Source organism: Eublepharis macularius, chromosome 8 (assembly GCF_028583425.1).
Source record: "Eublepharis macularius isolate TG4126 chromosome 8, MPM_Emac_v1.0, whole genome shotgun sequence".
Classification (NCBI taxonomy): domain Eukaryota; kingdom Metazoa; phylum Chordata; class Lepidosauria; order Squamata; family Eublepharidae; genus Eublepharis; species Eublepharis macularius.
Window position 1 is genome coordinate 25,629,309 of NC_072797.1, and position 288,358 is coordinate 25,917,666.

General features: G+C 43.4%; 2 protein-coding genes across 2 annotated transcripts in view; both read right to left on the minus strand.

Annotated features, from left to right (window-relative positions):
- Positions 1 to 54,687: 54,687 nt before the first annotated feature.
- On the minus strand, positions 54,688 to 188,261 carry PLCXD3 (phosphatidylinositol specific phospholipase C X domain containing 3). The gene is made up of 3 exons (XM_054987234.1): positions 188,159 to 188,261; positions 105,399 to 106,107; positions 54,688 to 54,844 (listed from the first exon to the last, which is right to left on the minus strand). Exons 1-3 carry the CDS (start codon positions 188,259 to 188,261, stop codon positions 54,688 to 54,690), a joined length of 969 nt encoding a protein of 322 aa, XP_054843209.1.
- Positions 188,262 to 277,875: 89,614 nt separating this feature from the next.
- Positions 277,876 to 288,358, minus strand: part of OXCT1 (3-oxoacid CoA-transferase 1) — an 81,267-nt gene continuing 70,784 nt past the window's right edge. The window contains exons 15-17 of the mRNA XM_054986664.1: positions 283,772 to 283,852; positions 281,068 to 281,169; positions 277,876 to 278,889 (exon numbers count right to left, since the gene is read on the minus strand). Of these exons, the coding sequence (XP_054842639.1) occupies positions 278,848 to 278,889; positions 281,068 to 281,169; positions 283,772 to 283,852 (225 nt within the window). The 3' untranslated portion in view covers positions 277,876 to 278,847. The remainder of the gene's footprint in view (positions 278,890 to 281,067; positions 281,170 to 283,771; positions 283,853 to 288,358) is intronic.

The following is a 288,358-nucleotide window of genomic DNA, read 5'->3' on the forward strand; positions in this document are numbered from 1 at the left end:
CACCACTCACTAAGACTATGTTTTTGGTTTTCACGGAACTTAAGGTGATTAGACAGAAGATTTTCTGCTTGTGTATATAAACCCATCTCACTTTCTCTTTTGGTAAAAGGACATTTATTTTAAAACATGGCAAAAACTTGTTCAGCCAGAGGTGACCACTGTGGGACAAGAGAAATTCTGGGTGTACACTTTTTGCTTGATTCAGACATAATGACAAATTACGGAATGAGAACAAGCTCTTATGGAGGCCGGGCTTGACTGGCATAGTCCCTTTTCTGTTCATGCTCTGTAAGTGAATTTCAGAACTGGGAACAAACCAGCAGCTGGAACCTTGGTTTGCTGAGCTCAGAACTGGTAACAGCAATCTTTGGTTTGTTAAAACCCTGTGGCTAAGGAATGGAGGAAGGATCATGCAAATAAGAGGCAAGCTCCTGAAAAGCCATGTTCATGGAATGCCAAACCATAGTCTTATGTTACACCTCAACCTCATTTATGAGAAGCAAAATCTAGGGAAGAAGGAGTGTTCTCTCTATTTCCTTTTTTTAAAAAAAGTTATATTGTCAACAGTTTTTGTCCTTTACTTTACACTGCTGATTTTGAATCTCTGTATTGTGTATATAGACTGTGCAATTTTATATGAATTTTTACCAGTGTACAATAGTGATTGAGCTAGGAGACACAAGTTCATGTCCTTTCTCTGCTACTGAGCTCACTGAGTGACCTTGAGCATGTCACTTTATCTTCACTTAGCCAGTCTCACAGGGCTGTTGAGAGAAAAAATAGGCAAATCCTTCCATGTATTCCACCCTGAGATTCTTGGAGGAAGTGTAGGTTAAATGGAATACCTACGCTGGGTTGGATCCTACAGATCTTCCACAGGTGAAAGAGGGAAGGGGGGGTGTCCCCTTTTGACCACCAAAATGGCTGTGCCAGGGATTGTGGGTCCACCTGGACCAAAGCCAAGAGAGTAGGAGCTGTGGTGAGAAGGGGAATTGGGCAAAATCAAGTGGAAAATCTGGTAGGATCCTATCAAAGCATGTGCCCAATATATTTTAAGGGGAAATACATGCCTTACCCATGAGCTGTGTATATCCATCCATTTCTTAATTTATAAAATGGAAGAGGCAGAGAACCTTGAGTTGCTTTAAAGATGGGTTGTTTTCTTTTTAAAGTAATTGATTTATACCAGCATTTTAACATAAAATATTTATGCACAGAATGTAGGTATAACATACAATGCCAAGTTATTGATGCAGTAACAGCATTAAAATGTATACATTTGGGGGAGAAAATTCAGCACACAGCTGGGAAAATAAAGAATGAACAAGTTCCATTAACGTAAGAGGAAAGCGAAATCAAAACAGATACAGAGAAGTGAAAGAGCTGGGATGAAAAATTTAAAATTACCCCCCTTTTTAAAAAAACCCTCTCTTAAAACAGTCTCCGCTGGTTTAAAATTGTTCTCCACTCTACCTTTTGACTGGTTTGGGGATACCAAAACAAAATTATTTGCCTTCTGTGCCTCCTCCCTTTCTTTTCTCCTCATTGCTTGTTATATGCTATTCAGAGATACGCTTTTATCCCTGTGATTGCTGTCTTCCAGAGATATAACAGGGCCATACCCTTATGGAGGTATTCCTGTGTTCATTGAAGATTTGGATTTTAATTATTTTAGTTCCATTATATAAAGACCCTGTTTCATATTTTTCTTTGCTGTTATGAAAACTCCTCAATAAAATATTAACAACATAAAATAACAATTGATTATCTCCAGCCTTAGAAGGAAAAGGATTGGTAGCATTTTCATACTTGTAGCCTTGAATACAGCATATATTTCTCAATTTGAATTTAATTGTATTTTAACATTAGGAAATCAAAAACATTTCAGATGACAATTGACTGCAATTTTTAATTTTACTTCCATGGGGCTGTTAAAACCTGCAGACTTTTGTCCATATTCTGCAACAGATTTACATTAGTGAATGTCAGATAGGCTTTTAGCATATCTGTCATGCCTCGTATGTATTTTGTTTCAGTTCATCTGAGTGAGTGCAGAGCGCATCAGAACTGTGAAGGCTTGTTGCTTATCTTCCAGGCAAGGTGTTTTGGTTACGAGTTCCTGCAGAAGCCTGGGAATGTGACCTTGGATCCACTACAGAGACTAAACCAAGCTCCTCTTCTTCCCCCTCCCTTCTTCCCAGACGATGCGCACCAAAACTCCTAACGGACTCTTCTTCCTGCTGGGGTGGGAAGAGACACTGACCTATAACTGATCTAACTTCCCCACCTTTAGTCATTCCAGTCAATCTCGTTACAGCATCTTGGTACTGATATTTACCTTAATAAAACATCTTTAACTCATACACTGAAGGGATGCAGTGAAGTGTTTGGGGTAGTACCTGACAAGGCCTGACATTGAAAAAGCAATTTTCATCAGCATTTAAGTTTTTTTGTTAAAGGACTTGTCGCTCTGTACCAAGATGTTTCAGCAGCATTAGGATGCAGAGAAATTCAGTGCCTACTCAAAATAACTAAAGTTTTAGGCCTAAATATTTGGGATGCCAGACCCCTGCCACGAGCAGGGGAACCCTTGCCCCTGCCCTGCCCCCACACCCCACCCCCACTTACCTGGCCAGCGGGAGGACTGCACCTTCCGTGCATGCTCCCTTGTGGCGCTGCACGCTCCCATGTGCTGCAGTCACCTGGATTGGGCCCGTTTTGGCCTGGATCAGGCCCAGATTGGGGCCGCTGCAGAGTGCAGAAGTGCTCCTGCCCACCACAGTGGCCCAAAATGCGCCCATTTTGGCCCAGATTGGGCTTATTTCAGGCCTGTTTTGGCATGGATTGGGTCTGTTTCAGGCCACTGTGGTGCGCAGGAGAGCTCCTGCACTCTGCAGCAGCTCAAAACGCGCCCAATCTGGGCCAAAACAGGCGCGTTTTGGGCTGCTGTGGAAGGACGGAGTGCTTCTGTGCTCTGCAGCAGCCCCAATCCAGGCCCCTGCAGAGCGTGGGTGCGCTCCCAGGGGCTGCATGATGACATCACTTCCCGGAAGCGACATCATCGCGTTTGTGGGAGTGCGCATGCATGCGAAGTGTGCACACATCCCCCCACCCCCACAGGTAAATGCCAGGCCCCAATCCCCCACCGGGAGGTTGAGGGGGCCTGGCAACCCTACTAAACATTCCTACATCTGTCATCACATAAGAGGATAATGAAACGTATTCATATGTCACAAACTGAAGATGTCAGTACATCTTTGAATAGGGTTGCTAATGCCAAGTCCCTTAACTCCCCTGGTGGGAGACTGGGATGCTGGCACTTACCCTGCCCTTGCCTTGAAGTTCTCCCTCATGCGTGCGCCCAGTGTGCGGGCGCTCCTGGGCATGCGCGATGACATCACTTCCGGGAAGCGATGACATCACACGAGTCAAAGAGCAGCCCGAGAGTGTGAACACGCTCCCCAAAGGGCTGAATGGCCTCCTGTGGGCCCAATTTGGCCTGAAACGGGCCCATTGTAGAGCGCAAGGGAGCACCACAGTGGGGTGCAGCGGTGCTCTGCGCTGCCCAAGGGGGCGCCCTGGGGGGTGCCCCCACTGGCCACATAAGTGGGGGCAGGGGGAGAAGGTGGGAGCAGAGGATCTCCCGCCCCGGCAGGGGAATCACAAGCCTATCTTCAAAGCATATTGTCCTGAGGTACCACATAGTTAGGCACCTGTACAGAGATGGGGCTATTAAATTAGTCTGCTGTCCTAGCAACTAAATGATTGCTGATGCCATAACTAAACCCCTCCAGAGAGAATTCTTTGAAGCTCTCCGAATGAAGATGGGCCTGGTACACTGAACCATCGAGGGGGGGTGTTAGAGAAGGGAACTGGCGATGTCTCTGGCTCAGACCTTCAAGACTACAAACAAAACAAAAGGAAGGCAAGAACCATAGAAGTAGACAAATCGGCTAGTATCAGCCTCCGTCCTGGCTACTCTACTGTCTCTCTGATTGACAGAATGCAGTCCGAATTTCCTTCCTCTCTTCTTCCCTTTTCCCTGCATGCATCAGGACAGGAGAAGCAGCATGGTATCTCCTCCTGGAATTAATGAAACAGACGGCCTGTTATCAATCCAAAACCAACCTAGTTAGCTAGATTAGTCACTTTTTCTGTCCACTATACTTAAATTAATGTACTTTGCTAAATAAATAGACCATTATTGGTTCTTTAACTCAAAGGAGAGGCTCTCTGTGTGAAATTTGTAAAATAGGGTGGAAAATATTAGTTTAGGCCATGCTGCTACGCTGAAACTCAGGAGGAGCACTCTGTTAATAAAGAAAGGAAGGGCTGTTTGACTGGTCCAGCCATCCTTAACTAAACCCAACAGTTGAAATGCTGGAAAAAGGCACAGAGAGAAGCAGACAGACTCTTCTGGGGTTGGCTGAAGCACCTTGAGTGTCCAGCATCTCTCTTTATGGGGATCTAGTGTGGAGTAATAATAACAACAACAACAACAACAACAACAACATTTGATTTATATACTGCCCTTCAGGACAACTTAATACCCACTCAGAGTGGTTTACAAAGTATCTTATTGTTATCCCCACAACAAAACACCCTGTGAGGTGGGTGGGGCTGAGAGAGCTCCAGAGAACTGTGACTAGCCCAAGGTCACCCAGCTGGCTTCAAGTGGAGGAGTGGGGAATCAAACCCAGCTCTCCAGATTAGAGTCCTGCGCTCTTAACCACTACACCAAACTGTCTCTCATCCCACCAAACTGGGGTAGTGGTTCTGTTACCCTGTAGGAGTGCCCCTGTGCCTTACCTTTATATTTGTAAATAAAACATAAGTCTCCAATGCTCTCTCCTCCAAAACAAATCTGTCTCTGTAAACTCCCACCTCCTGGGAAAGTAGTAGTAACAACAACAACATTCGATGTACATACCACTCTTCAGGACAACTTAACACCCACTCACAGTGGTTTACAAAGTATGTTGTTATTATCCCCACAACAAATACCCTGTGAGGTGGGGTGTATGTGCACATATCAATATATTCCACCAAAGGAGTACACAACAGGGAATCATAATGGAGTATCCATAATCCATAATGGATTGAAACTGGCCTTTCTTTGGTTTTTTTCTGGCAAAAGAATGGCTTTTAGGTTGAATCTGTGGTAGCATTTGTAGTACCAGGACTGGGCGACCCAGGTTTGAATCCCCACTGTGCCACACTCTTCCTCAGAAGGCTGTTGTCGTGAGGATAAAATGGCAGAGGGCAGAACAATGTTGCAGGCCACTTGTCCTCATTAGGAAGAAACAGGTATAAATATCTAAATAAATCAATAAAAGGCAGTAGGGGTTACGTTTAAAAGGAGGCTGCCAACTCTTCTGCCCACTCCTTACTTTCCCAGGCTACTTTAAGCACCATCTGGCAAACCAAACATGCCCTTACAGCCCAGACTTAATGAATTCACATGAGATTTTGTCCTGTTGTGAGATTTTAGCCATCCTTTGTGGTCATTAGGGCATGTTTGGCTTGCAAGGGAGGGAAGGAGGATCGGCTACTCCCACTCCTGGGTGGGGGGTAAGGCAGTGTGGGCAGTGGCAGAGGAAACAGAAAGGTGGGATGAGAAGTTGCAGCCCTTCTATCCATCACCTGAGGCCCCCACCTCAGCGGGCTTCATTGTGTAGCCTGAAGAAAGCCAGGAAATCATTACGTCTCTGTATTTTTTAAGCTTAACTACTCCCATTCCTTTTCTCCTGTTTTAAATAAAATAGTTTTAAAAAATTTCAGTAGTGGCTGTTACCATGGTAGATTGCTATAGCAACTAAGAAGGGAAAAAAACCCAAGGTTTTACTCCAAAAGAAACCAGTCTTTGTTTATAGATGAACTGCTGCAGGATTTAATTCAAGAAACTTATTAGCATTTCTTTTTAGGTTGCTGCTTCTTGGGCTCATTTTTTGACATCTAATTAACAGTAGTGAGCACAAGTAATCCAGAATAAGAGATGCCCATGAACACACCCAGAAATATCATGGGGGTGCAGGTTTCCAAAGCCATGTTGGTCCAGCTGAACAAAAATCCCCAGAGTTGGAGAAAGCTCCCATCCCTGAAAGCTCTGCTATATTGTATGGATAGGGTGGTTTAATTCCCTTGCCACTCTCAATGGAAGATTTTGAAGGCGAATTGGGGTAGGGTATGCATGGCATGAGATGTGCACTCTAATATCCCTCCCCACGCCAAGTTCTAGTCTGAAAAGAAGCAGGTAGCAGATTCTTCTGGTCTCTTTTGACCTAATGGACACCTGGGTCACTGTGAGGTTTTGCCTGCATGCTGGACTTATAGTCTTAGAACCTTCCTACTTTTGGAGAGGGGGTGGGATTTCAAATAAAGACTTGCAATCTAGGGCAATTTATGATTGTACAGAAACCACCTCTTTATCTCTGGCTGGCTCTGCTCAACTGCCATATTTGTTGTCATGGAGGGTACACAGTTAGCTCTTAGAGCAAACACGTGGGGTGGGTGGGGGCTAGCTAGAATTTCTCCCCTTAGTTTAACCTAGAGCACCCTGAGGGAGAAATTGGGGGTGGGGGCAGTGACAATCTACTTGAAAAGGTCAGGAGAGCCCCTGCTTTCCTGGCTTGATGCAAACGGTGCAAAACCAAATTATTCAAAAAGGCTTTTTACTCAGACAGGAGGGCTGCATTTTAGGGAGGGGGTCGCAGATGCTTCACTAATGAGTTAGGGACCATAGACTTCAACACTATGTTGCCTTACATATTATCTGTTGCTTTAAATATGTACTCCTATATACTACCTGTGCTTCATGTTGTCTAATGTCAATCCTAGAATTATGTTCTGTTTCAGCATTTCTTCAACTCTGTGTTGGATCCTTGCTAATGCTATGCCTTTGTAAACTTGTATTTATTTACCCTATGGCATTGTTTATGGAAATGTCCTTGAAACTGTATGGAAATGTCCTTGATATTGTATGGAAATGTCCTTAATACTGATTGTTCTAATCTCACCACCTTGAGTCCCAGTGAGAAAGGCAGACTATAAATGACATACATACATACATACATACATACATACATACATACATACATACATACATACATACATACATAAAAAATCTCTTTGGCATAGAGTTATGGATGAATCCATTTCCCCCACTGGCCTGTCAGGAAGCAGCAAGGCATGGGGCGCTGAGACTATTATAAGCTTTTAGTAGTCTGAATAAGCAGATTTCCCAGTCTCCCTCTGTTTTTCTCTCTTTCACGTCTGGAGTTTTTTTTTTAAAGTAGTAATATTATCTGCATATCCAAGAGCCCTCAAAGTATGAAGAAACCCTAGCCCTGTCCTCAGATAGGCTTCATCCTCTGCCTTTGGGATGGCATTTGACTGTGAAGTTGCTTTTATGGGGAACACACTGGGAACTCATGAGATTTCATTAGGGTTGCTAACCTCAAGGTTGGGAAATTTCTACAGATTTCAGGGTATAGCCTGGAGAAGGTAAGTTTTGGGTAGGGGAGGAACCTCAGCAGGGTATACTGCCATAGATTCCATCCTCCAAAGCATTCTCTTCAGGCAACTGATCTCTAAAATCTGGAAAGCTGTGGGGAGGGAGGACTATAAATTAATTAAATAAATAAATAATTCCAGGAGACCTCCAGGCCCCACCTGGAAGTTAGCAACCCTACATGTCACAGAGAGGAGGGTAAATGTTTTGGAAATTGTGACCTCCTCCTTCCCCACACCAAAATCTCCCCTCCAGGATTCAGTAAGATGTAAAGCAGGGGTTCCCAACATGGTACCCATGGGCGCCATGACACTTTCCAACACCTTTCCCAGACATTCTCAGGGCAAAGCTACAAGTGACGAATGACACTTGAACGGCAAGTGTATTTCTCCCTGTTCACTTGCACTCCATTCAATCCACTTGCTGTTCAAGTGTCATTCGTCACTTGTAGCTTGGCCCTTAGTGTTTTTAGAGTGCTGGTCCTGTGGGACTTTTGCCCAACAAAGCTTCTGATTGGCCGCTGGAGATCTGATCGACTGTGCAGATTTTAAAAAATTGCTTCAGCAGCAGCTGCTGCCACTCCAACACAGGGAGCTTCGGTGTGTGATTGAAGTAAGCTATATGTATGTTTGAAATTATTTTAAAACAAGATGTTCATTTTAAAAGGCATCCTGTTAATCAGAGCTTCTGCATGAAATATTGAAGAGTTACATTAGATTTCTGCATAACTTCACTCCCTCTTAAGGCAGCCACTTTGAGGTTGCAACCTCCACCACCACCCTGTGTCAGACTTCTAAAGGTGCCTGCAGGCTCAAAAAGGTTGGGGACCCCTGCTCCAAAGGGCTTATACAGGCTGTGTTTATTTTTTCATTTAAGTAACTCTCAAGTGCTCTCAGCATTGCTTCTCCTCAAGCGGTCATTTTCTTTTTCCTTTGATTAATTTACCAAGTCATTATGCAAACCTCCCTGTCATCTGTGGACATTTCTGTGATTGACACACACCATCCTGTTTACTATTAGGCAGAGTTCATGAATATGATTTTAAACTTGTCTTTGAAATATATGCCTCAAGTGCATGCATTTTTAATCCTACCAGCCTTCTGAATATACACAGTCCTGAACACAGCACTATAGTACTAACCCCCAGAGTTATTTCTCGAGTTCGCTTTTATTCCACTTTCCTTTCAGGAACTTCAGGGCAGTGCACATGGTTCTCTCCTCCTCATTTGTATCCTCACAAACTCCCTGTGAGGTAGATAAGGCTAAGAGAAAATGGCTGGTCCAAGGTCACCAAGGAAACTTTATGCAGGCTAGGGTTTTGAACTCTGATGTCTCATATCTTAGTCCTACAGGCAAACCGTTACACAGACTCTCAGGAAGGCTGGCATACCCTCCACTAGAGATGGACACAAACCGCATTACGAACTTCAAAAACCCATGAAATTGGCGATCACACGATCACAATCCGACGGTTCGTGATTGTCCACGGCCAACGAACCAGTGCTCGGGAGAGGCCTGGTTCGATGCGTTCGGCCGTGGTTCAGGAAGCCAGTCAGGCGCCAGCAATCAATTCCCCTGGGAACGGAGCCGGGGGAATGCCTGAACTCTGTCTGCGCTCCCTCTGTCGCCCTGGAAACCTGAATGGAAGCCCAGCTTACCTTGATCGGCAGGTCTTCCTTCCAACCACGGAGCTGCAAAGATGTTACAAGTTGGGAGAAAGCACCCAGGGGAGGGAGGGGGAATGGGGTGTTCTGTATCCATGGGCACTCCAATCTCATCCCTGCAAACCCTGATAGGCAGCTCTGACAGCCAAACACAGACCTCCTGCATTGCTGAATGGGACCTGTGCTTATAAATAGCCATAGTCTCCCAGGCTGGGTTTCACTTTCAGCGAGCAGTGGAGTGGGACAGAGCTCTCGCTTGCCACTTGCTAGCCTTTGGGGAGAGAGACTGAGAGTATAATTGAGCTTGGATTTTTGTGGGAGTTTCCTTAGGGCCTTGGATTGGAGAGGGTATAACTCCAAGATCCCTTTTGCAATCCTGTCCAAACTTGAGTGATGGCTGTAGGAGAACTTGCAAAACACTCCCCAGGAATATGGGCTCTCTAAGTGCCACAGGGCCCATTCCGCACCCCACAAACCACAAACTGCGAACCACAAACCGGTTCGGCAACAGAAAATGTTTGTTGCGGTTCGTGACCCCGGGATCATCATCAGCACCAAACCACGAACTGCTGGTTTGTTAATTTTTTGGGGTTCGTGCCCATGTCTACCCTCTACCTTGAAACTGGGGGGATGGAGGGGGGTTTCCAGATGGGCAGGAGAGCACCAGTTCTCCTGACATGTATTCATGCTTCATAGAACTTCTAATGACATCACTTCTGGTTCAAAGCGGAAGTGACGGAGTGTCAGTTTGGCCAATTCTTTAGAAACCAGCCCCAAATATAGTTAAAAGCCCTGTGGAGCTCATGCCCCAATATCGCTGTACTTTATTGTGAGGATCTTCAAGTTCTTTGCATTTGGACTGTTAGCAAACATTGTAATAATTGTATTTATGACTGTTTCTTTAAATTTTGTGGGGATTTCTTTAATGAGGCTATGTATTTAACCACACCTCTCAATTAATTTTGTTGCTGAAAAACGCCGATTTGACTGTGTTGACTACTGCCTGGTGCTGCGCTTTGAATTGATTTATGGTTACAGTGTTTGAATTGATTAAGTATTTTGGGTAAGCTTTGTACATAGTTTTTTTATTTTCGACATAAATAAGGCAGGACAATTTTAGTAGTATTATTTATTTCATTATTGTTTTAGAGCGGTGGAGACATTTTGCCCCTGAGGAGGTCGTGGTGACGAAACAGTGGATCAAGCCAGTGCTGCTTGTAGGGTGTCGTGGCTTCATGCATCCTCGTTTATTTCTCCACCTGTGAATATACAGATCTCCTTATTATATGGACTTTACATTGACACGGACATTCAATTACTTTTGTACTTACCTGGTAATTGAGTGTTGATACATGCACCTGTACTGTATTGTTTTTTGACTTTTTCTTCATTGTTGTGATTCATATGTGATTATATCATGTCCATTTTGATTCTACTTATTGTTTTCGACTGTGTTTGCCACCTACTCTTGTGTTAGCACTGTTTGTAATAGAATATGTTCAGTTCTTCTCTTATATTTACTTGAAGTATTTTCTCAGCAGAAGATTTTAAGTAGTTAAAATGTTAGACTAGAGCCCCTTTCCCAAGTGCCATTTTTGAGCAGTCAGGGTGATCACAGTGGCTTTGGCTTGGTACCACTCCTTTCACACTGTTCCCAGCAGTTTCGATTTGGCCTCTTGTGATTCCTTTCAGGTTTGCCTCAAAGCCTCTGTTCATTGCAGTGCACGTCACTATCTTTTTAAAAACTTTGAGCATGTGTAGTAACGTTTCTAGATTACTACATCTTCTGACCGACAAGTGCCCCCCCCTATGCTCACCGTTCAACCACCCACCCCCACCCCACTCTTCCCAGGGGTAAGGCAGGACTTCAATTTGCACGGCACCTTTTTCTAAAACTTTGAGCATGTGTAGTAACGTTTCTACATTACTACATCTTCTGACTGACAAGCCCCCCCATGCCCCCCTTCAACCACTCACCCCCACCCCACTCTTCCCAGTGATGAGGCAGGACTTTCCTCCCCAAGGGTAAGGCTCTGTGGGGGGGAGCAGACTCGTACCCACCCCTGGCTCAGATGAGACCCACCAAGCCGCAGCTTGACTGGGGCGCCTGCTCTCCTGCTCTGCAGCCTGGCTTGGTGTATCTTCCCCTGGGAAGAGTGGGGTGGGGGTGGGGGGTTGAAGGGGGGCATGGAGGGGCCTTGTCGGTCAGAAGATGTAGTAACATAGAAACATTACTACACATGCTCAAAGTTAAAAAAAGGTGTCGTGCAAATTGAAGTCCTGCCTTACCACTGTGAAAAGTGGGGTGGGGTGGGGGTGGGTGGTTGGTTGACAGGAGGGCTGCAAGGGGAGCAGCCACCACAGCTGAGCTGCTGTGAGCCCACTCTGCTTGCATGGGAGGGCTGCAGAGCAGCCAAAAAAATGGCGGGTGGTTTGGTGGGTGTGGTTAATTCCACACAAACCAATCAGCTCCCAGGGAAAAGGAGAGGGGGAAGCACTGCAAAGTGCTCACACTGGCATTAATCGAGTCAACCCTGATTAGGCAGCTGATTAAAAATTAACATCACCGTATGTTCACAGGGAGAAAAATCAGGGTAATGGGGAAAAAGAGGGGCACCGCAGCCGGTGACTAGCTTGCAAGTGTGAAACCCCTGCAAACATGGGATGCGGAACAGGTTCGGACATGCTCTAAAAACCAAGTGCGAAAAGTACCTAGGAATCTGTGAGGCCCAAGTTCAAATTCCCACTCTATCAAGGAATTTTGCTGGGTGACCTCGGGCCAGTTACACACACTCAGTCTAGCCTACTTCACAAGGTTGTTGTGAGGTGAGGAGAGCAATGTAAGCTGCTTTGTGTCCCCATGGGGAGAAAAGTGGAGTATAAATAAAGTAAATAAAATAAAATATAAAGTAAGAAGTATGTATCAATATAAGGACTCTCATTCTGCCTTGACAATCATGAAAACACAGCAATCGTGGAGGTGAATAAATTTTATTGAAGACTGGGGGAAAAGATTCCTCTTTTCTGTACACGAATTATTCAGATTTCTTTATCTGTCTATCTTATATTTTTATATTGCCCCTTCTCGAATGATTTCTGGAAAGTGTACATGGTTTTCCCCTCCCTTATTTTGCCCTCACAAGAACCCTGTGTGAGGTAGTAGGTTAGGCTGAGAGAGTGACTAGCCAACAGTTGTCCAGTGAGCATCGAGCAGAAGTGGGGATTTGTCCCAAGGTATCCCTGTACACTAACCATTAGTCCCTCTCTTTCTTAAGTATGCAGATTGAAGAGAACCATTCAATGATGTGAACAGGGAGGCAGAAAAAAGTGCAGCTGTATTCTTGACCACATGTACTAAGAATTAAGTTATTTCGAACTCAGTTATATTTTAGTTTGGTGTAGTGGTTAAGAGAGCGGGACTCTAATCTGGAGAGCCGGGTTTGATTCCCCACTCCTCCACTTCAAGCCAGCTGGGTGACCTTGGGCTAGTCACAGTTCTCTGGAGCTTTCTCAGCTTCACCCGCCTCACAGGGTGTTTTGTTGTGGGGATAATAGTAACATACTTCGTATACGCTCTGAGTGGGCATTAAGTTGTCCTGAAGGGCAGTATATAAATTGAATGTTGTTGTTGTTGTTGTTATAGTTAGCAGCATGCCTAAGGATCACCCTGAACAGGCCCAATGATGTCAGCTCATGACAGGTGAAAGATATCCATTGGGCATCAGAAAACAACAGCTGCAGTATCAGCACTATTACTTCCTGAGTCTTGCTAACTATGTTCCAAATAGCATGGGGGTTTTGTGCCACAGCCGTTGTCACATGGAGTGATTTTGATTTATTTTCTCACATGCCCCACTTCTTCAGTCTGACATGAGCATTTGGGTTTTCTTTTCCCCAAGTCAAACATTTGGGAGTTGTCTTTTCTGAATGTTGTTTCATTGCTATCATTGCAGCTCACTGGCTGATTGAACTTATTTTGAATGATGTATTGTCGAAGGCTTTCACGGCCGGAGAACGATGGTTGTTGGGGGTTTTCCGGGCTGTATTGCCGTGGTCTTGGCATTGTAGTTCCTGACGTTTCGCCAGCAGCTGTGGCTGGCATCTTCAGAGGTGTAGCACCAAAAGACAGAGATCTCTCAGTGTCACAGTGTGGAAAAAGATGTAGGTCATTTGTATCTACTCAGGAGGGGTGGGGTTGAGCTGAGTCATCCTGTAAGAGTTTCCCAGGGTGTGGAATGCTAATGGCGGGAGACTTCACTGTATCCTGAGGAGGTTCTTTTGCATATGGATTGGTACTTGATGTGCTAATCTTCTCTGCAGGGCTATTGTCAGGGATAGAATGTTTTGTTAGCCTGGTGTTTTTCAGAACTGGCAACCATGCTCGGTTCATTCTTAAGGTTTCTTCTTTCCTGTTGAAGTTTTGCTTATGCTTGTGAATTTCAATGGCTTCCCTGTGCAGTCTGACAAAGTAGTTGGAAGTGTTGTCCAGTATTTTGGTGTCCTGGAATAAGATACTGTGCCCTGTTTGAGTTAGGCTATGTTCAGCCACTGCTGATTTTTCAGGCTGTCCAAGTCTGCAGTGTCTTTCATGTTCTTTTATTCTTGTCTGGATGCTACGCTTTGTGGTCCCGATGTAAACTTGTCCACAGCTGCAGGGTATACGGTATACTCCTGCAGAGGTGAGGGGGTCTCTGCTGTCTTTTGCTGATCGTAGCATCTGTTGTATTTTTCGGGTGGGTCTGAATACTGCTTGAAGGTTATGCTTTTTCATAAGCTTTCCCATCTGATCAGTAATTCCTTTGATATATGGCAAAAAACACTTTTCCTGTGGGAGACTGTTTTTCTTTGGTTGTTTGATTCCTCCTGGGTTTGATTGCTCTTCGGATTTCATTTCTGGAGTAGCCATTTGCCTGAAGTGCGTGGTTTAGATGATTAATTTCCTCATTGAGAAAGCGCGGCTCACATATCCGTCTTGCACGATCCACTAATGTTTTCATTATGCCTCTTTTCTGTCGGGGGTGGTGATTGGAGTTTTTGTGTAAGTACCGATCAGTGTGAGTTGGTTTCCTGTAGACCTTGTGACCTAACTGAAACCACGCACTTCAGGCAAATGGCTACTCCAGAAATGAAATCCGAAGAGCAATCAAACCCAGGAGGAATCAAACAACCAAAGAAAAACAGTCTCCCACAGGAAAAGTGTTTTTTGCCATATATCAAAGGAATTACTGATCAGATGGGAAAGCTTATGAAAAAGCATAACCTTCAAGCAGTATTCAGACCCACCCGAAAAATACAACAGATGCTACGATCAGCAAAAGACAGCAGAGACCCCCTCACCTCTGCAGGAGTATACCGTATACCCTGCAGCTGTGGACAAGTTTACATCGGGACCACAAAGCGTAGCATCCAGACAAGAATAAAAGAACATGAAAGACACTGCAGACTTGGACAGCCTGAAAAATCAGCAGTGGCTGAACATAGCCTAACTCAAACAGGGCACAGTATCTTATTCCAGGACACCAAAATACTGGACAACACTTCCAACTACTTTGTCAGACTGCACAGGGAAGCCATTGAAATTCACAAGCATAAGCAAAACTTCAACAGGAAAGAAGAAACCTTAAGAATGAACCGAGCATGGTTGCCAGTTCTGAAAAACACCAGGCTAACAAAACATTCTATCCCTGACAATAGCCCTGCAGAGAAGATTAGCACATCAAGTACCAATCCATATGCAAAAGAACCTCCTCAGGATACAGTGAAGTCTCCCGCCATTAGCATTCCACACCCTGGGAAACTCTTACAGGATGACTCAGCTCAACCCCACCCCTCCTGAGTAGATACAAATGACCTACATCTTTTTCCACACTGTGACACTGAGAGATCTCTGTCTTTTGGTGCTACACCTCTGAAGATGCCAGCCACAGCTGCTGGCGAAACGTCAGGAACTACAATGCCAAGACCACGGCAATATAGCCCGGAAAACCCCCAACAACCATTATTTTGAATGTCCTTGAAAAAATTGCAACTTTTCTCCTTTCGGGGGCCAGCCATGGATTTGCTAAGTATATTGCGTACATTTTCATCTGCAGCATCTGTATTGCTGCTGTTGGGATTATGGTGGCCAGATGTTGAAGTTCAGACATACTGGTGGCTCTCCTGTACTCCTCTTAGACCTTAGCTTTAAATGGGCAAGGAGTAGTTCTGTATTGCTTCCAGTTTAGCCAGGGTTTTCCTAGCTTATCAGCAGCCTGTAGAAATGAATAACTGGGATAGTACACCTGAGGTGCTCCATTTAAATGTATAAAGAATGCATTTTCTAGTGGGCCATTGCAAATCAGAGCAGTTATATGTGTGTTGTTACGTGATCTTCTTTATTCTTGCTGTTCCTCCTCTTTTCCTCTCTTGCAAAATACATTTATAATAACTTCTCACACCTTTGCTAAAAAGCTGTAATCAATTATTATTTATAAGGAACTTTGAGATTAGCAGAAGTGCAAAGATTTATTTAACGAACCTAATTTGTCAACGTCAGAAAAAAAAAAACCCTCTATGGAGACTGAAACTATTAGGATAGAGCATTACAGGAAATTAATCCTAAAAGAGGGCTTTTGTTTATTTATCATATTGTAACACAACTTGTATGTTCTATAAACCTGCCAAAACGTTTATGTTCTCCCACTACGTTGTGCATTTCCAAATAGCCACCTTGCCTGCTTGGCAAAGCCAGCCTCTCTTCCATGTCTTACACTCCAGTCCAGTTTTCTGCTCAGTCCCTCCCCCTGCCGTGCAATTCCAGAAAACAAACACTAGCACACATTTTTAGTTTAAAAAGTGGCGAATAGTAGACAGTCTCATCCCGATATTGCCCCTGCCCTTCATTTTTAAGCAACTCGTTGATCAGACAATGGATTGGGGAGTAAAAGAGAATGCCATTGCCGATTCCGAGATAGAAATGTCAGGTACCTTTAATGCTAGAGAGAAAGGAAATGTTCCAGCAAACAAGAAAAAGTCATGTGATGGATACATTCCAAACAGATAAAGATTGGATTGCAGGGTGGTAAGCAAAATCCATCACCCGTCATTTAAGGAATCTTCACCACTAGGGAGCAGCAGCCTACTAGTTCTTCTGGAGGCCTTTCCTTATTAAGCAGGTGGGGATAAAGACAAACTCAGTGCTATGTATATTGTCTACATAATGCAACATTAAGGCTGCATCAGGCAAGCATCTCAGATGCAACAGAGCTGTAATGTAACTGACACTATTATCAACACACACACAAAAACACATACACCAATGCTTGAGTTGCCTTTCTGGTTTAACTGGAAAGTTATCCTATAAAGTTGTTGTTGTTGGTGGTGGTGGTGGCGGCGGGGTGGGGGTGGGGGTTACAGTCAACAGCAACAACAAGCAACGGAAGTCAGGGGCTTCCACAGCTGTTGCACCATCCCCTCTCTGTTGATGCTGATAGTTCAGGTGATGAAAGTGTTTGAATCCCTGCTTTGTTCTCAGGCTGTCTTGGGGGGTGACCTGTAATGATCAATTGGAACATCCAGACCTTTGCTTCGGAACTGAAATTCTGGAGAGTCTTCAGGGCAAGTAAGATGTTCAGTTATGGAATTCATCCTGTTTTGCCTTCCTTTCTCAAAGAACACCAGCAGTTCTTTGTCCCCCTCTCTGTGCTTTCATTTGAACACTCAAAGCTGCCTAATACTGAGAGCCAAGCCACAAGTGATGCATGACACAGGTTGGACACTTGTCAGCTTCCCTCAAGTTTTGATGGGAAATGTAGGCATCCTGGTCTTGCAGCTGTAATGGAGAGCCAAGCTGTAAAACCAGGACACCTACATTTCCCATCAAAACTTGAGGGAAGCTGACAAGTGTCCAACCTGTGTAAGGCATCACTTGTGGCTTGGCTCTGAGTTAGACCACTGACTTGTCAAGGTCAGTATTGTTTGTCTGCTCTGACTAGCAGCAGTTCTTCAGGCAAAGAGACCTTTCACATCAACTAGTTCCTGTTCCTTTTAACAGGATATGCCAGAGACTCTGGGACCAGCAATGTGCACTAAAAACAAAAATTGGTGTTTGGGGGATTTGTCTACCAGGAAGGCCATAAATATTGGTATTACTAATATTTAGGTCCTCCCATACTGGGATTTTTTCCCCCTTTCAGAATTCTGAATTAACCAGGTCCATTATTCTCTAAGGGGATATCTTTCCAGGGGAGATGGAGGGACTGTTTATCAAGAAAGTTATATCAAAATTGCAGCAGTGATGGAGTCTACACATCCAGTGACAGTGGATATTTTACACCAGAATATAGTGATTCTGCACACATTGGATAATGCACTTCCAATCCTCTTTACAGATCATTTAGAACGGATTTTTTTGTGTGTGGAACAAAAAATCCACCTCAAACAATTGATAAAGTGCATTGAAAGTGCATTATCCAACATGTGCGGAATCAGCCATTGAGTAGAACATTCTGATGTGTGGAAAGTTACCATAAGAGTTTATTCATGCTTTTATGTATAAACCTTAAGTAACTACACATAATTTAAGTTGTAGACAACAACACCTGGCTCTTAATTTTTATAATTATTATTAGTATATTATATTCCTGGTTGTGTGTTTACACAATATTATATTGACCACTGAGGAAGGCCTTTAGGGGCTGAAACGCATTTGGTCTATCTGGTTTTGATAGTCCATCCATTGTCTATGGGATATTTTAAATCTGGATGCACTTGTATTGGTCATTGGGTTATCCATCATTGTATGAACTATTTTAAGATTGTATGTATTTGTTATGCAGTCTGATTTTCAGATTTTTAAAAGTTTTTAATTGATGTACATGTGCACACTTTATAATAAATATTTGTAATTTTGTAACACTTTTGTATAGTTAGCTTGACCCTTCTATTTCACTCAGCATTTTGGGTTGAACCCCCCCCCTTTTTTCTTCTTCTTTCTTTATCCTCTAAAGACCCACAACGTTTCAAGTAACTTGGGTCTAGGGGTCCAGTTCAACAGGACCAAAAAAAAGCTGTCCATAGCTACTCTGCACTGTTTCCTATGGGTGGTGGTGGAATCCAATGCTTTCCCCAGGGCACAGAAGCCTTAGCCAAACACAAAATAATAACTGCGCTTATATACCACTCTTCTAGACAGATTAGTGCCCCCCTTAGAGTGGTAGACAAAGTCAGTGTTATTATTATTCCCACACTAAAGCTGGGGAGCTGGGGCTGAGAGGAGTGGCTTTCCCAAGAGCTCATGGCAGTAGCAGGATTCAAACCAGAAAAGTGCTGAGTTGCAATTCAACCACTTAACCACTATGCTACAACAGCTCAGTGCAAAAAAATACCCAACAAGACCAATGCCAAACTACAGAATTACAGAACCAACCTGGCAGGCAGGCAGGCAGCAGAAGGGAGGACACAGAGCAGCCAAAAGCATGCACATTGCAAAAGATTTTGCTTTAAAGCTGCAGCCAGGAGGCCTGATTGTGGATTACGAGAGAGAATCACTGTGATTGGACAGACAGTTGAGCTCCCCCTAAAGTGCAATGCCATTCGCCTGTGAGTGCCTCCTCCCTCTCCCTCCCTGCACGGGAAACCCACAAAGACCAGAAAAATAAGCGGCTGCATGACCTTTAAAAGGGCAGCCCCGGTTACTCCCAAATATTTTCAAGATTAATTGGGATAGAAAGATTGGAATAACCAAGAATCTCAGATATCAATACAAATACCTGGAAAATACCAATAAGGTCAACTGGATATATTCAAGAGCACATCCCTACCTGGAACCCTCTGCATGCAAAACTGTGCTGTGCAACTGGCTGTGGGAGTTTTTAGCAGGGAAAGGGGTTGGAAAGCAAAGTTTCCACATCAGCAATAGTGTCTGGCTGGAACTGTAGGATAAGGAGAAACTGACTTTTTGCCCCCTGGAACAACAGTAGCAACAGTGCAGGGAGACGATCTTTACAGGAAATGAGGAGGCTACCAGTAGTTCATACAATCACAACAGTGGGAGCATTAATTGTTTTATTTAGAGATTTACACAGGGCTTTTTTTCAGCTGGAACGCGGAGGGACGGAGTTCCTGCACCTCTTGAAAATGGTCACGTGGCTGATGGCCCCGCCCCCTGATCTCCAGACAGAGGGGAGTTTAGATTGCCCTCTGCACTGTGATCTAAACTCCCCTCTGTCTGGAGATCAGGGGGTGGGGCCACCAGCCATGTGACCATTTTCACCGAGGGCAATTTAAAGTTTAAAAAACTCCCCTCTTGGTCCACTGACCCAAAGTGACGTCATTGTGCGGTCCTGGGAGCGTGCGTGCACTTTGCGCGTGTGCATGTGGTACCAGGGGCACCACCTCTCACCAAGAGTTGTCCCCTGTGCTGGCAACCCATTGAGTTCCACCACCTCTTTTCCCAGAAAAAAAGCCCTGGATTTATACGCTACCTTTTTCCGCAATAGGGACCTACTTACAGTATCATTTTCCCGTCCTCCGTTTTGTCCTCACGGCATAGTGACATGTCCTTTGACACAGGTTAAGCTGAGAGAGTGCTTCCAGTGGCAGGGTGGAGATCTGAACCTAAGTCTCCCAGCAGCGGCTGAAACATTTGCCCCAGAGGGCTGACAAACTGGGCCCAGTGGCCGAGGCCTTCCCTGGCTCTGACTCCTAACACCGGTATTCAGAGATTTACTCCTCTAAATATGAAGGTTTCCTTTAGTCTAGTCAATGACTAGTAGCCATTGATGGATGTGTAGCCATGGCTATCAGTACCTCCATGAGCAGTGAATTTCAAAATGTAATTACTTCTTGGGTAAAGAAATATTTCCTTTTGTCTGTCCTGTATCTCTCCTGAGTTCTAGTATGGCAGGAGGAGAACAATTCCCCACTCCATGCATAATTTTATAAGTGGCTATTATGTCTCCCCCCCCCCCGCCCCCACAAGTCATCTTTTGTCTAGACTGAAAAGTTACAGACACTTCAGTCTTTCCTTATAGGAAAAGTGCTCCGAACATTTAATAATTTTGATAGCCCTTTTCTACACTTTTTTCAACTCTGCAATATCCTTTTTGAGAAAGGGCCACCAACACCCAGTAAGGTGGCTGTACACGTTTTATTTATTTACTTCATTTAAACACCCTCCTTTTTCCCCAATGGGGACCTGAGGTGGCTTACATCATCCTCCTGTCCTCCATTTTATCCCCACAACAACCCTGTGAGGTAGAGTGCGTGAGACTTGGCCAAGGTCAGTCAGCAAGCTTCCATGGCAGAGCAGGGATTTGAACCGAGTTTTCCAAGATCCTAGTCTTACACTGTAACCACTACACCATGCTGATTTTACAGCTGTGGCTAATAAACAGCATTATTAGGTTTAGATATTTATACTTCGTTTTTGTCCCAAATGGGGCCCAAAGCAGGTTAAAGAATCATTCTCCCCCTCTCCATTTTATCTTCACAATGACAATGTGAGGTAGCTTATATTGAGAGAGGGTGACTGGTCACTCAGTGAGCTTCTATTGCAGAGCAAGGATTTGTACCTGGGTCTCCTGCATCCTGCTTTGATACTCTAATCATCACACTACACAAGTTATCTCTGGTAGGGGCTTATACAGTATATACGTGGATTTAGAGAATATAGGTGCATGCTTGGATGCCTGGATGAGGGTGTATATTGACCATTAAAATTAGTCTATTGACAATTACTAGAACTGTATTATATTTATGGAAAGTTTTCTTGTCAGTAATGAATAATTAAGCTTGCTTCACAATACAAGAGAGGAAAAAAACAGGTATCTGCTTGCTCAGAGGCTTAGTGAGGGCAGCAGGCTAGGCAGAGTGACACTACTGCAATTTCCTGTTGGCCCTGTACCCAGAATAAAGCATATTTATTCAGTCATTGACTTGGACTGGTAGAGGAAGGAGAAAGTCAGAGACGTGACCCTGAACTTTGGAGGGGGGGGGGTTGCAAAAAAGTGCAAACCTAAGGGGAGGAATCTCTGAGCAGTATGCTTGGAATTTCAGTAACAATATCCTCAAAAGTAATTGTTGGAGAGGGAGACAAATAATTTGGAGCCTGCCTGGACACAGGCATTAGTTACTACACTGGAGAGACTTCTGGCAGGAGTTAACAAGTCCGGTAATATTCTACCAGCATTACAATTGTCAAGAGTGTTTGTGTCTATGACGCCCGGCAATCTAAAAGGCTCTGGACAAGACGACATTCATTTATCCCGATGACTCCTGACAGGTGCCCCCCCACCCCCCGCCCACCTCAGCAACAGCAATATCCAAAAGATCATTTCTATAACACGACATCACAAAAAGAAAGGCGCAGCAGCATCTGTGCTTTGTTTATGGTTCCATTAGCCTTTCCTGAACTGCAAATTATTTGGAAGCAGCTGGAGAAGTGGGGCGGGGGGGGGGGGCGGAAACAAAACAAGGAACATCGCTGCCAATGCTGGCCCTTTTGAGCTGTACTCCCTGCAAGGTCTACGCTTACCTCTTCGCCATTATAAAAAATCATTAACGGGAGTTATCACATCTATGGTTCATACATGTTATACAGCCTGCTCTGTGTGTTTTTGTGTGTTTCTGTGTACAAAATGGAGGCCTTTAACTGCAAAAGCACTGTGTAGTATTGTTTGGGTAGTTTTTCAATGCTGTAATATACAAAAGCAGGCTGGTGCATTTTTTGATGGGCAGCAGGGGAGGGGAGGCAAAGAAGAAATAAAGACTGGTGCTTGCCTTTTGTCATGCCGCCGTTCTTCTGCTTTTCACTATGGCCTGACACAGGCAAACTGAGCATGTGAAGCTCTTCCTTGCACAGAGATGAAGGGTTGTTGGGGGGAAGCATCACCTGCTATATTTCTGGGTATCAGGCTGCTGATAGAACATTCACCATATTAACTCCTCGACTTACCTTTACTGTTTCATGGCATGAAGAGAGTGGCGATTCTCCTTTATGCAGGATTGTTCTTCACCACTTGGACCGTTAGATATTGTAGTGTGCTTTATGAAGAATTTGTGAATATTTAATGGGTGTAATTTATTGTATTCTATTTGATGTGTTATTTATTGATTGATAGGGAATGATAGAGAATGAAAGGTAGATAAGAGCCCTGTGGCGCAGAGTGGTAAGCAGCAGTACTGCAGCCCAAGCTCTGCTCACGACCTGAGGTCGATCCTGGTGGAAGCCGGGTTCAGGTAGCCAGCTCAAGGTTGACTCAGCCTTCCATCCTTCCGAGGTTGGTAAAATGAGTACCCAGTTTCCTGGGGGTAAAGTGTAGATGACTGGGGAAGGCAATGGCAAACCACCCCGTAAAAAAAAAGTCTGCCAAGAAAACGTCGTGATGTGACGTCCCCCCATGAGTCAGTAATGACTTGGTGCTTGCACCTTTACCTTGTGGAATTATAGAGTGATATATTAGATAGCGGATATTAGGATTGGATTTGTACATGGTATATCTTTATATTTCCAATAAGCACTTTAGCACACTGCACTTTCTAAGAAAATATACACTTAAATTATTTTAAATTATTTATGAATGTGTAGGTTTATTTGTTTTATCTCTAGCTAGTCTTTTGTAATGGTTGGGAGGTTTATTGCACCCAGAGGAGCCCTCTTGTGTAATGTTAATACTAACATTACAAAAACCAGAAGAGCGTGGCAACCCTCGGTCTCAGAAACAGGATACAGATGCTTCTCATCTCAGGCATATGGTTGAGGTTGGGCTATGGGTGAGCTTTATTGCCAGTCTCCTGTTGGGGGGGGGTAGGGTAACCCCTCCCCCCAAATTTTCCGTTGGTTGGACCACCATTGTTTCTTTCATCTCCCACCCGATGGAAAATCTTGGCTGGGGGCTGGGTAATATGGGCTGCCATCTAGAGCCGTTTTATTAATAATAATAATAAGAAGAAGAACAACAACAACATTTGATTTATTTACCGCCCTTCAGGACAATTTAATGCCCACTCAGAGCAGTTTACAAAGTATATTATTATTATCCTCGTGACAATCACCCTGTGAGGTGGGTAGGGCTGAGAGAGCTCTGGGAGAGCTGTGACTGACCCAAGGTCACCCAGCTGGCTTCAAGCGGAGGAGAGGGGATTTCAAACCTGGTTCTCCAGATTAGAGTCCTGCCTCTCTTAACCACTACACCAAACTAGCTATTACTGAACTGTATTTTATTTATGGTTTTAATGTAAATTCGAATGTAAATTTTAATACTGATGTTTATCTGCTCTGAGCCCACTCGTGGGGAGAGCGGACTATAAAACCAATAAATCTAATCTAATCTTAATGGGCTTCTACCTAGCCATTCTCTCTTTCCTTACCAAGGAGAAAAACTGTTCAACATCTTCCCTTCCCTCTAAATTTCTCTGCTCATCCATTATCTGGGGAAAAGACAAAATGCTATATTGCCTCTTTAAAGAGACTTGCAAGGGTATCACACAACACTGTCGTGCAGGGTGGGGGAGGGTTTGGGCTCCCTATCTTTGATCATCTCAATAAGCCCCTAGAAACTTGTAAAGGACCACAGCATGCTCTTAACAGTATCAGGAAACATCCAGCCGGGATAGCATCTGGAGCACCAGAAGTAACTCAGCCCTATGTAATTATGTTAATTGCATTTAATTATACCCAGCGACCCACACATGCTGCTTTGGAGATAGGCACTATCAAACAGGAGTGGGATAATTTGGACAGCAACTTCAACAGGCGCGCTGCTTTATTACAGCAGAGGCTGGCTTGGTTCTCCTACGTCTTGGGCCCAGTGAATGGTCTGGAGCATTTGCGGCCAAAGTAGGCATCAATGAAGCGACATAGTGTGGGGAGCTGATCAATGCTCTAAATCAGGAGGCCACGAGGAGGGCTCCGAAAGCGAAGCGTGATTCAGAATTGCTTGCTTGAGCGCCCCGCTCGCCCAGTCCTTTAGCTTGATGGCAATATTTTAGTTATTTTTATTACCTTCATTTATTTACACCCCATTTTCTCCCCAGTGAGGGCCCAGAATAGCTTACAACAGTCTCCCCTGCTCCGTTTTATCAGCACAAGGTAGGTTAGGCTGAGAGAGTGTGACTGGCGGAAGGTCGCCTAGCAAGTTTCCATGTCAGAGTCGGGGTTCGAACTTGGGTCTCCCAGATCTTAGTTCGACACTCTAACCACCACACCATAGCAGCTCTCATTTTTTCTTTTCCTGAGGCTGCAGCAATGTTTCCCCATTCCCTTTACGATGGGAACTGAACCATAAAGTCCATGTAACCATCAACAACAGTGCTTTTTGTAATACTTTAAGATTCCTGGAGTATTTTTGATCTAAAGAAAGTATTCAGAGGGAGACAATGTAGTGCAATAGTTAAGAGTGCTGGCCTAGGATCTAGAATACCTAGGCTCAAATCCCCTCTCTGCCTTGAACCTCACTAGGCGACCTTGGGCTGGTCTCTCCCTCTCTGTGTCAGCAGAATCTCCACAGGGTTGCTGGGAAGCTAAAATGAGGAAGAACTTTTTACATCGTTTTGAACTCTGATAGGATAAAATGTGTTTGATAGACAGACAGATTCAGAGGGAACAGATACAGGAAACTCAGTAGTAAGCATTACTTTCTGGTTCCCTGGTTTCACAGCTGAGGATCTCTTAGGACAGTTAGGATGAAACCAGTCGGGATAACATGCCAGACCCATCAAGGCTACCTTGATCATTTCACCTTGGTATCCTTCTAGCTGCTGAAGAAGACTCTTCCTTCCCAGGCAGGGTCTGAAGATGGAGCCTACTTTACTCAGCGATGGGGTGCCTGTGTTCATTCAGGCTTCTGAGCCCTCTTCAGATATAGAAGGGAATAGGGGTGGTCCAACCTACTATATGCTTACTAACAGCTTGTCCTACGCAGGTCACCAACTCAGGCTTGCAAAACTCCTGGAGATTTGGGAGCAGTGCCTGAGGAGGGATGTCAGGTTCTCCTAGACACTATGATAAATGATGGAGTCCACTGTCTGAAGCTGCCATTTTCTCCAGTGGAACTGGATTTCTGTAGCCTGGAGATCAGTTGTAATTCCGAGAAGAACTCTAGGCCCCACTGGGAGGCTGGTTGGTACCCCTTCCTCCTACTTTCATTGGGTAACAGGTCTGCTACACTCCATTGCACCTCACTGCACATCAGTGACTAGGAGGTTTGGAAGATGGAGGCTCACCGTTAACAGCACCCTGCAATTTTGTGACATAATTTCCTGCATTCGCTTGAAACACTATGGTGAAACCATAGAGTTTGGGTGAAGTCTAGGGTGTCCAGCAGTGCAGTGATGTCACTTCCAGTTACTTGGCCACAAGTGACCTCATGTTCTTGCCATTACAGTCCCCCACATTTTCGCCCTGCTGCTCACAAAAGGGCAGGCAAATGGGGGGGGGGGGTCCCCATCCTCGCCTGGCAAATGGCAACCCTCTTGAAGTTGTTATGCAGGCATGCATTTGGACCAGTGTGGACATTTGGATCACCCAAGGCTCCTCTGTTCTTCTTTCCTCACCTCACCCTGTTTACAAGTTTATTTAAAACCCACTTTTTCTTACCTGTCTCTTCAGTGCTGGAAATTGCCTGAGATCCCCATGTGGAAGACTCTGTGTTAGTTGCTGCTGACAGCTGCTTCGGAGCTTTCTTGACTGTTAACGCCCTGGATCATACAGTTTCACCATGAGAAGAGGAGTTGGCTGTCTTGCATGTCTCATTATCCCCTGTGACATTTTGCCCTATTTTGATGGGGAACATCTGATGTTCTTAAGTCTCAGAATGTTGCTTGATGAAGGCACACCTTCTGTTTATTGTGTGAAGCAAGGCATCGAAAATTTCCCTGCTGGTACAACAGTTCTCCAAAGCTACCCCCATTCTGGCACGGCAAGGATGCTACAACCCAAAGGCTGAAGAGAAGGTGCCCCCTAAGTGTTCAGGCTGAAATGTAACAGAGGCACCTGCAAGTCACCGGTAAGATGCAGAGCTTCTTGAAAATGGCTCCGTGAGCAGTTCAAGATGATTTGCCGACGAAGGAAGGGAACTGCAGGTGTGTGGCTGGGAAGGCTTACACACATTGCATAATTAAAATAACTTCACAATTCCTCTCTGGGGTATATAAACAAATCACAGTGGGTTTTCTTCACATTGCTTTTGGCAGGCAAGGGCGTTTGTTCAGCATACAGATGGAAACGGTTGCTTGGTTGAAGGGCAGAGCTGAGACTACTTACCTTGTCTTTTTTTTTTTTTTGGTCTGGGTGGGAAAGCACCGCTTCTTTTGAGCATTGTAGCATTTTGGGTTTGTTGCAGACATGCTTGTATTATGCCTGGGCTGCCAGGCCCCTGTTTCAATTTTGCCCTCTGAATCTTTAGCCTTACTGACCCATGCTGCATTTGAATCCTATCACTTGATAGGATCCAGGGGGAGGGTTGTCAGGTCCCCCCGGCAACCAGTGTGAAGTGGAGAGGTGGGGGGGGGTGGCTGTCCACGAACATACCAGTATGCCCACGCACACACATCTCCAGCCAATGACATAACTTCAGGAATGACCTGGAAGCAACAGCATCATGCCGCAGCCAATTCTTTAAGAAACTGGCCCAAAATATAGCGTTATGTTTTGGGGTGACCATTAAAAAAATCAGCCCCATGAAGTTGCCATCACTTCTGCGTTACACTGGAAGAGAGCCAGTTTGGTGTAGTGGTTAAGAATGGCAGGACTCTAATCTGGAGACCCGGGTTTGATTCCCCACTCCTCTGCTTGAAGCCAGCTGGGTGACCTTTGGTCAGTCACAGCTCCCTCAGAGCTCTCTCAGCCCCACCCACCTCACAGGGTGATTGTTGTGGGGATAATAATGATGACATTGTAAACCGCTCAGAGTGGGTGTTAAGTTGTCCTGAAGGGCAGTATAGAAATCGAATGTTGTTGTTGTTGTTGTTTTCAGCTGGGGACAAAGGAGCTTCTGGGCCTATTTTCCTGGCTTCTCTCCTCCTAAACTGGCCCATTTCTTTGGCTTGTCTTTTCCTGCTGCTCTGCTGGCAATTGGCGGGCAAAGGAGTGAATCGCTGGGAGATCACCTGCCATCTGTGGGCCCCTGGCAAGACTATACATGTGATTTTGCTGATTACCACTAATGTGAGAACACTTGTAAACAACATCACATCAGTCTGCCACAGCCAGTGGTATTTAACATAGTGGGGGTAAATGAGGCCACAGCCTAGAGGCCAAAGAAGTAAATGACACCAAGAAGAGGCAACAGATGGAGATAAAAGGGTGTGGAATGGCAGCCCCAAAACCTAAATGTTCCACCAAAAAATGTTTCATAATTCTCTTTGGCTGTGTAGAATGTAGGGGGTTGTGTCTAATCCTCTTGTGCAAAGGAAAGAAAGGGGGCTTTAGCAACCCCTCCCCAAACGCTTACTCTTTTTTCAGTCAGGTATGCTATGAAAGTCAGGATATCAGATCTGTCACAAAGCCAGTGGGTGAATAATTCTAGTCTTGTTCACAGCCCTTTCACTCTCCCGCCACTGCTGAGCTGACTGCCAACATGGGGTTTGCTTTTTTCAAGAGGTGAAAGCTTTTGTACACAAGACCCTATCCATTTTGGCTCAGTCCTAGTCAAACATGCTCATTGTGAAATTAAATCTGATGCTGTTCAGAGAAGCTTTGGTTTCTACCCCTTCTTTTCTGAGCTACAAAAGGTTCAAAGCATCTTTTTAGCCAAGCTGAAAGGATGCTTAGACTGGTTTAAATTGTGAAATTTCACTGATGAAATTGCTCTCTGTTCTGATGGTGCAGGAGGCTGGCTTTTATTACTAGCCCTCAGAATTTTGAATGCCTCTGAATTTAAATAGATTAATGAATACTTTTCAGGCTCCATTTCTTTGGGAGGGAAGTATGCTGAAGCTTATAGTAAGTTTGTTTGTTTTGAAAGATTATGTATGTTTACAGGTCAGGGAAGATGCCATATTTGATTGATTGAATTGAAGGTGCTATGAATGATTAACTGTTATTAATTGGCAAGACTGTTTTAAGTGTTTTTACTATTTAAATTGTATTGTAGATATTTTAAATATTTATTGTATTTGAGATATTTATTGTACAAATTGTTGAAATATTTTTGTAGTGTGGTGGAACTAGCTAATGCCCCTGAAGAGGTTGTTGTATGAAACATCAAGCAGGTCTCAAGCTGGTGCTGTATGTCGGGCGCTATGGGAGTCTTTGCTTCATCCCACTAATTTCATTTCCACCTACAACAAAGAAAATATTTATTAGAATTGAATTTATACAGTTCTTACCTGTTCATATGACATTATGGAAACTTACCTGTTGGATGTCTTCCTAAACTGGAATTCTACGGTACCAACTATATTGTTTACTTACCTGTTGGTCGTCTTTCTGCCTGTAAGCCTTTTCCTGTTTGAAAGACTTTATACAATGTTACTTTGATTGTTTTGATAGAATTTTTTGAATTGGATGAGTAATTTCACTTCATATGATGAATATATTTTGACTTGACTTTAATTATTTGTTACTTGTTTATGTTACTCTGCTTTCGGTATTTTACCCTTGCATTGTGCTTATTAAGTGTGTACCTCTTTATCCTTTGGAGTTTGAGGGAAGAATAATGGCAGAATGGAAGTACTGTGGTGAATGTTACAAGGAACCTAAGTAGTACCAATCTGTCTTCTATCAAGTCTAACAATGGTTATGCATCTTTTAAAAGGAACAATATGGTATAGGCAGGCCCTGGGGGGGGGGGTGAAATGGGTATCCATTATTAGGATCTGCCTCAGGCTGCCACACCCATTCCCATGGTAGCGTCTACTTATGTACCCTTGGAAATAATAAGATTTTTTTTTATGACTCAAGAGATAATTTGTAGCTGATTCATTTACTGAAAATGTTATATAGTCCTTTCCCCCAAGTTTAAAGTAGTTTGCAAAAACTAGAAAACACACAATACAAGATAAATTCAATCCATCAGCCATTTTCTATGGTCATAGGCCAGCAAAATATAACACGTAAGAAACGTTTTTAAAATTTTGTTTATCTATTTAGTCACAAGATGTGTATTCCACCTTGTGCCCTCTTCAATCAGGGCCACTAAGGTGGCTAAAAGATTAGAACATACATAATAATAACATAGGGTTTCCAGGTCAGGAGCATGCCTGCCGCTGGGTGCTATGACATCACTCCTGGAAGTGACATTCTCACTCCCATGGGTAGTGTGCCCGTTGTGTGCTGCCCTGGGAGTTTTTTGCTTCTGGGGCTCATTCCCTGGGATCCTCCCCCCTGCTGCCCAGGTGAGTGGTGGTGGGGGGGTGCAGAGGCTGGGTGTAGGGGATCCCCATCTGGGGACTGTCAGCCCTATAATAACATGTCTTAAAAACTATTAAAAACAAACAAAAAAAAACCCTTGTCATCATTAAAACAATTAAAACCAAAACTAAAATATACATACAAAAAAATATAAAAACAACAATTAAATCATAGGATAGGAAGGCGGGATCACCAAGGAGATACCAGACAAAATAAAAAAGTCTTCACCCTCTGGCAGAATATAGCAACAGAAGGGGAAAGATGAGTCTCCCAGGAGGGAAAGATGCAGAATTTTGGTGCCATGACTGAGAAGGTCCCCTCCTGGGTTGCCACTCACCTACTCTCAGATGGCGAGGGGCACCCAAATCAGGCCCTCTGAGGATGACTTTAGTGGTTGGGTGAGTTCATAAGAGAATAGGTAGCCCTTCAGGTATGCTGGTCCTGCTGAGCCACATAGAGCTCTAAAGGTTAGCACATGTTGATCAACACAGGTCTCGATGTTGATCCAGGTCAAGTCCCAGTGTCAACAAAATGAAGCAGCCTAAGATTAACCTAATGCCAGATGGAAAATTTTGCATTCCCTATGAAAATATTTTGCAAGGTGATAACAGGACAGCTGCAAAAAATGGGACTGTGTGTGTATGGGGGCGCGGAGTGAATAGCACATTTGTGCTGGGACTGGAGAAAGGATATTTGCGCCCCAAGTCTTCCCATCCTTGTTCCTTCTTCAAGGCTATAGGCCCTGGCATGGAAAGGAATCACTTTAGTCACCTGACCCATGTGGTTCCTTTGTGTAAATGCCTGCTGGATTCAGAAACATGGCACTCTGGTAATATATGAATTAGGACTAAACTAGCCCTGAGTGAAACCGTATGTGAAACCATATCTTGTTTTCAGTAGGAAGGATGAGAATGGCACAGAGGGCAAGTGGAGACCATATGAGTTGTATGGGATACGTGAATCGCCTCATGGAAAAACTCCACCCTGAAATCCATTTCCCAACCCAGAGCAGTTGATTTCAATCAATCTATTTCAACATTCACATTTATGCTGCTATCCATGACAATTCCTCACTTGTGATACAAAGTAACCCATATTTTTCTCACATTCACACTGCATCATGGATATCAGTGATTTAAGGGTGCATAAACTATTACTTATGGGCCCCGTGACACAGAGTGGTAAGCCGCAGTACTGCAGCCCAGGATCTGCCCACGACCTGAGTTCGATCCTCGTGGAAGCTTGGTTCAGGTAGCCGGCTCAAGGCTGACTCAGCCTTCCATTCTTCCAAGGTCAGTAAAATGAGTACCCAGTTTCCCGAGGGTAAAGTGTAGATGACTGGGGAAGGCAATGGAAAACCACCCTGTAAAAAGTCTGCCAAGAAAACGTCGTGATGCGACATCCCCCCATGGGTCAGTAATGACTTGGTGCTTGCACAGGGAACTACCTTTACCTTTTAAAACTATTACTATTTCTTACATGTGGACTGCAAGTCATTCCTGGAAGTATGTGTAGGAGTGTGTGTGGTGTGTGTAGGAGATCCTAGAACAGAAATATGGATTTGGATTAGCTTTTCCAATACACACTTCTGTAAGTAAAATCCAACTGTATAATGAAAGCTGCAAGAACTTCCCCTTCAAAACTCCCTGGAATTATGAATATTTATCCATTTTGTTTTTAGCCAATCCTATAGAATCTCAAGGCAAAGTGGATATGACAAGAGCATCTAGCTGCTAAAGATTCCCAATTCCTTCTTTACTTAAAAGAGCTTACCTGAATAAAAAGATAATATATTGCTTCCACTATAATAGCAGAGGCTTCAAGTTTTACTGGTCTTTGGAGGGAGGTAGTCAAATGTGAGGTATTCTTAACTTCCAGAATGCTTGTGTGTAATGCGCAGAGTACTTTCTAAGTGATCTCCCCCTTTATTTCTACAGATGCTCTTGCAAAATCCTAAAACAGGCTGCATCAGCCATACCTAGCTAGCTGGTCTTGACCAGTTACCCATTACAGGAAGCAGCAGGTAAATGCAAGTAAAGAAGAGAACAGATTCGTCTAGCGCTATTATTGCCAGTAGATTGGAATCCAGCAGAGTGCCAAGTTTGCAACAGGGGACCTGTGAAAGAAAATGATGAAGCTGCTACAGAAAGTTTCACAGACCTGCTTTCCTGATCTCCCATGAGACAGTCATCATCAGTTCTCTCATGGTCAGCTTGCTGCATTAGCCTTTTGGTTTTTATCAGACTGGATAGCAGCACCTCTACCTTGAAGAAATATGCGCTTGCATGTACTGCACCCAAGGGCAGCTTGTGCCTCCGGAATGTGTGTGGTATAAGGCCCACTCTGCCAAGCGACTCCCACCCTTTCTGTGGCTCCGCCTACCAAAGCTTATCTCACATGGTGGAAAGCACTGTCAAGTCATAGCTAAACCATACTGTGTATATCAGCATGACGTGGTTACCCACAAACAGGGCTTTTTTTCTGGGAAAAGGGGTGGTGGAACTCAGTGGTGGAACTCAGGACCACACAGTGATGTCACTTTGGGTCAGCTGGAACAAGGGGGAGTTTTTTAGTTTAAATCACCCTCGGTGAAAATGGTCACATGGCCAGTGGCCCCTCCCCCTGATCTCCAGACAGAGGGGAGTTTAGATTGCCCTCTGCTAGTGGCGCGGAGGGTGACTCTCTGAGTATGGAGGGGGGAATTTTTTTAAAAAGAAAGAAATCTCCCCCCAAAAACAGATTGATGAAAATGGAGCCTTCCACAAGCTATGGAATATATTGAGAGGAGGGCCTGCTCATGGGGGAAAGTGGAAATTAGAGAGGAGGGGCAAAATGGTCCTGCTCAAACTTGCAATAGTTTAGAACAGGCGTAGGCAGTTCCTGGCACACTAAACCTTTTTCTCTTGGCACACAGGGACAGATGTCTGCCCAAGCAATCATGGCACCAGCAGCACTGTTGGGGCTAGGGTGCAGGAGAAGGCAACAGGCATGCCTGACACCCATTATTGCCTCCCAGACTTGAACAGCCACCAGTCAAGTCTGAGGCCAATCCCTGAAATGCTGGCAGCATTTCTGGGGCTTGGCTTGCACCAAGCATTTCTGGCCATCACTTCTCCTCTCCCGTTTCGTTTGCTGGCACATCAGCATCTTCACAGGCAGACCTTGCATTGTTTTTCAGTACTTGGGCCAAAAGAGGTGGCCTACCCCTGTTTATAGTCTCCTGGAAGGAGAGATTAGTGTAAGGGAATGCACACTGTGAAGTATTTGGGATACCGAGAAGACCACCCTGAATCCAAAAGACCACTGGCGAGAGAATTAAATGAGACTGGATGGAAAGTGCTTCTTCTATACACCCACTCTTTAAACTGCAACACAGAGTGGAAATAGATGGTGCAAATTAAGTGCAGGATTTTGTGTGTGGTCCTCAGTTCACACGCAGGCTGTTCTTGCTTGGCTCATGTGAATGCCGCTTTCACGGGAGCTTCCTTTGTGTGATTGCATCTCAGCTCTGTTTTTGCTGTGAGAACAAGTACTGTAAGCTCCTTTGACTTGCCAATTTGCATTTCTTTAAGGTGTGAGAAAGTGTCAGGATCTGCATTTCAATGAATGCAGGGAAAACTGGGATACTTTTAGCAGTTGAGGAGGAACTGATATGGAACGCGTGAATGTACTCACATAGAGCAAACTGAAGTGTGCCTGTGTGAGTGAGTGCTTGGAAAGTTGGATGGGGGACACATGGAAAGAGGTTCACTTGAGCATCCCTTAGTAACATGTATTTCTACCCACAGACAGAGCTCCTAACAGTTTATATAGCATTCTGGAATGGAGTGCAGATGCAGATTGGCAGTGTAATTTACAGAGAAATTATAGGGCTCTTAGTGACCAGGAGCAAACAGAGCTGAGCCTCAGGGGCTGCTGGCCACAGATCCCTCATCAACAGCCGTGGCTCACGAATTGTCTCCTCCTGCTCTGCTTCTAGTTTGAGGGACGATGATGCAGTAGGTGAGGCAGTGCCTGTTAGCTTGACTTGTTCCAGGGTCATTTTCACTTCCTAATCTGCTCCTGGTGGGATGTGTAGGAAACAGTGGTCAGGGGAAATGTGCCCCGATGCAGGCATTCTCTGATGCCAGTTGCCTCCTTCACAGAATCTTCTGATTTAGAATCCTACTTAGAGCCAAGCAACAAGAGACGAATTACATGAGGAGGAGCACATGAAGGGAGTCACAATGTTACCTGGGAAACTGAATTTTAAAAGAGATTGGAAGGCTTTGTCAATTCCCCCTCTCTACAGAGCCAGGGATATCACTGCTCAGAAGGTTTGTTTATTTCCTCTTAGCCTCTTAGAAGGGGAGGTGAAACTGATAGACTTGGGGAGGCCAAGAGGAAATTAACAAACACCCTGAGCAGCAATCTCCTGGCTCTGTAGAGAGGGGAAATTGACAAAGCCTGCCAATCTCTTTTAAAACTCAGCTTCCCGGATAACATTGTGACTCCCTTCACATGCTCCTTCACATGTAATTCGTCTCTTGTAGCTTAGTTGTCAGTGTATGTATGTGTGTGGGCAGAAATCATTCTAGTTAACCCACACACCTACATTTGCACCTCACGGGTGAACAGAGGTAGCTTTTAACTATGATTCTCTGCACATGAAAAGTGTAGGGAGGAATAAGGCGTGGGGTATACAAACATGAATGGAAATAAACGGGCTTTGTGCACTTTTTAAAAACTGGACTTAAACGTGCTGTTTGAATTCAGCCCTAGTGAGTTTGAGGCAGAAATGGCATTCGAACCCAGGTCTTTTGGCTCCCGTTCTTAGCCACTCATTCCGTTCTCATGTTTCAATGTCCAGTGTTGCTGTTTTTCCAACTGGCATGTGGGTGGCGCAAATGCCCAAGAGCTCCTGCTGGAAGATTAAATACTTAAATATTATTTTGGTTCTCATCGAGCTGGCAGCTTGGGAATTTATGAATTTGAACAATGATCAATTTCCCCCCTAATCCCCAGAGAAAGCTACAGAACCAGGTTTTAATTAATTTAGTTGCTGCGGAACATTGTTATCAGCATCCAGGGGCCTCATTTGTATGCGGTGCCATCCGCCTTTATGTGATAAGGAGGGGGTAACTATGCCGGTTTATTAGTCTGCCGTCACCTTTCGCCACCAAGGCTAATTTGCATTGAGATTGCTTGACTCAATGCCACCGGCAATTTGCCTCATCTCGTAATTCATAACAGAGCAATCTTTAAAACACAGCCTGAAACCGTGAACTTGAGAGCACTCGAGAGCACAAACAAGGGAGGAGGAGGCACATCATTTCAAGAAACATAAGTGATGGAAACAATTTAATTACATTTGTGCAATGACCGATAGAGTCCATGTAGGGTGAGGGTAGAAGATTAGAGAAGGTATGGTGATGCTCTGAGGTTGCAATCCTAAAAATATTTTTCTGGGACTAAGCCCCATTGAAGGAAATGGGACTTACCTCGAGCAGATCTGCGAAGGATTGCACGGTTAATTTTGCTGATGTGTTTCTACCTCCTGCTTTTTGTGGTGCAGGTTTAATGCTTCTGCATTTCTTTTCTTTCTTTCTTTTTTAAAAAGGATAATATAATTTTTTTTTAAAATCCATGGAAAACAATGGCCATTTTCACATGCCTAAAACCTGTGGAAAATCACACAAAACTCACGGCATGATGGTGTCTTCATAGCACAATTTTCCATTTAATGGCACAATTTCTGAAGTCATCGTGTCATTAAAAGGAAAATCACGCTATGAAGACGCCGTTGTGCCACGAGTTTTGCACGATTTTCCAGAGGCGTTTACCAGCATGTGAAAACGGCCAATATGGTGTGTTGATGTCAATATCCTAACAGTCTTCTAGAAGCTTCTAGTCCTCCTCATACTTCTAGACAACAGCTGGGGAATATAGGTCCATCAGCAAGGGAGCTATGGTGTGTAGTTTTTATGTCTTGTACAGTTGTAGCCCCACATCCTTAGGGCTACTATTTACAGGCCAGATGTACACAAGCCAGTCAACCACACATTAATGCATCTTGTGGAAAGGCCATATAGGAGTGGCCATAGCTCATAAGAGCACTTGCTTTTCATGAAGAAGGTCCCAGGTTATCCTTGCAATTTCTGGTCAAAGGAGCTGGGAAAGAAAGCCTGACAGGCCACTGCTAGCCACAGTTGAAAGTACTGAGCCCAGTGGACCAATGATTAGATGACATAAGATGTATATTTGAGGCCTGATCCTTCCAAGAGCTTCTACTTCTGCCATGCCTCTGAGCTGTAACAGGGCTCGGCTTGTGGCCCAATTTTCGATATTGCCTTGCTTTACTTGTCCTCACCTTTCTCAGTGCCTTACAATGTTGCCAGGGATGCCCCCCCTCCTGTTATGGGGCCTGCCATGGACTATGTCAGTTTCCTGTGTTGCTGTTTTAAAGATCCACCAAAGACTCTGTTTTGGGGCAGCATTGCCCATGCCTATTTCCTGTTCTCACTGCTGCAATGGACTGTACAATCTATGTCTGTCTCCTGCCTCCTTGGGCACCTATCTCTCCTGGGCCCAGAGCCATGCTGCCAGCAGCACAGTGCCAGCCGAAGGGAATCTCCACGAGCCTGGCCAGGTGCCCCCTGATCAGTTCCCACAGAGAGGCCCTTGCAGGACGGTCACTGAGTCTGCCCTCACCACTGGGCAGCCTGCTAGCAAGCCCAAGCTGTGCCAAGGAAGAAGCCATGTTCCCAAGCAGTAAAGAGCCAGCCTGGACAGTTTACTTTGAGGCTGCCATTTCATGAAAGCAAGCCGGTCACGTCCGCAGTGGCCAGCCTCGCCCTGCTATGCATATCTCAGAAGCTGCCCCAGAATGGAAGCTACGTGCCGGCTGTCCAGGACGCATCTCAATACCACCGCTGCATTCCAGAGCTGATGCCATCAAGACAACACCAGCTTCCTGGCAGATCCAATCAACCCGCCTGCCACTCCCCTCCTTTGTTCCCTCTTCCCAAGGTGTCACAATCATACAATTAGACACAAAAGTGGTCCATTAAGGACAGTTGTAGAGCCATCAAGCCTTTGTTCCCCTTTTGAGAACCACAGGGAAAGACACCACCCCCAGGGTATGTTTTAGGGTATTTAAGCAGGCTTCCCCTACCATGAGGTGCACGTGCCGTTCCTATCCTGAACCTAGCTGTCTCTCTGCGTGTCTAGTGCAGGCATTAAATACTGCCACGCTTTGCTGCTACATCTTTCTTCCACGCCGTGACCAGATGAGTATACCCAGTTCCGTCGATCTCAAGTGGGTCCTCCTGCTAATGCAAACGGCTCTATTTTTCCTACTCTTTATTTCCTAGTATCTTGTTTGTACCTTGTTTGTGTGTGTTATTATAGGCATACGCAACACTATTAGTAAAACATGTTTTATCTTTATTAGTTTCGCCTCTTTATTGCACGAGTAATCTGGAAGAGGGACTCTGGTATAGCTGGTTAAGATCCGCAATAATTAAAACCCAGACTGCATGCTAATTTCTCCATAAACAGCAGTTCTGGTAACAAGAAGGTCTCATCTTTCCCAGCTTTCCTTCTTGAAACCTCTAAGGATCAGTGGAGACAGCGTCTTTCAGGCAGGCTAGCTTCTGTGCCCTTCGCAATCTGTTGTAAAGCTGCTCTTATTATTATGCTCTTATTGCATAATCCCCTCCGCAACTCCTTTCTAGGTTTTCAGCACTTAAGAACTGCTTGGTATTGGATAGATTAGAAGCTCACTCCCAGAGAGCACAAAGTTCTGGACCCATTAATTTTATTGTGCAATGGGTGGACATGGATGTGATACACAATATTCCCATGCATTTTGGGTAACGCCATGTAAAAAAAATCATGAGCATCTATTATTTTTATGGTGCTGCTGCTATGCTATGGAGGTAGTTTTGTTTCAAATCAGTGTAAAAAACCTATTTAAAACCATCTAGATCTGACTTTTACCCAGTTCCCTCCCAAATGCAGTGATAGGGGGTGGATTAGAAGTCCACTCCTTGCTGTGCTAAGAGTGGGTTTGTAACCCACCTCACTTCCAAAAATCACTGTATCTGGGGAAGCCACCGTTTAACAGCAGGCATTTAAACTGTAAGAACACACATGCACCAAAAGTCAATTGCACTGTACGGGTAAAATGGAATACACTGAAGCAATCTGTCAAAGGCTGGGGAATGGATCGACAGCCTACAGAACTGACGGTCAAAAAATCAGGTCCCTGTTCACAACTGGTGAACAGGATGCGAGCAGAACCAGCAGGCGCTGAAGACTCGCTAGTGCTCTCCCAGCACAATCGATTGTGTGGAGTGAGCTGCACTGGAGGAGAGAATTACCAGCAAATTAAAGTGTGGGGCATGTAGTTGTGAAACAAAGCTTCCATCACCTGATATAGAAACATGCCTATCTTTCAAGGTGAAAAGCCAATCAATCATCATTTACTGCAATATGCGTCCTAGCTCCTTTCACCTACTGTTGTGGATGATGCAGGGTTTATAGCACACCAAAATGTCAGTTCCTGGTGCAGCATCATAAAATGCTAATCGTCTGTGGCCATCAGTTTTGATCCAAAACAGAGGGTGTTTATGAAGATAGAAAGAACACACTTTGAAACAGTCCTCGTCATCCAGCTATTGCCTGGGAAACGTGCAGGTCCAGTGTACCAGAGGTTGTCCTAGGACAGTACAAAGCATATTTTTATTGAACAAAGTAAGGCTGCTTTCAGGCAGCCCTTCTGCTCTTTGACAGGTCTGTATTGATGCATACCTGGTTGCCAACTCTGCTTCCATGCTTAGCTGGATTGGAGTTAATTACTTACAGCAGTTTAGATACAGCAAGCAAGTGGAATGGAGAGCCCAGAATGGGTGCTTGTAGTTCATTTCCTCTGAGGGTTCCAGGCTCTGTCCTTGGAATCTTCAATTCAGAGGCTCTTGAGTAGCAGCAGAGAGAAAACCCTGTCCTTGAGGTCAGACCTATGTCTGAATCAGTAAGAGCTGGAAGTGGGAGAGGCTAAGAGAATGAGCCAAGAAATTGCTGGTTCCAATCTCATCTCAGCCGCAAATGCAATAGCCAGCCTTAGGCAAGCCACTCTTTCTCTGCCTTTGTCTTCCTCCCCTACAATATGAGCATAATACGATTGGCCTACTTTACAGGCCAGTTACAAGAGTTGCAGAGAGTAAGCGAGTCATTCTTTGGACAATGAAGGTCTATATCAGAGGTGGATTCATAGGCATTTGTTAACTGAAGTGCTACTGCTGACACTGGAGAAAGTGCCTTTCTAAAAGAGAAGAGCTGGCGATGACATGATGTTTTCTAGTCTTGCCTCATTTCCCCTACTTTTATAATTACAGTCATGAAGACTGGCATGTCTTGCATGGCCTCCTGTCCCAGAGCCCTTGCCCACCCCCTGTGGGAGGGGGCAGTGAGCAGCAGCAAGGATATGGCAATGTCCTAGTTCAGCCCAGATGCAGAGTGGCCAGAGAGGAGGAGCACATTGGTTAGGGTTGCTAGGTTCCCCCCCCCACCCTGGGCAGGAGGTGGGAGGCCAGCGCCTATCTTTATATGTCCCCTCATGTGCATGCAAAGCACCCGCATGTGCTCCCGGCCTGCACAATGACATCAATTCTGGGAAATGATGTCATCACGCAGGCCACGTATTGCCCCTGGGAATGCTCCCACGCTCTACAGGGGGCCAATCGGTCCTGATTTGGCTCAAATCGAGCCACTGTGGAGCATAGGAACACTGCCAGGGCAACGTAAGGGTCCTTGGAGTGCTCCTGGGCTCTGCAGCAGCCCGATTTAGATATGTAAAATGGCATTGCTCTGATGGCATGACATCACTTACCACAGAGTTTCGGTGGAATCTTAGAATGTTGCTCTGACATAATGACATCACTTCCGAGTTCATGCTGGAAGTGACATCATGGCACCAGATTACAGTAATTTTTTGCTGCATTTTTTCCCTACCAAGTGGTGGTAGGGGTCAGAGGCTATAGGGTGGGAGACCTAGAAGTCTTTAATATTAGGGCCTTGGAATGCTCCTACGTGCTGCAGCAGCCCGATTCGGGCCACTGCGGAGTACAGGAGCATGCCACACCACCCAGGAGTGTGTTCCCTGCCTGTCCCCCCACTGGCCAGGTAAGCAGGGGCAGGAGGTGGAGAGTGGGAGGGGGGATTCCCCGCCCCCAGTGAGGACTGGCAACCCTATGCCAGGCCAAGCCTGGACATCCTGGCAAGAGGACATCCAAGTCTCACAGGGAAGAGGATCCACAGCTTTTTTTTGGCAGCTGTGGATTCTCTTCCTTGTGAGACTTGGATGTCCTCTTGTAGATTTTTCCACCTGGGAGGTGTCTACCGCATTGGAGCCCGCCCCTTAGCTGGATTTGCACCTGAAAAGGAATAAAAAAAGACTTTTATACTCTTATAAGATTTTCTTATGTACAATATTAATGATAGACTTACCTGTTGACTCCAAGACTCCACTTTGATGAAATAAGTACTTACAGTCTGGGAATAAAAGCATACTTCCTGAAGACAGGATGTGAGAAGTGAATTGGTATATTTACGAGTATTGGATGTGAACTTTGTATTTATTCTTGTCTATTTATTGTTATTTATTATTGATTGAGCATCTTGCACTTTATATATAGCTTTCTAAAATTAAAGTGCATGGTGCACTTTAAGAACTTAAGGTCTGTGGATTGTTACCGTAGCAGGTCCTTATCCTTTTCTTGGTTCTATATTCCGTGGTACCCCTCTTTTGCTCTCACTAGCCTGGCAATTAGCAGGAGGGATGGAGACAGGGACATGGGGAATGCGACATTGACGGCATCTCTACGTCTCTTCTGGAGAAAACCCTGAAGTGATGTAGGATAGCTCTAGGAATCTCCAGATTTTCTGGTGATTCCTAGAGATTTCCCATGTCACTTCTGGGTTTTCCCCAGAACTGACACATTGGTGCTACCAATGTTGCTGGGTTTTTAAAACTTTTGTCCCACCACCCTCACACAGTGGCACAAAAAGGGCTCTCAGCAGGAGACCTCCCACTACAGCAGGAGGCTTGGCAGCCCTAACGGTGGCACCTCCTCTCCCTCTAGCCCACTCTCAGACTTTCTATCAGGTGCGGGGTGTTTGACAGTGGGAGGGGACAAGGCCCTTTCCTGAATCATTTTGGCCTCCCACCAGGGCCGGATTGAGGGGGTGCAGGGTGGGTAGTCTACCCCCAGTGCTGCCAAAGAGGGGGCACCGGGTGCAGCTGCCAGCTGCCAGGAGAGCACCGGTGGCAGCGTGAGCGGCTGAGCAGCCGCCCACGCCATTCACCTGCCCAGCAGGACAGGGAGCATGCGGCAAGCTGGTTGCCCCTCAGCCGGGCAGGCGAATGGCACGGAGGGCTGGGAGCCCGCCCGTGCCACTCGCCTGCCCCGCTGAGGGGGTGGCTGGCTTGCCGCATGCTCCCTGTCCTGCAGGGCAGGCGAATGGCGTGGGTGGCCTCCCAGCCCTCTGTGCCACTTGCCTGCCCAGCTGAAGGGGCAGCCAGCTTACCACACACTCCCTGTCCTGCTGGGCAAGCGAGTGGCATGGAGGGCTGGGAGGCTGCCCGTGCCATTTGCCTACCCAGCAGGACAGGGAGCGCGCGGCAAGCCGGACGCCCCCTCAGCAGGGCAGGTGAGTGGTGCGGGCGGCCTCCCAGCTGCTGGCGCTGCTGCTGCTCCGCTGGTGGCACGCCTGCCCTGCATGATGATGTCATGAAGTGGCATCATCATGCAGCGCCAGAAGCACGCGTGCTGTGCACGCGTGCGAGGACAGCCAAACTTGGGTTGTCCCAGGCACCAGGAACCCTAGATCCGGCCCTGCCTCCCACTCTGTGGCTGCAGTGCACTGGAAGTCCATCTAGGCAGATTAAGAGACCAATCCTATGCAGGTCTACTCATTAAAAAAAAATCATCCTGAGTTTAATAGGACTTACTCCCAAGTAAGAGTGCTTAGGACTGCAGCCCAAGTATCCCATGTAGGACACCATCTTTTTTTTTTTTGAAACCATGCTGCATTAGGAATTAGAAGAACAGCAGAAAGAAGAATCTGGATAACAGGGCTTTATTAGACGTTTCACTGCATACAAAGAAACTTGATCTGTTTTTACAATAAATACACGTTGTAATAAAAATTCACATTTGCTATACAGAACTGTAGGCATTTGTTTTGTTTTTTCAATGCGACACTTATGAACATCTTCGGATCCTATCAAGACAAGGTGCAGCCCTGTGAACTTTGGTGTATGTTGCAATTGGAGCAATCTTTACTCATCCACCATTGCCATCCAAAGGAAGAAAAGTCACTTGGATGCATTAGCAAAAAATGGGAGGTCTTAGGGGGAGTTTTTAGTGTGCTCTACTATGGAAATAAGGAGGGTAATCATGTAGGAAATCGCATCCAATCACCCTGGATGTACCTAGTGTTATTATAACCCAAGCAATTAGGATTAGCAAAATGATGATTGTAGTAAAAGAGGAGAGGAAATCAGATTTTGTTGTTGGCTGTTTCCCTAAGTATTATGGGCCCCATTCAGCCCTGATTGTTTGTGATTAAGGGCCATTGAAAATGGCATTTTGTAAAGCTCTTAACTAATTTGTTCTAGTGCTTTCATTGAGACACCTGGTCCAATCCCATCCACATTTACTCAGAAGTCCCAATGGATTTTCTCACTCCCAAAGCAAGGGAAATAAATTTGAGTGTAACTAGACCACCTGTGGGAGATCTATGATCAGGTGTCTAGAGTTGCCAGCCAACCACTGGCAACTGGCAGTAGGGTGAAGGGGGGCAGGGGATATGTAAAATGGCATTGCTGCAATGGCATGACATCACTTAGTACAGAGCTTCAGTGGAATCTCAAAGCATTGCTCTGACATAACGATATTGAGAGCCAGTTTGGTGTAGTGGTGAAGAGCACGGGACTCTAATCTGGAGAGCCAGGTTTGATTTCTCACTCCTCCACTTGAAGCCAGCTGGGTGACCTTGGGCTAGTCTTGGCTCTCTGGAGCTCTCCCAGCCCCACCCACCTCACAGGGTGTTTTGTTGTGGGGATAATGACATACTTTGTAAACCGCTCTGAGTGGGTGTTAAGTCATCCTGAAGGGCGGTATATAAATTGAAAGTTGTTGTTGTTGTTGTTGTTATGTCAATTCTGAGTTCATGCCGGAAGTTACATCATAGCATCAGAGTGACAGCAGCAATTTTTTTGCTATCAGAGGCTATCAAGCGGAAGGTCTCCCACTACAGCAGGAGACCTGGCAGTCCTAAATGTCTTTAATATTAGGACTTTCATTGGGGCTGTGATACTAAGGTCTCCCTCCCCGCCATCAGAGCTAATAGCAGTTTGGGGGGGGGGGTAGAATTTATTTCAGGGAAATTGTATTAAAGGAAAGAATTAAACACACACACCTGCATTAGCAGAAAATTACTTATAACTTGACCAGAGTCAACAATTCCAAATGCAAGAATTGTTATTTTTGGTTTACCTTCCATGCAATCCTAAACAGAGTCACACCTTTCTCGGTCCACTGAAATCAATGGGCTTTCAAAGTTGCACCTCTGTGTAGGATTGCACTGCTAGGGGGCACTCACTGTCGTCAGCAGAGTTGCAACCAGGTGGGCACAAAAGCTTTGGCCAAATGGTTCATTCGTAACTGCCCTGGCTCTGCTGGATATCGTGCAATGGGAAGCCCCAGTGGGGAAACTGCAACGTGGCTTGGTTCAGGTGTCATGTGAAACTGTGGCTTTATTCAATGAACAGTGGTTTGTGCTACCATTTAAACAGGGGCCATTGCGCTAACCATAGTCAGTTAGGGTATGTCAAACTGGGATCTGAAGCCACGGTTTGAAGCTGGGTTCTCACCTACACTTTGGCTCTATTCAGATATCCCACAAAGCCATGGTTTATTTAATCCAGCCATAGTTAGCTGAGAGTTTGAACTCAGCCATTTTCACTAACCATAGTTACTTTATCTTCCTGAAACCAGGATGGGAAGTCTGTCTGGATTATTAACCACAGCTGGATTATTAACCACAGTCGCTCTTAACTATGATTCTGCATGACGTACAGATTGGAAATCCTGGCTTGCTGCTTCTTGCTCCCTGGGTTCTAGACATGCCTGGCAAGACCTTCTCAAAATCAAAACCACTCTGCTTTTACCACCTCTCTCTAGCCATTCTCCTTGTTGGCACCTGACTCTTCCCACTCTTAAAGGTACAGAAACGCTGGCATGCTCCATCCTCACGTATGTGGGGGACACAGCAAGCTCCAGGGGCAAAATGTGAAATAAGGGTGCCAACTGTGGCATGTAGTTGTCTGTCAGAACTAGGAAGTTTACACAACTTTGTATATGTGTGTGATTGTCTTGTTATGATTGGGTATGAGGCATGAAGCAGTAGCTGCTTCCCATGCTAAGGTAGTTCAGTTTCCACCACTCTACCATGCCTTGAGCCAATGACAGGGCTTTTTTTCTGGGAAAAGAGGTGGTGGAACTCAGTGGGTCGCCCTCGGAGAAAATGGTCACATGGTTAGTGGCCCCACCCCCTGATCTCCAGACAGAGGGGAGTTGAGATTGCTCTCCGTGCCGCTCGGCAGCACGGAGAGCAATCTCAACTCCCCTCTGTCTGGAGATCAGGGGGCGGGGCCACCAGCCATGTGACCATTTTCAAGAGGTTCCGGAACTCCGTTCCCCCGTGTTCCCCCTGAAAAAAAGCCCTGGCCAATGATAAATGACACAAGGAACCCTTGGCCTTCAACTGGTTCTGCAGTGCATACTGGGATACTGCTGGGTCGTTACAGGGAAAGATGGAAGTACTGCAACAGGATTTGTCTGGTCAAGGCAAGTCAGGATTGAATGGTCCTTTGTGAGCTGAATCCTTCACAAATTAGCCACCATGTCAAAAAACCCATGGCTTTGCTTTACATTTGAACTGAGACTTCATCTTATGGTTTTATGTGAGGAGCAAATATGAACATCCTGGCTTAACCCAGACTAGTTCCTTGCCCTTGTGTTCAACTGAATGCTGCGCACAGGAGTGTATTCACCCTTTAGACCTATCTACAGAAAGTGGGTCTGAAAAGATTTAATCTTTCTTTCTACTTGGGACAGAAATGTCAACCATAGCATTTGCTCAGAACTTCAGACCCCAGTGATCCAGCAAATCAGTCAATCAACACACAACTTTAATCTCTGGCTGCCACTAGAAGCATAGGTGGGACATAAGTATTAGTGAAAAAGCCATCCAAATATATTAAAAGGCAGGGCTTTTTTTCTGGGAAAAGCGGTGGTGGAACTCAGTGGATTGCCAGCACAGGGGGCAACTCTTGGTGGGAGGTAGTGCCCCTGGTACCACATGTGTGTGCGCAAAGTGCATGCATGCTCCCGGGACCACACAAATACATCATTTTGTTTCAGCTGGAACGAGGGGGGAGTTTTTTAAAGTTTAAGTCGCCCTTGGCAAAAATAGTCACATGGCTGGTGGCCCCGCCCCCTGATCACCAGATAGAGGGGAGTTTAGATTATCCGGAGGGCAATTTAAACTCCCCTCTGTCTGGAGATCAGGAGGCAGGGCCACCAGCCATGTGAACATTTTCAAGAGGTGCCGGAACTCCATTCCACCGTGTTCCAGCTGAAAAAAAGCCCTGTTAAAAGGAATGAAATGGAGATTGTATGAGTGTTTAATCAGAATAACGGCTGAATCTATTTCTGGCCAGCCACTTTCCCCTCTGTTTGTGGCAGATGTGTCATCTGAATTATTTAGTGGTGTTCTTCAAATTGTCCTTTCTCGAGAACTGAAATGAATATTTGCTGGAATTGTAAATGTGACAAATGCCCCCGATTCATAATAATAGAATTTTATGCTGAACACTCAGGAACAATCACTAGTCTAGCAAAATGTATAATTCAGAAATTATAAAACTAGATTTTGGGGCACTAGACTTGGGCTTCAGTATGTTACACAATTTGCCTTCATCTCTGCCAAGTTCTGAAACCTGGCAATGCAACTGTCTGAGAATGAAATTCAAATCGTGTGAACAAAATCTAATTTCCTAGCCCTGAATGTGACAAATCAGTTATTGCAAATTATTCCCTTGTTAGGTACTTGGTCATAGATTCAAACTCGATTTAAAATGACGTTCATTCTCATCATTACAATAAAAATTTGCATTAAAAAAGAGGAAAAGAAATAACCCAAAGGATCATGTCAAGAGCTCCATACACCGCGTGGGGCTTCATAACCGTTTTTCTACAGAGCTCCTTAAATCACAGTCCAAATACATTAATTACCCTCAACTGCACATAACTTCAAGATTTCACAAAATTAAGCAGATGCAGCATTAAGGAAGATACACACCTATCCTTTTCATTTAGGATTAGGTTGCTAATTCTCATGTACAATGTACACACCGCACATCCCTGCACACATACACACAAACATACACATGAAATTTACAGTAACACTGTCACAATTCAAAAGTATGAGGAAACAAAACCACTGAACCCTTAACAAATTCATAATCAATACATTTTACATAGTATACAGAATATTTTTGTCTGTTGTCATTAGGTAAACGTGTACAGTTCAGAACAACGTACAAACAGCAGCGATCACAGATAATACACTATTAGCTTTTCCTTTACTGTTGAAGAAACTAGACTTTTAAGATTAGCATAGTCTGAGCGCTTACAGTCCACATCAGGTATGTCAACTGGGCAACTGTGCTTTTTTCTGCAACTGTCATGCTTTGAAATAAAACACACAGAAGCTGTGCTGTGTGAAGCAGTCTGATAGCTCATCTTCAGAATCTTTTTACTTTAAGAGGGCAGGGCACCATTTCCCCCTCTCCTACATCCCTGGTGGACACTCCTTTTGAAGCAGCAAATTAATCCTGGATTTAGGCCAAAAGATGCCTGAGAGAGCCCTCTCTAAGCATCTTTGCCCCAATCCAATTGTAGTCATGGCCAATGAGTCATGTGCATCAACTGGTGACCCCTGGGAGCAGATGCTGTGTCTTCCTGCATCAGAAGACCAGGCATAAGGACACAGGTAAACATCATGATTTGGGGGCAGGGGGAGCTATCCAGATACCTGTTTGCATCAACCACGTATACAGAAGGCTGCTTATGCTGGTACAGCTCTCTAGCTGGATTGTGATTATTTCTTACAGAAGTTATGTTCACACGAGTTAACAATCAGTAGGATGCTCTTTTTTCCCCATGAAATGTTGATAGACAAACAGATCAGTATTCCTGTACCTCCTTAGAAACATGAGGACACTCCATTAAAGCAAATTTTTCCCAGCCAAGAGCATGAATCCTATCTCTTGTGCTCTGGTTACAAAAGATTATTTAAGGCACTGGTTTTCAATCCGTGTTCTGAAGGACCATGAGGTTCCTCAGAAGCTTAGCATGGGCATTCCTCAAACAGCAGATTAGTAATGGTGGGCAAATTTTTCTGAAAGCCAGCTTCATAAAATCGATGCCAATCAACCGCAAGAAAGGACTGGACATATTCGAGGGTGCGCACCTCATTAATGGAGGACAACACTGAAGTTCAACAAGCTTGATCTACATGCAAATAAAATGTACAGGACAGGATCTTCTGCAATGCAAAGGAGACCCATGCAAAGTCCAAGAGACTTGTGGGGACCACTGTCCTCATCAGGCAAATCAATGTGAAAAGGATGCCCAGAATGTAAAAAGTCTGAAAACTGCTGATGTATGTGGTAGAACCCTAAATACAACTGTTGAACATATGTGAAACTGCTTTATACCAAGTCTAATCATCAGTCCAATGAATCTGGTGATGGCTCTCCAAAACTCTGGGCAAGCCTTCACCAGCTCTGCTGTCTGAGAAACTTTTAACTAGTGGTATCAAGGATTGGAAAACATGTGTTCTGCCTTGGAACTAGGACCCATCTCTATGTTCCCATCACATAAATAAGTTGCCTTGGCATGAAAGGAGGCCAAAAGAAGCCACCTAAGAAACAATTTTGCACCTTACTTAAACGCCCTTTAGATCATTTCCCCAACCATATGGAAGCTTCCTATCAATAAGCAGATTATACACAGTGGCCGTCTGGACCTCAGTGATCCAGCTATGGGAGTGAGGCTTGATCTTATGGGCCTTCCTCGCGGAATCAGCAATGTGTTGGAATGGGAGGGTTCTGATTCCAAGGGAACGACTTTTTGCTCATGGATAGGTGTTTCCCACATGGCTCATGAGAATGTGATGTGCACATGGAGCAAGATGCCTTATATTGAGTCACACCTCTGGTCTGTCAGGGTCAATAATGTCTACTCTGGCAGCAGCCCTACAGGTCCCAGACAGACGTCTTTCCCATCACCTGCTGATTCTTTTAACTGGAGGTGTTAGGGATTGAATCTGGGACCTTTTGCATGCGAAGCAAACGTTCTACCACATCTTTGTTTATTCATTTGTCAGCTCACCCTCTCTCACACACACTTGCTGCAATATTTCAAAAAGGCACTATTATTGAAGGTTTAGTAATATAGAGATTTATTTAAAGGAAATGAATGTGAGGTATGACCCAGTCTCTTTCCTTGGGGTGTGCGGACCTCCCTGTCCCCTTTGGAAAGAGAGGTCAGTGAGGGAGGGAATCCACTGGAAAGAATTCTGGCTACACAGGTAGCCCATAAAAGAAAGGAGGTTTTGGTGAGGCCTTAATTGTTTTTAAGGCAAATGAGAAATTAGTTATAAAAAAATATTTAATTGGTAAATATCCCTGGTTTCTTTCCTCTTTTTTTCTTTCTGTCATGGATCTCTCCTCCATAATTTAAGACAGAAGAAAAATGGACTGTTCCTAAGCTATAAAGGCCACAATCCATCTCTAGTCACCTATAAACACCAGCACACAAGCAGTTGTATGAGAATGTGGATGAAGTACATGTTCAACTTTGCATCAGAAGGAAATGGAGCATAGGTACTTGGCTTCTTCACATTGAGTTGCACATGTGATTGATGCCCAAGGTTCCCAGTGCAGCAAGAGATGAACAAATGAAGCTGCCTTACACATTGGTCAATCGAAGTCAGTATTGTCCAATCGGACTGGCAGATACTCTCCAGAGTCCCTTTAACTGGAGGCCCCTTGGATTGAAACTGGGACCTTCCGCATGCCAAACGGATGCTCTACCACTGAGTTACTGGCCTGTCTCCCAAGATGTGTGTGTCCGCTTACACACAGTGATCACATTTGCTGGATCAGAGCAAAAGTGATTTTAGAGACAAAGGCCTAGGCAAAAAATGGACTTTGCATGGAGGGAGGGCACTGATTCATTCTCTGCCCTTTACCTTGCAAATATCCATAGTGAACTGGGTGCACCCAAGCAACCATGCAATCACATGGAGACTCCAGTGGTGTGATTCTTTCCTATATAAAAGAGGGGGAAATCACATGAATAATGCCTTCATATGAAAGGGCATTCATATTGGGGAGTCCTCCAATTGGGACCCAACTCATTGGTAACCTTTATCTTTCTGACATAATGGAGAAACACCCTCCATGCTCTTCTGTCATGAAAAGAGTGAAACTGGCCCAGATATCTACCTTACTCAAGTCCCATCCTTCCTCCACAGAACTCAGGCTGACATACATCTGGGAGCTCCCCATCTTCCCGAGAAGATTCTATGACTGCCTTCCAGTAAGTTGGAACTTACAACTTTCTGCTGCTAAACTGGAACTTACAGCTTTCTACTACTAAGTTTCCTTCAAGGACGAAAAACTTCGTTTTATGGGGAATGACTGTTTGTAATGGAGTAGGTCTTTCTTGTCGAAGGAGAAAGACTTAGTGGAGGGAAGTCATAGAATCCAGCCCAATGCCTTTGCCACAGGTTTCATAGCTGAGCATGGATTTGAACATTGTGGATTTGAACCTTGTCTCTCTAGCCACAATACTACATGTTTGGTCTTGGAATATGGAACACAGGTCTAGACCCTTTCCTGCAAATACCCATAGTGAACCAGATGGTCTCTGACCTGGTTCCTATTGAGTTACCATTGCTGGGTATTGGCACATTGCTTGGCTCACTGAAGGATGACTTCTGATATACAGAGCTAAAGAGAAGCAACATTCATACAATGTGAAAAACTTTCATTTTGAAATTGTCCAGCTTTGGGCTATGGGATCCGACAGTTATGTCAACCATATGTCATGAAGAAGCTACCAGACTTGTTAATATCTCCTGACCTTCATTGACTATACCTGTTAATGGACAGAATATGACATTTTTTTAAAAAAAATCTGCTTCTTTAATTAAGGCAAATTCATCTCCCTATAGTCAATTCCATAATATTCTGTGCTTCTTCATTGGAAAAGAGATGATTTGTTACATGGAAACATATCCCCCCAAAAGGAGCTCTTTTTGTGTGTGCAGTTGTGTAGTGTTAAAAAAATTAAGTTTCTGATGAAATAACAATATTTTACCTTGATGCTATCTCTGCAGAGTCCTTAATTTCTTTTGCATTATTTTTTTTACAACACCCAGTCAACAGATACAACTGATGCTAAGCAGACAGTTGGACGATGCCCATAAGCTCAAGAAGACACAATATAGTTACATATATTTATATATATCCTTAATACATGGAAACACCTGTCATTAGTGTATATTTATAAATGAAACCCTTCGAGTGGCATTGCCTGTGTGCTTCATTCTCAGTTGGAAATTTGTTATTGTTGCTCTCGGCTGCAGTTCATAAAAGCGTTATGCGCACCTCAGACTTCTAACTTTCATAGAACTCTGATACACATAACCAAGTGCATGTGGGATTGTAGCCGTAACACAGAAGCATAGTTGCCAATGGAACAAGAAGTCAGACATACCGCCAATCCTTAAGCATATTTACTTGGAAATAAGTCTCACTGAGTAGAATGGGACTAACCACCAAATAAGCATGCATACGAATGGAACAATAATAAACCCAGGATTCCATCAACAGCCAGTCCGATGTTTCTGGGTGATAGGACATAAGGGCATCATCATAGTCTTAATTTCTTTATCTTACCCTAACATCACTGGGTTTTATTATTTTTTTCAAATAGTTGAAAGAGAGGGTAGGAGCCTGTTGATAATTTCCGCTAATGGAAGGCCCTTCCTTTAGCGGACTGGACTTTCCCTGCTTCCTTCATCCCACTACAGCTCATTGATCTCCCTGAAATGCTGTTCCTTGGGGATGGGGACCTTTCAGGACAGCATAAGAGGTGAATCAGAGATCTACAGCAGGATGGGGGAATGATTGGCAGGATTCAACACAGTGTGTGTGCACCTTTGAAACATGCCTTACTTTAAAAATAAAATAAAAAGGACAACAGAAATATAGACTTAAAGACAGATCACAATTGCCATGCTTGCATGTAACTGAAAAGGTAAGCTTTAATTTGTACGGGTTTCACACTTTAATCCTTTGGGAGCCTATACTAAACTCCAAGGATGTGTACTAGAATCACAATCCCACTGAAGTGGGAGGCAACAGTGACTGTTAGTTGTGCAACCAGCTTGTATTATCTGCACTGAGCACAGGTGTGATTGTTAATGCAGAGGTTGTTGAAAAGATCTGTGCCATGATAGGACCAGGTTGAAAACATGGTATCCTCCACCCCACAGGTTCTCTTTAAATGGGTGCATTGTATCATGAGATGTTAGTGCTCTGACACAGACCATGAAGCGGTCAAGGATATCTATTACGTTTCATTTGGGCAAACCAGCTCATTCATAATTAGAGATGGGCATGAACAGAAAAAAAACCCGAACATGAAGTTCGTTGTTTGTTGCCATCCACAAACAGGGACTCATGAACAACCACGAACATGGCCCTGTTCATGAACATGTTTGTGGTTGGCTGTTCGTGGAGGCCAGCAGGCTCTCCTCCAGCCATCATCCAAGTTTGGTCAAGATCCCTACTGCACCACTCCCAGAAACCTGACCTGAGCAGGCACCAGGAAAGGTACCAATAATAAATAATAGCTTGGCCCCAGAGCCTGGCAGCAGCCCTTGAACTTGAAGGGTAGATCCCTACCGCAACACTCCCAGAAACCTTACCTGAGAAAGCAGCAGGAAAAGTATCAATAATAAATAATAGCTTGGCCCACAGCCTGGCAGCAGCCCTGGAACTTGAAGGGGTAGATCCCTATCCCACCACAAACAAAGAAAATTCAAGCTCCAATGCACTCTCTCTATCAAAATTCCAACAGCAGTTGTCTCTCCCTTTCCAAAGCCAGAGCTGGGAGGCCCTCTCCCCCCTGGTCTTTGTTCCCTTGTAACACATTTGGAGCTTCACACTTGAAAGGAAGACCTGCCTATCAAGCTAAATTGGGCTTAGATTGGGGTTTCCAGGGCAACAGCAGGAGTTCAGACAGAGTTCAGACAATCCCTGCCTAAGTTGCCAAGGGGATTGATTGCAGGTGTCAGACTGTCTGGCTTGACGAACAGCAACGAACAGCAACGAACAAGGCTTGCAACGACCACCTGTTCATTTAGAATGGGGCCTCACGAACAGCTTGTTTGCAGATTGGGCTGTTCGTTGCTTTTTTTTTGTTCGTATTGCTGTTCATGCCCATCTCTATTCATAATCACTTCTCCCGTTCCTGAGATCAACAGGAGCCACTCAGAAAGCAGAATACAGCTGACTGAAAAGCTACTTTGTAGTTTTAAACTGGGCAAAGAGTAGGAGCAAGATAGAAAGGGATGGAGGGGGAGGTATTGGGTCGAGAGACTCTGAAAAATGGAGGAAAGAGCACTATCTATCTACATTCTCTGATGTAGTAGCTGAAAGCAAAAATCATGTGAGAGATTGAGGCGAGAGGAGATGAAGTGACTGAAAATTATCCAATAAGAGCTAAAAGCCGAAAATGGGTGAGAGATGAGCAGTAGAAGTATCAGGATGGTTAGAAGGGAGCTTGTTTGTGAAAGGTCCCTTGACGGCCAAGGGATGAGGGGGCTCCTGACAATACAACAGCTTGTAAATTAGTTAAGCTAGGCTGTGTTTCTCAAGTCTCTCTGAGTGACTGAATTAGAAACCCTGTTCCTTTCCACAGTCCTTTTCTTTATCTCCAGTTATGAGGACATGACAGCATTCTGGGTCCCACATCCTCTACTACTCAGTTTTAGAGTACAATCCAGTTATGTGTGGAAGAGAAGAAGGATACTATTATTTCCTTTCCTCCACCAACTTTATTGGTTAGACATTCTCTTAAGAACAAAGTGAGTAGGAGAATCATCCATAGCAATCAGACAGGGAAGGGAGTATAATAGCTTGGCATCATAGATTTTTAGAAAGAAACATAATAGTTAAATGTTATTATTATTAACCACAAGTGGGTCTTCTCCATTCTTCAATGACGCAACCCAAGTTTCAGTATTTTTTTCACTGTCCAATAGCATCTTTAAAAGTTTTAATTTGAGGGGACACAACAATATTAGCTTGTGGCTACAGGTTCCTTAACCACAAATGTTTACCAAAAGTCTGCATTTCGGATGTACAAACTTCTTTCAAAAGAAATAAATATGGATATTGAAATGTAACTTACCAGTCATACTAAAGCATAGCTATGAAATATTAAACATTAATTTTATTAAGTATGGTCTAGGTGTCTGCTGCTGCCTTTTGTATTTTTTTGAAATGATATTTTTATTGCGTTTTTGTTTTCAGTTTAATGTTTAGTTTAGTTTGGTGATTCGTTGTACATTGTCTTGGGTGCCCTTGAAACAGAAAGGAGTTTAATACAGTGTAAAGGAAGGCAAAGAAAAGTTTCCAAATACTCCACAAGTTGCTATAGTTTTAAAAGTTGAAACAAAAACCACCCTTTAAAACTGTACATTGCACACACACCCTCCAGGAACCAGTGGCAGTCCCCATCACTTTCATTGGGGCAAAGTAAGATAAATGATCATGGATAGTCTTCCCAGCCCTGCACCAGAAATTGCCAGGTGATTTGGGGGGTGGATCCTGGGGAAGATGGCATTTCAGGAGGAAGTGGTATCACTTCTGGATGACACTCGAGGAATTTCCCCCCATAATCTCTATGGTAAAGACTGTTAGAGACTAGGGGGAATACCTAGAGCAATACAATCAATGACACCACCCATTTCTCACCAGCTTCTCAAATTATTGAGAATGGGAGATTGAGGGGATGCCAGTGGGGGGATTGCCTTCTGCCACCAGGCAAATAGAAAGCCGAATCAGAATGAACTGGCTCTTCAGTTTGCTGGGAATGTGTCCAGTGGGCCTCTGCTCTGGAGGGCCTCTGGCATCCAGAGACGAGCCAACATGTTCCCCAGTGGTGTTGGCATTGCCACAGGGGCTGCTGGGCTCAGACCTTGCTAAGGATCACGAGAGGAGGTGACAGTCACTGATGAACAGCTCTGAACTGCACAGCCCTGGAGGGTGCCACTCAGCTTTCTTGCTTCCTAGCTCCTGTTTTAAACAGCCCTGCCTGTCCAATGAAGGAGTTTTATTTTTATTTTTTTTAAAAAAAAAATATCATCACATCACATATTCCAAGTGGATTTGGTCCAGAAAATCTGCCTGCTAGAAACTGGAACTGCAACTTCATGATAATTTTTTTGCCTGTCTTGAATAGTGGCGTGGTTTTAGATATATCTTCTTCTCTCCCCTAAGTCTAAGAAACTTGATGCCACCAATTAATGCTATACATAGTGCAACGTTAATAAAATGGAGCACACTGGCTGATGGAGCACCTTGACAAGATAATACACTTTTCATTCTGTAGCTAATGACAATGGGAAACTATTGCACAGAGGTCAATATATGGCTGCCGTTTATGAATTTAACATAGCAAATCATTGTCAATATGGCCAAAAGCACATTTGGTTGTGGGTGGGATATTTATTAATGGCTTTCTCTAGTTAGAAAACAAGTGTGACTGAAACCTGGTTGGATTTCACAAGACACTAGATAATCAATGTCAAGAAATGACCAGAACAAATAGGGGGGAAAATCCCCCTTCCGCCCACTCTTCCCAAGTTCTTAACACTTCCCAAAAAAAAATTCAGTATGTGCTTGCAAAATCTGTGACATAATATTACAACCTAACACAACTGGGAAAAGTTCCACTGAAAAGCATATGGGTCACATTACGGCGTTATCAAGTTGTATCGGCTTCGCCTTCATCCAAGATGTAGTTCAGCTTTATGATTGTGCTGATGAAGTCTCCGAGCTCGACAAAGTCTGCCGTGACAATGTTGATGCCGCTTTCACCCGCTCTCTGAGTCCGGACCCACTGCATCATGGCAGGGAGCGCCCTAGGGAGGGAGAGTTATCCATCAGTGAAGGCACAGAGAGCCAAATCCTCAGTCTGGAGACTCATTATCAGCAGTTCCTGATCAACAGGTCTGACCCCCCCTCCCCTCCCCTCTACATTTCCTACCCTTATTTTCATCCTTCACAATCCCGAGCCAGCATTTATTCAGTTAGCTGCTGCTGAATCCAAGAAGACTGACTCCCAAAATCAGTGAGAAGATGGCCTACAGCTCTCGTATTCACTACTACCTGGAATCAGGATGAAGGGGCTAGGTTTGTTTATCTGCATCCATAACAACAACAATAATAATAATGACAACAACAACAGCAACAACATTCAATTTATATACTGCCCTTCAGGACAACTTAATGCTACACTCAGAACAGTTTACAAAGTGTGTTATATTATTATCCTCATGACAATTGCCCTGTGAGGTGGGGGGGGGGCGCTGGGAGAGCTCTGAGTCATCATGACTGAGAGCCAAGCTACAAGTAACGCCTGACACACGTTGGACACTTGTCAGCTTCCCTCAAGTTTTGATGGGAAATGTAGGCATCCTGATTTTACAGCTTGGCTCTCCATTACAGCTGCAAGACCAGGATGCCTACATTTTCCATCAGAACTTGAGGGAAGCTGACAAGTGTCCAACCTGTGTCAGGCGTCACTTGTAGCTTAGCTCTGACCCAAGGTGACCCAGCGAGCTTCAAACAGAGGAGTGGGAAATCAAACCCGGCTCTCCAGATTAAAGTCCTGCCGCTCTTAACCACTATACCAAGAGGGTTCAGCAGCCAGGAGGTGCCTTTCTCTGCCATTTGGTTGTACCTGCTTTTTCAAGAATGTGCTTTTCACTGGACCTAGCCAGCAAAACTCATTCATATCCAACATCTCTATGGTGACTAGTGAGTTCAGCACTGGAAGCCTAGATTGTCTCCTTGGGAAGACTCAGCACTCCAATTGGGAGGGGTTGTTTGAGTTTTCCTCCTAAGTAAAGGAAGCTTGTGCTGTACTTGGATATCTCTTCTGGCAGATGTTGCTCCAATCACCAGCTAAAATGAACTAGAATCCATTTCACCTTGTTTACTTGCTGTTTCTCACATGAGATGCTGCAATTACAATTTGTACAGAACAGGACATTAGTGTGTTTTTTCAGAATCAGGAAGGGAGAAGAAATCAAAGGATTCGACCACTGTCCTCAACGGGCCTTTATGTTGATCAAGAAAGCAGGTTAGTAAGATACCATTGGACAATAGCTAAAAGTGTCTTGCCTATTTCAAAATGTTAATTCAGCTATTACTTGACTCACACATTCATGCAAAGGGAGAAGCCATGCCTGGGTGGAGAGAGAAAAATCTAGAGCTGCCATGTAGCCTTAACTCCTCTATTCCACTGTCCAACAGAATCCAATGCAACTAGACCCTCAGAGGTCCCTTTATACATATTTTTGGAGTTTCTCCACACTGGACAGTGCCCTTTCAATCCCAATCTGCAGCTGGAATAAAGACACTGTGGTTTTCATGCTGAGTGTAGCTTTCTCTGCTACCAATGAAGAGCCATTTGCATGGCAATGGAACACCCACATGGCAGTTTTCCCTGCACTTTCATTGCTATAGTCCCCCATCTGTCATTTCCCCCTCCAAAAAGTTTTTTAAAAATTGTTTTTAAATCAGTAATTGACAGGTTGATAAACTCTAATAACATAATAATGATTGCAACAATGTACTAATTCTCTGTTTCAATTATAAAAAAGTACTTCTCTAGCCCTTTTTATTGCAAAGTTGTAGGGGGAACTGTGCAGCCTGCACCTTCTTCCTTATAACTGCGCAAGGGAAAGGGCTAAAAGCTTACTTTTAAAAGATGAAAGCTGAGGATGAATACATTGTTGCAATAGATCATTGTAACATTATTGTGCTATAGCAACTTGACCATTACCAATGTTTTTTTTTAAATACTCCTTTAAAAGCCCTACACTGGGTGGGAGAAATGGTGACAATGGGGGCTAAGTAAGGAAAATTGTGCAGATATGGGTAGGACCTAAGAAAATGTGAATCTATCCATTTATATATTGTCCAAAGGAACCTGGATTGTGAAGCAGTCCACAGAAGCAGGCTGTATACCATCATGAGGATGCTTCAGAAAAACGTGTTACTATAAGGGAGCAAAGGTGGAGCAAAAATGTCCATGTGGAAACCGTCTGTGGGACCTTCCACTGATTCCTTCCAGGGTCCTACAGTTGCCCCATCTTTCTCCCACTGTACAGTGCCATCAGAGACTTGCTTGCCACAGTAGATGAATGAAGCATACAGTAGGAGTATGGCAGAACAGGCTATAGAAGCTGCCTTGCTTCACGCTTTAACTGGAGATTGAAAGAGCAATATCTGTTATCCTAGGCAGCAGTTGGCAAGCTTGGTTTGGATACAGTGGTAGATTTCTACTAATGGAAAGGAAGGGTGTTCTTTGCTGATTTCCACTCCATTTAACACCCTCCCCCATACTGTTCCTTGGGGTCCCCTATCCTGCAGGAGCAGCTTTGTGGTTGCAGAAGGAGGGGGGAAGCAAGAAAGTCCTGTTCCAGTGCTGGAGCCATCTTTTTAAAAATATGAATATGTACCTTTTATTCATACATCCAATCATGTATGTATGTACCCAGGCTAACAGATTCTTGATAATGTGTGTATTGTAAAGGGGTACTCATCAGAGAACTAGGATTCAGGTATTTAAATTGCTTCGGTATGCTCCGTAAAGATTTAGAGCATACCAGGGGGAAGCTGCCTGTCTCCCAGCCCACCCCCACCCCCCAATTAGTCCCTCATCCTCTGCACCCCCACCCCACCCCCACCCCACTTACCTGGCCGTGGAGCCAGGAAGAAGACCAGTTGAGTGGCAGGGAAGGCTAGAGCCGGCTCCTCCACCGCCCATGCCGCCTCCTCCACTGCTGCAGTGGCCAGCTGGGCGGCGGGGAAGGCCAGAGCCGGCTCCTCCGCTGCCTGCATCACCTCCTCCGCCGCTGCAGCGGTGGGGAAGGCTTGGATCAGCTGCTTGGTGGGGATCTCCCAGCCAAGCAGCTGATCCACAGGTTTAAATGCCCCTTTCCATACTGTTTCACAGCAGCATGGAAAGGGACATTTAAACCCCTGCCGGCTGGATCAGCTGCTTGGCGGGGATCTCCCCAGCCAAGCAGCTGATCCCAGGGTTTAAATGCCTCTTTCCATGCTGCAAAGCGGCATGGAAAGGGGCATTTAAACCCCTTGACCCAATATGAATTGCTTCAGGAAGCTTTGATTCGGGGTTTCCGAATTATTGCGAATCGGGTCTGATTTGTATACTTTACCCAAATTGGAAACCCGAATTGCACTAACTGCAACTACTTTGTTGTTTGGAGAGCATTGTAAAACTCATGATTACTCTGGTTTGCCTGCTTTTTTACTTGCTCCTGCTGTTAAGCATTTAAACAATTGCTTGAACTGGCGATATTAGCAGATAACAATAGTTATCTTCAGTAGCAATAGCTACTATTAAGGACACAACAGTATTAAGGACACAACAGTAGATGCAGCCATTTTTTCTGGTCAGTTGGCAATATTTGTTATTATTCCTTCCTATATGCAGCGTAGAGGGTGTCTCCTCCACAAATAGATGCAATATATGCCAGAAGAGAATTCTGGGGCTGCCCTTGAACTCTTTCTGGAAGCTTCAGTTGGTACAGAATGCTGTGGCCAGAGTGCTGACTGGAGTGGGTTGTAGGGACCATATCACTCCAGTCTTGTTGACTCCCTATTTACTTCCAGCCCTGATTCAAGGTGCTTTTATTGACCTTTAAAGTCCTATACAGCTGGGGGCTGCCCTGACATGTATAGCCCAGGTGAGCCAGATCTCGTCAGATCTCAGAAGCTAAGCACGGTCAGCCCAGGTTAGTAATTGGATGGGAGACCTCCAACAAATAGCAGGGTTGCAGAGGCAGGCAATGGCAAACCACCTCTGATAGTCTCTTGTCATGAAAACCCCAGCAGGGGTCGCCGTAAGTCAGCTAGAGGGCACTCTCCACTCTGGCTTGGAGCCAGCATACCTTAAAGATTGCCTTCTCCCATATGAACCTACCCATTCATTCCGGCCATCTTTGGAGGCCCTTCTACAGGTGCCCCCACCATCTGAGGCTAGACAGGTAATCTGAGAAAGGGCCTTCTTGGTTGTGGTTCCAAAATTTTGGAACTCTTTCCTCAGGGAGATTTTTCTGTCCCCCTCTATGGCTATTGTTTTGCTCGGCATATCCCCAATATCTGTTATTGGCCCTCCTCTTTGTTCTTGGTGTTGTGTATTTGTTTGTGTTTTTATTGAATTGATACTATTTCAAATGTTAATTTAAATGTAAATTGTTTAAAATGTGGTTTTAAATTTCTTAATTTTTGTCATCTTGCAGACACTATTTGGGTAGATAAGTGGCATACAAATGTTTTACACAAACAGACAAATAAATAAATAAATTTGACTTGTGGTTGCCAGAAGTCTTCTTTATTTGATTCTGTACAAGATGAGCCAGTGAGCCAGTGTGGTGGAGTGGTTAGAGTGTTGGATTAGGACCTGGGAGAACCAGATTCAAATCCCCCCTCTGCCGCGGAAGCTCGCTGGGTGACCTTGAGGCAGTCACACACTCTCAGTTTAACCGACCTTACAGAGTAGTTGTGAAGATAAAATGGAGGAGAAGAGACGGATGTAAGCCAAAGGCACTTTGGGTCCCCATTGGGGAGAAAGGTGGGGTATAAATGAAGTAGATAATAAATAATGATAATAAATAAGATGAGAAGTTCACAGAAACCTCCACAAACAGTGATTCAACATTTAGGCCTCATTCAGCCTCTCATCCATTTTTTAGTTTTAGTGCAAAATATTCTCTGGTGTACTGAAGGCAATGAAAGGAGGATGCTGGAGTTGTTAGGGGGCTTTGGGGCAGCAATAAGAAATTTCTTTACCTCTAGCCTTATAACTTCCAGTCCCTCCGTACTTCAGTCCTCATAACTGGCCTCATTAAACATTTTTGTTAGGGAAAATGTAGAACATGCTGCTTGGCAACCAGCCACATGGCTGAATGCTCTCGGAAACCCAGAACAGCTACTGTCTAAGCCCTAGGATTAGAAAACGTTCCAGCTGGTTGTAAATTTTTTTTTAAAGTGTCTTATGTGTTTCTCTCTTCTCCTATAAAACCAACACGGAGCCTAGGACTATTCTGGGGAGGGGCTGTGGATCAGAGGTAGAACATCTCCTTTGTATGCAGAACGTCCCAGGTTCAATCCCCAGCATCTCCAGTTAAAAGGATCAAGTAGTAGGAGATGTGAAAGATCTCAGCCTGAGACCCTGGAGAGCTGCTGCCAGTCAGAGTAGACAATGCAAACCTTGATGGATCAATGATCTGATTCAGCGTACGGCAGCTTCATTTTCTTGCCTGTGGACATCAGGTTCGTATGACATGCAGAGTCGACTAGATCAGGGTCCAGCATCCCATTTCTCAGCATGGCCTGCCACGGGGTTCTGGGAAACCCACCAGCACGGTGGGAAGGCAATAACTCTCCCTGCTGTTGTCACCCTTCAACTGGTATTCAGAGATACGCTTCTTCTGAACCATTTAGTCACCATAACTCTTGTAACTCATATCCATGGCTTGGATCCAGCCAGCTTTTCTGCTGCTGAAAAGGAAGGAGGGTTCTCCTCTGACCTCAAATGAAGATTATGCTGGAGATTAAGGGACTTGCATGGACAAATGCCATGTGGGAGTGGAGCTGTCACATGGAACAGAACTGGGTGAGAATGAGTAAGAAGACATGAGGGTGTCTGAAGAAGGGCGCTCTGATTCTCAAAAGCTTACACTCTGAAAATCTTGTTGGTCTCTAAGGTGCCGCTGGATTCAAATCCTAGCGCACATCTGATTTGACAGGAAATAGGACAGCCGTGGGAGGAACCGTGGAGACATTTTATTTTGGATTAGGGAGGTACACCCTTCCCAAATAGGAAGGTTAGTCAATAATATGTTAGTCAATTATATCCCTTAACATGTCTACTTGTGGATCAACATGCTTGAGTTATCAAGCTCCGTGTCTTTTGCAGAACTCTTTGATGTGCACCTTCCTTGGGTTTTGCTTTGGAATTTAAAGCTAAGCAGGCGTGAGCTTGGTCAGTACCTGGGTAAAGGAAACTGCCACAAAACTGCATTCACCGGAGGGGGGGAAAATAGGTGAAAATGTAACAAATCAATTAGCGGATTCTTCCAGGCCAGTGCTTTCCAACTTTTCCAAGCCTGAGGAAATTTCACTGCCCATCCACCTTGTACTTGTAGTATTAGTATACATAGACTGAGAAAATATGTAACAACAAAAAGATAAAAATGGAAGCAGTTCGCACATGGATTTGCGGACCCCTTGCAATAACTCCACAGCCCTCCAGAGGTCCCTGGCCCCTACATTGGGAACCACTGTTCTAGGCAGTAGCCAACATTTTCCTGATGGAACAGGAGTTTAAAGCAAATGCCTTTGTTAAAAAAAGTAGGGTTTGCAAACTTGAGAGAAGTTATCACTTTAGAATTGCTTTATCTTATTAACTGGATTTAAATTCCACTCCTACTAGGTCGTTATTATATTCTTGACTGCAGTAGATTGAAATTCAGCTTGACTTGGCTGCAATAAGGGAATGATATCTCAGTCCTCGTCCCCCCCAGGCCTAAAATATTTTTTTGAAAATTCACATCAAAGGGATTTATTTGCTGTGCTGCATCCATTATTGAGAAAGTTGTCTACCTTGCTTGAGATTCCAGTCTAGTCAGGGATTGAGAAATCAGCTGGTTTAGGATGGGGGTTACATTTTCTCTAAAAGAATGAGTGGGTTTGCACTGCAGCTTGTTCTTAGATAATGTCTGCAGCCAGACGCTTAGAGGTCTCCACTGTAGCAGCAATTGAACTCAGGACAAAATTTATCTAAAGCAGTTGTAGCAAGTTTGGGAGTGTCCACATGTTAACAAACCGGTAGTATGTTTAGGGTTGCCAGGTCCCTCAGGGCCCAAACCAGGGGATTGGGGGGTCATGTGGGGGAAACTTACAAGTCGATTTTAAGCAAATACCCCTGAGCGGAGGAACTTCCCTTCCTTGCCACGCCAGGAATGATGTTCCCATTCCCCCACACCTTCCCCCTCCCCCACCATCCAGGTAAGAGGTGACTAGGGGTAGAGTCTGGAAGCGGGGGGTCCCCTTCTCTGACCAGGGAACAGGGAACTTAAGCATGTTTAATTAGGAATTATCACACTCTTGTGTGGTTTAAAGTTTCATGAAATATTTAGGATCTGGGAAACTTGGGTTCCAATAACCACTCTGCTATGAAGCTCACTACATGACATCGGGCGGGTCATTGTCTTCCAGTCTATCCTACTTTACAGGGTCACTTTGAGGATTAAATGAGGAAAGAAAAATGTATAATGTATACCATACTGAGTTCCTTGGAGGGCTGATCAGCTGAACCAGGCGCAGGGCATGTGAAAGTGACAGCCCCCTTCTCCTGTCACTTACCGGTGGCAGGAGAACAGGGTTGTCAGTTTCACACACCCTGTGTGGGCAGCGGCACCAGCCTGTCTCGCTTCACAAACTGCTTACGAATTGGATGAACCGAGTCATGGAGTTTGTAGAAAACACGGCCCCACGAACCGCGTTTTCATGAACCACAAATCGGCCCTGTTCGTGTGGGGGTTTTTTGCTTCATATTGCGATTCATGCCCACCTCTACTTTGAATATTGAAGGGTGCCATTTATGCATTTGCACTTTATGAATTTTTATGCTTGTGGCACCTTGTAGGTTTATTGATATGCATCCTGTATGAGATGATTTGCCTTATATGAAGCACTTTAAGAACTGACCTCCTTACTAGTACAGAGAGTTACTTTGGAAGTTTAGCTACATTTGTATGAGCTATAACGGAAGTGTTTAAGTTATATATTGTTGACAGTAAAACACTTAGCAATTGTTGTATTATTTATGTTTACTGTCATCATTCAAAGGGATACTTAGTGAGTGTTCATGGGTTCTTTGTTGCATATCCACCAGCAGGTCGGCAACCTTTCTCGAACTTGCTTTGGGTAAGATCTTCCTGAGAATTTTCTACATAACAAGTTTGGGAGAAATTGCAGCAGAACCAAAGAACACCTCCTGGAAGGTTTGAGGAAGCACGACAAGAGTGTTATGCAGAAGCCAAATTTAAATCCCCTGTGACTGGGGGGAGGAGGGAAATCAGAGTAAAAGCTCCATGCAGTAGCAATCTTTATACATTGTCTTTGGGTATTGTGCTGTTATGAGTTTGGATTTCAGTTCATTTGCATATCAATTGCTATCTTTTTTTTACCTTTGTTGATCTTTTTCTTTCATACTGTTTCATTTTTAAGGTGGAATCTTTAGCAGGTTGTGGTTGATTGACAGGAGGCACTATCAGGGATGTGCTCCTCGTTCACAAGACTATTGCAGTGCCCAATGGGCTAAATAGCAACGAAGACTGATGGACTGACTCAATCAATATAATTGCAGTGCAACACTTTTCACAATTCTGACAGCTGAGACATCTCCCCCTGAATTTAAAGTACAGGCATGCTACATTCTGACTTCCCCAAAAGTTCACTTACAGAATGCATAAAAATGAGGATGGTAAGCTCCAAGAGCATTCCTCTAAGCTTTTGTATGAGTCACCATTATTAGTATACCTCCTCAATGGAAGAAAGGAAGAGTAGGGCAAAAAGTTTTACAAGAGATGCAGCAAGCAGTTTCCTGTCATCCTACTATGAGTAATTCTTCTGTCTCTCTCTACTCTGGAAGTCCAGTTCTCCAATGCAAGGACAGGACAGAACTATCTGTCCTATTTGGAGGATGCTTGAGAGGAAACAGAAATCCAGAGCATGCAAGCCCTCTCTGGGAGGGCTAATTTTGGCTTTCAGGCATTATTTGATTTATTTCTCCAGGCATTCTAAACAGGCTCTTGAAGCATAGTAGAGCATTCTGGCCCACACTTGGACATTCATCTGGTAACAAGGAGTCAAAATTCTGTACAATAAAATGGCAAGTGTATGATTTAGCTGTCCCTGCTTAAACGTTTAACCTTCCACAGCATTGAAGCGCCGTTAGACTTTTTCAGTGCCCTTTAAAAAGTCATATTTACATTTTCCAAGATTGAAAACGTGAGCTATTCCAGCTGAAAGAGGCTGGCGAGAACTTAGCACAGTTAGTTCTTTAAGCAAGTTACGGCCAAGCTAATCACATTAACATTTTAGTAGAAAGAAGAAAATTTACTCCTGGGTTGCTGGAAAAGTTTTGTGCCTGAGTCATAATGTTCTGACAAGGCAAGAGAATGTTAATGATGCCAAGTATTCTTGCACCAGGGCCTCCCGTGGTGGAACATCAGTTATTTGTAATCACGCATTCAAGTGAGGAGGAAAGGAAGAGGGAGAAGAGCAACACCACAGATGCAAAAAGAGCCATTTGCTCTCTCTCAGCTGAGAAAACAGTCACCTAAAAGACAAACAGCGCCTTTCTTTCGAGAAGGTGGCTGAACTGGCAAGCTGGCAACGAGCATGCTGGACAGAGGGTTTCAAGGGGCTGGTGTGGAGATTGGAAGACTAGCCTGGTAATCCAACAGGGACACCACATCTTTTATTTGCCCCATCCCTCTGCTTTTAAAAACAGAAGAAATTAAGCAGGTGGGGAATTAAGCAGCAAGAGGGAAAAGTCACCTGCTTAATTTCTGGGGAGGGCCTGTAGGTCACAGGTAGAGCATCTGTTTGGCAGGCAGAAGGCCCCAAGTTTACTCCCAGTAAATTTGCCAGGTCATGCCTGTAACCAGCAAGAGCTCTGGGGGCAGGGACATATTGGGGCACCTGCTGCACCACAATGTCTGTGGGAAACCTGACTTTACCATAGAATTTCTGACTATTCCTAGAGCTACCAGAAGTCACATCTAGGTTTTTCCTGGGCAACACTGTAGTGCAGACACCACCAATGTTTTTTTAAAAAATGTTCTTCTGCCACTACTCTAGGCAGTGGCAGGCAATGAGGGCAGCCAGCAGAAGTCCTCCTGCCGTAGCAGAAGACCTGGCAGCCCTAATTGCTGGCATCTCCAACTAATGATATTAGGTGATGTGGAAGACTGAGAGCCTGGATATACTGAATCAGACCAATGGTCTGATTCAGTATATGGCAGATCCATGTGTTTATGTGTTCTGTGTATTTACTTAATGTTAAAGGAAGAGAAGCAGGATTAGTAAAAAAAAAATTGCAAATTGAACACTGAAGCATGTTTCAGACATAACAACAAGCCTGGGCTTGTTACATGAGCATGGCTGTGAGAGCTCATATACTGCCCTTCCACTTCTCCCTTCTTCCTCCTCTTCCATGCAGTTGAGTAATTAAAAATTCTGATTTTATGTCAAACTATACTTTATTGAAAAAGTCCAAACTACAAAATGATGGTCTCTTGTCTTTCCTACAAACCAGGAGGTAACCTAGCTGGAGGAATTGACACTTTTGGCCATTTAAATAGCTGTTCTAACCTTTTTCTGACAAGCAGTGGTGTAGCTTTACTCAGCAGCAAATCTAGAGAAATGAAATAGAGAGGGATTTCCAGACTGCAGAAGGGCCAGTGCAGTGGTTACTTTGGTGTAGAAGTCCTAATGGAAAGAAAGAAAGGCAAGGCTGTGCCAACAGCAGCAAGTGCCACAGGGATGCCATTCCTGCTCCTTTCCATGTCACCCACTACTGCATCCACATCAGGGGTGCCTATTCCACCTCTTTGTGGTAGCAGCCATAGATTCCAAACCAAAGTTCAACCACAATTAATCCAGAGTTTGGAATCCTGCTTTATAAGGCAGACAGAAAACCATAGTTTGTAGTGTAGATGTTCCAACTATCTGTGGTTTGTCAAGAATATGGGAGTCTTTAATTAGATTGCTACTCATGAGGGGAGGAGGGGTTGTGACACCTGAAGATCCTCCAGGGTCATACATTCATATCTGAAGAGGGTTGCCAATCTCCAGGTGGGAAGATCTCCAGGAATTACAACTGATCTCCAGACTGTAAAGCTCAGTTTCCCTGGAGAAAATGGCTTTTTTTGGAGGGTGGACTCTATGGCATTATACCCCACTGAGGTCCCTCCCCTCTTCAGACCCCTCTCTCCCTGGCTCCCCTCACCAAATCTCAAGGAATTTCCCAACCCAGAGTTGGCAACCTTATATCTGAACCACTTTATGGTGATATAAAGTAGAAAGGAATCCTACTGCTAATGCCACTTATTTTTGGCTTGAGAGAACACACCATAAGTAAGGCTACAAGCTGCTGACTCACTGGGGCTCCCTGGAAGTTTCCACACATACCTGTACTGTTTAAACAGAGGCTCATGCTGAGTTGCAAGCTGAAGGGTGAGAGCCGAAGGGTGCTTGCTGTGCGGCTCTTAGCCTGTGATTCACAGACCAGGGACTGGCAGGGTCGAAAGCCCTGGATGTGTCCTGAGCTGCAGTGGCTGGCGAATGATGCTCCTGATGACATGTGAAGTAAAGCTGCCAGAAGACAACTGAACCAGAGCTACCATTTTTGTACAGGAGGGAGGGTGTGGGAATGCCATTCTGTTGTCTGTCTCATAGACCAGGTCTTTGTGTTTCTGTCTTGTCCAGATCCAGCTAGGAGCTAGTACCTGGACATATTTGTCCAGTCCAATTTGAATCTAGTGTTGGGAGTGCAAGACAGGACTGAGATACTTTTGGTGTACCATCCACCCTGCTGCCCAACCTTCTCCCTGCCAGAGCTGGTGGAGGTGGTTTCAGATTAGGGTTCCCGTTCCTCCAGTAGGGGCAGAGGATCCCCCTTTTCCAGCCTCTGCTCCCTGCCACCTCTCATCTGACACTGGGGCAAATATTTACTAAACCAGCCCTGCGTGTAACCTGTCACTTCCAGGTCATGCCAGAAATGATGACATTCCCAGAGCAACACAGGATTGGGCCCCTCACGCACACCCTATCCCCCCGCTTTCATGCCCCGGAGACCTGGCAACCCTATTTCAGGGCCAAGCTACAAGCGATGAATGATACTTGAATGGCAAGTGGATCGAGTGGAGAGCAAGTGGAGGGCAAGTGAACAGGGAGGAATACACTTGCCGTTCAAGTGTCATTCGTCACTTGTACCTTGGCCCTCAGAGGTGGTATTGAAGACTCCTAGACTGATGGTTTTGGTAGACTTCCTGTCAGGAGTGGCTCAGGATTCCATGGTGTCCATGACAACCATAGGTCTGACAATAACAGGCCCTACACACTATGCAGGGTACACTCTTGATCTGAGGAGGAAGAGAGCAATCTGAAGGGGGGGGGTTGGAGATGGTTCCCCTTGTCATGGACTGATCACTACACAGACTGGGCCAAGCTACACATGACGAATGACACTTGAACAGCAAGTGTATTTCTCCCTGTTCACTTGCCCTCCACTCAATCCACTTGCCGTTCAAGTGTCATTCGTCATGTGTAGCTTGGCCCAGAGTGATTTAGACTTACAGGGATACCAAGACTCTGCAAGGGTGGGGAGGGTCCTTTAATTTTATAATGTTTCAAGGGCAACAGGGTTGTTGAGAAGATAAAATGGAGTTGAGGAAAGTGATATAAGCTGCTCTGGACCACTGAGGAGAAAGGCAGGATGTAAATGACGTAAAAGAAAAAAATTAATTCTAAAATATTACAGTGAGAATTTGTTTATTACCACAGTTAATGCAAAGTCCAACTGAATACATCCCTCAAAAATAGAGCCGCTTCCCTCATCTTTTCGAGATTTTTTTTATGCTTCTTTCTATGGACAGTTCTTGAGAAAGTGAGATCCAATTAGTTTCTTGGTCACATAGATCTTCCAGGTTTACAAAGCTACTGGCTGCAATTAACTTCTTACCCTTACGGAAGCCAGACTCCAAGGAAATTAGTAGAAATAACTCTTACTATTTTATAAACACTTTGCCAAATTCAAACTTCCTGAATTATTGCTCGGCGGCTGTGGAATTCATTTGGCCGAAATGCTTATCTATAATTCAACACTCTCCAATTGCCGGATCAAGTCTGGAAGCACATTCAATCAGATGGCACAGTTTAATATCTGGAAGCTCGATGAATATTTTAATATGATTGATCACAGCTCTGTAGCCTCCCTGGAACAATCAGCAGCAGATCTGTTGCCATTTAGATAAATTCCTTTTAAAAAGAATCTACCAACTTGGAAGTAATATTTTTATTTCTTTTTTGCATAGTGAGTTATAAATCTTTACAGTTCATTACTTAAAGTCAAAGGCCTTCTAGCAAGATCTAACCATGAAAAATAAAGCTATTGGTTCCCACTTGCCTTCTTCCCTTGAGTGCAACCTCTCCTTTTTGCACAACTGCCAAGTTTAAAATCAGTGTAGTGAAGTCATCCTTCTTTGCACACCATAATAGAGTGTAGTGCTTCTCTTTCTAAACATTTTTAGGGTTAAGGGCTTCTGACTGACATGGCTAGATATACTCTGTGCTTCTTAGAAAAATAATATAGAGAACTTTTTAAAAAAGCAACTTTGTGATGCAGAGGAGCCAGAAATGGAACATTGGACTCTAGTCTGCCTGGCCCTGTTCACGTTACAGTGAATGTATGTTCAACCTGTGTACAGTGAACACTTGAGTTTTCTTTATATGTGTTGTTGAGTAATTCTCATTTTAGATTCAATGCTGGTACAGCTGAACATGTGATTGAAATTCTATACATATCCAGGTGCTAGCCCCCGTTTCATAACTTGAATGCATGTTGGCTCTTTCTCACAAACAGGTGCACGCACAGTACACACAGGCTGTATCTGCATTCAGTGTAACATGTGAACAGGGCTCCTATGTTTACTCCTCACATGAAGCTGTTTTCTGGTGAAATGCAAATGTGCAAAAGCTCACATTTGTTATCGATGTATCTTGCATTGGTTCTTTTTTTCCAATGGAGTTTTTGAATTATGGCATACACCAGCCTAGTTAAACCCTGCTTGGTCTTTCCTAGTGCAGATATGCTATACAGGTCAGATATAAAGGAAATAAATAAGAAACACATGCAGACGCATTAGGAATAGATGATTAAAATATAACCTTGTTCTTTAAAGCTAGATGATTCAAGGATGGATTTTTTCCTGCGAATTGTGTCTGCAGGATAAGTAGTATGTGTGAGAATATTTCACAGACCAAAAAATGTAGTGGTGCAAGGGACACATGGATATTCTGTTGGTAGGGATCCCAGGTGCCACCAGAGGTGGGCAAACTCCCAGCGGTTCACCTGAATAGCCCACTGGTTGCTGGTGGTGACTAGTGGGAGCACTCCCAGTGGATGTGATGATGTTGTTGTGCTGGCCGTGGGACTGCTCTCGTGCTTCATTTGGGGCTGATTCTCATGGGTGTGAATGACATCACTTCTGGAAGTGATGTCATCACAGAAGCACCAGGAAACAAATCACACAGAAGGCACGAGGTGAGTGCTGGGTTCCCCCCCCCTCCAACTGGGAGGGTAAGGGGACCTGGCAACCCTAGCTGGAGGGTGGGAATGGAACAATGAATAGCAAATACCTACATACAAGTTGTCTCATGGGCCATTTCAATAAATGCCCTTGTCAATCATGCCAGTGCCTTTGACATGTCAAGGGAATTGACAGTGTCAATTGCAGTGTCAATTATGCCAGTTCATTTGCATGAATAAAGAGCCCCGTGGCACAGAGTGGTAAGCGGCAGTACTGCAGCCCAAGCTCTGCTCACGACCTGAGTTCAATCCTGGCGGAAGCCGGGTTCAGGTAGCCAGTTCAAGGTTGACTCAGCCTTCCATCCTTCCAAGGTTGGTAAAATGAGTACCCAGTTTCCTAGGGGTAAAGTGTAGATAACTGGGGAAGGCAGTGGCAAACCACCCTGTAACAGAAGTCTGCCAAGAAAATGTCGTGATGCGACGTCCCCCCATGGGTCAGTATGACTTGGTGCTTGCACAGGGGACTACCTTTTCCTTTTATTTGCATGAATACTTGGAGGCAGGAGAAGCTTTACTTCTTACTGAGCAACCTAGTAGAATTCAGACTACTTTCTCTTATATTTCCGTAAGAAAAAAAATAGAGTATTAAAAGTTTAATCTTCTTTTTAAAATGGAAAGCTGAATGGCCAGGGAAAAGGCCTGGACTATCCCCAAAGGGACAAGGTCACCAATTCCTGTGTGTAAATACATATAGTTCTGCATCAGTGTGGGGAAATGATCAGTCTTGATATGATGTTTTAAAACACCCCAAGGTTTAATGAAGAATGGTTAGCTGCCTGATCACTATAGTTCGCTGCATTTCCTAGACAGCTGGCTGTAAATGTGTACCTTCTGTTACTGCTAGCCAGTCTCACTGGACACCAACTAAGGGTCAGCGGGCAACTCTGTGGCATCTCTTCTGATCTACACGCAGTGCAAACCTCTTGCCGACAAGAGAAAGCTTCTGTTCAAACTCCCAGAGGAATGGAGAACAGACACTGGTGGCCACTGGAACAGTTCTGAATTTGCATGCCATAGCGGAAGGCTCATTCACTTTCCAGATATAGCCTTGCCATCAGGAGTCCTCTGGCAATTATATTTGCCAGCTGAAGAATTCATCGTCTCTACTATGTTGGGAGTCTCAGTTGCTGTCTTAATTGGATCATTCAAACTGGTTTCTGCTATTGCAGACATGCCACAACGAAAGCTCCTTCGCTGCCAAAGGATTCTATCCAGAGGCAACAGGCCCTAAGGGTCTACATGGAGCAATTAGGGGTAATATCTGCTAGTTTATTAGGTAGGTATGGCTTGGTATCAAGCTGCAAAAAGGATAGCCACAGATGACAATGCAGAGATTGTTTCTACCACTGCCAACTAGACTCTTTTTAAAAAAGTATTTAATTCTCATGTGATTGGATAGTTAATCAGATGTAAATTCAAGAATTCAAAGGATATTTTAATGAAGTTAGCTTTTTTTAAAAGCCTCATATCATTTCGGACATAATTTACTAGGAAGTTCCCTCCTGCAAACCCCACTGAAATGAATAGAGCATTTCATTCAAGACAGGGGTATCTGGAAGAAGTTGCTTCAAAAGACTGTCTAATGAATGTGCCCAGAAAATTCAGGGATGCTCCTGCAACAGCTACCAAGAGAGAAGTTCAAAGACCAGTGGTTCTCTGTGTCATGCCCATGGGTGTGATGGGAGCCAGCAATGGATTCCTTGGTGCCCATTTGAGGAATATGGATTTGAAGAAACGGATTATATATACCATTTCTGTGCCTTTCAGTATTATATATACCAGTATTATATATACCATTTCAGTATTATATGCCTTGCACCTTTTCTATGCTCAGGAGCCATTGTAGTATTTGTACTGCAACCTGCAATAATATGACACTTGAAATAAGAAGATCAAAGAAGAAAGTATGTTAAAACATGTTAAAACTCTGTAAGAACTGAGGGCTAAACAATATATTGCTTGTAGAGAGGCACCTGTAGAAATGTCACACAAATGCTTTTTGAAGAAACTGAGTAATGTAGCAAGCTAGGTCAGCCACCTGTGGCATTATCTCTCTCAAGGCTGCAAAAAGGGGAGAGAGTGCAGAAGTGGGGGGACATTCCTTTCTGTCCATGGACCTCAGTTATCTGAAGCCCCCCCCCCAAGGCTACCAAGATGAGACTTCACGGCGCCGTCGAAGGTAACATTAGCAAAAGGGAGGTGGGCAGGAGGAGGCAGGTGTCCTTCCAAGGGGAACAAGCACAAGGACAAGATAAGGAGCTGCAAATCTTGGAATTCCCCCAATTAAGTAGCTGACCTAAACTTGCTCTTCCAATCAAATTAACCCTAGACACCTGTGTCAAAGACTGCAAGCCAATAAGATAACAAATATTAGAATATTGTGATAATATTATAATTAACCTGAGGATATAAATTGCTTTGCACTTCTATTGTAGCTTTGATGAACTTTGGACACAAGGAGATCACCTACTCCTGTGTAAAAGGGCGTCTCCATTGTTTAAATTAAACAATCATATATTGCTTCATTCTACAGGACTCCATGGTGTGTGTGTCTCTTATTGTGATTGGCAAGAGGGACACCTAAGGCACAAGTTTGTGCATAATACATTTGCTTCTTCAACAAAGCATCTCTCCCCCAAAGCAAACAGCGAGTCTTGGTTTTCCTTCAATTTTGGTGTAGTGGTTAAGAGCACGGGACTCTAATCTGGAGAGCCGGGTTTGATTCCCCACTCCTCCACTTGAAGCCAGCAGGGTGACCTTGGGCGAGTCACAGTTCTCTGGAGCTCTCTCAGCCCCACCCACCTCACAGGGTGATTGTTGCGGGGTAATAATAACACTTTGTAAACCGCTCTGAGTGGGCATTAAGTTGTCCTGAAGGGCGGTATATAAATCGAATGTTGTTATTATTATTATTATTATTATTATTATTATTAATTCATTGGAGCAGAAGGTGTTCAGAAGAACTCAGGAGGCATAACCTTTGTCTGTGGGGGGGAGCACTCACTCAGAAATGAGCATCTCTATTGGAGGAAAATGCTTGGCTTGAAGCCTCTAAATATTTTTTGTGATTGGCAGCCATTTTATGATTACACTCTTCACAGCCATTTTGTGGTGATGTCCTCAAGATTCCAAAAGTGCCTCAACAACACTGAGCTGAACTAGACGAGATGAATTACACGAGACTATGCAAGTGGCTAGATTCATATTTTTCCCCTCACCTTCTCGTGTCTCTTTTACTCCCGATGAACTCGTGTCTGTGGCTCTGCTCTGTGCACGTGTCAGCAAAAATGTGGTTTACATTGGCGAGAGTCCGCAGACCATATCATCGAGTTGCCATTGCAGAGTGGTGATTCTGTTTTGCTTCCACTTCCCTCTTCCCACACAGAAAGGCAATAGGGGACAGGGGATGATTACAGGGGATGGTTTAAGCACGCGCAAACTGGCAGTGCATGATTGGATACCATTCCTGCATCTTGAAGGAGCGCAGAAGAAACCCGTGCCAGAACGTACATGGGATCAAGCACAGTCTGGCCGCGTTGGCAAGTGGACTGGAAAGCAACGGGAAGACACGTAAGTCCATTTGCATGTTGTTCATGTGTCATTCGTATTGTGTAGTTTGGCTCATTGAGGGGAATCTTGGCAAAGATCAAAGGAGGGGGGCAGAGGAATTTGTCAGGAAAGGCCAACCAGGGCTGGCTGCTTTTGGCTTAGATAGTGAAAAGACTTACATTATCCCTATTTAATCTGTAATATTTTATCTATCAGAGGTATAACTATTCCAACAGGGTGTAGGAGAGAAGGTATGAGACACCCCCAATAGGAATACTGTGACATTTATCTCTGTTTTAATAACAACAAACAACAACAACATACAATTTATGTACCACCCTTCAGGACAACTTAATACCCACTCAGAGCGGTTTACAAAGTATATCATCATTATCCCCACAACCAAACAGCCTGCAAGGTGGGTGGGGCTGAGAGACCTCCAGAGAACTGTGACTCGCCCAAGGTCACCCAGCTGGCTTCAAGTGGAGGAGTGGGGAATCAAACCCGGCTCTCCAGATTAGAGTCCTGTGCTCTTAACCACTACACCAAACTGGCTCTCAAGTTTTCCACCTTGCCTTATCTTATTATCTCCAGCATAAGTAACATTACTTTTAAAACACCAAATCAATAAAACAAAAAAGCCAGTAAATTTATAATGGTACATCAAATGGCCAGCACATGTTTAGTTTATGGGGCTTTCTCCCTTTTGGCAAAGTTCAAGACTGTGCTGTTAATGACTGTAGTCAGGTAACTACGCTAACTCGTTATGAATTCAGGCCTATATTTTAGGAACACTGTGTACAAAGCAAGTGTGTCCTTCTGTTTATTTATCAGCCTTGCTCAAGTGTAGGTGGCTAAGTGACTTGGGAATCCTTAACGTTCACAAGCTGTTATCACTGCTCTGTGTTGATGCTGAATTCCCAACACTGATTTCTGTGATATCTACCTATCCATTGGAGATCTCCCACCACTGAACTATCGGACTTCTCTTATGATATCTGACAAGAACACAACTGGAGGTAATTCAGCTACAGGCAATTTTGGCAGCCTTGACCTGCCTTCCTGTATACAGCATCTTCTTAAGTAAAACTTTGAGCTTCCTTTCCCTGAGAACTAGTAATGAATTGATATGCTCCTGCACTGTTGGATGAATTTTCCTTGACGGGATATTCAGAGAGTAACTGAGACCAGGAGCTAAAGTGACATGCTCAACCATGCAGACGTAAAATGGAGCACAGATGTGAGAATTCAGGAAAACAAAACCAGCTAGCTCTGAGACCAATGCATATATGTCACTAAGCAATCAAGAGACATAAAGTAACAGCAGGGAACAAATGGGATACAGAACAACAAGACAAGTGACATGGGCAGTGGCATGGAGAACAAAGATAGGCTAGATTTGTATCCAGTGACAAATGCCAGGAAATGCTCCAAGGGGATTCATTCATTGCACAAAGTGTTTGCTCGGAGCTTCCAAAATTGGTTATTAAAAGCAGTTTGAAACCATTAGATTAAAATGGCTTTGTTCATTTTTGCATAGATGTGCTATCTTTTGATGACCTGCACAATCCGGATTGCTTAGGATAGTTAAGTAAATAGGTACCCATTGTCTTCATTAAGTGGCATGAATAGGGAGCAACTAGACAAAATACTGGCATATATCTAATCCTACATTTGGCTGGGGGAAATTCTTCCAGGCTAATGAACCTTCCTCCAACTGACCTGGCTCCTCTGGGGGAGAACTAAAGTACAATCCTAAATGGAGTTCAGTTTAGTTGAAGTCAATGGACTTAGAAGGCTGTAAGTCTGTTTAGGATTGTACTTAAAGCCACTTAATTTGGAGAATGGTTTCCGGTTTTGCTCAGGGGAGTGGTAGGATATATGCCACTAGAGTGGATACTATGAGCTAAGCTACAAGAGATGAATTACATGAGGAGGAGCACATGGAGTCGCAATGTTAGCCAAGAAGCTGAGTTTTAAAAGAGATCAGAAAGCTTTGTCAATTTCTCCTCTCTACAGAACCAGCAAAGATCACTCCTCAGAGGGTTTGCTAATTTCCTCTTTGCCTCCTGAAGGTTGTCAGTTTCACCTCCCCTTCTAGGAAATAAAGAGGAAATAAATCCTCTGAGGAACCATCTTTGCTGGCTCTGTAGAGAGTGGAAATTGACAGAGCCTTCCAATCTCTTTTAAAACTCAGCTTCCCGGCTAACATTGTGACTCTCTTCACATGAGCATCCTTGTGTAATCCATCTCTTGAAATTTAGCTCTATGTCTTCCTTCTACTAAGCTGAATCCTATTTCTCTCTGAGTCTTGCTCTAATATAGAGATTTTCTTCATTAAATAAAGACCATTCTCCATCAAAAGAAGTCTTTCTCTGAAGGAAGACTTAGCAGAATGGAATAATAGGATCTAATTTAGTGGGAGGAAGTTGTAGGATTTTAACCACTGAGTTATTTCCTGGGCCAAAAATAGCACAAGATGGGAAAAGGATTTCTATCTGGGGAATGATACCCAGCAATCCAAATGACTCCCTCTCAACCATGTCTGATTTTTGAATAAAAGTTGCAATGACATCTGATCAATGGTTGTGGATATCTCACTTGGTTGCTCTAAGTCTTTACTTACATGTGTTATTTACAGTCAGGGTTTCTTTTCAGTGGGTGGAACGGAGTTCCGGAACCTCTTGAAAATGGTCACATGGCTGGTATCCCCGCCCCTGGATCTCCAGACAAGTGGCGCAGAGGTCAATCTAAACTCCCCTCTGTCTGGAGATCAGGGGGTGGGGCCACCAGCCATGTGACCATTTTCTCCGAGGGCAACCCACTGAATTCAACCACCTCTTTCCCCAGAAAAAAGCCCTGCTTACAGAACATTCCTAAACAGAACTATCCCAGCATTGAAGTCAACAGGCTTAGACTAGAATAACTCTGCAAAGGATTGCACAGTTAGGATCACTGTCTTCAAACTTAGCAAAGGTGTCCACAGACCAGCCTTTTGCCATCTGGGTGAAGCAAAAATAAGTTAACCTTCAAGAGCCTACAAGGCATGTCGGAGTATCTAGTGCTACTACAATAGTGAAAGAGCAAGCCGGAAGAGAGGTCACTCATACTTAAAGTCGCTGATACCTTTTCTTAGTCGACGTAGTCACTTTACTCCCACAGTGATCCTTTCAGAAAAACCACATTTTTAAAAAACTAAACAATTTATATGTATTAATTTTTTAAAAGCATACTTGCAGACTTGGATATTGATTCTTTCCTACCCTTGTTAGTCCAACATCTATTTTTGAAACTGGATTGATTGAAGATTGCTGGGGAACAAAGCTTGGTGGCCACAACTGACACCCTGCTGTTAGGCTTCTTAAGGAAGCATCAAGGGGAGATACACGCATCTCTCGTTGATAAAGAAACATTGGTCTGCTCTAGTGCGGTCAGACAAAAATTTTATGTAGTTTGACCTACATAAGTAGGTTTCCTACTTCACCTCTTCACAGTAATTATTTCATTTGAACTTATCCTCACCGGGTTGAAAGCAGTATTTAGCATGGAAGTAAAGCTCACTGAAAATTTCACTTTATTTTAATTAATTTATTTTTTATTTACTTTCGATTTCTATTCCGCCCTCCCCGACTAGCAGGCTCAGGGCAGATTACACTCTGCAAAACAACACACTAAAAACTTACATTTTACAATTTTAAAACAACCATATAAAACAGTGCACTACTTTTCCTCTCAAGTAGTAAATAAGAGCTGATTTCATATAGTATATAAAAATAAGGTCCACTGTACGTTTCCTGTACGCAGGTTTTCACTAACATATTGAGTGTGCAGTTTCACCTGAAAAAGTGGATGAGAGCAGACAGGCCATTTCAGCAAAACGACCTTGAGAAAACGTCTACTGCTTTATAACAAATGGCTGTGTTGACTTCATGTTTACACGCCATTGCAGCTGAAGAGAATCAGAACGTCTTATGAGCATAAGCGATGTGTGGAATTTTCCTTCACCCATGACCTTGGTTAAGATAATCTTTATTTTGGACAGTGCAAGATGAGCATATTTATATTCATACACTGTGATGCAAAATCATTTCCTGCACCTCCATTGCAGGATACTGACAGAATTCTCCTAAGAAAAATTGCATCCTTCTAATCCCATTGCCCAAGAACGAAGGCGGCTGTAAATCTGCTAAGGATGGTAGTGAAAGTCACCATGAATGGTGCTCTTTTTATTATTATGGAATTGCAGGAGTATCTCTATAAGTTTATTTATTTTGGTTAGAATACCTGAAAATTCTATTAATCACAAAATGTGTATGATTTCTCCCCTGTCTGATATTTGGCACAGAGAATCTGCCTGGTAAAAGTAGTATACTCTGGCCAATTTTAAGAAAAATCCAATTTAAAATGACTGAGGTACACAACATGGATGGTCCAGGCTAGCCTGACCTCATCAGCTCCTGGAAGCTAAGCAGGGTTGGTCCTGGTCAGTATTTGGATGGGAGACCACCAATAAAGTGTAGGGTCACTATGCAGAGGCAGGGAGTGGCAAACCACCTCTGTTCATCTCTTGCCCTGGAAACCCTCTAGGGGGTTGCCATAAATCAGCTGCAACTTGACGGTACTTTACTCACACACACACAAACACATACGTTGTAAAAATGTCTTCTTGCAAGTTTGTATCACTTCTTTCATTGAAGCAAAGCATGCCTTTATTATTTACTTTTTCTGGCTTAAATCATATCAAAACATCAGAAATATTCCAGGGGTCGTGTTGTTTGACAGAAACCGGCTGCTATTTAAAAAGTTTTGGGGTGTTCCCATTGCGATTTTGTCAGTTTATAAGGTCACTAAATCAAGTCTGTTTTCTGAACTGTCTCCCTCAAAGGCAAATGACCACTGTCTATCCAACAGAGCAGTACTCCTGAGCACAATGATGCTGTTCTAAACCCATTAACTTAGTGTTTGGAAGGGTATAACTCGGTTCAGGATTGCACTGTTAGCCATTTGTGAAAACGTATATGCCTGTACTTTGCAGAGAATTTTTAGACTTTGGTTGGAAAAGTTCAGTAGTCACCATCACATTACATGATGTCATCATCTCATGCGGTCATCACATGATTGTACTAAGAACTGATGAGCAGAATATTCCTATCATATTGCTATTGCAGCTGCCACCCCAATTTAGCTACCTTCCTCTGGGTGTCTCTCAGTTGGCCCTGGGCAACCTGCAGGGCAAATTCCATGCAGTCACAGATCCTATGTACAGGGAGCCTGCGTATGCACATACATCGCAATGATGAGTAGACACTAGAGTTGCCAACCGCTAAGTAGAACTTGAAGAACTGCCAGATCTTCAGACTACAGGGATTGGTTTCCCTAGAGAAAATGACTATTTTGGAGGGTGGGCTCAGTGGCATTATACCCCTCTGAGGTCCATCCATTTCACAAAGCCCACCCTCTCCAGGTTCCACACGCAAACTCCAAGCTCAGAGTATAATATGGCAGCTGGAAAATGGAGTCTCCTGGATTGCATATTCTCTTTTCATGTGCATACATAATCTGCCCTGGTGGAACTTGGAATGCATAACAAGTATGACCCTAGCTCTCATCCTTGTACTTATTTGTAATCAGAGGAACACCCAAACAGGGCTTGTCTTCATCAAATTTGACCCCACTACCAAATGCTGGTCAAGGAAGTGGAGAAAAGGAAGCTGGCACATACACTTACTTTCTACCTCCTGCCTCAAAAGTAATGGCTGTAATCCCAACATTGCACAGATAATCTACAAGAAGGAAGGACAAATAGGCCATGCAGCGTGATTTTTGTGGCTGTTTTTGCTCCCACAACCAGCATAAAGTTCAAGGTCGCCTCAAAGGTGATTTCTTTCCTGAAGACTTGGGTTATGGGTTGGATGCACAGAAGCTATGGGTTAGATCCAGCAGAATTTTCTCACCCACATTCAAGACCCTGTACAAGTGAAAGCATACTAAGAAGACCACCCTAGCATCTTGCACAAAGTTAAATTTATTGTATCCCAACTTGCATTTTTGCTTGCACAAAACATTGTGCAAGCAACAGCAGGTACTCCAGCAGATCTAGTGCTATTGCCTGCACAGGCAGGTCTACATTGCATTTCCACAAAACACATCCAATAACATGTAAACTCTTTCCTATGTACAGGTATGCCAAAAGAAGAATCTTGCATGGCACTGACATTTCTAAAACATTAATGCGATGAGAGGCTGATTAAAAAAAACTGTTGTCTGTTTTATATTTTCCATGTTGTGTAACCACATCCAACGACAAAGTGTTGACTTTATTTCTAATGAAAGCTGCAAATTACAAGTAGATGCCCAACCAACTAGAAAGGGCAAGTCTCTTGTCGAATGCAACCATCACACTGATTTCATTCCCCACCCACCACCTCGTTACTCAGCATGCTTTTCGTTCCCCTTCCTCATGTAGTACTAAAATGGGCAGAGTGTTAGCCCCTTGCTATTTATGCAAGAAATATCCAGGTTGGACCACCCATGACCGTTACAGCTGCTCTGGGCTGCGCCCGGGGATCCAGAAGCCAACTCCCCTGCTAAGCTGCCAAATTACCCAAGAAGCCTGCTGAGAGCTTCAGAAGCATAAATACAACAGTTGATGATGGTGGCCAGGAAGGATGCATTTTTATCATGTAACAAGCAATCCGTGTTTCATTTCTCAAACCGGTCATCAAGACTCCCCTTCATATCCAGAAGCCCCTTCCAAAAATCTCTCTGGTGTAGAAATAGCTGCTTGTAGAATCATTAGTGAGGGGGGACATCTCTGTATATTGCCCAGTGTTATTCTCTTCCTTATAAACTGGCAAAGTCGCAGTTGTAATCATGGATGAGAGCGGAAGGGTCACTGGGAGAGTCACGGGGATTGCAGTCGGAGCTCTCTTCTTTGCTCATCTTTCCCTTGTTCGCTATCCTCTCTGTGTTTTCCAGAGGAAAGATTATATTTATTTTTTATATTTATACACTGCTTTTCTTCCCAATGTGGATCCAAAGCAGCTTACAACCTCATTCTCTCTTCCTCTATTTTATTCTCTGAGGTAAATTAGGCTGAGAATAGGGTTCCCAGCCAGCAGCTGGAAACCAGCAGAAGTCTGGGGGATGGGGACATGAGTACCATCGGTTACATCACTTCCCTGAAAACTCATGATTTCCCTTTATTCTGGGAATTGGTGGCGACTTTATGGTAAAACCATAGAGTTTCTGGCAACTCGTAGAGCAGAGTGGCATCATTTCTGGGTGTTCCTCAGGCACAATCTTAATACAGTCATCACCACACACACACTCCTGTTCAGCTGGACTTTAGCTTGATGTTACTAATCAGCAGGGTTTTTTTTCTGGGGGAAAAGAGGTGGTGGAACTCAGTGGGTTGTCCTCGAGAAAATGGTCACACGGCTGGTGGTCCCGCCCCCTGATCTCCAAACAGAAGGGAGTTTAGATTGCCCTCCGCGCCAGTGGCGCGGAGGGCAATCTAAACTCCCCTCTGTCTGAAGATCAGGGGGCGGGGCCACCAGCCGTGTGACCATTTTCAAGAGGTTCCAGAACTCTGTTCCACCACGTTCCAGCTGAAAAAAGCCCTGCTAATCAGTAGGAAAGTTTTTTGCTGTCTCCGGTGATTAATCTATTCCAAACAAGTGAGTGAAATTGAATCAGGGCCTTTATAGTTGCGGCTCTATAGAATCATCTGCCTTCTGAGACATGATGCCGTGAACAGACAATACAAAATATTTTACTTAAATTTGCTTTTAAAGTGCAGCTAATGCAGGCCTCCTTATATCGTTTTGAAAACACAAGAGGACAAAGTCCTCCATGCTGCATAAGCTGCTTGTCATGCATTTTGAAAAGAACTGCAAGCCACTTTTGAGTTCCTGCAAGGCAGAAAGGCAGCCAATAAATGTTTTAAATAAATAAAATAAAAGAGGCTTTCTGGTGTGTGTAAGATAGAAGGATGGCTTGGAGTTTATGGAAATTTTAAAATCAAAATGGGAATCCCCAGGTTGCTCAGGTTTGAAAGCCCTTGCTGTAGCATAAAGGGGAAAGTATGATCTTTTATTGAGTTTAAATTCAGCTCAGCACCAGAACCAATTACCAATATATAGGCTCCATCATGGAAACAATGAGGTAAAGGTACTTCTGAGCATGTGCTTTTCTCCCACCACTGAGTGAAAAATACCACCTTTGTAACATCTGGAATCAGAGTATGGATGCTTGAATGTTTCCCAGTTTGGCTTCTGTCCTGTTTGCCAGCTGTGAACAGAGACCCAATTTTTCGATGCTTATTTTGATAGTTCGTCAATCTGCTCATGGGTGTTCGGTAGGTTGTTTCGCTGTATTCCTTATTAACCGTGAAACACAGCACAATTGGCTTTTCATGCACATGTGTTCTTGCACAGCCCTATTGAGTTCTATTACCTGTTGAATACAGCGTTTACTCAAATGCAAGACTCCCCCCCCCCCGCAGATATGTCATCAAAAAAAGAGGAGGATTATCTTACATTTGCATGCAAGTTACAGTTATGTCCAGTAATAAGTGTGTATTTGTGTCAAGTCAATACGCAAACTGCTCAGCAGACAGTTGTTTAAACAGATCACTCACAAATCATCTAAGTCAGTCGTCCTAAATATTGTGTTTCATTCAAATGCCACAATTTGGCACTCATCTAAGCAATGCTAATGACCGGTGATCTGTTTGAATTGGCATAATCTTTGCATGTGTGAGTTTTGGGGAAATGCAATTCAAAACCAGATTGACGGGTGTTTGCGGCTGCTTGGCATGAACCACCCAGATCGAGTGGCCCATTTACCCCTGATCCCACCTTTGAACTAAGGAAGTTCAACAGTCAAATGTGTCAACACTAAAAATTTGCAGCATTCCTAGAACAGAGACAAGGCTTCTGGCACACAGGGTGTTGTGCTTAGGAAGGCGAAATCCTCAGGTCATAGTTCCTCCACCACCAATTAATCTTTGGTTATAATTTTCAAAAATCTGGGAAAGTCCTTGAAAGCAAACGAGACCTTCAAAAATAAAGAGCCCATCACGGGGATCCCACTTTGAGGTCGGTAATTTCAAGCCTTTTATTATTATTTTTTTAATGCTTCCCACTATGCATTTACTGTATTAAGGCTCTGGAGCCAAAACACTCCTCTATGATGAGGCCTTGTAAACAAAGACACTCCTGGCATATCTCCAAGACGCCGAACTGCTCAACTGCTCATCATCAATCAGTTTTGCTTCACTCCTTAAAGCCGCTTTATAAGGCCATAATGTATTCTAGATGGCAGTTGCTTAGCTACCAGAACCCTCATTTCTACAGCTCTACAATTTTAAAAACTTGCCAAAGGTCAGAGCCCACAGAATACTCCTTTGCTCTCTAGAAACCCACCATTATGTATCCATATCTTTCTTTTGTTTGTTCTCTAACCACATCAAACTATGGAGACTGGATAAAGCTTCGTTGAAATGGGCTCTTGAATTTGTAATTGCCCAGGTATAATATGCCTTCACATGCGCAAAGCTATTATTGTTGCAAAAGTATCTCTGCTGCTATCTCCTGTCATGCACCTTTTCTATCTTAGCATATAAAATTTCATTCCATGCTGAATTGGGGATTAATAAAACTCAAGACTGAATGTGCCCCCCACATGTAACGTGCAATAAAATCAGATTAATGACTCTCAAAGGAACAAAAAAAATCCCATTCATCATCATACAAAAAACTCAGAGTCTTATGTTGCCATTTGAAATATAAAGTCTGCATCTATACCTGCTATGAAAAGCACTTTGCAAACATTAATGAGTCAGGACTCACAAACCCCTACAAAGTAAGTGTTAGTTTTTGCTTTTCATAAGTGGTCAGCTCCAAGATATTCTACCAGCAGCACCATATGTGAGATGCATGCATGACGAGGCAAAATCGGACCCTTTCTGTGCTAATTACTCATGTATTCTTTACTGATGTAATACAAAATGGCCATTACTCGGAGGGTGGGATGTGTGCCTGCACTGGGTTACAGAATGCTTCATGCATGGGACCTTCCTCCAGGACACTTGTTACAAGGGCCAGATGACCCAGTCACAGGGGCAGAGGAAATCATAGATATAATCTGAGATATCTCCATGCTTAATGAGGAACTACTTATTTACAAAAACTATCTGGAAGATTCATGGCAAAACTTAGACTGCTGCTGTAAACAGCAAAACATTTTGTTCTGGTCTGTCTACAGGTACAGCCTCTCTGTTTCCATTTGACCAAAAGCAGCAACTAGTAACTTCTGAAAGCAATGCGTACCCTGCTGATCGTCAATAGGGACAGCTCTATAACCTGAAGTTGCAGATATGAGGGGGAGCTGGCTGGCTTTGTTCAGGTATGTACCACTCCCATTTCTCTCCCTTCTGTCCAGCTGCCAGATGAGGTTTTCTTAATTTAATGAAGCCAAGTGTTGACTGTTTAGCATCTTTTAAGGCCAAATAATTTGCTGCATTGTGCCTTTAAGACCTTTGTAGCAGCCTATTTTAACTTTCATTTTCAACTGAGGTATTTTTCATACCTCAAAAACAGCTTTTCTATCAGGGATATTCTACCTGGCCATACACATATTTACTCAGAAGTAGAGGTGGACACGGTCCGGAAAATGGACCTAAATTTGACACAGTCCAGCCTGGTTCATGGTTTGTGAACACATGCGTCATGGGACTCACATTTTCACGAATTTTGGGCCGGTCCACTGGTCTGTGAGTCAAGACATCCTGGTGCTGATCTACCAATTCCCTAGGCAATGGAGGGGACAGCTGCAGCCCTTAAAAACTTGATAGACAGCTCTGCCTGCCAAGTAGAGAGCTCCCATTCTGCAACGGAGGGGTGAATGTTCTGCAGCCAATTTTAGCCCTCAAAACCTTGATAGGCAGCTCTGCCTGCCAAGCAGAGAGCTCCTATTCTTTTCTTAGCAAACAAGAAGCAAGAATTAATTCTCTAGGCAATGGCTGGGAAGGTCTCTGTGTAGTGAGTGAGGGGTCTCTTCCCCTACCCTATTCTATTTGATTTTACCTCATTGCAACTTTTTGGTGCTGTTAGCCAATGAAAGTCAATTGGCATTTGTGATTCATAGTATCTACTGGAGGTTTCCTGGGGCAGCCACTTTGGGGGTCTGAAACTCAGATGTCCAAAATGCAATCTTGACCAAACTGGTGGCTGGAAGAGAGGCTGCTGAAGACTCTCTGCAAGTTTGGGCTCTCTGGATTTGAAGAGGGTGGAGCCAGGGCTGCCGGAAGTGACAGACCACGGATCAACGAACTGGTCTGTGAAAGAGGGAGGCGTGTGTTTTTGACTGCATCTAAGCAGAACTGAGACCATCTTTATCAAGAAAATGGTTAAGCCCCCTAGTTCTTATCTGGGATCCCCTTGCCACCTAGTGGTTGTTGTTCAATTTGAGGGGACGGGGAGGTCAGATGATCCAATCATAGATCCCTGGCTTAATATTTTGTTCACCCTGAGACAGAGAAAAGAGTTTTTCTGTGTATGACCAGGCTACTTTTATGAAGTTAACTTTCCTCTCCAGCATCACATCTAAGATAACCCTTTCCGAGGCACTAGCAAGAAAGATGAGAACAGTGTGGGATAGCAGACCAAGCCAATAACAGCCTCTGGGCTTCAGAGAGCACCTTTCCCCTACACTCACTGAGGATACCAGCAATGAGGTCAGATAGAATGAAAAACACACAGCTTCCCAGTTTTTCCTGCTGCTGTGATACTTTTCTGAGATCACCTAGAAATACTGAAATTATTTTTCCTAATTGCTCAAACTTTGAGCTGCAGGACACAAGAAACTGATACAGATGCAACCCAAATACGTTTGAGGCTTCTCAACTTATGAGAGCTGGCAGTGAAGATCTCTCTTCAGGCAGCTGCTGTGGCCCAGTTTTTCTAACTTTTACATGCCTTGGCTTTATCTTCAAAGGTTCTTAAATCTTTCTTTTTTTGACTTGCTAGAGGGTAGAGTTATATTTTTAGAGTTGGAGATAAAGTTTTGAGTAACAGCGTCTCTAACAGAGCCAGTGTGGTGCTGCGACCAAACGCTTAGCTGTGAGAAATGCAGGTTCAAATCCCCACTCTCTGCAGTGGCCTACGTAACAGGGTTTTGTGAGGATAAAACGTGAGAGGTCCCTGAATTGCTGGGAGGAAAGAAGAAGTGTACGTGTGACCAATGAATCGATCCTTTTAATTACGAAAGAAAACAGGAAAAACTGACAAACTGCAAATGACATATACTATATGTTCTGTAGCTCTCCAGTTTGTTATAGGAGTCAAAGTGTATTTTTTACTCACTGTAAACATATAAATGAACATCACAATCACCCACTTACTGCATGACTGAGGAAGAAGGGAAAGAATGTCAAGAGTGTTGGGAGGGAAAGGGAGTCGGACAGGCTGAGCAAAGACAAAGGCTTTTAAAAATCCATCTATATGCTGTCCTCATTTGTTTCCATCATGATCAAAACTCTCCATTAGAAGTGGGCACAAACTGAAATATGAACCGAAGTTCGTCACGAACCAGGCCAGTTTGTGGTTCACGAACCAGCAGTTCGTGGGAGCTCATTTCTCATGAACCGTGACAAATTTTAGCCCGGTTTGTTTGGTTCATATTTCGGTTCATCACTGCAGACAGCCTGGCGCTAATCAATCAGTTTCCTAGGCAATAGGGGGGATGGGCTCTCTGCAGACCTTCTGCTGATCCGGAAGCGACGTTTTCACAAACCAAATGAACCAATTCACAAACCAGGGCAAGTCTGTGAAAGTTTGTGGTGCATGAAACACGATGAACCACGAACCACACGGTTTGGAATTTTCCTGGTCCATGCCCATCTCTATTCTCCATCCATATTTGGGGTTTCCACCATGTGACAAATCTGCATGAGTTTCAGGTTCCCTTCAGTTCCCACAAATGTGGTGCCCAGTTAGGATCAGGACCACATTGCAGGTGGAGAAGGTTCTTCAACTTTCCTCCCATATAATCTTCCTGGCCTGAAACAATCCAAGGTGAGTGCCATCACACTTGTTGGGAAAAAACTACATGAATTTTATTTATTTACTTTATTTTAGCTCACCTTTCTGTTCCAAAAGAACACTCAAAGCCTGTAATAGATATAAAGCCCCTCAATATAATACAAGCACAAAATAATTAAACCTTAATTAGGAAAGCAATACCGTTTCTGAGAGAACATTTGGATTTCCCCAAATAGCACCTCCTGGGACTGTTTCAGGCAAGGAAGGGAGGAAGGAAGGAAGGAAGGCAAAAGCTCCCTTGTCTTCTTGGGGTACCACATGCAAAGGACTGAGGAGAACCTGCCACTTAAGTGTGATTGTGTTACATGGGACACAGCATGGCCACTTCGGGCCCAATTTATGTACTCTGTAACGTTTGAAGAGGAAACTCTGGGTGAGATTAAAGGGTCCCCTCTGATCTCAACTGAAGTCCTCTGAGATTTCTAACATGAGGGGAATAAATCTCTTCCTCTTCCCCCTCAGCTCAGAATTATGATCCAGTCAGGGGCAGAGGAATGGCCTGGGTAAGGCCAAGAGAGCAGCAGGATGAAGGCTTTGGAAATCCCACCCACTGTTCCTTCTTGTTTCCCTCATAATTAGAACCACTTGGAGGATTTTGGATGAGATCAGAGGGGATTCTTCAATCTCGTCCAAAGTCCTTGGATTCATGCAGATTATGAGAGAAATAAAATTTAAATACATAAAATCCATCCTGTTTCCTCACTATAAGAAAAACATGCTCATTTGACAACTGGCTAGAAAGGGGGAAGGCATTCATGAAAGTGAAAAACTGACAAGTTGCTAACCTTGTACTGAACAGGTTTATGTTGGAGAACATATTTTGCTACTATTAGACTTATCAAAGATGGTGAGACTTTTTAAAATAAGAGTCTTTCAGATGAATTAAGAAATATTGCCATATTATTCCCAGCAGTGTTTAGTCAGTTTCAACTGGAAGCTTTCAAGCAAGCCACAGAGGTGACCTCCACCACTGTGCTTTATCCTCACCATCTGGCACTCAAAGGCCCAATTTTAGTAAAGACACCTGCCTACCTGTCATCTTATTTCTAAAAGCAAAAGGGGTGGAGAAGAAAAGAAAAAGAACGGCAATGATTTTGGCAGGAACTATCTGCTAATCAAAGAACAAACTTGGCAAGTAAACTGTGCACAGCAGAACCCACGTTCAGTCTGAAAACACTTCGAGTCCTCGACATCTCTCATCAAAATCTAAAAGAGGAAATCACATACAGAGTCTTTCGTGATCCACTATTTGCCAACTGCTGCTGCTGTGTAAAAATTCTAAACCAGACTACATTTGGGAACTCAGGAAAGAGCTTTAAGAAATCTTCTTCCTCTGCTTATACACAAGAATGGGCAATATCATTAAATATCCCCCCACTTTACATTATTAGATCACAGGGACTGCTGTATCAACAGTACAGCTCTTAATCGAACATTATCAGCCTAAAACAGACACGGCGTCTGGGCCACTGAGCAGTGTTTTTAGAGTAGGCCTGGAGACTCCGTTCCTTTTATTTTGATTACAATGGTGATCTGGTATTGCACATTTGCGCTGCTCAAGGGAGAAAGAGCAAGCCATTCTTCATCGCAAAGAGGACAGATGAACCACGCTCCTGTAATTCCCGTCTGCATTAGAGAAATAGCTTTGTGACAGGTGGGACCGTGCCCGTGCGTCAGTGCTTAGCATCAGCACTGGCTGCTTTGTCGTGAGCGAGCACTGCCGTACCGTATCAGCATGTCAAACTATCTGCAGACACCTTACGACTGGCTGTGTACATATGCTCCTCTTTTTCAGTGAGACATAATATACCTAATGAACATTTGGGGGACTATGATCAAAAACCACCTTATTTGGCAGCATCAGTTATAAACAGTGGTGATGAGAGGCGTCACCTGGTTCAAATCACCAGATTCAATTAATTGCTTGAGGTTTCAGCAGTTCAATAATTATTTGCTTAAAGCTGCATGAATTATCATAGGACTCAAATAGTGATTTGGACTAAAAATATGTACAGCTTTTGTTTTTAGATGGTGCATGTATGTGCCACAGCAGTCATCCTCTTCCTAATCAGGGTTTCTCTCTTGAATGCTAGAGAAAGGGGAACACCCTCTTCTAAGATGGTGGCTTCCATCTTCAGTTTTTATAAGAATGGTGTAGTGGTAAGAGTGTCAGACTAGGATCTGGAAAACCCAGGTCTGAATTCCCCACTCAGCCATGGAAACTATTTTGGTTCAGGCACTCTCTCCCTTTCCTCACTGTTCGCTATTGCTCTCGTGAGGATAAAAAACTGAATTATTCTGGAGGGCTTTTTTACACAGGTAAGAGGGCTAGGCTGTAAGGAAATGGTTCAGTGCGATTCTTTGATAAAAGGACAGAGACTGTAGACTACTACTGTGTACTGTCTGTTGCAGTGAGTATGCTCCTACTTGGTAGTTTCCACATTGTTTAATATGTCATATTACATTGCTTATGTTTTGTTCCAGCATTATTTTAGCTCTGTATCAGATTTCTGCTTGTTTTCAACCTTCTGCAACCCATACCCAATTGCATTGTTTATTGAATGTGCCAGACGTTGATCATATTGACTTACAATGTGTATTCTGCAACCCACACCCTATTGTATTGTATTGTTTATTGAATGTCCCGGACATTGATCACACTTACACTGTGTAATCTGCCTTGAGTGTCAGTGAGAAAGGTGGACTATAAATAACATGAACGAGCGAACGAGCGAGCGAGCAAGCGAGCGAGCGAGCGAGCGAGCGAGCGAGTGAACGAACGAACGAACGAACGAATGAATGAATGGAGATGGGAAAATAATACTGTAATCCACTTTGGGTCCTCCTTGGGGAAAAAAGCAGGGTATGAATAAGCATTTGAAATATATGTGTCTTAAAAGCCAAAGGTCCATTTTAGTCAACTTTTTTTTTTAATTAATTCAACCAATTACTTGACTAAATGCTGTAGCTGTAGTATGACAAATAACTAAGTATAAACAGGTGCCCCATTATGAACTGAAAAGGGCAGTCAGAAAGGGCCAGTAAGATGCTGGGGCTTACATTTCTGCTTTGAGAGCTCCTGGCAAATGTTGATGGTTTGTAGGATAGTCTGTCTAACAAAATCAGCCTGTTTTTTGATAGTTTTAGGAAGGCAGGTCTGCAGCAGAACATCAGGATTTGAATCCAGTGGCACCTTAGAGACCAACAAGATTTTCAGGGTGTAAGCTTTTGACAGTCAGAGCTCCCTTCTTCAGATAAGGACTCTGAAAATCTTGTTGGTCTCTAAGGTGCCACTGGACAGAAATCCTGCAGGCCTTTTTATGTTGTTTTACATTCTGATGAAGTAGTTTTAAGAGTCATGGAAAATATAAGGGTCAGGGTAGGTTTAAAAATCTAACCTTGACACAAACATCACAATCCAATGAGCTACACTCCTCGGCAAGGCTTACTGAAATGAATGAGAGCTATGCGGTATTGAGGAAGGGAACTTCGTATTGGATTGCACATACATTTGAAACAGTCTTCACAATGATATGTAAACTCACTTTGTAAGAAAAGCCTACTATCAACCATTTTTTCCAAACTGCATAATTTTACATATCCATAGGCAGTTCTCTAGCACATAGAAGAGCACAGCAGTATACTGTATAAAATAGTATCTGATGGTTTAATGCACAAGCACATGTACATTCTAGTGCACATACATATGTATACAAGTTATTTTGCACATCAAGGAAAGGGGTATTTCTTTCTTCAAGAGAAAAGGAGCATGTGTGTTTCATGCAGAAGGTCCCATCCAAGTTCAATTCCTGGCATCTCAAGTTAAAGGAAGGCTGATTCCGCACACATTGGATAATGCACTTTCAATGCACTTTATCAATCATTTGAGGTGGATTTTTTGTTTCGCACACAAAAAAATCCATTCCAAATGATCTATAAAGAGGATTGGAAGTGCATTATCCAACGTGTGCAGAATCACTCGAACTCTGCCTGAGACTTTGGCGAGCCACCACTAACTGAAGCAGACAATACGGGCCTAATCAATAGGACAGATCAACAGTCTGATTCACTATAAATTTCCTGTGTCCAGTACATGTTGAAAAGGGGGGAACAACATCACCTGCCTGGACCAGAACAGCAGCAAAGGAGCGGGAGGGCTGAAACGGCTTCGGTCAAGCCATCATCTCCTATGACTAACTTCCGCATCCTCAGTTTCTCCATATCGAAAGACATGGGGTTGGATCCAGAATGTTGTAAGCAGAACAGAGCTTGCAGAATGAGACTTCCCCGTCTCCTTCCTGCTGTACCCCCATGGACTCCTTATCCTGTGGAGGGAAGGGTCAGAGAACCCTTACATGGAGGCAAACAGGGCATCTGCAACTGGAGGGAGAGTCAGCAAAAATTACCCCTCTTCCACCATCAACCATCAACTGAAGCGATTCGGTTTCGTTTTCTCCGCCATGTCGGACGCTCCTCTTCGCTGGCTCGAGAGGAAGCGGCCGAGCACCCTGTCCGGGCGGCTGATCTGCGAAGATTAGCCCCCAAAACTCCCAGTGAGGGAGGCTGGGTCCGGGACGCTGCGGGAAGAGCCCCCCCGGAATCAATGCAGGGGGTTAATTGCCCGTTTGTCCCTACGGAGGCCGGCGGACGTGCGCGGCGCCTCGAGTGCTGCCGGGCCATGAGAAACGGCAAAGAGCAGAACTAGGCGAGAGCCTACAAGTAAGCGAATTCCTTCTGTTATTACAAGCGTACGTGAAGGAGAGGTGAGATCTGAAGCTAAGAAGGCTCACTCTTCCCCTTTGCTGAGTCTCAAAATTTGGTTGGCGGCCCCCCCCCCCCAAATGGCAACAAAAAAACAAAGTCCTGCCCTTGGCAAGTCAGTTTCGGCTGCCTTAAAGGGAGAATCGTTGGAGGAAATTGTACGGAGGGCGGTTGGTGAAGCTATAAAACCCTTTGTTGACAAGCTGAATGAAACAGATCAAATGGTGGGCTTAATTGAGAGCGAAGTGAAAACCATCAAGGAAGCAGCGGGGGGGGGCAGAGAAGTCTGCTCGGGAAAGTGCGTCACTCGTGAAGGCTACGAATAAAGAGCTTAAACTGGTGGAGAATCAGTTGATCAGGCTACAAGTGGAACGAACACAGACAATTTTGCGCCTCCAGAATGTGAAAGAGGAGGAAAACGAGGACTTACGGGGTCTTGTCTCGGAACTATTGGCGACACCCGCGAGGGCAACTAAAGAAGAAGTTAAAAGCGCCATTTTGGAAGCCCGTCGGGCTACTTCAAAGTATGCAATGAAGCGTCAGTTGCCGCGCAAGATCATCATCGATTTTTCATCTAAGAGGATCCGGGACACTATCCTATACAATTCATACAATGCGGATTTGGACTTCTTGGGCAACAAAATTAAGATATTGAAAGACGTCCCATTTCTAGTCCGGAAAAGACGTTTTAAGTATAAAAAGTTTGCAGCTCTTCTGAGAGAACGTGGAATAAAGTACAAATGGTTATTTCCGGAAGGAATCTGGTTCACCCATAAAGATCAAGCCTTTAAGATATTATCAGAAGATCAACTAAGGGATTTTGAGGACAGGAACCCAGAATTCCAGTGCACCAAGCAAGACGAAAAGGAGAAGTCTGAGGGGGAGGGGGAGGAAACGAGCACTGCGGCTGCAGTTGCGCAGAGAGAACTGCGTCTGGGACCCAGGAGGGGAAGAAAAATTTAACTTGAAATTAAATTGTAATTTGCATTTAGTAAGGTCAACCACTCCATCAATATAATATAAAGCTTTAACTTTTGAATAATGGCAGTATGAAGGGAAAACAGAAATGTAGTGTTTAGTGTTTAGTGTTTGTAGGGTACCTTCCCCTTTTTTCCACCCCTCCCTCCCTCTCTCTTTTTTCTCTCCTCTTTCCTATCCCTTGTGCTATTGTAGTCTTTTGTAGTTACTGTTTTGTAGGGTATGTATGTATGTAGTAGTTGTATGTTAGATATTGAAAATAAAAAATTATATAAAAAAAAAAAAACATCAACTGAAGCACTGCTTCACCGTACGCTGGCAGAAGAGCCCCTTTGGATCCAACCCACGGAAACCACCAGTCCACCTTATGTAGCTACAACATAGCAATCAATGGTGATTGCTGACAATGCCTAGATATGTTCAGAGGCAGTGTACTGAGACACCAGCTGCATGCGGAGCAGCAGGGAAAACAGCAGCAGGAGGCTGCTATAATTTTCACTGGTGGGCTTGCCAGGGGCATTTGGTTGGCCACATGAGAAGCACAATTCTTATGTCCTCCTCATGTAAAGCTTTGCTTAGGGTTGCAAACATCCAGGTGGGGCCTGGAGATCTCCTGGAATCACAAGTGATCTTCAGGCTACAACAACCAGTTCCACTGGAGAAAAAGACTGCACTGGAGGGTGGAGTCTGTGGCATTATACCACACTGAGGTCCCTCCCCAAACCCTGCCCTCTTCAGAGTCCTCCAAAGATCTCCAGGAATTTCCCATCCCAGATTTGGCAACCCTAGCTGTGCTCTCTAGGTATGCAGGCCTCATTCCTAGACAGTGTTGCCAGGTCCCCCCAAGTCCAAATTGGAGGGAGGAGGCAGAGGAGCACAGGTACTCAATTGTGCAGACATGTCCCTGCGTCCTCTCAGCAATGGAGTCATTTCTTGTGAGACTAGGAAGTGATGGGTTGCACCAGGGACTGAGTCTTTAAAACTGGACCAAAGCATAGTGAAAATGCTAAGCTTGGGGCTGATTTTTAAAAAATCAGCATTGGCATGACCCATTGTGTCCAGGTTGTACCGGAAATGATGTAATCATTTGTGCAGGGGCATGTGTGTACAAGTGAGTACTTGTTGTGCATGTGCCTGCTGGCCTGCCATTCCCCCCCCCCCGCTTTCAGGATGGCTTTCCCTCCTGCCAGCCAGGTGAGCAGCAATGGGGGGGGGCTGCTGGTGGGGCAGAGGACCTGACAGCCCTGTTCCTAGATGCTACCAAGTCCTGTTCCTCCCAATAAACTCCTTGGCACAAATTACGTTTGAAAGAAAAGTTCTGAAGAGGACTCCTCTCCACCAATCAGACTTCAATTAATTCATATGTTTCTAGACTGGCAACGGAATCCTAAGCATAAGGATTCTTATATAAGAATCCTAAGGATTCTTATATAAGAATCCTAAGGATTCTTAGAATCCTTCTATGGCAAAAGCACTTAGAAGAGTATAATTCTGCTTAGGATAGCACTCAGGCAACAATAAAGTGCCTATTTCCATTTTTAATTTTTAAATTAATTTCTAGGATTTACCGAACATGAAATACAAACTCCAAACCAGCTATACCAAATAATTCTCAACTCGTAAAATCAAACAAATGTGAAGGTATCACTCAAAATCAATACAATTAAAAATTTAGGAAAATAAAAGAAACAATAGTCAACATTATCAATGTTAGAAAATTAGGTTCTATGTATATAGTTAACATAGTAAAGTTTGTTATAATGTATGTTGTTTTTCCTATGTATCTTTATAACTATTGTATGTGAATAATCTTCTCAATGAAATGTTTAAAAAATAATTTCTAGGATTTAAAATTAATTTTCAATTGGTAAATGCATGAATAAAGGTCTAAGATTAGGGGGCAATCTAAGGAACCAGCTCTCCAGGCACAGACCCAAGTACACACTAAGAACTGCTTAGGCATTGTTATTGTTGGTTCTCATCAATTATTTGGGGTTGGTGTCAATGAGGGAAATGGGTATTTTCAGCCAGAGCTCTACAGTTGTGGAATGGAATGACGGAAGACATCCAGGGCATGCAGGTGGAGAGAAATGGCATCTATAAGAGTTACTTTGCATTAGGGTTTTTTGGCAGTTAAGAGGTGTTACAACTGATCCAAAAGACCATACCTTTTCCCCCCTGTTCATAAAAGTCACTCTAAAATTGATATTACAGGCTCAATATATTCCAGCTGCCATTAAACTCTTCAATGCGACAATGGCCGCACAAAGTTTATATGGGGGATGGTATTTGGATGGATAAAATAGGGGAGTCCTTGGACTACCATCTCCTTAAACTCCTACTTCCCATCTCTAGAATTCTGAATTGTGTAGTGGGGATTTCCCTCTGAGCCGAATTGGGACAATCTTCTCTTGAAGCTCGGGCTTAGTTGAAGGCCTTTTCTCTTAAAGTTAAAATCATACACTCTGACATCCAAGAGGGCTACCTCGGCTTGATTAGAAAGGATTCTTTTGTGTCCCATTAGGATAAACTTGTAGAGCAACAACTTCAGCTCCTTAATCTTTCCTTGGACTCCCTCCATTCAATCACCAGACAAGAAACCATGAGCATGAAGAACCGTTTATTTAGGTATGACTATAATAGCACCATTTGTAGAGCATAACGTGTTGGCACTACTCAGTTTGTTGGTATTCTTCCATCTGGTCGGCTTCCTGACTATTGCTCATATTTGACTGTTCTTTGGTATAGACGTGCCTGTATGTTGGTGTGCCTAAATGCCTTACCGTCTAGAGTTCTGCAAGGGACGGATCATAGTGTACCATATTCGGAGAGAATATGTGACTATGGTGTAGGTAGTGTGGGCACTCTATATCATAGCAAAGAGTCCAGCAGCACCTTTAAGACTAACCAACTTTATCGTGGCATAAGCTTTCGAGAGATGCATCTGATGAAGAGAGCTGTGGCTCTCAAAAGCTTATGCTACAATAAAGTTGATTAGTCTTATAGGTGCTGCTGGACTCTTTGCTATTTTGCTCCTGCAGACTAACATGGTTAACTCCTCTGACTCTATATCATGTGACTTTTGAATGCAGCTGTTTTTCTGGGGCTAGGGATCTTTTACTTCTTCCTTTTCTCCAAAATATAGATTATATGGAGACATTACCTCTTTTATGATAAGATAATAGTAAACCCATCCCTCTTTCATTTGCAAAATTGTATGCACTTGTGATTGATTTTCGGTCTAGTTTTTATATTTTGGTAGTTTGCTTAAAACTAATAAGTTATGAAGCAGTATAGGAGGCAGAGAGAGAGAGAGAGAGAGAGAGAGAGAGAGAGAGAGAGAGAGAGAGAGAGAGAGAGAGAGAGATTACTTGGTACTCCAAATATTCCTCATTCAGAGAAATAAACTCTCACACTATAGGAGACCATGCTTTCACAACCTCAAAACTCTTGGAAGTTAATAAAGTAGATAAAATGTGGAGGTTGAATCAGTTTCACTGAGCAGATAAGGATTTAGTAGGCAGTGCAGTCCTAAACAGAGTTAACCCAATCTAAACCCATTAGGCTTAGACTGGAGTAACTCTGTTTAGGATTGTATCAGGAAAGAGATCACATTATTTTTCAAGTGAACACATCAGCAGAGATTTATATTTATACAGTGTGGGAGTAATTCAGAGCTCATACAAGAGAGTATTTTATATCATTCTCCTCTCCATGGAACAAAAATGAAAGAAAGTAGAGATAAGTAACATGAGGTTTAGAAAATTCAAAAATGAAATAAAGATCAGGGTTTAGCAAGAAATGAAAATGTAAAGAGCAGATTGGATGCAAAAGTAATAGAAAAATCATTGACGTTTTCCAAACAAGGACAGTTTTACTACAGAAATAAAATGAGAGAGAGACGTTAACCTACAGAATAAAACAGCAAAAAGAGCAATTAACAGTGGCACCCTAAGCAGTATCTATTCAGAATTCTACTCTGGTCTCTTCAGTGTGGCTTATGCACAGAAAAATGTCCTCAGAATTGCGCTGCGATACTTCCTTTCATGCCAGCCTCACAGAGCATTGTGAATTGGGGAAAAAACAATGGATGGCAGTGAGGAATATTATAAAAAAATGTAAATTTCAAAACCTGCAGCAGAGCAGCAAATAAGGAGCGGAGCAGGTGGCAAAGCCTGCCCCCCCCCCCCAATTTCACACAGCTGGGATCAGGAGCGGAGCAGGTGACAAAGCCCACCCCTGCCTTCGCCCCCGCCTGGAAAAAATACAAATTCATAAATATGCCAACAAGAAAAGAGTTTGTTTGGGGAAGTAATAAACCAGAAGGAAAAAATAAAGAGGTTATACAGAGAACATCAAGAAAAAAATTCCTTCTAGAAGATTTTAATTTTCTAGGATGTACTTAGCTTCTCCAACTACTTGTAAAGTGGAAATGTACAAGCTTTATAGTAAATGGCACACAAAAGTTCAAGAGAGTGAGGATCCTATCAGCAAAAGCCTTACCACCAGCGCACAGTGTTATTAGGTCAGGATTTTAAGATCGAGGTGATAATTTTGGTTTCATAGTAACATCACACAGCTGCATATTAGAGGACTGAGAAGATTAAAGGAAGACTTTTGAAGGACAATATTATAAGAGAAATTAATTTTATTGATGTGTGTCTGAATGAAAAACGTTAAATTGTTCTAGGGTTGCCAGCTCCAATTTGGGAAATTCCTGGAGATCTGGGGGGTGAAACCTGGATAAACCTGGAGAAAGTGGGGTTTGAGGAGGGAAAGAACCTTGGCATGGCATAATTCCATAGAGTCCACCCCCAAAAGTGCCATTTTCTCCAGGTGAACTGATCTCTGTGGCCTGGAGACCAGTTGTAATTTCGAGAGATCTCCAGCCACTACCTGGAGGCTGGCAACTCTAAATAGTTCTGACTTTTTTATGCCAAAGAGGCAGATAATAGAGATTTTAGATGGTGTTTAGTAGAAATCTGAATATAAGACAAATCTTTCAGTAATGTGTGCATTAAAAAATAGGGTTCTCGATTCGGTTTTGTTTTCTCAGCCATGCCGGACGCTCCTCTCGGCTGGTCCGGGAGGAAACGACCGGGCACCCTGACCGGGCGGCTGATCCGCAAGGATTAGCCCCCAGGACTCCCAGGGAGGGAGCCAGGGTCCGGGACGCTGCGGGAAGAACTCCCCGAAATCAATGCGGGGGGGGAATTGCCCGTTTGTCCCTATGGAGGCCGGCAGACGTGCGCGGCGCCTCGAGTGCCACCGGGCAACGAGAAACGGCAAATAAAAGAAACAGGCGGAAGCCCGTAAACAATCGAATCCCTTCTGTTCTATAAGCGTTCGTGAAGGAGAGGTTGATCTGAAGAGGACTCGTTCTTCCCCTTCGGTGAGTTCCAGAATTTTGTTGGCGCCCCCCCCCCCCCAAAAATGGCAGCAAAGAAGCAAAGTCCCGCTCTCGGTAAGTCAATCTCGGCTACCTTGAAGGGAGAGTCGCTCGAAGAGTTGGTGCGCAGGGCGGTGGTGGAAGCCATAAAACCCTTTGTTGACAAGCTGAACGAAACTGATCAAAGGGTGGGCTCAATTGAAAGCGAAGTGAAAACCATTAAGGAAGTAGCGGGGGGGGCAGAGAAGTCTGCTCTGGAAAGTGCGTCACTTGTGAAGGCTACAAAAAAGGAGCTGAAGTTGGTTGAGAACCAGCTGATCGGGCTACAGATGGAACGAACGCAGACAATTTTGCGTCTCCAAAACGTGAAAGAGGAGGAAAATGAGGATCTGTGGGAGGTGGTCTCAGAACTATTGGCGATACCCGCGAGGACGACTAAAGAAGAGGTTAAAAGCGCCATTTTGGAGGTCCGTCGGGCTTCTTCAAAATATGCAACAAAGCGACAGTTGCCTCGTGAGATCATTATTGACTTTTCATTTAAAAAGATTCGGGACACCATCCTATATAACTCATACAATGCGGATTTGGACTTTATGGGTTTGAAAGTCAAGATTTTGAAGGACGTTCCATTTCTAGTCCGGAAAAGGTGTTTTAAGTATAAAAAGTTTGCAGCTCTTCTGAGGGACCATGGAATAAAGTACAAATGGTTATTCCCGGAAGGAATATGGTTTAGATATAAAGATCAGGCCTATAAGATACTATCAGAAGATCAACTAAAGGATTTTGAGGATAAAAACCCGGAATTCTGCTGCACCGAGAACGAAGAAAAGGAGAAGCCGGAGGGGGGGGAGGAGGAGGAGAGCACCGCAACAGCGGTTGCACAGAGAGAATTGCGTCCGGGACCTAGAAGGGGGAGGAAAGTTTAATCAGAATTTGAAATGCTTATTCTCTGTATGATTAACCACTCCATCATTATCCTATGGAGCTATTATTGTATTATGACAGTATGAAGGGAAAACATTGAAGTGTAGTGTTTAGTGTTTGTAGGTCATCCCCCCCCTTCCTTTTCCATCCCCCCTTGTCCCTTCCCTTTCCCCTTTCCTTGTGATAGTCTTGTGTAGTGCTGTGTAGTGTTTTGTAGTTTGAAAAATAAAAAAATTTATATAAAAAAAAAATCACCTGTAAATCCTACCTGTAAAAAACTGCTCGATCAGACTGAATTAAAATTTCTACCTATCCTTTCTTTACAAAAAAAAAAAAATAGGGTTCTCAACTCTAGCATTGGGAAATTCCTGGAGATTTAAACGTGGAGTCTGGGGAGGGCAGAGTTTGGAGAAGGGCGTGACCATAGCAAGGTGTAATGGTACAGAAGCCACCTTTTAAAGCAGGTATTTTCTCCAGGGGAACAAACCTCTGTCATCTGGAGATCAAATGTAACTTGGGGAGGTCTCCAGAAATTAATTTTATTGATATGTATATGAATGAAAAACCTGGAGGTTGGCATACCTAGTTATAAAGGAACCAAGGCAAAGTTGTTTATCAATGGAAAGTTACCCTGGGATAATTATATGGAAAAAGACACTATAAAAGGCTGCCCAAAATCCTTGTCTTGTTTTTTTTTTATTAATGTACCAACAGCTAATATCCTGACCAGGATAGCCCAGGTGAGCCTAATTTTGTCAGATCTCAGAAGCTAAGCAGAGTTGACCTCGGTTAGTAATTGGATGGGAGACCTCCAACAAAGACCAGGGTGTTAAGCTGGCAATAGCAAACCACCTCTTTTAGTCTTTTGTCATGAGAACCCCTCCAGGGTTCACCATAAATCAGTTATAACTTGAAGGCATTCTCCACCACCACCAGCAGCTAATACAGACATTATATATAGATAACAAGTTTCACAGCTACTAAATTTTCAAATGGCAAAAAAATTCTATCCAGATGTATTTCTTATAAAACAACCAATTAAGATAAATGGAATATGTTTTTTCATTTGACCAATCAATGCATGGTAAAAATGCTCAGATATTTAAGACTTCTAACTCCTATCCACCTATAAAATATCTGAGTATATTTATTGCTCACAAAAATATGTTTAAAATGATCTGGTAAAATTTAGGACAGTCATAGTTTGGAAAATACAGCAAATCACACAATGTGTTCCATCCTAGAATAATAAAACATGATCAGATTAACAAGTGGCAATTTTTTTTCAAGAATACTTTTCAAGAATATTTTTTCAAGAAGTGTCCAAGAACAGACAAAAAAACATAAAGGAGAAAAAGCAACTGTGTGTAAGCTTTTCATGATATTTGAGTATATTATTCTGCAGCTCGTGTACAAACAGTGGTGGGATAAATTAGATTACAGGAGACAGGAGTACAACATTGATGGATCATGAATACGAGGGGGAGACAGATAAATCTTCAAAATATTTGCCATGAGATAGTGATAAAAGAAAGGCAATAATTTTGAAAGTACAATACCACAATTATTACTTATAATATGGGATTAAATTTAAAATGAAACTTAACCACTAAATTTCTTTGTGAGGAAAGCTTCAAAATGAAATTTTGATGTTTTCCATACAGGGACAGATGTGTGTAGCTTCTCTGTTGCTGCTGCAGCTGCCAATGCAGTACAGCCACAGTCGGTTTCCTCATGGCAAGTTTCTCCATAATTTTCCTGCCTTCACCTCCACCCCCAGAGCTTTTTCGGGTGCTTTTTAAAAATCAGCAACTGAACATTGTTATGTCCATAAAATATTGTAGTAATATGTCTAACAGTTTCTCTGAATTCCCAGCTTTCATTTTTAAAAGTGTCTTGCCTCTTTCATTTCATTATCCCCACAATGTAAACAGCCAGAGACTTTTTAAAATGAAAACTGAGAACCTGTTACACATATTGATATAATATTATATAGCTATAACAATATGTAGGGGAGGAAATGGCCACCGTGGGGTAAATTGCTGCCGTGTGGGTGAGACAGGGAAAATCCAAACTTTCTCACACAGCAGTGATTCAAGCTTTGCTGTGATCTTTCCCAAAACTTTGAGGTTTGGGAGAAGCCAAGGAAATTCTGGGAGGGGTGCAAATACACCATGATGCTGTGGAGAAGCAGGAAAAAAACTGCTTCCTAACAGCATCAAACCACACAACCTGTGTGAAAGTGGCCTTTGTGACAGATAATAGGAAGAAAATGGGAAAGTACTGGCCCTCCAAGTACAGAGTGCTTGAATTCAGTCTCTTAGCAAGAACAGCCCAATTTTTGAGTTCCAGTTCGGTTGGGCTCTTGTTAGCAGCCACTTCAGTTCCAGGTTTTCTCCTGCTCTGTCTTTGTGGTTGAAATAAAGTTACTTGTTGGTTACCTACCTTCTGTGTACCTTTCATGACGTTTAATAGTTACCATATAGTCCAATTTATAAATTTGACCTTTGATGGTCGGATAATTTCTTATAAAGACACAGAGATCCCCTCCCTATCTATCCATAATGTCATATTAACAACTGGGTCTCTGGGAAATTAGGTGGACACCCACTTAGAGAGGAAAAGTTAACAGACAGAAATAAGAGAGACTGCTTTCTAAATTTCACCCGCTATTGGTTTACGGTGGAAGAAAACTGTATTTTCTGTGCTGACTTGAAGAAAAACATCTATGATATGACATAGATATGGGAATATTTGTACAAAAAGAAATGGAATAGTCGCTCTGTATCACAGTAATGTAAAATTAATGTAAAATTGTGACATGTTGGTAGCTGGCTCCATGGAGATTATTAATTATATTTATCTAAAATATTTAAGCCTTCCTTTTTCTTCCAGCTTACCAGGGACCTAATATAGCAGCTCAAATTGCTGGCATTGAGCACTTGATAGAGGCTTAAATACATATAAAAGGGTAGAGACCTCAACGAATGCAAAATTTTTACAAGTATTGGGTAAGATCCAAAAAGTGGACGAAATATTCATCACGCTAGATCCAGTATTTCATTTTGGGATACTTTAAAAATTGGATGCAAAAGGAAATAGGTTACATTTTTTTATTGGAAGCAAAAGAATCTCTGGCTGCAGTTCTAGCAGTGAAATCCTAGACAGTTAGACTATTGAAAGTAACAGTACTTTCCAGGGAGTAAGCAATGCTGATTAAACTGGAGCTTACTTCTGAGTAAGAGCCCCGTGGCACAGAGTGGTAAGCTGCAGTACTGCAGTCCAAGCTCTGCTCATGACCTGAGTTCAATCCCGGCGGAAGCCAGGTTCAGGTAGCTGGTTCAAGGTTGACTCAGCATTCCAAACTTCCGAGGTCGGTAAAATGAGTACCCAGTTTCCTGGGGGTAAAGTGCAGATGACTGGGGAAGGCAATGGCAAACCACCCCATTAAAAGTCTGCCAAGAAAACATTGTGATGCGACGTCCCCCCATGGGTCAGTAATGACTCGGTGCTTGCACAGGGGACTACCTTTACCTTTACCTACTTCTGAGTAGATCTGCTTAGAATTGCTCCCTAAATGACAAATATCATGCAAGGTTCCAATTATGGTTCATCACAGTCAGTGTCATACTGAACAAGCCTTATTAATTTACTCTGAAAACTTGACCCAGAATTAATAAATCTACAGTCTTGAAGAACTACATAAACCAGTGAAATGACCCCATCTTACATAATTCATGGCAACTGATATATTTACATTCTTTTTTTTAAAAAAAACTTGCACGTTTTCTTAATATTTTTAAAAGAATTGTAGTTTGAAGGGTCAGAACGAATTTAAGCAATGTTTCATACTATTTCTGCATTCATGCTCGCAGCCTGTACAGTTCAAACCTGAAATATCAATTACTGCTTCGCACGTCAAATCTTCAGATATTCATGCACAATTATTCACTGGCATTTGAAATACTTTCATTAGGACAAATTCCAGGCAGAAAAGATACAATGAAAAATCCTCTTGGCATAATTTTACTCCAACTTCATCTAAGCTTTTGAACTTTGATCTTGTCCTATTTTCTCTCAATAACATGATAAGAAACAAAATATAAATCTCACAAGGGAAGTGGAAAAAATCAATGCCTGCAGCTGTCTTTGTCTTATTAGAAATACATTTTAAAGCATTTTAAAAGTATTTCTCCAGCACACACACATAGGCTGTACAACTACCTGAGTGATGATGAGGCTTGAAGTGGCACCTGAACATCATTTCAAGTAAATATGAATCCCTCCTACAAGGATTGCTAGCTTTGGATGGGGTAATTTCTGAGGATTTGGGAGTGGATCCTAAAAATGTAGGGTTTGAGGAGGGGAGGGGCCTCCATAAGGTATGATGCCATAGTGTCCACCCTCCAAAGCAGGGGAACTGATGTCGATATTGTGAAGATCAGCTATAATTTTGGGAGATCTCCAGGCTCTGCCTGGAGGCTGGCAAACCTATATCTACTACACGCACAACTTTTTTAAAAAAAGTAACACCCTTTGAAAGAAGACAGTCATGAAGCAGGGAGAACAAGATTTCTAGTGCTGCCTGGCAAGGCAACCAGCAGGAGACTGCCCGGTGGGGGTGGGGGTGGGGAGAGAGATGGGGGTGCATCAGTGACAGTGCAACATCATTTCCAGGAAAACCTGGAAGTGATGTAATACCTGTCCAAGTAAAATCATAGACTTTTCAGATTTCTAGAGAGGACAGACATCACTTCTGGTTTTTCCTCAGAAAAGGCACCATCCAATGGTCATTTTAAAACTTTTTTTTCTCATGTGGCAAGAAACAACAGGTGGGCCAGGCAACCCTAAGGAAAAAAGAGGAATGGGTTCAAATATGCACATATATGTAGTGAGTGAGCCAATGTGGTGTTGTGTTTAGAGTGTCTCTAGGAATAGGATGTTCAAATCTCTGCTCACCAACAAATTAACTTGGTGACTTTGGGGGTGATGACTCTCTTACAGATTAACCTACTTCACAGGATAATTTGAATACACTTGGCATTTTAGACACCAACAGATTTTCAGGGCATAAACTTTTAAGAGTCAGAGCTCCTTCAAATACAAGGAGATCCTTCAGCCATCTGAAGAAGGGAGCTCTGACTCTTTAAAAGTTTATACCCTGGAAATATAGCGGGTCTCTACGGTGCCAACTGGACTCAAATCCTACTGTTCTACTGCAGATCAACAACAGAGCATCCTACTTGAAACCACAGAATTATTGTGAGGATAAAATAAGGTGAAAGAAAAACACCATGTATGTCATCCTGAACTTATGGGAAGATGTGTGGCATCAAACTGATAGGGAATTTTTGGAGTGCTCTGTTGTTTTCTATATGTGACTCTTTGTGGTCTGAATTGACTAAAGAACTTATGAATAAAACCCTTCTCCTTGTGTGCTTATCACACCTCATTCCATTCTGTATTTTGGTTGTAATAACTCAAAGGCCTTGCTGTATACAGTCAGTTTGCACTCTGGGAACAAATGAAGGCTACATTTATTTCCTTCCTACCCTGTTCTCAGCCTTGGGTGTGTTCTTCCTCAGCAATCCTACTATATAAAAGGCTAACCATGTTCCAGACAACTCACTTCCTACCTGGTGCACCTCCAGAGGGCGCTGCCATGGAGGAAAGTCCATTAGAAGCAGCCCATCTCTCTGATAGCATGATGTGGCAGGAAGCCCAGCCCGGGATCAGGAACGGAGCAGGTGGCAATGCCCGCCCCTGCCTTCACCCAGCTAGGATCAGGAACGGAGCAGGCGACAATGCCCACCCCTGCTTTCACTCAGCTGGGATCAGGCGCGGAGCAGGTGGCAATGCAGTAGGAACAGTATGAGCAAGGAAAATTTTCATTAAGAGGCGGAACCAGCGAAAATCACCTCCATTCTGTTACTGGAAATTTTCTGTGGGATACAACCCAATAACAGTATTTTCGTTTACACTTTCTCTTGTTTCTTTCTAGGACTATTAGCCGGGATGGGGACTTTGGGTGTTCCGTTTGAAGAATGACAACTTCTGTTCTATTAGAATAGGAAAACATCTGGCTCAGAATGGATTTTGGAAAAAAAATCACTATATCACCTTAGTGACCTCATAGTTACCATGGCAGGATGCTAAGGTAATGGGGAATATATGCAGGTGTTCATTATAAAGAGGGGAATGCCTCAGAACAAATTGAAATATCTGTTGTTTTTATTCAACATAAATTTCTGACACTAACCATCCATCGTCATAAAAATACAAACAGACACTTGGGATTGGCAAGAGAGTTGTAGAAGCATCTGTTGGTTATCTTAAAAACCTGATGTGATTTTCTATTCGTTTATTTGAATCCCTACCTGGAAATATGGCAAACTGGCAATCAAACCTACTTAAGAAGGCTGCGCATGACTCTGTTTTTAACTTCTAAGAATTCGCACTTGAATAATATTAAAAGCCACAGTCTTGGCCAAGGCCTGCTTTCTATGGGCTACCTAACCATTTTAGCAATGGTTAAGTAGCCCACAGCAAACAAAGTTCGCAGCAGACCCAGATGAATGCCATAATATCCTACCCACAGTGAGGTACATGGGTGAGTCTCTAAACTGAGCGTGCTCAGTGCTGTGCATAGGAATAAGCATGATCTATGTGTGTGCAGGAATGGACGTACACATGGCATACTCGTTTTTTTCAGAGACAGAAAGATTACAGACATCAGGCAGCTCCACGTATATCCATACACATTTATGTTTCCTATGTGTGATAGCCCTGAGTCCCACTAAGTATAGGTTTTTAGTGCAGTCATTAACACCTGGACCAGTCCATGGCTGTTTCCACACTACTCACCTTCATCTGGAATAGGGTGCAACGTCGTGAAAAAAATGTGGAAGAAAGCATCTTCTCGCATGAGTTTTGCATGACGTCGCGCAAAACTCGCTTGAGAAGACACTATCTTCCGCATCTTTTTCGCGACGTTGTGCCCTGCTTTGGATGAAGGTGAGTAGTGTGGAAATGGCCCAGATCTCTTGAGGATACTGTAGATTTTTATAAATAAAGAACAAAACCAGAAAAAATAGTGCTCAGGCCAATACCACCACCCTTAAGGTAAAGTAACCACCTATTATGTTCATTTTCTCTACACTTGCCCTGAGTTTAGTTGTCATACCTCGCATATGACAAGGGTAGGAAATAAGAAACAGATCTTCTTCAACCTCTTCTAATAGGCAGAGCTAACGAGAGAGAAAAATGACATCCTGGTCTTTGTAAACACTCACCTTTCTGTGATGGTTTCTCTGAGACCACTGGTGACCCCCTTGACCACTGTGCTAGCCTTTGGGGTCAGCACCACCTGAGATATAAAAAAAGAGCCCTTCTTTCTTTTCTCAGTGATTGACGACTGGAGAAACTGAATCAATTTTTCTGGGTCTGTGGTGTTTGCCCATGGCGCTGGCATCATCTGTCCTGGCCATAAAAATGAAACCTCCAGAGCCACTGGACTGTGATAAAATACCAACACCTGGTAATCCTTCTCCCACAGGTACTGGAGAGAAACTTCATGAGCAAATATAGCTGGGCACATTTTATTCCCAAAAGTATCTTTGAGCATTTGGACCAGTTTTTCATGGTGACACTTCTGCATCCCGTAGAAGTGGTTGAAGTCCAAGAAGACCACTTCCTTATGATGGTCAGCAAGAAAGGCACTGATCTCCTCAAGACCTTCATTGACTTTGGCACTGAACAGACCATGGGCAAAGTAGAGTTCATTATCAGGGTCTCTGGGCTTTGTGGAGATTCTAAGATCAAAATACCGTATACCTGCTCCCAGCTGGCTTGTAAAGTTCATCGTCTGTGTGGCCAGCCATTTCCTCATCAGCTTTTTAGCCACAGTTCCAAACACGGAGACAAAATTCTGGACAGTCTCTGGTTGCTCGGGTCCAACCGGAGAGGCTTCATCGATGTAGAAGCTAAACGAGTCATGAGACCCTAAAGATAACACAAAGCAACACTTAAAACAAAAATCAGCACAACATTTGAATGAGAAAGATGATCAACAATTCAGGTTAAGATTGCCTAAATCTACCATGAAAACATAGGCTCAGTTCACTTACCTCCTCCGTCGGTATTCAGCATCAAACCATGCCTCTAGCAACCTATTAGAACTCACCAAATGCTGTCTCTGCCTTGAGGATCATTGAGAAGTTTACTTTCAGAAAAGCCTTTCTTTATGCACATATAGTTCTTTTCTTTGATTGGTCCATACTTCTGATCAGGGCTTTTTTTCTGGGAAAAGAGGTGGCGGAACTCCATGGGTTGCCCTCAGAGAAAATAGTCACATGGTGGTGGCCCCGCCCCTGACCTCCAGACAGAGGGGAGTTCAGATTGCCCTCCGTGCCGCTCAGCGGCGTGGAGGGCAATCTAAACTCCCCTCTGTCTGGAGATCAGGGGGTGGGGCCACCAGCCATGTGAGCATTTTCAAGAGGTTCCGGAACTCCGTTCCCCCTGAAAAAAAGCCCTGCTTCTGATGCTTGACTTATATTATGTGAAATAGCATTAGTTTGCACCCTGCTAGGTCAGTGAAGAGATAACTCATTGTTTGCACTGTGCTGAGTGGAGATCAAAGTGCACTGTTTGCAGGGATAGAGGGAAACATCACCACATTAACACCTCAGCTACACTTCGCTTTTCTCAGACATTATCTGTGCTTCAAGTGGGTAGCTGTGTTGGACCTTGCCCTTTACATATGGCTCAGTGCTGAGAACTATTCAGTTCCCCTTCTGTAAGCTCTTGATGCTACCGAGTAAATATTCCTGCTGCCATTAGTCTCGCAAGAAAGAGTCTTGCAAGACTAATGGCAATAGCAATGGCAGCATTCCAGGTAGACCATGAGATGATTCAGTAACGGCTGCCAGGTTGTTTTTTCCAGATGAGAACCATAAAATCACCCTTGGCTGTGTCATGCTAGCCTATCGCCTTTTTAGATGAGAAATAAATGGACTATTGACAGTAGTTTATGTTTGCATAAATTGATGATACAAAGAGATCTGATTTGCCAGGTTCCCCCATAGGGGAAACTGAAAAATGGAGGGCATGGGGGGGGGGCAATGGGTACTCGTGGAGTACCCCAACACTCCACCATCACCAGGAAATGACATCATTTTCCAGCAATATGGGTGGGCATGTGCATGATTAGTGCACATGCCTCAAGGCTACTTCCCCATTCCTGGTACTCCCCCTACCCACTGCCAGCTAGCAGGAGAAAAATAATCTTTAAAAATACCTTTGGTAATGGTGTGACATCGTTTTGGGGGGAAACCCAGGAAATGACATCAGTCTTCTCCAAGAATTGCAGAAAATTCTACAGTTTTGCCACAGAGTTCCCAGCAATTCCAAGAGAGGCATGGTATTACTTTCAAGTTTTGTTTTTCCTGGAAGTGACATCAAACTATTGCTGACAGTGCCCCACATGTGCCCTCCTAGTCTCACACTGGTTGCCAGGCCATACCTTGAGCATGCAAAGCAGATGCTGTATCACTGAGCCACCACCCCTCATTTTAAATATAGTCTTTTTATCTGAGTAGTTCATACATGTTGTTTTGCGTTATCAAAGGAATAACCAAGCTCATGCATGTGCAAACTAGCCCTCAGTCTTTCTGACAAGTATCACCCGCAGTTAAGCCAGTAGTAAAATAATTTCTGCTGTTTGTTTCTTTAAAAACCCTATGCCTGTCTATATTATGCTTTCCCAGTAAACATCTCTGATCTTGCTACATTAGTAACCTTTTACATCTGTCAAGTTAAACATGTTTATGCTTACTATTCTCACATTTAATTGTCTGGTGATATTAGTTTTTTGTTTCTGTTTTGTAACTTTCACAGCGATTATATTTAGCAAGCTCAGGTCTGTTCATTCACATGAAAATAATGGCTGCTATCAATCTTCTTTTTCTTCCGTCTTCAATGAAATGCAGTCCCCTTTTGGAGGAAGTTTCTATACGCATTTCTTTATGATCTACTACGATTCCAATATTTGCTTCCTCAAATGGGTTTAAAGTGAGATTAGGCAGAGTGATGACAAATAGGTCAATCAGTGGCTACTACCATTAATGGTTAATGGGAACCTCCATGTTCAGAGGCAGTAGACCTTTGAATGTTGTTGCTAGGAAGCAACATTAGGAGATGGGACACCTTCACTTCTATGCCAGAAGTCAGCAACTTCAATTATTGCCAAATAATATCAAAATTCAGACCAAGAGATCAACCAAGAACCTGTACAAGAAAACCTATTTGCATGACTGAAAATATATAGTTCAGCATTGCTGACAATTGACACATTGATTAATAATCCATAAAATTTCTGCAGCCCAAACACTGGTTGTTGAGAATCCTTTGTTTGGAATTGGTATACAGAAGGTCTTGCGATAAGTAATAAATATATTCAAGAGCACCCTACATACATATACAAAAGGGCCAGTATTACCAAGCTGCATCTGGAGCTCTCCCAGAAATACAAATGATCTCTAGACAACACCGATCAATTCCCCCAGGAGGAAATGGCATCTTTGGAGGGTAGACTCTGGTATACCATGAAGTATAGGAGAAATGGAAATCCTACAGTAATATCACATCCCTGCTGAGCTCCCTCCCCAGTCCTGGTCCTATATCTCCAGGAATTTCCTATGCCACAGTTTGCAACCCTACTCTGTGGGAATGTTTTAGTGCACTGGCATAAGTCTAGACATGGTTGCAACAGATGAGCAAAGGTAATCAGTTCCCTTTATGCCTGATTGGAGTGTCTGAAGAGCAGGTAACAGCCAATCAGGGTCCACAGAACTTTGGAGGACCTAAATGGGAGGGGGTGTTGAGAGTAAAAATCCATGAAATAGCTGTTTTCAGTCAGACCAAAATTAACTGCCAGAGATGCCGGTTTAGGAAATCAGGGGTTTCAGAGTCTGGCTTCTGAGGAGGCAGGGTCATGACGGTTGATAGGAGAGGCTCACAAATTTACTCTCTCTTTGTGGAAATAAACTGAAAGGTCAGACTAGGGGTCTGTTAAGAGGTTGTTGTGCACAGACTTGTGCCTCTGTGGTTCGTTCTCTTTTTCCCAACCAACCACAATAAAAATTAAAATAAAATCCAGGAGTCCTTCTTGAATTGAAGCAAAACAGATGGTTCTTTATTAACCCGGGGGATGAGCCTCTTCCCTATATCCATCAGGTTGCTAGGAGTCCTAACCAGGGTCCTGTGGGATGTGTATCTCCTGAAGAGAGAACCGCAAAAACTAACCTGGGTCACAGTAAAGGTCCGTGAAACTTGGTTGATAGCTGTGCTCTGTCTCTAAACTTAATGGATTTTAATTGTATCATTTTCCTACTGACTTTGCTTAGGATAAGCTATGTGCTACAGGTGTAAACAGTTTCAAGCCTCAGTGTAAAGCAATATTTTAACTTCTTCCAAGGGAGGAAAAACTGTATTCATAAATTGTGATAACATAGGGCAGATAAATTATTTTCAAAAAAAACACAATCAAGACATTATAAACGAAAGTGTGCTGCTTTTGACTCATGGCAACCTCATGAAGTTCCACCATATGGCATTTTAAGACAAGAGCAGAGGAATCTTTGCCATTGCCTTCCTCTGCATAGCAGCCCCAGTCTTCCCTGGTGGTCTCCCATCCAAGAACCATCCCTGCTTAGCTTCTGAAAAGGTTGGGTTATAGCCTGTAAAATCATTAAATAAACTTTTGAAAGCTTCCTCTTGTGTATTATACTGACCTTTAGAAGCCACTTGATTAACAGTGAAATCCTAAGCAGAGTTACTCCAGTCTAAGCCCATGAAGTAACTCTGCTTAGGATTTAACTGTTAATCAGAAAAGGGAATGATAACAATAGCAAAAATGTGAACAACAAAAAAGGAAGAAAAGGAGATCTGTTACACAGAATCCTGGAAATTAAAGAGAAATAATGGGTAGGGATACTGAAAGATTGATATGGAAATATAGTATCTGATCAGGACAAAAAAGAAAAGATGGAATGACAGACTCCTTCAAAGAAGAATCTTTTGACGGAAAACCTGTAGTCTTTGAAAGTGAAATGAAAGCTACACTCAAAGAAGTAGGGAGAAACAAATCACCTGGAGTAGATAGTATACCAATAGTTATTTCAAGCTACAGAAAATGTGTCTGTCAAAATCTTAACAAGAATATCTCAACAAATATGGAAAACAAAACAATGGCCCACAGAATGCCTAATCTACATTCTAATTCCAAAAAAGGAGATGCCAAAGATTGCAGCAACTATTGGACCATGTCATTAATTTCCCATACAAGCAAAGTGATTCTCAAAATTCTATAACAAAGACTCTTACCATATGTAGAATGAGAAATGCCAGGTGTTCAAGCTGTGTTTAGAAAAGAAGCACCAGAGATTATATTGCAAATTTACAGTGGTTAATGGATTTTACCATTGAATTTCAGAAGAAAATGTGTTTTATAGATTACAGCAAAGTGTCAGGCCTAGCTAGGGGATTCTCTCAGACTCTCCACTTCTTCAAACCCAGTTGTATGAGTTAAAGGTCTTTATTAGAGATTGCTCCCTAGAAGTACACTGTACAGAGTAATTGCCTGGAATGACAAAGCAAAGTCTTCCCAGAAAGGTTATGCCCCCAGTCTCCTCCTCCCAGTTCAAACAGTCAGTTGCAGTTGGCGTGGAGCTGCAGAGCACTAAAGTCCTAGAAGAAATGCAGAGTGGAGTTTCTCAAGGTCAGTCGGTTCCCAGTCCCAGCTGCACTGATAACACCGCTCGACCCAAACAAAGCGCAGCAAAGACACAGTGAAGCAAGAAAACTACACTACTACCCATCCTCCTCCAGTAGATAGACATTCACAGGTATGGCAGGCAGGCTGGCTTGCCTGTCTGACACAAAGTTTTGATTGTGTGAAACATAAAAAACTATGGAGAGTCTTAAAAGAAATGAGGGTGCCACAACATCTAATTGTTTTGATGTGCAACATGTAGTCTGGACAAGAGGGTACTGTTAGGACAGAATATGGGGGAACAGAATATGGCAAAGGTGTCAGACAAGGACATATACTATCTCCCTATCTTTTCAACCTATATGCAGAACATATCACAAAGAAAGCTTGATTAGATATAGAGGATGCTGGAGTGCAAATTGGTAGAAGGAGTATTAACAATTTCAGATATGCAAATACATTACATTACTGCCAGAAAATAGTGAAGACTTGAACCGATTACTGATGAAGGTAAAAGGAGAAAGTGTCAAAGCAGGATTACAGCTGAACAACAAGAAGGAGGGACAGTGCAACCAAGAAATCATAAGAAGATTGTGACTTGGAAGGGCAGCCATGAAGAAACTTGAAAAGATCCTTAAGGACAAGGATGTGTCACTGGAGACCAAAATAAAGATAATCTAGACTAGAGAATTCCCTGTTACTATGTATGGATGTGAAAGTTGGACAGTAAAGATAGCTGACAAAAAGAAAATTGATTCATATGAAATGTGGTGCTGGAGAAGAGTTTTCTGGATACCATGGACAGCCAAAAAGACAAATAAGTGGGTCCTAGATCAAATCAAGCCTGATTTCTCCCTTGAAGCAAAAATGTTGAAACGGAGACTATCATAATTTGGTTATATCATAAAAAAAGAGACTCACTGGAAAAGAAATAATGCTAGGAAACATAGAAGGCAATAAAAAGAGGAAGACTCAAAATGAGATGGCTTGACTCAATAAAGGAAGCCCCATCCCTGCAAGATCTTAGCAAATCTGTTAATGATAGTACATTTTGAAAGTCTTTCATTTATAAGGATACCATAAGTTGGAAGCAATCTAACAACACATAACATACACACAAAAATTGCAAATAAACTCCACATCACGCTATCTTATTTATTTACATATAATTCCAAATTTCCATCCTTCACAGGTTAACCCTGGGACACACACACAACTCTCTCTGTCTCTGTCTCTCTCTCTGTCTCTCTCTCTGTCTCTCTCTCTCTCACACACACACACACAGGTTCAACAAATAAAAGAGGCAGAGAGCCCATCCAAAGCACAGGGAGAAGAGGCAACTCTGTAAACAGATCCAAGTGTTCAGTTTAATTTCATGCACATCTGTCATTTCAGTGCAAAGCTGGGAGGAAGCCAGGTTTTCAACTAAGCTTGAGAATCCACTGTTTTCATATTACATCTGCCTTTACCCAAATTGTGAAAACCCCAAACATTCATGGAAATGAGACAGATTCATGCTGGTAAGCCCTAATTACGTAGCTTCATATGTATTATAGATATATTTGGAAATGTGCATCTCCCATTCACAATATATAGGTTTACTGCTGAAAAGCCACAGTTCAAATTATCTTGTAAATGTAGTGCTGTATAATTTCTAAATGGGTTGTAACAATCTTGCCCATGGGTAACGACAAGATAGGCCTGGATTGGATTAAACACTAAAAATGGGCATGAACCAGAAAAAAATGAACTGTGTGGTTCGTGGTTCATCACATTTCACAAACCACGAACCCTGAACTTTCACAAACCTGCCTCGGTTTGTGAACCGGTTCATTTGGTTCATGAAAACATCACATCCGGGTCAGCAAACTGTCACTTCCAGGTCAGCAGAAGGTCACTTCTGGGCCAGCAGAAGGCCACTTCCAGGTCAGCAGAAGGTCTGCAGAAAGTCCATCCCCTGTTACCTAGGAAACTGATTGATTAGCGCAAGGCTGTCTGCAGTGACGAACCAAAAAATGAACCAAACAAACCAGCCTAAAGTTCGTGGCACTTCGTCAGAAATGGGCTCTGACGAACCACCAGTTCGCAAACCACGTACCGGCCTGGTTCGTGCCGAATTTTGGGTTGTATTTCAGTTCGTGCCCATCTCTATTAAACACATCCAAACTACATCTGAACTACATTACGTTCTTCCTTCCAACAATACTCACAATAGTATGCAAATCACATAACCAGGAAATGAAAATACACAGTTAATACCTGTCTTACTGGTGAAAGAAACATTTGTTGCTGGCCCTTTACTAAGAAAATTGTCTTTACCTGCAGCAAACTTTGGTACATTACAGAAGTAACAAGTCCATCATGAGTGAAAACGTGACACTTTTTTTGGTGGCATGTATGCTCAGCGTATGCACTAAATTGCCCCACAGCCAAGGGTACGATATGATACAGGGAAAGCTCTCTTGTCACTAATTATTGGGTTCACCACTAAAACGCAAGGAAAACATAAAGCCAATCTGGTGTAGTGGTTACAGGGGTCACTTGTTTTGTTGAGCCTGTGGGCACTTTTGGAATTTTGTGGATGGCGAGTGGTGATGGCCACAGAATGGATTGTTGTTGTTTTTTATAATGGGTTTTTATTTTTTATTTTTTACTAAGAAAGGGGGATTGGTTTTTAAGTCAGTGGAGGATGGGTTATTGCAGAAAATGTCACCATTTTGTTATTGCACAAAATGTTACCCTCTTGACTATAATCTGTCAACTCTTGCAACTTTTTCTCATGAGCCCAGGATAATGCCAATTGCCATTTTGGGGTCAAAAAGGGATTTTTCTCCAGGCCAGATTGGCCAGGGATCTGGGCATTAAGCAGGATTCATGAGAGAGGGGGGTAGCTGTGAGTTTCGTGCATTGTGCAGAGTGTTGGAGTAGATGACCCTTGGGGTCCCTTCTAACTCTATGGAATCAGTTGGAACGATGTGGGAAGGTTCTAGAATATGTACTATATTTCCCTTCAGAAATGATTTTTTTATTTTTACAGAATAGAGATATTGATAAATCATTACAACTGTATCCTTCATAACATGAAAAAATACAGCCAGGCCTCTGTCAGCTTTTCCTCTCCTCCACTGACAGAGCTGCCTTTTGTCTTTAATGAGGGCCTGGTAGCTGCCATCTTAGGACAGACACTGGATAACAACATACTACTTCAAAAGTACTTTGACACTTGTATTTCTGAAGAATGGCTTTGTTTATTATCATTACATCCTGCTAACCTCTTCAAGACACACATATCTCACTGGACTATCAGGCTATGCAAGCCCAGAAGTATAATTTTTTTGTATGGTTTTAGGTTTAGGGAATGTTGAGGTCCCCTCCCTCCCTCCCTTCTTTCCTTCAGGCGTTTTATGGAAACACAATCCACAGGAGCCCAGAGACAGAAATATTTATGTGCAAGATCTCCAGACAACAGAGAGTGATTCTCTGGAGGAAATGGCAGCATTGGAGTGCAGATTCTATGGTGTCATATCCGTGCTGAGCTCCCTCCTCAAACTCTCCCCTCCCCAGGCACCAACCACAAGTCTCCAAGAACCTCTCTATATCGCTTTGTCTTTTGAGGATCTGGTCCTCCTTCCAACTAAGACACAACAGACCATAAACAGATGAAATATGGAAGCCTCTCCTTGAATGGAATAAATTGCCTTTGTCAGAGTGTAGCAGAGCAGCAGCCATGCCTTCCCAGCTGCTCCCTCCAGGACATCCACCCAAATGCTCACTGTTGGGCTTTCCTCACAGAGGTACTCCCGGTTATAAACAAATAAAACCAACTAAACGAGACAACTCCACCAAGAGGAATACAATTTCTGAATTTAGAAATATATATCACCCTATAACCTTAAAGTGCAAGAGCCTACACTATACCAAAGTCAAACCAATACCTCATATGAATAAAGTACATGAATATATATCTAGCCACAATAAATCTATATATATATAAAGACAAGCGCCCTGACTGACTCAATGCCCAGCTCAAACCCCTGGACCTAGAAACATGAAATTTGGAGAGAACATTCCTTTCATGATGTAAACACCCACTAAGAAGGGATTTTAAGAAATTTGCCCCCTAAGGGGGTAAAAAGGGGTAAAATGTGTTTTCCCAAAGGGATACAGCTTCCCTGTGTGGCTGGCAGGCTGTTGCTTGCTTGCGCCCCCACCCACTGCCAGCTTGGCCACTCTTCACTGATTGGGCCAGCCTTTCAAGATCATTTGCATATGCAGGCTGATTGTGGGTCACAATATTCCATACCTCCCCTCCCCCCCGAGCCAGTTGGAACACAGAGGTCATTTGCGTATGCAGCCTGATTGGTTACCCCTCACATTCTAAACAGTATGCAATTGCTATTGGGAGTCCTTGAATGTGTCCTGAGGTAAAATGCACCTCCCAGTCTTCCCCTAAAAGTTCACTAAGGTTTCCAACTCAAAAAAAAAAACCCACCACAAACCAAAAAATGCTACATACCCATAAGTATTATAATTGGATTTAAAGTAGTTAAATACTGTGGCAAAGCATGGGTATCAAGCTAGTACAGTTATAAAATTAGAGCAACATCCAATTCATGTTGATATACAACAAGGATAAGTCCAACATAAATATAACTGTAAAGTCCAAAATGCAATGAAGTAAACACTCTTCCATATGATGATGTAATATCTTGTTTTCTTTTTCCTTTTTCCAGAGATGGAATCACATTGGCTTTGCCAACTTCACAAAAGCCTTGAATTTTTAAAGCGCCTATGGGATTTGCCAGCATACAGGAAGCTCCCAGTTCGATACACTTCTTCATGTCACTAGTTTCTGATGCTTCTAGAGCAATGTGACGTCACTTCCAGTTTCCCCCAGAAATCATGGCATATGCGATGCAGGCACCCAGCATGAACATGCCCCCCAAACTACCTCCACTTGCCACATCCTACTATGAACTCTGCTTTCTACTAGCAGCTCTGCTGGCACAGGGACTAGGGAATCTGCCTAAGCTATCATGCTCTTGGTTCAGGTTCTGAAGTTCCTGATAAGTGAGACAAAAGTTATGTAGTCTATATTATAGAAACTTAATTTTAAGAAAACTCCCAATGCTACGATTTTAGGTGGTGGGCCCTTTACTCACATCTTATTTCCCGTCTTCTTTAACCTATCAGATCATCTGAATGATTAGTAAAATATATATTCCAGTTGAGACCTTTGTGGCTGCAAATTGTATTTTTATGGAACAACACATTAGTCAAATGAAAGCATTTGTTTAAATAAATCTGTTTACCTATCATAAAATGTTTGCAGGGAATCTCCATAACAAAAATAAATCAATGGTTAAAAGCCAATTCTTTCTCCCCATGACCTAGGAGAAAACAGAAAGATCTATAGCCAGGTAGTTAATCTGCTCAAAATAGCCATCATTCACCTGAGTGGGTTTTAAAACTCATTCTTCAAGTAAAAAAAGGAAGCCTTTATAATCTTTCAAAGCAGATAATCTTCCAAGATAAATTAATCTGAGATTTCTATGTCAAGATTACAAAGGGGGGGGGGAACACTTATAGTTTGCTACTCCATCTTTAGCACAAAAGCTGACTTCAAAAGGTTTGTGTCACTATGATCGTGTGTATTTGAGATAAGGACAGAAGAACAAAGTTAGACTTGGATGTAATCCAATCCACCCAGAGTCCCTCCTTTCAATACACCTCTCCCCCAAAATGAATGGGAAGAGTAGGGCCATCCTGGACAGCACCCACCCAAGGATGTTCTCAGATGAACTGTGCCCTTACCTTGCAATTTCATAAAGTGACAATCAAACAACCATTCTAAACAGAGCTTGCCTGGATTTCTTCTATCCCATGAAAGCAGATAATCTACACGTGTGCTGTCTGATATCACCAACCCAATAATATGTCCAATATTTCGGGTAGACAGAGCCCCATGGCGCAGAGTAGTAAGCTGCAGTACTGCAGCCCAAGCTCTGCTCAGTTACAACCTGAGTTCAATCCCAGCGGAAGCTGGGTTCAGGTAGCCAGCTCAAGGTTGACTCAGCCTTCCATCCTTCCGAGGTCGGTAAAATGAGTACCCAGTTTCCTGGGGGTAAAGTGTAGATGACTGGGGAAGGCAATGGCAAACCACCCCGTAAAAAGTCTGCCAAGAAAACATCATGGTGCGACATCCCCCCATGGGTCAGTAATGACTCTATTTCGGGTATCAGATTGGCAATATCTAATACCACTCCTGCCTCCTGGACATGATTCCTGATTATGATACACACACTACTCTTGCCAATATCAGAATCATGCATCTTGTTTGGGAGGCAGGAAAGACTAGCAAGGATGGAGTGTTCCTTAGATGGTCAGTGGTGCATCTGCCCTTTAAACTTCAAAGGGCCATTCTTTTCAATGGGGCGGCCAGGTCTACCCCCCACGCCACCTATTGAAAATAATGGTCCTTTGAAGTTTTAAATGGCAGGCACACCACCAACCTAGCTGGAGGGCTTGCTAAATAATGTGTAGTCGACCAGGAGTCTGGAGCCCAGGTTTACTGCCCATATGAAAATGTTCAAAATTGGCCCCAGACTTACCTGTTGGGCAAGAGCCCTTGAAAGATTGAATCTTCAAGCTATTAATAGCTCTGCTGATGAGCCCAGACGATGTTCCTTTTTTCCCTTTTATGAGCCTGCATGCAAAACAATGGAAGGATAGAAGGTGGGCTGCAGCTATACCGGGCAGACTCCTCAGAGTTCCTTGAAACTTGGCTGTCTGGTAGGAATCCATGGGCAGCGAAGCCTTGCTGGAGTCGAGGCAGCCTGCCAGGCTCAGCTGTAGCCCTGCCCCATTCTCTCACCATTTTGCAGGTGGGCTGTTAAAGTGGAAAGGAGTGTGGCCCTGGGCTGTTGACAGGGCCTTAACAGCCTGAAGATCAGTGGTGGTGGGGTACTCAACCAACAGATAAATCCAGGGCTGGTTCTGGACATCCAAAGGAAAAAGGAAATAATAGGCAGTAGGCCTGGCCTTCACAGTCCAGAGGCCAGATCTACCACCCATTTTGTCAGCTGATTGGTGGAATGTGAGCCTTTTAAAATTTAAAGTGCCCTAGATCTGGTCTCTGCAATTCAGAGAAAAATTTCAATTCAGAGGAAAATTTAAAATGCAAAGAGCCATAGATCTGTCCTCTGCAGTTCGGAGGAAAGGTCTACTATGGTGCTTTAAACTTTAAAGAGACAACCTGCCACTGATCAGCTGGAGGGGCTTCCTTTTTCTCTTTCCTCTGTTTTAATTCTCTATGAGATGGTTGGAAAGGGCATTGATTAGTAAAATATGTGAGTATTGTTCCAATATTTCCAAAACGACATTCCAGAATAATAACAACTGATACTCCTGAAATGTTATTGAGACTCAAGCCATTCCTGATTTTCCAATACAGAACTAAAACAACATTTTCTCACTGATGCACCCCCACTGGAGACGTTTCAACCATCTCTCCAATCAAGCAAGTAGCTTCCTTCATGTAATGGTTATAGTGGAGCTGCAACTGTTGGCACAGCATCTGTTTGACATGTAGAAGGTCCTGGTCCGGGATTCAGTCCTGGTATCTCCAGTTGGTGATGGGAAGGACCTCCCTCTGAGACACTGGAAAGCAGCTGCCAGTCAGAGCAGACAATACTAACCTGTGGTTAAAGCAACACCATGTGTACAATTCTGTATATATTTGCACCACAGGATAAACTGTTCCTCTCTAGTGGACTGTCCACGTCGTTCAGACATTTTTCTGCTCCTTCTGCAGAACTCTCATAAAAGTGCATCTTATTCTCATTTCCAGTGACATTTCAACCATCATCCCAATCAACCATCATCCCAAGAGCCAAAACAACCTGAAAAATAAATATGTGCCAATAACTCATTGCTTCACTGATTAAAATTGCCTGTGCCAATTAAAATTGACCCTTGCTGATTGATCAGCTAAAAAGGTTGGTTGATGAAACTACCATTTACATGGATAAAAGCCTGCAGCTCTCAATATTAACTCTTGTTAGGGTCCAAATTATCACATTGACCATCTTTTCCAGATGAACGTGCCCATTCTTGAAGATCTGCTTCCAAAATTAGGCAGATGGTGACTGAAGACAGGGCCTTTTCTGTTATGGCATCTTCTTTATTTTTGATTTTATTTTAGATATTTCTGCTCCAACTTTTCTATACAATGGGGATCCCCACTGGCTCGCAACATAGTTCTCCTTTCCTCTACTTCATCCTCATGACAACCTTGTGAGGTAAGTTGGGCTGAGAGAGAGAGTGACTGACTGACCCAGTGAGCTTCCATGGCAGAGGAAGGATTCAAATCTGGATCTCTCAGATCCAAATCTGGCACTCTAACCACTACAACACATCAAATCCATGTTTGGAGAACACTTTTCTCGGGGCATAACAAGATCCACAGGTCCAACCTGGGGATATCACCACCATTTTAAATCCATATACGGGCCATTTAAAAATGTGCAAGGCAGCACGATGGGAGCAGGTAGCAGTCTTGTTCCTTTGCCACCTTTTCAAATGCCAAAACAGCTACTCCCCCACTCCATCCCAAGCTACAGTGGAACAAGCACCGCTGGCACCAGGGTTTCTGGTGCCTGCGGCCAGTTCCACGTGCGTGTGAACGCAGTGCGTGCGTGCACCCTGGACTGCATGATAATCAATAATCCTACTGATTATTAGGTTTGGTTGTGATATAGTATTGTATTATTCTAATAACAGATGGAAGCCACTTGGGAAGGGCATAAACACTGCAAATAAATAAGCCACAAGAGTTCATGTGACAGGAAGCATTTCATGCGGTCTTTAGTGCCCCATTAGTTTATCCAGGTGGAACGTATCATTACTAGCAGCGCAGCTCCCTGGGCAGCTAACAGTACTTGATTTTTTTTCCCCAAGCTCCCTCCAGGAACTGAGCAAAACTGAAATGACCCCAGGCAGATTTGCTCAGCTGAGCCACGGGATGTCATCACCTCCTCTAAACTGTAGCATTCATGTTTTTAATAATCCTGATGCTGCCATTGACAAGACAGATCGGAAACAAAATCTCTTCTGGAAAACAAAACGTGATGGAACTGCTATTCAGTGCTCCCAGGTTCTTAAGCCCTGTCCAGACAAGTCAATGGAGAGAAAATCAAGACGTTGCAGGGGAAGGGCATTGCACTATCGATTGGTTCTGCTGCACTGCCCAGAAATCACAGTTGCCAACCTCCAGGCGGGGCCTTGAGATCTCCTGGAATTACAACCGATCTCCTGACTACAGGGATCAGTTCTCCTTGAACTGGTGGCAGCTTCAGAGGGTGGGCCCTATGACATCACATCCCTGATGAGCTCCTTCCCAAAACTCCACCCCCAGATCTCTCGGAATTTCCCAACCCAGAATTGGCAACGCTATTACAGATATACACTTCCAAATGGGTAACGATTTCATCTGTAGCAGCAAAATAAAGCCCGAGCCTAGCGGCACCTTAAAGACCAACAACATTTATTCCCGCATACAGTTTTGTAACTCAGAGCTCACTCCGTTAGAGGCATGGTGGCATGCGTCCATTTGGTCAATAGGATGTTACAAAGAGAAGCTTGTTTAAAATGAAATTCAATGAAAAGAGTAATCAGTTCACTAAGAATGGGGGAAGGCCATCCCTAAGTGTTTTAAAATAGGCAAAGGAGGATGTAGAACAAGATAAGCAAATACAACAGGAAATTATAGAGGTATCTCTGAAGCAGTTGACATGCATAAGATGTTTTATATGCAAGATACTAATACCTATAGTAACTGAGGAATCCCAAGTCCCTGTTCAGACCTGGAGAGTGAATAGTTTGGAGTAGAGCAATGTCTTTACAAAGAAGAAAAGACCCTATGGAGGGCAGCAAGCTATAGTTAGGACTATGGGGGAGTATCTTCTTTCTCATAAGGGTTTTTCTCCTTGTCGGTCTGCAGAATGCTACTCCTAGAACTCTCTAGAACTCTCTCGACTAGCAAGGCAGCTAGTTTATTTTCTATTAGGGTTGCCAACTCTAGGTTGGGAAATCACTGTAGAACTGGAGGTGGAAGCAGGGGAGGGCAGGTTTGGGGGAGGACAGTCACTTCCACAGGGAATATTGCCATAGAGTCCACTCTCCAAAGTAGCTGCTTTTTCCAGGGGAACTGATCTCTGTCACCCAGAGATCAGTTGTAAATCAGGGAGATCACCCGGAGATTGGCAACTATCCAGTTTGTGTTAGTTTTATTAATATAGCATTTGTTTCTCTTAATCTGTTCAGTTCCCTGACTGCTGCATAGACACTCTGCCAACAAATGTTATAGAACTTGCTAATGAATTCTAATTTTGCATGAAATTGCTTGCTGGATTCTACCTTTGAAGGTCCTTTGTTTCAGGTCTTTTATTTTACACATGTACAAGTGGTCCATGAGATCTCTACTGGTTACATAGAGAGAACCTAAGCATGTACAATGGACACAGATATCGGCAGAAGCGCCAATCAACATATGGGGCTAGGAGAGGAGTTGAACTAGCAAGCATGATCCATCCACCTCCCCTGTGCACTTGTTGATTATCTTCACATTTGGTCATATCTATTGAGTATCTATTACTAAATCACCACATTGGGTGAGTCAATCTATTTTCTAGTAAAAGCAAAGCTGGAATCAAGAAATTCTTCTGATCTTTGGGTTGCTAGGCATTTGATTTGTGTTATCTCAAGCAATAATACTTGATAGAGCTTTGTACGGGGAAGGCTTTTTTTCTTTGAAGTACAGTTTGTCTGATTACAAAATCACTGCACAAAAATTGCCCTTTGTGCTAATTACTGAAGCTCATTGCTGAAAGACATCTGAAGGATCTCTGCCTTATTTTTCCATTGCAATTTTCCGGCAGTACAGTCTGTACAGTGCTTTCCCAATGCAAGGCTGGCTTGGATATATATTTTTAGACTCCCTGAAGACTTTTTGTGTTTCTTTCATTGGGCAAATAATAGGTTCAGCTGAGGCTGTAAATAATTCCAGAATGTGACTGTGGTCACAAAAATCTGGTATTCTGATTTTTTAGAATTCCAGATTAAGAAGCCATAAAGGAACTATTCTTGCATACTGTGGTTTATCATTGCTTACTCAGGATACTCAAGATCTGTATTTCATTCTACAAAATTTGGGATCTTTTAAAATAAATCTGAGCAAGGAGAGAGTGAACCAAGGACAGGTGAGCTCACAGGAATGAAGGGGGACAGGTATATTTTATTTTTTATTTTATTTTATTTGGCTTAGATCCCGCCCTCCCCAAAAATGGGCTCAGGGTGGCTCACATCATCATTAAAACACAATAAATTAATAGTCAACTTTAAAGACAGATTTAAAAACTTATATTAAAATACTCCAGTGCCATTATACATAGGCTACTTTGGATACTAATAAAAGACCTGCATGAGTCATAGCTGTGGGTAAAACGCATAGCCGAGGGCAGTCATAGAAGAGGTAGAGATCTTAGATAGGATAAGGCCTGGTGGAACATCTCCGTTTTACAGACCCTGCGGAACTGTAATAGGTCCCGCAGGGCCCGGATCTCCAGTGGGAGAGTGTGCCACCAGGCTGGGGCCAGGGCAGAAAAAGCCCTGGCCCTGGTGGAGGCCAGCTGAATGTCCCTCGGGACCACCAGGAGTTGTTTATCTGCAGAGTGTAGCACCCTGCAAGGGACATAATGGGACAGGTGGTCCCGAAGGTATACTGGTCCCAGTCCGTAGAGGGCTTTAAACACCAAAGTTAATACTTTGAACTGGATCTGGAACTCCCCTGGAAGCCAGTGCAGATGGCACAGCACAGGATGGATATGCTCTTGAATAGGTGTTCCTGTAAGAACGCATGGTGCTACATTCTGGACCAGCTGCAGCTTCCGGGTCAGCCCAAGGGCAGCCCAGCATAGAGTGAGTTGCACTAATCTAGCCTGGAGGTGACTGTTGCATGGATTATTTTGACCAGATCCTGAGATGAGAGATAGGGTGCCAGTTGCCTGGCCTGTCGAAGGTGAAAAAAAGCAGACCTAGCAACGGTCGTGACTAGGGATGTGCGTTTCGGCATTCAGAATGCCGAAAGAATGCCGAAACAAAAGTGTTTCGGCTTCTTTCGGGGAATGCCGAAACGTTTCGGGGAATGCCGAAACGTTTCGGGTAGCCGAAAGAAAAAAGCCGAAACGTTTCGGGATTCTTTCGGCTTTCTTTCGGCTTTTCAATGGGAAAATGCCTCCGTCTTCCCGGACGTCTGGGGGAGGCATTTTCCCACCGAATAAGCCCAAAATTGGTGGGGACCTTCCTCTAACCCTTCTCTAACAACCACCCAAGTTTCAGACAGATTGGACTTTGGGGGGCCATGTTATGGCCCCCCAAAGCAGGTCCCCCCATCCTCCCGTAAGAAAGCGAAGGAGCAGCATATTGTTAGCATGCTGCTGCTAATCTTCTTCATTATTTCCTATGGGGAAAAAATGAAGAAGCAGGCTTCCTTTGCCAGGGGTGGCATTTTGCATGCAAAATGCCCCCTCACCCTCAGGGGCCCTTCTCCCACCCCTCCTCCCACCCCCCACCAAGGCTCAGCCTGCTCCCACTTGGGGGGGGCCATTTCATGGCCTCCCCAAGTAGGTGCTCTAATCTCTACCACTGACAGCTGGGGGAGGCTTGTGTTGCCAGGGGTGGCATTTTGCATGCAAAATGCCCCCAAGCCCTCAGGGGCCCTTCTCCCACCCTTCCCCCCACCCCCCACCCAGGCTCAGACTGCTCCCACTTGGGGGGGGCATTTCATGGCCTCCCCAAGTAGGTGCTCTTTTCTCTACCACTGACAGCTGGGGAAGGCTTGTCTTGCCAGGGGTGGCATTTTGCATGCAAAATGCCCCCCAGCCCTCTGGGGCCCTTCTCTCACCCTTCCTCCCACCCCCCACCAAGGCTCAGACTGCTCCTACTTGGGGGGGGGCATTTCATGGCCTCCCCAAGTAGGTCCTCTCAGCCCCTAAAGTCCACCCCTTACAGCCCCACACAAACCCAATTCCCCCCCAGCTGCCACACACAGACCCAAATCCCCACATTAGCCCCTCACAGACCCAAATCCACCCCCACCTGCCCCACACCCATAACCCCAGGAACAGGCTGGCAAAGGCCAGCCCTCTCCCTTTGTTCCCTATGCTGGGAACTTCTAAACTCTCTTTCCCTGGGCAATTCTGCACAGCCCAGGGGTGCCACAATGGTGGGCACACTTCTGAGTGCCAGCTGGTCCCTGTGAAAGAGCACCTGAACCACAGACACCCTCCCTCAAATTCCCCCACCACCTACAGAGATGGCTGGCCAGCCAGCCCCATTGTTCCCTATGATGGGAACCAACTGCACAACAAAGAATAAAACAAGAACAACACAAAATAAAGTTTAAAATTTTTTTTTCTCCCTTCCAAAGTACAAGTAGGCAAAGCATTATGACACATTACACCAGCAGTCCCCCACACAGAAAAATAACACAACTCACTTAACATCAGAGAATCACAAAGCATGATTCCTGTCAAAAACACTTTATTTCTTGAACAGCTTTAGGTTACACAGCAGGGGGGAACACCAAAGGGCATGGCAGCACTATCTTACACAAAAATAACACAACTCACTTAACATCAGAGAATCACAAAAACACAATTCCTGGCAAAAACACTTTATTTCTTGAACAGCTTTAGGTTACACAGCAGGGGGGATCACCAAAGGGCATGGCAGCACTATCTTACACAAAAATAACACAACTCACTTAACATCAGAGAATCACAAAAACACAATTCCTGGCAAAAACACTTTATTTCTTGAACAGCTTTAGGTTACACAGTAGGAGGGCACAACAGGGCATGATAGCAATGTACTACAAAAAATGATACAACCCACTTCACCGTTTTTGACAGCAATTGTGTTTGTGTGATTCTCTGATGTGAAGTGAGTTGTGTTATTTTTGTGTAGTACACTGCTTTCCTGCTCTGTGGTGCCTTCCTACTGTGTAACCTAAAGCAGTTACAGAAATAAAGTGCTTTTGACAGCAATTTTTTGGGGTGATTCTTTAATGTGAAGTGAGTTGTGTTATTTTTGTGTAAGATACTGCTTCCATGCCCTTTGGTGTCCCCCCCTGCTGTGTAGCCTAAAGCTGTTCAAGAAATAAAGTGTTTTTGACAGGAATTGTGCTTTTGTGATTCTCTGATGTTAAGTGAGTTGTGTTATTTTTGTGTAAGATAGTGCTGCCATGCCCTTTGGTGTTCCCCCCTGCTGTGTAACCTAAAGCTGTTCAAGAAATAAAGTGTTTTTGACAGGAATCGTGTTTTGTGATTCTCTGATGTTAAGTGAGTTTTGTTTTAATTTTTCTGTGTGGGGGACTGCTGGTGTAATGTGTCATAATGCTTTGCCTACTTGTACTTTGGAAGGGAGAAAATAATTTTTTTAAAACTTTATTTTGTGTTGTTCTTGTTTTATTCTTTGTTGTGCAGTTGGTTCCCATCATAGGGAACAATGGGGCTGGCTGGCCAGCCATCTCTGTAGGTGGTGGGGGAATTTGAGGGAGGGTGTCTGTGGTTCAGGTGCTCTTTCACAGGGACCAGCTGGCACTCAGAAGTGTGCCCACCATTGTGGCACCCCTGGGCTGTGCAGAATTGCCCAGGGAAAGAGAGTTTAGAAGTTCCCAGCATAGGGAACAAAGGGAGAGGGCTGGCCTTTGCCAGCCTGTTCCTGGGGTTATGGGTGTGGGGCAAGTGGGGGTAGATTTGGGTCTGTGAGGGGCTAATGTGGGGATTTGGGTCTGTGTGTGGCAGCTGGGGGGAATTGGGTTTGTGTGGGGCTGTAAGGGGTGGACTTTAGGGGCTGAGAGGACCTACTTGGGGAGGCCATGAAATGGCCCCCCCAAGTGGGAGCAGTCTGAGCCTTGGTGGGGGGTGGGAGGAAGGGGGGGAAAGGGCCCCAGAGGGCTGGGGGGCATTTTGCATGCAAAATGCCACCCCTGGCAAGACAAGCCTCTCCCAGCTGTCAGTGGTAGAGATGAGAGCAGAGCACCTACTTGGGGAGGCCATGAAATGCCCCCCCCCAAGTGGGAGCAGTCTGAGCCTTGGTGGGGGGTGGGAGGAGGGGTGGGAGAAGGGCCCCAGAGGGTTGGGGGGCATTTTGCATGCAAAATGCCACCCCTGGCAACACAAGCCTCTCCCAGCTGTCAGTGGTAGAGATGAGAGCAGAGCACCTACTTGGGGAGGCCATGAAATGCCCCCCCCAAGTGGGAGCAGGCTGAGCCTTGGTGGGGGGTGGGAGGAGGGGTGGGAGAAGGGCCCCTGAGGGTAAGGGGGCATTTTGCATGCAAAATGCCACCCCTGGCAAAGGAAGCCTGCCTCTTCATTTTTTCCCCATAGGAAATAATGAAGAAAGATTAGCAGCAGCATGCTAACAATATGCTGCTCCTTCGCTTTCTTATGGGAGGATGGGGGGACCTGCTTTGGGGGGCCATAACATGGCCCCCCAAAGTTCAATCTGTCTGAAACTTGGGTGGTTGTTAGAGAAGGGTTAGAGGAAGGTCCCCACCAATTTTGGGCTTATTCGGTGGGAAAATGCCTCCTCCAGGCGTCCTGGAAGACGGAGGCATTTTCCCTTAGAAAAAAGCCGAAAGAATGCCGAAATAATGCCGAAAGAATCCCGAAAGCCGAAAGCCGAAAGAGATTCTTGTTTCGGCTTTCGGCTTTAACGATAGAGAATCTTCTTTCGGCTTTCTACTTTCGGCTATAGCCGAAAATTTTTGGCTTGCACACCCCTAGTCGTGACCTGGGCCTCCATTGAAAGTGTGGTGTCCAAAGTCACACCCAGGCTTCTCACCATCAACAAAGGCTTCAGTTGTACCCCCCGGAGGGCTGGGAGCCAGGTCCCCAAACCCATTGCTCCATGACCCAGACACATAACCTCTGTCTTCAGGGGATTCAATTTCAGGTGACTCTGACGTAATCATACTGTCATAGCCTCAAGACCCTTGGTCAAGGAATCCAGAGCACAGTCACACTGATCATCCATCAATAGATAGAGCTGGGTGTCATCCACATACTGGTGACATCCCAGCCCAAAATTGTGGACTACCTAGGCAAGGGGGCACATATAGATGTTAAATAGCATCAGGGAAAGAATTGCCCCCTGAGGGATGCCACACACCAAGGAATGGCGGGCGGACATCTGTTCCCCAAGTGCCACCCTCTGCCCCCAACTGCGGAGGAAGGAGCTCAGCCATTGAAGGACTGTCCCACAAATCCCCACATTGGCAAGGCAGTGGGTCAAGAGATCATGATTGACCGTGTCGAACACTGCTGTAAGATCTAAAAGTATAAGCAGTGCCGACCCGCCCCAATCCAGGGGCCACTGCAGATCATCTGTGAGGGTGACCAGAGCTGTCTCCATACCGTGGCCAGGCCTGAAGCCGGACTGGAATGGGTCCAAGATAGAGGCATCATCCAAGTATACCTGTAAATGTTCCGCTACCGCCCCTCTCAATTACCTTACCCAGGAATGGAAGATTTGAAACTGGGTGGTAATTGGCTGGATCAACAGGATCCAATGATGGTTTCTTTAATAAGGGCTGCACCACTGCCTCCTTCAATGAGTCTGGGAAAACCCCAGGGAAAGATTAATGATGTCAGCTAGTGGGACCCGAATCCCAGCACCGCCAGTTTTCACCAGCCATGATGGGCACAGGTCCAGTGGGCATGTGGTAGGTTTCACAGTACACAGGACCCTGTCTACCGCTTCCTGGGAGAGTGGTCTGAACTGATCTAATGTCTCCTGAAATTGTCTTTATTTAAACTGTGAACTACACACCACAAGACAATAAACAACAAACATAGAGAACAAGAAAAAACACATATTTCTAAACATAACACGCTAACAATACATATATCTATAAAATTAAGAGGAAAAGAAAAAAGAAAATGAAAAAACACCTAGATTACACTACAAGTTGAGTTCCGATTTTCTCTGCCACAAGTATATATCATTTCTAGAATCCCACTTATTCTAAGTTAGTCACACAACCCCTCTTTTTCTATCGTTCCTGTTTCTTAATCCATAAATCCAGATGTCATCAAATCCTTGTTAGCCATTTCATGCAAAAAGTCTATTAGCGGTTTCCATTCAGACAAGAACTTAACTAATGTCCTTTCTCTAATTAATGCAGTAAGTTTTACCATTAACGCAAACTCCACAACTGACCTAATGTCAACCCTGGAGATGGCCAAGGGGCCTCCAGTTCACATACTGCATCAATCGTGGTGGACAGGTCCGGGCAGAGTGACAGGATCTTATCTGCAAAATAGTCTCCAAAAGCCTCACAGCTTATCGTCAAATTCACATTTTTTTGTCCCATGTGAATTCTGTCTTTGAAGCAAATTTTGAACCCTGCCATAAAACAGAAAATAGTCTATAGATTAGGGTTGCCATCCCCACGCCCAGGCAGGGGATCCCCCAATCCCACCTTTCCCCCCTGACCCCCTTACCTGGCCAGCAAGGGGGTGCACTCCCTGGGGTGCCCCCTCCCCGGGTAGCGCGGTGCCATCACGATCGAAACATCAAGAGCAGCGACAGGGTAAGAGCTAGCATCCCAGTCTCCCACTGGGAAAGCCCTGGCAACCGTACTGTAGATCCCTCTATTAAGGACCAAGTTAGATCTAACCCTAATGATTCCACTGCCAGGGTAAAAAAGCAGGCCTCTGTCTAGTTCTCATTCCCCTTGAATGAACCTAAGTTGAATTGTGTGTTCTGGGCAGTTGGCATTTCTCCACCCACACTGCTGTCTGATTACAGTGGAGTTGAAGGACAGAAAAACCCACATGTTCTGAAGTCATGTCACTAGATAAGTTCTACTAGATGCAATGGAGGGAGATAAGAGAACAAGACATACAAATGTTGTCATTAGCAGATATGTGTTTAAGTAGACTCTAATCTAGCCATAAAGAGGAGGTAGAATCATCCCTAAAGAATCTGTCCTACCCTTCACCAACCCCCTGGGATTGACTCCGTCTAAGCATCCCCCTTAACTTCCTCATCTTCAGTGTGCATCCATCAGCATTCTCTCCCATTTAATTATGGTTTCTGACTAGTGCCAAGCTGCAGTCTATAAAGGTGGTCTGTGATGAGAAGAGAACCATGAAAACTTTCCCTCACTCATCACTTGAAAGTTTTTAAGAGCCCATCTTCTTACATTTGCACTTGCACATAATCGGTGCTGCAACTTCACACTGTTGGATATTTCACACTCATTGCACATTACAGCAATAACTTCCATCGGGCTTGTCTTGTCCTCACAGGAAAATCCAATTGCAAATGACAAGAACAGCACAATATCCAAAGAGATGCGGATAGAGCCCAACATTATATTACGGTTTCTGAAAGTAGCCTCAACTTGATGACTTCTCTGCATGGCAGCTGTAATATACACATCAAGTCATCATATCATTCCGGCAACTGGGTGCAACCAATTTACACTCCAGCTTTGTGGAAGTGATAATGCTGACATGAGAGCTGTTCATGCCAGGTGCCAAAATGACATGATGACCTGGCAGTAAATATTATAGCCAACAGCAGAGATATGGAACATAACAGGTGTATCATACAGGGTTGCCAGCCAAGGGCTGACAGCCAACAGAAGTTTTAGAAGGTCTTTCAAATTAACAACAACAACAACAACAACAACAACAAACAACAGCATTCAATATATATACTGCCAATCAGGACAACTTAACACCCACTCAGAGCAGTTTACAAAGTATGTTATCCCCACAACAATCACCCTGTGAGGTGGGTGGGGGTGAGAGGGCTCTGGAAGAGCTGTGACTGACCCAAAATCACACAGCTGGCTTCAAGTGGGGGGATGGGGAATCAAACCCATTTCTCCAGATTAGAGTCCCGTCACTTGTAAACACTGCGCCAAATTGAACCCAGAAATGATGCCAGCATGTTGATGTAATGCTTTTGGATGCCACCATCACTCTAGAATTTTGGTGGAATCCTAGAGCATCATGCCAATGGGCTGATGCAGGGCTTTTTTTCTGGGAAAAAGGTGGTGGACTGCATGATGATGTCGCTTCTGGGAAGTGACATCATCACACAATCTGTGGCCACCCCGGGAGTGCTCCTGCACTCCACAGAGGTCCTGATTCAGGCCCAAATCAGCCTGAAATGTGCCGCTGCCACATGGGAGAGCACTCCCCTGCCTGGCAGTGGCCCAATCCTGGCCATTTCAGGCCCAATTTGGAACAAATCGGGCCTGAAACAGCCCCAGATTGGACCTGAATCAACCTGGAATGGACCACTGCCACGCAGGGGAAGCCTCCACTGCCTGGCAGTGGCCTGATCCTGGTCATTTCAGGCCCAAATTGGGCCAAAATGGGCCCAAAATGGCTAAAATGGGCCTGAAATTGCCAGGATCAGGCCAAAATTGGCCTGAAACAGGCTGCTGACACATGGGGGGAATCTTCCCCCACCCAGCAGCGGCTCGATCCTGGCTATTTTGGGCCGAAACAGGCCCAAAGTGGCCAAAATGGCTCACCAGTCACTGGTGGCCGTGACCCACCAGTCACATAGGTATTTTTAAGAAGCTCCAGAACGCAGTTCTGCTGCGTTCTGACTGGAAAGAAAACCCTAGGCCGATGTCATTTCCACTTTCTTGCTGAAAGTGATGTCACGGCAATGCCACAACATTAATTTCCCTACCATTTTTCTCCTACTGCTGCACTGGGCAGCAGTGAGAGAGCAGGGCCAAGAGGGACATCTTCGGTTATAGTGAGAGGCCTGACCTCCCTTATACCACTTGATGTTGCTAAAGATCTTTGTCTCTTAGAGAGAGAGCAGGCTGCAGTGAGAATTAAGAAAAGGTTGTTACCAAATTTTCTACTATTCCATTCCACTGTGGAGGAAAGAGCTGCCTATTTCAACTCATATGGAAGAAAATAGTACATAATATTTGGGGAGTGACCATGGGATTCAAAGCTATATAGCAGGAAATAGACAGAGGCCTCTGCATCGTCAATTGTTTATCTGAAGTACCCATGTTGTGCATTAGCAACATTTGCACATTAAGGAACAAATGTGTCCCGAAAAGGCCTGCAAATCGTCCTAACAACAAGTGCATCAAAAATCTTCTAGACAATTATTATAACATCTGAATTAGGGCTAATTAAGGCATGCCAGTAACACAATGTGCAAAATGGCACATTGCCAAGACAGAAGCGAGAAAGACTTTCTGCACATTTTAATTCTTCATGACTGTGTGCTCCCCTCCCCACAACAGTAAAATACATACACACAAGCATAACAAAAAGGGACATCAATTTGGTTTTTTGTTTACATGTTTCTGAAATCATTATTTACAAAAGATTGCAGGTTTGGAGCTTTAAAGAAAGGAAAACTCATACCACAGAATTGTTTTGATATTTTCTTTTCAACATTTCCAGACTCCACTATACACAAAGTTCAAGGTGTATTGCTTAGAGCTGAATATGCTTTTATACTCACAAGCAATCTGTAGCTTTTAACATAAGCTGAGTTCACAGGAACTCTTTCTAGATCAGAGCATCTCGAACAGTCCCACTCAGCTTTCTGAAATCTCCCTGGAGTAACTAATCACTAGAGATGGGCATAAATCGGGAAAAAAGAACTATGTGGTTCATGGTTCATCGCATTTCATGAACCACGAACCACGAACTTTTACGAACCTGCCCCCAGTTCACTAACCGGTTCATTTGGTTCATGAAAACGTCACATCCACGTTAGCAAATCATCACTTCCGGATCATCAGAAGGTCACTTCCGTGCCAGCAGAAGGCCACTTCTGGGTCAGCAGAAGTTCTGCAGGAAGTCCATCCCGTTGCCTTGGAAACTGATTGATCTGCACGAGGCTGTCTGCAGTGACGAACCAAAAATGAACCAGCCTAAAGTTCGTACCGGTTCATCAGAAATGGGCTCTGATGAACCACTGGTCTGCAAACCATGAACCAACCTGGTTCGTCATGAACTTTGGTTCATATTTTGGTTCATGCCCATCTCTACTAATGACCAGTTTATGCACCCAGAAGAATCAAGTGATATACTTTTTCCTGAACTGTAATTCTTCTGGCTGCAGATGAGGAGATACTATGTTTCAACCCTTCACCTTCTCTGCACAAAGAGCATGCCATATTAGAGAAGCCTAGACCTATCCCTGCCTAGGTTGCCAGCCTCCAGATGGGGCCTGGAGATCTTGCAGAATTACAACTGATCTCCAGACTGCATAGATCAGTTCTTCTGGAGAAAATGGCAGCTTTGGAAAAAATGCCTAGACTAGTACATATGGTTCTCCTACTTCCACCTTCATAATAAACCCTGTGGGCAACTGACTGGTCCAACATGATTTGTAGGAATTTGCACCGGGGCTGTTCCTAGTTCTAGTTCAATATGCTTGCCCCCCTTCCCCAAACTTCACCATTCCCAGGCTCCAATACCAAATCTCCAGGAATTTCCCAACCCAGATTTGCCTCGAAACCACTCTGAGCTCCCTCTCCTTCTCAAACTCCACTCACCCCAGGCATCACTCCTGAATCCCGAGGAATTTCCCAAGCTCAAGATAGCAGCCCTAAAAAGAAACCAGGCCAAGTCATGTACCTGTGGAAGACCAAAGGTGGGGCAGGAGAACGATTCAAATAGTTTTAACTATTTATATGTGAATTGTAATTTTAATAATGTTTTAATAAATTTGTGAATTTTTGTCTATATTGATGATTACGTGTTTTAATTGATGTAATCCACCCTGACTCCATTATGGGGAGGGCAGAATAGAAATATAATGAAATAAATAGACATGTAAGCAAAAGAGATCCAAGAGCATCCGTTATCACTGGCTTTAAGCCACAATATCTAGCATACAAAATAAGCATGGCCCAGACTTCATAGTATTTATTGGATTTCTGCTCGTTTTAAATCTTTGCAAATTTACATTTATAAACCCTATTACATTGTTAATTATTTTTGAAACTGACTGTACTGATTCATACTGTATAATCCACCCTGAGTCTCGGTGAAAAAGGCGGACCCACATATTTGTGTCTTCTTGATGAAGCAGGAAATAGAAGGCATCTGGAAGTTAGCAGCTCTGCATGGAAACCTAAAGATGAAGAGCTTACTCTAGGGTCTCTGCCAAGGGGGTCATTCCCTAAGAATGGGAAGCCTGCACCATCCAGCAAAGCATCTCTCATGGTATGAGTGACAGGTAATCCAAAGGAATGCTCCAAATGGCTTGGTTCCAAGGTTGGAAAAGTGGGTAAGGTAGACAGTGGACTGCCAGCCCCTTCCACCGATCATATTTTGATATTGCGCCTCTTCCAATGTGCCTAGAGTAGCACATATGGTTCTCCTGATTCCACCTTCATAATAAACCCTGTGGGCAACTGACTGGTCTAACATGCTTTGTAGGAATTAGCACCAGGGATGTTCCCAGTTCTAGTTCAATATGCTTGCAATGACACTAAGAGCAGAACCACGAGTGACAAAAGGCACAGATTGGACACTTGTCAGCTTCCCTCAAGTTTTGATGGGAAATACAGAGCAGAACCACAAGTGACAAAAGGCACAGATTGGACACTTGTCAGCTTCCCTCAAGTTTTGATGGGAAATGTAGGCAGCTTGGCGGAATGTTGGAAAAGTGACAGTTGAAAAGTCCATTGAACAGCAGTCAGAGAGCGAAGCTGCGAGACCAGGATGCCTACATTTCCCATCAAAACTTGAGGGAAGCTGACAAGTGTCCAATCTGTGCCTTTTGTCACTTGTGGTTCTGCTCTAAGTTGCCTCTTCTTTTCCAACAGGATGACCGCTTTCCCCTTCCTTATTTCCACTATACTCTGCCACTCAAGTTACCTTTTCTTCTCTGACCATAAAACTCTTCACAAAATCTAAGCTGCTGATTCTTGGCGACAGGGCTTTTTTTCTGGGAAAAGAGGTGGTGGAACTCAGTGGGTTGCCCTCGAGAAAATGGTCACATGGCCGGTGGCCCCACCCTCTGATCTCCAGACAGAAGGGAGTTTAGATTGCCCTCCGCGCCGCTACAGCAGCGTGGAGGGCAATCTAAACTCCACTCAGTCTGGAGATCAGGGGGTGGGGCCACCGGCCATGTGACCATTTTCAAGAGCATCCGGAACTCCGTTCCACTGCGTTCCAGCTGAAACAAAGACCTGCTTGGCGAAAAGAACACCAAAATATAAGTTAATGTGTTTGTGCTGTGGCTCTTGTTTTTAGCATATAGGTTTGATGTAATGATCACAGTCCAGTATTCTGCCATAATAAAGATTAATATAACAGATTATTAATAACAGATGCTGTTAATGTCGGTTGCACTATTTGGGAGGGGGTCTTAGGTGGTATTAATTTGCATCCTCACAAGTTATATAATATGTTGCAGAGAATCTTCAATGTTCATGTTACAGAATGTTACCAGCTTTACCTCCCACATAATTTGCATACCAAGGGGAACAATCCTAGAGACTGGCAGTGGGGAGCTCAACACTGTGTGCGTCATTTTAAAAAAGACTCAGAATAATTACTCTAATAAGGATGTTGAAATGCTGCTTGGTCGTATGGTAGTTCACAGAACATGCCGCTTTGATTGATGTGTTGGCTGGAACGATAAACTTTACTTAGCAATCTCTGTCTGCTCAATCAAAGTACTAATAAATGTGGTTTGATTAAACAATGTATTCCCCTCTGCTGGAAACTGGACCAAAAAGAACAAGTGCTTTCCTATGACCTGGTAGGGGAAGCGCGAAACTGATACCTAGGCAGAGAGAAATCCACAGCTTTCAAAGCAGGTGGATATTCCAACACTTTGACCAAGAGGATAAATATCCAAGGAAGCTTCCATATGTTCCAAAGGTGTTGAAATGACCCCAAATACATCCACAATCTTCTGTCTACAACATATTGGAGGCTTCATCGCATCAAACACTAGACTATCCTGTAATGCCTCCTATAATGCTGTGGACACGTTCCTGGAAATAGTGTTTTTTTGAAACAGCTCTATAGGAGGTATTTATAACAGTGTTCTAACAGGGATGAGTTCAGAGTATCACCATTTATTACATATGATGTGGGGAGGTTTGTCTGTGAGCAACCAGTTCCCATTTCTTACATTTGAGCAAGATAGCAGCAGCTGAAATCATAGAATCATAGAGTTGGAAGGGGCCATACAGACCATCTAGTCCAACCCCCTGCCCAGTGCAGGATCAGCCTAAAGCATCTCTGACAAATATTCATCCAGCCTCCTCTTGAAAACTGCCAGCGAAGGGGAGCTCACCACCTCCCTAGGCAGCTGATTCCACTTTTGAACTACTCTGACCATGAAAAAGTTCTTCCTAATATCCAGCCAGTACCTTTGTGCATGTAATTTAAGCCCATTGCTTCACGTCCTACCCTCTGCCGCCAACTGGAACAGCTTCTTGCCCTCCTCCAAATGACAGCCTTTCAGATATTTAAAGAGAGCAATCATGTCCCCCCTCAACCTCCTCTTCTGCAAACTAAACATTCCCAAGGCCCTCAGCCTTTCCTTGTAGGGCTCAGTCTCCAGACCCCTGATCATCCTTGTTGCTCTCCTCTGCACCCTCTCAATTTTGTCCACATCCTTTTTTGAAGTGAGGCCTCCAGAACTGCACACAATACTCCAGGTGTGGCCTGACCAAGGCAGTATAGAGAGGGGCTATGACCTCCTGCGATTTCGATGCTATGGCCCCTTTGATACAACCCAGGATTGAATTAGCCTTTTTTGCCACTGCATCACACTGACTGCTCATAGTTTACAGTCCACTCTTACTCCTAGATCCCTTTCACATATACTATTGCCCAGAAGTGTATCCCCCATCCAGTATTCGTGCTTCCCATTTTTGTGGCCCAGATGTAATACTGTGCACTTGTCTTTGTTGAATTGCATCCTATTCACAGCCGCCCACTTCTCCAGAGTATTCAGGTCTTGTTGAATTTTAATTCTATCTTCTTTCAAAGTCCATCGAAAGTGACTTTTTTCCTTCCCTTCCTGCAGGTATTGAGCCTTGAGCAGGGATGGAGGCCCAAGCCCTAGAGCACAAATCCCAGTGGAAGAGCCTGGAGGCTCTCGGCCCTTGTAATCTAGCCTATGGACCCCCGAGCAAAACTACACGAGGCGCCCAACATGTGGCAGGTCCGCACAAGCTTACCTGGGAAATGTAGTTGGAGACTCCTTCCCTCCTCTGTGAGAAGTGATGGTCAAGTAGCAGCTGCAGCCTCAGCAGCTCCTTTTGCCACTGCTAGCTGCCTGCCAGCTTCAGGTTCCCCTTGCTGACTCTTTCCTCCCAGAGGAAAACCTGAGTGGATCCTCAGGGGAGGGCATGTCAGAGCAGCAGAAGGGCCAGAAGGATGAGAGAGAAAGTCAGCGAGGGGAGCCCAAAGCTGGCAGGCAGCTAGCAGTGACAGAAGGCTCTCTTTGGGCTCTCTTTGCTGACTCTTTCTCTCCTGTACTTCTGGCCCTGCTGCCACTGCTGGCCCAACTACACTTTCCAAGTAAACTTGTGTGAACCTGCCACGTGTTGAGTGTCTCATGTAGCTTGGCTCTCAGCCTGGTGGAAATGTCCACTCTCCACCACCACTGCTTTGGCTCACTCTGTACCTATTCTGCAAACCATCCCAATGCCTCCTGCCCACCCATCCCCCATCCAGGGGCCACAGCAGCCACAGTACTTTCTCTCCTGGCTCCCTACAAGTCTTTAAAGACAGGGCAGCACATGCCCAATACAGCCTGAACACTCATGACATATGGGAATTTGAGAAGCACTACTGACACGAGTGGTTAGCCACAGGGTCTTTAAACGCTCATCGAGAACTAGGAAGGGAGGAACACACATGATGCCATGTCACGTGTGTGCATTAACTATCCCTTAGTGGCAAGAAGTTGTTGCTGAAAGCAACAGTCTTGAACCTTGTGTGAGCGCAGTAGCACTTTTGAGCTGTCTGGATCCTGGCCAAATTAGTTATTGAAGACAGATTTCCCAAATACTAATGTGGTTTTTCAATTATTCTTTAACAGCAGATGCATAACCACTTAGGCAAACAGTTTCTGATGCTTTCTTAATGTGCAATGATTCTAATGCCTTGTATATCAGCATTACAGTATTTACAGTATATTTAGTTCCTATGGATGTTCATTCTGTACATCTGGTGAAGTGAGCTCTGACTCCCAGAGGCCCATGCTGGAATAAACGTTGTAGGTTTTAAGGTGTCACTGAAATTCTGGCTGGTACTTACAGCATAAATCGAAAGGTAGAAAAATCTTCTCGGACATGATTTTTGTTTTACATTTTATTTTACTTCATTTATATCCCACCTTTCTCCCCACCTAAAGCAGCTTACATTGTTCTCCTCTCCTACATTTGATCATCACACCAACCCCGTGAAGGAAGTTTGGCTGAGAGGTGTGACTGGTCCAAGGTCACCCAGCAAACTTCCATGGCAGACCAAGGAATCAAACCTAGGTCTCCCATGTCCTGGTCCACCATTCTCACCACTCACTCTAGATCATGCTCAGAACATGAAACACATGCATTCCTCATTATTCAAACACTGTGATCCAGTTATAGGGTAGCCAGGCCATGCCTGGCAAATAAAAGGAGCTTCAGGAGTGAGGACACAGGGGGCGCATTGTCTATGCCATGATACCAAAAACAGAGGAGAGGAGAATGATGTAAGCTGTTTTGGGTCCTCACTGGAGAAAAAAGGTGGGGTACAAATGAAGTAAAAATAAAAATAAAAAAGTCACTTCAATGAAAATTCAGAAACAACATTGGGCAGCTCTAGGAATGACCATAACACAGTTTTACTATAGAGTCTCCAGCAATTCCTAGAGCTACCTGATGTCACTTCTAGGCCTTACCTAGAAGTTTTATCACACTGCAGATGATACCAACTTTTAAAATGTTTCTCCCCCCACTGCTTGAAGTGATGGTGGACAATGATGACTGCAGAGGGGGGAGAGGACTCCCAGCATAGCAGAAGGCCTGGCAGCCCTATCCAGTTCACACAGTAGGGTGTAAAACAACCAGCATCTATGTTCTTGAGTCCACTCCTGCTACGTTCTGGACTAATTGAAACATCTGAACCATCTTCAAGGGCAACACCAAGTACAGTATTTTAACAGTACTTGCACTTGACAGTAGTCTAACCTAGATTTGACAACTTCATGAATCACTATAATCAGATCATTTTTCTAAAGGAGGAACCACACCTAAAGGAGGAACCACTATGATGGGCAGTCTCTACTGCTGCCTCCCCTACTCCCTTGCTGCTGCTCAAACACCAACAACATTTGATTTATATACCGCCCTTCAGGATAACTTAATGCCCACTCAGAGTGGTTTACAAAGTGTGTTATTACCCTCACGACAATCACCCTGTGAGGTGGGTGGGGCTGAGAGAGCTCCTAGAAGCTGTGACTGTCCCAAGGTCACCCAGCTGGCTTCAAGTGGAGGGGTGAGGAATCAAACCCAGTTCTCCAAATTAGAGTCCCATGCTTTGAACCACTACACCAAATGAGTGACAGGGGCAATTGGGGTGAAAAAAGACATTACCAGCGACACCTTTTCCCCCTTTACTCCACTTCCAAAGTCTCCCAGGGGTTCTAAGCATGCACCAGGCACCCCTAACCACAGTGGGCAAACTGCATCTGTTAAAGGTACTATGTGCTATAGATGCTACTGAAACATCCAGCCGTAGATCTGAATCTAGCAAGACCCCCATGCTGCAAATCTGATCATTCCAGGGGACTACAACCTTTTCCAGAGCAGGCAATCTCCCATTTCTACAATTAGCATCAGCCCAGACCAGAAGTACATCAGTTTTATCTGGACTGAGTTTCATTTTATTGGCTCTTGCCCAGCCTGCTACCCTGTTCAGACTCTGGTTCAGAACTTCATTTTATTACACGTCAATCCCTTTTGCCGTCCTCTATTGACAATATAATTTTTTTAAAAGTACATTGAGGTTATATGCTGCTTTTGTGCCCACAAGGTCAGTGTTCATTCAGATTAAGAAGCTGAGAACTCTAGAAGTTATTGGCATGTGTTTAATAGCTGAACACTTGAGCTCCTTATGAGATATCGATGAAACTGTAGTAGCTGCTGTTTTTGTAAATGTAATGCTGATGGAGATGCTGCCATATCTACTGGGGATCCATGGTAGTAAGTATGGAGCACAAGGCAAGGTATTGTGACACACAGAGTGCAATCCTAAAAAGAGTTAATCCAGTCTAAGCCCATTGAAATCAATGGTCTTAGACTGGAGGAATTCTTCTTAGGATTGCACTGACAATGTATTCAGATGGAAAGTTTCAGGTGGGGAGCCATATTGGTCTGTAATAGAAGAAGGCTGGGGTCCAGTAGCACCTTAGTGACCAACTAGCTTTCCAGGGTGTGAGATGGTGCCTGGCAAAGGGAGCTTTGAGTCTTGAAAGCTCACATCCTGGAAATCTAGTTGGGCTCTAAGGTGCTAAATATGTGAGCAGTCTACCTAGCTCTAGTCTCCGCCATTGTAATATCTGCTTATGATTGAAAGAAATCATAAGGCTTTAACTAATGCCCTTCATGCCACAGTAAGCAAGCTGCCCGGCAGGGCAAAACGTTGCTGGCTCCTGGTCAGGAGACTGGAATGCACATGCCATGTGAATGGAATGCTAAGTGATTAGGTGGCATTGACTCCTACCTGCTCAAGCCTCAGAATGTGAAGCTCTTTGACAAGAAAGGCACTTGAGACAACTCCCTTGGACATCCCAATCTCCTTTCTCCCCACTGATTACAACCCCAGCTAAAACCCTATCCCTCAGTCTAGGGCCATCAATCAGCTCTGATAAGTTTGTTCTTCCTGGGAACATTTAATTAAAACTCTAAATTCATCAGCCAGTTCCAGAGACACTTAATTTAATTTACAGTTACTTTGTCAGGCACCGAGAATAGGCAAGCTAACTTTTTGTCCCATCCCAGCAGGCCTATTAAAGTTACTCAAACCTTTTGTCCATCCCAGGAGACAACCATTTAGGTCTTTGTTTCAAGGGCTCAAGTCACTCTCCAGCCTCAGGGCCCATTTTGCCCTATGACTACTCTGGCTTTGTCCCAGCCAAACTGTACAGTGCTGTGCACTCTTACCTGGATCCGAGTACTGTGCTCTCAGAACCCCTGTGAGTCTCCAGCAAGGCACACTGGTTGTCTGAGCCTCTCTTCCTCCGCAGACCTCTCTACTCCTCTGATTGGTAACTATTACCCGAATCCTACAACGATTCCCCATTTTCTTGCTGCCTTTCCTAGAACTTGTGTATGCCTGTGATTTTATATTTATTTCTTGTTGTGTGTTTGAGTTTCCCCTTTAAATAAAAGTACTCTGCTTTGGAAAAGACCTGTTTTGTCAATTTTTTTCAGGGAAGGGGACCTGGTAAAAATTCATGGAGGATCTCGCTTGTTACCACCTCTTGTAGTTTTCTCTTTGTTTGCTAATTCCCCCAACTCACAAGGAGACCCATTCCAGTAACACAGTGCCCGAATCCTGCTCAAATAGAAAGGGAGCATTGCACAGATGCCAAGACAATGTGCTGGCTTTCCCTGCACCCACATGGTAATTCCACCCTGTGTAGACAGGAATGCAGACACACACACAAAAAGCGAGCCATCTTAGGGTCCTTGATAAAAAGCTGCCTTTTTTAGCCTTCACAGATGCTACTCATAATTGGTGACCCAATTACAGTTTTAGCCATAGGGAATTCACCCATCACTTGCAATGATAGCTAAATGAAACTTCCCTAGTCCGGAGGCAGTATAATTCTAAAAACCAGGTACACCGGATGCTGCAGGTGGTAACAACAGGACTCTTGCATTCGTGCCCTGCTTGTCAACTTCCCAGAGGTATTTAGCAGGATGTTACTGCAAACAGAATGTCAAACTAGAAGGATTTCCAGCCTGATCCAGCGGGGCATTTGCTACATGCTTATATAGCCATCAGTGGGAGAAAGCCAGACATGGCTGTAGAAAGGAGCAGGCTAGTTTGAATGGTGTTTTCCCTTCTGCACTGTTCTTCTCTGCTGGCACATGGCTCAATGGGAAACTGTGGGTCTTGGACAAGTGGCTGATTATGCTGGATGCTGGCACCGGCTAGGATGCCTGTGGCTTAAGGGTCAAGTGATGAATCTCTGTGGACCACATTTCTCACCCCCCCCCCAGCACAACAGATATGCCACCTTTCAATGACCTATGCCTTGAATTCAACCTCACCTCCAATATTTCATTCTCCCATGATCAAGCTTCCCTCTGAAAAGACAAAAACAATTGCTTGGATTTTGAAACCTACATTGTATGGTCTACTCTGATGGGCAGCAGCTTTCCAGGGCTTCAGGTAGAGATTTTTCACATCATCTACTACCTGGTCCTTTTTAACTGCAGATGCTGGAGACTGAACTTGGGTCTTTCTGCATGGAAAACAGAAGCTCTGCCACTGAGACCCAGCCCTGTAAGTATATTCTAGCTTCATAAAATTGGCTTTCTGAATTAGAGTTTGGGTATGCATACCACCACGCATGCCCATATAAACAGAACCAGGTGCAGATTCTTCTGCGAATAGAGTGAACTTTGCCTATTTTCCCTTGCTTTCATTCCTTAAACAGCACATGGGCACCTTTCAAATAAAATCAAACATTGGTTTCTTATTTTCATTGCCCTTTGAATTTGTTTTGGGTTATTTGGAAGAGGGAACCATCTCCCTCTTGTTTGGCCTTTTATTTCTTTTTAAGAACTCAAATACTTTTCTGAAACCCTGGCTGGAGGGGGGAGGGGGTGCTTTGAGATTGACATAAGAGCAATAATATATAATATATTCATGCAATGACTATGCTAAAATTATGTGTGTCTTTTTACAGACTCCCTTTGCATTGCAGGAAAAGGCTATGTCCACCATACTACTTATATATATATATATATATATATATATATATATATATATATATATATATATATATATATATATATATATATTTACCTACTTAATTCTCGTTGCTTCCCCTAAAGAAATCTGGTGAGGGAGTCGGAAATTCTGCGTTAGAGATTCTTGACCACCAACAATTCTGTCTCTACGCACCCTCCTCCAGACACACAATTCCTAGGGTTGCCTCAAGAAAAGTAGTGGCCACTGAACACATTAAAGACTTTTCCTTTCCCCTCCTGAACATAGCTATCACTCTCTGCTTAATGTTGTCAAAAACTTATTTAGTTTTAGTTTGAAGTTAAAAGAAACACAAAAAAGATTATATAATTCAGCAAACCGATTCTTTCTCTTTTTCTCTTCGTTACAATGTATTGCTTTGCAAAGAATAATTCTTAGTGACAGAATCCATTTTCAAATACCGAGATTTATTTATATCAATTCCCAACGCCTCCCTCATTAAAATGGCTTAGAAACTGTATATAAATGTGTGCCTCTTGGCTTGAAGTCAGGAATTATAATAAGCAGTTCAACCCAAAACACTTTGGGCACAATCCTTCAGCTTGTATTTCTTGGCAAGTTGTGCTCCGTGTCACTGCTTTTCTGGCTCTGTCTTCTGCAGTGGATGGTACGACTTAAAGGGATGCTGAACTGATCATATTTGATTTAATGTTCTCCCTTTCCCCATGATATTAAAACTTGGGGGTACCCAGTGAATTTGAGGGGGAAGTAGATTCAAGACCAACACATTCATATATTCAGTGCAACAAAATGGCTGCTAGTTTACATTACCTGAAGGGCATACACCACAGCAGGTTTGCCAATTCCAGGTTGAGAAACTCCTGAAGATTTGGAGATCCCATTTGGTGTAGGGGTTAAGAGTGGCAGGACTCTAATTTGGAGAGCTGGGTTTGATTTCCCAGTCCTCCGCTTGAAGCCAGCTGGGTGACCTTGAGTCAGTCACAGCTTCTAGGAGCTCTCTCAGCCCCACCCACCTCACAAGATGATTGTTGTGAGGATAATAATAACACATTTTGTAAAATGCTCTGAGAGGGCATTAAGTTGTCCCAAAGGATAGTATATAAATCAAATGTTGTTGTTGTTATTGAGGGTGGAGCCTGGGGAGGGACCTTAGCTGGGTATACTGCCATAGAATCCACCCTCCCAAGTAGCTATTTTATCCAGATCAGTTGCAATTCTGGGAGATCTCCAGGCCTCACCTGTCGGTTGGCAATCCTAGAATGACTCCATGGAACTACTTCCACCCTCTGCCCTTCATGGGATTCTCCCACTCCCACTCTCCCCCCCCCACTCACCTGGCCAATGGGGAGGGGGAAAATGGGGGACAGGTCTCCCAGGGCATGCTCCCAGGAGTAACATCATTGCGCAGGTTGTAGGAGTGCTCCCAAACTTCACGCTGGGTCAATTTGGGCCCCAAACGGGCTGATTCTTTAAGAATCGGCCCAGCACTAAGTGCAAGAGTGTTCCTACGGCCTGTGTGATGTCACTCCCAGAAATGACATCATCACACCATGCCAGGAGCACATGTGCACCTTCGCAAAAACCTCCCAAAGGGTTCACCACCCCTCTCACCAGGAGGGTAAGGGGATCTGGCAACCGTATGGAACCACCATGTTCATTAGGGTTCCCAACAATGGATTGGGATATTCCTAGGGTTGAGCTTGGGGACGACAGGATTTAGGGAGGGGAGGGACCTTAGCAGGGTATAATGCCATAGAGTTCACCCTCCCAAGCAGCTATTTTCTCCAGAGAAAATTATCAGTTGTTAATTCCAAGTGATCTCGAGGCCCCACTTGGAGACTGGCAACCCTAATTGTTCCAAGACAGTGTATCTATGAAAACCAGTTACTGGTGAGACCAAGAACTGGGGGATGCTTTGTTCACCATGTTCTAGGTGAAGGACTTCTATCACCAGAAACTTGGTTCCACAAATGTATGGTATGATCCCCTCCCAAAGTGCCTATCTTCATCTCAGCAATAGTCTCATGGCCTTTCTTTTCAATATGAAACATTCACCTGCAGTCTGAAGAAGAGGTCATGGAGTGCTACCAGCAGCAAACACACAAATGGAAGAACCGTGCCCTGCAATTTACTCCAATGCCTTCTCCTTCACTTTGCTGTGATTGCCTCTATTAACATCAGCAATGCCATCAAGAGCTCTTTCTAGCATTTTATATGCCTACTTGCCAGCAGTATCAACAGCCAAAGAGGACATTATCGATGTAAGAGAATAATCAGGCATAGAGACCAGCAGGGGGTGGCTTAGTCGTTTTGGATACCTCTGTCTCTAATGCTGAGGTAATGTAGTTACAGTGCAATCCTAAACAGGTCTACCCAGTGGAACTTACTCCCAGGAAAAGGTTTTTGCAGAGGCACTGTTAAAAACAAGACTGACCCAAGTTATTTCTAGCTTGAAGCAGACCATAAATGATGCTCCCTCAAAAACAAAAAAACACCTCCCTGTCCCATATACCAGAACATTTCACAGATAAAAAGGAGGACATTTTTGTGTATTAACAATATCCCTTGGTGTCAAATGTCACTGCTGCCATGGTTGTTGTACACTGTATTAAATTTACCCTGCACTTGTCACTTACACATGGAGATTTTTTTTCCCAGTTGGAAAGCCGGAACCTCTCAGATTAAAGGGAAACATCCATGTGGCATTGTGCTCATTTGGAGCATGACCCATGGTACTCCCAGCACTTTCCCTTCTGGCTCAGAGAAAAACAAACTGTGTGTTCATTCATGTGGGTGAATTGCCAGGTGGCTACAGGTGTGGCATCTGCCTGGAAGTTGCACCCATTGCCACTATGAAAGGGAGGCAGAGATAAGTACTGTCTTCAAAATGGGGTGGAGCAACACACTACTGCATGTGATTTGCTCCCCTTTTAGTCCCTTAAACGTTGTTTTTGTTTTTCCTGTTGACCCATTTTGTAGAAAAAGAGCTGGAGGAACTCATTAGCATATGCCACGCCCCTTGCCATCACCGGAAGTGTGTACTTAGCATAACTGATATGCATATGCCACACTCCCTGACATCACCTATCCTGGCTGTTTCGGACCCAATCCTGGCCATTCAGGGCCGAAATTGGGCCCAAAATGGCAAAAAGAGGCTGAAAATGGCCGAAAGGGGGCTCAAAATGATCAGGATCGGCTGCTGCTGAGTGGGAGAGTAATCCACCACCCGTCAGAGGCCCAATCCGGGCCGTTTCGGCCCCAATCCAGGCTGAAACGGGCCCAAAATGGCCAAGAGACAGGTGGGTGGGGTCCCCTGACATGTGACCTCTTTGGGGAACTGCCGGAACTGCATTCCTGCGGGTTCCCCCTCGAAATAAGCCCTGCCCATGCTACAATGTTACAATATGACTTGAGAGAGAAAGAGAAATGGAGGGGCGTCTGGTACATGGAGGGGGACAGAAAAATAAGGAAAGCAAGAGGAGTGGGCGATGGGGAAGCAGCAGCTAGTTTTGTGTGAGCGGGGGTATGGATACTGTTCCCACCCACCCTGATATTGCTTGTTGCTGCAGCTGCTGGAGACATGTTTTTGCACTCCCATTTGGAAGCAGCTGTAGCATATTAAATCGACGGTCTGTGCACTGATGACAAATGTGTATTTTTGCACCCAGAAGTTGCTGCCAGTCTGAATCTCCAATACTGACCTTGATGGACCAATGGTCTAATTCACTATAAGGCAGCTTCATGTATTCAACAATATGAGCAGCCTTTCTTGCACTAAATTGATAAACAAGGCATGCCAGTAAATTATCCATAACGTTTATTTAGATTTATGTCCCCACTTGTTTTCCATAAGGAGTTTAAGGGTTTTTTTCTCCTTTAAAAAATCTGAAAGTTTAATCTGGTTATTATAGAATCACTGCTACTCATATAAACACGTTCAGCAATCGCTGCTTCCTGGAAAGGCCGTTATGGGATGGGCTCGGAAAAGAAGCTAATGCATTTGTGCTCGGAGTGATAACATTTTTAAAAGGCATCCCCTGAACAGGGAAATTACAGGAGCATCAATTTAGCAAGCACAGCAACCAGAAAACAGGGACTGTCCTTGGTAAACAGAGTTCATGCTGTCCTCAACCATATATCCTTGTGGTTATGACAAAGCACGCCATTAAAAGACGTTCCGTATGCATTATGTTGACGCACAGGACCCACGAGTAAATCTTTTTCCAAGAACGCATCATGTAGAATTATGAAACACCATCAATTAATGTTTGCCTTTCTTAAGAAAGCACCTTGTTGACTACTACCCTGTCAAAAATATCCAGAGCATCTTTCTTGAGCAATGCCAGATGAATACTCTAAGGCACGATTTGGTATTAAAATGTATGCCAGTTTCCTGTGTCTTTTTATAAAAAAGAACATTATAATATTCTCATAGTCTCTTCTAACAGAATCTGGCTGCTTTGAAAAAGGCACCAAATATCGCAGCAAAACTTTCTGATTGAGGTGGGAGGGATCTACTGAAATCATGGAAAGGGAAGGAAATAGGGCACAGAATTCTTGCCAAAGGATATAGCTCATGTCCATAGTTTCCTGACAGGAAAAGGAATTGCAATGTTATATGCCTAGAACTTGCCCGTATTAACCATCCTAAAAGAGAATCAGTGAATCTATGATGGAGAACTCAGCACGAATGCAAAGCAGGAATGCTTGGGCCTCTTCTAATTGGGCTTATGTCCTAAAAGCACATTGCAATCAGAGGTGCTGAACGTTCGACATCCTGTTCAGCTCAGGTGCAAAGAGCTCAAACCTCTCTAGCCAGAGGTTTCCACATCTGCAGATGCACAGAAATTTTTTAAATGCCCTGGCCATTTTGTGCCTGTTTGGGTCCAAATTGGGCCCAGAACGGCCAGGATCAGGCCACTGCCACACGGGGGAGTATTCCCCCACCCAGCAGCAGCACATTCCATGCTGTTTTGGACCTGATCTGGGATGTTTCGGCTCATTTTGGGCCCATTTTGGGCCTAGTATGGCCAGGATCAGGTCCAAAAGGGCCAGGATTGGGCCGCTGCCTGGTGGGGGAGGGTCCCACCACCCAGTAGTGGCACATTCCAGGCTGATTTGGGCCCAATCTGGGCCACTTTGGGACCATTTTGGCCATTTTGTGCCCATTTAGGATCTGAAACGGCCAGGATTGGGCTCGAAATGGCCAGGATCAGGCCTCTACCAGGTGGGGGAATACTCCCCCGTGTGGCAGTGGCCCGATCCTGGCTCTTTCGAGCCTGGTTCTGGCCATTTTGGGCCCCTTTTGGCCATTTTGGGCCCCAAACAGCCAGGATTGGGTCCAAAATGACCAGGATCGTGCCATTCCCTGGCAGGGGAGAGCTCTCCAGGATGGCAGAAGCCCGTTCCAGGCTGATTTGGGCCCATTTTGGCCCAATATGGGCCCTGAATGACCAGGATCAGGTCTGAAATGTCCAGGATCAGGCTGCTGCCGGGTGGGGGAGTGCTCTCCCGTGTGGCAGCAGCCCGTTCCAGGCCGATTTGGGCCCGATACTGGCCATTTGGGGCCCGTTTATGCCCAATATGGCCCAGATCTGGCAGTTGCCGGACGCGGGAGTGCACCCCCACACTGCAGCAGCCCATTCAGGGCTGATTCAGGCCCAACATGAGCCACATTTGGCTTGATCTGGGGCGACCACGGCCTGCATGATGACATCACTTCCAGGAAGTGATTTTGTTGCACAGTCCTGGGAGCGCACGTGCACACTGCACCTGCACATATGTACTGATAGGGGCAGTACCTCCTCCCGGGAGTTGCCCTGGGTGAGAGTTCCCCCACCTCTTTCCCCAGAAAAAAAAGCCCTGCTTGGAATTAAATGTCATTTTAATCAACGGCATGTGCTTTCGGGGAAAAGTTCTTAGGGTTGCAGCCTAAGCATCTCAATCAAGAATAAAATGTCTCATGGTCACTGCCTCCTGATGCACCCTGGGGGGAGATTACTGTGCAGGCCCAAAACCAGAGAAAGGAAAATTGTCCACCAAAGCTGCCCAATGTTTGCTCAGGCAATAAACAGTAAGAATGGGACAATGGGAATGGGAATGCCTCCAGCTCCACGCATGATTCCAGCCAGGTGAAGGGGAGGGTATTGCTATCTACTTTGCTCCTGAACCCAACTGGGTGATGGCGGGGGGAAGGCATTGCCACCTGCTCCACTCCTGATTTCAGGTGGGCGAAGGTGAGTGGCGGCCATTGCCACCTTCTCCTCATCTGATCCCAGCTGAGTGAAAGTGGGGGGGGTGGGCATTGCTACCTGCTCTGCTCATGATTCTGGAAGAGTGAAGGCGGGGGTTGGGCATTGCCACCTGCTCCACGTCTGATTTGGGCCGGATGAAGGGGGATAGGCCTTGCCACCTGCTCTGTGCCTGATCCCACCAGGGTAGAAAGTGAGTCGTCTGGAACACACTTACTGTTTTATATACTAGGATCAGTTGTCTGTTATAAATGAGTGCAGAAATGTCTGGAGCTTTGTCACACTGCAAGGGAGGAATCACCTTGCTTGATACTTTATTGAATAAACATGGAAGGGTATGTGTGAATAACCTCATAAAAGTGACAATTCTATGCCAATACACTGAATGGGGCACCCTTTTATGCGGAAAAAATATATGATGTGTGAAAATGAGGAGGAGAGAAAGTGGAAAGGGCTGGTTAATTGCTTCACTTATTGGCCTCCAGACAAAAAACACATTTACAAAATAGATAAACAAATGCAATGTTTTTCAGCAGACACCTGCAGTGTCTTGTGGTTCTAGCTTCAGTTTGACTGAGAATGAAATATGAGAGAGAGAGAAACTTGGGCGGGGGGTGAAACTGTTACCTCATTAAACAGGAGAAAAAAACATATTAGCTAGCAGCCATCAGGCTCCTTCCATGCTGTGCTCCAAATACTTTAAATGCAAAACTCAGAAGCATTCTGACTACTGGTGTGCAACCAGCACAGAAGTCCTTTAGTACTGGAGTTACTGCTGGAGTAAATATCTTATATTTGAAAAGGAAGCTGTGAGCATGCCTCTCTATTATTGGGCTGAGTTAAATGTGCACCGGATTTGCAAGCCATTTCCAGTTCCTCAGCAGGCCAGAATTTGTTACTCTTCAGCATGTCTCTCTAACACATATGCTCTGTTTGGACTTAACTGTTCGGCTGCTCCATCTTTGGCTCACACATGCATGCACCCATCATTTGATCATTTGTTGGTGCACATCCAATTGCATGAACCGTGACTGCATAAAAGTCCTGTGTTTGAGTAGATGGTGGGTGACCTGCAAGTCCTCTTTGCGGTGATTATTCTGCAGTGACTCACTTACGCATGCAAGCCATCTCCGAACGCTACAGTGATGCATATGCTCCCCTCAGAAACCATCTGTTATATCAGAAACCATGTAAGGACTGCTTCACACATGCATATGTCACAATAAGCTCATTTGTCTCTATGAGGCCACAGTGTTTTGAGGGTTTTTTTGGCTGGTTAAAGTATCTGACTCACTGTTATTTTGAAGATCACAAGTCCTGAATCTGTCTTCAGCGCTGTGTACACACTACGGCTAATCTTGTTTTACCATTTACGATTGGCGGGAATTTGGCAGCTCCATCTGCCACAACGCCCAAGGGCATATGCTTCTCCCTCTTTCTTTGGCTTCAGTGCACAGTCAAACAATTGTCTGTTGGCAACTCTACCCAACAGTCTGTCAGGTGCTTGATAAAGCCCTTGTTTTTTGCAGGCGCAGAGCTAACATTGAAGGTGTATCAAACCCCTAATGAGCTGCCATTTGACACACAAAAATAAAGACAGCCAGGTATCAGAGATCAGTTCCCTCGGAAGAAATGGCTGCTTTGGAGGGAGGATTCTACGGCGTGATACCTCACTAGGGTCCCTCTCCTCCACAAACCTTGTCGTCCCCAAGCTCCACCCCTCCCAATAGCCAGGAATTTCCAAACCCAGAGTTGGCAACCATAGCTGAATCCACACGCCTTCAGAGCGTGCCAGCATTGCGCTAAATATTCGCTAAACACTCAGAAGTATAGTGTCTTTCTAGCATGATTTCTGAATTGCGCTAGAAAGACGCTATACTTCCGGGTGATTAGCGAACATTTAGCGCAACGCTGGGATGCGCCAAGGGCGTGTGGATTTGCCCCATACAGCCAAGTCAAGTTATTTTCATTTTGAGGCCAGAGAATTAAAGGATAAGGCTCCCACACCCCAATCCAGCCATTTTTTTAAAAAAAGCTGAACATGACTGGCAGGCTGTGTTTGGCTTTATAGGTCATAAATTGCACATGCTAGTCGAAGAAGAAAAAGGAAGCGTTCTGGGAGTGGGAGGAGAAAAACAAAAACAAGAGGCGAAGTCTATAGGAGTCATTAACGACTCCTGGGGTGGGCCACAGGGAAGATTTCAGCTCCTACCACTGAAGGACTGAAGGCCGAAGGAGATGTGATGACATCAGGAGGAGGCAAACAGGCAGCATACCAGGCAGCTATGCAACTGCTGCATGGATACCCCTTTCTAAGAACCACCTTAGACATATGGGACAAGTTAAGGCAACATCTTGCTCCAACCATCTCGCCATTATCATCTTTTATAGATCAGAATTGGTTCCCACCTGGCATGGACTTAAATTCTTTTAAATTCTGGAAAGTAATTAAATTTAACAGGATTATTGATATAACCAAACATGGGATTATCCTGAACAAGGCTCAAATAGAAAAGGATACAAATGCTACGATCCCATGGTTTCAATACCTCCAAATCAGACACCTACTAGAAAGTCAGCCACTTGTAACCTCATTAAAGCGTGAACTAACTGACTTTGAATATTTACTTAAATTAACACAATCTCATAGGAAAGGTTTAATAGCTAAAATATATGCTATTTTAAACTCAAGGAATGATCAGCTCACATTGAAATACCGAGCAAACTGGAGCAGAGACTGTAATACAATCTTATCTGATGCTCAGTGGTCTTCCATCTGGTCAGGAAACTGCTTGCAATCTAAAGCAGTGAGCATCAGAATGACATCCTTTAAAATAATGGCGAGGTGGTACCTGTCTCCCACTCTTCTCCACCACATTAATCATGAAACGAATCCACTATGCTGGAAACAGTGTGGACAAAATGGAGACTATATTCATCTATGGTGGTCTTGTCCTAAAATTCAGTTGTTCTGGGATCGAATCATACAAAAAATTAAAACAATAACAAACTATGCAATTCCCAAGTGCCCTGAAGTAATCCTGCTAGGACTCTGGGAGGATCAGACGGTCCCATCTACTAGGAAAAATCTGATATTTTTATTGATTGCTGCGGCAAAATTGCTTTTAGCCTCAACCTGGAGACAGGAAAAAACTCCAAGTGTATCACAATGGCTCAGAAAACTATGGGACCTTTTCATAATGGAAAAAATAGCGGATCACCTTAAAGGCTTAGATAATCCACAATATCAATCGTGCTTTCTTGTACAATGGCTACCATTTTTAACCTATTGTCATAATACCAATCAGTTACCTAACGTAGATTTACATACACTTAGCTTCTTTGCTATAATGTGACTTCTTATACTCAGTGTATTGTTTTCAATGTTAATATTGGCTGTTTGTTAAAACATCAAGGTTTTCATCTCTTCCATGTATTGCCCATTATGCTGTTGTTTAATTTGGTTATTTGTAGTTTTGGAAAAAGTTATATAAAAATGCAAAATAGAAAGTAAAAAAAAAAAAAACTGCTGCATGGATAAGCCAGCTTCGGCCAGTGATTTCATGACCTGAACCCAGGTAGCATCCTGCAAATCACCCCATAGCTTCATGTAGGCTCACCATCATGACCTCTGGTAAGGATGCGGTAACCCCCCTTCCTTTCGATGATGAGAGCTGAGATGCTCCCTGTAACCACCACACAAGCAGTTGCTACTCGCCCCTAGAGAAAATTTTAATTCTCTTGCATATATATAAAAACATTTTTACTAATCCAGTATTAGTAAATTACCCTTGAAGCAAAGAAGCGCCTGGTTTCTCCCTGCCTGGCTCAGGAGGCATTCGGTTTCTGTTCTTGGGAGAAAGGGGATGGATACTGTGTTGTCTAAGCAGCAGCCATTTAAAATCCACCAACGGAATTTTGCTTTAATAAAAACAGCACTCACCATTGCCAGGTTTGTTGGCAGGGCTCTATAAGGAGATACAACCCTTTGTGGGAGTAATGCTATAGGAGTGAGAGAATAATAAGGTTGCCTACAACTTGAATTAAAAAAAATACCGTGTCCTTTTATCAGAGGCCTAATGTGAGGAAGTGGGCAGGTGAAGCTTTTCATAGCGCACAAGTAAATAACATCTTCTCCATTAGAAGAAGAAAGTGCCATTAAGGCACAAGCAGCTCAAGGCGATCCCATTCTTGGGGTCTTCCAGGAAGAGGTGGTTCACCTTTGCGTTCCTCTGCATACCAACCTCAATCTTCCTTGGAGGTCTCCCATCCAAGTACTAACCATGGGCAACCCAGCTTAACTTCCAAGCCTCAACTGGGCTTGGGCCAAGCTTGCCTTTTCAGACTGTTCCAACATGTCCCTTTTACATGCGTTTAGCCTCTATTAAAGAGGCAGGATTTTTTTCCCACCAGGTTGTTGGCAACTCTAGAGAATAATGAGCTTAAAATAAGCTCAAAGGTTTTCAGCATAGTTTAAAATAGGTTGGTTCTTCCACAGCGGGACCACTTTGCCACCTGCGGCAGTTCTAGGACTTGTGGTAAAAGAACAGAGCACGACAATGACGCTCAAGTTCTTTTCGCCGCTCAGTCTTTTAATTTTCCACAGCAGGAAATGAGGCTGGTTTGACCTAAAAGCTGCCTGGTGTCTTTTCTGCACACGATTATTCCCAACATTTCTTTCTTTGGATGGGAGAAAGAAAAGGGGGGGGGGGGAAGCTGACTATTTTTGACAGAACACGGTTTTATAAGGTTGCTTTCGTAAGTCCTGGAAAGAAGGTACCACAGGGAATCAAGCAGGGATAGGCAGGCTCCACAGACAGAAGCTCTTCGTTGCTGATCCGTAACTACACAACTCCATTTTAGGACTAACCTTAACCTAACCATCTATTCAGGGGATATTTGGGATATTTTTATATGGTCTCTGGATATTTTTACATTGTTCAAGGGCCGGGGATTAAAACAGCATAACATCTGTTACGTTTTAATTTTAATTGGATATTTTATACTTATTTTTTCAGCTTGTGTTACTGCACACTGTGAGCCTTCCAAATGGCACAGGCAATTAATAAATTAAATGAAATTAAAATCCAAATAGCTAGGTTGAAGTGGCTGTATAACCGTTTGTTCATATTAGGGCTGAATTGATTTAATTAAAAAAATGGAATACTCATGTTCTATTAAGCTGATTTTGTTATTGTTATTGTTATTGTTATTGTTATTGTTATTGTTATTGTTATTGTTATTGTTATTGTTATTGTTATTGTTATTGTTATTGTTATTGTTATTGTTAGTTATTGTATGCATAAAAACAGTACTATACTTTGCCTTGTTGAGCCATATTTCCCCCCAATTTAGACATTTTTCTGTATTTGAACTTGTCTCTCTGAATTTAAGTTAGTAAATGAATCAATTAGAACTTTGGTTGATAAATCTGGGAGTCCATTTTTAATCAGTTGGGGGAAAGGGGATGCATTTATTTTTTGTGGCTCTTTTGGTTCTTCCATACAGAGAGCCAGGGTACCCAAACCCAACTCTGGGTTGGGAAATTTCTGGAGATCTGAAGATGGAGCCAGGGGAGGGCAGGGTTTGGGGAGGGACCACACCAGGGTATAATGCTGTAGAGTCCACCCTACAAAGCAGTCATTTTTTCCAGGGGGACTGTTCTTTGTTGCCTGGAGATCAGTTCTAATTCCAGGAGATCTCTAGGCAGCACCTGGTGGTTGACAACCATATACAGAGCTGACAACATAGTAAAGTTGGCCTTTATGCCTAACAAAGTATTAGCTTTTATTTATTAGATGGCAAATGACCTCACTTTTTTCAATATCACCAAAAGGCTCATATAGTGACATTTTTTTTATTTACAGTATTTAGCAACCCCGTTTCCTCCTAAAATTGGGATCAAGAAATTCATATCAGCTTTAAAATATCCAATATTTTAAAACAGCAAAAGAAACCCCTCACAAACTAAAGCCACTCGAATAAAAATGTATTTATTGAAAATATTTCTGATCTGCCTTTCCCCCAAAGTTCAGCTTTGTATAAATTTGTAAAGATCAGACACATGAGGGACGGCCTTCCTCACATACCCAAGAAGGCCATTTTGTAATGTGAGTACCCTTCTAAGGGGCAAACAGAGCCAGTTTGGTGTAGTGGTTAAGAGCGTGGGACTCTAATCTGGAGAGCCGGGTTTGAATCCCCACTCCTCCACTTGAAGCCAGCTGGGTGACCTTGGGCTAGTAACAGCTCTCTGGAGCTCTCTCAGCTCTCTCAGGTGTTTTGTTGTGGGGATAGTAATGGCATACTTTGTAAACCGCTCTGAGTGGGCATTAAGTTGTCCTGAAGGGCGGTGTATAAATCGAATGTTGTTGTTGCTGCTGCTGCTGTTGTTGTTAAGGGAGAGGTCTGTGATGGAACGCTCAGATACAGGAGACACATGGTCAATGGCTATTTATTTGTAAGTGTGCCATACTCGAGTTGACACAGCTGATGAGGATGCCTGGCAAAACAGCCGCACTTCTTTCCAGTTGGAATTTCCTTCTCTCCAACCAACTTCTTTCGCCACCTCTTCAAGCTAGCCTGCGGGATCTGTACTTCCCCACTCTCATCCTGTGCTTTGGCCAAGTCTCCTCTGCCTTCTTCCTCTGACTTGGCCTTAGCTACACTAAGGTGTCAGAGATGAGGGAGGACATACGGGGGCAATGATGTCATCACATAAGGGGTGATGCTCTAGCAGTCACACAAAACTCTATGGTTTAACCATAGAGTTTCAAATGAATGCTAGAGTATAACCAGACATGATGGTGTCAATTCCAGGTTGTGCCAGAAGTGACATCATCATGGCAGGGATGCCAATACCCTAATTTTGCCAGAAAATTTCCACCTGCCACCCAGTTGAGCAGCAACGGGCAACTGCAGCCTCTGTGGGAGTTGTGGGAGGTCTTCCGCTGTACTTGGAGACCTGGCAACCCTAGATACATTTAAGTCTTCCTTCACACCCTCCTGCTAACCACACCCATAACATTCGATTTATATACCACCCTTCAGGATGACTTAACACCCTCTCAGAGTGGTTTACAAAGTATGTTATTATTACCCCCACAACAACAAACACCCTGTGAGGTGGGTGGGGCTGAGAGAGCTCCTAGAAGTTGTGACTGACCCAAAGTCACACAGCTGGTTTCAAGTGGAGGAGTGAGGAATCAAATCCAGTTCTCCAGATTAGAGTCTTGCCACTCTTAGCCACTACACCAAACTGGAGCTGAACACTCCTTACTTCTCCTCTGTTCCCAAGTGATGCCATATCTGCTCTTTTAGAAGGAGTCTTTCCATCCCCTTCCGGTGGGTCATTTATACAGCCAGGTGGAGACTAGTACAGTGGCAGCACCAGTTCTCTTTTACCTCTCCTGCCCCATTCTGTCCTCTTTTTACTAGTAATAGTTCCATGGATTCCTCCTTCATCTCTTACCATTGAAGCACATCCTAACACTATAAATATCTTCATACATCAGGACCCAACATTGGGATGTGAGTCCACCAGTGGGGATGGAGGATCCCCCACCCTCAGCTCCTGTTTCCTGCTGCTGTTCAGAGCAGTGGTGGCAGAAAAATTAAAATGGCCATGACATCATTTCTGGGAAAAACACAGAAGTCCTGGCAGTCCTCTTTAAGAATCAGTGGAACCTGTATGGCAAAACCATAGAGTTTCTGACAATTCCTAGAGAGGACTAATATTGGTTTCAGGATTTCCATGGAAGTGACATCAGTCTCCTCGAGGAATTACAGGAAACTTTATGGCTGTTTTCAGCTATTTCTAGAGAGGTGTGAAGTCCTCTGTGCCACTATGTCATTTGCAGGGAAAACCTGGAAGTGATAATAGGGTAATTCTAGAAATCAATAGAAATGCTATGGTTTTATCATAGAGTTTCTGGTGATTTCTAGAACTACTCTACTTCACTTCCAGGTTTTCCCTGCAAATGACATAGTGGCACAGAGGACACTGCGGCCACCCCATATCCCAGTTCCCAAACCTCCCACAGTTTGCCAGGGATATCTAAATAAGCTATAACCAATTCTAAATAAATCTAAATAAAGCTATAACCAATTTGTTCAATCAGTACGACACATAAAAGACTAGTGTTTGACCAGGTGGTTGATACAACTATTTAGATACTGACTTGTATGTACAGTGCTATATATCACCATCAGGAACCATGTATAGAAACATAATGTAACACAATGTCACTTCATTATGTAGATGAGGTTGTGCCAACAGTGTGACATCACTGGCTGTACATGGACGATAACACATTGTTCAAGATAAGGCTCACATTAAGCCAGTGACCTAAAAATAAATAACGGGAAAGGATGTGATAGATACAAAGTCTATGGCTTTCCCCCCATTTCAATGCATCAGGCTTGTTCGGCCAATTCCCGTGAGTTTTAACAAGAGAGGTGTTTGCCAAAAGCCACTGGATAAGAGCCTAAGGCTCCCAAAGAACAATCAATAATAATACTCCACAGGCTACCATCTGCACAGAGTTAGACGACTTTAAGCTGCTTTTTATAGAGGAGGAGAAGAATCATAGAAAATAAAATCACTGACAAGACATCAATATCCAGTTGGACTATTCTAAATGCAAACAAGAAAACAAGCTCTGCGGCACAAATACAAAAATACCGTGAGACTGGAAAAGTTTGCTGTATATAGAACGGAACTGAAGATTAGTATCTTTTAAATGTTACAGTGTAAGACCATTGTTAAAATAGAGGTTAGAACATCAAACTAGGATCTAAGAGACCCAGGTTCAAATCCCCGTTCTGCCATGGAAGCTTGCTGGCTGACTTTGGGTTGCCGTTGCTTTTTCTCATTTAGCCCACCTCACAGAGCTGTTGCTATAAAGATAAAACAGAAGAACATTGTAGGCTGATTTGAGTCCCCAATGGAGAGAAAAGCAAGGTATAAATATCTAAATAAATAAATCATACATTACCCAAGGCTGAAACAATCTGCTTCTGAAATCAAGTCAGTGAAATCGGGGGTGGGGGGGTGGCTACTCTGGAGCCTCTGGCAGGGAACAGCTTCTCCCAGACACCATGGGGACAGGCAGCCTGACCAAGAACTGTGGGGCAAGGAACAAGCTGAGACTATACCCAGTTCCTGGGGGTGCACTAAAAGAATCTACCTGATGTGCATGTACAGAGTGCAAATGCTTCAGATTGTTTTCTCATCACACTGGGAATGAAGTCATTCCCTGCATGACACAAATTGGTCAGGGGCCAATTTTGTAAAAAGCGGTCCCCACGATTTTTTACCAAATCAGCCCTTAGTGCGACCCCATGCTTTTGCACCACTCTGGGAATGAAGCAATCTGGAGCACGTGGCAGCTCTCTCTTGAGGGGGGGGGAGGGAGTTCAACCAGTTCCAAAGCCTTTCCCCCCAATGGCCAGGTGAGAGGTAGGGGGGTGAAGACTGGGAGGCAGCTGACAGAGATCAGTTCCCCTGGAGAAAATGGCTGCCCCATGTGACAGAGGGGAAATGATTTAAACCTGGATCTCCCAAAGCCTGTTCTGACACTTTCACCACTGCACCACACTAGATCTCCCTTTCTAGGGATGAAACTAGGATTTAGGAATTTCTGCAGCTACACAGGTAGGAGCCTTGGGAAATCAGATTATACAGATACTGTTAGTGATACAAAAAGGTGTGTGACTTGAAAAGCTAATTCTATGATATTGTGTAATGTATCCAAGTCTAAAAGAAATATTCACTTATCTTCATTCACCAAGAAGAGTCCTCTGAATAAACAGGTTTATTCAGAGACTTAAGGTTTAAACCTTAAGTCTCTATCTGTTTGTCTTTCATGTATAAAAATCCAAAGTGGATGTAAACTGGGTAAACTGAAAGTACACTAGACATAAAACAGCCAAACCTTGACAAATTTTGTTAGTCTTACCACAAATTTTGTTAGTCTTATAGGTGCTACTGGACCCCTGCTCTTTTCTACTTAAACCTTGACAAAGTTTACCACCTTGAAGTTAGTACCTCACAGCTTGAAAAATGTGTACAGACTGTTTTAGGTATGCTAATTTTCTTTCTGAGCATGTCTTGTCATTAGTAGGAACAGCAAACAGGATATTAAAAGTGTTTGCACACACATCCTCTTTAGCATGATTAACACAAAGTAGATGAATTGTTCATTTCCTTAATTAGCACAGTTTAGATACGTAGGCACGCACACACACAAATAGCTTGGCTTCTTGCAAACAAAGATGCATTTCTCACTGCCTTTACAGCATCCCACCCGAAGCCTAAGTATGTGGACCCTTTACTCTGTGTGAGAACAACTTCCATCTCTAGCTGTCAGCACGAATTCTTCTTCCAGCTATTGGTGGTTGGGCTCAATATTGTGAAGCGGAAACTCTTACACGCTTCACCCTCGCTCCCATTCTGTGATGTGTGACTTGGTCGGCTCCTTGCCAGACTGCGTAACAGGATTGCATTTGAGGATGCCTATTTTGGGTCAGATGTGATGTGGCAGCCCCTAATTAATAATAATATAATAACAATAACATTCGATTTATATACCGCCCTTCAGGACAACTTAATGCCCACTCAGAGCGGTTTACAAAGTGTTATTATTACCCCACAACAATCACCCTGTGAGGTGGGTGGGGCTAAGAGAGCTCAAGAGAACTGTGACTCGCCCAAGGTCACCCAGCTGGCTTTGTGGAGGAGTGGGGAATCAAACCCGGCTCTCCAGATTAGAGTCCCGTGCTATTAACCACTACACCAACTCAGATTTGTGTTAATTGTGTATAAAGCAAGAGGCGGGGCTCCATCTTAAAATTAAAGGTGGTGCAAAGGTTGACAACATGCCTGCTTATTAGCATCCTACCTAGCACTTCCCCTGGCATATGTCTGTCGGTCTTCTTTTTCTCTGCTACTCCTGGTCATGGAACATGGCTTCCTTCTGCCCAGTTTTGTCTCTCAGGTCTTCTCCCCTTGCTCTCATTCTTCTGGACCATATCTTGTTCCAAGACTATTTTCCCCATTCCCTCCTTATGGCCATTTAATAATAATAATAATAATCATAACAACAACAACAACAACATTCGATTTATATACCACCCTTAAGGACAACGTAATGCCCACTCAGAGCGGCTTACAAAGTATGTCATTATTATCCCCATAACAAAACACCCTGTGAGGTGGGTGGGGGAAAGAGAGAGCTCCAGAGAACTGTGACTAGCCCAAGGTCACCCAGCTGGCTTCAAGTGGAGGAGTGCAGAATCAAACCCAGTTCTCTAGATTAAAGTCCCGTGCTCTTAACCACTACACCAAACTGGCTCTCCAAACCACAGGCCTACTTCTTTCCTGGGCTTTCCTAGAAGCCTCCCTTGCCGTGCTCTAGAATTCTGTGCAGTTTAGCCAATGGCAGCCAGGCACCGCCCCTCTGTGACCTCATGACTGCTCAACCAATCACTGGCCAATTCCACACGGCTTACCTGAAGCCGAGACGTTGTGGAACATGCCGGCAAAAACGTGGAAGATCGCGTTTTCTCTCACGAGTTTTGTGCGACATCACACAAAACTTGCGTGAGAAAATGCAATCTTTCGCATTTTTGCCGGCATGTTCTGCAACGTCCTGCAACATTCCAGCTTCAGGTAAGCCGTGCGGAATCGGCCACTGTCAAAAGCTTCACCACCATATAATCATTCGCACTATCACATTACAGAGCAGATAAATAAAAATGAATCAAGTACCACTCGTTCTTTTCTCTTTTTTAAAAAATAGAGAAATCCCACTCAGTCATTTCAGCACCAAACAACTCAGTTTTCAAAACATTTCTTCACATGCAGAAATTTAGTTCCATCCTTGGTAATTTTTATTTTTTTTATTTTTGCATTAACAAACCAATTTCCACTTCACCCCCATAATTTTAAGGCACACTTTTCTTATGAAGAGAGATTATTGTAATCAAGGAGCACCAAATAACAGGAATCATAGAGGCCTTATAAAAAATGCCATTCTCGTATATACAAACGTCAAATCCCCATTGAAATGCATAACGTGTGTTAAGATCTGTAAGTCATGGGGAGCGTATTGGAGACGGCGTGTCTGTGTGTAGGCAGCATGAAAGCAAGAACAGAAATACAAGTACAGCGGTAATGGTGAGAGTGGGGCGTTCCCCTTTTCATTTCCTACAAAAGCAACCTAAATTACCTCACAAAATCACTGAAAGGTGGGGGGGGGGAGGTAACGTGATCTCATACAGTAATGACTTCCTGCTAAGTAGCTATGTATTAACACACGCTTTCAAGGATCAGTGTAAATTAATAATGAAAAGGACTGTTTCTATAGTCAAGACAATTTTTTCTTTGCATTCACTAGCACTGAACAATAGCAGGGCCTCAGTGTGAACCTCTGTTTTTGATATTATGGCATTAAGAATTAGTACTGTTGTGAAGAGTTAAACAACAGCCTCTCACTTAAAAGGAAAAATTATACATGGGGAATTCCTGCTTCGAAAGGATTTGGGGAAAAAACAGCCCCAAATGAGTCACTTATTTTAAAATTAATCCTTAAGCGCCTCTCAGAAACTGTACCCTTATGTCATTCCCACCCACCCCATCTTCAAGTTGAAGACAAGTAGCTGCATATTTGTGATTAAGAACATGATAAGCAACCTGCTGGATCAGATCAGACCAGCATCCTGTCTCGCACACTGGCCAACCAGTTACTATGGAGGGCAAAGAAGCCGGTGCCCTGAAGTTGCCTCCTGGCGCTGATATTGCCTCTGAATGTAGAGGTTTCCTTTAGCACCATGGCTAGTAGCCACAGAGCCAAGCTACAAGTGATGCCTTACACAGTTTGGACACTTGTCAGCTTCCCTCAAGTTTTGATGGGAAATGTAGGCGTCCTGGTTTTACAGCTTGGCTCTCCATTACAGTTGCAAGACCAGGATGCCTACATTTTCCCATCAAAACTTGAGGGAAGCTGACAAGTGTCCAACCTGTGTCAGGTGTCACTTGTAGCTTGGCTCACAGCCAGACCTAGCTTCCACAAATCTGCGCAATACCCTTTTGAAGCTGTCTATGCCTGTGGCCATCACTACATTATCTGACAGTGAATTCCACATCTCATTCACTCATTTTGTCCATTCTGTCCCATCAGCTTCATTGGATATCCTTTGAGTTCTAGCTCGGGATGAAAAAGTTATCTCTGTCTACTCTCTCTACCTCAGGCATAATTTTATAAACCTTTATCGTGTCACTCCTTAGTTGCCTCTTTCCTAAACTGAAAAAACTCTTCAGCCTTGCCTCACAGCAAAGGTGCTTCAAACCCCTAATCAGCCTGATTGCCCTCTTCTCTACTATTTCCAGCTCTGCAATGTCCATTTGGAGATACAGTGACCAGAACTGCACAGAGTATTCCGAATGAGGCCTCACCATAGATATATACAGGCATTAGAATATTGGCAGTTTTATTTTCAATCCCTTTTCTAATAATCCCCAGCACAGAGTTCGCTTTTTCACTGCTGCGGCACACTGGATTGACGCTACACTGAGCTATCCACAACCCCAAGATCTCTTTCCATCTCGGTCTCAGCAAGTTCAGACCCTCTCAGCATATACATGAAGTTGGGATTTTTTGTTCCAATGTGCGTCACCTGACACTTGCCTACATTAAACATTTGCCATATTGTTGCCCACTCACCCAATTTGTAGAGACGCTCCCGGAGCTCTTCACAGTTGGCCTTGGTTTTTAACATCCTGAAAAACCATCTGCAAACTTGGCCAGTATACTGTTCACTCTCAGTTCCAGATCATTTATGAACAAATTAAGTAGCATCAGCCCCAATACAGATCCTTATGGGACCCCACTGCTTACTTCCCTCAATTGAGAAAACTGTCTATTTGTTCATACTCTGTGGTTGTTGTGGGTTTTCCGGGCTGTATTGCCGTGGTCTTGGCATTGTAGTTCCTGACGTTTCGCCAGCAGCTGTGGCTGGCATCTTCAGAGGTGTAGCACCAAAAGACAGAGATCTCTCAGTGTCACAGTGTGGAAAAGATGTTGGCAGGTCATTTTGTACTCTGTTCCTGTCATTTAACCAATTTTTAAACCATAAGTGGACCCATCCTCTGATCCCATGACTGCTAAGCTTACCCAGGAGTCTTTGGTGAACTACCTTGCCAAAAGTCTTTTGAAAGCCCCAGTACATAATGTCTACCAGGTCACCACTATCTACATGCTTGTTCACTTTGTCAAAGGATTCCAAAAGATTGGTGAGACAGGACTTCCGTTTGCAGATGTCATGCTGATTTCCCTTCAGCAGGCTTTGTTCTTCTGTGTGCCTAATAATCCTATCTCTAATCACAGTTTCTATTAATTTGCTTGGGACGGACATTAGGCTAACAGGTAATTTCCTGGTTCCCAGAAGGACCTCTTTTTAAAAATTGGTGTAATATTAGCTACTCAGCAGTTTTCTAGTACTGTGGCAGATTTTAGTGACAAAGTACATACTCACATTTGGGTTCACAAAGAACTCTTGGGTGTATGCTACCAAGACCTGGAGACTTACTGGTTTTTATTTCCCCAATAGGCTTAAAACTTCATCTCTCATCACTATCATTTGACTCAGTTCTTCAGATTCTTCCTGAACATTGTGGCTGTAGTGTGGTGGGTACATACCCCACACTTTCCATAGCAAACACAAATGCAAAGAATCCATTGAGCTTCTCTGCTATATTCCCATCTTCCTTTAGCAGCCCTTTTATTTAGCAGTCCTTTCGCAATCCTTTTATTTAGTCATCCAAAGGCCCAACTGCTCTGGTTGGTTTCCTCTCTGGGAATATATTTTTTTTTAAAGTTTGTTGTTTGTCTTGATGTTTTTAGCAACCCGCTCTACAAATTTTATATTTGCCTGCCTAATTATTAGCTTACACTTCTTTTGCTGGACCCCATGGTCCCTGCTCACTTCATTGGGACAGGCCTTCCTTTTTAAAAAATAAGTATTTTTGCTTTTTATATCTTCATTGACTGCCAAGTCAATGAGAATGCAAGCATTCTCACTGATTTGGCAGTTCCTTTCCTAACCTGGGGGAAGCATTCTACCTGGGCTTCATATCACTTCCAAGCATCCTCTAAGGATGTTTACCTGTCACTGTGAGGATAGCTGAAGTTACCAATTACCATTATCTGCTTTAGTCACCTCCGTTATTTCCTCATCCATCCCAAGATCAGCCTCAAACTTTTGATCAGGTGGGTAATAGTACAACCCCACTTTTAAGTAACTCCTGGGGCCCAGTATTTCCATCTATATCACTTCTGTTGGGGAGTTCATTCCCCCTAATATTTTGAAATTTATTTGATTCAATGCCCACTTTGATATTTATTTATTTATTTATTTTCAATTTATATTCCACCCTCCCCACATTTCCAGCAGGCTCAGGGCGGATACAATGCAACACCTCCCCCACCACATACTTCCCTGTCCTGCCTGTAAAGCCAAGGATGACCATATTCCATTGATTTTCCCCACTTATTTTCCCCATTCCGAGATACCCTCAACATCTAAATTGTCATTTAGCACCAAGCAGGGGTCATTTCGTAGAAAAAGAGGTGGAGGAACTCATTAGCATAACTCGTTAGTATATGCCACGCCCCTTGCCATCACCGGCAATGTCATTAGCATATCTGATTTGCATATGCCACACCCCCTGACATCACCTATCCTGGCTGTTTTGGACCCAATCCTGGCCATTCAGGACCGAAATTAGACCAAAAATGGCAAAAATGGGCTGAAAATGGCCGAAAAGGGGCCCAAAAAGGTCAGGATTGGGCTGCTGCTGAACAGGAGAGTGATCCACCACCCGTCAGAGGCCTGATCCGGGCCATTTTGGTCCCAATCTAGGACAAAACGGGCCCAAAATGGCTGACAGTCAGGTGGGCAGGGCCACCTGATATGTGACCTCTTTGGGGAACTGCCAGAACTGTGTTCCTGCGTATTCCCCCTCGAAATGAGCCCTGGCACCAAGCATTCCAGCCCCCCATCTTGACTCAAAGGCTTCTAGCATTGGCATACAGACATCTGTAAACTTTTGCCCTCTCCAGCAACCTTCAGATCCCTCAACCCTTGTGTCTCCGCACGTAGTCCTGCTCTGCCATCCTACTGTTACTCCCAAGTAGACATGAGCACGAACAGCATTACGAACAGAAAAAACCCACGAACAGCTGAATCTGCTGTTCACGAGCAAGCTGTTCATGAGGCCACATCCTAAACAAACAGGTGGTCGTTAAAAGCCTTGTTCCTTGCTTTGGGCAGCCATTAGGCAAGCCAGACAGTCTGGCACCTGCTGCAATCAATCCCCTTGGCAACTGGAGGGAGGGAGGGACTGAACTCTGTCTGAACTCCTTCTGGCTTTCCTTCTGGCTTTAACCCTTCAAAGTACTTCCAGCAGAGAGTCCCGTTTTTGCCACTGTGAAGAGAAAATGACAGCCAACGGGGAGACCCGTGCAGCATGCCTTTCCTGGGGTGCAATCTCTCTGAAACTTGGGGGGGGGGTGTCTTCAGAGTACAGTGAGGACTATGTCCCCTGCAAATTTGGTGGGTATTGAACATTGGGAAGGTCAGTTTGTGGGATGTTTAAAGGGCCCTGTTCCTTGCATGTGGCAGGAAAGGGCCCTTTAAACTATCAGTTTAAAGTATAAAGGGATCTTGAAAGGGCCAGGTAAGTGGGTTTGAGGGGAGGGGGCTAAGTGGGGAGGTTTGGGGGTGGGTTCTGGCCCTCACAAACAATGAACAACAAACATGTCCAGGAACAGTTCATGTTCGTCCATGTTTGTTGTTCGTGGATGGCACCGAACGACGAACAGGGTGTTCGGGTTTTTTTTCCGTTCGTGCCCGTCTACTCTCAAGTTCTATTGTGTTCTACTAATATTGCCCTGTGTGTTCATTACAATCCCTTTGAGCTGACTTGTCCCAAACTAAAGCCTCCCCAGCTTCCCCCCTGGGATTTGTTAAAAAGCTGCTCTGCCACCTTTTTGATATTAAACACCAGCAGAGTGGTACCCTGCTGGTTCAAGTGAAGCCCGTATCTTTTGTACAGCTTTGGCATGTCCCAGAAAGTTCCCCACTGCCTAACAAATGTAAATCCTTCCTGTCAGCTCCTTCTTACAAGTAACAGAATGGCTTGCAAGAAGCTGCTCCATGTTGGACAATGAGTATTCTCATTTCATCTTAATGTATTTACACAAAAGTTTATCAAGAAAATAACCTGGAGCATAATCCAGCAGTTTTTTACAAAATCACACACAATTACTCACTACGTCAGTATGGACAAAACCCACATCTAAAAGTTCACAGTATTGACTGCAAAGCCCCAGGTTCGATCCACTGACTGGAGTAAGTGTTCCAAAATAATTGAAAGGTTGGCCATTTGCAAGTCATTACATTTGTGCCTGCCCTCTCATACCCTTAATAACATTTTGTTAATAGTTGATTCCAAAACTTTTGCTAATCAAAAAGTCCAGTCGTACTGTGGGAGCTTACACCAATTTTGATTTACAAGCTAGCTCTAGTCTAATAACGATCACATTCACAACCAGTTCCCACCCTCAACAAGTTATAAACATTTTTTTTATTGCTTGAGTGTATCGCTTTATTGATACTGAAGCTTATGCTTTTAACAAGGTTCTGAAACTATAATTATAAGGTCTTTAATTGCATTTGGATTCTGAACATATCCTGTAATTTTTACATTTCTTTTTAGGGTAATGGATGGGTAATTTTTCAGTTGAGCTTTTGTGCGAGCCTTTACAAAGCTTGCATTGTATGGCTTCTCCATTGTTTTGGCTTATATTAGAGCATCCTTGACAATTATTTTCAGCACACATGAAGATAGCCACCCAGAATTATCAGATTTGTCAGCATTTATGTATGGAATAGAGCCAAAGCTAGACGGTTGTCTGACAACAAAAGTTGCTTGCGGCCATGCTGGTCCAAAATCAAAACCCCAAAACAATGCACCGTCCATGAAATACCTTTTATCACAGCCAACCAAAATCACACAAAACCACATACAAGCTTTCAAGTTCACCAAGCTTCACTGTTTTTTGCCATTTTAGTTGGCATTAACAAAACATATTATGTGGGTGGTGCTTTGTCTGACAAATGAATTTTATTCATATCTGCTTTTATCCATTTTGTACTCTGATGGAGTTCTCGTGGGTGTTATTCCTGTCTTTTAGAGAATGGCTGTGTTGTTCTTATATTGACTTTGGGTTTTTTTCCTCATTGATACAGACAAGGGCATCTGGAGAAATAAATAGAGGTCTGCGATTCGGAAAACTCAGTCTGAATATATATCCCCAAAATACCTGATTCTATGGGCTCCTGAACAAGGCCCCCTAGGCCCTCTCCACTGTGGCCTATGCAGGGGGGGGCGGGGTCACATGCTTTCTCCAGGACAAAGACAGCTTATCCAAACACAGAAGAGCAACCACTGACCCAAAACCTCTCCAAAAGAACTAACAAAGCTCAACAGAACCAGAGAATTTCAGCAGAATCCATCTGGCAGAACTCCTTGCTCTGAAAGTAAGCTCTCCCTTCCTCTTTTTCATTGCTTTCTCAGCCAAGAAGAGTGGGTGAAGGAGGGTCATGGAGTTGATTCCTAAAGACGAATGGCATTACATGTTAGAGAGATCTGCTGAACTGTCTGTCCAACCATGACGATTCTCTCATGAAAGAACTGCCATGTGATTGGACAGACAGTGCAGCAAATTAGACTGTCTCATTGGATCCAATGGTGGAAGGGAGTCACTAAGTCCAACCCCTCATGGCCAGTATCACAAAATCTTTCCCTCACCATTTAACATGTATCTAGGCAAAAGCATGAATAAATACATGAATTCCTTTCCTTTCACCGCATATCTACCTTGACCCTGAATGCTATCAAATCTGGCCGTACAGGAGATGTATTATTATTAAGAGATTTCTACTACTTTTCTGGAAATTCAGTTGCTCTTTAGACATTTTGGTAGCTTCTGAGCATTTTGTAGCATCTGAAAAAGGAAATCATTAAAAAGCACGGGGAAATTGAAAAATTTAATTAAGTACATGTCCCATCCACCCATTTTGGAATGTCCTCTTCCATAAAGAATGTATTTCTCTTCCAACAATTGACTGTCTCGCTACTTGTCTTTGAATAAAATCAATCATTGGGCAGCAGCCATTTGGGTTTTCTTTTTTTAAAAAAATCTTAGATTGAATGATATACTAACTGTCCTAATGTTATCTCTTATGTTTATATACTGTATTTCTTTTTTAAAAATATGAATTAGAGAGCAGCTCTTTGGATCCCATCTGTAACATAATTTGCCTGAGGTGGGGACCATAACTCAGCGGCAGAGCATCTCCTTAGCATACAGATAGTCACAGCTTAAAGACATGGCTCTGAAGTCCAGGAAAGCTGTTGCTAGTCAGAGTGGGCATATACTGACTAAACAGTACCATTCAACACAAGGCAGCTTCACATTTGTATCTTAAAGAGAGGCACTCTGCACATGCTCATTTCCCAAAATGACTATCAGTGAAATCCTAAGCAGAGTCACTCCAGTCTAAGCCCATTGAAATCAATGGGCTTAGATGGAAGTAACTCTGTTTAGGATTTCCACTGAATGGCTGCAGTCCTAAAAATACTTTCCTGGGATTAAGTCCTATTGAATAAAATGGGACTTACTTCTGAGTCGATTGCTCACGAAGCTACATTTTTGCATGTTTTTTGTCTTCTACACGCTTGTGAAGATGACCCTCAACTCGGGAAAATCTCTTGCTCACATAAATAGCCTAAGCACAAAATAAGACCTCAGCTACTACTCCAGTGCTGAGTTCAGATAAAGCAGCTCCAGTAATTCTGAGCCACAAAATCCATTTCTTATTCTAGAGGCTGTTTGTTTCCAAAAATCATAATGCAGGAAGCATTGCAAAGGTTAGAATAGCTTCACTTTCTACCGATCTCATTTTTAAGAGCAAATTTTGTAATCCAATAAACCTCCTGAATAGGCTTCTGACTCCCTAGCAACAGCAGCCTGTGTCATACATCTCAGCTAATCTGCAGTGCGCCTTGTTCAAGTGCCACATATCGAGCCCGGCTACGTCTGGAATTGACACAGTAGGCAGCAGTTGCTCCAGCCAGAGCACCCAAGACAAGCAAAAGTCAAGGTTAGGGGCACGTGCTAAAGGACAATCAGCTAGTAACTGGGTTTAGTCTAGATTATTGATATTCATTTGGGCTGTAAGAGCTATAACTGAACAAGACTGGCCCAGTAATAAGAAAAACTGCTTCTTAGGGCAGACCATTTGCTGTACAATTAGAAATGATGGGCACACTTTGTCCAAAATTCCAGTGGCTTCAGCTTCTTACAGAGGTGAGAAAGTTCCTCGTGTTCGGCATGTGCATTTTGCAGCACCTCCCTAGAACTCCTGATGTTTTGGTTGCCAATTCCAGGTTCGGAAATTCCTGGAGATTTGCGGGTGGAGCTTGGAGAGGGTTTTCTATCCAATGGTGAGTGACCCGAAGGCAGCTTATATTAGCACTCTCCCCTCTATTTTATCCTCACAACAGCAGCCCTGTGAGATCCTAAGAGAAAGGGTCTGGCCTCAGGTCATTCAGGAAGCAGTAGTAGAAGAAAATTTAAACCTGGGTTTCCCAGATTCTAGTCTGACACTCTAACCACTATCCCAAAATGGCTCTCTTCACAGAAAGACATACACACAAGAAAGGGAGCAAAGGAATCCTTTACAGAAAAGAGAAGAAAGAAGCCTCTCTAGGATGCATACAGGGCAATTCTAAGCAGAGTCACGTCCTTCTATGTCAAATGAAGTCAACAGGCTAAAAAAAAGGGCACTTATCTCTTCTTAAACTAGTAATCACCCCTTTAAAACTTCAACTAAATGGAAAACATAGTGAATGTTCTCTTGCTGCAGGGCAACTTGTGTTGATTTCAGGTCAAGCAAAAGGTTAAAATGAGTGATTATGGATTCCTAGATAGGATGGGGGGGGGGTAGCCATGTTGGTCTGCAGTAGAAGAGCAAGATTCAAGTCCCATAGCACCTTAATCTGACAATGGGACCAAAATCTTTTTGGTTTGGACTCATATCTTTCTTTAGATAGGATTGTAGCCATCACTGAGGACCTGAGATTTCAGCAATTGTTCTGGCTGTTCCTTTGTGTTCACGTAAGAGTAGAATAAGGCAAATAAATTGCCTCCACCCAGCCCCCCACCCCACCCCCCACCCCAAAGCCTAAATTTAAGTAATTTTTACTCCTAAATTCCCCATCTTGGTGGACCTGGAGACCAGTAAGAGGATGATAGAGAGGCACATAATGTAGAATTAGAACTCATGTTGCAAGTTTTCGTTAAATGTGTGTCCTGACTGACAAAGGCTGAAAACACCAGCATAAAGGCCATCTCCTTTATTGTATGTTCTTACAAACTTACATATCAACAAACACACTCTCGCTTAAACTGTTTGTGACCTCAATTCAGACATCAATGGAATTAATACAAGTGGGTTTTGTGTCTGTTCCCGCAACTGTGAACACCTGTCTCTGGGGATTCTTCAAAGTTTGCGCCTATGCATATTATGAAAGCATTGTAAAATGTTTGTTTTCATTAAGGAGCTTTGTACAGCAGTAGAAATCTCATATAATGGGGAACCTAAAATTTCAAAGCACCCTTTCTAGTTGAAAGTCTTTGTGGATAAACACATACCACATCTGTTCACCTTTTTGTTTCTGAACAGCGGCTATGTGGTTTTTAAAAAGTGCTCCGTTGCAAAGGAAGTAGAAATGTTTCACAGCCCAGATTTAAAATTAAATGGAAAGTAAATGAGGTGGAGAGAGAGAAAGAGAAGTAATTCTAGATGACAAAAATGTTTTCTTTCCATAGGACCTGTCAATAGCTGCGAGATGTTATCAAGGGGAAAAGATTAAGTATTTTATCTTTAGTGGAAATAAAACAGAGGGAGAGAAAGTACTTGGATTTCTTGTTCGCTTGCTTCTGCTCAGAGCTGGGTCAGCTGAGTTTGTGATGAATTTCTTTCCCCACAGCATATTCTAGCCCTTCCAACACTCCTACATTTTAAGTACACTGAAGGACTACACAAACATGACATCAGCATAAACCGAATGCACGTGCAACAGGGAATGGGATCAAACCCACTGCCTCCTACATCCATAGAGTTTAAAATCTGGGCAATTCATAAACCCTCCTTTGGTGGCACACTCAGTAGGCAACGAGGACCTGAAATGCTTGCAAGTTTCCCACAGGTCATTCCTGCTACACAGATCCTTTTAACTGGAGATGCTGGAAATTTAGCATGCAAAGCATGTGCTGTACCAATATGTTCTGGAATATGTTCTTCTAAACATATATAACACAGTATGTCTTGTGGCAGCACAAAATCTGCAGTCCTTGATAGTTATTGCACAGTGCAGCAGCCTGGGATTCTTGGTTAATATAAAAACAATGCCTAGTGAAGTTGCCAAAGTGAAGTGCAGGGTTCAGGGGTGGCACATTGGTGTACTGCAAAAAAAGGTAAAGTAAAGGTAGTCCCCTGTGCAAGCACTGAGTCATTGCTGACCCATGGGGGGACGCTGCATCACGTTTTGTACTGCAAAGCCAGTTGGCTTTCCAAAAGACCTAGCAGTACAGAATACATCCTACAATCTAAGAAAAATACAGTCTGCAGGATTGTGTGTGTGTTTGTGTGTGTGTGTGTGTTTGGTTATTCAGATCCAAGCTACAAGTGACGCCTGACACAGGTTGGACACTTGTCAGCTTCCCTCAAGTTTTGATGGGAAATGTAGGCATCCTGGTCTTGCAGCTGTAATGGAGAGCCAAGCTGTAAAACCAGGACGCCCACATTTCCCATCAAAACTTGAGGGAAGCTGACAAGTGTCCAACCTGTGTCAGGCGTCACTTGTAGCTTGGCTCCTAGTTGGTGGTGGAGAGTGCCCTTAAGTCAGAGTTGGCTTATGGTGACCCCGGTGGAGTTTTCATGGCAAGAGACTAACAGAGGTGGTTTGCTATGCCTGCCTCTGCAACCCTGGTCTTACATTGGAAGTCTCCCATCAAACTACTAATCAAGGCCAACCCTGCTTAACTTCTGAGATCTGACGAGATTAGGCTCACCTGGGCTATCTAGGTCAGGACGGTTACCTAGTTGCAGGGTGATTTTTTTAAAAAAGGACAAACTACACATAGTTCTAGATACAAGCAAAACATTATGGTTAATATACAAAACATGTGAACTTAAAACAAATGAATCTTTCCAAAGAAAAAGATCATACAGTTAGCTGAATAAGCCATACATTATGCAATTGATAGATTGATTCTCCTAAAATCATAAACGCACAGTGTTGGATTTGCACAAGGTGTTAATCCTCATCCATTCGTATGGTTATTTGATGGGATTAGAGAAGATGAGGAATGGGAACAGATTAAGTTGTCCCCACCTTAGAGTCTTTATTCTAAGAAAATGCCTGAGATTTACTTCATTATCATACAGGCTGGACCAGGTTGTGAGACAGGAAAGTAAGAAAATAAAGGGCAGACAGAGGTGTTGACAATTTGATTAGTAAATGTGAGACATGTAATTAAACATCAAGAGGTTAAACCACCAAGGTCACAATGATGAAAACTGCCATTTTAGCCAGGAAAAGTTTCCCTGAAAATAGGCCAGAATTGTGGCTGAGACTGGAGACAGAAATAGAGCCTTTCACAGAGTTGAAAGGGGTACAATGGAGGCATTTGAACTGTTCAAGCAGGTTTTTGAACCTGCTAGACCTGTTTACCAGAGACACCTTTTGTACCATTCTAAAAATAACCACTGGTTGTCTCCATCAAAAACTATAGGCAGATTCATTTCCCCCTTTACAAGATACTTGTTGAAAGTATCTCTTGGTGTAGAAATCCATACAGAACAGGGCAGCGGATATAGGCTGGGCACATCCCAGAGATTTCCTGAATTTTTGGTTAGTGCACCTTCCTAGCACATGCTGAATTCTTCCCACACTCTTGTTCCATGAACCTTTCCCCTGGGAGGCAATTAACAGTCACCTTGTGGTATTGGGGAGAGGAATGGCTGCCAAATCTCCCCCCCCCCCCCGGAACAGCCAGGAGTGAAATACTCAGCTAGAAATTGGTGCCCAACTCTACCCTACTTTGAATCCAGCTTCCATATTAATGATCATCTATGGCTTCTTCGTGAGAAAGCAGAGATTTATGACTTCTCATTTCTCCTCTGTGGGATATTCTTTCATTAGCATCTCTAGCTCTTCAGCCTTGCTTCATATTTGATAGTATTTGAACAAACTGCAAGACAGCGGAGATGAGGATTAAGAGCTGTGTGTATTGTCGGAACAACAAGCATGAACTTTCCGAGCCAGGAAGTCTTGGATGCAAAAGAAGTTAGTTCCAGGTAGAAGTTGGGTGGAAAACAACAGGCAAGCCCTGATATTTTCTTAGAGCCAGACTAGGCATTACATTTTACACAAGGGACAGAGTCATTCTGCAGCTGCAAGCATCCAATGACAATGCCATTAACAAGGGCCCCATTTGGATCGGAACTGCAATGCAGGGGAGGAAGGGCTTCTGCCTTCCTCCCACTCCATTTTTCATAGTTGAAACAGCCCCAGGAAAGTCATATGCCCTGTCAGGGACTCTGGATATGTAAGCATTCAGGGTGCATGCAGCACCCGGAGAGGGCAAATAATGCCCCATAGGCCTTTTCAGCTTGGGAGGAGCCCCTCCTCTCCACAAGCCATGGTCCTGGCCCAAATCAGGCCCCTCAGTGCTTCTAAACAGAGTTTCACAGGGACCTCACTGTAAATATGTAACACCTAGTTTGGCCCTTTGAAATGAGTACCATTGTCTAGCATAGCCTCTATGCAGAGCAGGAGTCAAATCAGGACCTACTAGTGGGCATGGGCTGGATGATGGTAGGTCAATGAAAGCACCTGATGTAGGAGCCACAGGGAGTCCCTTTTGCCCAGTGCTCCTTGGCCCAAATATAACTCTCAGAACAGGCCTAAGCCTCTCACCATATCCTATTTCTCAGGATATCCTCACTCCAGAAAAGACTGGGTCAGTTGCTATGGCGATTGGCCTGTTCATCTCTCTTTCTCCTTGGCCATGCTCTAGCTGTTCCTCTCTACTATGGGTATAAACAAGAAAGCTGACACAAATTGTTGATTAAAAATTGGCAATGAGAAAAGATCACTTCCTTCTCAGTGTTCCTCTTCTGTAAGATGATTGTATTAATAGATAACATAGTAACAGAAGATTCCCAATGCATGTCTCATTGGGACTTGAGACTGACTCAGCCCTCTAAGGAAAGCCAGCTGGTGGATCCTGGAGTTCTGGCTAGGGTTGTCAACCTGCCCATAGAAAAATGGTCTGTCCCTTTAATAGAGATTTCATGTGGAAAGTTGGAACTTTTCACGGAACGGAGGTTAAAAACATCTCCTTGTAAATAACACCCAATCAAGCTTCTATTCAGGGGTCAGGACATTCCCCGCCCCCAAATTGTTGGTGACTCTTGTTCTGACACACAAAAAAGCAGATCCTTCAGCCATGAATACCTGCCCACCCTGGAACAGAGCATTGCCACCTACGACTGATTGGGCCCACTACTGAAGCAAAGTTCTACATAGTGTCACAGTTTGACCCAGAACCAGACTTTTGGCTTCCTTCACAAAGTTTTATTGCAAAGAAATAAAAATCTCAAAATGATTGTCTAGAAGCAACATGCAGACTATTTTCCTACTCCCTGTGCCTCCAAGGTCTGTATCTGTCAATCCTAGGGTGGCAGTCCCTGGCAGTTAGATCCCCAAGTCCCTCACAGCAAGCAGGCAGGTGCATTGGTTGAAGAAACTTTATTTAGAGATCTATTCAGTTCAGGTGTGCACTCATAGGTAGAAGTTGGCAGAAGTGATTATTCAAACAATAGGACTACTGATATAGGGGACATTCTCCCGCCCTTTGCATTCAGGCATGAAAACCCAAAAAGTTACATGGGAACAAAGTAGTTTACTCTAGACAAAATACAGAGCGGAATCATTCCCTCCTGTGAAAAGATACATTTCAGTGCACAGCTGCAGCTTCAGCCCAAGGCCACTCAGAAGTGAAAGCACATATTTCTTAAAGATAACAAGGAGGCCACTTGCTCCTCTGGAAATTAGTATTAGCAGGCTAGACACCTTCAGGTGATTGTTGTGGATTTTCCGGGTCACCTTCAGGTGACTTATGTAAAATGCATAGGATGCAGTACTTAACTTTGGCATTATATCAGCATGAGTTTAAGATACAGTGTAATATGTAGAACACGATAATGGTATGGATGTAGACACAACAATGGCATATAACACAATGGCATATAACACAACAATGGCATGGATGCTGGCATACATGACAGCGTCAAAGCACATTCTACAATTCATCTATAAAGTCACACATGGATGGTACTACCTGACTTGACATTTTGAAGCTTCCTTAAACTGAGTCACACCATTAATCTATAAAGATTGGTATTGTCTACTCTGACTGGCAGCAGCTCTCCAGGATCTAAGGTAAGGTCTTTCATCCTGACCGCCCCTTAAGTGGAGGCACCAGGGATTTGCTTTCAGCATGCAAAGCAGAGATGCTCTGACAGTGAACCACAGAGCCTTTTGCATTGGTTTCCATCTCTTTTTCTAATAAAGTCCATCCTAGATTTGCTATTGACCAGTTCTACCCCCTACCCTACCATGTCCCACCCCTGATGTACCAACCATCAACCTTAGGCATCCAAGACTCATACCCAGACCCTTAAGAATCCCAGCATAAAATTTTTACATTTATTTACTATTTGTATGACCTGTTCCTTCAACCATCATAGAACTCAACACAGCTGAGAGGGCTTCCCGGAAGTACCCTCACCCAAGCACCAACCAAACCCAGACGTACCTTCACGGTGTTTGCTGTAAGGCATGCCTTCCATTCAAACCCAGGGATTCGCTTTATAGCCCTTCAGTCCTTGTGACTTTCCACAAAGAACTTAATCAGAACATGTGAAGAAACTCCCAAGTGGTAAGAGCTGTTCAACAAGGGAATCAATTACCTGGGAGGGATTTTCTCATTCACTGGAGGTTTTCAAACAGAGGCTGGACCACTATCTGTCAGGAATGCTCTAGTCTGGATTTTCAGCATTCTCAGAATCTCAGCAAGCTCTTGTTCATTGAATCATAAAGTAGAAAGGGGCCGGCACCAGGAGTTTAGTGCCGCCCCCTTTCTACTTTATGATTCAATGAACAAGAGCTTGCTGAGATTCTGAGAATTCTGTCAGGGATCCCTACTAGTCTCCCTCAGAGAAGGACAATTCTCCAAGTTCCCTGAGCAGAGTAAATGACCAGTTGAGTTCTAAAGTGTGAATATGCCATTCAGTTTGCTTTTCTCTACATGTATCTTACATCACCTGTAAGGAAAATGAGCATGTTTTGCTTTTTTAAATAAAGTTGTGAAACAGCTGGCACCACACTTTCAGCAAATGCCCCACTGTCACAGACAAGGGGCATCACTGAATGTAAATAATTTTTTGTTGGCAGATTTGGGAGATACCTTTTCACACTTACCTTCTTGTTTCTCAAGATGTGGTCTGGAAAAAGTACCATGGAGAGTGGTTCTTGTTTGTAGCCCACTAGTTAGTATATTTGCTTCAGACCTTTCCTTAGACCTTTAGACCAGCAGCTATAGAGATGCTTGATTTTATCCTCACAACAATTCTGTGAGGGTTAGGATGGGGCAGGCTGAGGCCTAAGGTAAACTTTGTAACTGAGCAAGAATTGGAACCCAGATCCTTTCCATATGATCACGGTCTATTACACTCCAGTGACTCTAGACATTCTTAGTGGCAGAACTGTAGTTACAATCTAGCCGAACAAGATCAGCAAGAAAAAGACCCAGAGGAAAACCCACATGCAAGCCAGTTTTGAAATTCACAGTTATAGAGTCTGAACTGTTTTCTGGTGTAGCCCAAACTGAAATAGGAAGAAACATTTCAGCAATATTTAAACAGCTGAATGGTATAATTTCTACATGCTTCAATAACTCCCACATGGCAAAACAGATGTTCTTAAAACTTTCCAAGAAAATTTTCATCTTGGCCAAAGATAAGCATATAAAATGTCAGCTGAAGAGGTAATATCCACCAGAAGTTTGCAATGCCAAAAGGAGAGCTACAATTAAAATGTCATTAAAAACACCCCATTCCTGCCATAATGCTGAGATTCACAAGGGGGGGGGAGATTCTATTGTTAACAGACAGAAGAAAAAGCCAAAGAAAAAGCCAACCAATAGCAGAGGTACAAATAGAGACTGATGGATGGATGGGCGACCTCCTGGGAATCCCATACACGCCTTTGAGCTTTATAGAAGAAGAAAGGGGGGTTATCAATACACTTAAATCAATCATTTCATAGGCTGCTGATAATTATCAAGTCTGGTTACAGATAGAGTTTAAGCGATGTTGAACCTCAGCCTATCAGTCCTTTTGTACAGGGTGTACCAACAGTCATATCAGTTCTCTATCAGCTATAGGTATTATATCAATAAAGGTCTTTATTTTCTTCAAAGCTTTATATATATATATATAAACAAACTGGATCTTTCTCTCTAGGAAACGTTATCTCATGCAAACAAAGATGACATATTGCACATGATGACATCACAACGCCAGGTAGCCAATAAAATCTGGCCTTTTGATGATGTTGCACGTTTAACTGAGATTAAGGACTCCCTTGGTCAGAGCTGCTTTCATTCCAAACAGGTGAATAATCTGAACAGTCAGTTATCGTGCACATTGGGGGTACTGTCCTCTTACTATACTGTTTGCTCTAATGTCGTTGATGTAACCCCTCCAGGGTACACAGTGCTCTACGTTGGGAGGTGGGATAAAAACAATGTTAAACATGAGTGAAATGCAATTAGTTATACTTTGATTCACTGTTCAAATTATAGAAGGGGAACTAGAGAGCCCTTAGCGAAAGTCTACTCTTTGACCCCACCCCTAATTAAAACTAGGGAAGTTAACTATTGCCTCCCCCCCTCCAGTAACCTTCTGAAATCTGTAGCTAATGGGACCATCCAAGAAGAATGTCAGAGGTGGGGGGGGGGCTTCTTGGGACTGCAGCACAAGCTGTACTTCGGCCGCATTTCAGTTGGGGATGTGTGGCAGCTTTGGGTATTATACCCGTCACCTCCCAGCATTTAAGAGAAGTTGGCTTAAACAGCCAAGTCATTCTGAAATGTAATCACGGTGCTATCAGCAGAAATGGACATCAAGAAGGAATCCCATAAGGAAATGTTGCACGATAGAAACATGATAGGTAATTTGCAGCAACTTCCAAATGTACTTTGTGCATTTGAAATCTCTTTCACTGAACAGTTGATTTTTTTAGTAACAAGAAATAGTGGACACTTTAATTTGGATTTCAACACAAAATAATTAGTCTTTCACTCAAAAATATATATTTTCCTTGCCAGGGGGCATTAAATTTACCAGCGTTCCCTGCAATATAATTTATTTTCAGTAAGCTGAAATGTGCCTAAAACTCAGGAAAACCCCAAAAAAGAGACAGGGAAAACCTGAAAAAAATGGAACATTTGGGAGCAGCCACTGATTTCAACACCTTATATTAATATAATATCATATTGGTTTAGAGCAGACCTTGCACTAGATTATGTTATATATCTCAGGTACACCTAAGGGACTCTTCACACATAATGCTTTTCACTGTAACATTTTCTTAAAATAAGACCCTTTAAAAGAATCCTTTACTAGATCAATAGGTCTTATCACCAAATGTATGACTCTTTATTCTGTTGTAATAATTCCACAATAACAACTTCAGTTTCACTTTGCTCCATTGGAGTTAATGTAAGTCCTTGTTTTATTGTGCAACTTTCCTTGGGGGCTTCCCATTAAATCTGAGCATGCAATTATGAGATTGTGTTAGGAAGAAGATGATAATCATGCCATCATGCAAGAAAACTGGATTTCACTCCAGTTTTCAGTGCACTCCCTTATTTCGTAGTCCCTCTTACAAGAGTTCTTATATTACTAAGCAGTGTGTCTGCCCTCTGTTCTATGCTAGACCTCTCTAATTAATTAATTTCTTTGATTGATTGATTGATTGATTGATTGATTGATTGATTGGTTGGTTGGTTGGTTGGTTGGTTGGTTGGTTGGTTGGTTGGTTGGTTGGTTGGTTGGTTGGTTGGTTGGTTGGTTGGTTGGTTGGTTGGTTGGTTGGTTGGTTGGCTAATTAAAGAAAATCAGGAGTAATAAGTGAGGGATGTCATTTCTCCCTGTGATATCCTCTGTGGGCAGGTAGAGCTAGCTAGGGACTATGCCATCAGCCCATCAAATATAATTTCACCTGCTCTATGGCCTGGCTGTCTGGATACTAGGCATGTCCCTTGGAGTCCATGTGGACCATGTGGACTACTGACTGGAACAGATCGCCAGCTTTCATTTCACAGAAAACTTCCAGACCTTGTTTATATGAGGTAAAATCTGGAGCAGGAATTCTGTCCAATCATTTAGCGTCGCACACACCCACTTCTCTCACCATTATTCTAGCCAGTGAAATAAGTCATAGGCATGATGAGTGTGCTTCGTACTTGTCTCCATGATAAGCTTTGCTGTTATCTAGGCTAATTCACATGTTACAAACATGGGACCACCACAATTAATAATAACAACATAATAATAACATTCAATTTATATACCGCCCTTCAGGACAACTTAACACCCACTCAGAGTGGTTTACAAAGTGTGTTATTATTATCTTCAGGACAATCACCCTGTGAGGTGGGTGGGGCCAGGAGAGTTCCAAGAAGCTGTGACTGACCCAAGGTCACCCAGCTGGCTACAAGTGGAGGAGTGGGAAATCAAACCCAGTTCTCCAGATCAGAGTCCTGCCGCTCTTAACTACTACACCAAACTACACCAAACTGGCTATCTCTGGAGAGCCAGTTTGGTGTAGTGGTTAAGAGTGCAGGACTCTAATGTGGAGAATCGAGTTTGATTCCCCACTCCTCTGCTTGAAGCCAGCTGGGTGACCTTGGGTCAGTCACAGCTTCTAGGAGCTCTCTCAGTCCCACCCACCTCATAGGATGATTGTTGTTGTGGGGTTAATGATAACATACCTTGTAAACCACTCTGAGTGGGTGTTAAGTCATCCTGAAGGGCGGTATATAAATTGAATGTTGTTGTTGTTGTTGTTGTTGTTACTACTACTACTTTGGGTCAGATATGTACCTGAAAGTTCATGCTGGGAAGTTTCTTCCAGACATGTGGGAACCCAGTTCACAATGGGACCGTGACACAAGGGGCCAAAGAGGTTAACCCTTATCACCCTCCCCAGCACCATTTTCCTGTCCTGAAACGGCCTTAGGGAGCCATTATTTGCCCCACTGGGGAAACTTACATATACCGATGGCTACACGTAAATTTTCCCCATTGGGACAAATGGCAGTTCTTGAAGCCATTTCAGGCCAGGAAAATGTCCCCAGGGTGGAAGCCCTAAGTCCCTTCTCCCCACACAACCAAGCCCTCATCCAAATCAGGATCCCAGATTCCTGCATGGAATTCTGGGCACATATGTGATGACAGCCCACATGTCCACGCTGTGGACTTTATAACACATCAATAGGCCCTCAGATAATAAATTAAAAACAAATTCTGGCATGAATAAAAGGTCAGATAAAAAGATATTCTTTCTGATCCTTCTCCAGAAGCCGAAGCAAGGGAACCGATAAACAACAAAACAATGAAGGTGCTTGATTTAGCAAACTCTTTGCATACTATGCAAATTAGATTGCCTGGATTAGGGGAACAGAATGCATAAGGATCCTAATCCCTTGGTACAGCAATACTGAAAATTCAAGTAATGGTCTCAGACATAATCAGAAACACAAACTGTTGAACCCTGAGAAATACAGTAAATACCAATTTAATAGGCTGTCATAGCAAACTATTTTCACTTTCTGTCACTGGACAGGAACAAAACCCAAGAAGATATCCCAATGCCTACTGTAGAAATATGCAGAATAAAATAAAATTAGTACTTAGAAGGACGATATATTGGATTAATAGCTGAATGATATAAAAGAGGCAAAAGGTGAGTTTAAACTTTGGACTGGAGCCAGAGGTGCTCCCTTATGGTATAACAGCCCTTCATTTGGTGGTGGAAGGAAGACAGTTTTTTCTGGTCCCCACTGTAGACCCCAATTTTACCCTGACAGATGTTTCATGGTGGTCCCCTGATGCCTCCACTGGAGCAGAATTTCAAGGCGGGGCTCAGAACACTAAAGCAGGACGGAAAAGGCAAGAAAAGCCTGTTTTTCCTGCTTTGGTTGCACTGCTTTGGGCCCAATTCATTCTGTTTTCTGTAATCAGAACTAGAAGAGAAGAAGGGCTTTAAAGAGACACTATATAATAATGATGATGCACTTTTCCAGCTGGGGAGAAAAGACCCCTTTTTCCATAACAACTTTGGAGAAAGCCTTCTGGTCTGTACACCAGGACTTCAAAATGGTGCAGTTACAGCCGGAAAAGAAGGAGTATTCGCCACCCCAAGTACCTGTAGAGAATTCAGTAGTTTTCCCTGGCCTGGCTATAAACCATAACTACTCATATCTGTTTCAAAGAACGTTCACAAATCTACATTCCCTTGCTGGAAACCATGGTAAATTCAGAATGGTTGTGAACAGTCAAGGTGTCAGCGTCCTAAACTTAAAGTTCTCCCTACACAGAAGTTACCAGCTTTAAAGAAAAATAAAATGTTGCTAGTCGCTACTGCCCGTTGTCCTGTCTCCAGTTTTTTCCTCCCCTGCCAGCCAGATGTAGTGGCTGAATGGGCTTTACTGTCCAAGGCTGCAAGCAAAGGACCAGTAAGAACTTTCAGTGGTGGCTTTCTGACGAGCCAGCTGCTCGCACTAAGCCTCTGCACGAATTGATGTGTGATTTTCATTTGCGCTCTTGTAAACAAGCTTAATTATCTCACCCTGAAAATAAAACACAACATAATTTAAAATTTCATCATGGCACCTATATGCTTTAGTTTTTGATGTGTATTTTGTACACCTGTGATACACCCAAATATCCCTGTCTACATACAATATTGGCTATAAATCTAACCATCTTCCAAAGAGCCCTTCCTCCAGCCAAATGAGCCTTCCTCCAACTTAGGTGATTCTTCCTCCAATGGAAAAGCCACTTAATTTGGAGGAAGCCTCCTTAGAGTGGCTTGAAACTTGAGCCAAAAGGAAAGTTAGGGAATAAATATTTTAATAAAGAAGCAAACTTTGCCCAGTGGAGTGATAGGATAGATGGAGCATCCACCCCACTTTCAGGTCATGCTTGAGTCTGCTTGGCCAACAGCTATCAGTGGCCTTGTCTAAATCATCTGGCTTTTCTCTCCTCTCAGCTGTATTGACTTCAACTTCTCAGCTTCAGCGTCTGCCTTCTTGCTGGCCCACCTACCCAGCTGTCAGTTCCCTCCATCCTGCTTTCAGCACTGACAGATGGACAGCTCAGCTCGGCACCTGGCAGGCGAACGTCTCTTGTTTTGCATTAACCTTTGGTGACGATGTCAGTGTATTCAGTCTTATTGGATCCAGGTGACAGAAGCGATTTTGCAAGTGACGAGTGTCAGGCTGAAGTTTGATTTATTAACTTTAATATTGAGCCCTCTGGAAGAAGATTATCACAGGCCAATCAAATTATTATGGCAAAATCTCTAAGTAGCTGCCAAGGCTATTATTGCTCGGCACTGGAAATCAGCATTAATGGAGTGGCTGATTAGGGCCCTGGACATTGCACAAATGGATAATTTTACAGATAAAGTGTGCAGGAGAAATGAAGATGTGATCTCAGGCGATTAAAAAGAGATAAATAGATTCCATTTCTTTCTGATTGGAATACTCACTGTAAGGCTATAAAGCTAGAATGAAATGCATTTTGTAAAGTTTGGTATACTTTGGAAGGTTTTTAAACAATAAAACACCCTTGTTGCATAACTCCTGAATGGACTTCTGCAATTCCTTAGAACGGACCTGCAACAGCACTTGTAGCTCTCTGGAAATTCCTGATGCTGTTGGTATTTCTTACACTCAGAAATCCACATATAATTTACAATCTGGTCCCTATGCATATTATTTACTACACATGAAGCTACCTTCTAATGAATCAAACCATTGATTCATTATCCAGGTCAAGATTATCTACTCTGATTGGTAGCAGTTCTCCAAGATCTTTCCTATTACCTACTAAAAACTGGATATGCCGGGGACTGAACCTAGGACCTTCTACATGCAAAGCAGATCCTCATCCACTGAGCCACAGAGGGCTTTCACATCACCTACTACTAGATCCTGTTAATTGGAGATGCTGGGAATGGAACCTGGGACCTTCAGCCTGCAAAGAAGATGCATTACCACTGAGCCACAGCCCCTTCCTAAATACTGTACACATGCAAAGCTTATACTTGGGCAGATGATGGGTCTATCCAGATGAAAACTCCCTACTCTGATTGGTAGCACCTCTCTAGGGACTTTCACATCGCCTTCTATCTAATGTTTTTAACTGGAGATGCCAGAGATTGAAGCAGGGACCTTCTGCCACGGCCCCTCCCTAATACTTTGATCCCACAGTGTTCAATCGGCCTTACCCCCTAGTAAGTGCCTTTAGGATTGCCTAAAGCCCATCACTAACACAAGCCCTAAGCATGTTAATTTCAAGCACAGCAAACAAGCAATATACAAACCACAGTGAATTATCAGGAAACCAACAGTATTCTATTATGCCAGAACGTCTTCAATATTGAATCACTCAAGACAAATCCATTAGGTAGCCGAAGATAACGTATCCCATGAATACATTCCCCCCCCCCGCCCCCTGTAACAACAGATATAGATAATGTTCAAGTTCTGAACTTAATTCTCCACTGCGTTAGCTTTGAGCTCGACCGTTTTCCTACTGGAAAAACAAATTTAAATTCTGTTGCGGGGGGAAACCCAATAATACTTCAATGAAGATAATAAATACAAGAGATGAAAGAAAATGCTGCCACAATATTAGCTAGAATAATCTGCCCCGATTCACAATGTGAATTCGGAATGCTTCCAGGTCCTCATATATTTATTTTTTTTTGCCACCCCAAATAGCTGTAATGCAGAGTCCCTTGGGGTACATCCTAGAACCCTCAGCAATGCAAAGGGATGGTGCTGGGTGCAGCTCTCAGATCACATACTGGGATGTGCACTAGCATTTTTCATAGGGATACTGGAGGGCAAAAGCACATGGCTCTGTTAGCCCTTGTCAAAAATGTCACCCGGGGCCTCTGCTTTTCATGCTTGAACAGTCGGGCTGACCCTTACCCTGACATTAAAAGTCTTGCAAAGACTCTCTTATATTGTTTTTAATTGATTCACATGTCAGCATGGAGATTTCGAATGCAGGAAATAGTCGGAGGGTTGTTTAATGAGGATAGGAGGTTTTCCATTCCACGGCAATTCTATCAATGCCCCACCGTACCAAACAACACATGAATTGATTCATCATTTGTGAGATTAGACAACTAAACACCCCCTGGATTTTTTCCCTTCCTCTTCTCTAGTGGTGTTCAAACTCCACAGATTTATGTCAAGCCGAACTGTGATATCAGAATGACATATTTGGCATGTCTGGCCTGGCTTAACAGAAGAAGACATTTAGAACTACTCAGCCTAACTTGCCTCAATGCATTTTTAAATTCCTTTCCTCTTCTTCCTCTCTTGTTTTAATACAGCAGCTTGAAGAATTGAGCCTCTTTTTATTTTAAAAAATAAACTAATCAAAAAAGAACACTGTCTCTTGCCACCTTCTAAGCAAGAGAATTAGAGTGTGTAATCAATATTGCCAAGGTCATTTCAGAGACGTGTTTGTGAATGGCACAGTAATAAAAGACTTTGGAAAAGGAGAGAGATGCACAGTAAAGCTCACCCCAGAAAGCAGCAAGGCTGGGCACTGGCTGCACCCTAAGAAGAACCAAGGATTCACTGCCCCCACCAACACTGCTCCCATGCTATCATTTTGTGGAATGTGTAAAATGGAATTGTTCAGGAGGACATTGTGTTTAGTGTGTTTCAGGTGGGTAGCCATGTTGGTCTATAGTGGAAGACCAAGGTTAAGGTCCAGTAGCACCTTAGAGACCCACTAGATTTCCAGGTTATGCGCTTTCGAGAGTCAAACTCCCTTCATCAGATAAATGTTTAAAGTGGTGGACTAGGATCAAGGAGGCTTGGGTTCAAATTCCCACTCGGCCATGGGAAGCTTGCCCAGTGACCTTGGGCTCGTCCCACATTCTCAGCCTAACCTACCACGCAGGGTTATTGTAAGAAAGAAATAGAGAAGGGGAGAAAGTTGTAAGCTATGTTGGGTCCCCATTGGTGAGAAAAGTGGGGCATAATTAAAGTAAGTAAGTAAATGGAATAGGTTGAAATAAATGGAATTAGTCAGGAGAGTGCTTTTGTAAAGGGAAGGGGCTTGCATTTTGTTGCACTATCTTTTATCTCTTTTGTGCTGCCTTGTTCTTTAATTTCTGCAGTCCAGTTGTTGCACAGTCTATTGCATACCTCGTGCTATTTTTATAGCATAGTTTTTTCTAATTTTGTAATCTACCTTGACTCTCAGCGAGACCATAAATAGATAAATGTAAACATACCCACAGAGCCGTCCAAAAGGAAATGGGAGGCAATTCACCCTTAGCGTGATCTATCTTTTCCACACTGAACAGACCCACTTTGGTTACCCTGCCCATGTGCCTACCAAATCCTGGAGCCAGCCGTGCAAAATGAAACATGATCAAAAAGGTTAGAAAAGGTCTGTCCAAAGCAGGACATCTCTCTCTCATTACTACAGAAATGCTCCCGTGAGCGATCCTATTTTATCTATTCCATTTCCTCTGGCATACCCAAATCAGTCCTAATTCAGGTACCTGCCGCACTGCAAAGCCCTTCTTCCAGAAAGTACATCAAGCCTTCAGCATATATCTGGATAGGAACATCTTCTTCATCTGTATAAGAGAAGGATTAAATGCCATCCACCCGCAGACTGTCATTGCCAAGTGCGTTGCATATGCTGTTCCAGAAACTTGGCTCTCCACTCAGAGACTAGCTTCTATCTTTACAGTGCTTAGAACACAGGGAAGCTTCTCCAATCCTAGGCACTTGCAACCCATTTCCCAAGGCCAATGCTTAAGGTACTTGCACAGCCGCTTGAGTGGCGGGGCGGGGGGCGGGGCGGGGGGGGGAACAGGACCATACTTGGGTGTTTTTATTTTTAAAATTTTAACTATCCAGATAAACACATCTCAGATCAGCGAGCTTTCCCACTTTCTATGTCGGAGCAATTAACGTATTTTCATGCATTAGATTTCAATTAGCATATATTAGATTTCAATTTGTGGGGAAATCCACTCTTTTCTGCTGCTCAGTGCAAAGATTTCCCCCCTTTTCCTCCAAAAACGTTATTGGAAGCAACTTTTCACCAAAGCAATGAATTGTTGAGAGACATGCATCCTTCCCCACCCCCGAATCTACCTGATATTACCTTTGTTCTGCCTCCTGCTGACACCCTGCATTAAACTAGCGATTTTCAGAGGCTGAAAAATACAGAATATTAGCATTGCTGTTGCCGTCCACAACAATCATGCACCACACCTCTCTCATTCTTGCAAATGTTGCACAACCTAGGCTGTGATGATGTTTTTACATACTTGTGTGACAGCCTCCCAATGATCGACATTTTATACTCCACAAAGCGCCCCGTACATTAAGGTCATGTTCCAAGCTATCGTGGCTGGTCTGAACACAATTCCGACCCCTTATTTCAAATGCCCACCCCCCCCCAGACTCTCCCCCCCCAACCACCCCCTGCACAACAGACACCTTTATATATTGTGATCTTGCAAATCCCACACTGGGTATTTTCCCACACAAAACTCATCACTGTTCTTGCTTCAGATAATTTGTAATGCAAATAGGAAATCGACATTGGCTGGAACGTTCATTTGCTTTCCCTCCCGCTTTCCACAGATCACACATGAGAGACTGAAAGCAATTTAAGCCTCGCCTGTGAAAACTGGAAAAGAAATCGTTTTCAATAATGAAACAGGCTAAGGGAGGTTAAATAATTAGGAATCATAACCCCAATAAATACTTTGATTCTGTTCTACAAAGAAAACCAACTGTTTGTAAAGCTGAAATTTGGGAGTGGGGGGGGGAGAATTACTGCATTAATATTTATATGCTTCTGATCCTTCAAGGACTTCAAAGGGTTATGAAATTTTATCTACAATTTAGTGAAGTAAGTCAGGCTAATAGCTAACCCCCCATCCAATTAGTTTCATGGCTAACTGAGGATCTGAACTCAGATCTTTATATTCTATAGATCTACTATATTACGCTGGCTCTTTAGAGGAGGTCATTTTGAGAAGTTACACTCTGGCAATAGCTGTTGGGTAGACTTTGAAGGATTCTCCTACTTTACAGAGGAAGGTTAAACCATGCACAGTCTTTCTTCAGTGAGGGGCACTGACACAAAAGCTTTCCTTTACCCTTCAATTTTAATTTTCTCAGCCTCCCACTTAAATGCATGCATACATTTTTACCTGCAATGGCTCGTTCACACAATGGTTGCAACTTCAGGTGAATGCGTGAACAGAACGCCGCAGAGCCAACTACACAAGGAGAACTTGTTTCAGCAGTCTGCTCGCGGAGGGTCAAAACTGATACACAACTGACAGCTTTCTGTGTTTAAACACAACATTGTTCCAGACACACAGAAAGAGGGTGTCGATTTTATTAAGGCACGTGTGGCAAGTGTTGAATGTAAAACACGGATCTTAGCCGTCAGTCGTCAAGCGTGGAGTTACCAACCACCACACACACATGCGTGAAACCAGCCTGAGATTCACTGAACAGACAATTCAATGTGATGAGCATTTGGGGGTAATTCCAACAGGTCCAGCGACCTGTATATGGTGCTGAACTTTGCTTCCGCCTGATCTGAGCAAGGGTGTGGGGGACCTGAGAAGAATATTAACAACCCTGGACGGTCTGAGGCAGAGGGATAATTTCCCACAGCCATCCACTGCCTGTCAAAAACAGATCTCCAATCTGTAAAAGGAGGTGAGTGCTAAAATCCTGAGACAGATCAAGATGGGTAGCCGTGTTAGTCTGTTTGTAGCAGTAGAAAAGAGCAAGAGTCCGGTAGCACCCATAAGACTAAAATTGGTGGTAGGGTATGAGCTTTTGTAAATCACAGCTCACTTCTTCAGAAGTGATCTGATCTTCAGTAATCAGATCAGAAGTGAGCTGTAACTCACCAACGCTCATACCCTACCACCAATTGTGTTCGTCTTGTAGGTGCTACTGGACTCTTGCTCTTTCCTATTGCTAGACAAACACGACTACCCTTCTTGATCTATCTCGACGGAAAGCACCACATTAAGACATTTAGCCGTACAGAATGGAAATCCATCAACCTTAGGAAGAAACTTGCACAGGTACAAACAGACACCATGCTAAGGCAGTAATCCACAATAACCATTATTCGGGCAGAGCAAGATCAGGGTCCAGTAGCACCTTAAAGCCCAACGAAATTGCCAGGGGACGCGCTCTGGCGAGTCAAAGCACACGTCGGTCCCCCTAAGCCTCCAGCCGGCACCAGCCAATCCCCCCTCCCGAGGCACCACCTTGCTGCAGGCGACGCGACCAGAGAAGGTGCGATCAATGTCACCTTTGGGCGGATGGATGCCGAGGGGAAGGGAGAGGGGCGCAGCGCTGGGCACGACCCGCTCGGGCAGGATGGCGGAAGGAGTCTCCTACCTGGGATGGCCAGGTTGGACAGGGGCAGGCTGTAGATGCTGGGGGGCAGGCTGGCCATCCAGTCGGCGAATTTCAGCTCAGCCTTGCCCTGCGACGAAGCCATGCTCGCTGCCGCGGCGGGGAAGCGCTGCTCTCTCTGCGGCTCGCTCCAGCCCGGATCCCGGCGCGGGGCTCTGCTGCTCGCTGGCTGGCTGGCTGGCTGGCCCGCGGGAGAGTTCGCACGCCGCGCCGCGCCGCGCCGCGCCACACCCACCGCCCGATGGCGCAGCCGCTCGCCCGTGCCAGTAACGGGCGGGCGCCCGCTTTTGTTCTCGCCTCGCCCCCCTCGCCTGCGCGCTCCGCCGGCGGGGCCGGGGGGTGGCCGGGTCGCAGGAGCCTGGAGCCCCGGGCGGGGTGGGCTCAGAGTCCGGCGCCTGGCTCTCCCTGCGCCGGGCCAGGGACGCACAGCGGGCACGGCGGTGGGCTAGAGGGACCAGGATCCGGGTGGCAGTACATGAAGTGAGGCTTTCTTTGTGGGGTCGTGGTTCGACTAGAATCCGGGAGAGCTGGGTTCGAATCCCCACTCTGTGAGCTTGCCAACCTCCGGCTGGGGCCTGGAGATCTTTTGGCACTACAACTGACCTCCAACATGTAAAGATCAGTTTCCCTCGGGAAAATCAAGAACCGAGTCCAAGAGTACCTTAAACTCCAACTACATTCCCAAGATACGAGTTTTCGAGAGTCAAAGTTCTCTCTCAAAAGCTCATACCTTGGAAATCGAGTTGGTTTTTAAAGTGCTAGTGGGCCTGGATCTTGCTCTTCAACTGCCGTCCATCTCAAATAACCCCCTGAAATTATCTTCCTGGAGAAAATGACAGTTTTGGAAGGTGCATTCTATGGAACCATGCTCTGCTGAGGTCTCTCCGAAAATCCTGCCCTCTCCAGGACCTACTCCAAAATCTCCAGGAATTTCTCAGCCTAGAGTTGGCAACCTTACCAAGAAGCTTGCTTGGGCCAGTCTCCCCCACCACTGCCACCTCACCTACCTCACAGGGTTGTTGCTGTGAGGATAAAGTGAAGTAAGGAAGAACAATGTTATAAGCCACTTCGGGGAGAAAAGTCTGGGGATTATGCAATGTGTTTTCAAATGAAAAGGCAGAGGTCAGCTTGCTTGGAGGCTTCGTATGGGCAGCAGGACAGGCAGAGGAATCATCACAGTTTCTGGATGGCTTTGTGCCTGAAAGCTAACTCAGCAAAGTCCATTCAACCAGCCACTGACAGTGCAGTAGTCCTAAATTACACCCTTCTGAGCCCTGTTGATTTCAAGTGGACTTACAAGGGTGTAACTTTGCTTAGGACAGCATTGTAAATACTGCTGATAGGAGAAACAGACTTGGCCAGCTGATGTTGGCTGGGCAGCAGCCGCCAGCAGTGTTCTTGCCTTTGAAAACTACATCAGCACATTATTTGACAAGGGAGAAGTTGATATTTCAGTACTGCTATCCCTTAGAAGTTCAGCAACGTCCTTAATTCACCCCAGATTTCACCAGTCACTTCCCACAGCAGTCATTTCAGGTGTAATTTCTGTTTTACACTTTTAATTTCTTTGTGTGTTACATATAAAATGAGATGGTTTTAAGTTTCTTTGGGCATGGAATAGAACATTTGCCCAGATATAGAAATGGTTGATTACAGCGGTCCAAAAATCATACTCTACTTTTCCTCCTAAAAACGGGAGAACAAGGCAGCTTACAAAATGTGTCCAAGAGCACATGACATATAAGGTTAAAATCAACAACTATGTAACAAGAAGAAAAGATCAACAGAACAGCCACTTTACTGATCCGCACAAACAAAACCCTTTCCGAGATAAAGCTCTCTCGTAGCATCTTCTAACTCTCATCAGAGAGGTGTGCTCCTTATGTCCTCTATAAGGTCCTTCTGAAGAACTGACAATCGAGAAAGTCTATAATCAGGCTACAGATAAATGGGTGGCCCTTTGAGATCGTACAGCAAGCGAAGAGTGAAGGAAGGGAGAAAGCTGGTGCACAGGTTCATCCCAGGAGATACAGACAGTCCTTCAGATATGTGGGTCACAAATCATGAATGGACAACACCTTAAATGGAACAAAAACAAATGTGCAACCTATGAAGCTAGTTTACCATAAGTATTATATAATCAAATCTGCAGGCACGTGTCAAAAGACGGGCAGGTCTGAGTTGTTTTCAATGGCAGACCCATGTAACAGTAGTCTAACTTGCAAGCCTGTGATTACTCACATACAAGAGAAGGATAGTAATGACCGGAGAGTGAAGGCGCCATCAGAGCACAGAGACAAGGGTTGCATGGACAGATAATAGGACTGTTGAGAACCACCCTACAGATGCCTCAGAGCCAAATCACACAATACGAATTACACGTGAATGACACGAAAACTTACTTACATGTGTTCCGACGTTGTTTTCAACTACACGCACCAGGACTGCAGGACCTCCATCGAACTCGTGTTCACGGTGGCACAGGTTTTCTCTGTGTACCTCCAAGATATCCCATCATGCATCTCCACTTTGCACAGATAGGAAGCAGAAGATACAGGAAATAAGGATGCTCTGCTTTGCCGACTTACTGATCGTGCCCGCGTACACGCGCTGTCGTGGCTACACTGGAGCAGAAAATTTTGAATGTGTGCCTGGACCAGGACACGTGCTCATCCATAGAATGCTGGACACGGGCATTTGGGGTAAGACAGGACTCCTGACACTCGCTCGGTCTCGTGTAATTCGTATCGTGTGGTTCGACTCTCAGTCTGCAGTTCTCTGTATGAATCTTCAGCTGCTTCACTGAGATGCAAACTCTGCAGGCTGACATCTGCACTTCCTGGTCCAGCATGCCCCTTCTCTGAGATGGCCCAGTTGCAATCCCAATATGTAACACCCTGCCTCCAACCTCTTTGAGTTATTCCCAAGTGTGACATTAAAACATTGAAATCCAGCATGCAACAAACGCAGGGCGAGGTTGTCCATTCAAGATAAGCCTTAATTTACAATCTTTATAACAATCTTTGCAGCCCTTTATGTTGCAAGTGAGCTCTTACTATAATTTACTCACCTTCTTCATATAGAAACATTGTAGCTCACCTCTAGCTAGAGATAAACCTTTGCAAAATGTCACTGCTTGGCAATTGGGGTTTGGAAAATACGGAAGCAATGATTATACTATAGGTGGCCCAGACAAGCCTGAGCCCGTCAGATCTCAGAAGCTAAGCTGGATTGACCTTGGTTACTAATTGGATGGGAGACCCCAAGGAAGACAAGGGTTGCTAGGTAGATGCAGGAAATGGCAAACCACCTCTATTAGGCTCTTGCCTTGAAAACTCCAGCAGGGGTCACCAGAAGTCAGCTATGACTTAATGGTACTCTCTACTACCATTCATTAGATCAGTGACACTTGATGGGTCAGGAGCCACATGTCTCTTTGACATGCTTTTCTGAGCACTGTCCCCTGATGTGGCACCTGCTCCATGTTTCAGAAAAGATATTTCTTTTGATATTGAGATAAATTCATCATGATTGTGGGCCCACACATTACCAGTTATCTATGATGGCTGTGGAAAAGAAGGGCTTCTGTGGCTGGGTCAACATAAGTATACCACTGTGGGCATACTACTGTTGACTGCTGAGCTGACCCATAAAACAAAACTGCTTGCAATTTTAGAAAATTTAGCATGGATACAAGTTCTGACTACTCCTTTTCCTGCAGAACTAGAGTAAAACTTAAAGGGAACTTTTAAAATGGAGAAGAATGTATTTTTAACATCTGGTTTAATAAAGATTTCCTGGAGAACTTAGAAGCTTGCATACATGTTTTACATCATAACCCTTCCTCTCACTCCAGATACTGGGCTGGTGAAGTTTCCACAGTGTTGGGGAGACACAATCCTACATGGTCAAAAGTATGCTGGTAATTAAAAGGATTCTATTATGATCACATCTTATTGTGGGGGGGGGAGGGGGGAGTGCACAACATACTGCAGGGCTGCTGAGAGTCTCCATGGATCCCAATACAAAGATTCCACTTTATCTTGTATCTTAATTTAGCACAAAACCAGGGGCAAAATAGGGGGATGGTTGTATAGTGGTGCTGTATGAAAAGCACTGGGATTGATTTTACTGACATATCTTTTAAGAAGGATTAAGTCATTTGTCATGTAAGACAAAGCTTGATGCCTGCAGAAGCAAAGTTGCATTTACAAAAGGCCAAGTATCAGATGTCCCGCCAATACAATAATAATAAAAACCAAATAGCTTGAACAGTGTTTAAAATGTAATTGAATTACTTCCAATTATTGGGGGAGGGAGTAGTTCTATTAATTTCAGACTTCATATATGCTTTCAATAAATCTAAAACAAGGTCTATTCAAAACCGCCAACACAAATTATAGACCCATAAACAACAGTATTGTTTGTTGTTTAATCCAGAAGGGCGTTCACTATTTCACATTTCTAACCATTAATACACATGAATGCAGACCACCATACCTGTAAATGGTGGAGGGAAGGAAAGTAACCCTTTCAGAAATCATTGGGAAATATTAACTTGACTGTTCATAATATTCACAGAGGTTTCCTGATCTATTATTACGTACGCCTTAACTTCCCAGGTAGGACAAGGATGAGAATGAGATCAAAACTTGAAAATAACAGGGGGGAGGTTTTGCCTTGTCTTGGCTGATGGGCTTAGCAGCATCTCAGGATACAGAAGAGTTTGTCTCAGAGCCAAGCTACAAGTGATGAATTACACTTGCCTGGCAAGTGAACAGACTCATGTGTATTCCTCCCTGTTCACTTGCGCTCCACTACGTGATAAAGTGGAGGGCAAGTGGAGGGCAAGTGAACAAGGAGGAATACACGTGAGTCTGTTCACTTGCCAGGCAAGTGTAATTCATCACTTGTAGCTTGGCTCTCAGCCTCAATGCAGTAAATATCCAGCCTGTGATGACTTTTACAAGTGTTATCTGCCTGCTGGGAAGTGGAGTGGGTTCTTTCTCTGCTTTCCCACAGCTTCATCATCCATTTAAGCTCCTCCCAGGGTTTTGACAGCTTTTCTCCACTCTTTCTCAAGCCTGCTTTGTTCCAAAGTTTCAACAAAGATCAGAGTAAAGCCTGGATGGCTACTGTGTGGGGGAGAATTCTTCCCCGCTCACACAGCAGCCGTTTCCTCTGATCTAGTCCCCACCACAGGTATTTCCTTTCCTACCCACAATGGAGTTTAATTTTTTAAAAACTGGGACTAGAATATCATTACATCAATTTATCATCATAATGAACATGTGTGCCTGGTTCTCTGAATTTTCAGCTTTCGTTTTTAAAAACAGGAAATCTGTAGCCCCTTCCCTTGTGGAGATATAAGGGGAAAGGCATATATCTGTAACAGAAGACTTACTTTTTAAAAAATAAATGAAAACTGGGAACTCTGGGACCTGATGCACATGGGTCCTTGGAATTTCGTCCCACCCATTCTCCCCCCTTCAGCAGTCCTGGCAAACAGTAGTTAGGTGGCCTTTTAGGTTGAAGGAAACTGCCGGTGTGGATGTCCATTATCTGAGAAGCAAGTATTTTACTTACTACTCTGACATTTTAACCGCTACATCATACTAGCTCTCACTGCTTTATGGGAACCAAAGCCTTTGAGAAAGAAGGAACAGCTTGATGATGCTTTCAGTCTACTTTAGAAGTCTTGTTAGAGTCTGATCTTCTCCTGGAGATGCTAGTGAATATGGCAGAGGAAATATGCTTTCTTTCAGCTGCACATGGTTCAGACATTTGGCACATTTGTGCCATGTGGCTCCAGGCTTGAGGCTTTATTACTGTAACATACTGTAACATGGGGGGGGGGGGGCTGCCCTTGGAGATGACAGAAAAGAGCAAGAGTCCAGTAGCACCTATAAGACTAAGAGCCAAGCTACAAGTGACACAGGTTGGACACTTGTCAGCTCACCTCAAGTTTTGATGGGAAATGTAGGCATCATAGTCTTACAGCTTGGCTTTCTATTTAATTGAAGTTTACAGACACACACACACCCCACACACACACACACACCCAGCAGAGGGGAAGGGGGCGCCTGGCGAGAGCCCGACGCTTGCACTCCAGCATGTTCTCCCTCCCATAGACTGCCGCTCTGTAAACTTCAATTGAATGGAGAGCCAAGCTGCAAGACGAGGACGCCTACATTTCCCATCAAAACTTGAGGGAAGCTGACAAGTGTCCAACCTGTGTCAGGCGTCACTTGTAGCTTGGCTCTAAAAACATTTGTGGTAGGGTATGAGCTTTCCATGAGTCACAGCTCATTTCTTCAGTATCTGAAGAAGTGAGCTGTGATCTACTGCTACAGACAGACCAACACGGCTACCCGTCTTGATCTATCTCTTTGGAGATGAGAGACAGATATTCAATTCCAGCTTTTTGGGGCTACCACTGGATTCAGCCCTCAAAGGACCATGGCACTAGATATAAGAATCCAAAATTATGCACCAGTAAGGAATGCCAAAGGAAAGCAGGTTTTATCAATCTCCTTTAATATCATGCCTTTAATGTCATTAAAGGCAAGCAGCTTTAATGGCAATTAGAGAACTTCTTACACAATCAGCATTATTAGCATTAAATTTATTTATTATTTGCCTTGCTTGCTTTTAAAAATTCTAAAACACTTTTCTTCCTGTTTTTTAAAAATGATTTACATTACTGACAGTCTGCCTTTCTCACTGAGACTCAAAGCAGATTACACAGTGTAAGCCAATTCAACCAATAGGCTGAGAGTCCAATAAACAATGTCATAGGATTTAAACTGCAGAAATCTAATGTTAGGCAATCCTAATCTGACCCAAAATTCAGGGTGGTGGGGGGGATTATTGTGCAGAATGCAAGAGGCTGGATTTATAAATTGTCATAACTACTTTATGCAGGGCTTTTTTCTGGGGAAAGTAGTGGTGGAACTCAGTGGGTTGCCAGCACAGGGGGCAACTCTTGGCGGGAGGTGGTGCCCCTGGTACCACATGTGCGCGTGCAAAGTGCACGCACGTTCCCAGGACCAAAGATGTCACTTTGGGTCAGCTGGAACAAGGAGGGAGTTTTTAAAAGCTTAAATCACCCTCGGCAAAAATGATCACATGGCAGGTGGCCCCGCCCCCTGATCTCCAGACAGAGGGGAGTTTAGATTGCCCTCTGTGCCACTGGCCAGCAGCACAGAGGGCAATCTAAACTCCCCTCTATCTGGAGATCAGGGGGCGGGGCCACCAGCCATGTGTCCATTTTCAAGAGGTTCCAGAACTCTGTTCCACCACATTCCAGCTGAAAAAAAACCCTGACTTGACTCATTACATCAGGGAGAAGGTAGTTACCTGAAGCATGGATTCATATTGTACATGTTTTTAACAGCAGAATTTTTGAAAAACCAAATGTTACATCTGTAATGTGTATAAAACAAGCACACATCAAAAAACTGTAACAGATGATGGACTTGAATTTCACCTTTTTTACAAAAATCTCTCAAGTTAGTTGCTGTAGAAGCAGATTCTTTGTAACATTTCTGCAGTGAAATGTGATGTTTGAAGTCATCAAAGAAGTTTTCTTTTTATGTGTCCTTGGGCTGAGGATATATTTTCTATTTCAGTCAAGTTAAAGAGAAGAGAGAGAGGAGTAAAAAGATCCTCCATTCCAATAGCCAAGCAGCTTACTTCTGGTCTGAAATACGACTCTGTGGAAACAGCATTGAGGGATTCCATAGTTACAGCTGCTCAATGAAATTTCTAATGCAAGTGGCTCTACTTAACAAGATAATGGCTCTCACTGAATTGTTAGCCTGGCTACAACTTAAAAGAGGGCCATTAGGAAATGTGGGGGCTGGGGCTAGCTATAAAAACCAAGGGCAATGGAAAGAACTAGCAATCCCTGAGCAGCCAAACCCTAGGGATGTGAAACCCATCCTAACATGCAAGTCATGAAATTAAGAAACAAATCAGCATCTAAACGGGGCCAGAGAACGACGTCCAAAGCAAAAGCAATATGGAGGCAGATGGTTGCACCGTGCAGTTTGGGGTGCATTTGGGTGGGGAGAGATGACCAGCAAACTACTGGTGGATGTTGATTAGATCTTGGTGACTGTGGAAGTTTCTTTTGTATCCTTAATCCCTTCCTATCCTAATTACTGATATATTCTAAGGAGCAGATTAGTGAGACCCTGGTGTCCATTACAAATCTCAGGACATTTTTCCTCAACCAGTATCAGAGGTGGTTATATGCCTATTATTTTTTTTAAAAAATTGCTGGAGAAGAATGTTATGGCCAGTTATTGTCCAGTGTGTAATCTGCCCCTTCTGGGCAAGATAATTGAGATTGCAGTGATGGAACAACTCTAAGGCTTCTTGGATGACATATCTGCTCTAGATCCCTTTCAATCATGTTTCAGATCTCGCTATGGTACAGAGGCAGCATTGGTAGCTGTTAAGGGAAAGTTCCCCTTGTCCATCTTGCTTTAGTTATGTTCTTGTAGTAAAAGAGAAATTTTACTTTGGTCCTGCCAAAAGGCATGCTGGAATAAGCTTTGGCTGCCCTCCCCCTTCCTTACTCTTCTTTTCTTCTACATGAATTAGCCTCACAAAACTAGCAGTTCAGCTGTAGACTGTGGAAGATAAGGGAGTTCCAGGGAATTATGATTTATAATAGGAGATGGCCTCCAAAGTATTTAAATGTTATGGCTTTGTTTCTTTAATACTCCCCATACTGTCTCAAGAATGTTCCCCTCTAGCTATATGAAAAGATAACAAGAGGTACCTAAAGAGTGTCAAAGGTAACACATAACAGACTAAACTGACATGTCAATCTTTTAGGGTTTTTTTGAGTAGTTGTTTTTCTATTTGTGTAAGAAGAAATTTGATCTCCTGAATACCTTTACTTGTTGACTTCTTTGTAAAACTCTGTATAAAATAGTGGGCTTGCCCTGCTTAGCATGCATTGTCAGAAATCTCTGCTTTACATTGGTTTATTTGCATCTATTTACTCTAATAAACTTTTTCTTATTTGCCAATATTTCTGCCTTGATTAATGAAGTGGTAAACGGTTTGGGGTCTCCTTGAATTGGGAAATTGGTGAGTTCCCCTCACAGTAGCTTTAGCTGAATATCATTGAATGTAGACATGGAAGTCAAGACAGGATTCTCTGATGTTATTACGGGATCTGCCGGCAACCCTTGATTCTGTGGACCTGCTCTAAATTTCTTTGTCTGAACTGCCGGATGCTACTGCTGTGGTCTTGAACCAGTGCTTGGCTGCTGTGGTTAAATGCCTACGGAGGAATAAGTAGAAAACAAATCCTGGCAAAATGGAGGTGGTATTAATGGAGAAGGCAGCGTTCTTGGGTGGCATTTTATTTCCCACATTTGTTTGGGTTCAGCTGACTCTCACTGTTTCAGTTAAGAGTCAGGAACGTTGCTGGAGAAGCCAGTTAGTTCAGCTGCTAAAACTTGCTTTCTTCCGTGTTCACGTAGCCTGGAGAATGGCTCTCTTCCTTGGCACTGCAGATCTGGCAACACAGATTCATGCCACAGCTAGATTATAGCTAGATTATTAGCAGTGCACTCTACAGAGGAGAGAGAGAGAGTTCCAGCTCAGAACAAGAGACCAGGTGCTCAGCACCACAATCCTCTACCTGAGACAGTAAAAGTACTATAAAGATAACAGTGTTGAAATTTTAATTGTTTATAACATTTTAGACAGTACTTTTTATTTTTTAAAGAAACATAATAACAACAACAACAATAACAACAACAACAACAACAACATTTGATTTATATACCACCCTTCAGGACAACTTAATGCCCACTAAGAGCAGTTTACAAAGTATGCCGTTATTATCCCTACAACAAAACACCCTGTGAGGTGGGTGGGGCTGAGAGAGCTCCAGAGAGCCGTGACTGACTCAAGGTCATCCAGCTGGCTTCAAGTGGAGGAGTGGGGAATCAAACCCAGCTCTCCAGATTAGAGTCCTGCTGCTCTTAACCACTACACCAAACATGTTGCATTGTTTTGTGATACATTATACCAGGGGCGCCTTTGGAATTTTGAGAGGTAGTGGGGAGTGCCACCCCCAAATGGCTGCCAGAGGAGGAGGAGAAAATGCAAAATGATTTCCTCAGGAGGTGGAGCCAAATGGAACCCTTCTCAAACATCATGGAAAGAAGGAAATCTAGAAGAAGGAACAGAACCACATACTTACTAAAGAAAACCCGGATGCTTACCAGTCCTCCTCATCTTCCAGTGGAAAACCCTTTTATTTGAATGAGGGCAGCCAGTAACAAGCCCTGCCTTACAATGGCCCCTCCCACTTTCTGAAAAACTCAGTGGGCACCAAGGCACCCACTGACACCATGTCAGGGTCCTTGTTCTTTCTTTCATTATTCTCTAATTGTGTGATCCCATTTTATAAAGCCAAATAGAAGGAAAAGGTTCTCAAAGACTGGACAATAGAGACAAAGCCAAGACTTGATAGGTATAAAAGGCAGAATATTGACCAACAGTGTATTGAATATATGGTTCAAGATAACATAGCACCTTAGAATGGATTAAACAGGAGTACAATTACCACATGCAAGGTACATTATTCACCAATAATCTGAGTAATGCAAAACAGCAAGTAGTACAGACAAATGACCTTTCTACAACTGAGCATATACAAGGTGTAAATATTGAGAAATAGAACAATGATGAGATCCTAATTGCACTCTCTCACAATACCTTCTTCAGGTTACATAAAGAATGTAGAGAACGTTTTGAAACATCCTAAGTAAAAAGATTCTGTATCCACATGGTAATTCATGCAATGTGCCAAATAATGAATAGGATCAACAGGTTACTTGATGTAAGACATACCACTAAAAAGAATGGCTGAAGTTGAAACAGCATCCATGACCTTTGCCTATCAGACAACTGTTCCAAAGTCAAAATTACCCATCGAAACAAAGACTTTTGTGGAGAAGTGGTTTCCTTGAGTATCTAGAAAGTAACAGTTCTCATCCAGGTCTAAAGTTCTTTCAGGTGTTAGAATATGTTTAAAATATTTGTAAATTTCTGTATTTCATCACTTTGCAAACTTTTTCATAGTTATGTACTAGTTATCAACTCTCTCAGAAATTTTGTAATTATGAAAGTCTGACAGTTTGAAATTTTTGGAATGTTGTAATTTTGAAACTGGGAATTTTAAAAGTTTGGAATTTTGTTATTTGTTAGTAGTTAGTTATATTTTACATTGTACAAATTCTATTTAATCATTGTATGGAGAATAAGTATTATCAATAAAAATTATTTTTTTTAAAAAAAAAGAATGGCTGAAGTTGAAACAGCATCTATGCCCTTTGCCTATCAGACAACTGTTCCAAAGTCAAAATTACCCATTGAAACAAAGACTTTCTGATCAGTTGGTAACTGGGTAAAACTCTGTTTATTGGACTTAAAGAGACAGAAGTCCTGGCCTAGATAGCTCTGTGAAGCCCGGTGTCATCAGATCTCCGAAGCTGAGCAGCATCAGCCTTAGTACGTAATTGGACGGGAGACCTTCAAAGAAGACCAGGATTGTGGAGGCAGGCAACAGCAAACCACCTAATTTAGGATCTTGCCATAAAAACTGCACCAGGGGTTGTTATAGTCACCTATAACTTAGTAGTCTCCACTACCACAAAGGGAATAGGAAGCATTTCATTAAGGGTTCTTTTAAGAATACATTCTAAAAGAGTGAGTGTATGTGGATATGTGTTTTTTCTTCACATTGCTTCCAACATAGAAGAAACCATAACAATCAAGGAAGGTGCAGGTCCTCAAGGCAACAGGAGTCAACTGGGATGCTTGCTAAATTCTTAAGCCTGCTCTATACTTGCTTAGGGGAAAGGAATATGCTGTATGATCTGAGGTGGGCACTGGTCACCAAGGGCAAATTGGGAAGTAAAAATGGCCTTGGCTTGGCCTGCCCCACACACACATTGAAGGAAAGGAGAGGAAAAGCAGGCTATCCACCTTATATAGGGCCACCATAGAGTTGCCCACTCCAGGTTGAGAAATTCCTGGAGATTTGGGGGTGGAGCCTGAGGATGGCTGGGGTGGGTAGAGGGAAGCGACCTCAGTGGGGTTTAATGTGCAGTACAACCCAGACCCCACCTGTAGGTTGGCAACCTTACCTCACATAAGGTGAGTTTTGGCTCAGTTGGGGCTGAGGAGCTCCCTAGGCCATCAGCTCAGTAGGACTTTTCCTGGTGATCAATCTGCCCCTGCTAGTTATAAATGTTACAGCTCAGAATTCTTATGCTGCAGAAGTGTTTTTTTTCCAGTAGTGGCAACAAAACCTAACAGCAGGAATTGAGTCCAGAGGCACCTTAGAGAGTAACAAGATTTTCTAAGTGTAGAGTCACGGGCCGGCTCCCTTCTTCAGATATGTCTGAACAAAACTTAACACACCCTGTAAACTGCACCCAGTATCCCCCATCTTCCTGCAGAGAAGATATTAAGAAAGCCTTGCAAAATTGTGAGCCATCCGTCCTTTCCAGTCCTTTTAAGCGATTCAGGGAAAGTCTGTTCTTGTTTTGGTGTTACTAAACAGAGAGCTGAAGTCTTCCCCCTTTTTATAGCTGTTTCTCAGCACATCTAAAAAGATTCAAGAAGTATTTTTATCTTGCACATGACTCAAGACAAGTACTTGGAAGTGTGCTGCTAAACATGAAGGTGTCATATTTAGACAGTCACCATAAGGGTGTGTGGGATGGATCCTGAAGAGGTGTGTGGTTTTGTTTGGGGCCTATTGCTTGTTTAACTTTATGCTGATGCCAAGAGATCAACTAAGAATGCATAAAAAGCTTTTTTAAAAAAAAAATGCTTCACTTGGGTTGCCCCCGATTTTAAAAAATAGTATATGTTAAACCAAAAATGAGGAGAAAGCCACAAAGACAGGCTGCATCCAGATGAATTACTCAAACCTCCCAGTTCTATAACAGTCTACGTGGACTTAAGGAGAAGTATGGGCCAAACTACATGTTACTCCAAAACATCAATGCCAGAAACAACAGCAGTTTTTTTCTTACTCAGCACAGGGGAATACAGGGCTGGGGCACTTAGCTTCCCCCTTTAACACACTCTAAGGATCAAACTAGACAAGGCACTCAAAGATTTATGAATTGAACTCCAATATACCCCCCCCTCGAGAACTTCAGTTCAAAAGGCTGCCACACCAAAAGGCTGCCACAGGGAAAAAAGTATTCTTCTTGAGCCATTTCCCTGACCTCAGATGGCATTCTGGAGCTATTATTTGTCTTTGAGGGGAAATACACAGACAAAATTCAGCAACCTGTACATTTACTGTGGGGAGAGAGTTACTCACCCTTCCCTATAATCCTCTGGCTTTTAATTTATCAAGAAAAAATGGGCTAGAGATTTGATCATGGGTCTTCCATGCTCTCATATGGTTTGACCCCAATCCCCTCTTCTTTTTGATGTGAGAGGGGTCCTATAGGATTGCCAGCTCTGGGTTGGGAAATTATGGGAGATTTTGGAGGTGGAGTCTGAGGAGGGTGGGGTTTGGGGAAGGGAAGGAACTCTCTTGGGTATAATGCCATAGAGTCCACCTTGCAAGGTAGCCATTTTCTCCAGGGGAACTACTCTCCGCCCCCTGGGGATTCCAGAAGATCTCCAACCACCTCCTGGAGCCTGGGAACCCTAGGTTCCTAATTTGCAGCACTTACTGTGCCTGCATTAGTTTTAAAATGTCAAGAGATCAATTATAGGCCATTTCCATAGACGTTGAATAATGCACTTTCAATGCATTTTAGTAATCCTTCGGAAGTGGATTTTTTGTTCCACACATGGAGAAGCAGTTCCAAATGTTCACTGAAGAGTACTGGAACTGGATTATCCAATGTGTGTGGAAGCAGCCATAGATTGCTCAGTGGGAACAGATTGTCCAGCAGGATAGCTATATTCTTCTAGCTATAAATAAAAGGGGTCTTGAGGCACCTTAAAGGACTAACTGTAATTTTGCTACCCTTTAAGATAACTTGTGTATTTTAGATTGTCCAGCATAATCTGTCATTTGGCCCCATAAGATGTCACAAGACTCCTGTTTATTTTAGTTCGCCCAGCATAATCTGTCGTTTGGTCCTAAAACCCTTCTGCTCCCAATGCTTTTACCCTTGAGTTAGTACAGTAGCCAGAACACAAATATAAATATGTCTTCTCTGAATTCATTGGGACTTACTTCCAGCTAATGCACACAGGGCTCCTAAACAAGAATCCTCACTAGGTCTACTCAAAAGTAAGTCCTATTATTTATTCAAAGGGGCTTACTCCCAAAAGTATTCTTAGAATTGCAACCATAGTTAATATGAAGCCTTCCTTTTTATACATCGTATATTAAAGCCTGCAAATAGGTACATTATCAAAACATTCAAAATTGATGGTTTTGCTGTAGTAGCTTCCCTTGTACAAAGTCCACAGCTGCAGACTATACGTTTGGTTACTGGAGATGGATGTCTCTTCAACTCCTACCCTAGTTTCAGCTCTAAATTCAGCTCTAAACTAGTAAACTTGTACTTGAGCTACAAATTATGCCCCCTTCTCTCTCTCTCTCTCTCTCTCTCTCTCTCTCTCTCTCTCTCTCTCTCTCACACACACACACACACACACACACACACACACACCTGTCAGTGTCATTAATAATCACATTAATAACATTCCCTTCAGGACAACTTAATGCTACATTCAGAGCAGTTTATAAACTGTGTTATTATTATCCTCACGACAATCACCCTGTGAGGTGGGTAGGGCTGAGAGAGTTCTGGAAGAGCTGAGACTGACCAAGGTCACCCAGCTGGCTTCAAGTGGAGGAGTAGGGAATCAACCCAGTTCTCCAGATTAGAGTCCCGACACTCTTAACCACCACACCAAACTGTATAGTATACCATTATATCTTCTAGGATCACCCCAGTGAAGAGGAGCAAACTCTCCATGCATTCCTGTACAGTTTTGGAACATTATACTGGCAACACTGTCCTGGAATCTTATTAAAAATATATAAGGGTACCCTTCCAACTCATCAGCAATGCCCCATAATTCAAGAACTTTTCAGGTTTCCCATAGGGTTGAAATAGACAACAACACCAAAAGACTCAGAGAATTTTGCACTTGCATGGGATTCAGCGAAAGCAGTTGCCATTAGGAAAACAGCACTCCACAGCCTCCTCATTCTTCCATTACATTCATTATCCTCAGGGCTTTTTTTCAGGGGGAACGCGGGGGAATGGAGTTCCAGAACCTCTTGAAAACGGTTGCGCGGAGGGCAATCTCAACTCCCCTCTGTCTGGAGATCAGGGGGCGGGGCCACCAGCCATGTGACCATTTTCCCCAAGGGCAACTCACTGAGTTCCACCACCTCTTTCCCCAGAAAAAAAGCCCTGATTATCCTTATCACAAACCCATAGATCAGGCTGGCACTACAACAATGACAAAGGGGCAGATCTGTCCTGTAGCCCTGTTTAGTTCACAAGACTCTAGTTCCTGCCGCAACTGAACCATCTTTTCCAGTGCCTGGAACACCAGCAAAAGAATTGGTTTCACTGAAGCTATTATGTGGTCAATGTTATTATGGAACTTTGTTCCTGGGCTAGGTTTTGCCATTTTTTTTGCATTATTTAATATTTCGAACAGGTCTTAAAGTTCAAGGGAAAGACACATATCTGAATCACTACAAAATGAATTTCTGCGAAGGAATCAATTGTTTTCTCCATTTTGCAAGCTGATAAGTTCAGGAATTACTGCTGAAAGGTTATATTCCTTCCCCGCTCCCAGAACAAAAACCAGCGATTCGTGGATTCAGTAAACAGTATAGCTGGAGAATTGACTGGGGCAAATATCCCCCTACAAAAGTTTGGTTAGGGTTTCTTTTTCAGTTTGACACTAAACAGTGCAAACCTATAAACAAAAAGAAGCGGACGGATGACTGGATTTATATCAGGCCTCAACCACTTGCAACCCACTAATAGGGTTGCCAAGTGTCCAGTATTCACTCAGACAGTCCAGTATTTTGGTGGACTGTCTGAGGGAAATTCCCCAAATACTAGACACCTGACTCTCCCCCCTAGCAGCTCTGTCACCCTACCTGGGCACCCAGCCACTCTTCAGCATGGCACTGGTGGGAGTGGGCTACCTGGCCAGACTCCTGTAGTTATGTGGTGCTGGCGGGAGTGGCCAGCCAGCCATGGTGCCTGGAAGTGGGTTGGCATGCTGATGTTACTTCCTGTAGTGATGTAATCACACCAACTGAGAGCGGAACCACAAGTGACAAAAGGCACAGGTTGGACACTTGTCAGCTTCCCTCAAGTTTTGATGGGAAATGTAGGCGTCCTGGTCTTGCAGCTTGGCTCTCTGACTGCTGTCCAATGGACTTTTCAACTGTCACTTGTCCAACATTCCGCCAAGCTGCCTTCATTTCCCATCAAAACTTGAGGGAAGCTGACAAGTGTCCAACCTGTGCCTTTTGTCACTTGTAGTTCCGCTCTGAGAGTGTGTGTGGGTTGTGTGCAAGTGTGAAAAAAAAGAAATATAGTGCCACCTGTCAGGCCCGTTGCCCACAGTCCCTCCATATTGTTACCCAGCTTAGTTATATGTTGCAATAGCCTCATGCACCTGTTGCCTTGTTGCTTTCCAGATTTCAGTATAGCGGAGCCCTTATCTCGGATGGCTCGCCGCAGCGGCCTTGGGACAGCTCCTTCCGTCCCGCTACTGATTATGTTCTGCTGGATGGACTATGAGGGTGGGGGGACATGTAGAGGGATAGATATAATGTATCATGTACTCAATGCATCATTCCTAACAAGGAGCCTGTGTTCAGCCAGACGCCTTTATTATGCTTCTGTGTATCCTTTTGACATATGTATGGCGAAGCCAAGATAATGAAATAAAACCCATTTACTCAAGAGCCTGGATTTCTTGCTGCAAGGGTTTAGAGTCAGCTTCAACGTATCCTATCTTCCATAGCCTGACACCACCCACCCTCCCATCTGGCGACCCTACCCACTGAGGTCCCTCCCTCCCCAAACTCTACCACCCCCAAGCTCCAGCCCCAAATTTCCACAAATTTCCCAACTCAGAATTGGCAACCCTAGTTCAAATTCAGATGATCCCAGGCCCTAGTCTATCACTCTAATCACTATGCCAAGTAGGGTCTCTTTTGCTAATCTTTTTGATGCTACTAGACTCCTGGTTATTTCACCAGAAGCAAATCTGTCTCAAAAATTAAGCGTGCTCTTATCTCCCAGTTCAGCTGATTAACATTTGCCCTTACCAATTTATCAAATAATGTTTTCCATTAACATTGTGTGTTGATTCATCTAGTGCTTAAAGTCGGTAGCCTTACTGAAAAGAACTAAAGGGAAAAAAAACCAAGCCCTTTCCAGTATTAAAATTGCAGACTCTGTCCTCTCCATAACTCACTGGAAAATGCTTCTTCAGTGTCACCGTTACTCAGATATCACAATGTTCAGTCATACCTCCAGTGGTACCTTTTCTGGGTTCAGGCCACCAAGTGTCCAGAATTACCAAGATGGGGCCTGAATTTCTCCCAGAATTACAACTGATCTCCAGACTACAAAATGGCCAGTTTCCCTAGAGGAAATGACAGTTTCAAAAGGCAGACCTCATGCCAATATTTTAGGTAAGCCATTTTAGTGTAGTGGTTAAGAGCGGCAGGACTCTAATCTGGAGAGCCAGGTTTGATTCCCCACTCCTCCGCTTGAAGCCAGCTGGGTGACCTTGGGTCAGTCACAGCTCTCTCAGAGCTCTTGCAGCTGCACCCACCTCACAGGGTGATTGTCATGAGGATAATAAAAACACACTTTGTAAACTGCTCTGAGTGGGTATTAAGTTGTCCTGAAGAGCAGTATATAAATCAAATATTGTTGTTGTTAAGTTAGAGCCATAGAAAAAGGATGATCTGGTTGATCCACTGGATCTCTTTTCCAAAAATCTTATTTTTAGAGCTGTTAAAGCTGAAGTGGGAAAACTATTTAAAGAAAAGTTGATTTTACTAACACAGAAAATTCTGTTCCAATTAGATTAACTAATTGAGTGATGAGTAGAAGGCAATATATTTTTTGAGCTCATGAAAGAGGTGATGTTGATAAATAAGAAATTTGGCGGCTCGTATCAAGATGTTTGCAGTTCTACTTTGCAATTAATCTTGATCATGACCGAATGCCAACATGGTGATTATTTATGCATTTCTGATTGCTTTATTATAGAGTCATTGAAAAGACTGCCAGAAATCGATAGAGTGATCACCAGTTGTATTACTGTAGATGTAAAAACCATAAGGGACACTTAGCCAGATGGAGTTTTAACTCTGCTAATAAAATACTCTTGACAAATAATTCAACATGGATGTACCCAAAGTTATTGAAGGCAACAGGAGACCAAAAGGCAAGTTAATGAATAACAAAATGGATTATTGCTTCTTCTTTGTTGTTTGAGGTATGAATCAAAGCCCATTAATGAAAAGCCTTCTTCATTCTTCTGTACTCTTTTAGAGTAGTGAAGATCCACTCTTTGCTAAAAATAGATGTTGTCCACTCGTAGAAGCAGCTGCACATGTTCGACAAGAAGCCGAGAAGATTTCACTGTCAATGGCAATGACTTTCTGAATTTATATACTTATTTTAGGACTGTGCCACATATTCTGCCATCTTTGATATTTGCTTCAAAATTAGCTCATCCAGTGGCAGCTGAACAAATTGCAAAAAATATTCAGCTCACTATTTACATAATTTCAGCTCTGTTCCATGTACTTTTGCTCACCTGGCTGCTGCTCCTTCTCAATAGCATTCTCCTCTTTTGACCTCACTAGCTTTTTTGTCCTCAGTGATAGCTTGTGACAAGCCACGTCACTGCATCACAACACCAAGCAGGGTCTGGGGATGACAATGACAGCCCCAAAGGGTTGGGGAGTCTGTGGATAACAACGGGACAACCCATAAAAAAAATCACATAGGTGATCTCACTGAATCAAATTAAAGGGCAATGAGGGCAAAGGAGACACCAAGGGCAAAGAGGAAGAAGAAAAATAGCAGTGAGAAGAGCAGCAACACCAAAATAGTGCAAATATATTCACGAGCAGCAAATATTTCTGGAAATGAGAAGCACTTTTTACACCAGTGTTAAAAAAGGCCAGTGTTCTTCAACCCATAGGTCAGGGGGGCCATTAGATGGCTTGCCAAACTCTACCTGCTGGACAACCAAGCCTTGATAGATCAGCCTTTTTGACTCATTTTGGAAGGACTTTCTTAGAGAGCAAGGGCACTCTGCTTCATGCTTCTCTTAGAGGAGCAGCGATATGGAAAGTTGAGAGCACTCAGGGACAGAAAGGATTCCTCTATGGCTCTGACCCTTGGTTTGTTCTTCCCTGTGGTACAGATCCTGGTGCTTGGCTCATGTCCTCAGCTCTTGTTATGTATTGGGCTGAGTTAGGCCAAACAAGGCCTCTAAGGTAATTGCTATATGGAATGTATTTACTGTTACACACTGAGGGCCAAACTACAAGTGACAAATGACACTTGAATGGCAAGTGTATTTCTCCCTGTTCACTTGCCCTCCACTCAATCCACTTGCCAGGCAAGTGTCTTTCGTCATGTGTAGCTTGGCCCTCAGCTTCAGGTTATGCCAGGGTTCCAAATGCCTGCACTCTCATTGGTTACATTTGCCTGCACTTCACTATCATTGGTTACAGTCGTCTGCACATTCATTGGGTACTTTCTGGTTCCCCTTCCCCCAGCCTATCTGTAGGACTATGTGGACAACAGGGTGTTCCAAGCGAAGCAGGTAGGGGTGTTGTGTATTGGGCTGAGTTAGGCCAGACAAGGCCTCTGCTGTATTTAATGTTATGAACTGTGTTGAACTTCATAACATGTCATGGTTCCCAATGCATTTCATTCCCATTGGTTACAATTGCCCGCACTTCACTATCATTGGTTACATTCATCTGCACAGGGTACTTTCTGGGGGCAGCAGCCAATCAGTCCTCTCCAATAAAGACCAATCAGTGGCCTGCCTGTATAATACATCGTATATAGTTCATGCAAATGATCTAAAGTACGTGTTCCTATTGGTTACCAGCTATTCTTGGGGCAGGGTTTATGTGTATTTATTGAGGACTTCTGTTCTGCTTCTGTTGCTTGTGTGTGTAGTAGTAGTAGTTTGCTGTCGCCTGTCTGTTCTGGCTTGCAATAAAGAACCTTGTTTTGGCTGAAATCACTCTGGGCTGAAATCATTCTGAGCTCCAGGCTCAGTACACAACAGCTTTCTTCATGTTCCCACAATCCTAGCAGTACTACTAAGCGATCATAACTGTTAAAGATAGGGCTGCCATTTTCCCACCAGGAGGGGGAGATAGCCTGTCCCTAGCAGGCCTTTCTCACCCAAACAGTGAGCCTCCCTCCACTTGCTAGCCTTGTGCTGGCAACTGTAGTTAGAGAGGTGATGCCTCTCTAACTCATGTGAGCAGAACTAGGTTATTGTAGGTTGGCCCAAGGTGAAACTGTTCTTGACCTTGGATTAGCCACTTAAAAATTATACAACTAAAAAAATGAGAACCCTTATTTGCCTCATCTATCAAACGGCAATAATAGTGTGGAAAACTCAGTCTTCTACAACGTACAGTGATTTCCCCCTTACATTTCATGTATCCTGATCTGGAAAAGCAAGCCTTTAAAACCAGGGGTCATTTCGTAGAAAAAGAGCTGGAGGAACTCATTAGCATAACTCATTAGCATATGTCACACCTCTTGACATCACCAGAAGTGTGTTATTAGCATAACAGATTTGCATATGCCACACCCCCTGACATCACCTATCCTGGCTGTTTTGGACCCAATCCTGGCCCTTCAGGGCCGAAATTGGGCCCAAAATGGCAAAAAGGGGCTGAAAATGGCTGAAAGGGGGCCCAAAATGGTCAGGATCTGGCCGCTGCTGAGTGGGAGAGTGATTCACCACCCGTCAGAGGCCCAATCCAGGCCATTTCGACCCCAATCCAGGCTGAAACAGGCCCCAAATGGCCAAGAGTCAGGTGGGCAGGGCCACCTGACATGTGACCTCTTTTGGGGAACTGTTGGAACTGCGTTTGTGCGCGTTCCCCCTTGAAATGAGCCCTGGTTAAAACTGACTTTTGTCTTAAAGGCCAGTTATATTTTTCTGCTTACTTGAGGAGTCTCCTGGTTATGTAGCAAATCCTGCCGTGTCTGTGGGCTTTACTGCTTTCTTGATGGTCATCATAAGCCACTGACTTTATATATACTAACAATTACCTTCCTACATTTCTTGTTCACTATCTGCTCAATCTGTTTTGTTTTGTTTTAAGTAAAGCGATATTACAAAATGCCATACTTTCTACTCCAAAGGTAAACTTCCCCAGTAAAACTGCCCTAGAAGTTCCCCAGTGTACATGTCAATTTTATTTCAGGATCAGCCATGTAAAGGAGTTTTTGAATGTTCAAAGTGCAATACAAATGCTAAATAATAATATGGGTAACATGGATTACTTCAATAAATGCTATTCAGGTTTATTCATAGCTTTCTACAGCTTTGCTTCATGGTTGAAGAGCTTCTACTGTTTCCTAATTTTGGATGCCCAAAGGAGCTATCTCTATTTGCATGGTAATGAAGCACTCCCCAAAGGTGTTGGAAGCAGTCAATGAGCCTAATGAGATTTTATGAAAACTATTTAAATCAATATGCTGGTTTCGATCCAGAGCTCAGCTTGGGAGAGGGGGGGTCATGATGCTGTCCTCAGTGCAATGAAATTCAGGCAAGACTAATCAAGTCATTTCCATGTGGCTTGGTTCTCTGTACGTCTATCCGTTTTCCTTGAATTCCCTATCTTTTATTTTATGGAGATGATGTAGTGTGATGAATGGGAGGGGGGGAGCGGTTACTGATTAGCACAGCCTGCACAGCCTGATCTGATGCCTGTATAATTGGAAATAAGGTCCAGAAGATGAATGGGGTTTGTTACCAACAACAAATAAGTGTACATAGGGTTATCGTTACTGTTGGCTAGGCAGCACATAATTCAAGGCAGGGTACACACCATGTGATGTAATGGTTTGAATGGTTCCATTCTGCCATGGAAGCTTGCAAGTAAGGTGACCTTGTGGTAGTCACTTTTTCAGCTAACCGATCTTACAAGGGTGTTGTGAGGATAAAGTAGAAGAAGGATAAAGCAGAATGATGTTGTAAGCCACTTTGGGTCTCCATTGGGGAGAGAAGTTGGGTATCGATACATAACTGGATAAAGCAAGCCCTGGAAACAATTTCTGGTGCTAGGGGGAAATGTCAACCAATAAAGTGCCTCTAGGCATGCTCCCACCCTTCATAGGGGCCAATTCACAGGGGCATGAGCATGCCCGCCACTAGGTGCGATGACGTCACTCCCGGAAGTGACCTCATCGCGCGCATGGGGAACGCACCTGCTGCATGCAGGCCCAGGAGGTTTTTTACTTCCCAGTCCTGTTCCTCAGGGCCTTTTCCCCCTGCTGGCCGGGTGAGTGGCGGTGAGGGGCAGAGGCTGGGAGCTGCAGATCCCCCACCAGGGGACTGGCAGCCCTATTCCCTGCCCACAACTGGGGGTTTGGCAGCCCTACATCAGGGCCAAGCCTGCTAGTAACCACTGGGTGACTTGGTACCATGTGATTTGCATGGCTCACACAGGCCTGACTGCTTACTACTGTTCAATGGCAGCCACCTCAAAAAAGCCAGTGTGGTTTAGTGGTTAGAGCTTCAGACTAGGATCTGGAGAAACCAGGCTCACAGCCCCGCTCTCCTGTGGAAGTTCACTGAGTGACCTTGGGCCAGTCACCCACTCTCACAAAGTTATTGGGATAATAAAATAGAGGAGAGGAGAATGATGTAAGGGTCCTCATTGGAGAGAAAGGTGGGGTATAAATATAGCTAAAGATGGGGGCGGATAAAAGGTAGGTTTGTTGGTGGTAAGGAAGGAGATGCTAATCAATTCCAATCCCAAAGGCTTACCTAAGCATAAATAATGCATACAAGATATCAAAGAGGGAACCAGATCAACATATCCAGGGAGGGAATTCCATATTTGGTGAACAACCAAATAAAAGTCTCTATTTGTCTCTATAGAGAATTTTGATCCTGCCCGTCTTCCAAGGATAAGTTCTCTCTTCGATTTTATCTTCACAATAACCCTATATGTAGAATAGGCAGAAAGAGTGAGTGTCCCAAGACCCCCTGGTGAACTTCATTGCTGAGTAAATTTCCAGGGAACCCTAGATTTCCTTGTATTAGTACAGCTGTCTAACTGCAATAACACACTGTCTGTATTTGAATGACTCTACTGAAAATGCATTCCTTATTTTCTCAGTTAATGTATTAGCAAATACCAGATATCGAATGCTTAATAAAAGGAGATGAACACTGCCATCTTTTTGTGCCTGGCCATGGTCAATAGACAGGATACCAAAACGAGTGGACGCTGGTCCCACCTTACTGTCTGCTTTTCCTGCATTCAAGCGCACCACATATAGACAAGTTCTTTCAGCTGTGTTCCTTTTGGGGGAAAAAACAGTCCATGTTATTATAGACAGAACTTGATACAAGCATGGAGCATACCATCCCCTGCCCAAGTTGGTGATGCCAAGGAGAAAGTCCAACAACATGAGACTAAAAACAGAACTGATGAAGAGTTCATTTCCTGTTCAGTTGCAGGAAGGGATGTGGCTTAGTAACAGGACATCCTACTTTGCGTGCAGAAAGTTCCAGGTTCAGTCCCCAACACCTCCTGTTCTCATTGAGCAAATATCATCCAGTCAACCCTGACCATTAGCACGGACGGGCACTCCCAGTGAAATCCTAAACAGAGTTACTCCAGTCTATGTTCATTGAAATCAGTGAGCTTAGACTGGAGTAACTCTGCTTAGGATTTCACTGTCAGTCACCTAGCAGCCAGAACACTGTTAATATTTTAATTAACTAAAAATATCCTAGTTGGTGACTGAACAGACAAGACGTTTCAACAGGGTTGTTCAGACAATTCAGGGTGTAAGCGGGGTAATCCTAACACTGAGCAAGACTGACCAATGATCATTTAGAAACATTAGAATGGTCAAGGGAGTGGGGCAAGTAAGAGAAGTCAAGAAGACTGCAAGAGAAAGGAGACTGGGGAAAGGAGTAGAAGAAGGCTGTCGAAATGAAGGTTCCGTGACCATCCCAATCCATCATTCTGATAATGTTCTTTTGTGTTAAATGTGATCAAAACAGTCCTGCCACCCAAAACTTTTTAACTTAGGCCACCCAATACCAATTCAAGCAAACTCTTAAATAAAAACATACCAGAAGAACTGCACCAGTTCAAAATCATTCAAAAAACTAGTTTTAAAACATGCCTGCTAGCTCCTTTCTCTGTATGTATCTTGAATTGCAAAAATCTACAGAGTTTGATAATATTCCCGCACACTGCAAACAAACACAGAAGCTTTCTATCCTGCTTCTAAAAGATGTTTGGAAAACCCCCAGTGGAAGGGACGGAGCTCAATGACTTTATGACTTGCAAATTCAGTAAAGAAAGTTATGTTTATAGCACTGAACTTGAAATGCTGACTGTCAGGTATCCAGTACTGGATGGTGAGCATCAAACACAGAATACTGAATGTCAAATATAAAATATCACATTTCAAATATTTATTAGGTATTTCACACAACAACCTTCAGCAGTAGTCTCAAGAAAACTTTGAGAGAGTACAAATTCATTTGTATTTTTTCTTCTTCTGCATTGTGATGTAAACTCTGTTTAATTCACTACAAAAAACAGCCATTCTTCCCATTGGCAGAGCTTTCTAAAGTTCTGTTCTTATGGCCCACAACAGTTTTGCATCCGTTTATATGAAATATCTTGACATTTCACATAGTTTTAAAGAGCTTCTCTTGCTCCATCACAGCATCATTGTCCTTGGAAACCTGTGACAAGTGCTTTTTAAACTCACCACATTGAAATCTCCAGTCCCCTTTGTACTGATCGTCATAAAATGAAGAGGCGATCTTCACAAAGGCATTTCACAGAATTTTCATTCACTGGCCGCTTTGACTGACATTCATGTTAAACTCTACACTGCTCTGTATTTCCCATGGCATCTCTGAGTATTTGCAAGTTCAATTGTATGATAGAAACACAATAGAGGAACCAAAGGTCATCTGTAAACCTTGCTTGCTCACAAATGGAAAAGCAGCACATTGAAGGCGTAATTGGCAGAGCAACGGGGGGGGGGGGTGCAGTCATTCAACATGCCATTTGTTTGTTTCTCAGTTTGTTTGTAATGGGGAAAATCCTCAGTTCATCCTTGAGATATCAGAACTTTGGTACATGTGTTCTTGACCTCCCCGTTCTTTTTCACAGGGAAGTGGAACTCACAAAGTACAATGTAATGCAATTTCTCTCCCTTGAAGAGAGGACAGTTGGTGTGCATATTCAGGGACAAACTGCATTTCAACCACCTGCCCCTGTTTTCAGTTTTCAGTAGCAAATGTAAACTGTCTTGAAGACTAAGATCTCAAAATTAATATTGGGGTGCATCAGGGCTTCTTTTCAGCAGGAACGCAGTGGAACGGAGTTCCGGAACCTCTTGAAAATGGTCACATGGCCGGTGGCCCCTCCCCCTGATCTCCAGACAGAGGGGAGTTTAGATTGCCCTTCGCGCCGCTCAAAAGCATGGAGGGCAATCTAAACTCCCCTCTGTCTGGAGATCAGGGGGCGGGGCCACCAGTCATGTGACCATTTTCTCCAAGGGCAACCCACTGAGTTCTACCATCTCTTTTCCCAGAAAAAAAGCCCTGGGGTGCATGATCAGGTCACAATTATTCTCTTGCAGTTGGATCCCATGGAACAGATCCATGCATGGAAGTTGGGATTTTTGTCAACCAACCCTAGGGGTCAGCTCTCTTACTGTTGAGTATAGAGAGGAGGTAGGTGGGACTAGTTTGCCATGTAGTTTAATGCAGATTTTTAAAGTGAAGTCAATAATACAGTTCTCAGGGCCATAACATTTTCCTTTCTGAGCTTTTTAACAGGACTTCGGGGCATAGTGACAAAGCTTTGCTCAACACCACAGCCTGCCTGGCATTCTACCATGACCATATCAATAACCATTTCATTCTAGCAGCCGGATAATAGAGTTTCACATTTATTTCATTTTTTTTTTCTGTGCTGGTCTAGTCTCCAGTTACTCCTGGCTTTTTTTTTTCCAGATAAAGTTCATGCCACTCCTGTGTAACCATGTCTTGTATACAAATTGGTATATTTTGGAACAAGAAGGTAAAATTACCATTTTATGGCATTAGTTTCAACTAATAATGACAGATTCAGCATCATCCACAGAAAAGGTTTAGCTTTCCTTTCATTAGTTGTGTGCGTGTATGTTATGTGCCATCAAATAGTTCTGACTCATGGTGACCCTATGAATAAAAGATCTCCAAAATGTCCTATCGTTAACAGCCTTGCTCAGATCTTGGCCGTTTTTACGCGTCTTACCGGCCTTGCAAAATTGAACAAAACTCCCAGAACAACAGCATCTTCATAGCATGATTTCACATCATGACTCTGGTTTGTGGCGCGAATCACACCAGGAAGACACCGTCGTTCTAGGAGTTTTGCGCAACTTTGCGCAGCCGGTAAGATTTGTGAAAATGGCCCTTAGAAATTGGAGAATGTGACTTCCTTTATTGAATTCAGCCATCTCATTTTGGGTCTTCCCTTTTTCCTGCTGTCTTCCGCTTTAACTGCTACCTTCAACTTTTCCTAGCATTTTACTTTTCTTATATACCGTTTGTCCTATATGGTTCTATTATGCTTTTATTATTTGATTATTCCTTTGTTCTCTTTGCATGATTGGATCCATTTATTATATATATATATATAATAGGTTAATCAATCAAGTTTAGAAGTACAATTATTATCCAATAGACTACAGAATATGCACACTTCCATTTCTGTATACTCTGACTTATTTTCTTAATTGTTACTTTTTTGTTAGATGAGTCACTCAATTATATAGGAGGCAATTTTATAAGATTTGATATATACATTTAAAATCAAAATCAGTTTAAGAGGTAATTAAAATAATTAAATTAGTACTTTAAGATACTAATTTTTTTAGGGTGAATAAGATGCTGAAACCAAAATGTTTGGAGTCTCTATTTCTGACAAATTTTAAATTTCAAAATTTTAAATATATTTTTTAATATTTTATTTAGTTGTAATTCATTGATGATGGAGGGGAAATTTATTTAGAAGCTCACATATTCTGTTACTTAAAATTGATGTGGTTTATATTTCTGGTTAAAGAAACGTAACTATTTCTCTTTTTTCTAAATATTATTTTTGCATATTTTTTCTTACTATTTCCTTATAATACATATAATAGGTTAATCTACCAATTTTAGAATGAACAATTGATACTAAAATAGACTGAGAGTTAAGCTAAATAGTGAAACTAATACCAAATATTCTGTGATAGAATATCATGTATCAAATATATTTAGAAGTATTTTAGCTTATTCTTTTATCCTTTTCTGTTTATTTTTTTAAAGTATTTTATATATTTTGATTATATCTTTTATGTAGTTCAATTTATTATTATAAATTATACATACTCTTTTAGATGTACCTTACAGTACTTTGTATAAGGTTCTATGCATTCTCAATTCTTATCTTCATTTTCTTTTCTAAAAATAAAAAATTTATGACAAAAAACCCTTTTCCTAGCATTATTGACTTTTCCAGAGAGTCTTGTCTTCTGATGATGTGACCAAGGCATGACAGCCTTAGTCTCATCATGTTAGCTTCTAGGGAGAATTCAGGCTTGAAATGATCTAAAAACCATTTGTTCATCTTTTTGGCCATCCATAGTATCCGCAAAACTCTTCTCCTGTACCACATTTCAAATGAATCAACTTTTTTCCTGTAAGTTTTCTTCAGTGTCCAACTTTCACATCCATACATAGTAATGAGGAATACCATAGTATGGATTATCTTGATCTTGGTCCTCAAAGAGACATTTTTATCCATAAAGATCTTTCCAGTTCCTTCATGGCTGTTGTTCCAAGTCTCAATCTCCTGATTTCTTGTGTACAGTCTCCCATGTAGTTGACGATTGAGCCAAGGAATGGAAAATATTTAACCATTTCAATTTCTTCATTGTCAGCCTTAAAATTTTGTAATTCCTTGGTAGTTATTACTTTTGTCCTCTTGATGTTCAGCTGTAATCCTGTTTTGGTGCTTTCTTCTTTGACCTTCATCAGTAATTTCAAATCCGCATTATTTTCTGCATATCCCAAATTGTTAATATTCCTTCCACCAATTTTCACTCCAGCTTCTTCTGAATCTAATCCAGCTTTCCTTATGATATGTTCTGTATATAAGTTGAACAGATAGGGACATAAGAAACATTTTTGTCTGACGCCTTTGCCAATTGAAAAGCATTTTTCCCCCATATTCTGTCCAGAGTACAGGTTACACATCATTACAATCAGATGTTGTAGCACACCCCTTTCTTACACCATCCATAGTTTTACTATTACACAATAAAAAGTTTGCTATTATCTATAAACTCTCATTAATTACTGGATCATAATTACTCTTACACAGATCTTACCTTCTATATATAACGTAAATCCCCAAACATTTAACTGGTATTACTTCACATCTGAATTGTAAACTCCAGTACTCATTAATAATTTCATTTACATCTAGGTTTATCAATATCAGATTTCCCTACATTTAGTCTGTAGGGGAAAGTTAACATTATATATATCTAAGAGAAGGAAGCAAAGTTGATTATAGACCTCAATTACTACTCTAAGGGCAGCATGAGATCTTAGCGTGTCTGTTCAGAAGATTACAATATCATCAGCATATAACTATGTTTATAATGGTGTTCACCTAGTTGAATCCTTTTTCTACAGGCTGTTTGCCTAATTAAAACAGGCAACTGTTCAAACACTACAGCAAACAATAGTGCAGATAGCAGACAACCCTGTTTCACACGTCTTGACACATCAAAGTGTGTAGAGTTGCCAATGCCAGGCCAACTCTGAGTTGGGAAATCCCTGCAGATTTGGGGTAGAACTGGGGAGGGTGCAGTTTGAGTAGGGGAGGTACCTCTGTGGGGCATAATGTCATAGAGTTCAATTCCAGGGATCTCCAGACCCCACCTGGAGTGTGCCAAACAGAGACCTTTGGGTGTAGCCCAATCAATGAAAAGCTTAAAGTTAAAAACTTCAAGACAGGCGAGTAAATAATTGCTCTCTACCTTATTTGATACTTTTTCTGCATCAAGGAAGAGAAATACTGTTTTCCCATTCTCTCTTTGTTTTTTACAAAGCCAATCAAACTTTTAAAAACCATACGTTGCTTTCAATGAGAGGTACTTTAACACAATGCTGAAATAAGATAGTATTTCCAAAGAGATAATCCAATTTTGTTGCTTATCAGTTGCTTTGTATCAATTTAACAACTGGCTATATCACAGATTCTGAAGGGGGATAGTGAATTATTTTTAACCTGTGTGCGTGAGACGAGACGCAAATCAATTACACAGTAATGTTTGGCAAACCCCACAGCAAAATTATCCCCATGCAACTTCACTCCAAATAAATATTATACAGTTACAGTAGAAATCATACACAGTCTGGAAATAACTGCAATTTAGAAACATTAACGATTATAACAGTGTGTGGGTACACTGGAGTTTCCCAGGATTTTTGCCTGCGGAGCATCACTTTCTCTCTTTCTCACTTTCTCTCTCACTTTCTCTCTTTCTCACTTCTCTGTCTTTGCAGTCCCCAGTGCCCGCAGAAATGCTGCTATGGGGGGGGGGGCTGATTTTTGGGGTGCATGCTGCTGCAGAGGGGAGGGAAGGTGAGAAAGTCATGCTCCATGAGCTGAAGTCCTTCCATCCATGAAAATATTCCCATGGACCCAAGCCATAAAGTGCTATGCAAATCATAGCATCACCTCAACATATGTTAACCAAATGCAGACACGATGACCTCTTGACACAGGCATCCGTAGCAGCTGTATGTGTCAGATGACTCTTCTAGTCCTCTACGGGGAAAACGCAGCAGAGAGGTTAGCACTAAAATCTAAGGAAGGGAAGCATCCTCTTTTGTTGACATGGCCTGAGTCAACCTGATCCTTAGGATGCAAGCCAAGTATGAAAGGAGCAGTTGGTCCAGGGAGTAGCAAGGGAAGGCAGCCAAGGCAATGACTTTTGCAGTGAGGCACTTTGTGAGTTGTGGCTTGCTCCAACCGTTTGCATTAGCTGAAGGTTTTGGATAGCTGTTTAGGTTGTGCTGACCAGGAACTATATCTATGCCGCACTGTGATTAAGAGGGAGTATTGGTGGTCACATTAGTGGCTATTGAAGCCATTGGCACTGACATACAGTTGCTGCTAGGAAATAAGTAGTTCTCTTATGCCAGATGTATGATGTGTTTTTGTCTCGAAGCAGCAGGGCATTGGTTGGCAATTATACTGATCAAATTGTAAATAATTATGCTCTTGAATCAAGACAGATTTTTGCAACAAGTTGATCATTTAAATGGACTGACACAGTTCAGTAGTGTCATTTGCAGAGCACATGCTCTCTGAAATGTGTAAAACACTGCTGTGTTAATCCAATTGTCTGAAGAAATAGAAAATAATGCAACACGGGTTCTCTCATTTTCATTTTTTTTAAAAGGAACTACTTCAGAAGGTGAAACAGAAGCTTGCAAAGTCTGCTTTGAAGGATGAGCATCTTAAGATGTGGAGTGTTTTGGAAAAGAGATACCGTGGAGAGTGACAGTTTGGAAAGTTTTTGCAGAGAGTATAATATTTGTTAAAACTGGTTTGCACCTAAGCAGCATGAAAGCCACATGGGAGCATGATAAATCAATGCTTCCAGCATTCGCAGTGCACCCCACTGAAGTTTGAAGAAGGGAGCTCTGACTCTCAAAAGCTTACACTCTGAAAATCTTGTTGGTCTCTAAGGTGCCACTGGGCTGCCCCATTGGTACTTTGCATGATTTAGAGCACAAGAGTAAAACAGATGTCAAATTTCTCTGCTCTTAAGATTGACCAGTTCCGGGAAAATATAATATTTTTGAGTTCTTTTTTAGTGAAGCATAGTCAGTAATTGTTTTCGTGGGAGGAGACGATGTGACAGATGTAACGGAGACCTTGTACACATGAGGCCTTGGAAGTGCAGGCACATACTTCTCTGTTGGCCACAAAGCCTGACGAAGGGGGTAACCCAACAAGAGTAGAAGGTCCCTGAAGTATATCCCTGAAGCTTTAAGGGATGTCCTGAGACATAGCCAGGAAGCAAGGAGGGGAAGTTATTATGACCCCAGTCCTAAATTCCACCCAAGAACTACATGCTCGGAAGGTCTGCTGCATCCAACTGACCTGAATACAAAGGTCAAAATACTTGAAGACCTGTCTCAAAAGGAGGATGTATTTCTAGGCTACAAATCAGGAAGTGGCGGTTCAAAATTTTTAGAAAATTAATTACTACACCTTCCCTTCAAACCCACCAGACAGCATGATGAACTAGAGTTTGATTGAAGCTCTCCAAATCTGGAAGCTTTCAGTGATGTTTTGCATGTGATGGGAAGAAGGATATGAGGAGCAAGGAGAGTGCACAAGGTCAGCGACAAGTTCTGTTTGTGCCTGTCACAGACAAACCCTTCCAACTGAAACACTTCCAACTGAAACACTGGAGAGCTGCTACCAGTCAGAGTGGATGATACTGGCTAACCTTGACAGAGCAATGTCCTGATTCAGCATAAGGCAGATGTGTATCAGCTGGATGTGACTCCTTCTTACTGGTGTCAGAGTGCCTAAGAAGCAGTCAGCATGCTGAACTGAGTAAAGAATAACAAAAGCTTTGTTTGTGGAATGAACGAACTGGATAGAAAGAGAAGAGATAATGCTAGCAGCCTTGATAGATAAGCGAGTGTGAAGTTCTAGGGGAAAAGCCTAAGAATAGCAGTCTGCTGATAGAAAAGAAAAGAAAAAATAGAAATAAAATATTCCCCCACCCCTACAGTCCTGTCTAGATAGAGCTTGCGGCCTCCTGCAGGATCTTTTTCTCTTCTTCTTTGTACAGGAGACATTGCTTACTCCAACGCTCAGCACACCAATTTAGAGCCCCCCACAGCTGCTTTTTAAGAAATATAAAAACATCAGGAAATCTGACTACAGACCTCCTGCATCAAAACATACGGCCCACAGCCACCGTGTCCCATATTTCATTTCTAAGTATGAGAAAGTCCTCTATAAAATACTTTCATCAAGTTTCACTTTGCCAGGTAACAAGCAGTTCTTAAATGTCCAAGTTGGACATTTTCTTAGAATGTTTAGCCCACAGTTTTAAGTCCAGAAATGCCTGCAGTGCTTGAAAGCCAACAGGTTGTAATTTTCACAATGTGCCCCCTGCAATAAAAGCCTGCTTTACAGGCCAAATCAACAGTAAGATTTCGCAAAATATTGAATCTTTGAGCGGAAGGTGGAAAAAAGAAATCGTTCATGTCATAGGGCACCTAGCATTTCCAAAGGCAAAAGATGCTCATGCTGCTTCTAAACGTCTTCTGTGAAAAACCGTCACTAGCAGACAGCCCAGAGGAAAGAGTAGGGTGGAAAAAGAGGTGGCTGCACATAACACAGCAACAAGCTGAAACTAAGCCATCCTGGCCCTGCTCAGTACCTGGATGGGAAGACTTCTGGAAATCCTAAGTACATCAACTTGAGTTCCATAAAAGAAAAACAGGATATGAATTAATTATTAAAATTAATCAAAGAGCAAGATCCAGGTCTGATAGCACCTTAAAGACCAACTAGATTTCCATGGAATGAGCTTTTGAGAGTCCAACTCCTAGCTCCTTCCCTTTTCCACTCCTCGTAGGGACCTCTGACACGCAATCAGTTGGAAATCTAGTTGATCTTTAAGGTCCTGTTTGACCTAGATCTTGCTCTTAGACTGCAGATAGCTACCCAACTGAAACTAAAATTAATCCAATTTATCTTCTCTGCTGCTACTGTGCCATTTTTTAATTTGTGGAATATGTCTTCTTAATTTCTCTATACATCAAAGGAAGTGGATTTAACATTAAATGGTCCTCCTGAGAAACTCCTTTGAGGTGAAAAACTTCAGCTATACAATAACACCTAAGGCTATGGCTGTGGTGAGACTACTCTCTTAGACCCCTAAAAAAACAGACGCCAATCAATATTTTTATATGTGAGAGAGAATTCTTAAATATCATCACAAATTATGCCAATGAAAATAATGTTTCACACTAAATAGATAACTTGGGACTCCTTTAGTCACTGGAATATTATTAATTACAGGACTGGATGGACTTGGAATTCCACTGTACAACTGTTGTAACTATTGAAGAATTATAATGACCTACAGGGTAATCTGAAGGCACATGACGCTTCACTGTTGCAGAAGCTAAGTGGCTGGAAAAGTGTGCACCACCTTGAACCCATGGAAGAACCAAGGGATATAAATGAAATAATATATCAAACGATCTTGTAAAATAGGAAATCCCCACCGAGGGCACTGATCAGAGCTTTCGTCTTTGCCTTATATGAGCTTACATAAACTTTTGGGTAAACAGAGATGACCTTTTAGAGCTGCATATGTTCTGTGCACAGGTGCATTTCTGGAGTAAGCAAGCAGATACTTGAGCACTGAGGCTCTCAAATCTCCCTTTACAAGTCTCTCCCATTGTTAATGCATATAAGTGGAAACTTTCATTTCAGAGCAGCTCTGCTTGGCATTTCTCTCACTTCTCTGTCAACCCACATAAGCCACATTCTTTCCTTCGTTCACTCTTTTGTACTCTGAATGGCAGTTCACAGATGATGAGACACACAAGGTGATAATGGTCAGTGTTTCTCCTAATATTAGAAGGCACAATTCCTCAAGAAAACTAATTCTTCATCAGATTCAGAACTGTGGTTCTCAAAAGCTTATGCTACAGTAAAGTTGGTTAGTCTTTAAGGTGCTACTGGACTCTTTTCTATTTTGCTACTACAGACTAACATGGCTAACTCCTCTGGAACCATTCTATGATGTAATGAAGATATGAGACCCCTTCATAGAATACTGAAGCAGTATGGTATGGAACTACTTCATGTCTTCTTCTTTCCACATCTCTCATTTCAGTAGCACTCCGGATCACTTGGTGGTAGAGAGTGCCCTCAAGTCATAGCTGACTTATGGCGACCCCTGGCATGGTTTTCAAGGCAAAAAACCAACAGAGGTGGTTTGCCATTGCCTGCCTGTGCAACCCTGGTCTTTGCTGGAGGTCTCCCATCCAATTACTAACCAAGGCTGACCCTGCTTAGCTTCTGACATCTGACGAGATCAGGCTCACCGGGGCCATCCAGCTTAGGGCACCCTGGATCATTTAGTAAACCTTAATTGGCAGTAGGTTCAAGCTAAGCATAAGCAGTACTTCTTCACCCAAAGCATTATTAGCTTGAAGGTATCATTGCCACAAGATCGATAAGCTGTTTTTTTGTTTAGAAAGGATAGATATATCAATTAGCCACAGCAGCTATATCAGATTCTGGGGACAGGGGAAACCGTCATTTTCATGGTTTGCTGATCAATTCCCGTAGGTATCTGAATGGCTGCTGTCATTAAAAAGAATATTGCACTGGGTGGCCTTTATCTCATCCCATGCAGCCAGGCTGTTTATTTATTAATGTTAAACATGTATATCCTCTCTTTCCACTTTAAACAGTCACATTAATTTGAAAAGTCTCAACCACTAAAACAAAACCAGCACAATGAAACCAATCTGCAATACATATTTGGATTTCAGCAGCAGAAAATAAATATCATGTTTATTTTTGTTAAAAGCATGTGTGAACAGGATAGGTTCAGCTTCAATGATAAACACTAGTGATGCAGCAGGCAAATCTCCCTTGGGATTGAGTTCCAAGACTACTGCAGAAAAGAGCTTCTCTCCAACAGCTACCCACCTCACTTCTGAAGAACCCAGAGAAAGGCCTTGAAGGTATTGCTTGGTTATCAGGCAGGTTTGCATGGGAGAAAATCTTTTAAAGACTCAGGGCCCAACTTGTAGGTCAAGTTAATAGGATGGGGAGCAATGTCTGTCAATGACTTTCTGTGCATGACTTTCTTGGTTCGCATATCCATATCCGATTTTGTCATTTAAATGTAAAGATCTTTTAGAAACAACACTGGCAGACTATAAGAACATGGTTTTCCCAAACCGTCAGCAAAAAGATCTTCCTTGTTTATTGTTAGCTTGCTCGGCAATTGTTTTTGAGAGCAAGGGTTCCCAATAGAGCTTTAGCCAATAAAAGATCATAGAGGTTCCACTTAATTGTTCCCTGAGCAGCACTAAAGGGTTCTGAATTTCTCTTCGCCCGCTGGTTCCATGTAAGTGATTAAGAGGCTGTAATGGACACACTCCCTCTTCACTCCCCCCCCCCCCCGCCAACTGTGAGGCAGATTTTCCTGCCTAAATTCAGTTTGCCTACTCTGGCTGAGCAGCCCCAAGTAGCCTGTTAATCCTCGTGGTTTGAATGTCTGTTTGTCCCACTCTGACAGTCAGATATAATTTTAGCTTTCTATCCCACCCCAGGAACTTGATGGGGGGAAACAGGAGCTCTCTTCCTTTTTGTGGGAACTGGTATTGGAGACCGTATAATGTTCAAAAAAGAAAATCACAGACTCAAGTCCTCCTTAGAAACTGGGCAGGAATTAATCTTCTCCTCTTAAGAAGATATAACCCTACTTCTTTTGGCTTGAAAGAGAGTCTCCACCTACTACCCAATCACTCTTGCCAAAACACACTCCCAGTTCTATGGTGTCTGTATAAAACGGGCTTCAGCTTCGGCTAACACTTATACTAAGAATTCTTAAATAGAATTCTTATTCAGCACAGTGAAGTTACAGTTAACACAAAATATTCTCTTCCCTCACTCCAGATGGAAACCTGTCTGACTTTCCCTGTCAAACTCACTCACAAACTCTCTCTGAACAATCCTGACAGAAATCAACAGTCAGTCCTTCAGCCAGGTTCTCTAACTGACCAATCAGAGAGGAGGGAGCAGCCTGTCACTAAGGCTCTCCATGCCAAGCAAGTTTGCTGCACTTAGGAAACTTGATTTCAAGTGCAGTGCATCACAGAGGCATTATTAATGCAGCAAACTGGCCTCTTTATCAGTGCTTTAACACAGAGATAATTTCCTATTCAATCCTCTTGCCAAATGGTACAACGCTGAGCACAGCTGCCTCTTATTATCCTTAGCCCACATACTCAATTTAAGAAATGCCATCTCTTTCCAGGATAATATTTTACCTCCCCAGGTTTATGCATCGTTATTTAGCAAACCGAATTAATAGATGTCCGTAAATGATTAATGTCATTGGTTTATTTGGATGCCTTCCCCCTGAGGTGTTCCTAATGACACCCCACAAGATAGTCAAACACGTTGATTTATTAAGGGAGAAATTGATCCCAGAAGGAAGAGCCAGCAAAAAGGGCTATTTGTTCCTTACTAAATGCTACTTTGCGATCAATGTGTGCAGGCTGTTTTTAATATTCTATGGATTGTAGGACTAACATATTGGACTTGGAGAGAATACAATTCTCAGCACAGCAGTGCTGACTGTATCATTGCTAGCAAATTATGATTCAGTCCCCCTATCTTTATCCCTCTCTAGCTTCAGAATTGATGTGAAGTTGAAGTTAATAAGCATCAAAGTTGTAGATCCCTCCTGGAGTTTCCTACTCCTTCTCCTACTGTTGAAGAGAAGAGCAACAATTAAAATGGAGTGTGTCTCTTTGGCAGCAGAAGGTTGGTCATTATCACATGAACCAAGAAAGGTCTATGCAAATGAGAGGTCTGTTCTTCAATGAATCCCATTTCTAGAGAACACTATAGCACTGTGTAGTGGTTAGAGTGTCGGACCCCATTTCCGGGAGACCCAGGTTCCAATCCCCTCATAGAAGCTCGCTGGGAGGCCTTGGGTTAGTCACTCACAGCTGAATCTATGTCACAGGGTTGTTGTTATAAGGATAGTACAGAGGCAGAGCGGACAATATTGTAAGCTGCTTTGGGTTCCCATTGGAGAGAAAAATTTAAAAAGTTTAAAAAGTATTTAACTTAAGTGGACTGCAGTCTGGAATGAAGTGCATGCAAGAAGAGGTGGGAAAGACAAAAACCTGCCCTTGTCCCAGACATTGATACCTGGGGTCCCTACAATAGAGACACCCTCCTTTTGCCCCCTTCTTGTTTAAACAAAAGGCTTTTTATTCTGACCCTTCTGTAGACATCCCTCTTTTGGATCTCAGACTACATAACTGTGGCATTTTACTGAAATCTTTCCAATACAGTTAAAACTCTGTTCAAATCAAGATTCAGCTGTTTATGGCATAGCTTAATAGTGCCCTGAAACTGCGAGTAAATCTACATTGTGTTTGTCAAATGCAGATTTCTGGTTGGTTCCGGTTGGTTCCAAATTTCTACTATACAGGTACTATCGCATTGTTTATTGGATGTCCAATCCTGTTGATTGTATTTATTTTCTCTGGGTCATCTGCCTTGAGTTCTAGTGAGAATGGAAGCCTATAAATAACAAATAAAACTATAAATAAATATTCCTCTTTTTGAACATTTTTGTACAACAAAATTCAAGAACCTTTCATTTCATTAAGAGACCAATGCTTCTGGAAAGTTTTGTTTCCCCTCCATTAAAAGACACACAACTTTAACCTATCTGATATAAAGAAAGAGCTATGGATTAGTGATAGAGCATATGCTTTCCATGTAAGATTACCTAGATTCAATCCTCAACATCTCTAGTTAGAAGAATCAGTACTAGTGTCTGGAGGTGTCTGAAGAAGGGAGATCTGACTCTCAAATGGTTACACCCTGAAAATCTAGTTGGTCTCTAAGGCGCAACTGAACTCAAATGCTGCTGCTCTTTGAAAGAGGTTTCCTGGGCAGAGGCACAAAGACAAAATCAGACCACTTGCCATTCTTCTGAGGTGCACTTTCAGAATCTCTCCACCATTCTCTACATCCTGTTGACAATGATAAATAACAAGAAGATTTTCCATACCGTTAGATGATGTTACAGCTAGAGATGGGCACGAAATGAAATACGAACCAAAGTTCATGACGAATCAGGCCAGTTCGTGGTTCGCAAACCGGAGGTTCATCAGAGGCCATTTCTGATGAACCGCCATGAACTTTAGGCTGGTTCATTTGACTCGTCACTGCAAACATCCTGGCACCGATCAATCAGTTTCCTAGGCAACAGGGAATGGATTTCCTGCAGACCTTCTGCTAACCCAGAAGTGACCTTCTGCTGGCCCGGAAGTGATGGTTTGCTGACCTGGATATTATGTTTTCATGAACCAAACAAACTAGTTCGCGAACCAGGGCAGGTTTGTGAACGTTTGTGGTTCATGGTTCGTGAAATACGACGAACCACGAACCGCATGTTTCAGTTTTTTCTGGTTCATGCCCATCTCTAGTTACAGCTGAGCAGGAGAGCATTTTCCACTAGTGAAGAGAGACCATACAGTTCTTTTGTTATGTACTGCTATTATATTCCAGGAAGAAAGGACTTTAAAAAACAAGCCTACCAATATGAAAAAATTCTAAAAATAGCAGAAACTGATTTTATAGGATCATGCCTGCCTGTCTTCCTTTCCTTCAGAACTTTCTACCACAATATGTCATCATGGCCACTACACTGAAAGGTTTTTTTGAAGACATGGACAGTTCTCTAGGTTTAATGGCTATCAACCATGTCAGCTAAATGGAACCTCCATATTCAGAGACAACAGGGACCCTAGTGAATAAAACAAACTCCATATTCAGAGACATGCCTCTGAGCACCAGCTGCCATCAACAGACAGCTGGAATTGGCTATTGATGATAGTTTCCAGAGGCAGTTGGTTGGCCATTGCTGGAAAGAGGGTTAAGGAATCAGTGGTCTCTGGCCTGATCAAACAAACAAATTACATTATTTCCTCATCATGCCTGTTGAAATGTGCATGCTTCAAGACCATCTCCTTACACCAGCATTTCTGGTCACCATAGGAGAGGTACCATAAAGACAAAGAAACAGCATTATTCATTTATCCAGCAGATATAGCTACTCATGGAGCCAATGGACAAGAATAAGAAAGAGGGTGTTTTTGCACCCTATTCTTTGTCACTTACCATTAGGAAGACATACTGTAACTCTGCTGGACTTGCAAATTCCTGGTCAGTTATCAGTTTTGCAATGCAATCCTATGCAGAGTTAATCCAGTCTAAACCCACTAATTTTAATGGGCTTAGAATGAAGTAACTCTGCAAAGTACTGTTCTGATATCCCGGTGCAAAGATATCTCTCTCTTTCCCTCTCTCCCGCCCCCCTTGGCTTTGCAAATTTCCAAAGATATGGGACAAAATGGCGCATTGCAGAATCCCAGGTAAATTATCAATCCTGCTCTGAATGGAGGAGCTGTGGCCATTTTGGAGGCTGAAGCCACTATCCTACTTCCATCTGAATTCTACCTCTGCCATTCCCATATTCACAGCTACAGAATACTAAATTAATTTGTACAGCTCTTGAATGAAAAATGTGTTAAGACCGTTTTCATTCATGCAAAGCAGCTCCCTTCCTTCTTTGATTTGCTAAAGAATCACACCTTCCTGACACTGCTAAATGTGTTTGGACTGCATTATTAACACTGGGCCAAATCACTAGGAAGCTCTTCCGTTACAAGGCAATTTTCCCATGGGATTTCTGCAGCAAACCTCTCTGTTGTTTTGATGGCACTGATACAGGAGAGATAAGCAATGGATGGGGCCAGTAGCTGCTTCCCAAACAATTGCATTTGTAATTTTTTTAAAGCTATTTGCACTCCTAGGTCTTATGTTTTGAGATTTAAATGTGGTTTCATTCTGTAAAATAATGAACAGACATGGCTGCAGCTTAATTAGAAATGATACCGTCAGGAATCTTTCAATCTCTCCCTAGCCAGGGGAGCACAGTATATGCCCTCCCTACTAGTGACACCCCCATCTCTCATACGTCCCTGGCAAAATACTCTGGAGCTGGCTAAATAGGGGGTTGTCTGGACTATGTGCCGCTGTGTTTACATACATACATACCCACATATATGTGTGTATGTGAATATGTGTACATGTATTTTAATCTATGTATTAGGAAGTTTTATGATTTTAGATTGTATATATGATGAAATACGTTTTTAAACTTGGTTCTGATCCACCCTGAGCCTGCTGATGTGGGGAGGGTGGAATATAAATTAAATATAAATGAAATAAATAAATAAATAGTATCAACTCTGAATTTGGTCATTTTGGGGCCAAAGATACCATCAAGTACAAATTCCTCTTTTAAAAATAGTGACACAACAACCTCTCTCTCTCACACACACACCCTAGACAAAGTATTCATGTCACCTCCCAGTTGCTCCTTAGCTTGCTGAATTCTTGGGATTGTAGTTAGGTTTAAAAATGACATAATCTGGAGGGCATATATCTAAGAAATAAATAAGAAACTCTAGGCTTTTCAGTTCACACTCTGAACTGCCACTTATAACATATACAGCTATCAAATTATCCCCATATATATCGGAACCAGAAAGATCAAGAAGCTGAAAAGTATTCACAAGTGAATTGTTGATGACATTTCTACCAGCCTCTTAATGGTTTTAGTCTTCCCCTTTCTGTTAGCCTTGCAAGCAAAGTAAAATATGTTTGTAAGCTATTAAATTCTATGGGTTGGATTCCACAGGAAATCTGTGGAAGGAACAAGAAGAGCGGACTGTTCCTCATCCTCCCCTTTTCCACAGCACCCTGCTGTTTGTCCTGAAAATGGGACCTGAGGATTTAGGGATCCTAGTGAATAAAACAATCCATAATGCAAGGTGATGCACTGAGGGGAGGGGATAGAGTGACACTGTGTCCTCCCCCTCCTCTGCTGGCTTTGTACTGATATGCCGGGCTGGGTTAATTCTATTCTCTGTTAATTGAGGGGACTGAATAGACTTTAAGTCCAAGTATTTGACATACCTGGCTTCAGGGCCAGCCTGTTAATAGGCAACTCCACAGTGTCTCCTCATTAAATCATTTATACATTCCATCCAGGCTCTATTTATAGTATCTTGGTAAAATAAATGATTGCGCGCACACGCACAAACCCCAGCTCTGACTCTCTCACATTCCCTCTCCTAGTCAGCAATATGTTAATAGGCCAGCTATTCACACAGTAAATTATAGACTTGACACAAATATTCGGCATTTTAACGTAGCCTACATGGTTGTTGATTTGCTTCTCTGGAAACTGCAGCAACTGGAGCTTTGGAAAAAGATATATACCAAATCTCAAGGGGGATACCTTCCAGTCCATAAGCAGCATGAAGAAATACTGTTAGAGGCGAGTGACCTTTTTATTTCGGCAGCCTAGGAAGGGAGTAACTTCAGCCGGGATTTAAAATAGCTTAAAAAGTATCCTTTTAGTGAGCTCCGCTGAGATGGATGACAGTTTCTGGGTCTTGCTTTTTAAAAAAGATCCTCAGATAAAAAGATTGTAGCTTGACCTTTCCCAAAATAAATTCCTTTTACAATCAAGACATGCATCTTGGACTGAAACCAAGAGTTGGCATAGAGGGCTATTTTTTATATATAGTCCAAATTTCATACATTTTTAGAAACTTTCAAAAGTAGACCTTTTGCTCCATTAGTAAAAAAAAAGGTCGTCAATGAATCAAATGGGTTTTAATCAATCAATCGTCTACATTTAGATATGAACAAAACTGTCATTAAGGAGATGCATCATTTCTTTGTTTCTAGATAATGCATGTGCGTGCTGCAGAAGGCACTGCCTTAGAAGCTGTCATGATAAATCATCCATCATTTTGGCTCAAGTCCTGTTCACCAGTCACAACCAGGGAGCCAATTTGTCAGCAAGTTGGTTGGATGCCTCTGAGCAAAAATTCAGAAGAATCCAATTTGCCCAAGTGGCAACTTTGAAAAATGCAACGCTGTTTTGCACAGTGTTATGCCTAGGTTGAACTTCATTGGGAAAGACTGAGACAATCCAATCAGAACTTTATCTTTTTGTAATTAAAGGAATTCAAGCAAGTTAAGTTCACCTTATTGTGTTCGTATCAAACATCTGAACATGCCTACTTAAACGTATTCCCTCCTGCGTGAAACATAATTGAGAAAGTCTCTTTTGCCTGCCTACCAAAGGGTTACAAACACCAAGGGCTGCATTCATATAAAACTTCTAATTGTCATTAAGCCTGTTGTCAAGGTCATATGCCTGTACCGCACTTTTTAAATTTTGTTTAGCAAAATTTATATCCCACCTTTATGCCTTCATAAGGACCAACAAGGTGGCTAACAGATTAAAACATAATAAAGTCACATTTTAAAATGATGAAAACCAACCAAAATAATAAACACATCATTAAAACTAGAGCTAAAAACATAAAAAGTCACAAAAGCAACAATTAAAATAATAAAAATAGTACGTAATCCATTTTGACTCTCATTGAGAAAGACGGACCATAAATTACATATATCATAATAATCATATAAAATAATTGGGCACAAAGGAGGGATCATTAAGGGAATGCCTACTGAAACAAAAAAAGTCTTCACTCTCTGACAAAAGATTGCAACAGAAGTGGATTGACAAATCTTCCTGAAGAGAGAGCTCCAGAATCTTCCCTCCTTCCCCCTCCGTATTTGTGCAGAGAATCTCAGTTAGAAACTAGCTCTGGTTATGCGTAATGTATGAATGCCAACACATTAATTAATTGAAGCTAGTTTTCTTTCCACAGACCAGGATTCCAAACTACGGCCCTTTGCAAACATCCTTAAAGGGCTGGCCCACTAACTTAACACTGCTGACTTTCCCCCTTGAATCAAGCCTTTTCTGAGAATGAATTTTCCTGCAGTCCCAGAAAAGGCACCAAAAAAAACAGAAGCCAAACAGCCTGCTACCATTTTGAAAACAGAGTCATTTGGAGTCAAGGGGGAAAGCCAGCAGTGTTTAGTGAGTGGGACATCACTTTAAGGACATTTAGAAAGAGTTCAAAATACAAGCTTAGAATCCCAGTTTGTGGCTGGTAAATGTAATCCAGTTAACCCACACTCCTATATTGTTATGTCAGAGTCAACCAGAGTTAGTTTCTAATCATGACCTGTTTATGCAAGAAAGGAGTGGGGTGGGGAAGAGTGAAGTACATACATGAGCCCAGCAACAAACTGGACTTGTGCACATCCCAGTTTCATGTTAGTTAGAAGTGACATCTGAATGTTGCATGAGAATGGCAGGTGCCATATTGGAACAGACATTTTCCTTGCCCTCTGGAACACACTTCCTCTAAGCTACTGCCACTGCAAAGGCATCAAAGAAGGCCAATATTTAGGAAAGGTGATAGGAGGGCGGGATGAAGAAGAGCTTCAAATTGTATTTGAAAATGCAAGCCACTTTGAGGATTTTATTGTTTAAAAAGCAAGGGGAATCTGATAAATGCCCTGACCTGGATAGCCCAGGTGAGCTTGATCTCATCAGATCTCAGAAGCTAAGCAGGGTCAGCCTTGGTTAGTAATGGAATGGGAGACCTCCAAAGAAGACAAGGGTTGCAATGGATACCTACTTCTGTTAGTCTCTTGCCATGAAACCCCCGCCTGGGGCTGCCATAAGTCAGCTATGACTTGAGGGTACTCTCCACCAAATCTAATAAATAGTGGTTAGATAGAACCTGCTGCAAATGTAAGCATTGACATTAAAATGGTATTTTAAAATCAGCTGTCCAATTCAGTTCATTGGTTTGAGTGTCCTCTAGGGTTGCCAGTCCCCTGCTGGGGGTGGGAGATCCCCTGCTCCCACCCTCCACTCCCACCCCCGCTTACCTGGCTGGTGGGGGAGGGGAACATGCCTCCTGGGACGCTCTCCCGAATTGGACTGCTGTGGAGCATAGGAGTGCTCCCGTGCTCCACAGTGGACCAATTCAGGCTGATTTGGGCCTGATTTGGTCCCCCCTGTGGAGTGCAAGAGCACTCCCAGAGCAGCACATCTGTGCAAAGATATCACTTCCCAGAAGGGGGAGAAGGTGAAATGTAGGTGCCAGGCCTCCAATCTCCCGCCGGGGGGGTCAGCTGACCCGACAACCCTAGTCCTAGCCCTTTTCAAAAGGGCTAAATAATCTAGGCCCTGCCTTCATTCCCAACTCAGCCATTTTGGATTTGCATGCGGATGCTACAAACCAAGACATAGCAGTCCTTTGATGGTACATGTGAAGGACTTTGAGCTCTCTAAAAACAGCTGAAGAAGAGCCCTGCTGGATTAGCCAAAAGGTCCATGTAGTCCAGCATCATGTTCAGGGGTGGTCTGGCCATTTAATTGAACGGGAAATTTCCTGGTTAGCCACTGCCCTAGAGGACCACTGGTGGATAGACCAAGAAAAATCAAGCTCCCACAACTCTGTCATTGTCTCAGGGACACTTGGCTCACATCCTTCATTGGCCATGGTAATGCCTCAGCTTAGCTTGTTCTAGGGCCATTTTCACTTCCCAGTCCACTCCCAGTCCAGTCTTGATGATGTTACTTCAGTGGCCACCCAGTCCCCTCAAAAGCTCACAGGAGGGCCATGGAGTCCCAAGACTCCCCTGTTGTTGCCCCTAGCAACTGATATTCAGAAGTATTCTGTTTCTGAACATGCTAAATGACAACAACAGCTGTGTTTGTGGGGAAAAGCTGTTCCTGCCACATGTTGCCTCATACACATAGAGGAGAAGTGTGCATTTTCTGTTCCTTCCCGATTACACGTGCAGAGTCCTTTGGCAGTAAGTTCACAACTGCGGTGAAGTCAAGAAGTAAAGTTTTTGGAATATTTGTCATTATAAAAAGGTCCCCTCACACGCCAAGCTAGCTCGTCATATTAGGGTGATTCAGCCTAGCCTTTTCCCCATCATGGCATTATACTACATGCGGTGAGGCTTTTTCTTTCACAGAGGAGTATTTACTGAACTGATTAAAAGTTCCCTTCAACTATGGAAAGACAGGAGAGAAATATTTGAATAAATAAATAATGTACACATTATATACCTACCCCCCAGCCTAAAACGTTATAGCCAAGGAAAGCTTTACCACACAACTTTACTGAATATATAAACTGACCATAAGTTAAACAACCTGATGCAGTCCTTTTTTTGGTTTAAATAAAGGTGCCAGTACTCATATGGTTGTGCTGATTTCCACCAATTCATTCACAGGACTTGGAAGATCCCCAGAAAAAGGTGCTAGTACTGGCGGCGAGTACCATCACACACACAAAATTTTAACTGGTTGCAGTGTAATTGTAAGACTCTCCAGATTTTAAAATCTATCTCCTGGGGATGTGTACTCAGCTTCACAAACTTGGAATATATGTTCAAAGGGAAACAAATTGCCGGTATTACTGATTCATACATCAGGTTGGGTCCCGCCAGCATTTTTACCAATCTTCCATGGTTTTCCTACTTATTACAGCCCCTGTCTTAGTACTTACTACAGCTCCTGTTCTACTTGGCTTTTGTCCCTACAGGCCCTACAATTCCCAGCAATATCATTTGGGGTCCCCTCCTCACTTCTGAAAAGCTCACTTGATACAACCCACTATGCTCCCACAGTTTTTGAGATGCAGGAACTTAGAGCCAGTATCCTGAAAAAAATATATTATCCCTTATATTCACCCTTCAGTTTCTTTCCAGGCTTTTCTGTTTCTCACTCCAAAATTGGCTCAAGAGAGACTGGTGCCACCCTCCATTCCTCACAGGTTTCATTTCAACCTCAAGAGCAGTGAAGAGGAAAATATGGTTCAGATTTATAAATAAAAATCTTGTTATTGCTGTGAATGGAAAAAATAGAAATATAAGTGATGCATTAGGCAGTAAGCCCTTCTCTAATCTGGGAGATGGTCTGACACATGGAATAAACAGAGTGACTAATAGATTTCTTCTGTAGCGGCAGAAAAAGAACTTCACCTCTCCTTGCAACTGCCTTTTTAAAAAAAGAAAAAAGGATATATGCCTGATAATACTTAATACATCCATTTGAAATACACTGGTCCATTAACCTAAGCCAGTAAATCACTCATTAATGAGCAAATCCCTTCTTTTTTATTGTGATGTAATTTTATCGTCTCTTCTTTTATATCATAATATGCTACTGCTCTTAATTGGTTATCTCCTTCTGCCCCGGCCTTCCTCTTCACTATTAAAATGAACAGTGGCTCAAACCCAGAATGCAGTGTGCTCAGCACTTACACATTTCTTAAGACTGATTTCAAATGACTCCAGTCCAAGGTATCAGTGAAAATAAGAGCCACGTCACTACACCATGCTGACATTCTTTTAAAATACAATTATATCCTATTGTGCCATAATTTGGGATGTGGCCCCATGCGGGCCACCACTGCTTCCCATAATGTTATAGTTCCTGCAATACAACCTTCCTCTGACTAGACCAGCCCTTCCATTGGAGGAAGATTCACTTAAGTTCAAGGGTGCTTCTAGAGGAAGACTTCAGTCCTTGCTCAGTAAAGTTGTAGGACAGGGGTTGGATTCTATTGTTACTGGTTCTTTAATAAAAGACCAGAAGCACTTTTTTGTCTCTCTTTTTCTCAAAAGAAGGGATCCTGTGAGATGATAATTTATATAAAGATAACTATCAAAAGTTTGGACAGGTATTATTGAAGATTTGCAAAGTTGAGAAAGACTGAAAATTTTGTGGCTAGGAAGAATTTCTGCTGTCAAAATGAATATGTTACCAATCCATACAGATGAAAAGATTTTTTAAAAATGGCAGAAAAGGATAAATAATTTTGTATGGAATGGGAAGAAACCAAGAATAAGATTTAAAATATTACAAGATTTTTTTAAAAAAAACAGGAGGTTCAGCGGTACCAAATATTAAACTGTATTGGCAAACAACTGCTCTAGTTTGGATATTAGATTGGATTATAAACTCAAATAGAAGAAACATCAAATTGGAGACAGTTCATACTAAAGAAGGAATTCATAACTATTTATGGATTAAGAAATCATTAAAAACTATTCAAAAACAAGATGGCACTCACATTTTGAGGAATGGACTATTAAGAAATGGTTTCAGTGCAAAAGTAGAATAAGTCTGTCAATTTCACCATTGATATTTCCAGTTGATGCCTATTGTGACATTAGTATAAGAAATAAAATTGATTATATAAATTATGAATACATGATGGATAAACAAGGGAAAATAAAAACATGGCAAGAAATTCAAGGTGAAGGAAAAACATTCTGTGGTTGGCGTATTATCAAACGATTTCTATTCAAAGAACAAATAGTCAAAGAAGGAGGCAGGTTAAGAGAGAAAACTGTTTTGAACAATTAATCACTGGAGGTTCAAAACATCTATTAAGGAAAATATATAAACTATTATTGCAATATGATACTGAATCAGAACAAGTAAAAAAAATATGATAAAATGGATGCAAAACTTTACAAAAGCCATTTATGAGCCAGTGGGAAAATCTATGGACCAAAGAAATTACATTTACAGAATGTCAAATGTTAAGAGAGAGTTGTATAAAATGTTTTTCAGGTGGTATATTCCTCCCAAAGACATTGCAAAAGCCAATAAGAACTATAATGGAAAGTGCTGAAATGTCAAAACACAGATACAACATTTTATCACATGTGGTGGACATGCAAGAAAGCAAAGAAATATTGGACAGAAGTGCATGAAGAATGCAAAAGATATTAAAGCTTAAGTTTGTGATGAACCCCCAAAATATGTTATTAAATATTTTACCAAATAATATTACAAATATGCATAGTAAACTATTTAACTATATGGTGATGGTGGCAAAAGTAGTATTTGCAATAAAATGTAAAGCAGAAAGATGTCCAGATCGGATGGAATGGAAGAATAAGTTATATAAATATGCATCAATGGCAAAATTAACATCTTATATACGCAATAGGCCAATTTCAGAATTTCAGTAAAAATGGAAAGTATTTTTGGTTATATAGTTGAAAATTAAGAATAATTTAGAAGAATTATTATTAGATATGAAATTGTACAGTAAGCTATTCAAAATAAGTGAAAAATTAAGAACATATATAAGTAATTTTTATATAGATATGTGATTCAATTGATGACAACATAATTTAAATGATAGCAGTTTATTCTTTATGTTTTTTCTTATATGATTTAGATGACATGTTTAGGTTTATGTATCATCTAGATAATATTGATGACTGTTGTAGTGGATGATTGTAGAGGTATGATTTAGAAGATGATTGTATGATTGCAGTTTATGTCTTATGTGTCTGAGTTTATTAATTGAAATAAAAATTCTCAAAATCAAAAAGGGAGGGGGAGCCTGTGACAACACCCTGTCTCCATGCCTAGAAACTAGGAAGTATCCATAGTGTTTACTCAGATGCCCCGTTCCCATCAAATCTGGTACTCAGATATTCCCCATTTTACATCTATAGATTAGGAGCTGTCCAGCAGGACAGGGATGCATTCCAAAACCAATGAGCTGTCCAGCTAGAGCTTGGATCTTAGTTTCTATTGGCAGCCCTTTTTGTCCAGTTCAGAGGCGGTCCTCAGCTGAACAGTCCTTTCCTCTAGCACAAGGTGGGTTTTGGCTCACTAAGAGATGCTGGTCTTGCATGAGCCAAAGCTCATGTGCCAGGGCGATGTGCTGCATAGCAGAGGGTCACCTCTACAGCAATAATGGCTGCAGGACAAGCAAAAGCCAGGCCTAGGAAACTAAGCCTTGAGCCAAAGAGATATTACGTCAGAAACCTCTAAGAAACCATTGAAGGGTTTTAAAGCTTGCTCTTTGACCCTGGTGGGACTCATTCTGGTCACACTTACAGCCTTTCCTTGAGATTCTTGCTGGGCGCACAGAAGTCTCATGCCGCAAAACGAGCAGTAAACCTTTGAAAGCAGGCTTCTATCCCGCTTTGTTGGTGTCCTTGTTTCTGGAGCTGTGGTGTGATCCAAGGACATGTAACCGTTTGGGCGGGAAACGGTCGCTGAGGCGCGTGACTAACAGCCCCTTCGGAGCTATAGAAGTGATGAAGAATTTTCCGGCGGCTGGCCTGCGCCTGCACAGTCCCATGTGTGGAGGCACAGAAGAACGAAGATGAAGATGTGGATACCAGCTTTGTGTTGAAGTGTGATGAATAACTTAATGTCGTTCATACTGGGTTTTAGTTAAGGCATGTTAACTAAACAAGCTGCACGCAGAAAGCTTTCATCCAAGTTAGAGAACCAATAACTGTTTATTTATCTAAAGAAATATATTTACATAAGTTTAGTGGAAAGCAAGAACTAGTAACTGATCTAACTAGCTAGGATGGCTTTAGATGGAAAGTAGGCCATCTCTCTCAGGAGGAGACACCATGCTGCCTCTCCTGGTGCATGCAGGGAAGAAGAGAGAGAGGAAGGGAAGAGAAGGGAAGGAAGGAAATTCCCCTGGCAGGAAGGAGACTGAGAGCAGCCTATCTATCTAGCTGACTCTATGGTTGTTGCCTTCCTTCTTCTCTGCTGGCAGTCCTAAAGGCCTGAGCAAGAGACATCACCAGTCCCTTCTTCTAACAGTTCACAGGTGAGATCCCACATAAACACAGAGCTTGATCCTTAGACTTCTTTCTCTCTAGCTAGCTTAATCCCAAGTCTTGGGAGATTCTCCCTACCAAAACATAGCTACAAAGGAATGGAGGCACAGGTGGTATTCTTTTCAATCCTGCCAGTCAGAGGAAGAGGAATGCAACAGGAACAGAAGATTATGCGGGTGAACCATTGGCTGCATTCATGATGCCAGCAGGAACTATCTGGATTCTGGGACCATGGACTACATTTTCTTGCACATGATGGACTCAGAGAAGAATATGTTTGGAAGGGACTTGGGGAGATTTCTTTGGAGGACTTTAAACTGACATTCCAGGGGAAATGAAGACAACTGGTATAGGAATTTCAGGTAAGAAGTAGAGCAAATAGCAGGGGCCTACTTGGGAAGGCAGAATTAAAGAGGGGGAATGATGCAAAGCTTCCAGTGCCTATATACCAGTCCCCAAAGCTTGGGCAATAAGAAGGAGGAACTGGATCTACTAATGCAGATGGAAAGCTATGCCTTAGTAGGCATCACAGAGGTTTAGTGGGATGATTCCCATGACTGGAATATAGTAGCGGATGGGCATGAGTTATTCAAGAAGAACAGGAGGAGGAGTAGAGGAAGTGGAGGGATGTATGTGAGGAAAGGGCTTGATTGTCAGGAAGGACTGGAACAGGAGAGTGACAACTCAGTGGAAAATGTCTGGGTGAAGATAAGGGAGGGAAGGATGAGCCGTATTGTGGCTGGGGTCTGTTACAAATTGCTTGACCAAGGAGATGAAGTGGATTCTGCTTCCCATGAGCCACTTAATCCAAGAAACATGACCTTGAAATTAGGGGAGACTTCAGCTTCCCTGATGTGGGCTGGGAGACCAGGGTCACGCAACTTCCTGACCTGCCTGGCTGAAAACTTCTTTTCTCAAATGATAGAGGAAGTGACAACGGGCTCGGCCATACTGGACTTGATATTAATCAACAAGGAAGAGTTGGTTGACAGGGCAAAGGTGGTGGGAACCTTAGGGGGAAGTGATCACATCCTCCTAGAATTCCTTTTGCTATGGGGTATCAAGGGAGTTTGTAACCAAACATGCAGGTTAGATTTCAGTAGGCAATCTAGGGCAGCCATTAGAGAGGCCAAAGCTCAGAATAAGCTGAAACTGGCCAGGGGGCTCCCCACAGACTTTCTTCAGGAGCAAACGGAAGGTAAAGGGGGCAATACCCCCCATTGCTGGATGAAAATGGAGAAACTCTGACAGAGGCAGAGAGAAGGCAGGAAGGCTCAATGCCTGTTTTGCCTCAATTTTCTCCCTGAAAGAGAGAACAGGCCCACCTAGAGATGGTAATAAGCAAAGCGTGGCTTCGGGGCTGCTGGTTGACATGGGCAGAGAAGTTGTAGAGGAGCACCTAGCTGCACTGAATGTGTACAAATCTCCTGGGCTAGATGCTGTTCACCTGAGAGTGCTTAAAGAACTTTTGAAAGAGCTTGCAGACCCTTTGTTGATCATCTTCCAGGCCTCTTGGAGGACAGGTGATATGGTGGAAGACTGAAGGAGGGCAAATATCATCCCAATCATCAAGAAAGGGAAAATGGACAATCCTGGGAACTACAGGCCAGTCAACCTGACCTCTGTCCCAGGGAAGATAAAGGCATTAATCTACAAGCATCTAATGGATAACATGGTAATATGGGGAAGTCAGCACAGATTTGTTCCAACAGGTCCTGCCAGACCAACCTCATCTCCTTCTATGACCGAGTGACAGGCTTACTAGATCATGAGAATGCTGTCGAAACTCATAGCAACAATTTTAAAACAACCACGTTAGCAATCAGAAATAAAATCCAAATTAAATACATTACACGCAATCACTGCAATGACAAACTATTGTTTTCTGGGGCATGTTCCTATTTATATCCACCTGTGAGCGGGAGGAGAGTGCAAGCAAGAAGGCACGGACATTCCCCAAGCTTGTTCTTGTAACAACAAACCATGGTTTCAGGGTGGGGCTGTGGCTCAGTGGCAGAGCTTCTGCTTTGCATGTAGAAGGCCCCAGGTTCAATCCCTGACATCATCACCATTTGAATAAGGATCAGGTAGTAGGTGATGTTGAAAGACCTCCACCTGCGACTCCAGAGAGCCAATGCCAGTCTGAGCAGGCAATACGGATAGACCTGTGTTCTAATTCCGTCTAAGGCCACTTTATGTGTTCATGGTTCTTGTCTCTAAACTATGTCAGATGTTACGATGGAAGAACAAGACCAACAACTAATTTTGTAGAGACTGCCGCAACGGAAAACTCAGCATTCTGATGAATTGCAGCAAAATATACAGCAATAAAGAGATTTCAAAAACACCAACTTATTTGAAAACTTAAGAGTGCAAAAAAAGAGAGAGAGAGAATAGACTTTTCCCCATTTTCTCAGCTTAAAAAAAAAGATGATTGAAAATATAGCCAAGTGGGTCTGACATTATGTGTCAGTGCAAAATAAATTTAGTAATAACCTGTCAAATGATCTTCCTACTGCACAGCAAGAGTTCTGACTCTATCATGATAGCTAATGCACACAACACCTGGGGTTTTGATTGGCAGCAAGTTTAAGCGATCCTTCAGGAGAGACATTGGCAAGAAGAGGAAATTTGTAAAGATCTATTTAAGCAAAGGAATTACCGAAGCTCTTTCTGGATTTTCAGAAGAAACAAAGAACTCAGATAATTTCCTGTCTTGGTGGTTATATTATGGTATGCCTGGAGTTTGACATGAACCATGTCCCATCTCTCATCACAGAAAACAAGTAAGTTTGTGGATCATATTAATAAGTCTGGTTCCCTTCTGCTTAAGCATTAGCATTAGTGAGGCAGAGATACTGATTCTGCAGACAGATGTACTTTAGGCAGCAGTACATCTGGTACAAAGCCCCTAATAGTGAATCAAAACTAAAGGGACCTGATCTAACCTCCAATCACTATCCACATTTGGATTTTTTGATTCAGCCATTGCTTCTAAGTAACACAGCTAAACTACATCACAGTCCTTGAATTGAATGGGTGGTGAGAGCAGGAGAGGTCAGCATTGGATCAGGAAGGAACATCCACCCTGACCCACTGCAAAATCAGTCAATGGACTTTTTGATTGCCACAATATAAGCAGAAGAATTAATATGCATATTGCTGAAGCAGGATTCACTCTGGGAAGAGCAAGACCTGGACAGCAGAAATCTGCTAGTGCCTTGGATATTCTAGTTCTATGAGGCAATACCTGCCTTGCCCATAGCAGTCTTCCTAGCTTTTCTAACAGCCGTTGCTTTCATTCCCAACAAGCTCGTTAAAATGGCAGCATGCCACATGCCTTCTATTAAAAACACTCAAATAGAAATGCAGGTGGGAACAAACAACCACACAGTCATGGGGGGTCTGCTTGGTTTTTCAAGTTGGCAGGGTTTTTGTTCTTCTAAATTCTGTATGGTCTTCACATTTTTTAAGAATTTCAGTGTTTTTTATGTTAAGATTCAATGGCCTTTGGCTATCAGTAACATAGAATTTGAACAGTGAACCACTTTTCTGAGATGTTTGTTTATGATGCAACTGTTGAATGGATAGGAGCCCAGTTAGAAAACAAACAATAGTGGCAGAACCCTATCTTGCAGTTGCAAACATGACCTTATTGGACCAAAGAGTATCTCTTTATTTACCCTTTCATTCCAAGAGATTAGTGATAGTGCTCCTGCTTCCCAAATATCAAGCAAAGTGCAAGGAGGTGTTTTGATAGAGATAAAACTTTACTAGAAAGCGTGTTAAGGGCAGTGGTAGTTCCTGAACAGGAAGCATTTTCAGCATGGATGATAAGCACACCCAAATATGTTGGTATCTGCCCTGAGCCCACTTGCAGGGAGGGCGGAATACAAATTTGAAATAAATAAATAAAATAAACAAAGAAGTGAAAGGGTAGCCCAGAGCCAATGGAGGGCTGACGAGTCCACCGTATTTTGTATGTTACCTTCCTCCTTGCTTTCCCTGTACTTGCTTCTCCAAGAATCAGGCATCCTGAGAACTTTGCAAAAACATGTCTGGCTGGCAATGATACCTTTTTGACAACCGCAGTTACTTATGAGTTGAGCCTTGGATCATCTTTTCTTGCCTTTGCTGTTCACCACCTAACTTGGGCACCATGCTGAGCAGCTTTCTAACTGCACAGTAGTTGTGGTGGTGGAGTTTCATTGCCTTCTGCCTCATGCCTGCTTTTGCAGCTGTGCAATAGGTGAAATCAATTTTCATGATTGGCTCAGGAAATTGAATTATACTGGAGTACATGAGTGTGTATGAGGAAAACTCCCATGGGGTTGTGGGACTGAAAACAGACATACACAAATGGCTGCAAATCCAGACAAACCTTCAGCCATTGATGTATCTATAATGGCAATAATTATGTATGTGTCTGCCATCAAGTCACCACTGACTTATGACCACCCCAGCAAAGGGTTTTCAAGGCAAGTGAGGAGCAGAGGTGGTTTGATAACAGCAATAACCCCTCAAAAACAGGAAAGGGAAGGGCAGGAAGAACTGCAAGTAGCATGAATGCTCTTTTTCATATTCAACTCTGCTCATTTCTATGATTCATTCTTGGCAGCTGGGACACTTAGATCCTACACCTTCGCTGTAAAGCAGTGAATCAGAAGCATTAAATACAACTGATTTCACTTGCAATTGACAGCAAGGCCACTCAGCTTCCTGAGGAACCTTTTGGAAATACCAGTTCTGGCAGATTGAGAAGAGAAGGTGACAACAATGAAGTGAATCCCAGGGCAGCAGCATTTGGGAAGTTCCATTGCTCAACACCCTTCCACATTTAATCTTACCTCACATAAGCAGAGCACTGTTTGGCATAGTCATTCCTACTAATGTTTTTCCTCCTATAAAAAAGAATGCACAGCTTCTCATGGACTTGAGGGGGTCTCTCTTATTGTTGGGCTGTATTTAACAACTTCTGTAAAATAAACAAAAAAAATTGCAAGCATATAGGGAGGTCTGGAGCCACATTCCAAAAACATTAATTGCACAACACCTTTTATTAGGATCAACCTTCAGAAAATTGTCGAAGGCTTTCATGGCCGGAGAACGATGGTTGTTGTGGGTTTTCCAGGCTGTATTGCCGTGGTCTTGGCATTGTAGTTCCTGACGTTTCGCCAGCAGCTGTGCCTGGCTTCTTCAGAGGTGTAGCACCGAAAGACAGGGGCCGATTCCAGACAACTAACCTGAAGGCGCTGCATGCCGCCATGTTCCGGATCGCGATGGGGAAAACGCGATATTTCACGTTTTCCCCGTTGCGATCCGGAACATGGCGGCATGCAGCACCTTCAGGTTAGTCATCTGGAATCGGCCAGGGATCTCTCAGTGTTAAACTGTGGAGGACCACCTGCAAACATCTCCTCCACAGTTTAACACTGAGAGATCCCTGTCTTTCGGTGCTGCTGCTGGCGAAACGTCAGGAACTACAATGCCAAGACCATGGCAATACAGCCTGGAAAACCCACAACAACCTTCAGAAAATTGTCTGCAAACTTTTTTTGTTCTTCAACTGGTTGGATGCAAGAACACAAAAGAGGGAAGGGGGCTTGTTAGGTGAGTGTCTTTTAACTGGAGATACCCAAGAGTGAACTGAGGACTGTATGCAAAGCTTGTGCTCTTCTATGGAGCTGCAAGAGGTTTTGGCCTGTATTCAACCACTCTATGCACAGAATGCAGAGTTTTCCTGCATCCTTCTCTGTTACTGCAGCCTCTCTGACCACCAGAAAGATCATTCTCAGAGTCACAGAGAGCTCTGTAGATGGCGGGGGGGGGGTGAATTGAGAAAGGACAAAGGGGTGCAAATCAAATCCCATTCCACAAATATATCTTAAAGAGGTTAGAGATGGGCACGAATCGGGGAAATGGTGGTTTGTTGCAGTTCATGGTTTGTCATGTTTCACAAACCATTTTGTTTGGTTCGTAAATATATCACTTCCGGGGCAGCAGAAGGTCTGCAAAAAGCCCATTTCCCCCACCACCACCACCACTGCCTAGGAAACTGATTGATCAGCACCAGGCTGTCTGCTGTGATGAACTGAAAAACTAACCTAACGAAGCAGCCTAAAAATCATAGCAGTTCAGCACAGTTCATCAGAAATGCCCTCCGACAAACCACTGGTTTGTGAACCAAAAAAACAGCCCGGTTCGTGACGAACTTTGGTTCGTATTTCGGTAGTGCCCATCTCTAAATGATATCAATTTCATCCCTTTGTGCTTCCCCACCCCAGCCCACCAACCCACATGGGTTGGTTCCCCACCCGCTATTCCTTCTCATGGATCCTATAATCCCAGAAATGATCTTTCCAGGGCTTAGAGTGGGCTGGAAGAATGGAGAGGAATTCCTGAAAATCCATGCACAGCTGATTGAATACAGACCTTAGATTTTTGAAATGCTTTCTCAGAGCCATCTCAAAACACTCAGCGTTAATAAAAATTCTTCTAGATTGTGATGCTGCAAGTATTGCAGGAATCTGCTGTTGTACAGCCACAGTATACAGCTTCAGCCTTGAATCAACTTATATAGAATAAACTGTCTGGCTAAAAGAAGCTATTAGTTAAAGATTGAGGCTTGAAGCTACCCTCAAGGATGTATATACACAAGCCTAAAAATAAACTTGGCATGATCCCAGTCTTCAGTGTTCTTAGTAGACTGAAATCTAGCTTTGAAATGAACTGTACTAGCTCCACAGACTGTTCAAAAATAATCATGCACTTTAAGAGAATCTAGCTGTAGATTTGGCGGGGGGCAGTTAGCTGTCGGGGATGTAATGTTTCTCACTGCACACCCTCCACTTTGAATCTTGTTCTTAGAAGAGTTCTCAGTTTGAATGTTTTTTCCTCTTCCCGGGAAAAGTAACCACAAAACATTACATCAGCAAAAAAAGGGTGGAAAACCACAATAGGAGGAGGAAAAACAGTCAAGTAATAAATATGGATATAAGTAGTGTTTTCTAATACAGATAAATACAGATCATGCTATGTAAACAATATGAAATCCCAAACCAGATATTGTCAGCTGCAAAAGGGTACAGTCTTTACTGAAAAATCTATTATCTGTTTTTTCTTTTTTCTTTCAAAGCAGCTGAGAGGAAGATGTGAGAAAACCATCCGGACAGTAAATGTCCAAGGTAAGTATCCACAAAAGTCACAATGAGTATAGTAAAGTCTTATCTCTTTCCTTCTGTAGGTGATGCCAGAAAGCCAGACTGCCCTCCAGGGCAAGGAACCTTTCCACCCAACACAGGGCCGGCAACAGGACTTGGTGTTTCATTGGCTGGACTTCTTCAGGGGCGGTTTAAGAGATCACCTCATGAGTCAATCTATACAGCATGCTCTTCTCATACAGTGCAATGGGTCTCTCTAGTAGTATCCGTCACATCTTCCTCTCAGCTGCTTTGAAAGAAAAAGGATAAAACAGATATTAGATTTTCAGTAAAGATTGTATCCTTTTGCAGCTGGCAATATCTAGTTTCGCAGTTACATAGCATGATCTGTATTTATCTGTATTTGTAAGCACTTTCATACTTATTTATGAATTCATTTAACTAGAGCATTGATTACTTTAATTATATTAGAAAACACTACTTATATTCATATTTATTACTTGACTGTTTTTTCCTCCTCCTATTGTGGTTTTCCACCCTTTTTTTGCTTATGTCTGCTGCCCCTTTTGGGATATACAAAACGTTACATCAGCATGCACAATATTTAAGGTTATGCTCACAAATGATGTTGCAAAATCCATGTAGATTTTCCATGCGGACATTCATTTCAACACAGATCCCTCCATCATAGAGGAATCAGTTGGATTCCTCATGTGAAATCAGTTGTGAAGAGTGTGAAATATTGGGGTGCAGGAAGGAAGAAGATAAATGAAATACTGTGACAAAAATGGTATCTACCTAAAGAAGCAAGAATTATCTTCTGGGTAGTCTGTTGCTTGCTAACAGGCACTGATATTCAGCTGATGTTTCTAGATTGAGCTAATGATTCTTAATCAATGGCTTTCAATGGCTACAAGTTGATTCTTCCATGTGAATTTATTACTGTTGGTGATCAGCCATGATCTGGCCTACATGTTTGGGTCCCTTTGCAGGGTCTGAAGACTTTTGTTGATGAAATTCTCTCCTTTAATGTTTAAATGTAAGCCCCTGAGGAAAAAAGAAAGGGGTATGGACGAGTAAATTAATGCCCTATGATTGGACAGTAGCTGTATCCTAGGGGGTGTAGGGGGTGAAGTGAACTCCATTTTTTGACAGTATGCTGAGACATTCTGGCCAAATCAGACAATCTGTGTGGAGCCTGAGATATCTTTGTGCATCTGTTCATTCTAGTTGAGTCAGGCCAACTTTGTGGGGTCTGTGTATGTTTCTGAAAGAAAGTTAACCAGCCAGGAGATTCTAATTAAGGTCAGTCTTTGAGTGTCTCTGAGAGCAGAACCACAAGTGACAAAAGGCACAGATTGGACACTTGTCAGCTTCCCTCAAGTTTTGAAGGGAAATGTAGGCAGCTTGGCAGAATGTTGGACAAGTGACAGTTGAAAAGTCCATTGGACAGCAGTCAGAGAGCGAAGCTGCGAGACCAGGATGCCTACATTTCCCATCAAAACTTGAGGGAAGCTGACAAGTGTCCAATCTGTGCCTTTTGTCACTTGTGGTTCTGCTCTCAGAGGATTCTGGCTAAATCAGGCAAACTATGTGGATGTCTGGGATCCTAATTCTGTCTAAGTCAGGAAAACTGTGAGTGTAACTGGGTCAGTTTGTGTATAGTGTATATCTGAGAGAGAGGTTAATCCATCTAGGTGAGGCAAACTGTGTGAGTGAATCTATGTCTGTGTGGATAAGAAGAGTTTATTCAACTTACATGTGTGGAAAATTACTCTGTGTGACTGAGTCTGCAAATATACCTTTAAGAAGGTATAATTATTTTTGAAACTACCAAGCTTAAGAACTATTCTGAAACCAATACACTCTCTGAGAGAGAGGTTAATCCATCTAGGTGAGGCAAACTGTGTGAGTGAATCTATGTCTGTGTGGATAAGAAGAGTTTATTCTATTTACATGTGTGGAAAATGTGTGGGGCATTGGAAGGACTGAGCCAGCATGGCCCTCCCAAAGCCACGTGCCAGACCACAGTGCCCCACGGAGGCTGCGGGGAGGTCTGTTGTAAATTTGACTCTGTCAAGCTGGGACTGAATAGGGACTATGAATGGTTATCTCATTATCAAAAGTAACTGATTTCCTTTACAGAAGCAAACTGATCTCCATATCAGAAGGAGCTGTTTGCATCTACTCCTCCCTCCCCTCTCCTCCTCTATATCTGACCAGTTTCTTCTTGCCCTCCATGCATCTGACAAAGACAACTGTGATTCTCGAAAGCTTATGCTACAATAAAGTTGGTTAGTCTTAAAGGTGCTACTGGACTCTTTTTGATTTGGTTATGATGAGAAATAGATTTGCTGTGAAAGCAGAAATGTTTGATCAGCATGCTGTGCATATGGGAAGGAAAAAAGGGGAAGGAGAGAGTTTATTAGCTGTGAGGCCTTTGGGAGCTGTGTGGTGGGAAAAATCTTGTCCCTCCGCCACAATCTGCAGGCCATGGTTGAAACAGTAAGGGAGCTGCAGGCCCCTTAATCATCTTCTGGATCTGTGTTAGATCATTTCGGTCTGCTCTCACAGGACAAGGTTGACAGGATCCTGTGGGCAGTGAGGTCCACCACCTGCCCTTTAGACCCTTGCCATTGTAGCTGGTGAAGGCCAGCATTAACAGGCTTTGAGCTTCCTTGGAGGCCATTGTTAATCTCTCCTTAAGGGTTTTCCTGGAGCATTGAAGGAAGCTTCCTCTCTTGAAGAAACCATCTCTGGACCCACAGACTTGTTCAGTTACCACCCAGTCTCAAACTTCCCATTTCTGGGTAAAGTGATTGAACGGGCAGTGGCAAACAGCTGCAGGAATTCCTGAAGGACTCCTTTGTCCTGGACTCATTCCAGTCCAGCTTCCACTCTGGCCATGGGACAGAGATGGCATTGGTCACTATCACAGATGATCTCTACAGACATCTGGATCAAGGCAGGTCAGTGCAGCAGGTGTTGTTGGATCTCACAGCAGTGTTCAACACAGCAGACCATGATCTACTGGCCCATCGCTGGGCCGCTAATACAGAGATGTTCCACCAGGCATGTGGAGGTTGATGAAGGCGAGTCATGAAACCAGCCTCCTACCACAGAGGGGCATTTCCCCCCCTGGTTTCTGCTGTTCATCTGGCAGCTGGTCGCTCTGCACCATAGTTTCTGTTGACATCTAATGAGTTGTGCAATGTGTGTTGCTGTTTTAACAGACTGTTTCAATTAACTGTATTCCTGTTGTTTTTATTTTATCTCACACTATCATGTTTTTATCTTTTTGTATTTATGTTCCTTGTTGTTATCTGTTCTAAGCCCATTTGCAGGGAGAGTGGACTAAAAATTCAATTCAATAAATTAATTAATTAATTTATGAACCCAAGGATACAGACACACACACCTGACTTTTCCAGATCATGGTTTGCCATGACATCTTGCAATCCTCCTAACCATCTCTGAGTTTGAGAGAATAAAGACTTCAATAGGATTTACTTCGAAGTAAAAAAGCTTAAGCTGCAGCTCAGATGTTGCAGACAAAGCTGTATTCAAGTCTATGTTATAGGACTTCATTAACAGACACTTTTAAAGTTAAGTTCATGAGAATAAAAAGACTGAACAGATAAATGGTACTTCTTCCAAGGAAACGTCATACAGCTAAAGAAGAGAAATATTTTAAAAGCACTTTTCCTTCTCTTGAATTTTCCTTCAGTCTCCTTCTTCTAAATCCATGATGCTGCCAGACTTAAAGCAGGGAAAAAGAAAAGCTGGCTTTTCTGTAAATGGAATTTTGTTTTGTTCCTGCTCTGTTAGATTTAAGACTGGAAAAAAAGAGGTGTGAAGTTTGATGCCCTGGAGGCTAATACCATTATGTGCATATGTTCCACTTGACCCTGCATCTCATTGTACTCCAGCTTCTTCATGCAAAGTGTTCTCAAACTTGGCACCAGAGAACTGCACTGGTGAGTAAACAGCACAACCTATAAAGGGGTCAGCGTGCAAGTAATCAGCCCTTGAAATGAGGTGCTCAACCATGTGAATCCTTGCGCGGGGAATTGATTTTTTGCACCACGTGTCCAGGGTCAGCAGCCCAGCCCCCGGACTTGCTGACAGGCAGCGGCGGGGGGGGGGGGGGGTAGCCAGGAGACAGCAGTGCAACCGCTCTGACTGGCAAACAGAGCCAGAACCTGCCTACTCCAGGGGGAAGGGGCGAAAGGCCAAAGCCTCAGAAGGCTGGAGGGAGCAGGGAGGGGCCAGCTAGTCCCACCCTCCAGGGGGAAGAGAGGGGGCTAAGCAGGCTAGAGGAAAAGGGCCAAGGCAGGGGGAATAGGGACCCAGCAACAGCCCAAACAGAGCCCTTACCTGCCATGGAGGAGAAGCAGCCACTACAGCCCAGAGCCACACCTTGGCTAGAGGACAGCAGCCTGGCTCAGGAGTTGCTAGGAGCCAAGCCCCTCCAGCTGGAGCTGCCACAGGCATTCTGGGGGAGGAGGTGGGTAGCCCCGCCCAGCATCAATGAGCAGGCAGCCCAGAAGCTGGCCAGGGCAGCTCCTCGTGAGCAAGGCCAAGGAGACCTCAGCTGGGGATGGCTCGCATTCAGCCCCACCCTGCCAGCAAGGCAAGGAAGCCAAGAAGGGATTAGTGGTAGGAGGGAAACACCTGAGGGAAGGCACAGCTGGGCCAAGTCAGGAGAGGGAACAGGCCTAGAAGGAGGGCGGGACGGGGAAAGGAAGCCCTATATAAGGTGGCCAGGAAGAGCTCTGAGGTGGGGTGTGTGAGCCATGTTATGGCTGTGATGCGCCATGTTACTGCCACACAGGGAAAAGTTCCTCTACATTAGGCCCTACATTTCATTGTTAAACTGATATGATTAGAGCCTGGTGCTTACAAATAGCAGAGAAATTGTAGACATGTGTCTGGTCTGTACCTCTAGGTAGGTGTCTGGATCCTTTTCCTTTCTTTCTCTTTTTCTCTCTTCTTTCTGTCTTTTCTCTTTCCCAGCATCTGCTGCTTGAAACTCTTTAAGCAAAGATGCTAGGGTCTGAACCTGGCACCTTCTAAATACAAAGCAGGTGCTCTGCCCCTGAGCCATGGCCCCTCCTCAATTATTCTGTCCAGGGCTTTTTTTCTGGGAAAAGTGGTGGTGGAACTCAGTGGGTTGCCCTCGGAGAAAATGGTCACATGGCCGGTGGCCCCATCCCCTGATCTCCAGACAGAGGAGAGTTTAGATTGCCCTCTGTGCCACTCAGCAGCACGTAGGGCAATCTAAACTCACCTCTGTCTGGAGGGCAGGGGGCAGGGCCACCAGCCATGTGACCATTTTCAAGAGGTTCCGGAACTCTGTTCCCCCGCGTTCCCCCTGAAAAAAGCCCTGATTCTGTCTAGTAAATCCTCAAGCCAGAAATCTTCTACCTCAGCTGGACTCAGGAGCTAAGAGAAAGTGGTTATCCTGATCTGGATTGTGTGTGTCTTACCCATGAAGCCTTTCTTCATCCAGCCATTCTAGTTTGGAGAGAAATGGTGAAAAATGAGCAGTTTTTAAGATTAACCAGATGGGTTTGAACATGGGCTATCAGGGACCCAATCCTCTACAGCTTCACATACGGACTTTATTTATTTTGAAATGGAAAAAAACTCAGTCCTGTGAGCTACTACAAGCCATTAGAAGTGGTGCAGCCCAGACATGGATTTAACAATTTGTCTGTAAGAATTGGGCCTAAATACTCATTATTTTGTTTTATTGCAGCCATATAAGCCCCTGTGTTGTCCTACTTATTTTGCTCCACAATGTCATGAATGACAGAATAATAGGTAGCAACTCTACCATTAAAGGATATCATTTTCTCCTATTCTGTTGTAAATATTTTAATTAATAGCATTCAGCTTCACGCCATTTTTAGAAACATCTGTCACTGTTTATTGTTTGAGATAGGCGACACAGCCTAAGGAATACTAACATGTTCTGGCAGAACAATCCTTGCCAGCTTAAGAAATGGAGTTTAAATAGGCTCAAAGATTTAGATGGCATTGCTGTTACATCTGTACATCATGGGGGAATGCAAGGAGAGGTTTAATTAGGGCAGAGAATGCCAGGGGAGTGAAATTTCCACACACGCTAATGTCTCTCTGGGCGGCATGTAAATGGCGAGACATTCTTGAGAAACAATACATCAAGACAAATGTCTCTGTTTTTCAATACTTCAAATGATTGGGGTGGATATAAATGCCACCATATGGCTAATGGGCACAGGTAGAGGAGAAAGGCAGTAGGTGCATCCAGGCTCTATGGAGTGATTACATCTGTTACTCTTCTTTCTTGGATTTAACTCACAATCTACCCAGCCAGTGACTTCTGGGCAGCCATGGGGCCATTTCAGGTGATGCTGCTTGAAGCAGAGAGCAGGAAAGAGGTGACTCCCATGAGTGAGTTCAGCCATGGAAATACCTCATTACATTTTCATCTTCATTTCAGCATCCACAGAGGTCATCTCATTTGATTCTCAACAACAACTAGAGTTGCCAGATGCAGCTGTCAGTTCACGAGGAGAGTTGGGGCAGGGGGGGGGGACGAAATCTTCTTGAGGTTTTGGGCAAATCCTAGAGCATCGCCCCAGAAGCAATGGATTCACTTCAGGGTTTCACTGGAGGTGATGTTATGTATTGGAGCAACATCTAGGAGCCTCCTTCATTTCCCCCTCACCAGCCTATTGAGCAGCGGTGGGAAATGCGGACCCACTATAGGGGGAGACCTAGCCCCTCTACCGGAACTACTGTGAAGCGGTTCAGGCTGAAAGACAGTCCGTGTCATGCTTCAGGATTTGTATCTAGGTGTCCAAAGTCGCTTCCACACGTCCTTAATGAGACGGCCTGCTAACGGAACTTTCCCATCATTTCCCATGTGTGAGAGGGTCGTGAATGATCCAGGTTTTTAAGTGTTTTTTGTGAAACTTGTTTTGTTCCATTTTCATTTTTGATGCCTTTTTTCGCACGATTATCTACCATATCAATGCATTTGGAGGCATTTTTTGCGCTTTTGAAGTGCTCTCCCACAAATCTCCAACCCCTCCTCTTGCCATTACTCCTCCCACACAAGCATCTGGCTTACATGTGCAATCTTATAATTCCTCCCCCCCCCCCTTTAAAACTTTTTAAAATGGTCCTTGTGCTCTTACGATGCAGTGCTTGCTACACTGGATCACTCAGCAATCAGACTATCAGTCTAGGAACAATGTTGGGAACAGAATGCCATTTCTGATTTTATTTCAAACTAGCATTAAAGCCTGTTTTTTTGGAAAATACAACAGCCTCTAGCAGTGCTTCCCCCCACCCCCACGCCTCTCCCCACGGCATCAGTCCAGGGGGGGATCAGGGAAGAGAGCAGGGGCTCCCTCCTCTTCCTCCGCCCTCTCAACTACCACTTGGCTTGGGCGCAGCCTTCCCAAGGGCCCGCAGAGGTGGTGGGGAGCACTGCAATGTGCTAGGAGTTTTCTGTGGGCAGAAGACACCCAGGAGAAGCTATAGAACAGAAATAGTTGGAAAGCAGCAAAAATGGAAAAGTGCAGTATTGCCTTCAATGGATGACTGGATTGTGAAAATGATGGAGTTAGTGGAGATGGCTAAACTTTCAACTCTGATCAGAGATAAAACATTGTCTACTTTTATAGCAAATTGGAAACCCTTTATAGACTTTCTGCGTGAGACAAGAAAAAATGAATGGATGATTTATGGATTTGATTTCTTAGAAGATAAATTTGGGGAAACTAAATTGAAGGAGGCAGTATTGAAAAGGTAAATTTTGGAGGTATCAAAACTACAAGTATAATGCTTGTTATGATAGGTATTATAGAGAAAAATGTATTATTATGTATTATTTTTTCTTGTTCTTTTTCTTTAATTTTTGTTCTTTTCTTCTTCTCTCCTTTATTTCTTTTTCTTTTTCTCTCTTTTTCTCTTCCCCTTTTATTGGATCTTCTAACTTACCAATAAAATAAAAAGTATTTTAAAAAAAGAAATAGTTGGAAAGCATGGTTACAGAACAATTCCAAAACAAAGCCATGTCAAACATTAATTAAGACCAACCAAAATAAGACTAAACATTAGAAAAGTTTTGAGTCTTCCATCAGGATGGATAGTGGACCGATTCCACGAATGGTGGTGTTTTTCTCTGTAAAAGGTCTGACAAGGAATATTGGGGATCTCTTGCTGGTCATAGATGATATATAATCGAGAACGCCTCTGCAAGTCAGAACCTCAGTTGGCCTAGTTGAATGTATTAAAGAATAAAGGAAACCAGACCAGAATCGCCTAGGAGGAGGACAACAAATAAAAGAACTTCAGAAGAGAAAAATGCCATTATTTGTGAAAAAGATCTGGCCTCTGCTTAGTTTAAAGACAGTCTCATTCACATCAATCAGCATAAGAAATATGTAGTTTTTTTAGGCCTATGTACAAGAGTGCCTGAGAGTGGTGACAAATGTCTGCCAAAGACAGAAGATTTCAAAGACTGGATGTATTAGCTAAGGACCAATTGATATATTATGAGAAAGTTGCAGTCATTATTTCTGATATTCTTTGTCATAATTAAAAGTAGCCAGAATGTACCAATAAGACATAAAAATAATTTTAATGGATATATGCATATAGATGACTTTGTATGATGTTTGACATTTATAAAATAGCTAATGAGGCAAGAATGTGAGCCCTATCACAAGGGACTGATTGGCATTGTTAGAAATGGTTCTGAAACAATATAAATAAGAATATTTTGAATTTATAATTTGTTTCCTGATTAATGAAGCTCTTTGTCTTGTGATTTATTTACTTGTGGGTAAGAGATTCGTCTAATGGTTTTTTTATATTTCATAATCATCTATGTAAAATTCATTGTTGGCACATTAATTGTCCTTTTAAATTAGTGTTAATGATGGGCATGTTTTGATAAAGGATAAAATGGAGGTGTTGGTGGAGAGGGCACCCAAGTCATACCTGACTTATTGTGACCCCTGACAGGGTTTTCATGGCAGGAGACTAACAGAAGTAGTTTGCCATTGCCTGCCTTTGTAGCCCTGGTCTTTATTGGAGGTCTCCCATCCAATTACTAACCAAGGCTGACCCTGCTTAGCTTCTGAGATCTGATGAGATCAGGCTTACCTGGGCTATCCAGGTCAGGGCAATATGGACTTAAAGGTCCACTAATGGTATTTACCTATATACTGTCCACATGCAGCTGTTGTTGGGAGATTTAATGATCTGATATTGGAATGCCAAATAGAAGCCCCTGGCTTCTTAAGAGCAAGCTTATATCTGAATCAGGCTTGACAAGACCGATGCAGAACAATACAACAGCAGCAGAAAATCCTTTTGCATCAGTAAAAGATTCCTCACACGAGAAAAATGCTGTTATTTGTGAAAATGATCTGTAGGTCCTAAAATGATTCCTCAGACAAGCCATGATGTTGGGACCCCTTGTTTGCATCTTGCACAGGATATGCTGCCACCAAACTTGGTTAGATTAAAGGGTGCTGAGTCTAAGTGTCAAGTTGCCCCTTGGCCTTTTGAGATCTTCGGAAGATTGGATGGGAGAAGGAAGATTTCTTAAGTATAACTACATCTAGCCAATCAAAACATTCTACGGTTGGCTTCCGATGGCACAAAGCCATCGGACTAGAGAAGTAAGTGTGAATGAGAGGAGAACAATTCCCAACTGGTTTCACAGCTCTGTCAATATCATTTCTATCAATGTGTCTTCATCCTTAAGAAGTTGCTTGGACTCTTCGAATTTTCTTAAAAGCTTAACTGAGGAACTCGAGCTAAAATGAATATCACAGGGAAGTGAATTGGTAATGCCATTAGGCTTTGTCCCTGCACATTGGTGATCTTGTCTGGTAATAAATGTTTTCATTTGATCAAGCACTGCTTGTTAGCCTAGTAGGCAGGGCTGGATCTAGGGTTGCCGGCACCCAGGGCAACCCTTGTCTGGCTTTACCTGCATGCGCACGCTTCCAGCTCTGCATGATGACATCACTTTCGTGACATCATTACACAGGGTGAGTGCGTGCCTCCTGTGCGCATGGTGCGCTGTGGAGCTGGCAGCGGCAGCACATGTACGCGCTGGGGCAGCCGGCTTGCTGCGCAGGCAGCTGAGTGCAGGGCTGGGAGGCCCTCCATATGGCTTGCCTGCCCCACTGATGGGACAGCTGGTTTGGCACACACTCCCTGTCCTGCATGCGCGGCAAGCCAGCTGCCCCATTGGCAGGGCAGGCGGAGGGCCTCCCAACCCTGCGCTCAGTCGCCCGCGCTGCCACCACTAGCTCTGGCATGCTCCTGGTGACTGACAGCTGCACCTGGCACCCCCTCTTTGGTGGTGCCGGGGGCAGGCCCCCCCTCTATCCGGCCCCTGCCCCCCCTCGATCCGGCCCTGCTAGTAGGAGCATGGAAGTGACTGAATCCACTTCTGTAGAGCTGTTGCATTGTGGGCAATGAATCTTATTTTTCCCAAACTTTTGTCTGCAAATTAAATTTCATGGAGAAAGCTGTGATTGATGTGAGCATAAGACTCCAAAGTGAATAAAGCTGCCCATGTTTCACTACCGTTCAAGCCCAGTAAAAAAAGGGAAGAGAAAATGAAAGAAATATGCATTTCCTTTGGGTTGAAATTGATTTGTATTCATGCAGCTCTAAAGGATTACAGCGAGTTTCTTCTGTACGCTAACCAATCATTCATATTATTTAGGATCAAATTTCATGAAGGGTAATGCATGAATATGCCTTTTAAATAATAGATTTGCGATTAAAACCTGAATTGATGATTTACATTTAGAGGCTGACATACTTGAGTTGAAAACATGATGGTGTTCACGTACACTTAAACAGTCTCTGAAAAGTATTACTCTTCCTTTCTTTCAGACATGAATGATATTCAAACCTTCTGCAAAATAATAGTTCCATCCATGGATGGCAGCATATGGTAAGTTTCTATTACAATGTACAAGAATTCATTTGTACAGATTGACATGTACCATCTTCTTAAAGACTTTATTTATTATAAGATTTATACCCTCATCAGGGACATCAAGGTGGCTCAAAAATTAAAAACATACATAATAAAAATACATCTCAAATACCATTAAAACCAAACAAAAACACATAATTAAAATAACAGTCTTTTTGTGAACACATGGAGTTAACTTTTACTGAATCAAACCATTTATCCATCAAGGTCAGTATTGTCTATGCAGACTAGCAGCAACCTGCCAGCATATCAGGTATAAGGCCTTCATATGACCCATTGATGGTGGTGACTACCCTCGTGACTTATGATGACCCCCAGTGGGGATTTCATAGCAAGAGCCTAACAGAAGTGGTTTGCCATTGCCTGCCTCTGGAACCCTGGTCTTTGTTGGAGGTCTCCCATCCAATTACTAACCAAGGCCAACTCTGCTTAGTTTCTGAAATCTGACAAGAGCAGGCTCACCTGGGCTATCCAGGTCAGAGTACATCACCATTACCTAATCATTTTAACTGGAGATTAGGGGTGTGCATAATGGAAAAAATGAGCTGGAAATATACCCGGAAATCCCTATTGTGTTTTGTTAACAGAGTTTCTGGAACACAGGGCCAAATCTGGGAAACTAAATTGTAACAAGTCCCTCCCACCAAAAAGTTTGTGTGTTTTGTTTCATTTCATACCTTGCAGCAGCAGCAGCAGCAGCAAGCAGGTACAGGACTCACCTTGCAGGCAGCATCTTGTTTTCCTGAACAGCATTCACCAATCAGATCTCCAGGGGAGATATCCCTTGTGTTATTAATTAACTCTGTTGGTGGGAAGGGGGGATGAGCACATGAGTACATCTTCCCTCTCCAACCACAGGCTGCAATTCAAAAGATACTTCCCTGGGAGTAAGTACTATTGAATAACATGGGATTTACATCTGAACAGACATGCTAGGGGTGCTTCTTGGTTTGTTTTGCAGTGCTACCCAGGCGCTGGTCTGTCTCTCTCCTTCTCCCCCATCAGGGCACTTGGGATTGCTGTGAAGAAAAGTGAAGCAGGGGGAGGGGGGATGGTCCATTCAATCAATCAGACTTGAAAAAAGCCGTGGAAAACTTCCATTATATACTGCAATGAAAGACACTTCCCTGGAAGGAAGCACAAGGAAACATGATGACACCAAAGCTAATAATTTATTGGCACTTTAGGAAAAGAAAAAAAGAATAATCCCCCTATATGTCAGACTTTTCTTCAAACCTGGGTTTTTTTTCAGATTTGTAGAAAAATCTGTCTTGTTTGTTCATTGCTGCAATGCCTGGATATGTATATCTATAGATTTTGCCATTCTGAAAATTAGATATATTGACAACAAGTGGGGACCTGGAAGGAATTGCAGAGGTCACTTCATTTCCCCCTGTAGATCCCCATATCCCCTTCCCCCATCTTTTTCTCCTCCTGACAGCCGGATTGTTTTAATGCCACCACCTCCCCCGACCACTTTCCCTTAGCCAGCCAGTTTCTCACCATGTGCACCTGCCTATACGAGCCTTCTTCAGGGTAAGTTGTGTGTGTGTAGTGTAACTGAGGGAAAGCTGGGTGGGCTGATGATTTAGAGCAAGGACTGTGTTCTGTGTGATTTTGGTGTCGTTCATTGCAAAAACAGCTGCCCCAAAGAGCCTGGAAGCCAGCATTGCAAAGAATGGGGCCGAAAAACGAAAAAACCAATCAGATTAGATCCCAGCTGGGAATGATCCAGCGCGGGGGGGGGGGCAGTTATGGTGCATTGTTGGTTCGGAACCCTGGATCTGAAAATGAAATGATTTTTTTTTTCAGAGCACACCCCTACCGGAGATTCCGGGGATTGAGCTTAGGACATTTTGTATGCCAAACTGATAGACTGCCACTGAGCCACAGTCTCTCCCCAGAAAAGGAATTGATAGGATCAGGTATAAAGGCTCTAAAGAATGCAACATTCCACATGCACCAATGTAGCAAAGCACCCAGACTGTTGTCCAAAATGACAATGTTGCAAATCCTAGGTGTTGTGATGGCCACACCAGTCACATAGCTCTTAATATCCCAGAAAAAAAATTGCATCATTCATTTATTATATTTATTACAGATACTTGATGAACGAAGCTTAGATTCTTGAAATCTTATACCCTGGAAATCTTGTTGGTCTTTAAGATGCCACTGGACTCCAAAATTGCTCCTCTACTGCAGACCAACCTGGCTATCCACCTGAAACTATAATAAACTTGGGTTCATTTGATATCTTACAAATGCACAACAGGGTTAACCGGACTGTACTGTTTGTTGGGCTGAGAAAAGCAAAGAGAGAGAGATTTCGTGAACAAGCCCAAAGGCAGTTTGTAGCCTTCATGATTCTTCATTGCACTTTGGAGAAGATGTCAAGGAGAGACAGAAGAAAGGAAAACTGATATTAGAACTTAGCAAGTTGAGAGTTTCTAGCTGGAGTTCCTTGTAGCAGTTTGCACAAGTTCTTCTCTCTGTTTGCCATCTATACAAATAAAATAAAACAGGAATCTTGTGGTACCTTAAACATTCACACATTTTTATTCTAGCCTGAGCTGTTGTGCACTCTAATCTATGAAAGCTTCTGCTAGCATGAAAATTAATTCGTCTTTATGGTTCTGCAAGATCTCTGTTTTATTTTTGCTGCAATGAACGAACACAGCTACCTCTCTGGAATTGCTATAGGAGTGCCTGTTTGCTTCCTGTATATATGTAAAAAGAACAGGCAGGACTGCAAAGACCATACAAGTCTCCAGTGCTTTCTCATCCCAAAAAAAGTAAACTCCATAGCATTACCCCTGGACCTTCTTGCTGCTCAGAAGGGGAGAGTATGCATAACAATATAAAATTGTTCCAACCAGCTTCACAGTTTGCCCATTAACATTCTGAACTTCCTTCTGTGTGCTCCTTCAGCTTTATTAACTGGATTGCGCTTTTTGTAAGGCATCAAATGAACACAATTTTATTATATTGACTCCATTAAACGGTGTGAATCATCTTCTAATTGGTACGACTTTCCCACTGGAATCAGTTGCATTCACTAAAGTCAGACTCTAAAAATGCACAGTGTTTGGTTTCACCATGCACAAATTTCCCTGCACAAATTCTGCTATGCGCTCCACACTTACAAAAACTTCCAAGGGCAGAATTACTGGGTTTGGTTTCCCTTGGATGAGGGAGCACTAGGAAACCAGGGTGTCTCTGTAAAGTTAACAGCCTTCTGTGTAATTGGATGATACTTTGGGGCAAAATTATATTGGCAGGCCCATTCAGAAGAGTATCTATCAGTGGACCTTCTCCTTGGCCAAGGTCCCTGCAACTGCTGCAAACTCTGGTCCAAGAGTTTGTGCTCTGTTGCCCTGTCAATACAGCATCTAGAATCATGAGCACTGCAACTTGCAGGTTTCAAAGCCAGTTTGGTATAGTGGTTAAGAGCGTGGGACTCTAATCTGGTTTCCCACTCCTCTGCTTGAAGCCAGCTGGGTGGCCTTGGTTCAGTCACAGCTTCTAGGAGCTCTCTGCCCCTCCAACCTCACAGTGTGATTGTTGTGGGGATAATAATGACATACTTTGTAAACCACTCTGAGTGGGCATTAAGTTGTCCTGAAGGGTGGTATATAAATCAAATGTTGTTGTTGTTGTTAACTATCATGGTCAAGACCAGAGCCAGCTCCGAGTATTTGGAACCTGCCCTGGACCCAGATAAAATCATAGAATCATAGGGTTGGAAGGGATCTCTAGGGCCATCTAGTCCAACCCCCTGCACAATACAGGAAATGCACAGTTACCCTCCACCACCACACACACACACACACACACAGTGACCCTTACTGCATGCCCAGAAGATGCAAAGCACTGTCAGGATCCCTGGCTAAACTGGCTTGGGGGAAATTGCTTCCTGACCCCAAAGTGGCGATTGGCATTAGCCTGGGCATGTAAGAAGCACCAGTGTGGATCTGAAAGGGTAGGTGGGTGGAGGCTATGCCTTTCACCTCCTCTTATACTGCTGTTAGCTGGAAGACAAGCCCCAGCAGTGTCTCTGCACCCTTGATGGGACTGTGGTGTCTCAATTGGATGCCCTTGGGTGGCTGATCCTGTTATTAGGCAGGGTAAGGCAGCCTGACTCAAACAGCATATTTGGGGTTCCTATGAAAGCTAGCTAAACATTATTTATCAATACATTTTCACTCTTGAGCTGTCTTTGGTCTTGGTTATTAGCAGATGATGGGAGACTTAGGGCCAAGCTACGTGATGAATGACACTTAAGGGAGCAAGGAGCTGGCTCAGGGCCAAGCTACAAGTGACGAACTACACTTGCCTGGCAAGTGAACAGACTCACATGTATTCCTCCCTGTTCACTTGCCATTCGCTTGCTCAAGTGGAGCGCAAGTGAATGGCAAGTGAACAGGGAGGAATACACATGAGTCTGTTCACTTTCCGGGCAAGTGTCATTTGTCACTTGTAGCTTGGCCCTTAGACCAGACCGAAAGGCTGTGGTTGGCTCCAGAAAGGTGGCAGCAGGAAGCAGGGAGTGCTGTAGGTTGGCCAAGCTGTACTTGCCTTACCACACTTGCATCTCTCTCATTCCTTTCCCGTGGGGAATGGCTCTGCTTGCTCCTTTCAGCAGACCAACATGGTAATATTGTAGAAAGCTAACATTTACTCACAAGAGTAATACATTTTCTGAAGTTCTGTATGAAGTAAACCATAAGAAAATGGTCATTAGGAAGAGTAGCCTGTTTGGTAAAAATGTGGCAAAGCTAGCATAGCCATGATACAGTAGGTCATAAGGCAAGGTTGATATGTCCTGCGGCTGCTATTCCTGGCAACCTGAGGCTCTCTCTCAATTATGACAGCTCAGAATGGATTCTTATATTCCAGAAATGTGATACGAGGAGAATATCTGACAACAAGCTGCACACCAGATATGAAATGCTGCATCGCTTGCAATACAGATTTATCAAAGAATGCATGAAATTTTAATTCAGATCAAACCAATATTCATCATTGCTTTTGGAATGCAGCCTGAGTAAACCATGTACCAAAAAGGGAGATAAAAATAAGAAGATGATGTAAAGAGCAAACAGTCAAAGCCATTCAAATGCATATTTGGAATAGGAAAAAAGAAGAAGGTAGACTGTGAATGTTCAATACAAGGTAAGGGGACTGGAATACAAGGTAAGGGGACTGTAAGGTTGTATGTATTCAGTACTAAGAGTGCTGGGAAGGAAACAGCAACAGGAGTAGATTTTCCTCCTCAATTTGGTCTATATATATAATGATTTATAAAAATGAGTACAGCTGAGCTGACTGTTCTGGAGTTTGGGGAAAGAAGGGACTTCAGCATGTTACCAGAACTGCTCTTTATTATAATGGGGAATTAGCTACAGCAGTCTGTAACTTAAAATTAGCGCGGATCTTAACCTATGTCTACGGAGGTCCCGATTCCAGACACTCAAGTGAAAAAGAGGCAGACTACAAATAGTTTCAATCACGTGTATTTGCTAACAATGTGGCGTAAGCCTGAGCTTGCACATACATACAAGAAAGCATACAAGGTCTAAGAAATACAGAGTCAGAAATATAGAGACTTTCGCATTAGCAGGTTCCCAACGATGGTAGAGGGAATACTCACTTATCCTGAAGCGAAGCAGAGACACAACAGCGAGGTGGCCCAATGCCAGCACTGGGACCACAGACGGACAAGCAAGGAATTCTGGATAGGATGGCACGAGCACCGAGTGGTCTGGGAGACCAGCTTAAATACCCCAAAACGTACCCTGGGGCTGGTGCTGTACTTGGTGGTTCTCACAGTTTAAAACAAAGGTTCTAATGGGTTACTGAATGGCTTGGATGGGCCACTTTGGTAATCAGATTGTGATAAGTGACACCTCAGGAAGAGGGGACAAAAGAGGGAGGGGGAAATCCAAGTGAGCTGAAAGGATGTTCCAGCGGACAGGGCTTGTCCTGATGTCATCAGCTCTGGAATGCGGAGGTTTCTTTGAGATGCATTCTCTAAGTGCTTGGGATGGTCGGCACTTAGTTCCTTCTCTGGGCGGCTCCTAAGATATGCAGAGCGGGGCGAGGTACTCTCGCTGCGGACGTGGTGTGCCCGCTTCGCCGAAATGGCTTCCCAAAGCAGTCTTTTCCTCTGGGTATTCTGGCTGCCTAAGAACAGGGATGCCGGCTGGGCATAGCTGGGGCTGGATAGCAGGCTGCCCGGTAGCGAGGGCAAGCTCGGCGACCGGCCCGCGGGAGTCTCCAGGCGGGAACTGACCAGGGAGCGCCTAGCCAGGCTCGCTGGAGGTTTCCCCGGCAGGCGCCCGGCTGCTAGCAGCGGCTTGGGCCCATATGAGGCAGGCTTCCATGGAGGCAGGGGGAACAGTACACAAAACACAGTCCAAAGCAGGGAACAGGCACGGTCCGTGGTAGATGGTCATGCAGGCACGGGGCACACTTGTAATAAAGTCCAAACATACACTGGGAAGTCCAGATACAGGTCAGGGCAGGGTTGCCCAGGAAAAGAGTCCTTTGTGCAGTTAACCAAACATGGAGTCAGTAAACTACACAGTCTATTGCAGCAGCAAGGTAATTAACACGCAGGCAGGAAACTGACACGTGTATTAGAGCACACATGTGCAAGGCAGTCTTTGGTGCAGCAGTAAAATAGCGATGCAGGAAACTTTAACACAGTTCATGGCAGGCCTTAAAGCAGGAGAGGGGGCCTACTTGGCAACAAGCAGCGTGGAATGCCATACGTCCACCCTCCAAAGCAGCCTTTTTCTCCAGGGAAACTGATCTCTGTGGTTCAGAGATCAGCTACAATTCCAGATCTCCAGACCCCACCTGGAGGTTGGGAACCCTAGTTTCAGCTCAGTCTCTTATATATGACCGTTTTTACTATACTCTGTTAAGATATAGCAATGGTAATTTTTTTTTTGGAAACCTATGCACAGTTTATGTATATTGGGCTCAAATGAGTAAATTGAGGAAATTATAATTGTATCTAACACACAAGAGCAAGGTTATTTCAAATGGCAGTAATCAAAGGGCCAGATGGTGAATTAGCTCTTTTCCATGAGAAATATTTGAGATGGTATATCGCCAAAGGCATTTTGTGGTGTGCATGTTGCTATAATTGGTGCAGACCAATTTTAGAAAAACTCTCTGCAAAACACACCTTTAAGACAGAGGGTGTGTGAAGGGGTTTGTCTTTAAAACTGCAAACAGCCATGTCCCTATTCTATTCCAAAGATTCTGAATATGTGTGAGAATACAAATACATTTTATTTTTAGATTTAATACAGCATCCCAGAAAGGGATGTACTGTCAACTTATGCTATATTGCAAAGGAAAACATTACGAATTTGACAGAGAGCTATTGGAGTTAAGTCACTGAGAAAGACAAGCTTAAATTGTGCCTGACTACTAAAACAGAATATAAAAATTGCTCTTTCCAGTTTTAAAGACAAAGGCCCATTTTTCAGTGTGGCACAGCCAGGTCAGACTGACTCTTAATTCTTGTGCCGCCAGGATCTGAAGAAAGTATTCATGCTGCAATAAATAAAGTGTTCTAAATAAATAAATACATGAAGCTGTAGATAATGGCTGCAACGGGAGGTGGAGCCACACACACATGCATACAGAGGAAGCCTAAGTAAAGCAGAGAGCAGGGGCAAGTTTTTTAAAAATTTATGGAAAAGAGTGAGAGAGAATACCCCAACACTGTGGAGGCAGCTGGTGCTGAAACTTTTAAAAAAAGGACGCACAGCCAATCAGATCCCCCATGGCCAGTCATAGAGCAGAATCACAAGTGACAAAAGGCACAGATTGGACACTTGTCAGCTTCCCTCAAGTTTTGATGGGAAATGTAGGCATCCTGGTCTTGCAGCTTCAGTCTCTGACTGCTGTCCAATGGACTTTTCAACTGTCACTTGTCCAACATTCCGCCAAGCTGCCTACATTTCCCATCAAAACTTGAGGGAAGCAGACAAGTGTCCAATCTGTGCCTTTTGTCACTTGTGGTTCTGCCCATAGAATCATAAAATCATAGTGTTGGAAGATTCTTCCAGGGTCATCTAGTCCAACCCCATGCACAATGCAGGAAATTCACAACTACCTCCCTTCCCCCACATCTCCAGTGACCCTTGATCCATGTCCAGAAGATGGCAAAACACTGTCAGGGTCCCTAGCCAAACTGGCCTGGGGAAAATTGCTACCTGGCCCCAAGGTGGTGATTGGCATTACCCTGGGCATGTAAGAAGGGGCCACAAGAACTAAGCACTGATGTAACCCTTTCTGCCCTCCCTCTCATGATCTGCCTAGGTTCACAGACTCCGTTAAAAAAAAAAAGGAGGTGATATATACTTATCGTTGCAGCAGACTACATCACTATCCCTTATAGAAGCGATCTCCTGTGCTGTTTGATTATATTACAGTTCTAATCCCTTTATAAAACTGCCCTTCTGAACATTTCTGTTTTGTATAGTCATGGAAAATAGGCATGTGAGGGCCCTCCTGACCACCTCAGCAGGCCATTCCATAAAGGGGGGGGGGGGTTCCACCACAAACAACACACACGAATCAACAGTTGCCGCTCAATTGCATGGAGGCACCTTCAGAACTATTTGCTGAGGTGAGTGAAGCTGTCACAGCAGGGCATAGTAGGAGAAGCGGTCCTTCAGGAACGCCCCAAACCCCAGCCTCTTCTACTATCCAGGGCTTTTTTCTGGGAAAAGAGGTGGTGGAACTCAGTGGGTTGCCCTCGGAGAAAATGGTCACATGGCTGGTGGCCCCGCCCCCTGATCTCCAGACAGAGGGGAGTTTAGATTGCCCTCTGCACCACCGGTGTGGAGGGCAATCTCAACTTCCCTCTGTCTGGAGATCAGGGGGCGTGGCCACCAGCCATGTGACCATTTTCAAGAGGTTCTGGAACTCCATTCCACCGCGTTCCAGCTGAAAAAAAGTCCTGCTACTACCAGTTTCAGTTAAATATCTTCTTTAGCATCCATAGCAGTACTGTGCTTCTCAAAAACAAAAACAACATAACTGAAAATGGTATCTCTCCATCTAGTTTTCCGTTCTAAGTATTATATGAAGAAAGCTTGCAGTTCATCCTCTTTTCCATAATGTGTACTATCGCTTATCGTGCTATGATGCTATCAGCATGTGTTCCTCTATACTCTGGTTTCATAGAATCAGCAGCCACTGGTGGGAGGTGAAACCCACAACACAATGCGATTGGATCCAAGACAAATGGGGTTGGATCCAGTCAGCATTTCCACTCATGGAAAATGTAAGAAAGGGTCTCTTTTGACAACCAAAAGGTTATGGTTGGGGATCATAGGACCTGCATGGGCAAAGTCCATATGGGATGGTGGGGGGTGGGGGCTGTAAGGCTCAGCAACATTGGGGAAAGCTGACTGGGTCCAAGCCCAAGTAACTATGGGAAAAAGTGAAAATTAAGAAGTGCCGCTTTCAGCATCCTCACGTCACACACAGGCTCAGTTCAGATGGTTTTATTCAAATAACTAGGGTTAGTGTAATTGTGTGAATGTGATTAGATAAGGTTTGTCAAACAAGGATCTGGAAGCTTGGATGTGTACAGTCTTCTGCAAGGCAAAGCAGGGTTAGATCAACTAACCGTTCCAAAAATAAAGCACAGTCACACATTATGCCTGAACCAAGCCATAAATGCCTCGTTCTAGCATGAGAACATTGCTGTCAAATTAATGACAGGACAGCTTCATAAACGGCAAGAGTGTTTAATTTAAACACTGGGTAAGGACCCGTAGTGTTATCATTAGGGTAATGGATTCAGTGGCCTGGGTTCTTCAGATGAATGCCAATGAATTCAAGATTGCAGCGTAACAATCACTTCGAAAGAACAATGCCGTTGTGATTAATCTATTTAAAATCCTGGCTGGCACCGTAATGGGCAAAAGAGAACAGGTTGACAATTTGCTTGTACTTAAAGGCCTTTTGTAAAATTACTTGGAAAGCGATTATTAAAGAACCAATTACCCATGGATTGAGATATCTTAAATCAGAAAGTAGCCACTGAAGACACGAGAAGTATTAAGGCCTGGCTCCAAAGCACTGCGTTGGTAGTTCTGCACAGCCTGGAGTTCCTAACACAAGCATGCCTGTATTACTCAAACATCAGTTGCATGCCGAATCCTTAATATCACACAGCTGGAAAAAGGGGACACTTGTGGAGTACAAAAGCCAGCGTGGGGTAGTAGTTAGTATCAGACTCGGATCTGGAAGTCCTGGGTTCGAATTCCTGCTGTGCCATGGAACCCTGCTGGGTGACACTCTCTGCCTAACTTACCTCTCAGAATTATTGTGAGGATAAAATGGAGGAGAGGAGAATGATGTAAGCCCCTTGAGAACCCGCTGCTGTAGCATGGTGGGGTCTGACTGTGAATCAGCACTTTATTGGTTCAAATCCCACTACTGCCATGATCTCAGTAGGTGGCCTTGGTAAGCCACTCCTCTCAGCCCCAGCTCCCCAGCAGTGTTGTGGGGATAATAATGACACTAACTTGTTCACTGCTCTGGATGGCACACTAATCTGTCTAAAAGAGTGGTATATAAAGGCAGGTTGTTGTTGTTGTTGTTAAAATTATCCAAAACACAATCAACAATAAGCAGAGGTCACATGTTATTATTGATTGGCCTTGCTAAGATGATACAGGTTTCCACCTAAGTATCAACCAGATATCGGCATAATATGTACGTTGTTCCAAGTAGCACCGTTGTTCACTGTTCTGTAGGTGTTATGTCAGAAAGCTGCAGTTTTTCCATATGAATTGCAAAAATTTTCAAGATGGTTTCAAGTGCCCCGATGACAATGGGGACTACTGTTGCATTCTTCTTCCATAGTCGGGTGGTTTCTATTGCCAGATCTCTATATTTAATCATTTTTTTTTGTTCTTTTTCTTTGACTCTGGCATCCCCAGGAATTGCAATATCGATTATCCAGACTTTTTGATTTTCCATGACTGTTATGTCTGGTGTATTATGTTCAAGGTGCCAATCAGTTTGAATTCTGAAATCCCACAAGATCTTGACTTATTCATTTTCTAGCACCTTTTCCACCTGATGTTCCCATGAATTCTTTGATACTGGCAAGTTATACTTCTTACACAATGAGCAGTGAATCAGCTTTGCGACCCCGTCATGTCTAGCTTTGTAGTCCGTCTGTGCAATTTTGCTGCATTTAGTGTTAGTGTTAGTGTTATCGGTATCAGTATCGTTATTAAGTGAAATAAATAAACATTTTCTCTATGGAGAGTACGTTATGGGGGAACTGGATGAAACAGGTGCACTGCTGTTCTGTGTCCATGCGCATGCATTCAGACACATTTGGCCTACATAAATGGTGCATACGTCCTCTGCCCAGATATTTAATGTCTACTGACTTCACAGAGGGAATCAATATTGAAGATTATTAATGTATATCTCTGTGCCTATTAACAACATTTTCAGAAGGCAACCCCAACAAAACTGACAAGTGGAAGTACTTTTTCACTCCAAGAGTGACTTGTGGAATTCACTGCTAATGATGGCCAAACGTTCAGTTACCTTTAAAAGCATATTATGCATATTTATGGAGGACATGTCCATTTATACTTGTTAACCAGGCTGACTAAATGGGACTCTCCTTTTAAGAGGAGATAACCCTCTGGAAAATAGTTCTGGGGGCAACACCAAGGAGAGGCTGTGGCCTCCATGACTTGCTTGTAGCCCTTATGGTGGCATCCATGTGCAACAAGATGCTGGACTAGATAAATCATTGGTCTCATCCAGCACAGCTGCTCTTATGTATGCCAAGGGGGTGGGGGAGAAATTGCATTTCACTAGGGATAGGTACCCGAAAATAGGAAATAGCCTTGGTTAATAGAGGCACTTGGAGCATACTCAAACCACCTTTGAAATTGAGGGACATTTAAAGATGGTTTAGAATACAGCCCATGGCTCTGCTATTCAAAGAACAAAAAATGTCAAACCCCCTGCTTAGCATGCCTGGGTGATATAAACTAGGTACCTGGATCCAAGCCCATGTCTTCAGTATAGCAAAATGGTAACAGTGCCCATCTCTCAAACTCCGCCACTAAGAATGCAGCTGGAGGTGGTAATTGGAGAGACAGAAAGTGAGGAAACCAAGTTTGCATTGGACATCAGATGCCTGTATTAACAGGAGTTAGGCGAGAATGAGAAACGCCTGAGTGGCTGATATTTCACTTGGCTTCCTTTTCAAGTAGGTTTCTTAAGGTTACATTATTGACCACTGCAAGATAATATACAGTGAATCGAATGATTCATTCATATTACTGTGTTAGACTTTAAATGCTAATGGAATGAGTATGCATACTCTAGGAAAGCAGCATTTTTATCCTAAAAGAGAAGGATCAAAATTATCCCAGAGTTAAAAATCCAGGGTCTGATTGTTATTTTTCACCTATTAATGGACAGGAGGCGTTCATCACTGACAGTCTGTACAAGTGCTCAGCTCAGCTGGTCCCCTGTGTTACCCTGTCTTGATAGCCAGTATGGTAGAATGGTTAGTGTTCACTGGAGTCTGAGGTTCAAATCCTTGTTTGCCATGAAGCTCACAGGATAACCTTGGGTCAGTCATCTGATCTACTTCACAGGGTTGCTGTGGGGATAAAAGAGGGAAGGAAGAATTATGAAACGTCATCTTGAGCTTCTTTGAACGGGGAGGGCTAGAGCAAAAATCTTGTTCCTGGTTGTGGATAGGAGTGGAGAGCCTGAAACATCCAGGCACAGGAAGAAGCAGGATTGTCCTTAATTCACCAGTTGAACAGACTGTTGTCTTAGATCCAGAAACTATATTGGCCGTTCCAAGTTGAAAGCATATTTTTGCTACAAAAGTAGGTAAAAGATCGTAGTGAAATTCTTCTTTAAAAATTGTCACAACAGCCATTGACCTTTACATATATTGGATGATGCAGTGTATGGACATGGATTTAATTCTTTGGGGTGCTGAGCTGAAGCAGCAGATGTAACCGATATTGATAATAGTTGTAGTGGTTAGCGTAAGCCACAAAGACCATCCATTTTTTTTGTGTCACTTCTCATCTCTGCTGACAAACGGCACAACACTAAGAAAACATTTCTAGGAGTAAGCCACATTGAATAGACTTGCATAGGATTCTGAGCAAACCCACTTAGGAATATTCTCTCTCTCTTTTTAACGAAAATCAACTGGCGTTCATGTCCACTTTTTACAGTGGCATGTATTTGGGAATCTAAATTTGCTCTGTATTACCAGGGTCTCTTGGCCATTCTGCTAATACAAGTGCATTTGAACTGCTTGAGAACGGCTGAATCTGTGCGCACCAAGAACAATTTGCAAGTAGCACGGAATGCTAATCGAGACACGTAGCAAAAGAAACTGGCATTTGCTATACTGTCCAGCTGGTGATGGCAGAATCCTAAGAACAGATTGGTAGCCACCCTTCTTTCTTGTTCTGTCAGTGTTTAATATTAGGGCATATCTTAACTAACCCGGGCAAATTCTGGTCATAGGCTGAAAGTGGTCAACAATTGCAGGCCAGCAGTCAAAAAGGTTTATGAAGCTCCCAGTTGGTGGCTGGGCTGCATTTTGTGGACAATTTAACGTCCACTCAGAGCAGTTTACGAAGCATGTTACTATGATCCCCACAACAATCACCCTGCGAGGTGGGTGGGGCTGAGAGAGCTGTGACTGACCCAAGGTCACCCAGCTGGCTTCAAGCAGAGGAGCGGGGAATCAAACCTGCTTCTCCAGATTAGAGTCCCACTGCTCTTAACCACTACACCAAACTGTGTTGGACAATCAGATTTCCTAAAACCTTGAGGAATGGGGGGTGGGTAGAATCTATCAGAAAAACAAAAAAACCAAATGTGGGCAGAAACGTAGAAGAAAATAGAAGGGCAGTGTGGAATGATCTCAAAACAAGATGATGAAAAAGCCAATTGTATACCGTTTTGCCTTATTTGGACAAGCCATTGATTAAACGTTGACACAATGATAAACCAGGAGGGAAACAACTATTCCTTCAGCTTTACTGCTTGACAGAGCTATTTCTCATAATAGCCCTCTCATTTTTACTTCAGTCCCAATGGCTCCCCCTGAGTTAGAAAGCTTGAGTATATATTTCATTAGGAATTTCCTCTGCACAAGGGGACAAAGGGAAAAGAGAAACAACTCCAGCATCCTTCAGGGCATTTTTCAGCTGGAAAGCGGTGGAACAGAGTTCCGGAACCTCTTGAAAATGGTCACATGGCTGGTGGCCCCACCCCCTGATCTCCAGACAGAGGGGAGTTTAGATTGCCCTCTGCACTGCTGAGCGGCGCGGAGGGCAATCTAAACTCCCCTCTGTCTGGAGATCAGGGGGTGGGGCCACCAGCCATGTGACCATTTTCTCTGAGGGCAACCCACTGAGTTCCACCACCTTTTTCCCCAGAAAAAAGCCCTGGGAATAATGAACAGGAGGTTTTGTGACCATCACTGCTTGCATGAAGAACTAGGAAGGAAAGAGTCCCAGGGAAACAATGGTGGTAGAAGTGTGGCTGGTATTTATTTCTGCCATTCTGAATTTTCCAGTGCAAATGCCACTTGTTACGTATAGGCCGTTTTCACATGACTTTAACATTGCACAAAAATCACAGAATGAGGGTGTCTTCATGGCGCGATTTCTGACGTCATCCTGTCATGATTCCGTTTTTGTGGTGCGATGACCTCAGAAATTGCGGCATGAAGACAGTCTCATTCCGTGAGTTTTGCATATTAAAGACATGTGAAAATGGCCTATGTGTATCTTGGATTTCGTCAGGGATCCAAGGTACCAACAGGTGCAGAGTACAACAAAAATCATTTAAAAACCAGCAACAATAAAAACAAAGAACCTAAAATGAACAATAAAATTACAGAATACACCCCTCCCACACATCTCCTGTGAAATCAAGTGAAAGTCCTCCACAACAGAATTGATTTGTAGGGCCTCCTAAAAAGGGGGGGGGCTCTCTGTGTTCCTCTGCTGAACTGTTCTACAAGACCAACGACCAAAAACACCCTAAATGGGCCAAGGAGGGGGAAGTGACAAGAGGAGCATAACTGGCAGGCGGGTGCTTAGCAGGAGATGCAGTACTTTAGATAAGAGGGTCCCACGTTGTGAAGGGCTTTCAAGATCCTTAAACTGAACCCAAAAGCAGGCAACCAATGAAGATGCTGGAGAAGAAGTATTTGACCTGGCAGCTTATGAGAAAGATGCAATCAGGTGAAGAACCTCTTAGTAACAGCACCAGCTTGCTTTTCAAGAGCTCCCTGAACTCTTTATTTGATCTGTCAAATGATAGGTTGATCCCATCCAAAACTGGCAGATCAATACCTACGAAGACATAAGAAATACAGTGGACATAGGTCTTTGTCCTATTTATGATGTGCTTTGGTTTTCATCTATCAGGATGTTAAGGTCTTAGGAAGGGCTGTGCAAACTCTTGACAGCTACCACTTGTTGTGCCTTTAACCCCAGCAGAGCCAGCAGAAATCCAACAAGTGTACCATTTGACAGCACAAGTATAAAGTGATGGAGAATGACAAACCTACTAAGAGAGAGGGGCTGTGCACTATACTACTGCATACCTACTGGGCAGCTTCTGTGTCATTTAATATGCCTTGTCTAATTGTGCATGCTCCATTTCAGCTCTGTATTGGATTTTAGTTTGCATCCGATTTCTGCAACCTATACTTTATTGCACTGTTATTGAATGTCCCAACCATTGATTGTATTGACTCACAGCATGTAATGGAGCCTCAGTGAGAAAAGTGGACTATAAATAATGTAAGTAAGTAAATTACTATTTCTGTCCATTAATAGCCCTTTCAAGGCACAGAAGCCCTGCCAGGAAAAAGATGGCAGATCTTCTAGGATGTAAAAAGCTGAAATTACTTCAGATTGCTACACAGGAAGAATTGTAAATATTTAAACTTGTGATACAATTGAATTGGTCTCAAACTGCAGTCAAATTACTGGAATAACCAAATAAGCCTGTTATATTATTTCCAGGGCTTTTTTTCAGCAGGAACGCAGGGGAATGGAGTTCTGGAACCTCTTGAAAATGGTCACATGGCTGGTGGCCCCGCCCCCTGATCTCCAGACAGAGGGGAGCTTAGATTGCCCTCCGAGGGCAATCTAAACTCCCCTCTATCTGGAGATCAGGGGGCGGGGCCACCAGCCATGTGACCATTTTCTCCGAGGACAACCGACTGAGTTCCACCACCTCTTTTCCCAGAAAAAAATTATTTTGTAATGTTTATACCAATGACGACGATGATAAATTTAATATGTATTTGGTGGGGTAGTGTACAGGATAGCATTCAGGACAGAAAGTAGTCATGTGGCTTTTGACTGATAGTGATTGCAAATGTGTCTCTCTGTGAGTCACAGAGAGACACAAAAGATGGTCCCTGCAACTTTGATAGTTCTTGGCTCCCATGTCCTTGTTCTCCAAAGCAAACAGCCGATCCTGGCTTTACTTCATTTATAACAACAACAATCAATTTGTATACCGCCCTTCAGGACAGCTTAATGCCCACTCAGAGTGGTTTACAAAGTATGTTATTATTATCTCCAAAACAACAATCACCCTGTGAGGTGGGTGGAGCTGCAAGAGCTCTTGAGAATCTGTGACTGCCCCAAGGTCACCCAGTTGGCTTCAAGCAGAGGAGCGGAGGATCAAACCTGGCTCTCCAGATTGGAGTCCCGCTGCTCTTAACCACTACACCAAACTGGTGGTGGAAGGAACAAAGTATAGCCAGGATACATCATCTTGAGGTAACGAAGCAGCACCTATTTGGAAACAGCTACCCACACCATAGGACAGCAAGATTCAAGTCTAGTAACACCTTAAAGACCAAAGTCAAATCTTGTTTGGGAATCTTTCAATATTTTGTGATTGGTCCCTGTCACCGTAGCAGCCATTTTGTGGTCTCATGTACTCTGACAATGTCCCACTTGCTATTCTCAAAATCCCAGAGGTGCCCATAGGTTGAACTCTTCCCCTCAAGCCCTTACATCTTCACTAGAGTTGCCTCCTTAGCATTTGGTCCCCTTAGACTTTTGGCAGAGTAAACCTTCTGTAGTCAAGCATCCTGCCTAAGGATTCCTTTGCAGTAAGGAATACAAAAAGGTTGCAACCATGAAATGTCAGATCATCAAATGCTGCACGATTCTTTTACATTTTCCAAATCACTCGATCTGACTTGATTAATCACAGTTCACATAAATCAGCTTTTTAATCTGATAATCAACGTTACCAAAAGCTAAAACACACACAAATCATTTATAAATATTTGCTGTTACCAATCTCATTCAGGTTAACCAGCAAATTCAGTTAAAAGGCTCCGATCAACTCCGCTGCCATCTATCCTTCTGAAACGGCTGAGCAGCACAATTTGAACGCCCCCCCCCCCATCCAAACCCATTGGCAGTTGTTGCAGCAAGTTTGTGAGCAACCTTTGTCACTGCTAAGAGACAATCTGTATATTTACAGAGCCATGCTTCTCTCCATGATTTCCTATTATGTGCAATTTATAGCTCGAACGACTGCAGTGTTGCGTGAAACACATTCGGTACAATGGAGCCATTGAGTCTAATCACTAACTTTTGTGCCTTGAGAAATCCTGCTCCTACAGTTCTGTAGTGTTAAATCTCGCTCACACACCTTTTCAGTTTAGATACTCAAGGGCTTGGATCACAAGATCCCCTTGCACGACACGGCAGTGTCTCCCTCCTCCCCTTTCTCCTCCCACAGTGAGGACACTGATGTACTAAAAGGGCTTGGCCCCCTCTCAGCAATTTCGGAGGTGACTGGCGCCATCTTTTGGACTAGTTTGGGTCTGAACTCAACCTTGGCATCTGGGACCCAGTGTGTAACACCACACAAGGCAGCAATGGGTGCATCTTGCTTTAGGCGACAAAACTTCCAGAACCGGTTTTCAATCAGAACATATTTCTGCTGTCATAACCAACAGGGGAGGGGAATGCTGATTTCCCCCAATTTCTTTCCACTGGATATAGGCCCCCTAAGATATATCACATGCCCTTTCAGAGTTTCCCATTTCCTCAGGATAAGCTTCTGGGGGTGTCACATGGATCTAAAGAACCATAAGCTGTTTGCCTCTGCACCAATTCTGGATTCTGTGGACAATCAGCAAAAGGAATTCTGCTAGAATATGAGACAGTGGGACAATTTTATTTTCTCCCCCCCCCACCCCACTCATACAAACACTGTAGCCACCTACAAGAGTCAAGAGTCCAGTAGCACCTTTAAAGAGTCCAGTACCAATAGCACCTTGAAGACTAACCAACTTTATTGTAGAGTCCAATAGCACCTTGAAGACTAACCAACTTTATTGTAAAGAGTCCAATAACACCTTGAAGACTAACCAACTTTATTGTAGCATAAGCTTTCGAGAGCTCATCGTCAGATGAGCCACAGCTCATCTGGATGCTTTACTATTTTGCTACTAAAGACTAACATGGCTAACTCCTCTGGCACTGTAGCCACCCACAGTTTTGTCCATGTGTAACCACACTCCTGGTATCACCTTGGAAAGTTCTACTTCTGGCAGCACCTTCGACTAGCAATGAATAGGATCCAATACTTTGCACCCTATTTGTTTGAGAAGACAGTTTTTCCTCATATGCACCATCTAGAAAATGAGGCATCTGAAATTCACATGTAAGCTAGTTATGTACAATAGAAAATCTTGTATATAACTTTTTTAAAAAGGGGAGTACTCTTACATTCAGGATCCTTTCAGGCAAATATGGCACCTAAAATGACTTACCTGCGTGGTAAAACCCAGTAGCACCTTTAAAGACAAACATTTATGCCAACACAAAGATTCATGAGTCAGAGTTCACTTCCTGAGATGCATGTTAGAGGGAAATCGTTTTGCAGACATTTATAAGGAAAATTACAGGGAAGGGGAAGAGAGGAGTTGGTGTAGAGAGAGAGGGTTGGTGCTGAACCTGTCACAGATATTTCAAGTGTGATCCCCTGTGTAAGAGATTGGAACAGATTAGGTTGTTACACATAACAGATGACGAGAAAAGGCAGAAGTTGCAGTCTCTCTCTTGGGGTGTAGATTGCCTGCTTGGAACGTACTTGGCAATAAATAAAAAAGCAAAGACAAAACAGCATGATTCCAAGGGAGTGTTCTCACCTGTCCCCGCCCCCCGCCCCCCCACACACACACTATGTTTCAGAAAAAAATACTGGGTGGTTTGAATGTGTGCTTATATAATAACAACAGTGTGTGTATATACTGCTCTTCAAGACAAATCAGTGCCCATTCAGAGCGGAAAAGGGTCAGTGATATCATTATCCCCACAATACAGCTGGGGAACTGCTGCTGAGGGGAGTGGCTTGCCCAAGACCACCTGCAGCATTCATGGCAGTAGTGGGAGTTGAACCGGCAGAGTGCTGACTCACAACCCAACCACTTAAGCACTATGCTACAATAGCTCTCTTATGAATGGCCTTGCAAATGGAGTGACTTCTTAATGGAGTGACTTCTTAATGCAGCAGTTTCTAGCTTTTGCTGTGAGAATCTGTATCAGTGAAACTACTCCCCTACCCCCCAAAGAAGCCCAACATATTAAGTGGTCTTTCTGTGTAAGTAGCATAACAATAGTGCAATGACTTGCAAGAATGCTCATTCTCTTCCATGAAGCAAAAAGGTTAATTATGCCTTGTCTTGGATTGTAATACATCTGTCACAGACATTGTAGACCGAGTCCTTGGGACATTCTATCAGAAGGGGAAGGGCCAATGACCTTGCCAAATTCTCTTTCTTACTAGACCTGCACAGCTTTTTGTCAGTATGCTTGGTTATGACTGGAAGTCACAGGGGGCTGCTGGGTGAAAGAGAAGATGGAAGAGGACCTGTTTCCACCAGCAGAATATCTGTATATCCAGCCATTGTTTCCACCCCCGTCCTGACCCTGTCCCCGACAATACCCAGTGCTCATCAGACATTTGAGTGATTTTATTTATTTGAAGAGCAAGATGCTTAGATGTTGCAATAAATCACTGGAACGGGCCCTTTTCAACAAGTCTGCCGGCAGCAAGCTTTTCTTAAGATAACCTGAACACTACAGTTTTTGCGCAATTTGTTTTATTGACTGTTTGCAAGTACATATAAAAGACACGGATGCAGAGTTGACAGTACATTTGTTAAATAGGCCAAAGGTTCACTTTCGTCTTACAAAAGGACAGAACCAAGTATAATGGTACACAAAATATGAAGGAACACAACTTCTGTGAAGAGGAAAATATACGAGCTTTTGAAATCCGAGAGGATTAATTCAGTTTTACTGGTGATATAATTTAGTTTTATATTCTTTATATCATGTGTAGCCTAAAAGTTAATAAGTGCTTTCTGTCTCCTCCTACTATGAAACGCCTCGCTGCCCAAGGTAACAACACCATCAATAACCCACTAGACCTTTTTGCTGGCCAGTTCTTCATAGAGCGTGAAAGAGAAAGGAGAATTAGTATTTCTTCTTTCCAAAACCCTTTAGGGCATTTCAGGAAAAAACAGACTCTGCTAACGATTTTGAGGGAGAAAAGAGGGGATGTGTGTTACCCTAAATGCAACTGATCACTCAGAATATGGGGCACCAACGGATTAATCAATGTGTTCATTTGCAGTGTGTTGACAATCACACAATTGATGGGACAATAGGATCTGCCGTATTAAAACATGCTTGTCCCCATTCAACGTTAGTGAAAGAATGCCGGTACTCTCCATTAGTTACAATAACCCTGAGGAGTGGTATGGTAATTAGGCATCTGTTATGAAGTAATATACTAGAAACCCAATCCTGCAATGTTGCAAGCACCTGGTACTACCCTGATTCTGATAAGGTCAGGTAGCCAGAGACGGGGAAGCGAATATCCAAGCACTGAACTTCAACCTCATGTCAAGAGCTGCAGAAACCAATACACGTAATATACTGGATCATAAAAATGAACAGATTCATGAAAAAGATTCCTCTGTTGCATCTTCTTGCCTCCCCAGCACTACCAAAGAGTGGTATTTTGGCAGAAGATGGGACCGGGGTGGGTAGACACTGTCTTCATGCAACTAAAGCACACGCGTCACAGATAAAGCAGAATATCAGTGCATAATGCCAACATTTGTCTAGCCTTAGCCTAACATATGTCTCAAGATTGCAGAGAGGCTATGATTGCCTTACCTAAAACTGATCAATGAGATTCATGTCTCACCAGGGAATTTAAGGAGCTCCCAAAGCCAAAGCCAACAATTTAATTGATTTTCAAAATCAATAATCCCACCACACCTAAATTATTCTGCATGCTCTCCATTTTTTCTAAATCTTTTTTACTTAAGTGTTGCATATTTCAACCTCAATTGCTCATTTAAAGAAACTCTGGAATGGGAAAAGGCAGCGTTAGAATTTTTTGGAATTGCCTGAAGGGGATTTCTGGAATCCAGAAAAAACATCTGCTCCTACTTTCAAGTACAAAAGAAGGGGGATAGTCCATATAAAAGCTTCAGAGCCTATACTTGGCACAGCGACTGCAACACAGCCACTGAAATTTCACTTTACTGACTTCCCTAGACATTTGTGCAAATGCTCCGTTACTCAAAATAGCAAGGCAGAATCCGGACTTTAGGTGAACTATGCAATTGTGCAAGTATTTATTAAAAGGTCAGTAAAAAAATCATAAAATGATTATGGCAGCTTGGCTTCTATTCAAATAGGGTATGTAATGCCTGAAATCTAGTTAATTCATTGTATGTTCTATACACAGCCAGAGTTGCATATATTCTGCACAAATGAAAATCCTATGCCATGGTACCCCAAATTCTGCACCAGGAAAGATGGGTTCTTTGATCTATATAGTTTATGCAAACCAAACAAATTTGCATCACTACTTTTATATTTTATTCTGTTTTCGTTAGCAGTATGTGGAGGAGGGAGAGAGTCAAGGAACTATGCAGTGTAGTGTAGTACCATCCTCTCATTACTGGAGACAAAAATTTCTTTTCCCAGTTTCTCAGATTTTGCCTGGTGTTACGCATGCAAAGCAGACTTTTCTAGCCACAAACACTAGAAATCTGCTTACTTTTTTTTTAATCATCCAGTTCTGCTTTTGTATGTTTGACCACAGGATAGAGCCTTTCATCTACGTGATCTTCTGTAAATGAGGGTCTTGTTTATACAAATACCTAATTACAAACATATTTTTGGACCACCACATTGCCCTGTGACTTTCCCCCTTTTTTGTGTGCGCAATTGCAGCCGATGTATAGGCACTTGCCGTTTTGCATGATCTGTGCGTAGAAAGTGACCTCTGCACAAGGTTATAGCATTAGATCACATCTACAAGGCATCATTCTCTTGCTAATTCTTATTAACAGTGTGATGCTTATAAATAGCTAGGTATCAAATGGGATTTATTTTCTGGAAACTGTACTGTAACATCATGTGCAAACAAACATTTACATAGTTATAGTGACAGTCAGCCTGATGCTAACTACCAGAAACTACTTACAAAGACCTCTTTTAAAATGCATCATTGCAAAACAGACATTTGATTCCCCTTTGCTGGAAGCATAGAAGTTAAGCCCGTCTATTCCTCAGGTTGAAATCTGCTTCATTGGTTGGAGATTTGGCGATACCTAGAAGGGAAAGAAAAATAGCATGTTAATGATTTTCACCTATTTTTACTAGCAGTATGAAAGAAAGACAACTAGCCGTAATGCTGTTTTACACAGCGCTGCCAACGTGTCTGGGAAAAATCAGTTAGCCTGTTGACCCCTGTTATTTTCTCTAGATATTCCACAGAATCCAGTTCGGCAACATGAATTAGAAGCCAAGCAGTTTCAACAGAAGCTTCAGCGTTGCCAAAACTTAACAAAACAGCTAATACCAGTTTTTTAAAAAAAAGTTTTCACCAGTTTCTCCAGCCACTATCACCTAAAAATCCCTGCTCGTAAACATTGCTAAAAACATTCTAAATACCAATCTTCTCTATATATATTTAACTTCCTATAGCTCTGGTGAGTGACAGCCCAAGGCATCACTCCCTGTGTCCATCCTCTGGCTCAGTTGGGCTAAGTTACAACATTGTCCCTTGCTGTCATTTGTTTTTGGTGGAATTCTCTGTTTTGGCATGATTCTCTGGTTTGATGTTGGTCCCCTTGATTAACTTGGGTTCTGGGGGGATTCCACCCATTCCTTTACTTCATTACGGTTCGGTCAGGCTTCCTCTTGCATTTGGGGGTGTACTTGTGGCCACTGGCAGTCTTGCCCGTGTGTTTCTGTACAAGAGCCTGCTTAGAAATGTTTCCCCCTATAGGAAACAATGGAGAGTGGCTAGGCAGCTTGTCCAAGGGACTTCAGTTTGGTTCTGCTGGGCTTTCTCTGGATTGAGGTTGCATTTTTGGGGTGTACCTTTGGCAACTGGCAGTCTTGCCCCTGTGTTCTGCATGAGAGCCTGCTTGGAAATATTTCCCCCATAGCAAACAATGGCCAGGGACACCCTCTTCAGGGGCCCGTACAACTGGACCCCAGGGTACAATTTTCTGGAAACTTGGGGGAGTCTTTATAGGATAGTCAGAAATAGGTTCCTTTTAAATTTGGCAGAGTTTGCTTGAAAAATGCCACCTCCAGATATCCCCCAGGTAGTTTCCCCCTAGGGAATAATGGAGAGTGGCTGGGGACACCTTCAGGGGTCCACAGAATTGGACCCCAGGACCTAGTGTTCCTGACGCTTGGAGGGTATTTAGAGGACAATCATGAGTAGGCAAATTTGATGGAGGTTACCTAAAAAAATTCCTCCCCAAGCCCCTCCAGATAGCGCCCAGATACTTTTCATCACAGGGAATAATGGCTAAATAAATCTGGGATTCTTTGATCTGTCTTAACTGGATCAGAGAATCTTTCCCAGATTTCAGGAATCCTGTAATTTTAAGGGATCCATGAAACCTGGATTCAGATTTCCCAGATTTTTTGGGGGAGGGGGGGTCACACCCTATTCAACAATGCCCCATTTTCTGAAAGGATTGTCCATGTGCCATGGGGCCCACAACATTTTATTACACCGCCCATAGAAATCCCTAGAAGGATGAGGGATTTGCCTTCTTAGGAGACAGATATTACTTGTAAGGTTGAACAATTTGTTGTACAAGGTGCTAAAGTTAGAAAAGAGTTTGTAGATTTCAACTCGTTAAAAGTGCAAGGGTGACAAATTGGTTTTATTTGGAGCAGGCTAGACTATTCTCATTATTGTTTTGTAGATCCATTATTTTGACCAATTGTGTTAGTAATATTGCAACGGCTTTGGCTGCACAATAAAATTTGACAGGCTGACATTTAGAAGAAAATAAGCCTTAATATTATCACAGTATGCAGAAGTTTCACTACTTTAAGCATTTGTGTGTGTGTGTACTGGAAACAAGTTCAAATCATGGAAAGAATTGCTGACTAAGGATGGCTGCTTGTAAAATTCTGTAAAATAAACATTAATGGAAAGGCCTAATTATAATACAAGGAACAATTTATGCAACTAATTACATAGACATACAGCTGAAGTTCCTTTTCCTTTCTTTGTGCTCCAAAAGGCATTTAGAACTAAGGAATCAAATGCTTCCAATCATATGGAGCTCATTTTAGTAAACAAATGCTTTTTCATGCTTTGTTTCCAAATTCACCAGAAACATCTATTCCAGAAGATCCTCCACCAGCATTTTGCATGTTCAGAAACCTGTTTCCCCTGGCCAGACTGGCAATGCCACTGGCTCTTTTTACCAAGCTACTCCCCAAGACATAAATAACTACTACAAATAACTACTTACAGCAAAATCACAGCCGGTGCTTTTCTTGATATCGTCCACTGAGAGACCTTCCCAAATTTCGATCAGAGTCAGCCCCTTTTTCTTATCCACGTCAAAAACAGCCTACAGGATTTAGATTGTTAACAGTTTTGGACTAAAAGAATAGTCAGGGGAAACAAACCAACCAAAGCAGAAGAAGGCTGCAGCTAAGGTTTGAACTGCTAAGTGCTGGTTCCTGATGCACACTGACTCTCCATCCATATCACTGCCCAGTTCATTAAGAAGGGAACTGAAAGCTCTCGCGTGGAAGAGAAATGGGTGGGAATCCTTTCCCCTTCAGCAAACATCTCAAAAACAGGTGACGCTGGTTAATGGTCATCTCGTTTGTGCAATCTCTCCCATCTCTTCAACCCAGTCTAGTATCACAGGTGGGGATTCCACACATGTGGGCAAAGCTATGAGTGCCTCGCTCACAGGGCTCTGAGGACACAGATGTCAGCAAATCGAAGGGGCTGGGGCTGCTTCTGTCAATGTATGATTTAGCATTTACTCTTTCACCAGGATTTGCTCTCTCATTTTCTTCCCTGAGGTTGTTCATGGGGAGGATTCACAAGCCGAATAGAATATAAGGTTACATGTCAAAAAGGATCCAAGCATGCACGGCTTGTACGTATATTTCAATTATTTTCAAAAACTGAGTATGCCACCTACTCTCTAGAACCCGCTCAGCGACAACAATAAAACAATACCAACAAGTCAAGTCAATAAATACCGTGGGTTGGATCCCGCCAACTTTTTTCTCTCAATCTTGCCCAATTCCACTCCTTACTTAATGCTACCATCTCACATAACTATTGCCCATGAACTACCTTAGTAAAGTTTCCTACTGAGCTATCACTGTCTCTTGTGACTTTCTGTAGGTCAACACAAGTGTTTCATCTTTATTGGGGTAGTTTATGGATTCTGCAACCTACTATAAATCGGCTGTGTCTGCAAATGAAAGTCTCTGTGTGACTTTACTGTTCTTATGGGCTTGGATCCAAGCAGCTTTTCCACTGTTGAAAGAGGGAGGATGGGGTCCCGTTTGACCGCCCAAAAGATTGTCCTGTAGATCACTCATGGAGGCTTCACCAAGTGGCCTCATAGACCCTCTATTTAGCTATCACATCTAACAATAGTCTGAACACAAGTTATTGGAGAGAAGCATCAAAGGGTGGCAGATGCCCCCATGCCCAGTCTAAAGACCTCCTCCATAAGCATAATAAAGGAAAACAACACACTGAACCAAATGGGACTTCAGTCTGATCTAGAAGAGTTGTCCTTATGACTTCTAGGGAGCTAAAGTGACTTCAGCCCAAAGTTTTTATTCTTGGCAAAAGCTAGTCTATAGCAACAAATCACATAGATGCTGTTTAATGGTTGTGCATAATTTACTTCCCCAGGAAAAACTACACTATTACTTACAAGCACAGCTTTGTGCGATATTTTTGTAGCCTGGCTGTATCCTACAGGCTGCAGAATGGGAACTGAACCGAGTGTCTGAGAGCATGCTTCATACCTCCCCAGAACACAAAAGAAGCAGGGCGAAGCCTAACCGTTTCCCTGATGGGCTAATTTTTAGGCATGTGGGAAGGTTTATTTGTTTTAAAATGATGGAGCATTCGATCATTTGATCCTGCCGCTACAGTGGAACTCTCGAGTTTTGCCTCTCAAGAATGCAGCACTAAATGCCTTTCTTTTAAGTCCTTCATTTCTCTGCACCTGTTTACTGATCAGAGGAAATCTTGAGAGAAAATCATTGCAAAAAGCTTTCCCCTCCAGGCCCTTCCTCTGCTCACCTCAAAACACTGCCGTGACCCTTAGAAGCCTTGCAACAATAGCGCGAGAGTGGCTGATATGATGGAAGATGCTCAGCACCGCTGTGGCTTCGTAAAGATGCTAATCTTGATAAACATTCTGCCCCTTCTAGAAGGGCTCTTAAAGGCACTGTCTGAATTTGTCACTGACATGTCTATATAATTCTTTGGAGGTGTTTTGGCTTCAGTCCTCAGCCTGTTTACTCGTAAGCTGTCCAGCTGAAGCAAGCCATAAGTTTCTAGAATACATGATTTGAAGGTTGTTACAGTGAATCTCCTTAGGAATGATGTGGGAGGTTCCTAAATTTGAGTGGCGTTTGGGAGGTAAGGGGACTGAAAAAGAAGGTGGTACTTACTTACTTTCTGGAACAGCTGAAATTACCACCTTTTGTCTTGAGATGATGGAACCTGACCTTAGCTATAATTCATGACCTGCCATTTGTGTGACCCAGTTGTATGTCGGAAACGGAGGAGGAAAAATTCCACCTGCTTCCTGGTCCTTGCAACAGTTGCCCTCAGCCCCTTCCCACACCTGTCTGTCCAGGGAGGGTCCGCAGAATAAACTTTCCAGGGGTCATAAAGGACTGCTAGAGGGAGTGGAAAACAGGAAACATCCGCTTCCAGCTGCACCGGATCCAGACCTCACAAAGACACTGAGTGATTCCGCACACGTTGGATAATGCACTTCCAATCCTCTTTATAGATCATTTGGAACTGATCTTTTTGTGTGCGGAACAAAAAATCCACCTCAAACGATTGATAAAGTGCATTGAAAGTGCATTATCCAACGTGTGCGGAATCAGCCACTGTGAAGCTAAAAAATGCTCCTCTCCCGAGCACCTTAGAAGAAACAGAAGAAAAATAGTTACCTTTTCTGTTATGATGCGATCCACACAGTGCTTCCCAGTAATTGGCAAAGTGCAGCTTTCCAAAATCTTGTGGGCATTGCCCTAGAGCAAAGGCAAAAACCAAGTACTAGTTGAATGATTTGAATTTCAGGAAAGTAGGTTTATCTTTGAATACAGAAAGCCCATTGCAGACACACTAATCACCGCAAATATATGCCTATTCCATGGCTCAACTGAGGACAGACCCTTTATCCCTCACCCTTGATAGGCAGAAAAATATCACTTTCCCCCATGAGGACTGCATTTGCTCACAGTGATGCAGCAGCTTTGGGAGCAATTCCCACAAGACCAGAAATGAATCAACGCTGGCTCCCAACAGCTTAGAGCAGTGGGAGAAGGCTAGAGCCAAGGCTTGGTGGGTAGGGCTATATGGCAAGAGACAGCCTTGGCACTATTTTCCACTTCTTCCTCCGAAGCATTCCTGGACTGGAACTGGAAAGGGCAAAGCAGGGGCACGTGCATGTGTATGAGAGAGAAAGATGGGCAACGTGAGACAGGGAGAGGGCTGATGAAAGCAGGTGGGAGACAACAGAAGGGGGAGAGGAAGGAGGGGGACTAGGATGGGGGGACCACTGGGCAGGGGGACAGGAAAGGATGTGGAGGATGAAGTACGCAAAGGGACTGCAGACAGACCACAGTGGAAGGGAATGGGAAGCTCGTGGAGGAAGAAGGACAACATGCTGACGGATTAGGAGAGGAGAGTGGAGGGGCTGTTCTATGGGGTGGACAGAGGAATGATGTAGATTAAGGGATGGCTGTGAGAGAAAAGAGGATGCATTTGGTTCTTTGGTGTAGCGGTTAAGAGCACAGGACCCTAATCTGGAAAGCCGGGTTTGATTCCCCGCTCCTCCACTTGAAACCAGCTGGGTGACCTTGGGTCAGTCGCAGCTTCTAGGAGCGAAATAGTAAAGAGTCCAGTAGCACCTTTAAGAGTAACCAACTTTACTGTAGGATAAGCTTTTGAGAACCACACTTCTCTTCGCCAGATGCATCTAGGAGCTTCTAGGAGCTCTCTCAGCCCCGCCCACCTCACAGGGTGATTGTTGTTGTGGAGATGACAATAGCATACTTTGTAACTGCTCTGAGTGGGCATTAAGTTGTCCTGAAGGACAGTATATAAATCAAATGTTGTTGTTATTAATAACACTGTGAGAGGACCCATATCATATAGGGGTCAGGCCACCGAAGAGAGTGGGCTTAACTTTCCTCCTGTACCATCTTTCCAATTTTAAATTGCTCCTAGAGCTGCTATTTTTTTTTCCATGAGAGAACATGGCTGTGTGAGGGGTAAATACCAACTGGGGGTGAGGAACTGATTCAGGAAAATGGGGGGGGGGTGAGTGGTCATCTGTCTCCTAGGCCTGCAGCTCCAACTACAAACTCCACCCTCCCATTTCTGCACCGGTATTAGGTAAAAGGTAAAGTAGTCCCCTGTGCAAGCACCGAGTCATTACTGACCCATGGGGGGACGTCACACCACGACATTTTCTTGGCAGACTTTTTACGGGGTGGTTTGCCATTGCCTTCCCCAGTCATCTACACTTTACTCCCAGGAAACTGGGTACTCATTTTACCAACCTCGGAAGGATGGAAGGCTGAGTCAACCTTGAGCCGGCTACCTGAGCCCGGCTTCTGCCGGGATCGAACTCAGGTTGTGAGCAGAGCTTGGGCTGCTGTACTGCAGCTCACCACTCTGCACCACGGGGCACTTTTCTGCACCGGTATTAGCTTTCCAAAAATCTGGAACCCCAGTGGCAGATTTCCCACCTTCTTGTCCTCAAGCGCAAAAGTAATTGATATGAGATACTGATCCTAAAATCTTTCATGTCCTACTATTCTGCTTAGAATATGTTCCTACAAACAGCAGTTTCTTTGACGGGCTAATCAAAGTCTACTCTCCTCTCCTCGAAGACTGCTTTTCTTGGTTAAAAAAACTCCAAAAGCCTTCATTGGGTAACCACATTTTGTTTTTATTAATTTTTAGGCTTAGCTCTCTTGACCACTCCAGAAAAAACAATTTAACTAGTCAATGATTTATCTAAGAGCGTTTTCATATGTGACACAGGACAGATGCATCTCTCACATTTGTATGTCAAGTATAAGTGCATTAATACAAAAAGGAGAAAAAAATAAAACTACTCTCTCAGCTCATGAAGGTTTTAAATGCACATTAGGAGATCTGATTTTAAGACATGCTCACAATGTGAGAGCCTTGAAACAGCTGTGCCCACCTTTCAAATCTAAAAATGCTATCTATATAGGTGGAAGTGGAATTAATTTATCCCATGCACAGAATTTTACTGTAAGAAATATTAAACATGGATTTAAGTCTGATCCATATCAATTTTGAGATCACGCTCAGCAAGGCTACATTCCAATGTCACGAACAACTGAGATGAAACTTTCATCCGGCACAAATGCAGATTTGTTGTTATACTCACAGACCCCATGTGTGAAACAAGTTTGCTCATGGCCAATTTCAGTGTTTCATGACATTTGAATGCAGCTAGAACCTGGATGCAAAGATCTATGGGCCAATATACAATGCTGATGCATGTTTATAATATCGGAATCCACCTTTTACAGTCTGAACGATTTTGGTAACAACTTTTGCCATTGTGATTTCATTTCCAATTTTTTGTTTGCATTTGTACATTTCAAAAAATTGCTCAATAGAGTGTTGTGAATGTTCTGCAGTGGAGCTGGTTCTTTTAAAATTCTGGTTCCTCACTGAAAGATCAGTGTGTATATTCTCTCGTTCAGTATGCACATTCTCTCATTCTATAAGGAACGATTTCTCAAAGGTTATTTATTTACTTACTTCATTTATACCCCACCATTCTCCCAGATGGGGACTCAAACAGTTTACATCCTTCTCCTCTCCTCCATTTTATCCTCATAACAAACCTGCAAGGTAGTTTAGGTTCAGAGTGTGTGACTGGTCCAAGGTCATCCATGGCCCAAGTTTCCATGGCACAGTGGGGATTCGAACTTGGGTCTCCCAGATCCCAGCCTGACACTCTAACCACTACACCACACTGGCTCTCTTTCCTTTTAGGTGGGTGTTTTTTTGCTGTAAGGAGCAATTGTTTCGTTTTAAATTGTATCCAGTTAAGAGCTACATTTCTTATCAAGGCAGCTGCTTCGCTCAGTGAATCTCACTTATCTTAAGGAAAAATGGTTGGAAGACCAATGACAATATTCCTGTATTAGTTACATTCAAAGACCTTCCAAGTTTCAGTCCCTGGCGCAGTAACGATTTATCTGTGCTATTTTTAAGAAGAGTGTTCATCAACCCATCAGGTATACCTTTAAGGTCACATAATATCTCCTCTGAGCATCCTGCAGAGATTGAAACACACAGGCTTGTGGAGAGAGAGATAGCTTTTAAGACAGATGCCATAACCCCAGGAACTGATGCATTACAGAACGCTGCAGTTAGAGATTATCTCACGGCCACCCATTATTACAGCAGTGGTTAAAACTATCCATCGCCGTATCTACAGAAAATCATCAAAATGGGAATGGAAAGATACGCGAACACCAAGACTTTGCAAACTGTGCAGCAATCTCCCAAAGAGGTGGAAGTGGTTATGTTCTTTACTCTTGCCCCTAACTTCCAATACCTGTGAACGATTTATCTGGGCTGAAGGCCAAAGTCTTATTTACTATTATTTCTAAAATGTACATAGTGTATCCTTAGTCCACAGGGCTCTCGAAGCAACCTATCCCCACTGGTCTGCTGGCTTCCCTGTCTAATCTTTGCCCACTGATACCTGTGGAATATTGCTGATTCCTGGGTTGTGTCTGTGCCAGCACAGAGGGACAAAGATACTCACCTTCCTTATATTAGAATTCTAGAATCATAGGGTTTGAAGGGACCTCCAGGGTCATCTAGTCCAACCCCCTGCACAATGCAGGAAATTCATAACTACCCCCCCTCCACTGCCCCACTGACCCCTGTTCTATGCCCAGAAGATGGCAAAACTCCTCCAGGATCCCTAGCCAAAATGGCCTGTGGAAAATTGCTACCTGACCCCAAGGTGGCGACTGGCATTACCCTGGGCATGTAAGAAGGGCCATGAGAACTAAGCACCGTTGTAACCCATTCCGCCCTCCCCCTCATGATCTGCCCAGGTTCACAGAATCAGCATTGCTGTCAGATGGCCATCTAGCCTCTACTTAAAAACCTCCAAAGAAGGAGAGCCCACCACCTCTTGAGAAAGCCTGTTCCACTGATGGACTGCTCTAACTGTCAGGAAGTTCCTCCTAATGTTTAGCCAAAAACTCTTTTGATTTAATTTCAGCCTATTGGTTCTGGTCCAATCTTCTGGGGCAACAGAAAACCACTCCGTGCCATCAGCAGTCATATTTCCTCCTCAGTGTAAGTTTCGCTACTCTTTGATAAAAGCCTTCAATGACTCTCCCTCACATGAAAAAGGCCCAACTCGAATACTGCATGAAAGTAAATCATATGACTGCCCCACTCAATGGGCATGAACCAGAAAAAAACGAACCATGCAGTTCGTGGTTCGTCACGTTTCATGA

Excerpts from the sequence above, each read along its gene's own strand:
- PLCXD3 (XM_054987234.1), bottom strand. The coding sequence starts at position 188,261 with ATGGCTTCGTCGCAGGGCAAGGCTGAGCTGAAATTCGCCGACTGGATG. Across the intron at positions 106,108-188,158 it reads GTCCAACCTGGCCATCCCAG|GGTCTCATGACTCGTTTAGC; the intron begins GTAGGAGACTCC and ends TGTTATCTTTAG. Across the intron at positions 54,845-105,398 it reads AGAGAAACCATCACAGAAAG|GGCGCTCCCTGCCATGATGC; the intron begins GTGAGTGTTTAC and ends CTCCCTCCCTAG.